General features: G+C 45.4%; 2 protein-coding genes and 1 pseudogene across 2 annotated transcripts; 1 reads left to right on the top strand and 2 right to left on the bottom strand.

The window, feature by feature from the left end:
• The first annotated feature begins 37,893 nt into the window (after window positions 1-37,893).
• Window positions 37,894-199,638, top strand: Nmnat2 (nicotinamide nucleotide adenylyltransferase 2). The gene is made up of 11 exons (XM_041662800.1): window positions 37,894-38,102; window positions 163,031-163,119; window positions 163,865-163,932; window positions 166,412-166,490; window positions 170,774-170,900; window positions 172,999-173,079; window positions 174,410-174,454; window positions 177,806-177,882; window positions 194,458-194,559; window positions 195,392-195,459; window positions 198,888-199,638. Exons 1-11 carry the CDS (start codon window positions 38,018-38,020, stop codon window positions 198,988-198,990), a joined length of 924 nt encoding a protein of 307 aa, XP_041518734.1. The 5' UTR covers window positions 37,894-38,017; the 3' UTR covers window positions 198,991-199,638.
• A 6,089-nt stretch (window positions 199,639-205,727) lies between these two features.
• Lamc2 (laminin subunit gamma 2) lies at window positions 205,728-269,821 on the bottom strand. The gene is made up of 23 exons (XM_041662872.1): window positions 269,639-269,821; window positions 249,293-249,481; window positions 240,823-240,958; window positions 237,372-237,470; window positions 234,857-234,993; window positions 233,490-233,612; window positions 231,911-232,100; window positions 229,072-229,184; window positions 227,949-228,167; window positions 227,172-227,354; window positions 225,482-225,727; window positions 223,761-223,906; window positions 221,327-221,486; window positions 220,834-221,039; window positions 218,914-218,993; window positions 217,717-217,866; window positions 215,483-215,627; window positions 214,324-214,473; window positions 213,709-213,823; window positions 212,642-212,841; window positions 210,564-210,722; window positions 210,376-210,475; window positions 205,728-207,453 (listed from the first exon to the last, which is right to left on the bottom strand). The coding sequence occupies exons 1-23, from the start codon at window positions 269,715-269,717 to the stop codon at window positions 207,200-207,202; spliced, it is 3,579 nt and encodes a 1,192-aa protein (XP_041518806.1). The 5' UTR covers window positions 269,718-269,821; the 3' UTR covers window positions 205,728-207,199.
• Window positions 215,870-217,523, bottom strand: LOC121455341 (annotated as a pseudogene).
• Window positions 269,822-281,423: the final 11,602 nt, after the last annotated feature.

Raw genomic sequence — 281,423 nt, 5'->3', positions numbered from 1 at the left:
CTCAAAAACCTTTATTACTACCAAACAGTCGAGTGCCATTTACCCACATGCACAGAGAAGTGACTTTTCCACCAAACACTAAGAACTTAAGAAGCTACCCTTAGTATTCCTGTTTCATAGGAAAAATCCAGAGCTTCCATAACCCAACAATTAATACATAGCAAGCCTCCTTCCTGTTTTTAATAATAGACATCACACACATTGCATGAGACTTTAACAAGTACTAATATATTCAAATATTTGGCCTACATATTCTGAATGCTTCCAAATCATATACACACAATTGGGCACCGATATATGCGTTTTTACTTTGATGAGTTGAGTTTACCAATTGCACATCCACCTTTACAATACACATGAAGCTGTCTGGTGTTGCTGAGAGCTGATTCGGTCAAATAAGTGACTCATGCTCTTCAAATAGTGAGTCGGAGACAAGCTGACATTTAAACTCAGGCCTGCTTAGATCAGGATCAGCAGCCTTCCTCATCATTCATTCCCTGGAGTCATTTAGCCTGAAAAAGAGTTGCAAAGCTTTATAGTCCAAAGTCCAGGTTGAAATCCTTTGGATTTGAACCCTGGGGAGATAGCTCAGTGGATAAAGCATTGCCTGGACAAGTATGAGGACCAGAGTTTGGATCCCTGGCACTAATAATAATAATAATAATAATAATAATAATAATAAATGATTTCTAGAAGCTGGGCAGACATCAAACTGTCCTCCACACATGTGCACAGACACATGCATACACAAGCACCTGCACACGTCCATTATTCTAGTGTTTGCTGAAGAAAACTTTAATCTCCAAGAATTTTTCATGAGTACCAATAAGCAAATACCTCTAAGAAATTACCATACTAGAACATCTACCACTTTAAAGTATAAAACAGAACCAGGCATGGTGACATATGACTTTAATTCCAGCTTTGGGAAGCAGTGGCCGGCAGATCTCTGTAAGTTCAAGATGCCAGCCTGGTCTACATGGTGAGTTCCAGGACAGCAGGGCTATAGAGATAGACCCTGTCTCAAAAAAAGTGTAGAGACAGCATGAAGAAGACTAAAAGGAATAGATAAATGCTCATAGAGAAGGCGGGAAAGTATTAAAGAATAGAGCAAAAACTTAGCCTCTCATACCCTATTGGCAGAGAGCCTTAGGGTTCATGAAACACTTCAGTATACAAAGTACAAGAAGGCTTCTAAAGGCATCTTCTGATACCAAGCCTGAAAAGAATTCGTTTCTAGTCAATGTCTGTGGTACTACCAAAACTTTTGCTTTCCCTTTTGTCATCTATCCAATAACCAATATTTTCTATTTTCTTAGTGTAAGGTAGCTACTATTCCCAACACAAAGACTATTATACTGGCGCTCATTGTCATACTTTTGTTCTTTAAAATCATGGGGAATCATGCATAGATGCACAGGTACAGACATGCGTCTTTCTCCTCTTCCTGTCATCAGTACTTCAGCATTTCCATTTGTGTTAAAATGTGCTAAAAATCACTTTGAAACATAACCACGGCTAAGTACCCAAGCACTCTCCTACTTGTCCTGATTCCCCAGAGTCTTGATCAGAAAACTTCCAGGTATAGAAACTTGGATAGGTTGTTCCATACTTGTGAAAGATTCTCAGTGTCGTTGGAATAAGACATGAGCTCATTCCAAAACACATTGTCTCCATATGAAGCGTTTAAAGAACATTTTTTTTTGCATGGCTTAACATCTCCATTGGCTTTCTTTTCGTTTCCCTTACAGCAAGGTTTCCAGTCTTTAGGTGACCTCTGTTCTGGCCCTTTCCTCTAACTCTCCTACCTCCTCATTCTTGAAGCAGAATTATGGGGGACATTGGCAAACAAGGAAACCCTAAGTGGGTTCTCTGAGATGGCTGCTTCTTGCCCCCAGAAGACTCTGTGGGGAGAAAGAAGAGGAAGGCATAGGAGTAGCTTTCCAGGACCAATAGTGGGAAAGGAGGGTCCCTGGGGTTCTGTAAGATACCTAAGCCAGCATCTGTTTAATTGATTTTAGCCGTAGGCTTAACCAATCCTGAATGTATAAAGTTGTTTATTTTTCTTTTCTCTATGGTGTGCTCTTCTGTCTTTCTTGGTCTCCAATTCTTTGTTAGCACCAAGGAAGGAACTCCGGTCCTCTAGACAATCCCAGTACAATCTGATCCTGACCACATTGGCTATCATGACTTTGACCTCTTAGATCCTTTGAAAAGATAAGAGATGTTTTCATTTCAGAGTCTTTGACACAAATTATATCTTCTATTTCGATACCATTTCTCTTCAGACTTCTTTTCTTATACAGAAAACCTCAAGCTGAGCTCTCCTAGAGGAGCCTTAACTGCCTCCCACCCTCCAGCATCAAGGAAGCAGCTACACTATTTATTGTAGGTCGCTGCAGAGCTCTGCCCTTCTACATGCCAGTCATGTTGGCACTCTGTGTCCAGGTAGGTCACCTTGGGCTGTAGCGCCATAGCACTAGATACTGTTCCTCTGTACTGACTGCAGTCATTCTTCTGGCACAGTGACTGGTGTACCCATGTTCAACAAGCGCTTCTTAAGTCAGTTAACTTAAAAGATGTTGTAGAAATTTGAGCCATGACTTTTAAGTACATGCTTAAATGTCTTTATCACTTTACTGGGTATGTTTCTAGAGGAAATCCCTAAATGATTAGAAAAGAACTCTACTGGGCCCTCAATCCTTGTGGGTAATCGAAACCCACTCTTACACTTAACAAAGTGAAAATTTTAATTAAATGAAATTTACTTAGGCAGCATTGAAATTTTGATTTTTAAATTTAATAACTTTATTTCTAATTTGGAATTGTCCAAACAGTTCATTAAATAGCAGGAAAAAGATGCACACTTTCTTCTAGAAAACAAGAGGAAAGGCCATCAGCTAGTGAGGAAATAGTGCAGGAAATCGAGGATTAAGATGTAAAGAACTGTAGCGGTGGGGCTCTAATATGTAATCCCAGTACTGCACTGAAGTAGGAGGGCCACCATATGTTCCAAGCCAGCCTGGGCCTTGGACTAAGACCATGTCTCAATAAAAATGAAACAAAAAACAAATAAAGAAATCAAAATAAAGGACCAACAAAATAGTTCAGTGGCTTAAAGCAGATGCTACACTAGCCTGGTGGCTTGAGTTTAATACCTGCAGCCTACGTAAAGAGAGAAAGAGAAAACCAGTTCTGCAAAGTTTTCTCTGGCCTCCTGCTCACCAACACACATTATGCATTCACATACACAGTAGTAATGTTTCAATAATATATTTAATCACAAACAAAGTTACATCAGGGCCTAGGATAAAAAGTTCAAGAATCTCTGATTTTCACCAGGAAAATGTTAATAACTTCTAGCATTGTTATTTTTCTCCTGTAACGGGATAGAATTAATAAATTGATGTAAGATTCTTGAAAAATCTCTTCAGATTTCAAAGCAAATGGGATAATTAAATTTCTGGAGGCAAACTGTCCAATCACAGTGACCGATATATGTCATATCGGAACATCACCAGAACTTGATAGAAGCTCAACAGATGCTGCTACTTTTAGTGTATACACAGATTGTAGAGGAGCTGACGTACTCTTGTTTTTACAAAGAACAAACAGGAAACGATGTAGAACTGTACTCAAGGAGGAGATCAGTTGTGTCATATCGCCAAGGATAAACTGCCAAGACAGAAACCAGCTTTCATCTACCGATGGGGGATGTCTCAGCAGTTCATTAGTTGTTTGTGTGATGAGATGAGAGGAAGAGCCGTCTGAAAGCTAAAGAGCACAAGGAAACTTGACCAGAGCTAACCCAGCTGGCCCTGGCTAGCACATGCATCCCAGCTCTCCCACCGCCTTCTTCATTCCCTCTAGTGTGCTCTCTGACTTGTGGTTGAGGTGTTTCTGTCATGATCTTCCAAGTCACCCAATTCTTTCATCAATAAGACACATGTAGCACAAATAATAAAAACCCAGACAGAAATTGGGATTCAACCCGAAAACCAGAAAATCACATCAGCCAAGCCTCTAGAAAAGTCTTACCTAAAAGTAAATTAGGTACTTTGAACTCACCAAGATAGGATAGATATGGAGTATTTTCTCTGAATTTGTCAAATGCAAACAGACTAAGCATTGTTGATGTATTTATTGCCTGTATATATTATATATAGTCATTGTACTTATTGTATATATTTTTCTTATATTATTTATAGCCTTTTTTATTTTAGACAAAATAGGAGAAATGTAGTGGTATATTGTTTGTATTTTATAAATAAATCTTGCTGGAAGACCAGAGGCAAAGCTATTTCCACTAGAGGTCAGGCAATAGTGACACCTTTAATCCCAGGATTTGGAAGACAGAGTCAGATGGATCTCTGTGAGTTCAAGCCCATCCTAGGCTACACAAGATCAATGCAGAAACAAATCCATGTAGTGGCAGCTCACACCTTTAATCCCAGCCCTAGGGAATCGCATGCCTTTAATCCCAGCAATAGAGGGAATCTAAAACGGAGGAGAGACAGGCTTAGGCTGCTTAGTTTGCCATTGCCCAGCCTTGGTAGAGGTAAGACTTCTCTCCAATGGCTTGACTATTTTGCTTTTCTGGTTTTCAGGTTGAACTCCAATTTCTGTTTCTGGGTTTTTATTATTCGTGCTGCATACACACACAGTTTTAGTTCTTTAACATGTGGCCCTGTAGTTGGACCAAATATATAGGATACAACAAGTTTTGCAATGGGATGTTTCCCCACTGTACACAGCAGTGTATATTAACTGTAGAAAAAAGGAATGCTACCACAGAGGGGGAGTAAGTGGATGTAAGAGTTTAGGATGTGAAGAGAATGTCTGATTGATCAATCCCTAGATAGGAATTCTCTGCTCTTCCAAGACAAATACCTGAGTTTAGCATGTGGTCCATGAAACCCTGTCTCCAAAACAAAACTTTAAAACATAACTCTACCTAAACCACAATTTTACTTCTGGGAACCTCAATCTGCATATCCTGCTGCTAAGGGGAAGTATGCCAAAAGAATCATCTAGTGTTTATGTATTTATTCTTACATTCAATCTTTAAATATGTTTTTAAGATACCATTGAATTGGGTCCTATGCACTTGGGAGGCAGAGGCAGGCAGATCTCTGTGAGTTCGAAGCCAGCCTGGTCTACAAGAGTTAGGTCCATGACAGGCTCCAAAGCTTCAGAGAGGTGGGGGTTCGAGACAGGGTTTCTCCGTGTATCTTTAGCTGTCCTGGAACTTGCTTTGTAGACTAGGCTGGCCTTGAACTCACAGAGATTTGCCTACTTCTACCTCTGGAGTGCTGGCATTAAAGGCATACAACACCGCACCTGGCCTCATCAGAGGTTTTAAGACCCCCCTGATCCACTATCTTCCTGAGAAGTAGAAGGGCCTCTGGCCTCTGGAGTGCATTCACAGACTTGGTGATCTCTAGCTCTCAGGGGGGCACTCCTAGTCTTTGGCTGTACTCTGTGGTGATGATGTTTCCATGTAAGACCCAATACAAGAAGCTCCACGCACCCCTTGAGGAACAGCACTGCTGAGTGCACAAGAACAAAGATGTTCAGGATGTGGGGAGGAAAAGAGCCTTCACTCTGCAATCCGGTTTAGATCTCATCAGTAGAGTCAAGAATTTTGAACAGTTTACAAAATTTGTTCTGAAGGTTGCCTACAGAGACAATATTCTCTTTATTTGGGGCTTTTTTAAAATCATGCTATCCTTTTTATTTATTTACTGATTTTTAGACAGGATCTCCTGTAGCCCAGGCTGGCCTGGAACTCACTGTGTAGTTGAAGATGATCTTGAACTTTTAAAATTTACATTCTCTCTTTGTGTGTGTGTGTGTGTGTGTGTGTGTGTGTGTGTGTGTGAAGGTCAAAGGACAACTTGCAGGAATCTGTTCTAATCTTTCACCTGCTGGGTCCCAGGGATCAAACTCAGGTTTTTAGGTTTGTTGGAAGTACCTTAACCCTCTGAGCCATCTTGGTTGCTCAGACTTGAACTCTTGAATCTCCTACCTCTGTTCCCAAATTCTGGGATTACAGGCATTCACTGGTTGCATTTAGCAATATTTTCAGTAAGGATGCTGAACTAGCAGTGAGCGATGTCTAAGAACTAAGCAAGCATGACCGTGGAGTACGCCCTTACTCCTTTCCCAGATGTGGGCCTGAAGTGTTCTGGATATTTCACAAGATTATAAATTTCATTTGCAGTAAAACTGTATCTTAACGCCCTGCTGTGATCCTTGTGACCTTGGTTTGTTCTTATCCTGTAACCTTGCCCAAGGCTCCTCAAGAACCACCCTCAGGAACCCTTAGAGGTGTGACTTCAGAAGCCACCAGAATCATAAAAATGGCTACTGTAAGGACACTTAAGTGTGATTCTCTTGAGGAGCCTACGTCCACACTTGGTGTGTACTGTCCTTTCCCTCAGTGCCTCCCTTTTTACCAATCCCCGATTAAATCTACATTCACGTTCCTCTAATAAACACCAACTCTGTTTCGTACTGACAGCCTGAGGTTCTCTTCCACCGAAAAGTCACCAGCCTGGCTGCTTCTTAGCACAGGTCTCTGCACAGAACTCATCAGGCTGCTTCTGGTGGCAGTGTGAAGCTGTGTCCCCTACCCCCCTCCCACTGCTGCTGGCACCACCATTTAAAAGAACAATATTCTCCCAACATGGTCTACAGAGCGAGTTCCAGGACAGACAGATCCATTACACAAAGAAACCCTGTCTCAAAAACCCAACAAAGACTGATAATCTCCCAAGCAAAATAGCCCAGGTTGGCCTCAAATTCATAGCAATCCTGCTTCTTCCTCAGGTGTACTGGGATTACAGATCTGGTGTGGAATGTGCAATATGTACTGTTAGAAGTTATAATGAAGTTAAAGATTTTGTTGTTGTTGTTGTTTTTTTGAGACAGGGTTTCTCCGTAGCTTTTGGTTCCTGTCCTGGAACTAGCTCTTGTAGACCAGGCTGGTCTCGAACTCACAGAGATCCGCCTGCCTCTGCCTCCCGAGTGCTGGGATTAAAGGCCACCACCGCCCGGTGAAGTTAAAGATCTTAATTGACTCTTATTCATGGTTTTAGAAACAGGCACCCTCTTATCTAGAACAGCTTTTAAGAGCTCCAGAGCTGCAATGTGATCAATTGGTATTTGTGGACTGAAAATGGAAGTGAGATACAGAGACAGGTGGATGGGTTAAAGGTCAGCCATTGCCTTATCTGAGCATGTTTTGAGCAGTGAGCCGTTGCATTTGGCCATTGTGATTGGCTAAGATTCAGCTTCTTGTTGCAAATGTATACAAAACTTAGCTAATTTCACTTATTCTTCTTATCTTAGCATAGGCTAAGGTTGAAGTTCATAAGTCAGGGCTCCTATATGGAGTCTCTCGCAGGCCAAATTTAATTTAGTGTAACGGTACTTACTAAATTTGTGATTACAAATATTTGTCAGATGAAATATAATAACTAAAAACCTGCTGGTTGTAGAGAAAGAAGGAAAGGAATTTAATAAATTAACAGGTTTCTACTTGGAAAACTGGATAAAAGTTGAGAGGCAAAAGGAAGATTTGGAGGCATTCAAGATGTAGAGATGATGAATTCACTTTGGATGCATTTAAAACTTAAAAAAAATATATTTGTGTGTGTGTGTGTGTGTGTGTGTGTGTGTGTGTGTGTGTGTGTTGTTCCGTGGGGGACTTGTGGAGGTCAGAAGATAACCCCGCTGAGCCAATTCTCTCCTTTAGCCTTTATGTCAGTCAGTTCTGGGATGAAGTGGGATGTCAGGCTTAAACAGTAAGAACCTTTACCCACTGAGCTGTCTGTCTCAATCACACTCACTGCCTTTGCCTGGATTAAGAGAGTTTATGAATCTAGAGAAATTTAAGAGGAATTGTCATCAGCATGTAAGTCTGTAACTGAGGATTATTTGAATGACTTTCCCACAGATCGCCTATATAATGAATGAAAGAGAAGAGGTACTTTGTCTTATTAAAAGACAAAGGAAACAACCCAGGACCAGGAGTTCAAGGTCATACTTGGCTGTGCAGCAGTGAGTTCCAGGCAGGTTGAGCTTATCTATGAAACTCTGCCAAAAAAACAAAACAATAATAACAACGACAACCAAAAAAACCCAATCAACATGCCTGGATTAGTGGGTTACAGTCAGGTTCTGATAGTCTCCTGTGTTTGGAATCAAGTAGAAGTGAGCTGAGAGTTTAATCCTCAGAGGTGTAAAGTTGGGACTTAGAAAAAGGTACAAAGTCTACCCTAGACTGGAGTTTACAAAATAAAATGGGCCCTGAGTTTAAGTTCCCAGAACCTACTGAAAGCTGATTGCTGCAGCCTGAGCCTGTACTACTCCAATTCCCAGCTTTCTGGGTGGAAAGACAAGCCTGCAGGCTGATCATCCCTACTTTCTCTGGAGCTTCCTGCTGTGCTCCTGACACTTTCCTTTAGCATGATCTTTTAGAACTATTCCCTTTATTTCCTTTATATTCTCTGCTTTTATAAACAGCAGATAGCTGGGATTTTGTTTCACTTAAATCCTGACACTTTCTGCTTATACCTGGAGTTCCCAGAGGTATAATCAGTTTGAGGTGGTCTCTAGTTTTCTCCATCATGTACTTAGGTTTTTTTCATTTATTCACTTTTTATTCGTTTGTTTGGTTTGAGACAGGGACTTACTATGCAGCCCTGGCTGGCCTGGAATTCTTTGTGTAGACCAGGCTGGCCACAAACTCACTGAGGTTCTCCTGCCTCTGTCTCCTAAGCGATAGAATCAAATATTTGCACCACTGTGCCTGGTTCTTTCATGTATTTTTGATTTTTTTATTTGTAATTCTGTTTATTTTGCCTGGTAACTGGAAAATTCCATTTTACTTTCCTCTGATGATTTGGACTTTGTAGATTCTATTTTTTATTGGATTTTTACTCATTATTGTGGGCAGAGAGACCACATAGGTCGGAGGACAACCTGTGGAAGCCCATTCTCTCCTTTCATTAAGGATCAAACTCAGTTAAAGGACACAGCCCTTTACTCAACAAGTCATCTGACTGGCCCTGAAGATTAAGTTTTGACTATAGTTTTAAAAGACACCCCAAATTTCTGCTAAATATACCTAATTATTATTTTTCCTCAGTTTCAAATATTAAAAAAATACAACTATCCTCCCACTTCCAAAAGGTATGTTTTAGCTGCTTGATGTACTAGATAATTATTTTTTTTATTATAAACAATAAATTTATTTTCCATTTTTTATTGAGCTATATATTTTTCTTCACTCCCCCCCTTCAACCCTCTCCCATGGTCCCATGCTCCCAATTACTCAGGAGATCTTGTCTTTTTTCTACTTCCCATGTAGTTTAGATCCATGTATGTCTCTCTTAGGGTCTTCATTATTGTCTAGGTTCTCTGGAATTGTGAATTGTAGGCTGGTTTACTTTGCTTTATGCCTAAAAGCCACTTATGAGTGAGTACATATTATATTTGTCTTTCTGGGTCTGGGTTACCTCACTCAATATGATGTTTTCTAGATCTAGATAGTTATTTTCATCTAGAAGTTAATTCCATATTTGTGGGAGCATAACCATTACACAGAGAGTTCAATTTATAAACAACATTTGTTAATTTTTATGGTTACCATTTGTCTATATAAAAATTTCATTCTAAATTTACTTTTCTTGGTGCAGTACATACTTTAGCATTTTTTTTCCAGAAAAAAATTTAGGAGCTGAGGAGATAACTTAGCAGTTAAAAGTGCTTGCTGCTCTTCCAGAGGACCGAAGTTAATTCCCTGTACCCCTCTTGGTCATATATATAATTTTAAGAACTTTAGAAGATTCTCAGTATCATCTCTGCTCATTACTTCCATTGCTGTGTTGTTTCTTTCTTGAAAGTACTGTTAGGTATGTTCTATGTATATTGCTGTGTAAGGAACTCCTTACTGCAGAACCTATTGGCAAGAAGCAGCAGCCATGTTATTAGGCTCACAGATCCCACAGGATAGAAATTCCAATAGATACATCAGGCATAGTTTGTCTCCATTTTATAATGTCACCAGAAAAGACTTTAATTTGAAATTGCTGGGGAGTTTTTAAAAGACAAGAGGGTGGAGTGACCAGGAGTGGATTGGAATAGTGCCACGTGACTTTTCCTCTTCCCCCCCCCCCCCCCCCGCCCCTCGAGACCAGGGAGGGTTTCTCTGTGTAGCTTTGGAGCCTCTCCTAGAACTCACTCTGTAGACCAGGCTGGCCTCAAACTCAGAGATCCACCTGCCTCTGTCTCCCAAATGCTGGAATTAAAGGCATGTGCCACCACCACCTTCTTCCTGGAAACTTCAAAGATTACTGCAGGAAAATCTACTGTTTATTGTTGAAAACTTAAACATTATTCATATAGACATATATTCAATGAGAGATACGGTGTAGATGAAATGGGCATGGAGAAAAGTAAAATATTTCCTTCAAATCTATCTTCTTTTTCTCCCACACCAGATGGCTCCTGATATGAGATAGAAATTCTGAATTTTTCTTTTAACAACATGCTTGGATTTAGAGAAGGATAGCCATTGTCCAACTCCAAAGTCAACTCTGATTTTTAAATAGAGATGTATACATGTCTAGATAATCAAATTTTACCATACTGATGATACAGCATCATAAGTCAGATTTCTCTTTGCTTGTTGTTTCTTTCTGGATAGCTATGTTTTCACCTTTGGGCATCTAGATGTCCAAGGTCTCTCGACTCTTTGAATATGAGTATTTTCCTGCAAAGACAAGAACAGAACACAGACCCAACCCTTATGAGTTTTTGTTGTTGTTGTTTGTTGTCACCTCTGTGGATGAGCTGTCATTTCTCTTTCTCAAGAGGTTTCTCTTTTTCAAACCGAATATTTATTAATTTTGATGGTATCCATAGTTTTTTTTTTCTCCTGTGGAAACAAGAGTGGAAACCCTTCCCCAACATAGCACATCTCCTGGTTTCCATTGTGAGGTCAACACATCCTTGAAATATAGCAGCTGATTGAATTCAGAAGTTTTTTTCTATTATCCAATGTCTCTCTGCTGCCATTGTTCCTTTCTCATTAGCATTAAGAAAATTCAAGGTTAATAAAGCATTATGTAATCTATTTCTGGGGGTATTTTCCACCCCTTTCTGTTTGGTTAGCATATTCTTTATAGTTTGATTTGCTCTTTCTATAACTGTCTGACCTGTAGAATTTTTTTGGTATACCTATAATATGCTTTATATTAACTAAACAAAAAACTGTTTCATTTTCTTAGACACATATGCTGGACCATTATTTGTCTTTATTTGTGCAGGTATGCCCATGATGGCCATAACTTCTAACAAATGTGTGATTACTGAATCAGCCTTTTCTGGGCTCAAGGCAGTTACCCATTGAAAAACTGAATAAATGTCAATGGTGTGATGCACATATTTTAATTTTCCAAATTCTGTGAAGTGGAAAACATCTATCTGCCAGATTTCATTCCTTTGAGTACCTTTTGGGTTAGTCCCTGCAGGTAGTGGTATTTGGTTATAGAAAGAGCAAGTAGGACATCTCTTTATAATCTTCTTAGGTTGTTACCAGGTAATAGAAAACTCTTTCTTTAAACATTTGCTATTGACATGATGTTTCTTATGAAATTCTGAGGCCTTCAGCACACTACTAATCAATAATCGGTCAATTTCTGCATTACCTTGAGCTAGAGGACCTGGCAGACCCATATGGGATCAGATGTGTGTTATGTATATGGGACAAAGCCCAATTATGTCTTGAACCTGAATGAATAATCAAGTCAATTCTGTATCATCCAGTATAAATTCAGTAGTTTCAATATGTAAGACAACTCCTTCTGTATATTGGGAATCAGTAACTATATTGAGAGGTTCTTTAAAATCCCTTAGTACCATGAAAATGGCATATAACTTTGCCTTTTGGACAGAATCATAAGGGGTTTGTTCCACCTTGCTTAAATCTGCTGATCTGCCTTTCTTGATTTATTTGTATCAGTATAAAATGTACGGGCTCCAGTTATTGGTAAATCAGGTCAGTTCGGGGAAGAATCTAAGTAGTTCTCTTTATAAAGTCAATTCTATCACTTTCGGGATAATTACTATTAATTTCACCCAAAAAGTTAGTACAAGCTCTTTGCCAAGGTTCATTGTCTTCTCAAAATTTTTAATTTCATCAGTAGTAAAGGACACTATAATCACTTCTGGGTCTATACCTGCTAGTTGACAAAGTTTCACTTTTCCTTTTATAATTAGTTCAGTGACTTTTCCACATAAGTTTTTAATATTTAACTTGGTTTATGTGGTAAAAAGATCCATTCTAAGATAATATCTTCCCTCTGTCTTAAGACTTTTCTAAGTGGTTTGGATCTCATCATATCAAAGTGACTTCAGGGCAATTGGACTTATTACAAGGCTGTACAGGGGTCCAACAGAGACTATTCTCTCAAACATAGCTTTGTGGCCCTTTAACATCTATCTTCAGAAGTCAGAGGGTGTTCTTTCCACTCCTAGTCACAAGCTCACTCAAACTCAGGAATGAAGAAGGGCTTGGCCCATCGATTAGTGCTGGAAAATTTGTGGACATGATTTAAAATCATGTCTTCTCTTTAAATGGGGGATTCTGTTTTTTTCTTTTTCTTAAGATAGGATCTCACAATGTAGTCCTGGCTGGCCTGCAGCTTGCTCTGTAGATGGGGCTTGCTTCTGTCTCCCAAGTACTGGGACTCAAGGTGTGCATCAGCATGACTACCCAATTATTACTCTTTTTTTGAGTCAGGTTCTCACTCTAGCCTAGGCTGCCCCAGAATTTACTGTCTAGCCTAGGCTGGCCTCAGACTTTGGTAGTTCTCCTGCCTCAGCTTCTCAAGTGTTGAGATTACAGGTATTGACCACCATATGCAAATTCAAGGCGAGCCTAGGCTCTGAGATACATGAAATCTTTTCTCAAAAAAAAAAAAAAGAGAAGACTATAAAAAGGCCTGTGAGAGGGCAACACACACACACACACACACACACACACACACACACACGCTACAATTTAAAAAATGAATCTCACTTGGATATCTTCCCCACCCCGTCGTGCCCCTCCCCTTGAGAAGTGTCTCATTATTACAGCTGAAGATGACGTTGATCCTCCTGTCCCTACCTTCTGAGTGCTAAGACCACAGGTTCACACCACAACATATTTAGTGCTAGGAATTGTACCTAGAGCTTTGGTCTTTCTTTACCAACATAAGATTACAAGTTCTAGTTTTGGTATTTAAGAAAAAAAGGCTTTCTTAAGCTCATTCCTCGACCCAACACAAAAGCCACAGAATAACTATGATACCCAGTAAAGATTATAAAATAATCTAATAAGTACAAAAAGTTTGCCACAAATGTAAAGATGGCACTACAATTCTTAAGAACTGTCTAAATAAGAGAAACCCATAGCTTCTCTCAACGGATAGAAATAAAGAATTACGGGCTGGTAGGATGGCCCAGTGGGTAAGAAACCTGCCTTTAAGCCTGATCACATGAGTTCAGTCCCTGCATGGGATCCACATGCAGAAGAGAAGAATCAGCTCCCTTGTTGTCCTATGGCTCCCACCTGTGCACTGGAGCGCACACACCTCATCCTCGTGAAATATAAACATGTAGACAAAAACTTAAAGCAGTAAAACATTAAAGACTTAAGAATTGTAATTAAACATAAAATCTCTTGACTAACTTGGTATAGCAATGTATGAAGAGTTTAAAACTAAGCTTAAATTGGTTATAGAATCATTCCTGCTAGAATCAGGAACAGGCTTGCTGTGGACTGCGTCAACATTATAACTCAAGTTCTACTCTCTGGAAGTAAGAGAAAAAACTATTGAAGGAAAAACAAAGAAACATGAAAATATATGTAGATAACATCATTCCTTACAAGAGATTCAACAAGAAGAAAAAATAAGATAACTATCTTAGTGTTATTGCTAAATGTGGAATCAATATGAAAAATCAATAGCAGTTCTTCATCCCCTAGTAACAGGAAACTCATATACCTCTGTACCAAAGATCTTTACAGACACAACAGAAACAATCTTAGATGCTTAGCAACCTAACCAAGAATGTGCAAAACCTTCATGAAGAATATTTTGAGTACCAAAAGTCAAGAAAGGGACTAGAATAAAATGTACATAATATTAATGTCAGACTAGAAAATCAATAGGGTAAGGATTATAATTCTGCATAGTTCACTGTGTTTTCAAAATTCCAACAAGGTTTTTTCTTTTTGTTTTTTTGTGGAATTTGACAAGCTGACACTAAAGACACGACCTAGAGAAATGGTCTAAGAGAATGAAGTGCAGTTTGCTTCCCTTTCCCCAAGGAAGAATGTTCATTGTAGAATCATGGTAATTAGATACCATGCATCAGTATTTAAAAAGAGCAACACAGTAGGACACAGGATAATTGATAAAGTGTATACCATAAACCTGGTGGGTCCAGGGCAAATTGACTTTCTGTCCTAAACAGAAAAGGAAAAAGAAAATTTCTGTCCTAATATCCTACTGCACGTACTGGCTTTGTGGGAGCCTAGGCAGTTTAGATGCTCACCTTACTAGACCTGGATGGAGGTGGGTGGTCCTTGGACTTCCCACAGGGCAGGGAACCCTGATTGCTCTTTGGGCTGACGAGGGAGGGGGACTTGGTTGGGGGAGGGGGAGGGAAATGGGAGGCGGTGGCGGGGAAGAGACAGAAATCTTTAATAAATAAATAAATAAATAAATAAATAAATTTTAAAAAAAGATTACAACCACAAAAAAAAAAAAAGAAAAGGAAAAAGAAAAAAACTACACTGATATCTCATAATCTTATGAGACATGGGTTTTCATATCTAGAAGTTTTCAAACTGTTTCAGGATACTTTTTTGCTAAAAATTAACTGAAATTCCCACATCTCCTTGCTTATATAAATCATATCCACTGATCTTTATTACATTAGAAATGAAAACAAATTTATAAGTCATATGATGTGATAACACACACTTCATTGGTCATCAGAATGATGGCATCGTTACATGTTGTTCAGCCTCTGAAAGATTCCACTGCTCATGAAGAAATCAGAATGGAAGGGACAGTATTTTAATAATATAAAAATGTTTGGGGACTCCAAATTTCTCCATATTACAATTTAAAAACAAACAAGTTCTACAAATTCAAAGCTAAATAAATGTCTAAACCTGAAAGAAATTCAAAGCTTTGTTAACTACTATAATAAATTGTACGAGAACACATTATGACCTTAGGAAAAGTAAGGATCCCCTAAATTGACACCAATAGCACAAACTGTAAAGGAATGGAAAAACAATGTGAACATCCTAAGTTTAGTACTTCTATTTGACCAAATACCTCAAAAATGAATCTAAGAAGAAAGCCACAATCTGAGAGGAGTTGATTCTAGCACACATGTTGTATTAGGTATTTCTCTGCTGCTGTGATCAACGCCATCATCTTAGGGAAGAAAGAGTTTACTTTGGCTTTTGGTTCCACAGGCACAGCGTGCCTGTAATAGCCAAGAAGGCATGGCACGAAGAAGCTGGCTGATTACATTTGTATACAGGAAGTCAGGCATGAGTAGGAAGCTGGCTGACTATATTACATCTGTATACAGGAAATATCCAGAAAGTTCAGGAAGTGGGGCAAAGCCATAAACACTCAAAGCTGTCCCCCAGTGACATATCTTGTCCAGCAAGGCTGCACCTCCTCAAGGTTCCATAATCTTCCCTAACTGGGAACTTAGTGTTCAAATATACACTCCCATAGTGGATAATTCTCATTCAAACCATCACATTTGCCCCCTCTAGCTTCATGGCCATCTCATGATGCAGGGTGTATTTAGTCTGACTTAAAAAGTCCTGACAATATTCAAGACTCCACATTGTTCAAAGTTCCAGAGTCTCTTCTGTGACGACTCAAGGCAATCCCTTTAACTGTGACTCTTTGTAATATATATATATATATATATATATATATATATATATATATATATAGTTAGTTAGTTAGTTAGTTTGTTAGTTAGAAATAACCATGCCACAGCCTCAGTTTCATGTTACCTTGAAACTTCTTATGCCAAAGAAATTAGTCCATTCCATTTTAATTTAGCCTCAGGTAAGTGCTTAGAATATGGACAGAAAACAGTCAACTACCACGTGAATGGCCTCTAACTCTGTTGCTGATAGAGTCTTTGTTCCTCAATGAAACATTATGAATTGAGCTCTAGTCTCTATTCTCCACACTTTTCTCAGCACTATTGTCTCCCAGAATCCTACCAGAATGGCCCATTAAGTTCTGCATATAGTATTCAATGCTTTTTCTATCCCAGACTTCCAAAAGTGTCCATATTCCTCCAAAGTATAACACAGTCAATTTCTTCCCAGCAACAACCTCATTCCTCTGATAATTCAATTTCTCTATTTACTGTGATAAAATACTATGACCAAAAGCAACTTAAAGAAAGAGTTAGCACTGTAACTGCTGAAGAAATAGAAACAGTCATCAAAAGTCTCCCAACCAAAGGAAAAAAAAACAACCTAGGACCAGATGGTTTCAGCTCAGAATTCTACAAGATCTTCAAAGAAGAACTAATATCAATACTCCTCAAATTATTCCACATAATAGAAACAGAAGGAACAAAGGAAGGGAGGGAAGGGAGGCGTAAAAGGGAGGGAAGGGGAAAGAGAGAGGAGAAAAACAAAATGAAACCTGTGTTATACAATGCTTTCAGTTCATATAAAGTCCCAAGGATGGCCCAGGGCAGGGAGGATGGAGAGAACCAGAGGAGAAGACAGCTAAACTAGATTTCACCTAGATCTTTTTCTTCTCATTTATATTTAGTAATTTTTAAATGCTTTTGTTTATTTTACAAATACTATACTCACGGGTACATTGATAATGGAAGTGTTCTGTTTGCTGAAGGTTAGAAAATCCCCATGGAGTTATGATCTCCCCCACCCCTTCCAAAGTGCCAAACTCAGAAGCGAGTGTATACAAGGGCTCTTGATGTAGAAAGTATAACTTTTCAAAGTCATCTAATTTTGATCCCTTGATAATTTTTTAAAATTCTGATTCTCTCCTCAAGTACAGGCTCTTGAGTTCGGCAAATGAGAAAGTCTGCTCCTTGATATCAATGGAAAAGATAGTTAATGGCTGGATTATAAATTCCCAAATTCTTGGCTCCTGTTAGCTTTCTTAGCCATGACCGATAGATCTGAGAGGACTTCTTAGGGGGGAAGAGTTGGCTCATGCTTTCAGAGGTTTCTGTCTGTGGTTGGCTTCCTCCACTACTTTGGGCTTGAGGTAAGACTGCACACCATGGTGTCTAGAAATGAGTGAAGAAGGAAACTTGCCTCATGGAGCACAAGAAACAGAGAGAGAGGAGGGGACTAAGGACTACATGTAACCTTTAAAAGCACACCCTTGGGGACCTATTTCCTATAGCTCGGTGGCACCTTCTAAAATTCCCACCACCTTCTAAAGTATCTTCAGTTAGGGACAAAGTGAACCTGTGGGGATAGTTAATATTCTAACCATGACAGTTCCCCCCACCGCTCTCTCTCTCTCTCTCTCTCTCTCTCTCTCTCTCTCTCTCTTTGTGTGTGCTTATTCTAATACAGTCAACTTCTTTGTAAATGCCGGTTTGATAACAGGTTTAGGGAAATGGCCATATATAGTTGATGGCTGTATAATGAACAAAGATTTGGAACTATCTTTCAAATTAAAAGTACATGTGCCAATGGACACAAATTCTACTTGTGAGAGTTTATTGGCAAACCTAGTACTAATAATATGACATCACGGCAGCAGTACCTTCCCATGGAATTGTGAACTATAACACCACAGGCATGCAGTGAGAACCAGGCGGCTGACCAAACAGCCAAGACCTCACTCTGCATTCACTCTACTAGTGCAGAGGACATCTAAGACATGACAATCAGCAACACAGTGTGTCCCTGTGTTATCTGTGAGAAGAAAAGAAGGCATGCATGTTTGTGAACACCTAGAACTCTGCTAAAGGGAAACTCAAGGAACTGGTAATAGTGGTTACAAGTGGAGAGGAAAACAGAATTGCTGAGGGACAGAATAGGGAGAAAAAACACATTTCATAACATACCTTTTCCTGCCTTTGTGTATGACTTGTACGTGTTCAAAAGCAAAATCTGCTTGAAGTCAAAGATAGCCATTTGCTTATTTATTAAATTCAAATAGATTTCCCATGCACACATGAGTGTTCTTTTTCTCTTTTATTCTTTTGATATTTTTGGGGGGGGGGCACCACCCAGATCCCAAATAAATCACACATGGAGGCTTATTCTTAGTTACGAATGCCCGACCTTAGCTTGCCTTGTTTCTTATCAGTTTTACTTAAGTTATCCTGTTTACTTTTCCCTCTGGGATTTTATCTTTCTTATTTCTGTGTATCTTACTTTCCTTCTTTCTCCATAGCTTTCTGTGTAGCTGGGTGGCTGACACTGATGTCTTCCTCACCTTGTTCTCTTTCTATTTATCCTCTCTGCCTACCAGCCCTGCCTATCCTTGTTCCTGCCTTGCTATTGGCCATTCACCTCTTTATTAGACCATCAGGTATTTTAGACAGGTAAAGAATCACAGCTTCACAGAGTTAACCAAATGCAGCATAAACAAAAGTCACACACCTTAAAATAATATTCCCCAACACATGAATACTTAAATTCATTGTGAAACAGCAATTCTTTGACAGTTGAAGAAATATACCACACAGTCAAGCATAAACTTTCAAAGAGAACATTATCCTATAGGCTAAATTTCCTTCATCTGAAGAGAAGAGGCTAGCCAGACATGCCTGTCCTGTGCACTGTACTCATAAGCAGGAGGTAGGAGGGATTAGGAATTCAAGGCCAGTCTGAGCTGCACAAGACCCTGTCTAAGAAAGCTAGAACTAATCTAACCACCAACCAACCAATTAATCAACTAAGGCTACTTTTCAGGTGGTACCATTCATGGATTACCAAGGAACCACCTAACCCAAAATATTTCCTCCTGTTTGCACCAATCCTAGAAGCTCTTGCTTCATTTTATTTTATTTCATTTCATTTCGTTATAAAGGCATCCCATTAGCCTGTGTTCTGCTCAGATATTCAACATGGCTCCTCTCATAACATCAGGGTAGGTTTGCAGGTTCTCTGAAGTATGCTGTTTCTAGAGAAACAAAATTAGAATGTTGGAAGGAAGATAAAAAACTCATATAGCCTACAAATAAGTTGATATTTAGATACCTGTCACAGGACTTCCTGGGTAGTAAGGGTCACTATGGGGGCACTAAGCATTTAGGAGAAATTAAAGAAAGGATGCAATTTAAATATGCAGATTTATCAAGTGCACCCAGACTTACAGCCAAGTGAAGCTCTACACTGAAAGGTGCTTAGAAATGTCAAAACTAACAGTGATTGAATTCTAGGTCCCTGGGTATTTCAGATGTGGCGGGGTGGGGGGCTGTCATAATAGCATGCCAATTATAAAACTTTTATATACATCATCTACTCCAAATATATGTCGATGTATGTTCTCAAAAACTGGTGTCATATTGGATGAGCAATGTTGCTGTCATGATGTATGTTCCCAGGAGCGGGTAGGTTAGTTCTAGTAGTTCAAGTAATCTTTCCTGCTCTTGGTGGCATTTCAGGAACTCCCACACAGAAGTGTGACCCTCCCCAGTAGGAAAAATATGCAGTGTATCCAAAAGTATCTTTTCACAGAACTCCTTTTCATGACAACATAGCTCAGACTGCAGTTGGGGACACTGGATTTACTGCTGTTCCTGCTCTGGCCTCACCTCCCATTTCTCCCTGGATCATCACTTTTACCTTGTTTTGCCTTACTCTCCCCCAAATGACTACATACCCTGTAGGATGGTTCAAGCCTGGAAGATACTGATGATGCAAAATGACGTGGAAACCGCTACACCAGGTCACTTTCAACACTAACAACCACACCTCAGTGCATGGGCTCAAACAGGAAGCGCTCCCTTGTGGTTTGAGGATTTAGGAAACAGTCTTATGGTATGTCCAGGCTGGCCTGGATCTGGTTAAGTCCTGTGTCTTCTGAAGCAATTACAATATATTACAAGAGTCAGAATAGTGTCAAATTAGAGCAAATTTGCATGTTGCATCTCAGGGAAGCCTATCCTTCGGGTACTATGGTGCTCTCTGGAATGATATTCTAACCTTCTTTAGTCTAAGAAATGGATTTTGGCCTTAGGGTTCCCTGAGGAAATTATATTGTTTTTTTTCTCACTCATTTTCTTTGATTCACCTAAAATTTTTTAAATTCTGGTGAGGTTAAAATTAAATTTTACTAGATTAGAGGTTCTAGAAAATCAAACACCGATTTGAGAGTCCTGACCAACATTCTCTAATGGTGAGAGATGGAAGTTGATCGTGTGTCTGTGGGGGTAGGCTGGGGGTGTGTTAGTTTGCTATCTATTGCTATGATAAAGTATGATGACCAGAAACAACTTGGGGAGGAGAAGGTTCATTTCACTTCATAGCTTTATAGTTCAACATTGACTTAGGCTTTTATCACTGTGAAGAGAACAGCAACTCTTACAAATGAAAAGATTTAATTGGGGCTGGTTTACAGTTCAGAGGCTTAGTCCATTATCATCATGGTGGGAATGGCTGTGTGCAGGTAGACATGGTGCTGGAGAAGGAGTTGAGGGTTCCACATCTTCATCCGCAAGCTGCAAAAGGAGACTGTCACATAAAAACCTCAAACCCTCTTTCACAGTGACACACTTTCTCCAACAAGGCCACACCCACTCTAATAAAGCCACACCTCATCATAGCACAATTCCCTATGGACTAAGCATTCAAACGCATGACTCTATGGGGGCCATATTTAATCAAACCACCACAATCATGAAGGGAAGTCAGGAGGAACTCAAGGCAAGAATCCAGAAACTGAAACTGACGTAGAGGCCATGGAGGAATACTGCCTACTGGTTTGCTACTCATGGTTTGCTCAGAATGCTTTCTTATACAACCTAGGACCACTTGCATACCACTCACCATGACCTGGGCCCTCCCACACCAACCATTAACCAAGACAACACTCCCACAGACTTCCTACCAGCCAGCCTGATAGAGGTATTTTCTCAATTGAAGCACCTCATTAGATAATTCTAGCTTGTATCAAACTGACAAAAAAAAAAAACTTGCACCAGAAAGAGGGTGTACACTTATATTTGTGTGTTCACATGCGTACATGCGTGCATGTGCATGCGTGTATGCATGTGTGTGTGTGTGTGTGTGTGTGTGTGTGTGTGTGTGTGTAAGGGGCAGAATATATGAATTTAGGCTCTCTCCAGCCTTAGTGTTCATCTGACTATTTTGTCCCATTTAAAAAATATTACAAAGTTGTCTTTAAAGAGTTTTTAAATAATTTGTTTTCTTCTGTCTCTGGAAAGAGTCATAAGATGCTGATCACAGTGCATAGCTAACAAACAACAGGACTTGGTTAAAGCCTTTCTTTCCCCTGAAGCCCCACAGTGCAGAGCTGCCTCCCGTCCTGGCTCTGCTTTGTAGTCATTGCGTTCATCTCACATTTCCTGACTTTTTCCATCCCTTTCTTTCTTCAGATCTTTTCCACTGCAATTTCCCCCTCTCTTTTTATTTGAGAAAGGGTTGCAGAGGATGCCCCTGAACTTCCGACCTCCCCAGTGCTGGGATAATGGGTGTGGTCACCCACCTAGCTTCCTCCTCCTCTGCTTCCTTCTCTTCTTCCTCCCCTTCCTCCTCCTCCTTTTCTTTTTTCTTCAGTAACAGGAACTACTTTCGCTTCTCTTCTGTTTTCTGCACCATCATTCTCCCTTCGTGACTGTACCTCCATGTGCTCCATTCTCAACAAAGCTGGAGAGAAATAAAAGGGCAAAGATGGCCAATTCTTATAAGGACACTTGTCTCTGATCTACACATGCTATACAATATATACATGTATGTGTCCTATACAAAACGTTACCTTCTGTACATACTACCTGTACATTATGTTGTAAGTCCAGCAGAGCACCACTATACAGTTCTTTTCACCGTTTAAAAGACTGACAAATTAGTGAAGCAATAAGACATTTTTATTGATGCTCCTGCAACCAGTTCATTTTAAAAATTCATACCATTATTTAATATCACAGCGTAGCAAATGGATTCAGAGTTTCCCCCAAAATAGTAATTAAGTCATATATGATTAAAGCAAATGAACAAAATATCCAGGTATTGGTCAATTAAGTGAACAAAGCTTCCCCTCTGTCTTCCTCTGGTTAGATAGTCTGAATTCAGATGAAAAGGCCCTTTGTGTCTTTCTTGTGCTGAGCACGATAAGAGAACCACTGAGCGGGAACTAGGTCAGCTGCCTTCCGCTGCTTATCAGTCATCAAAGCCTGCTTCTTAGCCTTAGAAGTTTCATGTCTATTAAATGGACTCTGCATTGTCTTCTCTCCAAGCCAGAAGGCTGTGAGCTAGTCATGCGCATTCAATCACGTTTTAGAGCACAGTGGGGAAGGGGTAGCTGTCTATGATCTTTCCAAATTGTGATTATTTTTGACCTGCATATCTAATTGTTTGCTGAACAAATACTTCACATTTAAATTATTCAAACATATATTCAGGCTGAGTCCAAGATTACAGAGTCAACGGTAGGAGAATTTTCAAAGAGAAAACAAAAAGGAACGAGGCTAATGGCACACACCTATAGTCCCAGTATGTGTGAAACTGACACAAGAGGATCAGGGGTTCAAGACCAACCTCAGCTACCTGAGACCCTGTCTCAAAAACAAAACACAGAACAATAGCAATAGCAAAGAAAAAACAGACTAGAGACTCTCAGAAAATAATAGTTTCAGCTGTGATCTGAGTGTGAGCTATGCCCCACTGGCTCAAGTATTTGAACACTTGGTCTTCAGCTGCTTACGCTGTTTTAGAGTTGGGGGAATTTTAGGACAATGGTTCTTGACACAGGGGTCGCCTAAGACCATCAGAAAACACAGATATTTACATTACGATTCGTAACCATAGCAAAATTACAGTTAAGAAGTATCAAGGGAAATTTTACAGTTGAGGGTCACCACAATCGAATTAAAGGGTTGCAGCATTAGGAAGGTTGAGAACCCCTGCTTTAGGAGGTGGAACTTTGATGAGGAAAGTGGGCAACTGGGGTGTACTTGGAGGTTTTACAGCTCAGTCTTATCGCATGCCCCATCTTTGCTTCCTGATTAGGGAGCCAGTGTCACTCACATCATGCTCCTGCCACCATGGAGCAACCAGTACCACACTTCTCCCAGCACAGTGAACTGTATCCCCCTCAGACTACAGGCTTACCCAGTAACTTCCCTTTAGTTGCTGCTTGACATGTGTTTGGTCACAACAATGAGAAAAGTAACTCATACTGTTGTTGCTTGGTTTTGGTCAGAGTGAAATCAGCATCCAATGGTGAGAACCATGTCCTGTTGCCATGGCAATGATTGTGCTGTCACAAATTTAGTGCTGTGGTTTCACAGCGAAGAGAAACAGATGGTCTGGAGAAGAATGAAGGGTTGGAAGAAGGTAGAAGCATAAATGATAAGCAAAGACGACATCACTGTAGCTCTACAAAAGCCACGTAGCAAGAAAGAGCTCAGCCATGTAGAACTACAAAGCATTTTCTAGGGAGAGGGCAACCTTGGCTACCTTAACTTAGAATGGCGTGCCAGTGAGAAAGCGAAGAGCTGACAGTGAGCCCATCATAACTCACGGCTGACTCTCACTCCTGTCCGGGCCATCACCACATGGACCACTACTGTGGCTAATGCTGGGACTTCTGGGAAGGTCCATGTCTGCCATATATTTCAAGCAGCCACATTTTTAGACATGTTTGTTTTCTGATGATTGATAAGCTCAAAACACCGGTTTAGACAGCTGTGTTGGAGGATTTAGAGCCTACACAGTAAAGTCAGGTGAACCATCTTGACCCTGACCCAATCCTGCATCTACTTTGGTACTATGGAAACCAGTGTCCACAGACAAGACAGTGTAATTGAGATATTCTGAGATTGACTATGCTGATGTTTTTTTTTAAAAAAACTATCTGCCCAGAATTTTTCTGTCATAATAAATAAATAAATAAATAAAGCTTATTGCTGTGGTATGAATGTGTGCCTCCAAATTTCCTGTGCTGAAATCTTTTAAAAATATCTTCATTTTCTGTGTATGTGTGCCTGAGTGTATGTGTACGTACAATGTGTGTGCAAGAGTCCATGGAGGTCAGAAAGGTGTTGGATCTCCTGGAGTTGCACTTACAGATGCTGGGAATCGAGCCCAGGTCCTCTGCAAAGCAGTAAGTGCTTTCACTGTTGAGCTACTTAATCCCCAAAGTAGCGGTCTCCTCCTGCTCTTCTTATCCTCATCCTCCTCTTTCTCCTTCTTCCCTCCCTACCCCTCCCTGCTTCCCTCTGTTCAAAGCAAGCACACATATGTGCACACCAAACCTCCTCTATTTATGTCAAAAAACTTTTGTCTTGCTCAAGCTTGCTTTTTTTTTTTATTAGGGAGCTTTCAGGTGCACACGCACACACACAGGCGCGCACACACACACACACACACTCACAGCCAAGCCCCAGTTCCTAGACAATGAATTCCAGCAGCATGAGAAAAGTGCTTCATGTCTTCCCCATGTCCTGAAGAGCCAAAGAGCAAAACGGTGAGAGCCTGAGGAGCAATGTGTTAGGGCTGCTGCTAAGGCAAGCTTCTTGCCGCAGCACTGTGAAATCACCGCCTTTTGGTGGTGTATTTAATTTGAATTCACATTCTGGCTCCTGCACTATTTCCAGAGAGACTGACAAAGCAAAAGTCCCATCATTTCTAATTATTCCAAGTTTGATTACTTCAAAGTACCCTTTCCGCGCATTCATATAGGGAAATGAATGCTCCACTATGTATTAATGATGGCTCCGTAGTGATGAATTTGCTCAGATCATTCTGGAAGCCACTTTACTGGCCTAAAGGAAGATTTAAAGCACCGTCAGAACAAATGGTCTGCCCTTCCCTCTGTTAGGAAGTCTCTCTGCTGTGTAACTTCTAGGTCCCACAGCTGAGTGGGCAACAGAGGCCTCAGCAGAGGTGAGTGAGGGGATAGGCCATGGCCGAGTGAGGCAGTGTTGACTCTCCACTCCGGTGCTGTGCCCCTTCCCCTTGTGCCACTGGAGCTCTATGGGGGGTCTCCAGCTGAAGTCATTGAGGTGTCAATTGGGCTGACACAGAAGTGGTTTTATTTGCCCCCCTTCAGACTAGTTGTCATGTCTGAGCTCTCAAAGGTAACAAACAGTTGAGGACCCCCCCCCCCCCCGCCGCCTCATTGCATTCTGAGTCCTGGGGCCCCAAGAGGAGCCTTAGACTCTGAGGCAAGTCTCCCTTCCCAACGGCAGCCTGCAGCCTCCTGGCATGAACAAGTCCTGGGTTCAGGAGGACCTAGCTAAGGCCCTGGCTCTGCCATGCAGGGTGGTTGGATCACCTTAGGCAGACTATTTGAACTCTTGATGTCTTTCCTCACTTGCAAACTGTGATGATAATCTCTGCAAAGCTCTCCCGGACACACGCAGGGAGAAAAGAGAAAAATCAAAAAGCATCTCATCTCTCAGGCTCCCCGCAGTTTCATTTTCTGCCCCTGAAAACTGGTTTCCTTGCCCTGGTCTGGAGAGTGAGATGAGCCCTGTCTAGAAAAATGTAGGGAGAAAATCGCATGGCCACCTCTCCTATGCAGGCTGCTGGGTGTTTAGGAAAACGACATTAACCCAAAGTCCCCTCCCCACCTGCTTCGCAAGAGGAAATCTTGGAACTTTTGAGTTTACAGGCCTGAAATATCTCTTTGCCTTCAGCTTAAGTAACTACAAACCATCTGTCTGTCTTAAGACTGACAATACGCATAATATTGTGGCCATCCAATATGCTGTCATGCCCTCTGTCCAGCGTACATCTGAACTTAAGTTCAGAAATTTCTGTGTATGCACACACACATGTAGCTCTTAATCTCAGACTCTCCCGGTTCACCACATCCTCTTTACACCTTCTTTTCCAAGTTGCTGGCAGAGTGAGCTTTCCCTTCCTTCTTGTATTTTCTTTTCTACCTAGCTAAGCTCCAGGCTCTATTAACCAAGAGTGACTGCCACCTGGGTTTGCTGGTAAAGAGGCTAGTACAAGTCAGATGGCAGCAGACCCGACAGAAGGGGGAGGCCTAGCTATACAATCACCTTAAGGGGGTGTTTCCATCTTCCCTTAATTCTGAGGCTGGGCCCAGATGCAAGGGTATGCCTGTTTGTCATGGATTATCTTCCTTTTCCAGACAGAGGAAATAGGAAAGAGAACCAGCTCTTTTTGGTTTTCCTAAATGGCTAATTGCTTGTTCTTCTCTCCTCCAAACTACATTTGAAAGGCTATTTGTTTCTGACGCTGAACATGAGGGGCACTTGTGTGACTTTTCCTCATGAAATGAGAACAAACATCTGCTCACCCAAGCCACTGACAACAAGTAATTTCACTGAAGTCCAATTTGGTGAACTAATGGACTCATTGGGATTACCAACAGAGTACAGGTGAAGTGTTACTTACAGGATCATGGATGACTCAGAAGCGGCTACATTACCAAAGGCCCACCTCAGCATGTGACAGCTTGAGACAGCAGAATCCCCGGAGGTCTTCCAAATGCCTCACAGGCAGTCCCACAGGTGAAGAGTCTCTCCAGCTATCCTCACTGCTTTTAACCTTGAGGAAAGGATTTGTGAATCATGTAAGTTTCAGGACTTTTCTGAGACTTGTGAGTTGTTTATTTTCAGAGCTTGGTAAATTGTTTGCTTTCTGAGTCTCAGTAAGCTTCCCTCTAATTTGTAAGTTTAAATTCAGAGGAAATTGTTATACACCATTAGCATCTTGCTCTCCCAACCCCCTCAAAAAGGTTCCTCCCTGGATCATACTTAAAGCAGGAATGACCAAGATAACACGTGTGGGAACAACAAGGAAGCCATGTAGAAGCGTACGTCCTTGGAAAGAAGGTGTCTGTTCATCATGAGTGACAACTCCAATCTGCAAAGGATGTTTGTCCTCTTTAGGTTAGTAGCAGTTGGAACCCGGCTTATTCTCACTTTTCCCTAGTTTCCTCTTTAATGAGCCAAGAAATTTTCAGTCCTATTTTCAAGCAGAAAGTTGCTAGTATGGGGCACCAAGTCACTTGCACTCCTAGATTATTTTCAAAGTGTCAATTTTTTTAGTCATCCAACACAAAAATTGTCTTCAATTTGCTTCCTAGCTCCATGACCAACCACTTAGTCCCTTCTTCTCTGGGACTTGACATAGGAAAAGAACAAAGAGAGTATCTTCTAGTCCCAAGAACAGTAAGGGTCTTTGCACTAGGGCCCAGCAGCCTTTGTACTTAGGCTGTATACCCAGCATGCCTCTTGTCCTTAACAGCCTAAATTCCTTAGTTTCCACATATTTTTAAAGTACTGTTTTGTTTTGTCTAAAACAGAGTCTCACCATGCAGTTCAGGCTGGCTCCAAACTCTCAATTCTCCTGCCTCAGCCTGAGTACTGGGATTAGAGGTGTATATTACCACACCCAACCTCACTTATTCAAAAGCCAAAAGCAAGTTCTGTTGCCAGTAGCTTGCAGTAGGGCTCTGGAACTTGGGTCTGACCCAGGTGAAACCTTAAGCAAGCCTTCCTCTGTCTTCATCTTCAGCATCTGTACAGGACCTGATGGTGCAGCTCATAGACCGAGTCACTGTAAAGTCAACTGAGTTAGCTTATGTGCTTGAGCACTGTGAGCACTATGGTATCTCTGCTCATGTCAGTACTGATGGACTCCATTCTGTTTTAATTGTGAATTATAGTATGTGTTTATACTTGGACATGATTGAACTGTGCTGCATGTGTGGAGGTCCGAGGACAACTCCGTCGAGCTCGTGCTCTTTTTCCATCTTTACATGGATTCCAGATATCGAACTCTGTCATTAGATTTGTGTGACAAGCATTTTGACCTGCTGGCCATCTCACCTGCCCCACATTGTTAATAATAGTAGCTTATTACTAATTCCAAGTCAGCTCTGCTATTCTCATGTAGAATCCTAGGGTGTTCTGTTCATCTCCTCACTCTCCTTCCAGTTGTTTCTATCATTCTGCTGGATCCATCCTTTCCAACATCCCTATCCCCTGACCCTGAAGCATATGTACAAGTGCACATATGCACAAACACTAAAACTCTTCCGCCCATTATCCAAATTACTGATTTATGGTTTTTCATTCATCACACATTTACATTTACAAAATAACTCCATTTTCATATTTATCTTCACTGCATAAAAAGTAGATATAGTAGAAGCAGCAATCAAGAGGGTGTATCAGTTCAGGAAACAGGCACAACTAGGCATTTTAATAAGAAAGGAATTAAAAACAATGAATTAAGTGCTAATAAAAGGGATAAAGAAACTGGAATTATATTAAAGGACACACCATAGCTACAGAAGTCAACTGTCAAAATTGCCTTTCAGTGCTCATTACCTGGGCAATTACTGGCACATAGATGTTGACCTCAAACACTTATCTACAACAGCAATAGAAAAACAACTTCCACCTCAGGATACCTTCTAAATCACATCAAAGGCAACTTTCTGATACAATCTAGTTAGTGTTCAGAAATCTAGCTGCAAGGGAGGCTGAAAATCAAACTTTCAAAGATTTTTAGCCATCTAACCTTCAAGAACACATAAAGGAGGCTTTAGGAACAGATGCCAACCTATGCAATAAAAATATAATCTATATTCCACAACAGAGCAGTGGCTCAACAGAGAACTTGCCAGAGGAAGAAAGAGGTTCCCAGTATTACATAATTGTGACTATTAAATTTTTCCCGCATTTTCTTAAGTTTTAATACATCTAGAGGAGGTATTTTAAAAAAATATGCCAGGAGACTGTTTCAAGTCATAATTTAAAAAATCCCTTGTTTATTAAATAAAATGTTTTGAACTGTTGTTATGTGTCAAACTGTGATAGACATTAGACATATTAGAGATATAGTAGTGGACAAAACAGAAAGTAGAACATTAAATTGCTTGGTTCAAGGACAATCTTTGCCACTTAATCACTATATTGTTTGAAAAAGTTGTTTATGGTCGTCAGACTGGATTTGAGATATACGCCGCCACACCTTACTCCTTTATGGCACACTTGAGGACTGAGAGCAGCTCCCTGTGTGGTTGGGGTGAAAGGAGTAGAGGCGAGGATGGGATGCCATGCAGAACCAGGTTGCAAAGGTGGTTTCCAAACTTTGAAAAGAGTTTGACTTTAACTCTGAGGGTATTTCTGAGCTCCTGGAAGACTGAAAGCCAGAAGAGAGTGGTATAATAATCACACTTATCCTTTTGAAGATATTTGGCTGGAGTGTGGGCAATAGCCAAGAGTAAAGATGTCTAACCAGACTTTAATAAAAAAGAACTGGGGAGTGGTAGAAAGACACAGTGGTATCATTCTGGAAGCATCCAGCAGGTAATTGGTAGAAAGCAAAGTATGCCCTTGGCTATGATCTATATATTCTTTTTTGTCTTTCTTTATTCTCTGTTACAGTTATTCATTCATCTAATCTTGTCTCATGGATTCCTTTTGTCTCACTATGTAACCCTGGCTGACCTGGAAATCATTATGTAGCCCAGGCTGGCCTCAATCTCACAGAGATTTGCCTGCCTCTGCCTCCTGAGTGCTAGGATTAAAGGCATGCACCACTGTGCCCAGATATTTTATTGACCTTTTAAAGACAGAGTTTCTGTATATACCCCAGACTTGAAATCCTCCAACCCCAGCCTCACTCCAGATGCTAAGATTACAGGTGTACACATTTTAATTAGGAAACAAAAATCTTTTAATCAGTTGTCTTCTTAGGACAACTGTGCTGTCTGGTCTGTTGGTCTTTGGAAGCACATGCCCACAGAGTTATTTAACATTATTCCAATTCCAAGCTTGGATGGGGAAAAGGATGGTGCATTTGCCTTGGTGGCTCTCTAGCTCTTCAGTGTTGCTTAGAGATACTGTACAAGGGCTGGGAGATGGCTCAGCAGTTAAGAGCACTGCTTGCACTTCCACAGGACCTGTGTTCAATTCTCAGCACACACATGTGGCTCACAACCATCTGAGACTCCAATTCGAGGAGATCTGATGCCATCTTCTGGCTTTCTAGAACACCAGGTACTACACATGCAGACAAAACAACCATATACATAAAATAAACCTAAAAATTGTAAACACTAACCCAATTATTTTTTAAAAATCTATTTTACATGTGTGTGTATGTATGTGTGCATGCATGCACACGCACTTGTGTGTACACATAAATGCAGGTGCCCGGAGATGCCGGAAGATGGTGTCAGATTCCATGAAGCTGGAGTTACAGTGAGCTGCCTGACATGAGTTGAATGTGGATTCTCTGGAAGAGCAGAACATGCTTGCAATTGCTGAGCCATCTCTCTAGCTTGATAATAGAGCTAATTGATAGCAACAAGGTGTTTTCTGGGTTTGATTATACTTTGATAGTTGTGATGTTTTTTTATTCTTGTGACAGTGGGGATGTAATTTTGCCAAGCATCTCAACTCTGCTCTTAAAGTGCTGCTCAGTCTAAACTCTTTGGATGGGGTTGGCCTTCTTGATAAGGCTGATCAATTAGAATATTTCCTCTTTATAGTTACAGCAACTGACCAGGGATGGCACATAATCAGGTCAACACTAAGCAACTTCTCTTGAGTCTCTTTAATACTTAATATTTTTTGTTTATGTGCAGGTCTTGTATCCGAGAATAAAGCAATCACAGAAGAAAGCATCGAGAGATGCTGAGAAAAGGAAATAGAGTTTTGAGATTATTTAAATCCCGGCTGGGTGTAGGAGCAGATCCCAGCACTTGGGAGGCAGAAGCAGGAGTACTGCCATGAGTTCAAGGTTAGCCTGAACTGTATAACATGAGCTTCAGGTTAATCTGGGCTACAGGGTCAGATCTTGCCTCACATAAAATCATACATACATACATCATACATACAAAAATAAACGGCTATTTGAACCCTATGCCTAAAGCTAGAAACACCCCTTAGATTGCTCAGTCTCATAGATCAAAATTCCCTCTTAGAACTAAACCTTTTCTCGAGTTTCTGTTATTTGCTTCTGCAAAGCTCTGGGTAATACAAACAGACATAAAAATCTGGAAGTGTGCAGCTGCCAAGTTTGTTCTACCTCTCCGGGGCATAGGATGAGTATAAATTCTAAAGATTGAGACCAGAAGATTGAGAAACGCAATGTCTTTCTAATATTCTGTTTCCTCTGCAGTGAGTTTTGTTACTACCAGCAAGTTACCCCTGTGGCCCAGCAGCTGCAGCTGTGTTCGAATATGCTCAGTCACGGGGTGAAGTTATAGGTTAGTTCTGACTTAACAGCACAAAGTATTGACCTAATGGAAAAATACTCTGTATTTTAAGTTCCCTGTCCTTGACTTACTACTCCCCAGAGTCTGTGTTTTCCATTTTGGTGACTGACTTCAAGGCAGGAGGCAGAGATATTCTCAGATGACATTTCAGGGAATAATTTTACTTCTTAATCAATTAAATTTCTTTCCAAGTCTCTTAGAGCTGATTTCTCTAGCTCCATTTCTGCTCTTGGGAAAAGAAATAGAAATAGAAGTCTTGGTATCTTCAGCCTCCTGGCAAAGTGATGTTTGTACTATCACAGATATCTGAAAGACGCAGGGGAAAAAGACTGGCAAATACCCGAATTTGATGGAGAAATTCATTAGCAGACAGGGCTTGTAAAGAACAGAGGACTTCCCTTCTTTTAGTATTGAACCAGCAATATTGCTGTGTTTAACCGAAAGCCAGGTTTTAAATTTAGGAACATTGTTTATTTGTGAAACGGGATTTGAACAATTAGAACTATTATAAGCCTGAGTGAGCTCTGAGGCAGAGTTTGGAACTGGAGAAAGGGGACTCTTGTTGTAGAAACTTGTGGGTTTTTTATTTGTTTGTTGTTTTTGCTTTTTTTTTTTTGAGATATGGTTTCTCTGTGTAACCTTGGTTGTCTTAGAACTTGCTCTGTAAACCGGGCGGTGGTGGCGCACTCCTTTAATCCCAGCACTCGGGAGGCAGAGACAGGTGGATCTCTGTGAGTTCGAGGCCAGCCTGGTCTACAAGAGCTAGTTCCAGGACAGGAATCAAAAGCTACGGAGAAACTCTGTCTCGAAAAAAATCAAAAAAAAAGGAACTTGCTCTGTAGACCAGGCTGGCCTTGAACTCACAGAGATCTGGCTGCCTTAGCCTCCTAAGTGCCTGGATTCAAGGTGTGCACCACCACCACCCAACAGAAACATTTTTATCACATTAATGAAGTAGTGGTGATTGCTTGTCGAGAAACAGGAGCACAATTGCAATGCTGTTAGCCTTCTTTATGCAGAGAAGTGGAGAGCACAGAGGAGAAGGTGCAGCTCCAGAACCACAAGAACTCACGGCTTCCTCAGGATCGGATTTCCTTTCTACCAGAAAAACAGAAACATTTGGTATTATGGCCTGGCCCATGAGCTGAGGGAGCCCCATTTTGGGTAGACCTTTTTATTCTCATTGCAAGAGATGATCCCTAGTATTGTTTTGGAAGTCAGCTTCATAAACATAGAGTTATTTGTTATGAGAATATGAAACAGGACTGGAGAGATGCTCTCAACAGCAGTTAAGAGCACACGCTGCTCTCACAGAGGACCAGAGTTCAGTTTCTAGCACCCATGTCACATGGCTCCTAACCACCTGTTGCTCCAGCTCTAGGAGGATGTATGACGCCGGTTGGCCTCCTTGGGCACCACTATTCATGTGCACACCAATAGGATTAACAGTAAAATAAGTCTAAAAATCTATTTCAAAAAGAAAATACACTTTAATTTTCATTAAATAAATAAGGAGATCGATGAGCGTGCCTGAGTTGACTTTACATACGCATGTTTCATATCAAGCCTAGTACACATGCCCTACCAGGATGGGATTTACATAGGAAAGTGCTGGGGGAACAGGCTTTCGTGAGCCATTTGGAAGCTCTCTGGTTGAAGCAGATTGCAAGGAGCCTGCAGTGGAGAACAACTGACTCCCTTTCAGCCTAAAGCAATGTCCAGCGACTGGAAAGTTGAAACATTAGACCAAATTATACTACTTAGGTTAAAATAAGTGCCCCTAGAAATAGAGCACCATAAACATTATATGAGAAGTGGTATCCCTAAGTCTGGAATTTCCCCCACTTCTGGATCTTATTAACCAGTGTTGAAGTCTTTATTAATACTACTGTCCCTGTCTATTTACTTTTACTAGTTGGTACACAGATTATTGGCACACCCTTGAACCCATTCTCTTCTGTGCTTGCTTCATTTAGCAACATCCTTTATAGCTACCGATAGAAGAAAAAAACACTCTAAAAACAATGGCTGCATTTTTTATATCAAGCAGTTTGGCATAGAATTGACAATATGCCTTAAGCAAAACTAAATTAACAAACAGCAAGCAAACTGCCCTCCACTCACTTTTTTTGACCCACATCGCGAAACAGTCCATGTACCACAGAATGCATCTTATGGATAATAGTTCTAAATGAATTTTAATGTGTTTATCCGGCAGGATCTAGGCAGTCTTACTGCAGGTTATAGTAGCTATCTTAACAGCCTAGAAATAGGCACCGTTCCACTTAAGAAAAGAAAGGCTTAGCAATGAAAGACTTGCCCAAAGCCATTTAACTAGCAAGTGGCTGAGCAAGTAAGCCACGTCCTGCCTTCTGTGTTTTCCTTTTCCTTCCCCCCCCAGACACAGTTTCATATATCTCAAGCTGGCCTAAAACTTGCACTTACTATGTATACCACACCCAGTCTATGTCATGCTGGGGAGCAAACCCAGAGATTCATGCATGCAGCATGAAAACCTTATCAACTGAGCTACATTCTTATCCCTGGCCACGATCTTTTCACATTCTAACTCCAGAGCCCTTTTAGGCAAATATGAATATGTTCAAGAATATGAAGAATGAAAGACAATATTACAGAGTCAGTCTGATGACTCAGTAAGCAAAGTCTTGCACTCCAGGCGTGATGATCTGAGGTCCATCCCCAGAACCCACACTGCAGAAGGACAGAACTCATTCCCACAAGTTGTCCTTTGATTTTTTTTTGCATGCATGTCTTACCCCACTCCAATAAATAAACCTAAACTACTAATTATTTTATAAAATGGACTTTTAAAAGAGACATTGTTAGGTTAATACTCTAAATTTAGAATTTAAACTGTTAGTTAAGGCGTAGCCTACAAGGCTGAGAATGTCGACTGAGCTTATAAACCTGCTTCCCTCCTGCCTCTCCTAAGCATTCTCCTTAACTGTCAGTATGCACTCAGTGTTCTACCTACATCACCAATGACCAGCACATCTTCGGGTCTTAGTAGATGCTATTATCTTTATTTTGTGGTCAAAGAGCAGTGAGATGGCTCAGTCGAAAAAGGTGTTTGCCATGCAAACTTGGGAACTTAAATTTGGTCCTTGAACGCACATAAAGGAATAAGAAAAGAACCAATTTTGATCCCCCATATGAATGGAATATGCACACACACATCACACAAATAATAATAATAGTAGTAGTAGTAGTAGTAGTAGTAGTAGTAGTAGTAGTAGTAGCTGGTAGCTGGACATAGTAGTGCATGCCTGTAATCCTAGCACGTAGGAACTGGAGGCAGAGGATTCAGGAGTCAAGGTTATCCTCAGCTCCATGACAGTTCAAGGCAAGCTTGAATAACACAAGACCCTATCCTCCCACCCCTCCCCCAGAAAATGAAAGGAAAAGATGGATAAAGGAAAAAATAAACAAAAATAAAGCTAAACTAAATAAATGTCCAAATGTGGTTGCTCTGGCATAAAAGCAAAGCAAACAGAGAGTAATGCTGGTTGCAGAGTGGAGCCTTTGGTCAAAATGACCAGTGTGTGCAACTGGCTTTGAAAAACCAGCTGTCTGAACCCAGATCACTCATTTCTCTGTGCTTCCAAATGCTCCTCCCTGAAACGGGATGCACTCAGAAACTCATAAAATGTGAAGTAAATTAAACAGTGCATAGTCCCAGGGTTTCTGAATGAGCGGTGAATGTAGCTACTGTTATTCACTTGCACTCTGGGCTGCATCTGAGGGTCTCCTGTCTTTATATCTGCCCCTCCCTAGGTGACCTCATTCAATCCCATGACTTTAAAAATACTCCAGACTAACGACTCTAAAATCTATGTTTCCTTCCAAACAGATCTCTCGGAATGCGAGCCAGCTCATGTCACTTCTCTACTAAGAATCACTGCGGAGGCTTCCCGACTCTCTCACCGAGGAAACCAGAGCCCCGCTGAAAGCCCCCCGAGGCTTTAGGCGCCCTGTCCTACTTTGCTGGTCATTCCCCACCCTTTCCACGGTTTTCCTTTCTCAGCCACACTGCTGCTGTGTGCTGAGCACCCCTAAACACTCTCACTCCCCATCCCCTTTCTACTTCCCGTTCTGCATTGTATGTGCATCCCCAAAGGCTCATGCAACATGGCCTTTTGTGTGATTGAAGTTCCTGCTCCAGTACTATCTCATCAAAGAGCCTGTCTATCCTCGGCCCCTCTGAGAGAAGACTCTTTCCTTTTCTGTTCCTTCCCCTCGCTTTACGTTCCTATATGATCTGGTTACTAATGCATCTATTCATTTTCTAATGGTCTGTTGTTTTTTTGCCAAGAGTGTGAACTGAATTAAAGCAGGAACTTCATTTTGTTCATAACCCCTAAATCAGTGCTTGGTATACGGCAGGCATTCAATAAATATTTATTGCTTAACTATATAATTATGTTAATTGCCCAGTTTATGAAATCTCTTGCTCTTTCTGCCCCACTAATTTGCATCTTATGCTAGAAAAGTTACAAATTTCTTTGTGAATTATATTAGTTCTTAAGACTCTTCTATTGAACTTGGGGCGGGTAATATGGTTTGTCAGGCACTTGTCACCAAAGCTAATGGCCTGAGTTCCAAGACCCACACTGAGGGAGGGAAGAGAGAATCTATTACTATAGGTTGTCCTCTGAGCTCTATAGTAGTGCTGTAACACATGTGTGCGTATACACATGTGCATATGTACAAAGTAATAAACTGGAAAATTTCTTCATAGCTGAGGTTGATCTACTATTCAGCAGAAATTAAGAAATCTTTATTTCTTATTTAAGGGCTAGAGAGATGGCTGAGCAGGCAGAGGTACTTATTACAGAGTCTCATGGCCTGGGTTCAACACCTGGAGCCCACACATGGAAGGAGAGAGCAGACTCTTGCAATGAATTGTTAGAAACTCGAAGCCTGGGAAAGCAACACTTTTGCTTCTGAATCACTAAGCTAATTATTGGTTCTATATTGCATCCAAACAACACATTTGACCATCCTTCAAACCTTTCCTTCCCCCCTATTTTAAGGCATATTCCCAAACTTCTCTATATCCATCTACAAAGATTAAAAACCACAAAATCTACCCTATCTTTCCCGCCACTGCCTAGCCTCATCCCTTGCCAGCCCCCTAAGTCCCAGGCCAGTACCATCTGTCTGTGGCTGCCAGCCTCCTCTCACATTCCCAGCTTCCCATTTGCTTTCCTCCCAACAGCCAGAAATCTCATAAAAATGTCAATCATCCAACACTCTTCTGCCTAAAGGTTTTCAAGGCTTCTTTCTGTTATTCCGCTACAAGTTAGTGATTCAGAAAAACTCCTGACCCATTATCCCACCCCCGTGTGATGACCGGCACCCATTTCTCTACTCGTTTCCAGCCTGCTCAGGACTTCTGGTTCCATGGGCTTCCTTTCAGGTTCATGAGCGCAGGAAGCCCTATCCTGTCCCTAAATATCCATACTAGCAACTCCTTGGGCACATGGGCCCACCTTAAATGCCATATACCCAGAGAGGCTTTCTCAGACCACCCCTGTGTCCAATCTGTTCTGTCAGAGAATGAGTTAATTCATTTATTATGTTTTGCACAATTGTACCTATTATTTTTCTTTCTGGTTATTATCAACCTCCCTCCAGTAGAACATAAACTTAACGAAGAGGTATTATTATCAGAGGGGTTCATAACAGCATCTATTAGAGGGTGAACACTCCAGGAATAAGGATGGACTCTTAACCGTCTCAGTTTGGATAAAGTGATGACCGAACATGAGTTTCCTAAGACCTAGTCTTGGTGATTTCCTCATTCATATTTGCTCAAATCCGTCATTGCTTCAATCCACACAAAGAACCAGCATGAACAGAAGGGCTCTCAACCCTCACTATTTCTTAGTAGCCACGGGTCAAGACCTGGACTCCTTTCAATAGTTTAGAATCACCGAGTAAGGGAGAAAAACGTCCGAAATGAAGACTATTGAAAAGAACAACTGCTGTGAGAAAGAAAGTTCCTAAGTTCAGACATTTTTGGAGTTAGATATGGTAGGGAATGTAGACAGGGAGAGAAAAGGAGTGAGATAGGATAACAAAATCTGAAGGAGGCAGGACATAGCCCACACACCATGCTGTGAGCATGCGAGGCTCTGGGTTTGCTACCACTTCTTGCCATGTAGATAAACTAAGATGGGGTGATGCAGTGAAGTGGGATGAGGGGGATAGAAATGATAGGGTCAGGCACTAGGACCAGTGACGCGAAAGAAGCTAGAGAGGAAGTGGGACTGAGTACTGAGAGGAGAGCAATACAAAAGCAGCTTCGGATCTCGCCGGAGTTGCAAGCGTTAAAGGGAGGCGGGGAGTGACGCGGTTTGCGTCTAGAGCGGCTCCTTGGAGTCCACAGCATCCACCGCCGGAGCCTCGCCTTCCTTTCTCCGTCTGCAGACATATCGAGACACAAAAAGAGGCAACCTCCAGACCAGTGCGAGGGACCCACTCCCATCATGACCGAGACCACAAAGACCCACGTTATCCTGCTGGCCTGCGGCAGCTTCAATCCCATCACTAAAGGGCACATTCAGATGTTCGGTGAGTCCTCCCGCCCACCCCGGAGGCTGCTTCCGCTGCTCTACTCTCGCCAATATCAGGATTTTCCAGGGCGACTGGGCAGGAAGGCTTGCGCCCCTCCGGAGGGGTGCGCCTGCTGATCTGTCTGGTGCCTGGTCAGCCCCTGCGATCACAGCTAGCGAGAGCCGACGCAGGCTGCGTTTTTCCAGGCTTCTCTAGCTTGGGGCCAGATCGCCTCGCCGAGGGCCAGGGGTGGGGGAGGTGCGGGGCTCGGGGTGGGGGGTGAATGTCCTCTGGGGTGGGGTGGGGGCTCCGAGTTATAGCCCTGGAGCGCGACGGTGCGGAGATTTGACTACTTTGCGGGCGAGGGTAGGGATGGGGGCAGTGGTTGGGGTGCGAAGGAGGAGAGGGTTGGAGATAACGTGCTGTTTGTTTAGGATAGACAGAAATCTTGAAGGAGTTAAATGTGCCTCGGAGACACAAACACTCGCACACGACACACCAGTGACAGGGACTGGGGTTTGGCCGGCGATTCCTGGAGGCACAGGGACAAATGTTTGGGGGTTGTGGTTGCGTGTGGCCCGGAGCGGTGAATCCTGACTGATGGCGAGGGGTACCCCTTGACCAGCCCAGGTTTGGCCCTGGCTGCCTAGGAAGGAGAGGGGGCGGGGCGGCTGTTGCGGGAGGTGGTCCATGAGCTGGCGAGATGGATCCGGGTCCAAGTTGGCCAACGTTCTGTCCAGGGCGGCGATGGTACTCGGCAGCCTTGTAGCTTGATTGTGAGGATGGATGTGTAGAAGTGCGCGAGAGTGGGGTAGGGACGCGTCTTCACGAGTTTGTTTTCGAGGTTTGGGGTGTACAGCGAGAGGGATGGAGCCCCAGCGTCTGGGTGCGTGTGTAACGTCCAGCAGATGATTGTCCACGCAGTATGGAGATTTCTCGCCACCGGTACGAAAGCCACGCGGCTCGGAAGCTGCTCGCAGGGTGTGTGCGCGTTTAGAGCCCTGAGAGAAGAACGCGGGGGTCACTTTAAAAGCAGGAATTGAGAAGTTAGAAGTTGGGGGTGCTTTTTCCTAGGACTCGGGGAAAGTACGCCGGAGGTGGGAGAAGGAACGGGTGAGAGGCCCTGACCCAGCCCTGCGGTGAGGCGCTCTCCACAGGCGGCGGTGCTGAAACACAGCGCACTGCCACTGGCTGCAGGCACACGTGTTTGCCCAGGGCTGGAGGACTGCCAGAGCTTTCCTAGGCTGTTTAATGAAAGCCACAACGTAACCATAAGGACGACCCCAAACGCTCAAGCTAAAAATACCCGTCTCTAAACCTAAAAGATGAATCTTCACTTGGCCCGACGATTAAAAATTAAAAATACTCATGACAAGGTTACAAAACTACCCTGCATAGGGTATATCCAGCAGCCACCTTACAGACCTGGAAGAGGGCGTCTAATTAGTAACCATCCCTTCCGCATTGTTCTGTAAGCTTTTAAAAGTGTTTATTCAGAGATGGCGCCAACTTGCTTGTTAAACTGAGGGCCACGGGGTGGGCCACCTTCTCAGTCTTCTGAAGTAGCAAAACCCAGGCATTCCCCACTTTTTACTTTCCTGTGAGTCCAGCGTCTTTTCTCTTGTATTATTCGTCCTCGTCCACTTTTCCTTTGGCAGTCTTGTGTTGATACTGTTTCCCTCTCCCTTGGCCAGGAAGGATTGCGCTTCCTTGGAAGCTCCTTAGCTCTAGGAATCTTTAGTGGGCCGGTGGGTGCTCCTCCTTTCTTTGAACCAAGGATGTGGGAAATCCCATTTGCTGTAGGATCAGAAGTGGGTCAGATGTTGATTGAGTGCAAGAACACTGTCTTGCAGCTGGAGATATTGGTAGCAGTGAGAAGGGGGAGCAGGGATGCTAACCTGCCAATTCTCCAGGAGCTTTGGGGATAGACTGTGAAAGCAGGCATGGGTTGTAGCAGAAGGTTTTACATTTAGAATAAGTGAAAGGAGACTTTTGACCATGGCCGTTATTCACTTCCCGTTGGCGTAGGGCCAATCAAGAAGATCTGTCAGCAAAGCCTCCTGAGGATCCATTTAGTGTAACCTAGAGAGCAATAGGTCTAGGGATCTTTCTACTAATGGAGGCTCTTCTAGAAGTACATAAACATGTGACAAGGAAGCAAGGAGAGGAAGATAAACTAGATGTTGTGGACTCTCTTACTGATATCTTTGATACACATTTTGATATACATTTGGTATCTTATTTTCTTCTTCTTAGGTGTGTGTGTTCATGCATGTGCCGCAACGTTCATAGGGGGTCACAGGACAATTTCTGAGAGTTACTGTTCTTCTACTGTGTGTACTGGGCATTGAACTCAGGTTGTCAGCTTTGGTGGCAAACACCTTTGCCTTCTGAGCCATCTTAACAGCCCTGTAAACCATGATTTTGTTTCTCTTCTTTAGCTATTGGAGACCCTGTCTCAACTGTATCACCCTGCATGGCCTAGCATCTACTATGTAGATCTGGTCAGTCTGGAACTCGCAGAGTCCTACCTGCCTCTGCCTTTTGAGTACCGGGATTATAAGCCTGAACTGATTTTATCTCATTTTATATTTCTTGATAGTGGGTCTCACTCTTAGCCCAAGCTGGTTTCATAGTTATAGTAATTCTCCTGCCTCAGTCTTGCAAGTGTTGGAAAGGGCATGAACCACCATGCTTGGCTTTATAAATTACTTTTGCCTGAGCAGTGGTGGCACAAGCCTTTAATCCTGGAGGCTGAGGCAGGCAGATCTCTGTAAGTTAAAAGCTAGCCTGGTCTACAAAGCAAGTTCTAGAACAATCAGCACTGTTACACAGAGAAACTCTGTCTCAATAAACAAACAAACAAATAAATAAATAAATAAATAAAAAACTTTTATGGCGGTTTCTAGTTAAAAGTGTCTCATGTATGTTTTGAACTTGTTCATATTCACAATCTTAAAAGACAAATATCACCATCTATTTTGCGGGTGGGAAACTGGTATTCAGAGACTACACAGGTGGCAAAGTGATCTGATCTTGAGACAGGGTCTCAAGTACCCCAGGCTGGCCTCAGCATAGCTGTGTTGCCAAGGATGACCTTGAACTCCTGACTCTCCTGTTTCTGCCTCCTGAATGCCAGGGCTACGAGAGTACACCACCACTCCCTTGACTGGGCTGTCTGGAGCCTCACATTTCAGATCCCTCTTACAGACACAGCTGTACTGCATGAGCCAGGAAGAAGTGCTCAGATAATCTGGCCGGGTTGTCTATTGAACACTTTTCCCTTTAGACATACACCAATTAGAATGGAGCTGGCCATCAGCTGGCTGTGCTCTGGGCCATGCATTTCCTTAAGAGCTTTTTCTCATTGCAAGAGAGACAAGTTTCCATGCACTATTTCCTTTTTAAAACGACGTTAAGATGTTCTTCCACGAACACATGAGTATTTAACATAATTAAATTATCAAACTTTCTTTAGATGTGTGATATTTGGTGGCACATGCTTAGAACCCAGAATTCTAGATGCAAAAGTAGAAGGATCAGGAATTCAAGGGCAGCCTTTCCTACATAGTTTAAGGCTAGTTACATGAGACACTGCCTCAAGAAAACCTTAAATTCCCTTAGTAGAGGGCCTGTATTTTTAAAATCCAGTTGCTTACTAGAGGGGAAAAAGAGAAAGAATATAAACAAACAAACAGACAAACAGAATCAGCTCTTAGAACGTAAGAACTCACTTTTCTTTTTTGAAATGTATGTGGGTATGTTCATGTGTGTGCAGGAACACGTATGTGTAAGGGGGCATGTGTGTGAACAGGGGTACGTAAAGGATATGGGACAACTTTGAGTGCTATCTTCAGGAACCATTCACCTTTTTAAAGACAGGGCCTCTGGCTGACCTCTCACTAACAAACCTCGGGGACCCACTTGTCTCCACCTCCTCCGTGTGGGGACCACAAGGATGCGTCACTAAGGTTTATTTAAAATGTGGGTTCTAGAGGTTGAACTCAGGTCCTTTAGAAGAAAGTACTAATTAAGTCCTCCCCCAAGCCAAATTCTTCATTTTTTTAAATAAATTACACTGAATACTAGCTTGGATATTTGTAAAATATTTTTGAATGAGCCCTTTCTTTACTCTGAAGGGAGACATGAACTTATTTATCCAATTTGTGGACTACAGAAACAGAGGAAAACATAGTGTTTGTGACTGAAAAAATTGACAATTTTGTATGTAAAATGTTCTTAGGGATAAATTAAAAGCTTTTGGCAAAGTAAACCCATGAACTAATGGTGCCACATTTCATGGGTCAACTTCATTGCATAAAAGGGCAATGTGGAGCTCGAGGAATTTTTATGTAAATTCTTAGTTTTCATAACTTTAAAGAAAATTATGCTGAAATACCATTTCTAGCATACTAATGTATAATCTCTACTTAAAAATTAATAATACTAGATATTTATATTGATACATTTATTTGTAAGTCTACCCCTGAGTGCACCAAACATAAAGTTGAAAAAGAAAAGGAAAAAAAAAACTGATTGATTAGTTTGGGCATAAATGCTAGAAAGATAAAATGATTTAATTGGAGTTGAAATATATCCTGATTTTGATGACTGTAAAATAACTAGATTTCCCAGTGTTTCTATTTCAACATGCCTTTACTTTGAACAATTAGGTCATTTGAAAAGAGACATGTTCTGACTCCTGTCCTTCTGAACAGTGGTGATACAGCTCTCTGGGCTCCATCTGGGTGCAGATGGGATGTAGTTATAGCTGGTAATGGAGGTCAATGACAGGAAGCTGCCAGGAAGTAAGAAAGCATTTAAGGCACTATTCTTGTCTACATGGAGAGTTCCAGGGCAGCCAGAGATACACACAAGACCTTATTTGTGGGCGGGGACGGGGGACAGTTTAACATGCTTGAAAGGTCAATAAGCACAACATAGTATTCCATACCATAGATTTGCTTGCTATTCTATGAGAAGAATGGATTTGGGGTAAAGCGGAGGGCAGAAGTGGGAGAGTTTGAGTCAAGTTCTCATTATAGAACATAGACCATGCTACAACTTGCTGTATCGCCCAGGGTAGCCTTGAATTTACCATCCTCCTGCCTCAGCATTCTGAGTGCTGGGACTAACAGCTGTGTGCCACCTTGTCTGGCTGAGCTATAACACAGCATTGCCTCCTTTGGCAAAGTGGAATGACAGTGTGTCATTTGAACAAGAGCATATGTGAAAATCAGGAAGGAACCACTTTTTATAAAACCAGACTCAAATGCATGAACACAGCATTGCCTCCTTTGGCAAAGTGGAATGACAGTGTGTCATTTGAACAAGAGCATATGTGAAAATCAGGAAGGAACCACTTTTTATAAAACCAGACTCAAATGCATGGTAGACTTGCATACCCATCCTTATGATTTCAAGGATGATATTTTCACTAGTGTTGCTGAAAGGGGAGCCATCGGCACTGAGTTGACAATGGAGGGCAAGGAGAACCTTGCAGCTATTCCCCTTTGATAACACAGGCCACCAACAAAGTAGATTCAACAGAGACATCTTCTGCTCATGCCAAGAAGAGGCTTTGTTTTTGTTAGTATTCACTTTTTCCGATTTGACTGTGCTCTCAAAACGTTTCTGCCACCTCCCGCAACATTCTCTTCCCTTCCCACTCTTTACTTCAGCTGACACCTTTATTTAGATTTTTCTCTTCAACAGTACTTTCTCAAGAGAACCCCGCTGACTTCCAAATAAGCCTGGCTTCCCTAACACTGGCTTCCTCACCATCTGAAAATGCGTCTGTGACGTAGCTCTCAGTTCACTTCCAACTCACATTTCATCTCAAATTCCATTTTCCACGCTACAGTTGAATTTCTATAAGGAGAGAAACAATGTGTGGCTTCATCACAATTTCCTAATACCTAGCATAGAGTAGGTGCTCTACAACAGTTGCCAAATCAATAGGAAATAAACGACAGGATAGACTCTTGGGCCAGACAGAAGAACTGAGCACAATGAAACAGAGTGAGCAGCTATCAGAACCAGGAAAAGTTCACGATGCCTCAAGGAAGAGAGTACAGAGAGGAGAGCTGCTGGGGAGGCAGGTGAGGTCTGATCAACTGTGAAGCCTTATGACTGCTGGTAAGGGGACTTTATCCCAATGGCAGTGAAGAGATATTGCGTTGTTTTTAAGTAAAGAAGTAAAATAGCCATATCTTTAAAATTAATACCTAGCTGGATTTTTAAGAGTCTATTATCTTTATTTATAGGTATGTGTGCGCCTTGGAGGCCAGAAGAAGGCACAGGTTACCCTAGCCTTGAAGTTTCAGGTGTTTGTGAGCTGCCTGAGGTGGGGACTGGGAACCAAACTTGGTTCTTCTGGATGAGCAGCAAGCACTCGGAACCACTGAGTCTTCTCTAGCCCTTGTAATTGACTGTTCAACGTAGGTGGAGGCTGGTGAAGGCGAAGAACGTGGTGATTTCTTAGGCACGCATTTCAGCAATAGAGTCAGGACAGACGATGGCCATCTGGCTGGGCTGCTGTTACTTGGGAAGGGCAATGAGTGTATCTGAAAGTCACTGGGGAAGTAAAAAGAGACCCATATTTGCTGATTTGTAAGTTCCTGACCAGGACAGATAATAGAGGACACGAGAGGAGAAGCAGGTTTTAGCTGGTGGACAAAGCGAATATGAGTGGGTTTTGCTCCAAATTTTAGGAAATACATATTCTTAGCAAGCATTGGAGCAGGAGAAGTAAATAGCTAAGGTCCACGTCTCTCTGCAGCCTGGCATATCTGAGCACTGTACAGAAAGTCTCTCTGCAGCCTGGCATACCTGACTGCTGTATGAAAGTCCCCAGGAAGCTCCAGGTATATTCTTCAAAGTTCTTCACACATGAATATTGCTGAAGTTCATCAGTATTACAGAAATTAAAAAGATAAAAAATTTACATATATTTTTATATGAAATGGGAAGATAATCAAGTTCTTAAACTGAGCATTCTTTTCTTAATGTGGAGGCTGTGGAGTCGAAGCAACTGATATTATACAGTTCATAAAACTTTCCAAAACTTGCCCATCCCCAAGATGGTGGTTGTGTCAAGCAGGGTTGGGGAATCCCACCAAACACATTGCTAAGTTGAAGGTCTCTATGAAGGTTATACTTGGGCCTCTCATGGTTGCTTCTCTGTGTGTGCTCATGACACAGAAAGACTGAGCTGGTACAAACATACTTTCTCTTGCTGAACTGGCTGGCCACCCTCACATGGACCCTCACTGTAAGAGGCAAATATCCCATCCAGAATTCATCCCAAGCCAAGGATAGTCTAGAACAGGACTTCTGAAGTTTCTTCTGTTTGCAACCATTTTTCACCTAAGACAGTTTTCACTCAACCCTGGTTACATAAACATGTAAAAATAGGTGTATAAATCATGAAAGAATTTATTCTAGAACAACTCTTTGGTATACATACACCTTTATCATTTATTAAAGATGAAAGTAAATTTGCATGCTAGTTTAGTTTTATATAAAGAATCAAGGCTTGAGGCTAGGGATATCTTTCCTTTGGTAGACATTCCTGAGATTATTTGATCTCCAAATAAACCTAGTTTGGTGGTGCACTCATCAGGAAGTAGATGGGAGAGGATCAGAAGAGGTTTAAGGTCATTCTCCGTTACAAAATAAGTCTGAAGCCAGTCTGGGCTACATGAGAAGCTGTCTGAAAAACAAAATAAAACTAAATCCCTAAGCCAAACAGAAACAAAGGGTAAAATCTTGGCTGAAGTTTGATACTGCAGGACTCAGAATACCTTCATGTCTCTGATACCGCTGTTTTAATGTTATAATCATCAGTGTTGAGAATGCTGCTTCACATAAATGCATAGGCAGATGTATGTTTAGGCCCTCGCAGAGACTGTTGGAAAGTCTGCCCTAATTTGCAATGGGCGATCTAACTTGCTAACTTGACGTGCCTGAAGAGACAGCTTCAGCTGAGAAATTGCAGCCACCAGATTGGCCTATGGGTGTGTCTAGGGAGCATTTTCTTGATTGCTGATTGGTATGGGAGCCCCCAGCCCACTGTGGAAAAAAGGCACTATCGCTGGGCAGGTGGACCTGACCGTATGAGAAAACAGGTTGAGCAGCCAGAGAAAGCAATCTTACTACCGCCTTCACTAGAATCATCCTCACTGTGGCTGCCGTATCTGAGTGTTTAAACACCCATTGCTATCCAACTGCTTTCCATTAAATCTGCTGCATAATGTCCCTTAGTCTCGGATAAGGAACTAGGCAATAAAATTCTTATACTTTGGGGGCTGGAGAGATTGCTCAGAGGTTGAGCGCTCACTTCTTTTTCAGAGGACCTGGGTTTGATTCCCAAGCACCCATGTGGCTACTAACAACCATTTGTAACTCTAGTTCCAGAGGATCAGACACCCTCTTCTTCTGGCTTCCATGGGCGCTGCATGTATGCAGTGTAAATCCATATATGAAGGCAAAACACCCATATGAATAAAATAAAAATGGATACCCCACTTCTTAGAATTAGGGGAATAGCGAAGGTAAAAGGAGGAGGTAAGCAGAGACCAGGAGAGCTGGTCCCTGAAGGGTTGGTATCTCCATGGCACCCTTGTTATCTGCATCACTATCGTTACCCATTATGTGAGTAGCCCTGCGGTGGCATGTGGAGTTTATTTAACATTGCTGAGCAGTGAGGGTGAACGTACCCTTAATTCCAACACTTAGGAGGCAGAAACAGGTGGATCTCTAAGTTCGAGACCAAGTTGGTCTACAGAGTAAGTTCCAGGACAGCCATGGCAACACAGTGAAACCTGCCTTGAAAAGCCAAAAGAAAACAACCAAAAAAACATTTACCACACCACAGAAGTGGGAACAGGGGACTGTCCCCAAGTAAAAGTAAGTGCTCATGGTGTCTCACTTGTTGCTTGCTCAGACTAAAACTCTTGGACTAGGGCTCAATTCTTCCCTTTCATACCCTAGCAAATCTTTGGGGATCTCTGTGTCTTTGTCATTTAACTAGGATCAGTAGGATTAACCACCTCACCTCACCTAAAATCCTATCCCAAGCCACTGCTGCTGCTCTTCCAAGTGAGTGCAGCAGCCTTTTTAAAAAAATGATTTTTATTTTCTGGGAGACAGAGTCTCATGTAGCCCAGACCGGCCTTGAACTCACTATGATGCTGAACTCCTGATTCTCCTGTGAGTTTCCAGGCACCGGCCCCCACGTCCAGCTCATGCTGTGAGTGTTGAACCCAGATCTACACGCATGCCAGGCAAGCCCTCTACCAACTGAACTACATCCTCAGCTTGCTGTCCTCTTAACTGGACTCCCTACTTCTGCCTTTGGCCGTCGATACTTAATTTCCCCCTCTGTCTTTTTGCATTTATTCATTTGTTTATGTTGTGGGGTTGGAGTTGGGGCTGGTTTCAACACTTACTTTTGTAGCAAAGAGTCAAAGAGAGTCTTTTTTAAAAAAATGTATGCCAGCTCTAAGTGAGGTAATGTTGTCCCCCAGGGGTTTCTTGTTTCATGCAGAGCAAAAGCTGGAAGGATCTGCCCATCCCGTTATCCCTGTGACCTACAGGCCTCCTCCAGCCACTGTACCCTCAAGTCCTATTCTGCCTCATTCTTAGCCATGCTGAGTTCTGCCTGGAAGAGCAGTGCCTAATTTGCTGCCCTCTGTATGGTAACCTCCTCCCCTCCGCTGGGCAAGTCCTCCTCCCCACACAGGGCGTCTGACCTCGCACCTCTCAGTTCCCCTAATCTCATTACTTATGTCTCCTTTCCCTAGTCTCTCATCACTTTTCACAAAGCTTTTCCTTCTTTGGCATGTTTATTTAATGCCTACCTCTCTAGAAAAAAAATTGAAGCCCCAGAGGCCTGGAATCAATATTCACTTAATGCCAGTTTCCAATGCACGGGGCTCCCAGAACAGTGCCTGGTACCGTGTGTGTTCAGCCAATGTCTACCGAATGAGTAAATGGATGAAGTACCAGTACCATCTACATTCTAGTCTGTCTTTTAAGAAAAATGAGGTGTCTGAATGCTTTGCCTGAGTACATGTCTGTGTCCATAAGTGTGCCTGGAACCCTCAGAGACCAGGAAAGGGCTTAAGAGCCCCTGGAATTAGAGTTACTGATAGTGGTGAGCCACTGTGTGGGTGCTGGGAATTGAGCCCCAGTCCTGAGCAAGAGCAACAAGTGCTCTTAACTACTGCTCCATCTCTCCACTGCATCTCAAGACTTTAGTAGATTTGTGGTGAGCAAGGGTGGGGTCCCTGGAAGGCTCTGCACTCACTGATTTGTACCGTGTATAAGTATTGAATTCTGAATGTGCCCCAGACACTGCACTAGACCTTAGAAATGTGGAAATTTGGGCTGGAGAGATGGAGTCAAGAGCACTGACTCCTCTTCCAGAGGAGTTTAATTCCCAGCAACCACATAGTGGCTCACAACCATCTATAATGAAATCCGGTGCCCTCTTCTGGCCTTCAGGCATACATGCAGATAGAACACTGTATACATAATAAATAAATAAATCTTTTTTAAAAAGCGAGATAAGGAAATTCACAACACTCTCCGTAGTGCCTCAGGAAGATCATCTTGTGAATGATCTCTAGAAATAAGCAAAGGTAAAGCTTCATCCTTGGAATATGGTTTTCCCTGCTGGTGTTGACTGCCAGAGAAGAGTCTTCTCCAGGAATGTTCGACCTCAGCCTGGGGCCCACATGTGGCTCAGAATAGCTATGAAGGTCTGAGTTTGAACGTTGGAGCTGCCCGGGGGTTAGGGTGGAGACTGGCATTTGGGGCTGAGAAAAGGCTAGGTGTGGTGAGGTATGGAGGTCTCCAACAGTGTGGCAAGCTACAAAATTTCCAAGAAGCTGGTATAAGGATGAGTATGTGTGAGCGTGCACAGGGGAGGCAGAAGATAAGAGGCAGAAAACAGGCTGCTAGGGGTGCCAAGGGCTTTAGACAAAAGTAAGTACTTTTATTCGTTTTTAAAAATTGCATTGTGTGCATATACATATGCGAGCACACACATATGTGATGGACACATGCAATGGTCAGAGGACAACTTATGGAAGTCAATTCTCTTTCCACCCTGTGGACCTCAGAGATCAAACGCAAGTGGTCAGTCTTGGTAGCAAGCACATTGACTCTCAGTCCAACAGTTAGTAAGATCTGTAGAAAAAGTGACAGCAGCTGGGGTTGCTCCACAGTCACGGGACCTGCACCCCACATGTAAGCATTTCCTCTACTAGCCTCCTATTAGATAGACGACTTCATAACAATATTGTAATGTTATTTTCTCTGTGTTGCTTTCTGAAATAGGATTTTGTTTTTCTTTTTATCATGATTTTATTTATTGATTTTTCTGAAATGAAACCACTGTGCATTGTAGAAACCATTCTGTGGAGGAACTACACTGCAATACAACCATCTAAAACATTAACAAACAAAAGTCTCACTTCCCTGTGAGAAGCCACACTCACCTAGGCCCTCAGTCTCTCTCCTCCGTCCCTTCAGGATGTGCCTGCTGTTCTGCTGTTCCCAGGGTCCTTGTCACCTTAGTTACGTCTATAATTTTGAAGAATTTGGCTATGCACCTTCTCTTGTCTCTGCTTAATTGAAAAGTAAATAGTTTGAAGACCTTTCTTTGGATGCTTGTTTTAATTTGTCCCGGAGGCCTTAAACAAATAGTACATTTCCATTCTTGATATAAGACTCATTTTCTATGGCTGAAAATTATTATTATACCCCTTTAAAGTCTCAACTAAATGACACTCCAGGGAGGGTTTGAGCTTTCCAATGCTTCATTTTCCTAACCCTTCATCTTGGTACCCACAGAGAAGCACAATATTCATCCATGGAGCACTGAGATTAAGCCACATCAATAACTATCCCCACTGGTTTTGAAGGTATTTATGTGCTGATGGATATTTAGCGGCACGTGACTGTAAACTGCAAGGTCTTTAAAATAAAGCAGTGTTTTAGGATTTAGAGAGTGGCATCCATTAGAAACTGAAACTAGGGCTATAAAATCTTGTACATACAAATTCAAGTCATAATTACTTTATTTACTATGAACCAATCTTGCTAAGCATCATTAAAAAGTTATTTACTCGTTTTGCTCCAGGGAGTCAACGATGATGTATAATATATGATTTTTTTCCCCTGCTGTGAACAGTGTTGATAAAAAGTGGGTAAATATGCCATTTTTCTCCTTAATTAAAATACTTTTTCTTTGTGTGTACGTATGTCTGTGAATGTATACACACATATAATGTATATGTATTATGCATGTGTGTTCATGTGTGTGTGCATAAGTGTAGACGTCAGAAGACGACCTTGAGTGTCTTTCTTGGGTGCCATCATAGGCCTTGTTCTTTGCAGTGTTGTCTCCTCTTGGTCTGGAGCTTGCTGAGTAGACTAGACGAACTTCCTGGCTAGTAAGTCCCAGACATGTGCTTGCCTTTCTCCCTTGCCTTACTCATTTGAGTTCTGGGGGTCGAACCCAGGACTCATGCTTGCAGGCTGAGCACTTTACTGACTGAGCTACTTCCCAGAGGCATTTTCTTCCTTCACCCGAACAGGCTGCCTAATAATGTGTTTGTAAATATACTACTTTCTCAGATCCTTATTTTCCTCATCTATAACACTGATTGATCAGTGTAACTCAGAGGCTGTCACACAGTGACCTGTGACCAAATGGGGCTTACCCCCTTCTTTTGTAAGGTATGAAAGTTAAGAATGGCTTACTTTTTCTTTTAATGGTTGAAAAAATGTAAAATAAGGATACTCTTTTGTGACGTGTGAAAATTTTTTGAAATTAAAATTTTAGTATTCACCAATGAAGTTTTCATAGCACAAAGCCAGGTTCGCTGCCATGTGCATTATTTATGGACATTTTTGCATTAAAACAGCAGAATTCTGCAGTTACAATAAACAATTTATAAAATGAAAAATACAGAAATCTAAAATGGACATTTGTTGAAATAGGTTGTCTACTTGAGGGGCTTGGAATGACAGTCAGTCTGAAGGGTCCTTAAACAGACCATGCTGCCAAGGCCCATGACCTAGAGGATCTGTCTAGTGAACAATTTTCAGTCTCACTGAATCTAAAATGACTCATTTAAGCAGCAAGTGTAGTTTTAGTGCCGATTGTAATTTTTCTGGCCAACTGGGCCAATGTTCATGTGTACAGCGGGGATAATTTTGTGACTTTTGGCTTATGCTGGACCTAGATTAGCTCTGGCCCTCGTCAGTCATCCATCTGCCTCTGAACACGGGTGTGTTTTCCCAGAACTCAGTCCCACCTTCCTCGATGCTCAGTTCCTCCTTTTTTAAGCTCAGTGCTGGCATTCCTTACGCTGGAGGCTGAAAACACAGCATCCTTTGCGTGATGAGTCTGCAGACTTCTCTGGCAGGAGTCTGCATCTCACCTCCCTCTGGACCTTGACAGCACTTGGTTTGTACCTCTCTTATAACACTTAGCACATCTTGCTGTTGGTTGCAGCTATTTATGCCTCTACTTCAATTTCCCTATCAGACTTGGGGCCTTGCCAGGGCCTTCTGACTTTTTATGTCTCCTGAGGTGCCTAACACATTACCCTAAGCACAGGGAATATATAACGAATATTTAGCAAATGAATGCATGAATCATTAAACTGTAAAAGAAATTCAGAATCTCAATACCTAGGTAAAGCAGGTGATTGGAGAGAAGATAGTTATTTGGGAACAAAGAAATACAGGAAAGCAGGGATCCAAGTAAGACCAAGTTAGAAAACAAGACAGCTAATATATACTAGGTGCCAAGGACTCAGGGACTTCAAAGATTAGATAACTCTTGGTGCAAAATAAGAATGCTCCTATTGGTTTGTTGACTCATGGCTGTAATTCCATCACTTGGGAGGCTGAAGTGGGAGGGTTGCCATGAGTTTGACACCAGATGGGCTACATAGTCAATTTGACACTAACCTAAACTACAGCGTGAAACTGTCAACAAACAAGGGCTGAGGAAGACTGCTGGTGAAGGCTCTTGCTGCCTCCTGTCAACCTGAATTCACCCCCCACCAGGACCCTCATGGTAGAAGGAGACAACAGTTATCCTCCGGCCTTCTCATGCATATGTGCCCCAAATAAATGTAATTATAGAAAGACAAAAAGGCTCCCAGGAAGAGAAACCATGCCACAGAATACAGTCTCCCCATATGTGGAGGGTGGGTGGGGCGGGAAGGTCCTGTATGTAATTGGTAGGAGTGAAAATATGGCGTTGAGAGTAGAGTCGAATGCTGATACTGTCCCCTGGATGTTTTAAGCAGATGCACTGTTCCATCTAGGCACCGGTGCACATCATGGTTAAAGAGGGTTTGAGTAGGAGAAAGGAGTGGGATTTGATTTATTCACAGTTTGAAAAAGGTTTTATGTACACGGTGTCAGGCAAAAGGAAGCTTTGTAAATTATTTACTTGACTTCAGACAAATGAACAAGACAAACAACGGTAATAACAATGCCCCATGGCTCGTCAGTTTTAAGTTTTCATCTTTAGAACTCATGGACTGTCTCTTGGAAGACTGCAAAAACCATAAGGCTATGCGTAAATGGAGTTTCTGTCCCACCCAGTTCCACAGCCATTCAGTCCCAAAGAAACACACAGTGGCTTTTATTAATTATAAACTGTTTGGCTTATTAGGTCAGGCTTATTATTAACTACCTCTTACAACTTAAATTAACCCATAATTCTTGTCTATGTTTAACTATGTGGCTTAGTACTTTTTCTCAATGAGCCATTCTCACGTTGCTTCCTTTGTGACTGCACACTGAGCCTTTCCTCTTCCCACAATTCTCCTAGTCTGGTCGCCCCACCTATACTTCTTACCTGGCTACTGGCCAATCAACATTTTATAAAACCAATACAAGTGACAAATCTTTACAGGGTACAAGAGCATTATCCCACAACATCTATGCATATAGTTCTGGAATCCTCTGGAAAACAGCTTCCCAAGTGCCTGTCCTTTCTCTACTCAAGGTTGGTTAGTTTCAGGGAAAATGCTGTTTTTCCAAGTAACCAAATATTGTGTGACAAAACTATTCCTGGGGAGATGCTACACATACATGTCTACTCACCCCAGATAAGGAACCCATGACAGACTAAAATACAGATGCCACCAAAGTCCAGCTTGGTGAACCAGTGAGTTTTATTGGGGTCACTTATAGGAATATGTGACAGAAATAACTCAATGACAGCTGCATCATCAAAGCCCACCCAGCATGGGTGACATCTCACAAAGCTGGGATCCTAGAGCACACTGCACAGTCTGCAGGCAGCTCAACAGGTTGGAGCAGGTCTTTTGAGATGCCTCAGTTGGTCTAACCTCTTCCAGTTCTCTGGTTTCTGCTTCTTCCAGGTAGAGTTGGTCTAGTCTTTTTGCAGCTTGGCTTCCTACATCTAAGAGGAACTCTCAGCTTTTACTGCTTACTCTGCCAGGGAGGGGCCTAGAGAGTCTAGTCAATTTCAGTAACTTCCTGAAGCTCTCTTGAATTGTTTATCTTTCAGCTTAAGGAGCTTCCTTGCAAGGTAGAACGTTTTGGTCTTGGAGAAAACTATTACACAACACCAAACAATGCCTGGCACAACTTTACCTCTTCAAAAATGTTCCTCTGGGCTGCTGCTGGTTAACTGGGCCTGTTAGCCATATTTCTTTTTCTTGACATCCAGGGAGCGAGTCTAGGTTGCCTTCTACTTGTGAGACATCCAGACAACCAACGCCAGCTACTCTATCTGCCTCAGCCTTCTCTTTAGGCTTCCTTCTACTGATAGCCACATGTCTAATTTTCATGGTGCCTTGGCTCATCTTTTAACTTTTCCTTATTGTCTATATCCCTTTGGAAATGGCACACCCAGTTCATGCTGCAGCATTCTGACAGGGTTTGATGTGTGCTGGGTGACCTACTACTGAGTTTGGCTTAGTAGGTGATTTCCTTTATTTGTGATGTGGTTGTCTATTTTTCATTGCATCAGGTTAGGCATTCTATGAATACCTGCAGGCTAAAGCATCATGACTGTTTGGCTAGTTTGGTAGATTAAACTGCTAACCAACTCCAATTTATTTAAACAGTCTAACTGGTATGTTTTAAAGATATGTTATCGTTTATTGTGTTTTTTAACTATATTTTTTAGCTATATATGTTTCTCCTCTCCCTTCCCTTCCTCCGCCTTCCCCTTCTATCCTCTCCCATGATTCCCACACGCTAAATTACTCCGGAGATCTTATCTTTTTCTACTTCCCATGTAGATTAGATCCATGTATGTCTTTCTTAGGGTCCTCTTTGTTGTCTAGGTTCTCTGGGATTGTAAGTTGGAGGCTGTTTTTTATTTGCTTTATGTCTAAAAGCCACTTATGAGTGAATGCATATTATATTTGACTTTCTGGGTCTGGGTTACCTCACTCAATATAATGTTTTCTAGATCCATTCATTTACCTGCAAATTTCAAAATGTCATTTTTGTTTTCCGCTGTGTAATCCTCCATTGTGTAAATGTACCACATTTTTCTTATCTGTTCTTCAATCGAGGGGCATTTAGGTTGTTTTCAGGTTCTGGCTATGACAAACAATGCTGCTATGAACATATCCTTTTGGTATAATTAAGCATTCTTTGGATATATAATTAAGAGTGGTATTGCTGGGTCTTGAAATAGGTTGTCTCCTAATTTTCTGAGAAATTGCTCTACTCATATCCAAAGGAGCCGTACCAGTTTGCATTCCCACCAGCAATGCAGGAGTGTTCCCTTTACCCCACAACTTCTCCAGCATAAGTTGTCATCAGTGGTTTTGATCTTGGCCATTCTTAGAGGTATAAGACGGAATCTCAGGGTTGTTTTGATTTGCATTTCTCAGATGGCTAAGGATGTTGAGCATTTCCATAAGTGTCTTTCAGGTTTTTTAGATTTCTCTGTTGAGGGTTCTCTGTTTAGGCCTATACCCAATTTTTTTTATTGGATTATTTGTTCTTTTGATGATCAATTTCTTGAGTTCTTTGTATATTTTGGAGATCAGCCCTCTGTCTAATATGGGGTTGGTGAAGATCTTTTCCCATTCTGTAGGCTGCCATTTTACCTCGTTGACCATGTCCTTTGCTTTACAGAAGCTTCTCAGTTTCAGGAGGCCCCATTTATTAATTATTTCTCCTAGTGTCTGTGCTACTGGGGTTATATTTAGGAAGTAGTCTCCTGTGCCAATGCATTCAAGTGTACTTCCTACTTTTCCTTCTATAAGGTTCAGTGTGACTGGCTTTATGTTGAGGTCTTTGATACATTTGGACTTGAGTTTTGTGCATAGCAATAGATATGGATCTATCTATTCAGTCTTCTACATGTTGATATCCAGTTATGCTAGCACCATTTGTTGAATATGTTTGCTTTTTTGCCAAAAATCAGATGTTCATAGGTATGTGGATTGATTGATATCCAGGTCTTCGATTTGGTTCCATTGGTCCTCCTGTCTGTTTTTATGCCAATACCAGGCTGTTTTCAGTACTGTAGCTCTGTAGTAGAGTTTGAAGTCAGGGATTGTGATGTTTTCACAAATTGCTTTATCGTACAGGATTCTTTTGGCTATCCAGGGTTTTTGTTTGTTTGTTTTGTTTTGTTTTTCCATATGAGGTTGAGCATTGTTCTTTTGAGGTCTGTGAAGAATTTTTCTGGGATTTTTATGGGCATTGCATTGAATCTGTAGATTGCTTCTTGTAAGATTGCCAGTTTTACTATGTTAATTCTACCTACCCAAGAGCATGGGAGATATTTCCATTTTCTGGTGTCTTCTTCAATTTCTTTCTTCAAAGGTTTAAAGTTCTTATCATACAGGTCTTACATCTGTTTGGTTAGAGTTACTCCAAAATGCTTTTTGTTATTTGTGGCTATTGTGAAGGGTGATGTTTCTCTGATTTCTTTCTCAGTCCATTTATCATCTGTGTAAAGAAGGGCTAATGATTTTTTTGAGTTAATCTTTTTTCCTGCTACATTACTGAAAGTGTTTATGAGTTGTAGAAGTTCCTTGGTAGATTTTTTTGGGTCACTTATGTAAACTATCATATCATCAGCAAATAGAGTTTGACTTCTTTTTTTTCTGATTTGTATCCCCTTGATCTCCTTTTGTTGTCTTATTGCTCTAGCTAGGACCTCAAGAACTATATTGAATAGATATGGAGAGAGTGGACAACCTTGACTTCTTCCTGATTTCAGTGCGATTGCTTTGAGTTTCTCTCCATTTAGTTTGATGTTAGCTATTGGCTTGCTGTATATTGCCTTTATTATGTTTAGGTGTATTCCTTGTATACTTACTCTCTCCAAGACCTTCATCATGAAGGGATGTTGTATTTTGTCTAAGGCTTTTTCATCATCTAATAAGACGATCATGTTTTTTTTTTCAGTTTGTTTATATGGTAGATTATATTGACAGATTTTTGTATGTTGAACCATCCCTGCATCTCCAGGATGAAGCCAACTTGGTCATGGTGGATGATTATTCTGATATGTTCTTGGATTCAGTTTGCCAGTATTTTATTGAATATTTTTGCATCAATGATCACGAGTGAGACTGGTCTGTAATTTAAGAGATAACATCTTTGGAACTTTGCAAGGTAGCATTTTTATGTTTTAGTACTGTGAATTTGTCAGCCATATTTCAAGAAAGATGTTCAGTAAGAAATATGTCTTACAGAGTCTTAGGGCTGAGACTAGATAGTTAGGGACCACCACAGGGACAAAGAGTTGATAAATTCTGGGAGCTTAATCTACAGCTATTATTTCCTTCCTCTCTTAGTCTTTCATTAGTGTATAGTACTTGCATTTCCCAACCTTCCTACTTCCATTGCAGGGACCAGAGAAACAAGATGTGCAATAATGACCATGGTGGCTCCAAGGACAAACTCACCCTGATCTCTGTCTCACATAAGAAACAATCTTCTTTATAAATACTAGAGTCATGACTGTTGGAAAATTACCAGACCTGCCTAACATAGCAACTCCATAAAAAGCCTGACTCCTGTCAGTATTGTGTGCCTGTGAGGCCAGAGAACAACTTTCAGAAGCCATTTCTCTCCTTCCATCATGTGTGCCCTTTGGTATCACAATCAGGCTTGTTGGCAGGCTGCTGAGCCAACTTGCTGGCCCCTCGGTTTCATTTTTATTGCTACTGAGCCAAGTCTACTAGCATCCAGAGTAGACCTTTCTGAATTCTGAAATTACCAATTTTGTTTTCTTTCTTTTTCTTTTCCTTCCTTCCTTCCTTTCTTCCTTTTTTTATTCAGATTGGCTACGTGCAGCACTGTATAGCTGAAGGTGGTCTTGAGCTCTTAATTCTCCTGCCTCCACTTCCCCACAGTGCTGAGATTATAGGTGTGCACTACCATGGCAGGCTTAGACATATCACCTTTCCTGGAATTTCACTAAAAAGGTGGTCATTTAAAAATGAGTTTTGTGAGATTCCAAGTCAACTCACTCTTGTCCATGTTGAAACATCCTGACTTACCAAGTTACAAACCTCCTAGCCCTATCTGGAACACCACCCAATTCATAAGTCTTTAATGGTAGCAGAAAAAAAAATGCCCTTGTTCTCTGCCACAGTGAGTTGGTTCCAACACAAAAGTCCTGTGTCACACTTAAGTAAAGAAGGCAGACTCTTACAAAGAGAAAAAGAATAAAAAACATACAAGATAACAAAGGAATAAAGCCAGCATTAGGGAGGCAGAGGCAGGTGGATCGCCATGAGTTTAAGACCAGCCAGGACTACATAGTGAGACCCTGTCTAGAAAACCTTTTAAAAAGCCATTGTGTAAACTTCGACACAGATGGAAAAGTGACCAGAATGCTATTGTGGCTATCAGCTTGCCTGGGGTTTGTAATGATCAATTTATCGCCTGTCCTGATTTATTAATCCCATCAGTCTTGCCTTGTGTTATTTCAAGGGGAGATCCTTCCCTCTGCAACAGAACTGCTTGTGTCTGACCTCTTCTCCCAGCCAGGCTCTCCTCTTGATGTTTTATTTGCTTGTTGGATGCTTTGGGCTGCAGATGGGGCTGGTATGGAGATAGTCTTTGCACAGACGACACAATGCCTCTTTTCCTTGGCAGGGGTGACATTTTATCACAAGCAAGGCCTTGAGAACACAGGATTTATGGCCCTTCCCTTTCTCCCACCACAGGCAGTCTCGGGAGTATCCTCCCAGTGCAACTCCCACTGGACACAGAGACTATTCTTCTCTGACACAAAACATTGAGCCCTTACCCGTTGCCTTTATGCTAGGACTAGTGAGGCGGTCCTGCACCATTGGTTCCCAGCCTGGGGCCGAAACAGCCATGCATTCTCACACACTCAGAATAAGGGTCCAGTCTAGGACCTGATTGACTCCAGTAACCCCAAAAGTACCTTTCTCTCCTTTGTTTCCCTTTAATGATACGTTACTATGACACCCAAGGCTGGCTTCAAGCTTGTTAGTGTAGCAGAGTGACCTTAAACTTTTGTTCCTCCTGCTTCTCACAACCGAGGGCCGGGATTATAGGAATGCACCACCACACAGGTTTATGTGGTGCCTAGATCCAGCTCGGGGCTTCTTGCCTGTAGGTGCCCTTGATAAATGAAGGCAACGCTTCCCCCTTCCATTTCCTCACAAGAGAAGGAAAATAATTAAACAAACCCTGTTCGGAGGCCAAATTGGCGCCTGTAGAAGCATTTCAGCTCTGGGCTTGTTTGGCTTGACTAAACTCCGTATAAAATTAAAATAAAATCCTTTTGTCTCTCCCTTAATCTTCCCTTTCCGCTGCTTTAAATGAACTTCTCAGTGTATTGTCATCTGTTTTGTTAACATTTGCATTTAAATATAGTGCATAAAGAACTTTCCCCAGAGCCCAAATGGGGGGCAGGTTAAGCCCTCTAGCCCAGTTTCCCAGTAAATCATATGGCTTTGAATATTCATTCAAACTCTTCAGACTCTTCCAGGCCTTCTTGGCTTCTTGGCTGTGCAGGTTTTGTTCAGGTTGGCTGTGATTTTCTTCTGGATCTGAGCTCGGGCAGTGGATGGAGAGGCAATGATGGTTGGTAGATAAGAACCCAGCTACTTTAACTAGGACCCTCCACTTGCCCCTGACCCCCGGTCAAGTGCATCCATGGGCTTAACACACACAAGTTCTTTTAGATGCAGATTGGCTTATTTCAGTCTGTTGTGATTTGTGAACATTTCGCTTAAAGAAATGGAAAAAACAAATAAATTTATTTCTTCCGTCAGTACAAAGCTAGAAGGTGGTAAAGGGGCTAAGAAACAAGGATGTATTTGATAAAATGTTCACCGAGCTACCATTCCCAGCCCTTTTTTTACACTGCAAGAGGCAAGAGGAGCCACAGAGAATGATTCAATAACCCGCCTTTCCACATGCCCCAGAAGCGGAGTATAACACCTACCTCACTGGCCCATGTAAGATGTTAATGAAGTAACGTGCACTTCCTCGGCTTGTCTGTCCCTGTGAATGCCTTGCAATCCCTGTGAAATCACAGAACAGGTCACAGGTCGTAAGCACTGCTTTTCCCGTGGCTTTTCCTCAAGGCACAGGTGTACAGGGCACATCACCAACACTTCCATGATGTCAGCTCCAGGGAAAGGACAATTGATCCTTCCCTTTGTGGACCGGGTTCGTCTCCCTCCCTGCATCACACTGCTTTTCCTACTCCCCCTCCATCTTCCCCAGCTCATCTCTCCTGTCACCTCTGCCAACTCTTTAAATCCCTTAGCTTGCCCGCTTCATTGCAGTAATCAGAAGCCACTGAGCATATGAAACTCTGGCTAGCTATATACTCTCCAGGCACATTCCTGCCACACATGTCAGGGTCAAAGCCCATCTTTCATATGTGGCATTCCTAAGCACACTGTGTTAGTGACTGGTCACAGTAAGTGCTTGATAAATGGAGGCAATATTAGCAGTTGTCGCCAATATCTGTGATCTGATGTCATGCCTGGGCCAGCACACTGTCACAGCGGAGGTCTAATTGCCCAGGTGAATAGACAGTTGCAGAAGAGGGACGAAAGGCAAGGAAGGATTGCTGATTACCATTCAGCGTGCTGCAAGCTGGCCCGGACCTCAGAAGGTCTGTAGACATGTCTACATTGTCACTGAGCCTCCCGAAGTCACCAAAGGAGCAGCTTTCTGCGCAGGGCAGGTGGCTCTTCCTTTTGCTGTTACTGTGGACTTAACTGTCAGAACAGAGGGATAAGAAAAGATATTGTCTGTGCCCCGTGGGCAGAGAACCTGGATTAACTTCAAGCCTTTGTTGGGTCTCGCAGGGAAGGCTGTGGCAGATCTCACAGCAGATGCAGGTCTTGCAACTTGCTGGAAGGATCTGGGGGCAGCATCACGTGCCTTCCCATCCTCTCTGAGTGCTGGCAAGAGAGCTGTGCCCTGTGCCAGATTTCTGTGCCTGTCCTCACCCCATCACCTCTCCTCACTCTTCTGGGACTTCTCACTGGAGCTGATGATAGAAGGCTGGAGAGAGGCTCTGTGGAAACAGAAACTAGGAAGACCTGCAGTTGGAAGACAGGCCAGAGGTCTTTCATTGTACTTACTGGATCCTTTACACAGCTCGAGCTCACTTCCTGTCTTCCATTGCCGGGCAGCAAAGCTCACCTGAAGTTGTGAAAACGTTTGTGCTCCTGAATACTGGTTGCCTTGCAACGTCAGTTGTATTGCCTCTGGGACTGCCAAACAGGCTGTTTAACTTAGCTTTAACGTTGCCCAATCCTGACCAGCCATACTGGGACCCATAACATAAACATTCTGAGACCCAAATGTATAAAAGTCTATGTTGTGGCTTTCCCAGCCCATTGTCTAAAGTACCATCTACGTCTTTATCAGACACAGATATGTGACTAGCGTGTTCGTAACTTATTTCAAGATATCTGACATGGCTTCTGCCCTGCTTGTCACCAGTTTCTTTTCCTCCCTTCCACAGCACTTTCCACCCCTCATGCTATTTTCTAGCTGTGGATTGTCTTTAAAAATGAAGGAATGCACTCCTTTAATCCTGGCGGTCAGGAGGCCAGCATGGTCTCCGTAATGAGTTCCAGGACAGCCAAGGCTACATAGTGAGACCTTGTTTCAGAAAATGAGTGTGTGTATGTGTGTGTGTGTGTGTGTGTGTGTGTGTGTGTGAGAGAGAGAGAGAGAGAGAGAGAGAGAGAGAGTCTGTCTAGACAGATAGACAGAGACAGAGAGAAGAGAGAGATTGCTAGAGCAGCGGGGAACAGAAACTGGTCTGGCCTGCGTATAAACTAGCGAGAGGGCCATAATTGAAGAGAGTGTATTTTATTAACACTTTATTAAGGAGTGTTAACTGGAAAGTGAGCAGAGAAGAGTGGGCTGGGCAGGGCCACAGGTTGTTTGGCTGCTGACATTGTTGTTGTTTATTTTTCAAGATGGGAGAAATAACTCATTAGCGTGATGATAGGAACCATCCAACAGATACGGAAAACCTAACAGTAGAGGACATGGAGGGGGCCCATTCCTGGAAAAATACCTTTGAGTAGGTGACAGGCGCTGCCTCTAAGCAGAGTGGTTAGTTGAGTCCGCCTTGCCTGCCAGCGCTGGCAATGAATCCGACCAGAAGAAAGGAGAGTGGTCACGTGCAACTCGGAGGACGGGTATGGTGGGGGTTTCTCTCCTGAGAGCGTCGGTTCTTTCAATGAAATAGGGAGAAGGGTCACCCTGAAGAGAGAGAATGGGTGTGTGGAGGGGGCATGGGGATTGAAAGTAAGAAGAGGAGGAAGTCGGTAAATGAGGTGGAGACAGAGTTCAAGTGCCGGCAGTACCTCCGTGAGTGCTCCAGGCTCCTCTCTGGGAAGGGACTCTTCAGATCACTTCATGACGCAAGCTTGGGGCACACGTTTTTTGTCAAATTCACCAGTACATCACACTGAAGGATTTTAGACTTTACAGCTATTAGATCTGGCATACCAGTTTTAAAATGTGACTTAGTGGCTGGGCAGTGGGCACACGCCTTTAATCCAGCACTCCGGAGGCAGATGCAAGTAGAGCTCGGTGAATTTGAGGACAGTCTGGCCTACCATAGATTGATTGGCAAGGGCTCTATAGTGAGCCCCTGCCTCAAATTAAAATAAATAAATAAATGAATGAATGAATGAATAAATAAATAAATAATGGTAGAAAGGAAGAAAGACTTCGTGAAAAAGTAAGCAGAAAAACATGTTATACACTGACCTAAATTGGCCTCCCAGATGTTCCAAATGTCTGTAGCATTATATGACTGAACTTTGCCCTCACATCACAAGAGTGTCCGTCTTCATCTAGGAGAGGAACTTTTTTCCTATTCTGTTTTGAACAAATTTGCCAGCCTTTAAAATTCTTTATGACATAATGACTTTGATTTATCTGGGTTGGGAATCCTAGCCCGAGTTATTTTATGTATTTAATATTTTTACATTACATTTACTTATTAGTGTGTGTGTGTGTTTGTACCATAAGGACAGCTGGTAGGAGTCAGTCCTCTCATTTTTCCGTGTGGGTCCCTGGGATGGGACACAGGTTATAAGGGTTAGTGGCAGGCACCATTACCCACTGAACCATCTTGCAGGCCCTGTTTTTAGTTATTCATGCTCACTGAAATCAAGGCCTTCTTCTTAGAAGCTAAGAGTCTTCAATTAGGGTTGTAAGTATAGTTTGCACAACTAGTGTTAGAATTAGTCCATCAGTTTTTTCGAGGTGATTCCACTGCAGCTGCCTGGGAAGAGGGTGCAGTGATGGGGTACATCTCCTGTCAGTCAGCCATCCAGTAGAGCCGAGTAGGACTCCTTTGAAGGCCCAGCGGCTCATAGTAAGGAACTGAGGACTGAGGGATGGTGACAAGGTGAGGGTGTGGTGAGCATCTTGGCTTGTGACTTTTCCTTATTGTGAACATCAAACCAAATTCCTTCTGGTCCTTAAGATGTGTAGAACACTGTTTCCAAGGTTGACTGACATCGTGGATATTTCTTTTCTTTTTCTCTTCCCGTCCCCTCTCCTTCCTTTCCCCCAATCCCCTACCTGTCTTCTGTGATCCAGGCTGGTGGAGAACCTCTGATATAACCCAGGATAACCTTGAATTCTTCAACCTCCTGCCTCTGCCTTTGAAGAGGTAGAATTCTAGGTATGCAGCACCATGGGTTTCTAGGTTTTTTTTTTCTTTCTGATAACTGTTTTAACAGTGAGGCAGGCAGCTCACCCTACTAACTTCTGAATCATAAACACAGAGAAAAATTAGTTGTATTCCCTACCCTCCTCGACACTGCTGTCCTTGGGAACTCCTTGAAATAACTGATATACTTCAAGCCCCAGGAACCGCGTGTGCTAAGTGATGATGGGCCTCTAGTGTGCTATTTTGTGGAACCTCAAGTTTCCTTGCTCATAGTGCTTTGCCGACTGTCAAGTGTTTACTTCGAAGACAAGCAGAAAATGCCTATCTTCGTCAATGGCTACTCCCCACTGGGTGCTCTGCCCATTGTGTTCTGTTTAATTCTCAGAGTAGCTCCATGTTATAAGACGGAGAGACCTAGGTGGTAAGGCACATGCAATTTGATCAAGATCATGAACCTACAAAGTGGTAAAAACTTGGACTCAGATTCAGGTCTTTGTATGCAACAGGAAATATAATGATGTCTGCAAGAGAGAAACTTTATTTTTAATTCCCAAGCCTCCTTCTACGAAGTCAAGGATGTATTGCAGCAAGCAGGTCCTTTGTTCTTCAAAGATGGACAGCAGGCTGGAGGAAGCATAATGACAAGACGGATGTAGAGATATGGGGGGGGGTGACAGAGGACGACTATGCCATACAGTGTCAAGGGTGGCAGGGTGAGGGGATGAAAGGACAGCCAGCTGGCAGGCAGAGCCGGCTGCTGAGGACAAGGTCCAGTGGAGGCTTGAGGAGGAATGAACAGCTGTGCTTCACGAGAGGTCTCCTCTGTTAGGTCTCAAACCCAGAATGAACAGCGAACAGGTGGAAGCTCACGCTGGTGTCCAAGTTTTCCCAGCATCCCTCAGTCCCTACATGTTACAGGGTCCTTCTGACTGACATACCCTACCCTCCACCCAAAACTTCTCTGGCCCAGGGACTAGGCCAAGCTTTCCTTTCCCCTAACTTCTCTTGCCTGGCCCTTATATAACTTAGCCATTTTGTCTATATCAGTCTCTTGGGCAACCTTTTGGCCCAGACTGGCCCTCTTGGTTGGCAGCTCCTCCGCTGCTCTCCCTCGTCCTCTCTCCTCGCACAGCCTGGCTCATTCTGGCCATGTTTATCTGGACTCTCTCAGATGCCCATGTCTCTGTATCTGGCTATACTCTCCCTCATATCTACGATAAACACCCCCTCCACCATACCTAGGAGCCGTCTTGTCCTCTTTTCATCTTCTCTGTCCTCCACCTGCCTTCTGAGAGGTCCAGCAAAGCCCTTTCCTTCCTTTGTGTTCCAGAACATGAGGGCTTCAAGCCCTGAAGGGAGCTGAACAGGGTCCATTTGCTAACTAGGGCTGGGCTGGCGAGAAGGTGAGCAACCCACAATGGTCTGGTGCTTTTTCAAATCTTCACTACATGAATATACAATCTGCTATTTTTTATGTGCTAGGTATTGTTTAAGGTCAGAAATACTATGCTAAAACAAGAATAAAGTCTCTCCCCTTAGTATTGTTTTTCTCCTAACTGAGGGGGATGGGCAACAATACATCAAAGTGTTATAAAGGAAATTATAATGGACACTTAATTCTTAAATGCTGGATAAATGTCTCCTTAAGTGTCTTTGACATGTATTGGCTTATTCGAGGACTAATGGTTTGCAGACATTTGTTTAATAGAGTTTTATTGGTCATGTGCGAAGTCCAGTCCTGACAGTACAATAAGCGAACTGGACACTCTTCAAAGTGTACCTGGTCAATAGAGAAGATGCGGCAGGCATGTTATTATTGTTTAGAAAGAGGCGAAGAACCCACAACGAATGAACGTCATACTGTATTTGGCCAAGATGCATTTCTTGAAATTGGCCCGGGGTAGGGAGAAAGCCTCAGAGCCCATCTATCTGTCCATGTTCTTGGCTCAATCTCTATCCGCTTCATGCTTCTCCATCATTACCACCCCCCACTAGACCCGCAGGCCTCCACATCTGTCTCCCTTCTCACAGCTCGTCATCTCTCTGTTAGTCTCCACTAAGGGCGGCAGGGAGCATCATGGCTATGCCCAGTTTCTCTGCTTGAGCACTTACAGCTGAGCCACTGTGGCAAACTCCTCCTTTGCTGTAGCTTCCTTATCTAGAGACCTTAATGCAAAACCTAACCCATGAGACTCTTGTGAAGACCAAATTCAATAATATTCTTAAAGTGATTAGAGGATTACTGGGCGCAGCAACTTTTTAACTAGAGCTGGTTGCTTCTGTTCTGGTGTTAGCCAGCCTCACCAAGATTCTCCTTGATGGGAACCCCCACTTCACACCAGAACTTCTAGGCCACTGTTGAGTTAGGGCGATGAAAAAGAAAGTTTTTCACTTTTTGAGACAAATGCAATTGAAATGAAATGAATTTGAGTTGGGCCTGAAGATGGGGAAGATACAGGTCCAGGCACTTGGGAAACACGGGAGGAGAAAAACACTCTAGAGACTCGAAGCTATGTAGTTTTTAAATACTTCTCTAAATTATTATTTAGCTAGTTTTATGTATCTATTAGATATTCTGCAAGATTTGGCCAAGAAAACAAATGAATTAATTATATATTCTAAATTAAGCCACTCCATAATTTTAAAAAAAGATAGAGATTTTTCATCACATATCTATAAATTTTCAGGGCATAAAAATGGCATTTAAATAAATAGAATGTATGAGTATTATTATTTGCAAAGATTTAGGGAATGGTAAATCCTATGAAATAATGCATTAGTTTTTAAATATCACCTCCCCTTTTCATAGTACTGAGGAAACGAACCAGAGCTTCACGCATGCTCGGAAAACTCTCTAACACCAAGCTACACCCCCATCCTTAAATATTGCTCTTCTTCTGGTACATTTCATCAGACAGCTTTATTCAGACTCATCAGAGACAGTCTCAAAATCAATGCCTTTGTCAACGGCAAAGTGGCTCTTTGAATCATCCGAAGATTTTGGAATAGTTCTGCAGAGCTGCGTAAGTAGTCACATTCATGTCTAAGTTGTCTAACACAAGATCCCTTTTGCAAAGCATTGTGGTACATGCCCGTAATACCAGCCTTTGGGGGTTTAAGCCAGGAGGATCACCATGAGTTAGAGACCTATGAGGGCTGCATGGTCTCAAACACAGCAACAAAAAACAAAAATTAGCTTTAGGATAAATGAAAATCCAATTGTTCTTATCTTGCATAGATGAATACTTGTAGTTGAGGGTAAAATTTTGCTACACACATGATGCCTACCATAAAACTACATGTCACGCTGCATCTTTTTAATTACTAAAGAAATTTTCATTTTGTGCGAAATATTGGCACAGTGACTTTAAGTGGAAAAGGCAGGATACCTATTTAGAGAGAGATCACATACTTCAGTTATAGAAAACCTCCCAAACAGTTACTTTTATTTTTAAAAATCTTGTATTCAATGCCCACCCTTCCTTCCATTGTGAGTTTAGGGTCCAGGAGCAATCACCACTGCTGTGATAGATTTGTCTGATTTTCCCTTTTGTTAATACTTTAGTGGTTAGAATAGGTGTTGCCTCCATAGACTCATGTGTTTGAATCCTTGAACCATAAAGAGTAGCACTTTTAGGAGGTGTGGCCTTATTGGAGGAAGTGTGTCACTGTGGAGGCAGAGTTTGAGGTCTCATACATGCTCAAGTCACGCCCAGTGAGACAGACCACTTCCTGTTGCCTGCAAGTCAAGATGTCTTAACTCCAGCGCTATGTCTGCCTGCTACCATGCTTCCAGCCATGATACTAATGACTAAACCTCTGCAACTGTAAGCCAGCCCCGAATAGGTGTTTTCCTTTATAAGAGTTGCTGTGGTCATGGTGGTCTCTTCATAGTTATAGAAACCCTAAGACAGATGCTTAAATGGAAAGAGAGGCGTCTGAAGTCAATATTATATCTGCCAAGTAGTATGTAGCTATAATCGAAGAATACTTAAAAATGTGTTTTTATAAAAGTTTAATGTTTAAATTATTTATTGTGTGTGCATGTGTGCATGTGCACCTATGCCAGTGGAAGTGAGATGACAGTTTGTGGAAGTTCCTTTTTCTCTCCTTCCACTGTGCGAGTGGGGATCAAGCTCAGGCCCTCTTGCTTGGTGCAAGCCCCTTTACCCACTGAGTCATCTCACTGGCCCCCAGTTCTACAAAGCTTTGTATGTGAGATAATTTTCCTGGGGAATATTTTGGGAAGCTGGGAATTCTATTTAGACATATATGGTCTCCTTTCTCCTATTGGCAGTGAACAATCTTGTGGCCCCTTTACATCCAGCCTTGACCATCTCAAAGTGTGTCCAGCTGTGTGTGTGATATGCTGGGGCTGAACACGCGGCTTGCTCACACTAGGCAGACCTCTCTCGCTGAAATGCCTTCCCTGCCAAAGTTGGTGTAATTTTGCTTGAATGGCAGTTCTTTGAGAAACAAGATGCTGGAGTTGAATAAGCAAACAAAAACAAACCCACAAAACTTTTCAGATCTCGGCTCTTTAATGTCTCTTCTCCATTTTTCCTGACATGCGACTTAGTTCTTTCCTGTATGTTGAGTAGCTAGGGCCTGTCCCCTGGTGGCTTTTTGTTTGTTTGTTTTGAGACAGGGTTTCTCCGTGTTGCTTTGGAACCTGTCCTGGAACTAGCTAGCTCTTGTAGACCAGGCTGACCTCGAACTCACAGAGTTCTGCCTCTGTCTCCTGAATGGTGGGATTAAAGGTGTGCGCCACCACTGCCTGGCCCCCTGGTGGTTCTTAGGAACTGACCTCTTATGCCCTGAATTCCTATGACTGTCTAAATCAGTGGTTCTCAACCTGTGGGTTATGACCCCTTTGGGAGGATCAAATGACCCTATCACAGGGGTCATATATCAGATATTTACCTTATGATTCACAACAATAACAAAATTACAGTTATGAACTAGCAACAAAAATAATTTTATGTTTGGTGGTCACCAGCACATGTGGAACTGTATTAAAGGGTCGCGGTGTTAGGAGGGTTGAGAACCACTGCACTAGAGACTGGGTATCCCGAGGGCAGGCACTGTGTCTTGATTTTTACCTCAGTCCCTGGCACGGAGCTGGAGTCAGCAATGTAAAGAATAAGAGCCACACATCATCACGTGATAAGGAATCATTCCAGCATCTTAGAGAGTGGGTACAGATTCCAAATGGGTGTCGTATGCAGACTTCAACGTTTGTTGATTCCAACTGTATACACAGATTCGGATAGACGCCATCTGTTGCCTAAATGTATGGGTGGTCAGATCCCAATCTGGAGGCGATGAAGCGGGCACAGAGAAGGCCCGCTGTGTGGCTGTGGGGGCTTTGCTGAAAAGGGTCCAGGCTCCGTCTGCTTACACGCAAGGCTTTGGTTTGTGAGAGTGCCAGGCTCTTGTCTTCAGAGGAGACATGCAAGTTCAGTATGCCTGTAGCCTGGAAATCTGCTTGGGCTGTTTCATCTTTACCCGATCTGGGCCTGCCTTCATCCGAGCCTGTCTGCTAGGGATGTATTTTTAGATAGTTAGATATTTGGTGAATATCTTCTCCAGGAATTTCTGGTGGCTGTGGATTTTAGGCCCTGATCATCCTTACTGAGCCGTTGTCAACCATTCACGTTTTCCAAGCACACACATAAGCACTGATCCCCTCCCTACCCAGTGTTTTTTTTTTTTTTTTTTTTTTTTTGCAACATGTCTATATTCTGCAATGGTCTTGGTCACAGTGAGTACATGACATCCAGCATGGCTTGCTGCTTGGTCATACTTAGTGACTGACAGGGGAGAAAATAACTAATACCGTGGGTAGCCACTTTCAGGCACTAATTTATGTTCATCTCTAAGTCAGGGAGTGGAAGGCAGCAAGAGACACTGCTTCAAGATGAGTTGAGAAATCAGCCCTTGTTTCTGGTCTTTATCATATGTATAGTCTAGAGCAGCACACTCCTTCTGTCTGCTTCCCAGTTCCTCATGTTGACTGGGTAGATAATAGCTCCCCACTCACTGGGGTTCAGTGCTTAGAGCTGTGCATCATAGAGCAGATATTTACTATTTTTTGAAGATTTATCTTTATTTTATGTATGTAAGTGTTCTGTCTCCATGTATGTGTATCACACTCACACTTGTTGCCATGGAGACCACAAGAAGATGTCAGACTCCCTCAAAACTGGAGTTACAGATGGTCGTGAGCAGCCGTGTGGATGCTAGGAACCAAACCTGGGTCCTCTGCAAGAGCAGCAATTACACTTTACTGCTGAACCGCCTATCCAGCCACACTAGTTGGCATTTTTAAGCTACCCAGTTGATTGAAGACAGGGTCATACCATGTAGCTCCACTTAGCAATGAACTCAAGATCCCCCTGTTCCAACCTCCTAAGCTGAGATCGCAAGTAACCGTGCTGTTGGCTCTGGTTTGTTAGGCAGGAGCTATCATGACCAGCCAAACTGAATTTTTCCCTCCCTGTCTAGGAAAAAGTGTGTGTGCTTGGTAACTTACGCTTTCTCTGCTTGCAGAGTGTTGGCAGACGGAAGACCCAGGTCCTATCCATCTTCCACCCGGACAGGCAATCCCGATGCTGTCCTCCTTCCCAGCTATGTATATCACCCACTGCTTCTCAGACATCCTCCCAGCCATTGACTGACCCTTGAGACTCCCTGCCGCAGTGCATTCTGCCTCAGTCCCCCTCCCCATTCTCACAATAGCCCATTGTTTCGGGTCGTTATATTACTGTCGAACCATTGAAGAAGATTCCTGACTCTCTTCTCTCTACCTCCCTGAGCCTCACCAGCATCCCATCCAGCTCTCACACTGCTTTCAAAGTAGTCTTCCTAGCCCTGCCCACATCATCCATCATCCTTCTCTGTTGAAAGTTAACACTGCCACCCTAGTGCCTTCCCAGTAATATAAGAAAAGCTCTTTTAGCTCTGAGATCCTCCTACCCTATGTCAAGAGCTTGTTTCCCCCAGACTCCAACTTGCTGCCTTTTCTTTTCCAAATTACCTCTTCAGCCACTTTAATTGAATGAATTTCTATCATCACCATTATTATTATTATTATTATTATTATTATTATTATTACTACTACTACTATTGGTTGTTGCTAGGGTTTTGAGACAAAGTCTCTTATGTCCCAGCCTGGCCTCCAACTCTCTTGTAGCTGAGGATGATCGTGAACTCCAGATTCTCCCAAGTGCTGGGATTATAGGCATGTGTATCATGCCTAGCTGAGGTGTTTTTGCTGTTGTTTGGATTTCTGAGACATGGTCTTACTACATGGCCAGGCTGGCCTTGAACTCAGGGATCACCTACTTCTGCCTCTTGAGTGCTGAGGTTAAAAGTATGCACTACCGTACATGGCTGACAATATTTTAAAGATCTATTTCTGTTTTGTTTAAGACAGGATCTCCTATATAGTTCAAGCTGGAACTGGAACTTGCTGTGTTGACCAGGCTGGCCTTGAAGTCCTGGCTCATGCATTTTTGTATTTATGTGTCTGTGTATGCCATGTGTGGAGTGGTACCTCTGGAGATCAGAAGAGAGCATTGGGTCCCTTGGAGCTGGAGTTACAGGTGTTGTGAGCTACCCAACATGGGTGCTGGGAACCAAGCACTGGTGGTTCTGAAAGAGCAAGAAGTGCCCTTAACCACTGAGGCATTTCTCCAGCCCAAGATAGTATTTTTTTAATATAAAGTTTTTGTCTCAGTATTATTTTTTCTGTGCCAGTTACCTTTTTATTCAGAATTTTTTGTCTCTCCATATGCTCCCGTGGGCATTTGTTTCTCCCCAAAAGTGCTTTGTTCAGACTGTCTTATGGCATTTATATTTACTCTTCCATCTTGCCAACTGCTTTTTAGACAGTTAGCAAATTTGATAGGGTAATATTTGCTCAAGCAAATGCTCAACAGAATGAAAATGAACAGATAGGAAAATTTGAATGAAAAGGATAGGAAAGTAAAAGGAAATGAGGACTAAGATTAGTATAGAACTTACATTGTACAATTTCTTCAGACTGAAAACTGCCCTCTGATTTTCCCATATGCCAAAGGAAACAGAGAATTATGACCAGAGAAAATGAGATGTTCCAAGGTTTTGAAACCTGAGCAAAATCTCTCTAATAGGTTCTCTTATAAAGAGAACATTGTGTGATCTATTGACTGCTTCCCAACAATAAGCCTGTGTACAACCAATAAGGAGTCGTATAGCTTTTCTTACAACATTTTTTTGCTTAAGTCATTGGCAGAATATCAAGGTGCAATTAAGAAAACAGTCCCGTGAGACCCTAAATAGTACAGTTCACATGCATGGCTTTCTAATTGCTTGACGAGATTAGGAAATACAATTTAAAATCAGTATGAAAGGGGTAGACTGTTTATCTTTAAGTAATCCTTTGTATTACTGACTAAGGTGAATATACTTGCTACTGTTTGAGAAAGCTTAAGTCTATGGTCAAGTCCTTTAGTGCAGTTACTATTGTTGTTACAAATCAAGAGCAGACATTTGGTTTTGTGGCTCTATTGTTAGGTACAATATGCTCAAAACTGTTATGACTTCTAGTTGACCCTTTTGTAGTGAGGAACAGCGGGCTACGTCCTGCCACCTGGCTGGCTTTACACCCAAAATAATTACACAGAAACTGTATTCTTTTAAACACTGCCTGGCCCATTAGTTCCAGCCTCTTATTGACTAACTCTCACATCCTGATTAACCCATTTCTAATAATCTGTATAGCACCACGAGGTGGTAGCTTACCATCAAAGATCTTAACCTGCGTCTGCTTCAGAGAAGAGAATCATGGCGACTGTCTGACTTAGCTTCTTTCTCCCAGCATTCTGTTCTGTCTACTCTGCCTACCTAATTTTCTGTCCTATTAAAGGGCCAAGGTAGTTTCTTTATTAACCAATGAAATCAACACAAAGCAGAAGACAATTCCACATCATTTCCCCTTTTTCTGTTTAAACAAAAAAGAAAGCTTTTATTTTAACATAGTAAAATTACATATAGCAAAATAATTATCAAGCAAGAATTACAGCTACAAGAGTTATATCTATTTTATCTTTTATCATAACCAAGGAAAACAATAACTATAACTAACCATTCTTCAACTCCATCAAAGACTCCAGAAGGATATAATATTACCTAAGTAAACAAGAAATAAGCAACTTCCAAAACTCTAGAAATGACAGAGACATCTCACTGCCTAGACAGCCACCCAAAGTTCCTCTGTACCATTGGGGCATCCATCTTTGACCTACACATTGGGCACCATTTGTAGTGAGGAGCAGCGGGCTATGTTCCTGCCACCTGGCTCCCAGCCGCCTGGCTAGCTTATGCCCCAAAAATAACAACACACAAACTGTATTCATTTAAACACTGCCTGGCCCATTATATCTAGCCTCTTCTTGGCTAACTCTCATATCTTGCTTAACCCATATTTAGTAATCTGTGTAGCACCACAAGGTGGTGTCTTACCAGGAAAAATTCAGCATGTCTGACCTGGTGGCTTGCTCCATCGCATCTGCCCTGGAGAGGAGAGGCATGACGTCTGCCTAACTTCCCTTCTTCCCAGCATTCTGTTCTGTCGACTCCACCTACCTAATTTTCTGACCTATCAGGCCAAGCAGTTTTCTTTATTGATTAACCAATGAAACAACAGATTGACAAATGACCTTCCCACATCACCCCTTGATCATTACATAGTATCTCTCCTTATTTGTTGTCAGAGGATGCTTGTTTGTTCCCAACTGCCCAGACTTCTGAAATAATTTCACAGAAACTATATTATTTAAAACATTGCTTGGACAATAGCTTAAGCCTCTTACTAGCTAGCTCTTATATCTTAAATTAACCCAATTCTATTATTTTATATTTTACCACAAGGCTCGTGGTTTACTGGCAAGTTTCTGGCATGATGGCTACATGGTGTCTCACTGACTCCACCTTCTTTCTCCCAGCATTCAGTTTAGTTTTTCTCTCTAGCTCTATTCTGCCCTGTCATAAGCCTAAGCAGCTTCTTTATTCATTAACCAATAAAAGCAATACATATACAAAAGGTCATTCTACATCATTTCCCCTTTTCTGTCTAAATAAAAAGAAAGATTTTAACTTTAACATAGTAAAATTGCATATAACAAAACAGATATCAAGCAAGACAGTTGCAATATTTATATCTACTTTATCTGTTATCATAACTAAGGAAAACTATAATTATAACTTTCTATTCTTCAACTCCACCAAAAACCCCAGAAGGATATAATATTACCTAAGTTAATAGGAATTGCATTGTAAGCAACTTCTGAAACTCTAGAATTGACAGAGACATCTATCTCACTGCCTGGACAGTCACCCAAAGTTCTTCTGTAACTTTGGAACATCCATCTTCAGCCTACAGGCCCATAGTATCTGGCAGAATTTTCCATGAAGCAGAAAATTTCAAAGACAATTCCACCTATATTGGCAGTTTGTCAGTCACTTTTTTTCTATGTCCTACAGAATGTCTGGCAGACTCTTTCATGAAACAGGAACCCTGAAGGACTTTCTCACCTTTAGGCAACTTTAGCAATCATTTTTCACTGAGTTCTGCATGTTCAGTTCATACAGCATACTATCAAGCAATACAGACAAAAGCAGTTTCTTGCCCAAATGGCTAACCAACGCCATAAGGAGCCTCTTTGATGCCTATCATCCTCTTGAAATAGAATGGTGCTGCCAGGAGCCAATGTGTCTCATTGTCATGAAAAGTCCCAATTTCATAAAACATTTTAAATGCTATATTCTGTAAGCCTTTGAAAGTATTGAACATTATCTAACTGAAATATAACTCTATATATCTAGAAAACCTAATTAACATGACTACAAACTTGATTATTATAGATGACCATCTATTAACCTCTATTTCTTAATTATATATTACATTTTTAAATGAGCTGCACAAACACAATACCTTAAATAAGAGCAGAAATACACATATAACAAAATTGGCCTTAAATTTTTATCAATAAACCAAGATCCATACCAATGCAAATCTCTATAGCATATCCCCCTTTAAGTGTAAACAACATTTATAAGCAATATTTGGGAAAGTGGGCGTAGTTCTCTCCAAACTGCTTCTTGCTTTTTGTTAGGTGAAGTATTTTCTTTTGGGGGATTCATGGAGATCTTTTGGGGGATTTTGGTTAATCAAACCACATTAATCTGGAATGAATCCACAGGTGCTTATTTTCTGTGAAAACAAAAGCAGAACTTTTTTTCAAAGCAACATACCCTTAGACCCAAATTTTGAAATCAAGATACCTTTAACATATACATATGTGTGTAATGTTTAGCTTAGCAGCTTATACAATGGAATGTCTCTCTGTACTTAGCTCATTCACAGTAAAAAATTCAAATAAAACACAATAATATGCATAATCCAGACTCTACGTCTTTATGTGGCTTATTTTTCTTTATTCCTTTAATCTATGATTGTCTGTACTCTGTCTCTTTGAAGACTCTATTTTTTTAACCCATTTACTTCCTTTTATAACTATTTCTTCTCTCTCCCAAGCCTACATATATTTGTCCAACATTGTGACCTCTTAAGAGGTCTTTTTTATTTGAATCTGTTATTTTATGATCAGGAGCTCTTTTTTTTTTAATGCTAAGTGGGTGTGGCTAGGACTAAAGCTGCTTTGCCTTTTGACTCTGCCCAGTCCAACATGGTGGAGGTCTGTTCACCTCTGCAAACTATGCTTACAGCCCCATTTTCAGACACACAGCAGTTTATGTTGCCATTAAGTAAGTTGTAGCACTCTGCTCACAATCCCCATTTAAATGTTCTGCAGCTTGACCTCCCAAAAGAGTCAGGGACATTTGTGCTGGTGAATCAGGAAGCCACTGTTTTTAAAGAAGCTGCAGAGTTTTTACTGCACCTTTCTCAAAGGAGCTGAAAGCCCACTGAGAAAAAAAAATTGTGACTACCAAGAAACTGCGCTAAACTCTGTTTATTTTGTGTCTAGAACTTTTACCAAGCTCTCTCAGGTTTTACGTTAAATATAGTTGGCCACGTTGGCACCAATCTGTAGGCAGAGGCTTCTTGTTTGTTCCTGGCTACTCAGACTTGAAATAACCACACAGAAATTATATTAATTAAATCACTACTTGGCTAATCACTTAAGTGTATTGCTAGCTAGCTCTTATTCTTAAATTAGCCCATTTCTATTATTTTATATTTTACCATGAGGCTCATAGTTTACCGGCAAGGTTCCAGCGCATCTCTCTTCTCTGGTGGCTACATGGCGTCTCACTGACTCCACCTTCTTTCTCCCAGCATTCAGTTTAGTCCCCCCTCCCCCACCCAGTCTAGCTCTATTCTGCCCTTTCATAAACCAAAGCAGCTTCCTTATTCATTAACCAATAAAAGCAACATAAATACAGAAAGACTTCCCACATCATTTATTTCTAATTATATCCTTTGGACTGAAGTTCATGTTCATCCAAAATTAACATAGGAGGAGGGAACTGACTCCAGAAAGTTCTCTTCTGGCTTCCTCCACATGTGCAGTGGCATGCACACACACAGAGTATATAATAATGATGATGAACAAAAATTTAAAAATAAAAAAGGTTACTGAAGATTGTAAAAATTTGGGTTATTTTCAAAATCTAACCTGGTTTTAGTGGGTCATTTACATTTAATATAATTATTGATAAGATTGCATTAAGATTTACCATTTTGTCAGTAGTTTTTATTTGCTCTGGTTCTTCTTTTTCTGTCTTTTCTAGGTTTAACTGAGAACTCTGTGTCTATGTGTGTTTGTTCATATATGTGTGTCTATATGTATGTATTTGCGTGTATATATGTATGCGTTTGTATGTGTGAATATTTGTGTGTCTATGTATATGTATATATGTGTATGTGTCTGTGTGTATATATATGCATATGCATCTTTATGTGTGTATCTGTATGTAGACATAAAATGTGTGTACCTGTATGTGTGTTTCTGTATGTATATAAATGTGTGTATACATATGTGCGTATATATGTATACCTGTGTGTATATTTTTGTGTCTATGTGTACATGTATGTGTGTGTTTATGTGTATATACCCATATGTATGTGTGTGTGTACATCTAAACATGTGTGTCTCTACATCTATATATATGTGTATATATTTGTATGTCTATGTGTGTGCATATACTTGTGTGTTCAGGTGTGTGTGGGTGTGAGTCTTGGGGACAAGAACAGGATCTCATGTTCAAACTCTCCATGTAGTTAAGGCTGACCTTGAACTCCTGACTTGATCCTCCTGCTGCAACCTCCTGAGTGCTGGGGTTATAGTCACCCACTACCATATCCAGCTTGAGAAATTTTTAGGGTTCTATTTTTATATTCTTTATCGACTTTCAATGTATACTAGAATTATTCAAGGTCCTATAATACTTATTTTACGTAATTTGAGTTTTCCTTTATACCATATCCCTTTAAGTATGTAGCACACCATGCCTTTTTGCGTTCTATGTGCTACCATATAGTTCGTGTGCCAGGCAAGGGCCTGGCGATTTAAACACACAAAGACACACAGACAGAGACCTGAGTAATCCTTGAAACAAGAATGCCCCAAGAATGCCCCCTTATTGTGTACCAGAGCCACTTACATAGTGATCCTTAACTAATAGCCATGCCCCAGCCAAACCAACCAGAAACCACTCTCCTGCCATCAGGAACTCCTGAGGGTCTCCTGCTCAGAGCAGCTGCAGGCTGTCTCAGAACAGAGGAAAACAAGTTGTTTCCAAGAAATTCAGGATCTGGGGGTTCACTAAGGATTTTATAATTTGTACTCTTATCCATCTTTCCTACCTCCTATGGGACTGTTGCATTATAGTTTACTTTTGTATATATTGTGACCATATAACACATTGTTATTATCTCTTCTTTAAACAGGTGTATTTTAGAACAATTAAAACTAAGAAAGAAGTTTATTTTTCCTTGTCCATTTTTTGTTATTTTTGTCTTATATTTCTTCTGCTTGATGAACTTCCTTTAATATTTCCTACGGGGTAGATCTGTTGGTAATGCAAGTCAGTGTTCTATTTTTGTGAAGAGACACCATGACCGTGGCAACTCTTACAAAAGAAAGGATTTAAGTGGAATTGGCTTACAGTTTTAGAGGTTTGGTCCATTATCATCATGGTGGGAAGCATAGCGGCACACAGGAAGATATGGAACTGGAGAAGTAACTGAAAGTTCTACATCCAGATCCAAAGATAGCAGGAAAAGAGAGTCACTGGGCCTGGCTTGGGCTCTTGAAACATCAAAGCCACCTCTAGTGACACACTTTCTCCAAACATGACCACACCCCCTAATCCTTCTCAAATAGTACCACTCCCTGATGACAAAGTCTTCAAATCTAGGAGGCTATAGGGACCATGTTCATTCAAACCACCACAATGAGTAACCTGGCTTTGTTGTTCAGAGGAAGTGTCTCTCTCCCTCATGTTGAGAGCTACGTCTTCTGGTTTTAGATCTCTGAATTAAGCAATATTTCCTTCCTCCTTTCTCCCTTTCTTCTTACGTCCTTCCCTTTCTCCCTCCATCTATCTACCCATTCCTCCCCAAACTCCCTCCCTCCCTTCCTTCCCTTCCTTATCTTCCTCCTTCCTTTCTTCTCTCTCTCTCTCTTAGCATGGCGCTCTTAGCATGAGCACAGTGGCACATACTTGCAGTCCTAGGTACTTGCGAGGCTGAATTAAGAGAATCACTTTAGCATACAAATAAACAAGTATGGGTAACACAGCAAGACTGTGTCTCAAAGCCCCAAGTTCAATCTCCAGAGCACCAAACCCGAAAGGAAACCAAAGCAGAACACATCACAGGAAGGCATTCCATTATTGTCTTGTTTACAAGTCTTCTATGGGAATTCTCAAGTGTTGCTCCTATGGAGTTGTGTTGCCCATCATGACGAGTGCTTCCTTCCTTAGGTGGATTCCCATCAGGGGCTGTGCTACCCAGAGCCACAAGAACCTTATCTTCTAGAAGCCACTAATTGAACCCCTAAAGGAACAGCCTATAAACACAGCCTCGGTGTCGGGTGTTGACATCCATTGAGTGGGGTTGACTCCACTCATGGAAGCTGAGGTTCCTGAACATTCCAGACTTGGAGAGACAGCCACTCTGGCTCTGCATGGAGGGGCTGCTGTAGCTCATGTGGGTTGTATTTCTTGGCCAAAGGGCTTGTTTTCACTCTCTCGATCACACAAAGAAATACACCCTCACATTCAAGTTCTACATAAAGGAATAGTGGACCCTACCTAGGTTTGGGTTTTAGGGAAAAGTAATAGAAATAAAAGGAAAGTTGGGCACACAGTGAGCGCCAGCAATCCTAGCACAGGGAAGATACCGCAGGAAGGTCAGCTTCAGCTGAAAGAGAATTCGAGACATGTTTGGGATACATGAGCCTGTTTTAACAAACTGTGTTTTAAATCAAGAGGATCCACATTATTTTCTCAACCTTTTATTAGCAGACTAGAGCTACCCACCAGCCCTCACATCATTCCCATATAAAGGGACACTGAATTCACCCACCCACACCCACCCGGGTACAGGACATACTGGCGGCACAGCCAACAGTCCTTCCCTTGGCGTATATTTAGCTATGGCTAAATTCAGCATACTTAATTTTTTTAAGTGAGCTTAATTTTCCCTTCCTCTTGTCATAGTTACGGATTGCTTCAGGTCTTGAGTCACTACCTGTAGTAGACTTTTCTTTTTCTTCCTTCCCTTTCTTTTGTTTTTTGAAGATATAACTTTGACATATATAGCCCTGGATAGCCTGGCGTTCACTATGTAGCCAGGTTGGCAAGAATGGCGTGAAACTCAGGGCAATTCTGTCACAGCCTCCCAAGTGCTGGCTTTACAGAGGGGACTATCATGCCCACCACATAGGTGACTTTTCATGTGACTTTGTCTTTAGTATCCCTGCAGTGACCCTATGGAAATCCAGATCACACTGTATTTATTTTTTCTTTCTTAACTTAACTCTCAAATGTGCTCTATTAGTGGACACTCAGCAAATAATGGGCCAATCTTCAGTTCATTCTTACCATTAATTTAGCAACGTTTAATTAATTTAATAATAAATTTTCCTAATAATGTTAGCCAGATTAAATAAATATTGACTGGCATGTCCCCACCCCCAGCTCTCTACTGATTCTCTCCCAAGAGCTGCCTGAAGAGAATTTAATTTTATTATTTCATCTTAACCGTAATTAGTGGGTACCTACTGTTTGATACTACCACAGATATTTTAAAGATTCATAAGGCAAATATAAAGACAAAATTTTTATTCTGAGTCGTTTATGCCAATTATGTTTAAAACATGAAGCAAGACATCAATTAAGAACACGGAGGGCCATGAGAACAGAAGAGAAAGGGTTCATATGCCTGCATTCCCACAAATACTCCAAAGTGGCTGTTGTTTTCTGGACGTCGGTGGAGGGTGGAGAAGATGGACTGTGAATGAATGATAATAAGATGATACCACTGAAATATAAGGAAGTAACAGGCTTGTGAGACAGTATCAGGCAGTTCAAAAAAGGGAACAGCCCCTTCCGGAGTATAGGACAGTGGCAGCTAGGCAAAGAAGTGATTAACACAGACCTGAGAAAATCTGAGGATGTTTTATAGGGAAAGAGATAGTTGAATGGTATTCCTGTGACTGGGCAGAACTCCAATACACAAATGTGCCGGAAGAGAAACAGTCACAGGGAATAGCCTAGGCAAAGGCACAGAGGAAGGAATGTGCCCAGTGTGGTGGCACTGATCTTGAATCCCAGCACCCAGGAGGTAGGGGCGAGTCATTTCTGTGAGTTCAAGACCAATGTGGTCTGCATAGCTAGTTCCAAGCTGGCTGGGGCTACACAATGAGAGGTTGTTTAAAAAAATACATGAATAAATGAAAAATGGAAATTAGTGAAATCTCAGTGGGAAGGGGGAATGTGTGTGGACAGCGCAGTTGGGGAGGATGGGAGGGTGGTCAGAACCAAAGGAGGTAGCACAGAGCGACCGAACATAGCTGACTGGATAAATAAATGAAGATCTTGGACGTAGGGTTTTGGTGTTTTGTTTTGGTAGCCTGAATAGGGAGGTTGAATAATCATATTATGGAGGAGCTTTGTGAAGGGTGAAGAAGTAAGGCTGAAGAGGTACAGGCACAGGAGGTGGGAAGCTATGAGGATCGTTCCAAATGACCTCAAGGATGATTACTCCCCATTGCAAACTTAGATTGAGAACCACCTCACTGCCTCACCTCTGAGCCTGTCTGTGGTAGTGTTTCCTGAGAGGTTTAAGGAGGGAAGCCCCACCTTCATGTGGACAGCATCAACTCAAGGGCTGAGAGCCTGGACTGAATGAAGGGAAGGGAAGGGATGGAGAAAGCCCGATGATGAGCCATGGCTCCCGTAGATGCAGCTTTAACCAGACACCTTCTGCTGCTGCTGCTAAGGCTGCCTCGTCATGGCTCTCCTAAAATTCTGAACCTGCCTCCTCCATCCCTTAAGGTTCTTTTGTCCAGTATTTGGGCACTGTGATGAGAAATCTAACGAAGACCTCTGTGGTCCAGTCTTGCAGTTCCAAATTCTCTGCCTCCATGAAAGCCAGGCTGGGATCCTTCCGAACTCTTTTGAAATGTTTGTGGGTCAGTGAATGTCAGCCCTCAAACCAAACACAGGGCAAGTTTAGACACACGCTGGGAACATCAACACATATCCTATTTTTAGGGAAGGAGCTGAGGGCTTTCGGTTGCATTTGCGCCAAGGTCGGCCTGGTTCCATGGGAATATCTTGAGAGCTGACATTTGGTGTGGCTGTTGGCCATGATGGCTGTCCCAGCCTTGGTAAGTCTTGGGCTTTGGTGAGTCTCATTTTTGCTTTCCAGAGGGAAGCATCTGATGCTTCTCTTATCTTCCCTCATCTACTTGGTATTATTGACATCGATAAACAATGAAATCACAGGACCCAGATTAAGTAAATCTATTTCCCTAGCATGTGGTACAACACAGTTTGAAAATAAAAACAAATCAAATGCTCGGGAAGCAAAATGAATGCAAATTAAGGTCTGGAGAAATCTGTTAGCACCCATACGCTTATTTTGTTTTCTCTCCCCTTTAAATTAAATGAACAAACACTGTTTTCTGAAGCTCAGATGTGAATCACAGCCCCTTCTGGAGGGGACTTGATTACAACTCTGTCTTTGCTTAGGAAAAGGTCATGCTCTATAGGCTAGGAGATACAGGGGTGAGCAGTCTCTTCGGGACACACGGACGGGTCTGGAATCACCCAGGTGATGTTACCCAGAGCCAGGGAGAAGAAAACTGATCTCTGGAGTTTCTTTCCATGTGATAAATGCTCAGCTGTGCTTATGAAGAATAATTTATGCTTCTTAAAGTTCCTTCTTTTGTTTGTTTTTTTGAGACAGGATCTCTTTATGTAGTCCTGGTGGTCCTGGAACTCTCTCTTTAGACCAGGCTGACCTGGAACTCACAGAGATCTTCCTGCCTCTGCCTTCTGAGTGCTGGGATTAAAGGCATGCACCACCACCCTGACTTCTCAAAGTTCTTAAATGGCTTGATAGTGGACTGGCTAAATGCCGGCTTGGGACTAGAACCAGTACAAGCCCTCCTCCCTAGAGCTGTGGCCTTGGGAATAGTTAGCCTAACTCCACTCTTAATTCTAGAATTTTGGGACAATAGAACCCAGCCTCCAGGTCACAATATATATAGCAATGAGACACACAGTGGGAACTCTGTATAGTATCATTCCTCTTCATCATTAGTAAAGTAAAGCTCAGCCCTCTTTACAGATGGGTTTAGACCCTTTGTTCTGAACACCGTTCCTTCCCTGACTTTGGAACTCTGTGATGTTCCTAAGATTTATGTTGTCACTGAAGGAACCGGAGGAGACTTGGTATTGCCCACGACCAGACTCTGTGTACCTGTAATTATTGCTATGACACACACACACACTGCCCTTTTGCAACCAGGCCCCACAGATCGGACATTAATTAGATACTTGAGTTTCCTGGGGAATACTGCCCCTTCTTGCGACAGAGTCTCGCTATGTAGCCTAAGCTGTTCTGGAACTTAGTATCCAGAGTTGATATTAAAAGCATGCCCATCATGCCTGACTTAAAAGTCAGTATTCTTGGCCAGGCCTGGTGGTACACGCCTATAACTCCAGTGCTCTGGAGACTGAATCAAGGGGATCCAAAGTTTGAGGCCAGCTTGAGCTACATAGCCAAGACAAAGGCTAATCTTCTAAGGAGACTCGGATATTTTGTTTGGCGATGTTGTCTCACCTTTTTCCTGTTTAAAATGACCAGGAAATGATAACTGGAAGGAAGGAGAGTCCTGACTTTGACTTCGACTTTCAGACCCAAAGCAAAGCACTGGTAGAGCACCCCCATGTGGGACATCCTTCTGTGTGTGTGCTGCCTTATTGGTTGACGAATAAAGCTGCTTCGGCCTATGGCACAATAGAGCCAGGCAGGAAAACTGAACAGAGATGCAGAGATAGAGTAGGTAGTGTCAGGGAGACGCCATATAGCTGCCAAAGGAAACAGATGCCCTGGAATCTTTACCAGTAAGCCATAGCCTCGTGGCGATACACAGATTATTAGAACTGTGTTAATTCAAGATGTAAGAGCTAGCTGAAAATATGCCTGAGTCATTAGCCAGCTTGCTCCTCATGACTTACTCAGTCTGCTTTCTTATAGAACCCAGGACCACCAGCCCAAGGATGGCTCCACCCACAATGGAGCCCTTCCTCATTGAGGACTAATTAAAAAATGCTCTACAGGTCTAATTGCACCCTGATCTTATGGAGACATTTTCTCAACTGAGCTTCCCTCCTCTCAAATGATTGTAGCTTGTGTCAAGCCAACATAAAACTAGCGAGCATACAGCTGTTAGAGTCTTCCTGTTCAGGAGTGGGACAGCCAGGCATGACTTCATGGCTCCAAGAGGGAGCTGGTCCTTCTTATGTGGAATACAGAAAATGAGAGACATCTAGACCTCTGATCCACAGAGATTCCATGAAGAGTGTCTCCCACCTGCAGGCCATAGGCATTAACTTTCAATATTCATTCCTCTACCAAGTTCAGCTTCCCGGCTGAGCTGGCCACATGACACCAGGCCCAAATTCTTTTTGCTGTGGCAGAGTGTCTTGTCCCTGTAACCGCATCTCTTTAAGCGCAGCTGCTCAGTTTGGTCACTCTCCAGGCTCACTTTGGGATTTTGATTTGCCAAAGCTCCTTGAAAATTATCTCCCATGAAATGAAAGAGAAAGAGGCATTTTGTTTGCTTGCTTGCTGAAGTAGCAGACAATAAACGAAGCCGTTTTGCAATGGGTCTGAACATTAATTTCATGCAAATGAGAATCTATTTTATGATGAGGAACTGTTAGGACCTAGGGCTCCATCTGCCACTCTGCACAGGTGGCCCTATGCAAATGACAGCTAATCATTTGTCACTAAAGCCAAGGCTAGTTCTTAGTCACCTTTACGTTCCCCTGGACAGGGCCTCTGCTGGCTCAACCATTCTCTCCTTTGTCTCCCCTCCCTCCACTGTGGTGCTGCTGCATCTTCTGAGTTCATCTTTCTGTAGCTGTGCCCCCTTGGGGTGGTATCTTCCATTCTTGATGTTATTACCATATTTTCCCACCAACCAAAGTTCAGTGGGCCAGTTTCTTGTGGGCATATCTTTCTTTCAGGAACTTCCTAATTGTTTCATGTGTACTCCTGAAGCTGCCTCTTGTTCCCCTCTTCCCCCTGAGAACCAGAAAACTTTAATGTGTTTCTTACAAAGGAGAGAAGCGGTTTGCAAAATGTAGCACTGGCCTCTCTCCTTGCCCCCCAGTTACCAGCGGAGTTCAGAACACCTTAGGTTCTGGTCCTATTCTTTTCTTATTTATTTATCTGTTTATTTATTTATTGGCAGGATTTCCTGTAGCTCAGACTGGCCTCACACCCACTGTGTAGCTGAAGGTAACCTTGAACTCCTGGTCCTCTACCCTCTACTTCTTAAATGTTGCAGTTACAGACACATGTTATCATGCTGGGTCCCATCACACTCCTTTTTTGAAAAGAAAAGAATTTTTCTTCTTTAGAGAAATTGCAGGCTCACTGTAAACTGAAGAAGGTACAGAGATCTCTTTTATATCCCCTGTTCTTCCTCCCATAACCTTCTCATAGCAACACCCTCCACCAGAACAGCACACTTGTTGCCTATATCCATACATAATCAACACCCAGAAAGACCATAGTGTATACTCAGGCTCACTCTTAGTGTGCACATTTTAGGTCCTTGGGCAATGTAGCATAGCAGTGACACTTGGCCACCATTATAGTATCACTATGCTATCCCCACTCTGTCATTCTTGCCTCCCTCCAACCCTGGAAACTAGTGATTTTCTAGTGTTGTCACTTTGGAGTCTTTTCCAGAATGTCCAAGAGTTTGACTCAACAGTAGGTAGACACACTGTGTAACTATCCCAGGTGGTTTTCTGATGTTAATAGCGCAGTACAGACTGGGGGTGTGGCTCAGTGAGAGAGCGTTTGCCTAGCGTTTGTGGCGTTTGGAGTTCCACCCCAGTGTGGTGAAAAAGTTTAGATTGGTGTATGGTTCTTGAGGTCAAAAGTCAAGGGACTGCATTTGATAGTGAACTTCTTATTGATAGAGTTTCATGGGGACACACAGCATCACCCAGAAAGACTGGGAGCATGTGGGTACATACTCGGACCCTAACCTCTTCTGATAAATCCAACCAGACACAGCTGTGGACCTGAGACTAACTAACCATATAGCTCTAATCACCATCCGAAGGCTTCACCTTGTGCATTATAGTTGGATAAAGTTTCCACCTTCCTTGTGGCTCAGTGAGGAGTGACCTTGGCCATGAGTCTCCAAAGGACAAATCATCTTCAAATCACTGGGGCAACCCATTTTCAGCTGGCTTCTTTCACTGGGATCTAAACTCCTAGGATTTGCAATGTGGAAGTTTGCCTCAAACCCTAGATGGTCAAAAGTGTTAATCATAATTGTTGTGGGATAATGCTCTTCTACCCTGTTAAGATTTGCTACTTGTATTGGTTTAGTAGAATGCTTATTGGCCAGTACCCAGGCAGGAAGTGTAGGTGGGGCAACTAGACTAGGAGAATTCTGGGAAGAGGAAAGGCTCAGTGTGCAGTCACCAGCCAGAAGCAGAGGAAGCACAATGAAAATGCTGCACTGAGAAAAAGTACCAAGCCACGTGGCTAAACATAGACAAGAACTATGGGTTAATTTGAGTTGCAAGAGCTAGTTAATAATAAGCCAGAGCTAATAGGTCAAACAGTTTATAATTAATATAAGCCTCTGTGTGTTTCTTTGGGACTGTATGGTTATGGGACTGGGTGGGACAGAAACATCCTATTACACACAATCAATCCCTCATGCTTTTTATTTTCTGTGGAGGGTGTGGGGAATCACAGATGAATACATGTCCAGGTAGTTTATTTCCTAAGTAGGAAAACCCATAGCATTGTGGTCCTATGCTCTGCATTCAAACAATCAGGACCCACTGTTTGTTTACACTGTGGTTGCAGACAGGCAGACACTGCCCTCCTGCAGAGGGTTGGCTCTTCATTACCAGGAGCCCACCAAGGTTCACTTGCAGTTCTCTTGCCAATGCGGACATGCCAAGGCTACAAGTACAGTTCCAGGGCTTTTAATCCATTCTCCACCAGTTCTCCCCAAAGCCATGCCCCTTCCTCTTCCTTACTCCTCACTTCCCAGCACACTGGCTCTTGGGAGCAGCTTGCAGGCTGCCTGGGCTCCTGTTTGTCAGGGTGGGTTTTCAGTTCTCCTCCCAGGGAAACAGACATGGAAAAGGTGGGTGGGAGTACACACTATGGGGTTTCTGCTCAGTGTGCACACTCTGCCCGTATTCTCAGCATACCTGGGAGGTAGATGATTTCATCTCATATAGAGGGGAAAAAATGAAAGGCCCAAAAGGCACAGCCAAGTTCTCCAAGGAGAGACACTTAATATATCACAGCAGCTTGGTGCGATTCTGCTCTGGTAAAGCTGCAGCCGGGTGTGGGGACTTGTGACGTCCTAAGGGAACAAGCAGCTAGTTCCTTTTGCTAACATGCATTTTCCTTCAGCATGCCCTATAGACTCCAGAGCCAGAGTTCCTGAGTTCTAATCTAAGCTTTTCTTTTGCTAGTTGTCTTCCCTTGGACAAGTTATAGACACCGCCCCAGCTTCCTTTTCTTCACTCATTTCCAGTAATCAAACCATAGAAACTAGAAGTAGAGTGGTGGTTGCCAGAGGCTAGAGGCAGCGAAAAGTAGCACTTACATTTCCTCAGTGCAGAGGTTCAGCCTGGAAAGACAAAAGTGTTCTGAAGATGGACAGTGGTGATGGCAGATCAACAATGTTCATGTCCTCAAGACCACTGAGCCACTGCTGTCCAATGTCGCCATGCTGGTACATACCTGCAAAACCAACACTTGAGAGCTAATGGCAGGAGGATCCCAAATTTAAGGCCACCTTGGGACACGAGGACAAACACACACACACACACACACACACACACACACACACACACACACATGCACATATGCATGTATACACACACTTGTGCCCCAGAAGTTGAATTTTGTGTTAAAAGCACTTTGTAATTTAAGGAACCAGAATGACTTCCTCAGGAGGTCTTGGAGAGGCCAAATTGAGCTACTGCATGTTAGGCTCTTAGAGATGGGCCTGAAAGCAGCAAAGGCTCCTTGAACTTGAGCTCCTGCAGGTCCCAGGCTTGACCCCTCCCACAGAAGGCCTGGAAGTTGGCAGGACTTGTAGCACCCTCCTGCCCCTTGGCTGAGGTTACCTTCAGAAGGGGTTTCACAGCAGCGTCTGGAGCAATTCCCTGTCCCTGGGATGAGACAGCTGTCAGTCAGGACAGGCTGGCAAGTGTGCATTTCCGTGCAGGATTGCCCACCGCCGTGGCAAACACGAAGCTCATAAACGGACCACCGCTGCCTAAATTGCCCTTTTTGGCACAGACTCACTTCATGAGCTGCCTTTTCTGAGCAGCAGCTGAACTTGGTGGCTAATGCTAGAATAACAGAGTGGTAGGCTCACTTCGGAAAGCTCAGCGAAGTGATTTCTGGACAGCGTGTCTGAGAAGAGAGGGATGTGAGTGTTTTCGGTGGCCTCGCTGACCATATTTATGGAGTATCAACAGGGATGGGATGAAGGTGGGCAGCGCCTGGAGGTCAGATCAGAAGCTACAGCTGGCTAGGTGTGGCGCTGAGGAGGGAAGGACAGCAAAACTGCCTCGAAAGGGGCTGTAGGAAATCCTTCCAAACACTGTTCACACTAGACAATTTCTGTGAGAAAGGCCCTGGGAGCTCAGGGAAAGCAGTCAGCCCCACCAGGAGCAGAGCAGGGAGGAGAGACACCTCTGTCCCTGTTGAGGTCTCTGGGCCTTCTGGTTTGGGGCAGTCTCTGCTGCTGGACCTCAAGGACGTAACCGTCTGTGTAAATTGCTCTCAGATGCCCTCCGTGTGACTCGTGGACTATTACAGGGCTGCTGGAGCCCAGGAGAGGAAAGACCTTATTTCCAGTTTGCTTTATTTCCATCTATGGTGAGATTAATACATTTATATGATAGACACAAGTTACTAAGTTCCTTCAGTAAATAATAAAAAAAAACCAAGTTAGGACAAAATGAAAGAAGAAACAGATCTAAAGTACAAGAAGGGGGAGTAGATGTGTGTGTGTGTGTGCATGTGTGTATGTATACATGTTCATGTGTTTGTGTGTGTGTATGTACACATGTTCATGTGTTTGTGGCATGCATTTCTGTGAGCTGATAAGCCAGAGGTCAAAACTCATTATTTTCCTTGATCATTCTCCACTACTTCTTGAGAAAAGTTTCCTGCTAAACCTGGAGTTCATGGATTTGGCTAAAATGCTGCCACCAAATTCCAGGGATCCTCTGGTCTCTGGATCCCTAGTATTGGCACACCTGGCTTTTACATGGGCACTGGGGCCGAACTTGGGGTCTTTATGTTTCCAGGGCAAGCATTGACCGCTGAACCAAGTCCCCAGCACCATGGTTTGCTGTTGTTTGTTTACTTGTTTGTTTTCGTTGTTTTTGAGACAAGGTTTCACTCTGCAGCCCAGGCTGACCTGGAACTTACTGTGTAGCCCAGGCTGGCCTCAGACTTGTGGTGGTCCTCCATTCTCAGGCTCCTGGGATTGCAAGTGTGAGCTCTCATGCCCAGCTCAATTACTGCATTCAGCAGACGTGCCCCCACTCAGGTGCATTGCCTGAAGTTGCTAGGTGGCTTCTTCCCTTCACTGTTGTGTTCATGTGTACAGTTCAATAGACCAGTAACAAGATGGCGTATGCCTGGTTGTGGAACCAAATTCTGAGTGGATTTATTCTAGAGCACTTTTTTGTTTCTTTGTTTGTTTGTTTTTCAAGACCGGGTTTCTTTGTAGCTTTAGAGCCTGTCTTGGAACTTGCTCTGTAGACCTGGCTGGCTTTGAACTCACAGAGATCCACCTGCCTCTGCTTCCCAAGCTCTAGGAATAAAGGCGTGAGCCACCACCACCCGACTGACCACTGTTCTTAAATTATGACAGTTTTATTTATAGTTATTGCCTTTTAAAATTTTGTGCGTGTTTTCAAGAGTAACTTAATACCTGCATTTAGTTTATAACAGGTTAATTATATATGGTGAGGTGTACTTTTTCCCAGAAGTTCTGTGATCAACAATATCTGAAGTCGGCTACCCTCAGCCACACATAGAAAAGTTATTGCTGCAATGGGGTGTTCAATTAAGCAAAGTGCAGGGGTATATATGGGTAAAAAGTCACAGTGAAATATCTATATGTTAATTGAAAAAAACACTTTAAAGATTAATTTTTTATGTGATGAGTGCTTTGCCTGCATGTGTGTATGTATACCATGTGTGTCTAGTAGCCCACTGAGGTTAGAAAAGAGGATCAGATTCCCTGGAACTGGAGTTACAGATGGCTGCGAGCTGCCATTTAGGTGCTGGAAACCGAATCCAGATATTCTACAAGAACAGCCAGTGCTCTTAACCACCACTCCGATTCTGAAAAAAACTGATTTAGGAAAAAAGTTATTGCTGGGCCTCTTTGGGACATCCTTTATGACTCTGCCTTTCAAGTGCTGGGATTAAAGGCGTGCGCCACCACCGCCCGGCCCACAACTACCATTTTATATAGCCAAACTATACTAAAATGATAAGAAAATTACCCATTATTTGAAGAACTATGCTTATTTATTGATTAAGCTGTACTAAGTGTGGCTATAACTATGGCCTGTAATTCTAGGGTGGCTAAGGCCACAAGTTTGAGCCAGTCTAGACTACATGTAAAAGAAAAGGAAAAAAAGAAGAGGCAAGGGGGGTGCGGAAAGAGAGTGAGATAATTCCAACTGAGCATGAGATGCCAAGGCAGCATCAGATTGTGAACATGCCGAGGACATGAGGAGGAATTAAACTCCGTTCCTTCCAAAGTCCAGGTCTAAGTTTGGACAAACACTTGTGAGCGCATCGCAGCTGTTAGTAATACGTCTGTACAAGAAACAATTCTGAGACTTAGAAGAGAGGTCATCTGTCCTGGGTGGGGAGTGCTCAGATAGACACCCTAGGGGAGCCACTGCCTCGAGAAGTGTTGAGGGGTGGTAAGGCTGTGTGTCGCAGGGGATAGAGGGGTTGGTTTGATACTGGCACCCAAGAAGGCAGCGAGGTCTTCATACTGGTCACCAGCTCTCATTCACTTGGAGCTGCTTAACTTTCAGTGATATCCACACTGGCATCAGTAGTCTGGATCGCCCAACTCCGTGGGTGATCTGTGCAGCTGCCAGCCTTTCAAGTCTCAATATATCAATGGCACTTCCTCTTCCTTACATCAGACTTCTCCCCTCCCTCGCCCTTCCATGCATTCTGTTACTATCTGTATGATTTTGCCTCCTTACTATGTCTTAAGTAATTTCCTTTTGATATAAGCAACAAGGCTATTTTGTTGGGGTGCTGCTTTTGACTGCCATATGCTCTCTGACGGTAGGAACAGAGACTTAGTCATTTTGGAATTCCTAGTAGCAGAGTGCTTAGCCTGTGTTACATACACTTAAATGTAGTCCATATTACAGTACATAGACAGACAGATACACACACACACACACACACACTGAATGTAGTTGATTTTTTTAAAGAAAGGGTTAAAGCATTCTTGATGGAGAAGGGAAGGAAGCTGACTGGTTCAAGGTGCTATTTTGGTTGGAGGCATGAGTCAGGATGGCTTCTCTGCAGTCTGTGCCTGCAGAGGGATGTTGGCATCTTGCCTCATCCAACCCTGATTACAAAAGCATCATGACAAGTGTCCCCAGGAAACCACATACCTGGGGTTTGTGCTGTGCTATACCACCTGTTATGTTCCTTATTTTAAAAATCTATTCTTGGGCTGGCATAGAGGTATTCACCTCTAATCTCAGCAGAGGCAGGCAGATCGGGAGTTCAAGGCCAGACTATCTCAAGAAGCAAAACAACAAAAGGGTCCATTCCTGGTACCTACATCCTTCTATCATGCTGAATGTTTTCCTAGTCTAGAGCAGTGGGGTTGTCTGAGCCTGTTTGCTGCCTTCTTGGTGCTGATGCTCACTTTGCTCCAGCTTCTTCTCCATCACTGGAGGGCTCAACACTAAGGTCCACTGGTTCTACCCCTCCCCATAGAGCGGGAAGCACAGTTGTAGGGTCTTTCCCTCTCACTGCCCTTCACAACCCAGGGTACACTAAGACAACTCAATTTTCCTTTCTCCCAGAAAGAAAGACACAAACAGTCCACCCTCATCCACAGGCTGTGAGAATCATAAGGAGTCTCCAGAACATGCTGGTTTGATATCAGACACGAGCGAAAGGAGGTCTAGAGCAGAGGAGACTGAGGAATCTGTGTGGGGTACAGAACAAATGGAGTCCCTTGTCACTTTCTAAGGAAAGGGAATCTGTGTGGGGTACAGAACAAATGGAGTCCCTTGTCACCTTCTGAGGAAAGGGACTTATTTTCCCCTGCCTACATTTCTCATGACATTTCATTTAACAAAATGGAACTGTAAACTAATTTCTTAAAAGATACATTTATTGTCAGGCAGTGGTGGTGCACGCCTTTAATCCCAGCGCTCGGGAGGCCGAGGTAGGCGGATCTCTGTGAGTTCAAGGCCAGCCTGGTCTACAAGGACCAGGACAGGCTCTAACACTATAGAGAAACTCTGTCTCAAAAAATGAACAACAAACAAAAGATACATTTATTTGTGTGTGTGTGTGTGTGTGTGTGTGTGTGTGTGTGTGTGTGTGCCTGCACAGTCAGAGGAAGCCCAGAAGAGGGTATCTGAGTCCTCTTATATTACTCTCTGCCTATTCCTTTTGATGCAGGTCTCTCCCTGAGTTCTGGGATCCAGGTTTCCTTAGCTAAGCTGGAAGCCAACAGGCTGTTTCGTGTTTGGTCTCCCTCAAAGGATGCTGCTGTGATGGGTGCTGGCATTTGAGCTCTGGTCTTTTGATTTCACAGGGTCCTGGTTCGCTTTCCATCATGATAAAGACCATGACCCAAAGCCGCATGGGTAGGAAACGGTTTCTTTCACCTCTCAATTTACAGACCATCGAAGGGAAGGCAGGACAGGAACTGAAGCAGCAGCCAAAGAAAAATGCTGCTCGGGCTTGCCCCTCATCTACCTTTCTTATACAACCCAGGGCCACCAGCACAGGGTTGGCGTCACCCACAGCGGGCCGGGCCCTCCCACATCAAACATTAATTAAGAAAATGTCCCACAGACCTGCCTGTGGGCCAATCTTATGGAGGCATTTTCTCAGTGGAGGTTTTCTCTTCCCGAATGTCCTGAACTTGTGGCAATCATCAAATACTTACCAGTAAGTACTAACCAGCAAGCACTAACCAGCTAGTGCTCTTAACCCCTGAGTCATCTCTCCAGCCATAAACTGATTTTAATGCCTGTGATGGTGCCTGTGTTTCTGTTTAGAAAGAAATAAAAATGAAAATCTGCTCTTCTCATTTCTCCTCTTAGTCCCCACCCCTTCCTCCCTCTCTTCTCCAGGGCCAGAGAGCAAACTCAGGGCCTCTGCTCCCCACTCCCCCACCCCAGCTGAATCCCTAGACTTTCCTTTTCTTTCTTCTCCCCTGGGTTCCTTCTGTGCCTCGTGCTTTAACACAGGGCGATGAAGGAGCGAGATGCCTGTCTCGTTCCTCCCCTTATTGACTGCACACACATGGAGGGCTCACCCTTCGAGGCCTGAAGAGAGCTGGGACTTCGGTGTTTGCTATTTTAGCAAGTTCTTCTCTGTGAACTCTGACAAGACCTGCTGTAGATCGATCATTGGACTATGACTTCATTTGTAAATATCTCTTTACACAGACATCTTGCCCAACATGTTATGAGCTCTTTCAAGGCACAAGACTGTATTGTATCTTTTTTTTTTTAATATTCCTGATACACAGTGCGGTGTCTTGCCCACAGGACCAGCTTAACAATCACAGGATTGAGTGCGGCTATCAGCCTCACCATTCACTTGGGGCTTACACGTGACTAATAAGGGAGACTACCCAAACCTTAGAGGGAATGTCTTCAGAGCTGAGCCGCAATGGAAAGAAAGCCGGCACACCATAACAAGAGGAAGAAAGTTGCTTTTATACACATGGAATGAGCCAGACAAAGGCTCAGAGTGGGAGACTAAAATTACTAGGTTGCCTATCAGGAAATTAAACAGCCTATCCATTCATTAGAGAAAGAACAAATGACAGGTCTGGGCACTGCGAGACTGTTAATAAGCAAGAGCCAGACTGACGGTTATGGAAAGCCAGACTGATGTCATGGTGCCCAGCCCTCCCAAGCCACCCGGCTCTTACTGTCTTGCTACACAAAGACTGCACAGGGCGCAGTGCTGGCTGAGGGTCAGGATCCCTCTCTTCTAACCATCATTTTCCTCCTCATTTTTGAGCTTCTGAGAGGTTGTGTTTGGGCAATGCCACGCTGAGGTCAGCTAGCCATATTGCCTCTTGGTTCAAAGTGGAGGCATCGTTTTGTAGAGGAGGTGCAGCAATATGCTCACAGACCTCTTCTGTTTGGGGACGCTGTCTGTTAGACTTCAATCCCCCTCCCTGCTCACACCAAAATTAGCCTGCTAAGGTCACAGATGGCTTCCTGAGGGAATACACGTGTAAAGCTTTGAGTGCCTGTTAGGTGCGCCTAAGTGTGCTTGATGTTTTTAAGTCTCATTCCTTCCTCACAACAGCCGGGGGAAAGCTATGATGCCTTTTCCACATTACCGTTAATAAATCTGAAGTCCAGAGAAACAAAGTCATCTTCGTTGAGGTTCCAAAAGCAGAAAGAATGTTTCTTATCGTTTTTCTGGAAAACTCTTCCCTCAATATGAATAATATTAAGGACTCTTTATTAAGATCAAGGTGCTGGGGAACATGCAGTGAGTAGGAGACAAAGCCAGACTTTACAGTCTGATAATGTATTTTTAGTACTAAGGTCAGCTATTGCCACTTTTACACATTTATTTACTTAAAATATTCATGGGGGCCGGGGAGATGGCTGCTCTTCCAGAGGATCCGGGTTTGATTCTCAACAAATGTAGCTCTCATCCATCTGTAACTCTAGTTCTGGGGGATCCAAATGCCCTCTTCTGGCCTCCCCGGGCACCAGGCACACACATGGTACACAGACATACATGCAAACCAAACACTTATATACGTAAAACAAAATATAATCATAATTAAAAATTATGTATGGGACTGGCAAGATGGTTCATCAGGTAAAGGCATTTGTGGTCAAGGCTGACAACCTGAGTTCCCTTCCCAGAACCCACGTGGTGGAAGAAGGCAATGACTCCCGCAAGCTGTCCTCTGACCTTCACAGGTGTGTCTTTGTACACACACACACACACACACACACACACACACACACACGAATAAATGTAAAAATGATTGGAAAGATTGTGGGACATCTGGGGGTTCTCAACAGTACTGGTTTTCATATTTATTCCCTCACAAATGCTTCACCACGTTTTAATCTCATAGGTGAAGAAGCCATGGCTCTGAGAGGCTGAAAAGTTGTTCAAAGCTAGTGAGTGAGAGAGACAGAATTTGTGCCAAGATTTGCCTCACCCCAAGGGAAGGATCAGAAGAGAGACTCAGTAGTGAGAAATGCCTGGTCAGAAGTCATAGCTAGGGGGTGAGAAAGGCCTGAGAGGGACAGGAGAGTGGTCTCCCACCCAGACTCCGAGATCACATGTCTGGGTTTGAATCTTCTGCGACCTCACCGGATGTCTTCCAGATTTAACAAGCATGTGCATGCTAGGCTTGCAATTGCATGCAGCACATGATGAATGCTCAATACAGGGAGTTTAGTATTATCTGCACATACTTCAGATTACGGCTCTAAAGATAGGGACTCTCACTAAGATGGAAAAGCCTCTCAGTTTTGCAGTTGAAGCTCTGGAGTGTAGCATTGAGAGAAGGGCAAGATAAATAAAGAAGATGAATGACTTCACCCTCACCCTTTTCTCCTTCTGATCCCGGGGAGTGGACCCAGGGCCTCATGCTTGCTGGGTAAGCAATATGCCACTGAAATACATCCCCAGCTCTCTGTCTCTCACCTTTATAAGGCATGAAGTGTTCATAATCACTCTGGACTGGCAGCTGGGGAACCTGCATAGGACCGAACAGAGCCCTCTGAATGGGGGTAACAGTTCTGTGGCTTGGGCAGTCTGTGGACCACTGGCAGTGGGATCAGGATTTATTCCTAGAGCCTGAACGACTTTTTGGAGCCCATTCCCTATGGAGGGATACCTTTCTCAACCTCGGGGTGGGGGTGGGGGCAAATCTTTGATCCTCAGCTTGGTATGCCAGACTTCAGACTTTGTTGGCTGAAGACATGAGAGGATGGGAAGCCCTACCCTTTCTGAGAAGTGGATAGGGGAGGGTTGCATAGGAGGGATGTGAGGGAGGGAGCAGGATGAGGAGAGGAAGGGGGAACCAACTGTGGTTGGTATGTAAAATGAGAAAAAAAGCTTTTAAATAAAAAATAAAATAAAAAATGAAGTGTTTATAATCATCCATTATGTCCTAAGACACAGCTGATTAAAATGCTTCCACCAATTAGAGAACATTCAGGCAAACCAACTCCGAGGTCCCCTTAGGTTTTAGGGTCATGCAGTGATGGATCCTCTCTCTGTGAGCCCCAGAGCAGCCTTTGCAGTGAGGGCATGATGCCAGCTTGGTAGACTTGCTCTCTGCTCCTTCAGCCTGTTTTCCATTATGGGCAAATCTGCTGTCATTTGATGTTGATCGATGGCCTGGCAGATGCTCTGCACAGGGTACCTCTCAGATGCCTGCCTGATGGTACTTCTCAGATATCTGGCATTTGGAGGACTCTGCCAGCAGGCTCTTTCTCTAGGAGTCTGTTGCAGGGAGGGCATGGGGGAGAACGGGACTTGGGGAGTGAAAACCTGAGAATTGCAACTAGTAATGAAAGGAGTTGCCTCAACCCAGCGCATTTTACCTGGCCCCCAAATTACAGAGGTGGCTTAGAAAGCTGTTCGCCTTTGGTTAAGACATGGCTTTCTTATTGACAGAATGGGCTTCATAATTCCTTGTTTAAAGGTTTTAGGAAAATGTAGTTAGCTTTGGCCTGAAACTTATTCTAGGTTCCCTGGGCGCAAATGTGGGGCTTTTTCATGACAGAGAAGGAAAAAAAAACAGAACCACAGTTGAGTGACTGGTTGCCAGACTCAAAGGAACTCAAAAGTGTGTGAAATCCCCAACCTTGCAGAAGGACCCAGCTGCCTCCAGAGTACACCCCCCACATACAAAAAGTTGCATATTTAATTTTATATAAGGAGTGTGTTCAAAACAGACATCAAGGACACACAGTGAATTTTCATTCTAGAATGTTGCAAACAATAAACAAACAAACCTCATGATCTTATGGGGTTCTCTACAAAAAGACCTAGAATATTCTATATCCAGTTACAGTTCCAAGAACAGTACCCGCCCCTCCTGCCGAGCCAGGCCCTTGGCAAGGCAGCAAAATGCAAGCAGCCCAGAGGGCTGTACGTTCCCCAACCTGAGCTGTCTCCATCTCATCCATCCCCTAAGATGACCAGACACCTCCTTCTTCGTGTCTTGTATCCAAGGCTGGTCAACTTCATCCAAAAGAGTAATAGATTCTCAGGTCACATGACTCAAGTTATGGAATGATCCAGAAAGTCCAGAGAGCCTGGTCCCTGCATCTCCTCCTCTGTTCTCCTTCTCAGACAGCACGGTAGGCTGCAGTAGCCCTCCTGTTGCCCAAAACACAGAGAGGAGGCTTTCCCTTTCCTGTTCTTCCAATAGCAGCACAGAAAGTGGGTTCTGAGAAGATCCTGGCTTCACTCATGTAGTCGGGTGGTAAATGCAGCCCTGGGGAAGCCTGAGGGAACTCAGGGTAAATCCTACTTGATACTTCCAGAAAGAGGTAGTATTTTGGGAAATGTGGTAGGTTCATTAAAACTCAGTAAAATCGTCTATATGATAACAAATCTTTCTGTGTGTTCTGTAATTGGTATTAAGTTTTGGATGTTTTGTTTAAAGTCTAGAAGGAAAGTTATCACCTGAACATGGAATGTCCCCCACAGGCTCTTATGCTTGGACGTTGTTCCTCAGTGGGTGGTGCTGTTTGGAGAACCTGTAGAATCTTCAGGGCTGCTGAAGGAAGTGGGTCATAGGATGGGGTAGGTACCAGGCTTGCTCTCTGCTTCCAGGTCCACTGAGGTGTAGGGAATCCCAGCCCGGTGTTCCCACTGCCACGAGCTCTGCCATGATGGACCGTGTCCTCAAACTGTGAACAAACTAAGCCTCCCTCCCTCAAACTTCTTGTCTGGATTTTGATTAAAGCAACAATAATACAGAAGAAATCTTATCAAGTTTGTTCCAACAATTCGCCAAGCAAAGCCAATCGCTTTCTTAGCTCTGAGTCATAAGGATGTTCCTGCTGCCTGGAGCACAGCAGCGCAGCCAGAGTGAATGAGAAACGGCTCTGCAGGGAGCCTTCCTGGGCAGCCATGCCAGTGTGTACCTTGGACCTCTCGGCTTGCTGCCTTCTGGTAACAAAACAAAAGCGAGAAGGCAGAAGAGAAATGCTGCATGCTCTTGGCCAGCCTGAAGATTTTAGGAACATTTAAGAATGTGTAGTATATATTCCATACTTTCTTCATCCATTCTTCCATTGAAGGGCATCTAGGTTGTTTCCAGGTTCTGGCTATTACAAATAATACTGCTATGAACATAGTTGAACAAATGCTTTTGTCATATGATAGAGCATCTCTTGGGTGTATTCCCAAGAGTGGTATTGCTGGGTCCATGGGTAAGATGATCCCGAATTTCCTGAGAAACCGAAACACTGACTTCCACAGTGGTTGCACAAGATTGCATTCCCACCAGCAATGGATGAGGGTACCCGTTCCTCCACAGCCTCTCCAGCAAAGGTTATCCTTGGTGTTTTTGACTTTAGCCATTCTGACAGGTGTAAGAAAAAGCATGGGATAAAACCGGACTCTCTGAACATGGCGAACAATGAGGGCTGATGAGACACCAAGGACAATGGCACGGGGTTTTGATCCTACTTAATGTGCTGGCTTTGTGGGAGCCTAGCCAGTTTGGATGTTCACCTTCCTAGATATGGACGGAGGGGGGAGGACCTAGGACTTACCACAGGCAGGGAACCCGGACTGCTCTGTGAACTGGAGAGGGAGGGGGAGAGGAGTGGGGGGGAGGGGGAGAGGGTGGGAGGAGGGAGAGAAGGGTGGGAGGAGGGGGAGTGAAATGGGAGGCTGGGAGGACTTGGAAACTTGTTTTTTTGTTTATGTTTTTTTTCTTCTTTTCTCAATAAAAAAAAGGAAAAAGAAGTTAGAAAAAAAAAGAATGTGTAGGCTTAGGAACCTGAATTTGTGGTTTCTAGCCATAAATAAAGGACATTGAGCCTATAATTCATGTTCCTAGAGAAGCTAAATAAGGTGAATCCAAAGACAAACACATAGGCATCCTCAGGAATATTAACCTTCATCAGGCGATGAAAGGAGACAGAGACAGAGACCCACACGGGAGCACCGGACAGAAATCTCAAGGTCCAAATCAGGAGGAGAAGGAGACGGAGCACGAGCAAGGAACTCAGGACCACGAGGGGTGCACTCACACACTAAGACAATGGGGATGTTCTATTGGGATCTCACCAAGGCCAGCTGGCCTAGGTCTGAAAAAGCCTGGGATAAATCCGGACTAGCTGAACATAGCGGACAATGAGGAATACTGAGAATTCAAGAACAATTGCAGTGGGTTTTTGATCCTACTGCACGTACTGGCTTTGTGGGAGCCTAGGCAGTTTGAATGCTCACCTTACGAGACCTGGATAGAGGTGGGCAGTCCTTGGGCTTCCCACAGGTCAGGGAACCCTGATTGCTCTTCGAGCAGATGAGGGGGGGGGACTTGATCAGGGGAGGGGGAGGGAAATGGGAAGTGGTTGTGGGGACGAGGCAGAAATCCTTAATAAATAAATAAATTTAAAAAATAAAAAAAAGAAAAAAAACAAAAAAAATAAAAATAAAAAAACAAACAAACAAAAAAAAAAAAGAAACCTGAATTTGATAGGTCAAATGATGGCTGGGTTGGGGTGGAGGCCCAGGGATAGGGAGTGATAAATCTAGCACCCCGTTTTCCCTCCCTAGCTGCTGTTTTTTGTATCTCTTCTGACTAGCTCTTCAGTTCTCTGTCGCCGTCTAAACTCGGGTCAAGGTGTTGTGGGATGTATTTGCTGGTTCACCTTTGCTTGAGCCTTCTCTTTTTCCTCACTGTCCTTCAGAGTGTTCTATTGAATTCAGTATCTCTCTTCTCCCAGCCACCTAAATTCTTTTTCTTGTGACTTATATTCCGCCTCTGCACCTCACCAACACTCTCTATACTTTTCCCTCACCTCGTGTCATAAATGTAAGCTTTTTGAGGAAAGTGCCTGTGTCTTACCTATTTTGTCTTTTTTTTGAGGGGGGGAATAGGTCTCTTCCAGTCTTGAACTTGGTATAGTGGCATGCCCAGCCCTCATTTTTATAATCTGTAGAATACAATGCAGACCCAGACCGCTGCCAGCACTAAAACCTAAATTTGGGCTATGAATACTAACGGCAGACCTGACCCTGTTGGTGAGATGTTGTTTGGGTTTTAGGAGGCTTAGTCTCAGATGTAGCTAATGTGACCCAGAAACTTCCATCCTCCACTGCTAGAAACAGTTCTTTGTCTTCCAAGGGTTAGCCTTTCACCTCCTTGCTAGTTAACTCATTTATATAAACACAAACACACTGTCAAAACCAATTGTGCGGAACCTACATTTTATTTAGCTGGTCCTGTATCTGGCATGATGTTAGTGAGTCACTGGGGATCTATGATCTACATGGGGAGGGGGAGCCTGGCCAAGCCCAAGTCGAAACAAAACACGTGTGATCCGGAACAGATGTGCATGGTGGTGACACTGTATTTTCATGCTCTGATGTTTAGCAGGTACATGCTAGACTGCCCACCTGGACTGGGAGGTACCAAGCACCCTGGATCATTCCTAGTATGCCCACTGTAAAGTCTCCAAGAACCAGCGGTCTGCTTAGATGCACCCTGACACACCAGTTGTACACCAGAGATGGCGCAAGATGCTGTGGCTCTTTCTAATAGAGGTGGAACAGTGTAGCTTTGAGGATACAATGAGTTCTATTTGGACAAAACCAGGCTAAAATTCTTGGCTTTGCCACGACTGAAAGAGTAATGTAAGACAAAATACTCTTTATGTCTCATTGAGGACAAAATCTGGGGCACACTTGTAATCCTAGCACTTGGGAATTGGAAACCAGAGGATCAGAGGTTCAACATTATCCTCAGCTAAGAAGCAACTTGATAAATATAATTTTAAAATCTGGCTGGATGTGGTGGCACATGCTTGAAATCCCAGCACTTGAGGGGTAGGGTAGGAAGATCAAGACTTTAAGCCCAATCCAGGCTACACAGTGAGAGACTGCCTCAAAACTGAAATAATATACATAAATCTATAATGTAGAGAGATAGTCTATTTATGGCATTTTTTGAGGATTTGTGAAATTGACTACTTTTCAAGTTAGACAGTCAGATGCCAGCTAATCTTCCCCAGGTGGTGGTACTGGTCCCCAAACACTTGGGGGCTCCAGATATATCCAGAGGGTCAGCTAGAGCCCAGATGATAGCCAACACTTGACTTCTGATGCCATGAATCTGACATGGGGCCTCATCATTGCATTCCTGGGTCTCCAGTGACAATGAGGTTGCTGCTCGAAGAGCCAAAGTTGAGAAACCATCAGTGTCTAGTAATAGACTGTGATCAGTCCAGGGAGTGGGGGCAGGGAATGAAGAGCTCTGGACAAGCAAGATGGGTCTTGACTCATGTGGAACAGAGTCTCAGAAGGCCGAAGGCCTCTCTGAAGAAACAGCCTCTAAAATGCTCTCTGAGGTTGTGTAAGTGGGAAAGAACTAGGGGAGGAGGAAGTGAGGAACAGAGAGTGACTGGGAGAATGGTGGCCAGTGACTGTAACAGTATGGTAAGGACGGGGCAAGCAGGACTGTGACATCAACAGGGTGTGGTTGGATGGACCATGTAGGGCCCAGAGTCCAGCAGAGGGCTGTGGTTGTGTGCCGTGCCCAGGAGGGAAGCCCTCACTAAGCAGAGAAATGTTGCTCTGATTTATCTTTTCAAATGCAGCTTGTTGCACTGTGCAGAAGATGGGTAGAGGGAGGCAGGAATGGTGGTGGGAGAGTGGATATAAAGCCTTCGCGGAAGTGCTGGCCTGGGTAGTGATTTGGCTGCTGTGGTGGTTGAGAGAAACATATAGTTTAGAGATAAAATTGATAGAATTTAGGGATGTATTGGACAGCGGGAAGAAAGGGGAAAAGAAAGTTAAAGATGGTTCTTGGGAAATATGATAGAATTACAGCTGCAGACCAGATGTGAAAACCCCCGAGAAGGTAAGTATGTCAGTACTCATCCACCCTAGATGTCAGTCAGCTGCAACCCTCACTTTCCCCTCTCTTTATCTCTGTCTGTAAGCCAGCCTATTTGCTCTGTCTCTTTTCTTTGGACTAATTATGCTGTTTGCTGGGGTAATAAGCTTCCAGAGATAAGAGCAAGGCTCTGTCTGGCAAGTCTGAGAAAGGCCTCCTGACCTGATAAACTATGGAAGCAGGGCTGTCCAGGCACTATATTTTCTATTCTCCTTAACTTTTTTTTCTTTACAACAGGACCTCATGTATCCCAAACCAATCTTAAGTTTCTGATCCTCCTGTCTCTACTTTCCACATGCTGGAATTACAGGCGTGCACAGCCAGGCCTGGCTTATGCAGTGCCAGGGAATAACCCAGGCCTCTGTGATAGGCAAGTCCTCTACCAACTGAACCTCACACCCAGTCCTCTATGTGCTAAACTCACCCTCTGCTCACCAGAAATGATCCCACATTATCATCTGGTTTAGCCGTGGCGGCACTGGATGGAGCGACATGCCTTACTCCCTCCTAGAAAGGAAAGAGACAATTCCAGGCTACGTGCACTGGACTTGGGGCGCCTCATTTCCCAGGTGTCTCACTGCAGCTCCTGCTCAAACAAGAAGTAGGTCATGAGCTGCAACCAGCCCAGGAACAGGATGTTCCCAGCTGGAGGTTTGAATGCTGGTGAATCAAAGTAGACGTTCCCATGGCAATGGAAATGCCACCTCCTTTTTGAGACCAACAACCCAGAAATATGGAGGCAAGTCAAGTGCAGTTTTGAAAACCTCTAGCATCTCCTCAGTTACTAGAAATGCAAGTGTCTGAAATGACTGAGTCCTTGGCGTTTGATGGAGCGTCCAATAGCTTTCCACGTAGTGAGTTGGGCTAGGGCGGGAAGCAAGGCAGTACCAGCTTACCCTGGTCCTCTGTGTAAGCCACAGAGAGTGGCTACCTTAAGGCCCTAATATTGTGAGATCTCCTACTGGCTTGAAACTTGCTCAGAGTCTTTAAAAAAATCTTCCAGTTTTTATATATGTGAATGGCAAGGATGAAAGGGGAAATCCCTCTGGTCCCCAAAGATCTCTGGGAGTGTTTGCACTGGTTCGTCTCTCTCCTTAGGAAGTGTCTCCCTCCCCACCCCTCTCTTCAGATCCCTCACCAGTCTTGTCATGTGCAGGGCCCAGACCACTCAGACACCCTTGTGCTCTATTTTGGAGAATTCAAAACATCTCAGAGCTAGATAGCGCTTCACCACAGGGAGAGGTAAACACGGGGATGCCTGAGGCCGACACATTCTCATCAGGTGAGATCCTCCCTGCAGGAAGAGTGTTGGGATGGTCACAGCACTCCCTGGCTCTAGTCTCATAGACTGACTCATAATCATCAGGCTTGGCATCAGCTGACACGTGAACTCAGAAGGCAAATAATTTTCCATTAAATTAGTAACAGGAAGATATAAACAACCGAGCAAAAAGAACGGCATTAAGAAAACAGGGCCCAGGTTCTGATCCTTGACCTGGAGTGTGAGAAGAAGGGAGATTCGGAACTGTGGGGGCTGGCTAGAGATTGTACTAGGACATGGTGTGGTAGTTTGAATGTAATTGGCCCCCATAAGCTCATAGGGAATGGCACTATTAGGAAGTGTGGCCTTGTTGGAGGAAGTGTGCCACTGTGGGAGTGGGCTTTCAGGTCTCATATGTGCTCAAGTCACACCCAGAGTCTCAGTTCACTTCCTGTTACCTGCATATCAAGATGTAAAAGTCTCAGTCCCTTTTCCAACACTATATCTGCCTGCATGCCACCTTGTCCAGCCATGATAATAATGGACTGAACCTCTTAACTGTAAGTCAGCCCCAATTAAATGTTTTCCTTCATAAAAGTTGCCCTGGTCATGGTGTCTCTTCACAGCAATAAAACCCTAACTAAGACACATGGCTACCAAGGATGCCCCCCAAACCCTGTTGCCAGATTCCATGGTGAGGTTCTCTTGCCATTTTACCAGCACAAACCTAGAACTGGGGAGTTCTCCCTCCCAGTAAATCTATCTCCATGAACTGATGATTCAAAGTCCAGCTCAACCCCTTAGTGGCTTTAGACGGAGTCTCTTCATTTTCTTAGCCATAGTTTTCCTAACAGTAAGGGGTGGGGGGAGAGGTCCACCTGTGCAGAGATATGCCTGCCTCAGATAATGCCTGCCTACTCAGCAGGGCTACTGTGAAGACTGACTGACTGGACCTGGAAGGTGTAGCACGTGACAGACGCAGAGTGGAAGTTGGGCGTCTGTAGCAGCGTCCCCAATCCTATCCGTAAAGAATCTCTTCCGCTCCCAAGGGGCACATCAAAATATAAAATGATTCCTGCAAGTGTTCTAGGAGTTGATTTTGCTGTCATGGAAGCGGGATCTCACTTTGTAGCCCAGGCTGGCTTCAAACTTGAGTTAAATCTCCTGTCCCCACCTCCCCTGTGCTGGGATTTCAGGCATAAGCCGCTAAGCCGTCTAAGAGCTGACTATCCACAATAATGACGCCACCAGTGTTGCCTTTATAAGTCAGACCTGTGGTATTTCCAGAGTGCCCCGCTACGGCTCATGGTTCTAGGTTCTAACTAAAAGCATATACCTTCTTTACCACTCTTTCTGTCTCCTCCGACACTGAATCCTAAGCATGCCAACACCAAGGAAATCCTCATTCCCTCTGTGAAGGATTCTCAATGCTCGCCGGCCCCTTTTGCTCTTTGGACACTAACCACAAAGGCATGATTCCCCCTACCCTCCCTCATCCACATATTCCTCTGCCGGGCAGCTGCCCTGTTGTTTGTCTTTCAAGTTCTAATAGACAAACAAAGAAGCCTAACTCCCCCATTGCTTACTAAAGATAACTCACATGGATGGTAAACACATACTGATAATACGTCTTCTTTCTGAAGAAGACCTCATTTTCTTTTTCCTTTGTCCTCTTTACTCCCGCCCCCATTTTTCCTGTATCAGCCTGTAGGATCTTTGAGTGATTCACTTGATTTTTTTTTTCTAAACCTGAGCAAGAAAGTTTCCTGATCTTGGAGGGTGAGTAGGTTCGGGGACATGCTTCTCTTCTTGGATACTCTAAATCACTCTTGTTTGATGTATGACACAAGGGGAAGGAAGAACCCTATCAGGTCCCTCAATTAATTCACTTAATAACTCTTCGCCTCCTGTTCCATTACCCGGGTGGAGAGAAGATCTACATCTTTAAATATCCCACACGTGCCTCCTCGTGCTGAGTACAGAGCTGGACTCAAAGCATCTAAGCCACAGAATGTGTGGAGAGTGCTGGGGGTATGGCTGGGTTGCTGGAGGGCTTGCCTGGCATACACAATCCAACTCTGGAGTTTCTGCTCCTCCGGTGGCAGCAAGGGACCCTCCTACTTGATCCTGACACATGCATATTATGGTAACATCAACATCAGGATGGCTCCTGGGTTCTCCCCGAAGGCTGAACCTCCTGGCTCTTTCTCCTAGACTCTCCCAGTGTATGGTCAGTGCTCATTTCTAGGAAGACATCTGTAGCTGATGTTCCCTTTCTCCTCCAGCATGGCTTTTTAGCTCTGGAGACATGGTGCCCTTTCACACACTCGAGAGGACATTGCCTCGTTGGCTTCTGCCTTCTGGACCCAGGCCACCTTGGCAGCTGCTGATTTTAGCAGTGTTGTTTCCTGCTGCTCTAAGTACCAAAAGCACACTCAGCATTCTGCACAGACATGCAAAGACTCAGCTCTCCTGATCACAGAGGTTTGTGGGGTGAGGGGCAATGTAAGTTAAACAAACAGTAACAGGCAGACTTCATATATGCCAGAGGAGGTGTTTAAAATCCTCAGGCAGGTCTGGAAGAGGCCTTTAACATCTCATTTCAGCTTCTTCCCTTGCCTTCAGGACTGAAGCTGCCTGAGAGTGGTCCAGCCTTTTCTCGGTGGGTGTGGCTGTTTAAGGGTGGCTGACTGGTCCTTTTGGGAGCAGGCACAGGCTTCCCGGGGTTGGGTGTGAATGTGGAAAGCTCCTCCCAGGCAGCCGAAAGGAGTAGAGGCTCTTAAGTTTGGCAGTGAACATTTCCAAGTCTGCTTGCCACCCTAGTACAAAGAATGCAGCTTTTAAATTGATGATTTGAGATCACAAACCAGCGCAGCTCTGTCCTCTGAGGAAACATAATCCATGTGGCGGCTTGCACCTGGGCTATGTCTGAAGCGCAGAGGCAGTCTGTTGGATAGTATAGACTGCAGACAGGCGACCAGGTCCTGCAAACCAGCCAGGTCCTGCCACCTGGGCTGGATTTCATAGATGATGCTCTGTCTTTGTGATAGCAAGAATGGGGTAGCCTGGTGTGCTGAGTGTGCCCAGGATTTGCTCTGGTGTTGCTTCTCCTGGCAATGACCTCTAGAGTTCTGTCTTCCCTAAGCGCTATGGGAAAGGGCTGCTGTGACTTGCAAGGCTTTGCTTCTGAATGGCTGGAGAAGACTTTTCCTGTGATTTCAGGGAGTCCTGCTCACTAGCTAATGGAAGGATCAGAAGCGAAGTGCTAAATTCAATAGAGTAGACATTGGGAGTTCATCCAAAGCCAAGACCTTAGCTCGTGTCTGCTGTGTGCTGGAGGATCAAGTGAAGGAGAGGGATTTAGAGCTTTATCTTGCTAAGCAAAGACCCTGCCTAAAACGCTTCTTAGCATGTATATTCATACCAGTACATCCGACTTCAAGACTGACCTGTTCCATCATAGGCAAGCATTTATCTTTTCTCAATTACTCTCTGGACCCCTTCAGACATTACCCACCCCTCATTTTGTCACCAGTGTATTGAGGTCAGTACAAAGGTCTTAGTGGAGGAGAACATAAATACCCAGGGGCGCGAAGATTCTGTGCCCTCATGGTGCAGTTCCTTGGACACAAGGCAACTGATGAACAGCCACTGATGGGGAGTGTGGTAGTTTGTGTGTAATTAGCCCCCATTATCTCATAGAGAATGGTACTATGAGGGGATTTGTTGAAGTGGGTATAACCTACTTGAAGGAAGTGTGTCACGGTGGTGCGGGCTTTAGAGGTGTCCTATGCTCAGAATAGCACCAAGGGAGTTACTTGACTTCCTGTTGCCTGCAACATGTAGAACTCTCAGGCACTTCTCCAGCACCATGTCTGCTTGCATGCCACCATGCTCCCAGTCATGACGATAATGAACTGGACCTCAGAAACTTTACGCAAAACACCCCAATTAAATGTTTTCTTTATGAGCCATGATGTCTCTTCACAGCAATAGAAACCCTAACTAAGTCAGGGAAGGAGGGATAAATAATTTAGCAGTACCTCTCCCGGCATTCCCAGAGTAAGTGATTTCCATCCTCACTAAGCTCAGCATGTCCACTTACGTACTTAGTGTTACAGGAACAATGGCACGCACACAGAAAGGCTTCTCCAAGAAGATTCCTGGCTCCTCTTTCCCCTCACACTTCCCACGTTTGTATAACACATTGTAAAATGTAATGGAAGTGCAGAGATGCGCCTGCATCTTTAGTATGGTGCGTCTTCTTCGGCCACCCAGAGAATCAAGAATAGTTTGAGGAAATTAATAAGTGATATCCACACAAGACTGCTGGCAGCAAAGGCTTCTGTAATGTTCGTTGTGTACCAAGCTCTGCCTCAAGCATTTCCTAGAGACTTTCATTTCAGCAGCCCAGGGCTGGAGGTACAATCAGCATACTCATTTAGAGATTCTAAGTAAGTGGCCCAAGTTCTACATAACAACAGGACACTCATAGGAGAATGTGAAGAAGAATCCATCCTGGAATTGCCTACAGGAAGGGTAAGTCACTCCCCAGCCAGGGTCCTCTAGGGTTTCACCAAGTGCAGCAGGTGGCATCTGAGCCTGAGTCTTGAAAGAAATAGTCCACAAAGCAGGACTGTTAGGAGTCTAAGTGAGAGGCCAGGAGAGCCAGTGGGCAGCAGATTTGAGGCCGGACATTGGCAAATGGATAGAGATGACAAGTGGATTATGCTGGAAAGAAAAAGTGGAAAGAAAGGGTTCAAAACAATGTATTAGTTAACTTTCTCATTCACTGCTGTAAGCAAATTCTTGACACACTATTCAAGGATGAAAGGCTATGCTGTCTTCCAGTTAAAAAGGGGCATAGCCCGTCATAGTGACGAAGGCAGGGCAACGGGAGCATGAGGCAGCTGATCACAGGAAGAGCTGGAAAAGCGAGAGCTGAAGGGAAGTGGAGCTGGGCTATCCACCTCAACTCCCTCCCCTAGGGACTGGCTTCCTCTTGCAAGACTCCTCCTCCCGAGCTTCTGACATCCTCACAGGAGATGCTGTCATCTACAAAGTTCACACTGGAACCACGAAATTCAGTGCAAATGATTGAAAGAATAATTGCAAATAACCCACGCGTTTTAAATAAGTTTATAATTTTGTATTGGGTCACCATTCAGAGCTTTCCTGGGACTCGTGCCACCCTTGGGCAGGGGGAGGAGAGGGTTAGACATGCTCGAAGAGATCCCCAAACCCTTGCAAACAGCATCAGCTGTTCAAGGTCAAGCATTCAAACACACCGAGCCTTGAAATGTAATGGACACAGCAGGCGGTGGCAAGGGTTAGTAACTTAAAAGAGGATGGAATGCTTTTAATAGAAGTCAGCCAGGAGCAGTGCAGGGTGGGTGAAAAGACAGGATTGTGTGTTGGCAGAGGAAATTTAGTCGACAACAAACCATGCAGAGAGATTCCCAAAAGGTAGAATGGAGATGTTTAGAATGAAAGGCTGCAATTGGGCAAGGTGCTCTGAATCAATTGACAACAGAGTAGCCAGGAGTCTTTGGGGCCATGGGGAAGGGAGGAAGCCTCCCTACAAGTGCTCAGTCCAAGTTCCAAGTTCCACTGTCTAACTCTGCCCTACAGGAAAAGACCTCCACCTTTCCCAGCTTCCACTTCCACATTTGCAAAGTAGGACTTAAGATCACATAGAATATGTCTAGCCATTGGCGGAGGCTCTACTTCTTTCAACATTATCTAGAAGTGTTTGCAGAGCTAAGACTTCCTCTCTATCCCAGAGGGAAATACAAGCAGATGCAAGGACTTCCATTTCCAGCCTTGCAGGACCCCTCCACTAACAGCACAGTCAGATGAAGTCGAGTTTAGCTTTACTAATGGTGTAGAGTACCAGGATTAAATGAGAGAATCCATCTTATTGTCATTAGTATTGGGCTTTGCGTGGAAGTAAGGAGAGAATTGTTGCCCAATTACAAGACGTCTTTTCAGATCACGGTTAGCTCACGACCATGTGAGCGTCAGACAGAAGGCACTCAGTTGAGCTCTGGGCTCTCAGTTGACTGCTTATCTTCTTTAACCAGCCCTTCTCAACTAGGGGCTCTCCCTGAGGGCCTTTGGCAATATCTGGAACAGTTTTTGTTATCACAACTAGGGTAGGAGAGTCACTGGTATATGGTGGATAGGGGTCAGGGATGTTTTAAACCATCTATGATACACACAATAGCCCCCACAACAAAGAACTATCTGATCCAAAATGTTAATAGTACAGATCTTGAGAAAACCTTTGTTAATCCACTCATTTGTCAATTTATTTATATTTAAAATTTTAGCTTTAAGTTTGTATACGGCAAGGGAGAAGAGAAACATGCCAAGGACAGAGGAAAATTCTTTCTGTCATGTGGTCCAGGGACAGAACTCAGGTGTCCAGTTTGGTGGCAGATGCCTTTACCAGCCCTCACTTGTTATAAACCACCTACTTAGTACCAGTTCAAAGTAGAGTGTTGGAAAATGTGAAGAAAGGGAAAACTGGAACTCTGGAAGTATTGTGAGGAAAAAGACATGTGTCTTAGTTAGGGTTTCTATCACTGTGAAGAGACACCATGACCATGGCAACTCTTATAAATGAAAACATTTAACTGGGACTGGCTTCAGTTCAGACATTCAGTCCTTATCATCATGGCTGGACAAGGTGGCATGCAGGCAGACATGGTGCTGGAGAAGGAGTTGAGACTTTTGCATCTTGATATACAGGCAACAGGAAGTGAACTGAGACACTGGGTGTGACTTGAGCATATATGAGACCTGAAAGCCTACTTACATAGTGACATACTTCCTCCAACAAGGCCACACCTAATAGTGCTACTCCCTTTGGGGGGGCATTTTCTTTCAAACCACCATAACATGCAATCAAACAATTACTTGGCAATAAGCTAGATGCTATCATGGAAGTACATATAAGAGAAATTGGAGTTAGGCATCCTGGCTCACACCTTTAATCCTAACACTCAAGAGACAGAATCCACTGGATCTCTATGTGTTCAAGGCCATCCTGGTCTACATAATGAGTTCCAGACCAGCCAGAGCTATGTAGTAAGACCTTGATTCCCAAACAAAAACAGAGCCAATGGGACCATGAAGAGAAGCCTGACTCAGTGGTTGGAAGCAGCTTGTTTGAGATAGGCAGCATTGGATTTGAACCCCTGGTTTGCTCCTTCTTGTATTGTCTGGGGTGGGCTACTTAACCCCTGTGAAATTCAGCATCTCATCTAGCACACATATTGTGTGTTTACTCCGCTGCGTGGTCATATGTGAGGAGTAAATAAACTTACCACAACAACACTAACACAGAAGTCATCATGACGAGGCTGTTTCTGATGTTGACAACACTGCTTGCTTGCCTAGGATTTGGGACAGCTTCAGAGCAGACAACTTCAGCTAAGGTTTATAGGACGAGTAGACTTGTGCTAGATGAGTGGCAAGGGAATGGCTATCAAACCCAAAGAATAGTTGGGGCTCGGACCCCGAGAAAGGGCTTATCATGACTTCTGTGAAGAGCTACAGCTACAGTCTGCAGCAAAACCAGAAACAAAGCCAGGCTGTTGTCTGGAGTCAGAATTAGTGATGAACAAGATAGGAGGGTTGGGAGGAAGATGAAGCCCTCTGAAGTGCCTTCAGCAGTTTTTTTTTGCAAATTGCACTTACTGTGCTTTGTGCACACATGGGCATATGTCACACTGTGTGTGTAGGTCAGAGGACAATTGGGGAGTCCATTCTCTCCTTCCACCATGGATGAGTGCATACGGAAGGCAGAGAGCACAACCTTGAAGTACCCAGATGGTGAGCTGAAGGACCAGAGTCCCTCCAAGGTAATCCTTCAGCCCCACCGCTCTTGCAGAAAGGAGGGTGTGTGCTGTGGCTTCTTCCTGGCAGGTCCAGATGTTCCCCAGACCACTTAATTCTGTGGCTCTGCTTAGGGCTTGTGAAGTGCTGGCCCGAGAGGTAGGAACCACTGCTGAGGTTTTTCCGCAGTGATGGAGTTTATCACATGGGCCTGGCCCACAACAGAAACAGCGGGCAGGGACCCCTAGGAAACAGGAGGGTGGCAATGAGGTCGGATGGTAGGACAGTCACATCATTCGTTGCATCCTTGAGACCCCTTCCACAAGAGAGCCTATAGACGAGATCTTACCCCAAAGCAAAAGCCTTTGGAAAGGAATGGAACCCAGATTTTCCCAATAATTTGGTTATCATGTGTCCAAACTGAAACACAGTAACAGAGCAGAGAGGACCTAAGTATTTTGATGTTTTCTGCCTGTTTCTGAGAGTGGGAGCATTTAATGGAATTAAAAGAGTCTTAAGCACAGAGTCTGAAATGAACCTGAACTGGAGGAAGCAGTTTTCCAGAGCTAAGCACAACCAGCATTTGGTTGTTACATAATAGGGGCACCCATTATGCATGACCCGCTGTCCAAAAGGCTTGTGATTCCATTGCTTCATAGTCTTGTGGCTGCCATTTCACAAGTACATGATAGAGACCCAGTGCTCTCCAGATCTTGAAGTGAGCCTCAGGGAAGTGCCCACCTGCAACTCACAGTGTGCTGTTCTGCCAGCCATTTGAAACCCAAGGACCAGGCATTAGCAGACACGGAGTAGTCGCGGAGCCTGTCGGACCTGGGTCTGCTTGGTAGAATGAGGACATGTCTGGCCTTAGTTCACAGCTTGTCAACAGCTCTAATTGTTTAACACCTCTGCTCACTCCAACATGCCTTTAAGTAAAGGATATTCTTGTGGGAGTCATTACCCCACCCTAGTACAAATCCGGGTTGTTAGGAGGAGCCCTGGGTCAAGAACACTCCCAACATCTAGCCACTGGATGGATGCTATAATTAAATCAGCTGGCAGCTCAGCAAGTCATCTTTGGCTTGTGCCTCTTGAGCCCAGCTTGGCGGGCATGGGACAACAGACACCTCTCATCATCCAGCCAGGTATGTTCACACTGAAGTCAAACAGGTTCCGGGTCTGGCTGCCAGTGAGAAGCAGTCAATCAGTGAAAATAGTTGTCAGCATCCAAAGGGACCATTAAGGGCTAAGGATGTAACCCAGCTGGTACGTTTGCTAGCATGCACCAAGCCTTGGGTTCATTGCCTAGCATCACATAAGCGGGTGCACACCCAGCATAAGGAAGGTAGAAGCACCAGTTGGGTTGGTGAGATTGCTCAGTAGGTAAAGTGTTTATAATACACTTATGAATTCCAGCATTGCAAATGCAGAGACAGGAGAATCCCTGGACCTTCCTGATCAGCCAACCTAGTCAAAATGATGACTCTTAGACCAATGAGATGGATTCCATTCCTGAAGACGGCACCTGGAATCGTCCTCCATGCTCCATGGTCACACACACACAGACACACAGACAGACAGACACACACACACTTGTACACACTAACACCCATGAGTACAAAATTTTATTTGAAAAAAGTTTTAGTGTGTAGTGTCTATGTATGTGTATGCACATTTGGCTGCAGTTGTCTATGGAGGCCAAAAGAGGATGTTGGATTCTCTGGAGCTGAAGTTACAGGTGGTGGTGAGCTGCTTAATGTGGGTGCTGGGAACCAAACTTGCATCCTCTGGAAGAAGGGTATACCTTCTTAACCACTGAGTCATCTCTTCTGTCCCACATAAAAATTTTTAAAAAGAAGCTCAAGGTCATCACTAGTTACATAATAATTTAAAGGACAGCCTGGCCCCGTGAGCCCTTGCCTCAACAAAACAAATAAAGCATTCCTAGAGGTCACCAACCATTTTATCCCCAGGTACCAAGTTTTGAGTTCCAGCTCTAGTGGAAGGAAGTGTGAGAATCTCAGTTGACCAGGGCAGATGTTTTCTGATGTTTGGGCCCACTTGAGAGGGGCAAGTTCTGTAGCCTGGAACCCTTGCCAGGCTGGTTGGCAGTTGACCTAAGGAATGTGATGGAACCGAGCTCTCTGCTCATGGCAATCATGGTAATTAGCCCAAAGGGCTCTGTGTTCAAGGGTCTAGAACAGCCAATCCTGCCTGCACATCCTCGCTTTCTCAAGGCTTTGGTCTTTAATAAGCACTGCCCCGACTCCAGGCCATACCTGTGTTCTTTAGGCATTAATGAATGCTTCCAGCACCCTTGCACAGACGTGCCTCTTTTAGAACCTCTTGCTAGGCCACCCTGAAGGTAGAGATAAAAGAGTTCGCTCAAAAGGAACTTAATTTTAAGATTACACATGGTCCCTCTAGGCTGCCAAGACAGTTAACAACCAAAACTGTGTTGTGTGATGATTTAAACAAGATAACAGGGGTCAAGAGCTTTGAACAGTCCGCAGCAGATAGTATTCCATTAACACCAGCCGTTGCCATCACCCCTCTCATGATATTATTATTATTATTACCATCCCAGTTTTAAATGATTTCTTTCTGTGGAGCTCAGTCAGGGACATCTCCAGCCCAAGGACCTTTAACCTGCGAATGCTCATGGCTAGACTACCTCCCACATAAGGGTCAGTCACCTGAAACCCTCTTCCAAACCTCCGAAGGGACTACAAGAGGGCTTTCCCAGCCTGCTCTGAGCAGGCTCTCATCTCAGGAACTGCAGCTGCCATGCCTAACCATGATGGGGCACTTGTCCCTGGGAGCCATTGAAGACAGCCCCCTGCAGGACACGAGAATCCAGCCAACAGTGAACAGGGGTGCTTGGCTCTGACACGTCCTTCTCCTGGTCCTTTAGTCCTGTTTTCCCTACCTTCTCCATTCCAGATCTAGTCCGAGACCAAGTGGGCACTCTCGGGCCTCCCCTTCCCTTTCCTCCTCTCCCCTCCTTCCTCTCCCTTTCCTCCTCTTCTTCCCCCTCTCTTCTCCTTCCCTTCCCTCTCCTCCCTCCCTCCCTCCCCTATCTCTTCCTTCTCCTCTTCTCCTACCACCTCTCTTCTTACTGTGTAGCTCGGACTGACCTTCAGTCTCCAGAGTGCTGGGAATGCAATCTGCATTTGCATGTCTAACTGCTGGCCAAACCTCTGAACACATCCCAGTTTCTTCTTGCTTCCAGCTGCCCCAGAAGCCAGAAAACCCTAGTTTTTAACAGTGTTGTCCTTGGTGAAAATGGACTTCTACCTGAGAGCCACTGCATTTTCCGACTGATGGAGCTGCCTCGGGAGACCTGACTACTGGTTTTAAAAGTTTTTCCATTTAACAGCTTGGACAACAGTAAAAGTCAGCATTAATAGAGAGTTAACAAAACAGCTTCCAAACCTCTATTTCATTTGAGACTTATCAGATCAGAAGTGATGGAAACTGAGTCTCTATTTCTGTTTTACAAAAGAGCTCAGATTAAGCCCATGATCAAGACTGTCCCTCTAATAAGTGAAAACCAGGTAGCACAAAGACCAAAGTTGTTAAAATAGAAATCCCAGCTCTGTGTTCACAGTGCTGACCCCTCCCCCTTCATATGTAAAGTGAAAACACTTGGAACAAGAGGTCACTGTGGTCCCTTGTAGCTCTCAGGGGAATATAATGCGGCTTTCCTCTTCCCAATAATCATATTCACCTCAAGAACGCTCACATAGGACCCCTGTACTAGGACTGTGATCTCTAGGGTCATTTCCATCTCCCATCCGCATTCTGTGGCATTTCCATCGCTATAGTCCTCTGCACACATCTCATTCGGGGGAACAGGAAACCTATTTGAAATCTGTGCTGAGAACTTCTTGTTTGGCTGGGGGCGTGGCTCAGTTAGTAGAGTGCTTGTCCAGCATGCCTGAAGCCCGGGATTCAGTCCCAGCAAACACCAGTCATGGAGACCCATGCCCACAGACCTAGCTCTAGGGAGGTGGATCCAAAGCTGCTGCCCACCTCCAGCTACGAAAGGCCAGCCTGGGCTACACAGACTGTCAGAGAGAGAGAGAGAGAGAGAGAGAGAGAGAGAGAGAGAGAGAGAGAGAGAGAGGGAGAGAGAGAGAGAGAGAGAGAGAGAGGAGATGGGAGAGACTGGTTTGTTTCTTAGTCTCCTCTAGCAAATAAAGGACCAGCTCTATGAGCCCATGTATCCCCTGCATCTCCACTGTTGGAGCATTAAATATTGAAGCACCAAACTTCTTTACATAAAAAGCCAAGCTTGTGGCATCTTCCGGCAGGCATTATCCGTGGCGTTATACTCCTGGAAAATGGAAGTAATAGCACAAATGGTTGGAGAATATTGGCGGTGCAAGGTATCAAGTGATTAAGAATTTAAATGGGAGGCAGGAAATGGCTGCTGCGGCAGAGGGAAGCTTCCCCGACTCCCCACTCCATTATCCTTGAGGTCAGAATCATAAAAGCCCCTTGACTGAGGGCGGCTCTCACCAGCGCTTCTCAAGTACACCTGTGTCTGCTCACAGAACTGCTGGTTAAGATGACTGGCAGGCTACACTCGGGATCTTAATTTTCAGTAAGTGACTTACTCTTATGGGCTTTTTATTTATAAAATCAATATTGTAATAATAATAATAATAATAAAACTGAAATGTCAAGTAATGACATAAAGACTTTAGAATTAAATTTGTGTTTTCATCCAAGTAAAACATAGTTACAATTTTAAAAGTATAATATCATTGGCAGGTAAGAAGCATTCCCTCTCCCTCAATTTTCCCCACATTATCTCATTATCTTCTCACCATGGAAAACATTTTATATTTTTAAATGATGAATAAAGTACATAAAATAGCAGACACAGGTCTTAAATATACACTTATTTGGATGAACATATTCACACATATAACCAGCTCCAGATACTAATAATGGTCTGGAGTGGTCCCATCATCTCAAAGAGGTTTTTTTTTTGCGGGGGGGGGGGGAGAAGGCTTTTCCCAGAAGTCCTTGTTCTTGACAGGCAGACATTGTTCTGGTTATTGTCACTTGGGTTCATTATGCATTCATGAACTCAAGAAGAATGAAAACACACAGTACAGACAGTTTCCTACTGAGTTCCTGTATGAGCATAATGCTTTAGAGATTCATAAGTTTTTGTAGTCATTTTGGTTTGGTTTGGTTTGAGACTTGGCCTTGAACTCACTATGTAACCAAGGATGATCTTGAACTTTTGATCCTCTGTTCCCTCATGCCCAGTGCTGGGATTTCAGGCTATAAGACTGGCTTTACATGGTGCTGTAGCTAGAACCCATGGCCTCTAATGTGCTGGGCAAGCACTCTCTCCTCTAGCTGAGCCACAGGCCCAGCCCTTCTTGGTGTTCTTGAGGCACAGCACAGTCCGTTCTTACCACTGAGCTGTGTTTCACCTTATGAGGCACTATTCTTTGTTCGTGTTTCTTTTAATGGGGACCTGGTTCTTTCTAGTTTGGGGCTAATGTGAACACACAACGTAGAAGATTTTCGCGGAAGCATTTTTATGGAGATCTTTTCATTTCTCTTTCATTTCTTTTTGTATGCATTTAGAAACAGAATCATCAAGTCACCGGCTTGGCTTCCAAAGAAGGTGCCATTTTACTATCTCATCATCAGCATGGGTGTCCTGTTCCCTCCATATTAACAACAGAACTGTCAGTGTCTTTAGTGGGATGTTGGGTGGAAATACTGGGAGATGGAACCAGATGGCCTGGGGATCTGGCTAAGTCAGCGCAGGAGAACCTGTCTCAACACAAACAACAAACAGATGCAATCGGAAGGGAAAACAGGAAGAACACTATCTGCCCTCATTGCAACTTCCAGTAAATCTGTAATTATTTACAATTTAGAACATTGTTCGGGACTGATGAGACGGCTCAGCGGGTAAGGGAATCTGCTGCCAACCCTGACGACCTGAGTTCAATCCCTGGGATCCACATGGGGAGAGAGTCCTGACTCATCAAGGTGTCCTTTGACCTCTACATGTGTGTCACATGGGCCCACCCCTAATTAAATAAAAATTAAAACTTTAAAGTTTTTCAAAGATTTTTCTCTTTTTTTGTTTTTTGGGTTTTTTTTGCTTTTGGATTTGGTTGTGGTCTCTCTATATTTCCCAAGACTGCCCTGGAACTCCCTATGTAGACCAGACTGGCCTTAAATTTCTGCCTGCTTCTGTCTCTGGAGTGCTGGATTAAAGGCATCGTGCCACAATGCCTGGATGATATTGTTTTTAGAAACTGATGCAAAATGTATTTCATTACTCTTTTATGTCACATTTCCCTGCTTTCTAATAATTTTAAGACTTTTTCATGTTATTTTGGCCTCTTGTTTATCTTCCTCTGCAGAATGTCTGCCCAGTTTTCATATATTGTCTTCCAGTTGGGCTGTTATATTTTATTGTCTAATTGTAAGAGTTACATTTTAGATAGGTATCGAATTACACACACATGTACACACAGACACACATACTATACCCCCCCAACACATATACACATACAGACACATACATACACACAGTTTGTGGCACTTTCTGTCTACTCAAGTAATATTATCTCCCTTCTCAGGCCTTTGATGGGATTAAAGATTAGATAGCCATAGTTACCTTCCTCTTATGATATAGCCAAGTCATTTCTAACACAAGACTTAGACTCCTTAGAATAGAATGATTATTAAAACATTGGGCATATGCTCCTTGCTTAATATTGTTTAAGCTGATTGTAATCCTAATTTTATACTTGATATCTGTTCTTAGTGCATATAGTTTTGTATTAGGTTTGGACCGCTCTTATTTAGACAAAAGGGGGAGGTGATAGGAAACCTCCTTCAGCCAATGGCCTTTAAGAGGCTGGACCAGGTGGGGGCATGACTTTTGGGTTCCCACAAGCTGCTGTCTCACCCAGTTCTCCTCTCTTCTTCCCCTGCTCCACATCTTGAGGTTGGACCCCTGTTCCTATTCCTTGAGTTTTCCCCCTTATTAAAGAAAGGTCTTAGAATGCACCATTTCAGAGTCAGTTTGGGATTATTTGACTTGCATTTCCCCACCTTTTATGTGTTCAGCTTCATGTGTTTCCAGATGTTCTTAGAGTATATTCAAGTTTGGCTGTAATAGATCTAATGGGCAAGTTCTTGTTCTTCTACTTGTTCCTTAGTCTCCACTGTGTCTGTGTGTGAGGGTCAAGTTGCCGGTGAGGTCTTTAATCACTGAGTTAAATTTATAAAATCTTGCCTGGTTGGGCCGTGGTGGCGCACGCCTTTAATCCCAGCACTCAGGAGGCAGAGGCAGGCAGATCTCTGTGAGTTTGAGGCTAGCCTGGTCTACAGAGCGAGTTCCAGGACAGGCTCCAAAGCAACAGAGAAACCCTGTCTCAAAAAACAAAAAATTATTAATATTAAAATTTAAAAAAATTAAAATCTTGCCTGTTAGCTCTGCCTGTCCCCATTCCTTGTTCCTCCAGATTTTTCTTAGCATTTACCATAATCTTCCGTGTTTTATCTAACTTATTTCTTTACATGTTGTCTAGTGGTGCCCGCCAGAACTGTTTTATGGATACAGGATGTGTAAGTGTTTTGTACCCTAGTTATCAACTCCTGTGTTTCTATCACCTGGAACAGTGTGAGCCTTGTACAAAGAGGCATAGTAAATGTCTAATGGATGAGTTAACAAATAATTATTTCTTCCTTATAGCAAAATGGACACAAGACCTGTATGTGCGCGAGTGCGTGCACCCTGATGTGAGTGTATGAGGAGGGTTTATTCACCTGTGTACTCTGTATTGCTGCCACTTTATCTTTCTTTATGTGAGATGGTCTCTCCCAGATCCAGGAGCTCACCAGTTGTCTAGACTGGCTGGCCAGCAAGTCCCTGAGATCTGCTTGCCTCTGCCCTCCAGTTCTGGGGCTATAGTCACCTTTGCATGGGTGTTGGAGGTCTGGGCCCAGGGCCTCGTGCACAGCCAGCCCTTTACCCACTATGCCATCTCTCTGGCTCCTCCAGAAGATCTCCCTACATCTCTAAGAATACAAGGATTTAAGGAAGAACTTCTGCTTTCTCCATTTCCTCTGCTCTCTGGGTTCCTCTTCCCATTTGCTTAGTTGGGCTTTGCCCTTTATGCTGGTGGCTTTCTTTGATTGACAGGGGTCCTAGGCTGTTGGTTCACTATGTAAGCACAGATGGACTTGGTTACTAGGGAGCATTATAAATATGGAGATGTGTTTCCATAAATATCCACCTGTATTTTCTCTTGAGCTTTTCCAATTCCTTAAAGATGTACCCTCAGCTTTCTGACTGAGGAACATAAATCAGTCTGCTTAAACCTAGGAGCCTCGTGGAGAAGGGATTGTGACTCTCATTGTTGTGTGTGTGTGGGGGGGTGTATTTCATTTAATCCCAATCATGTTGCTAAAAGTACTTTCTCTTGGCTTCTCATTCGGTTTCATTGGGTCTAGAACCTCTTGGGATTATTTGCTCCAGACAATAATATTGCCATCTTATACCAGAGTCAAGGAGGAGCAACAAGCCACTGTGGGTAAAAAGGAGTGGGGTGTGGGTCTAGGAGTCCGTTTTACCCATTGCTCTATAATCAGCTCCCCACTTCAAATCCCAAGCCTTCTGGGATTTGATGGTGCAAATTAGCATGTTTATTATCAGCTTCCCTGTCTTTAGCACTTAATATTTACTTTCTACATTCTGCCAAGTCAATTACCACTCATGTATCCATTGTCCACTTCCTAAAGCTGTGCAGGCATCTTCTGTCTAGAGTGCTCTTTTCTCATTGTGTCTTTGTCATCTTTCCTCATTTGAAATAAGCGCCTTTGCCATTTTTAGTGGCAATTCGACAGAGCGGAAATGATCAAACATGCTCAGTCTTCCATGAGTACCGGAGTCTAGAATGAGGATTATGTGAATCTGGAAGGGGCCAGTGACTGGCCGGGTTACCAGTTACCATGTTTCACTCAGTACCCTGGCTTGATTCCTAAGCCGGTCTGTTATAGAGTCTGTTGTGGGAACACTACAACAACAGCACTTAAACCCAGCCAAGGTCAGTCATGGTGCTGAATCAAGGAGGCTAACGATGTCTGTTTCAGGGGATTAAGTTGATATGGAAGAAATTACATAAATTCAGGGCACAATATTCTACTTTGCTTCAGTCCAGAAGGGAATTTCACTGAGTTCAGACTTGTCCGCTTCCCTATCATCCTATGCCTAAAGAACAGACTAGTTTGTATACATGCGTCATTTACTCAACAGAGTCTGATGAATGTCTATAATATGCAAGCCATGGTGAGGCTGGGGGTTAAAAACAATTAGTAATGGTCCTGACTTCTGAAAGACTATATTTTAATTGGCAAATCAAATATTTTAAAAATAATATAAGCGGTAGTGCTGTAGCACAGAGGGTGACCAATTACACAAGGCCCCTACTTTGACTCCCAGCAATTTAAATGATACTAAGAAGATAATAATATCAAATTAGTTACTTTTCTCAACACTGAGACAAAAATACTTGTCAGCAGCAACTCGATAGAGGACGGGTTTACTGGGACTCCCGATTTCAAGGAGTTTTAGTCCATTTCTCTGAGGGAGGCGTGATGGCAGGAACAGCTCAGTTCATATTTGCAGAACTGCACAGCAGCTTGTCCTATCTGGGCCGCTGACAGGGAAACCAAAAAAGCTAAAACAGAACCAGAGGCGGGCAGGCATAACCGTTCAGTGCCACCTCTGCCAGCTAGACCCCATATCCTAAAGGGAACCCCCAAACAGCGTCACCAGCTGGGATCAAGTTCTCAAATACATAAGCTTATGGGGAACATTTCAGGTTTGAGTCATAACAAATACAGACCCGGACAGTGGCCATGCTGGTTACTCTTCCACATCTTATACTAAGGATTAAAGGACTGTCTTTTCACCTGCGCGTGACTGGCTCTGTCAATTTTCCAGACTGGGAATGGAATAATGGAGGAATCCAATGTAAGTCAGACCACAGTTTGTCGCCTGCATTTCTCAGCAGGGTTTTTGAGTGGAGGGGCGGCCGTATCGCAGTATGAGGCCTAATGAAGACGGTGAAATCTGTCATTTGGAGAGCCATTTTGTTTTTGAGATGATCTTGCTATGTAGCCCCGGCTGGCCTGGAACTGGCTGAGGATCACAGGCAGGACGCAAGCTCTGCTGCCCTTAGCTGCTGGAACCTTTGCAGCAAGTGGTCAGCCTGACGTGGAGCTGTCGCTTCGGCTGTAGCTGTTCAGTGACTTTCCTCTGAAACCCGGGATAATCGGAGTGATGGGATAGTTGAGTGGACTAGGAAGACATCTACCTGCAAAGTGCCCGGCACATCACACTTCACAGTCATATCCACCAGCGAACGAGGAGCAGGGAGGCCTGTCTGCATCAGACTTTTGTCCAGCCCGCTCCCAAACTGTGCCCCAGTCCCATCACTGTCTCCACTAGGACAACATCCTGTGACCTCTTCCTGACCTGCTGACTCGAGTAGGCAGAATTGAGCCCAGACCTTCCTCAGGAGGACGCCCTGCAGTCTCTCAAGCATCAGTGTGCAGTTGTCCAGGGTAACAGAGTTAGGAGCTTGTAGGTGGTCTTGTAGTATTCGCCTTGGCTGGTCCATGTCAGACAAACACAGAGGGATTCGAGTCTTGAAATGAATTCAGGCGAATTTGGCTCTTCGACCTCAGTAGGCGTGTGTGTGTGTGCGTGCACATAAGTATACACGATAAGCACATACATGTGCATGTGGAGAGAAGATAACTTCAAGTGGCAGCCTTCCTCAGGCGTCTGAGATAGTCTCTCATTCACTAGGTAGGCAGGATAAGCAGCCGGCGAGCCCCAGGGTTTGCTGTGCATCTCTGCCTCCAGTGTTGGATGACAAATGCATGTCATCACAGGGGGCTTTTCCACATGGGCTCTAGGTATCAAACTCAGGCCCTCACGTTTGCAAGTACCTCATGCACTGAGCCATCTCCTCTGTTCCTAAGCATGGTGGGTTGTCTGCCGCAGGAGCAACTGCTAGTGGGGCCCTCAGGGTTGAGAGCCGTTGCCTGTGGTGGGAATATGGAAGGAGAGAGTGGCTTTCATCAGGTGAGCTCAGAAATGTTTGAACCGGGCTCCAGCCTCTGCCGAGTGGGATAGAGACTGGCCTTGTTCCCTTCAGGAGGCTCCGGAGGCTCAGAAAGGTCTCCTCTGATGCCTGTTTAACTACAAAGCTCAGCTGGCTGTGGAGATTGGGAGCCCAGAGTCACACAACCTGCCTGACATTGCAGCACCTCTATGGGGGCAGCCCCAGCCACGCCCATCTACAAGGACAATCTCCATGGCATGCTCATACACACGCTGTGTCCCTGAGGGTGGCTGGGAGGGATGGTAGAGAAGCTGTTCCTGGCTGAGGAGGTCCTTCCCAGCATCCTCCTGATCCTGTGAGGACAAGGCACTGCAGAGACTCCAGCCCCTCAGTATCTGTGCGCATCATTTCCTCCTTCCAATGTTTGTGCTTGTGGAAACCATTAAACTGAACCGGCGGCTCTCTGAGATGGCCCGGAAGGGCCAGTTCACAGTCAGAAATGACAGTGTTAATGGAGGCATTGATGTCAGGTGGGAGAAGTTTAAAAGCCACAAAGGGCGCCATGCTACAGGCTTACCCAGAAACAGCTCAAGCCACGGGGGAGATAGGTCAGGTGGGTGCTTCCTGTTGCTGCTTTAACAAATTGCCACACACCTACATCAATATAAAGTTATCACCTTGTAGTTTTGGGGGTCAGAAGTGTAGCGTGAGTTCTGTGGGCGGCTCTTCTTTTCAGAGCCTCTAGGAAGAGAGAGGTCTGTTTCCTTGCGCAGTCTGTCTCGTAGGCTACAAGGATGTCCAACCCTTTGACATTATGACACAGTGCGGGATGTGGTCATCTGTAAATGTGCTGGGCTACATTCATGACTATCCTGGGCTGGAGAGATGGCTCAGAGGGTAAGAGCACTGGCAGCTCTTCCAGAGGTCCCGAGTTCAATTCCCAGCAACCACATGGTAGCTCGCAACCATCTGTACTGAGACCTGGTGTCTTCCTTGCCAGCAGTACATTGTATGCTTAATAAATAAATAAATATTAAAAAAAACTACCCTGGGACATGTGGAGCCCATGGACTATGTGGGGGCACACCTGCTCCAGAGGCTGCTAGCCCTGCCTGACTCTCACCTCGGCTTCCCTGTCAGTTAGGTTCCGGTTAGGACCCCTGCCTCCCTCTCTTATAGCGAGGACCTGCATGTGACATTGGATACAAAGTCAGGGTAACTCCCCAAATCATATCAGTGCTTACGCACAGACTGTGGAAGTTTGGATCTTTCTGGACACCTTGTAGAGAGGGTATTATCCTATCAGTACAGTGATCCTTTCAACCCATATCTGGCTTGATTTTTTTTTTTTCAACCTACACCTCTGTCTGAAGACACCCAGTGTTAGGTCCAAAACAGGCCTCCAAAATGGGAGCGCGGCTGACATGCTGTGACCTACAGTCTGGGCTCAGCCCACGCTGGACTCTGGCTGGAAAGCAGGATTGCTGGAGGATAAACAAAAGCTTAGAAACGGCATTCCTCAGAAACAGGTTCCTGTCTGTCCAGAAAAACCACTGCTTCCCTCAGCTGCCCCTATAGCCAGCTACCATGGCAATGGGCACCTCGTTCCCCATTAAGGCAAACAAACCTGAAGCAGATCAAAGACTCCACACTAGTTCCCAGGCTGTTCTGTCCTCGCGCCCCACTCCCACTGCTCTGGCTCCCAGGCTGTGCTAGCTTACAAGCCTCCTCCCACCGCAAACCTGTCTCCTTAAAACTATCCAGGTTCTGGCTGCCATTTTGCTGTTCTCTCTGTCCCCCACCCCCTCAGATAGTCTTGACACTTTGAATTTCCCAAATCTTTCTTTCCGCCCACAGAGTGGGTTAGGTGGTTTCCCTGGGCCCTCGCTTGTACCTAGGAAACACCTCTCCATGCTCTGAGTATCCACTTGAGGGTTCTTAGGGTTCCTCCTGGGTCTTGTTCCTACCCACCCCCAAAGGATTTGTGTAGCCCACTGGGGTTTTCAAGCAGAGCCAGATGCATTCTGGCTTCATGCCAGAGTCAGTACCATTACCAGCGACACTGCAATCTGGGCTTCCCCCATTGTCTCTGAGTTCCCGGAAGATCTTATAGCACACAGAACTGCAGCAAAGTAAACCAGGAGAGGGGAGGGAACCAGCAGAGGAGATGGCAGAAGAGCCGCACAGACCTGAGTAAGGCTGGGAACTCTCTATAGTCTGTCTTAGTTTGGGTTTTTATTGCTGTGAAGAGACATTGCGACCACAACAACTCATACAAGGAAAACATTTAATTGAGGTGGTGGCCTCTAGTTTTAGAGATTTAGTCCCTTGTCATCATGGTGAGGAGCATGGTGACGGAGTATGGCAATGCTCAGGCAGACATGGTGCTGGAAACTTCTGCATCTTGATCCAAAGGCAACAGGAAGTGAACTAAGACATTGGAAGGTATCTTAAGTATACCTGAGACCTCAAAGCCTGTCTCCACAGTGACACACTTCCTCTAACAAGACCACACCTACTCCAACAAGGCCACACTTCCCAGTAGTGCCACGCTCTTTGGGGAGCACTTTCTTTCAAACTGCCACAGCCTGTATCCAAGGAAGCTATGGGATTTTCTTCTGCTCCGGCACAGTTTGAAAGCAACTCTGAGGTGATCTTCCTGGCCTTGGGTAGCACCTTGGTTATTTTCCTTGTTGTGACAGGACACCAGACAGAAATTAAGGAGGAAAGATTTCTAGTTTAAGGGGTGCTGCCCATCACAGTGGGGAAGGCGTGGCGGCAGAACTGACTCTCAGCTTGCTGGTATGGCAGGAGGGGGCCTGTCCAGAAAGCAGAACCAGGTCAAACCGGAACCAGACAGAAGCCACTCTCGCCCCCACCCACCCCCTTGCTACCCAGTTTCTCCAGCTAGACAAGACCTTGCTTCCTAGCTATTCCATGACCTCCTGCTGGGAACTAAGTGTTTGGTTAGCCTGTGGGGGACAGCTCTCATTGATGGCAAGGCAGCTAGCATCTGTCATTTAGACTGAAAGGAACCTCCATGTCTCTTTTACTTTTTAAGAACCTCTCTTCTCTTTCTAGTGCTGGGCTGGCTGGTGACAGCCTCTGATTGAATGTCACTTTGAGCCCACACGCCTTGAAGATCCCAGAGCTTGTATTATTATTGTTTCTTCCCCGTTGTATTTGCTGTTTCTCCTTCCCTTTGGTTCCACTCTGCATGACAGTGCTCCAACCTATTCAGCATTTAGTGCTTTTTAAACTTAGTGTTCTCAGTGATTCGTATAACATCCTGATTCTTTAATTTCATTTTGCCATGCATCCTGGGCTATCAATTCCCTCAAAAGACAGTTAGATAAGATAAGGCTGTCAATTAAAAAAAAAGTTTTTAAAAAGTTCCAAAGTAGTGAGGTCAGAATCTATAGAAAGAGGCAGGTGCCACTTTGAGTTTGAACCCCGCATACAAATTCTAGCAAGAGGGCTGGGGAGATAGGTTTAGTGGGCAAAGAGCTTGCTGAAGAAACCTGATGAGTTTACATCCCCAGGATTTATATAAAAACCTGGCTGCCTGTGTTAGGTCTCAAAGCCAGGGACAAATGGCCAACCAGGGTGATTACTAACACGTCAAAGCTTACACTGGCCCCCAGGTTCTCCCAGCATCCCTCAATCCTAACCTGTTACCTGATCCTCCTGGCTGGCATACCCCACCCCTAGCCTGAACTTCTCCAGCTCAGTGCTGGACTGGGCTGCCTGTCCCCAGCTGTCTTTCCTTTATAACTCAGCTATTTGACTACACCTGTCCTTTTGGTCCTTTTGTGCCTTGGCCACCGCTCCAAGTTCCCCTCTTATGGCCCGCTGGGTCATCTGCCAGCAAGGTCCACTCTGGACTCCGCAGACACAGTTCCTCCTCTTAGGCTTTCCCACATGTCTATAATAAACCTTCTCCATGCTTTAGGAGCAGTCATGGCCTCCTTTTTATTTATTTTTTTATTATTTTTTCACTCAGCATGTAGTGCACATCTATCATCCTAGTACTCCTATCGGGAGGTAGGAGGCAGAGACAGGAGATTCCCAGGGAGGTTCCCAGGCCAGCTAGCCAGGGTACATAAAGCAGAACACTGGCGGAAACAACAGAGATCCTGCTTCTAACAGGGTGGAATCCCAGAGCTTACTCCCAGAAAGGTTGTCCTATGACCTCCACACAGGTGTCATGACACATAGGTGCCACGCTCACACATCATGCACGCCACTCCCCAAAGACACATCTACACACACACTTAAATCAAACTGAACTCAAATAAATTTTAAAAAGTAGGAAAGGACCGCTGCTCTTGTGATAAAATACATAGTTCTCAAACAGAACTACAGAGAAGCACGCGCAAGGCTTCGGCCTATCTAAGGATGCAAGTTTAGTCTGTAGAGTTAGGAAGGGGGCACAGTGGGATGCACCGGGACAGAGGTCACCTGTGGGAACTGGGGGGCGCTCTGAGTTACGGGCAGGAAGGTTGATTCTCTCCGGAAGGCTCCAGCCTGAGGCCTGAAGCTGGCCTGAGGGAGCCTGTCACAGCTCACTGACAGAGACCACGGAAGGAAGGTAATTCACAAAGAAAACCTGGGAGCTTTTCACCGGGAGAAAAGGGTGTTTACTTTCCAGGCTGCCCCTAGAGGCCAAACCTGTCTCTGTTCTCTTGGCTGCCCCTAGAGGCCAAACCTGTCTCTGTCTCACTCTGCCACTCAGCAGCTCCTGGTTGCTTCTTGTCTTTCATCTTGCTTCTTCTTGGGGCACTCTGCCAGCTCCCCCTCCCCCTGCTTTCTCTCTCTTCTCGTGCCTCTCCATCAGCCCTCCTCCTCCTCAAGTCCCCAGCTGTGGGCTGAAAAATCGGCTTCAAAGTCCTCTCGGGTCCCCTGGCTCTCATGCATATTCTATGCAGGCAGTTGTGATTGATGGCTGCCCCCTCTCCAGTTTCAGGGCTCCGGTACATCTCAGCAGCTGCAGCCCACCCTCACGGGCCCCCACACTTTTGCACGCCTCTATGCTTTCCCTGCAAGGGCTGTGAGAACAAGGGGGATCCCAGCTGAGATGTAGCCTGGAAATCTAGCGTGGACCTTGAAGAAACTCAGGGGGAGTGGGAGGAGAGAAAGGAGCACAAGAGAGAGGATGTGTGAAGAGCTGGAGACACTGGGCTCCTTTAGACAGGGGTGGGGACTTCTGAGCCCCGGAGGAGGGGGAACCATTTCTGTCTGTGAGCTCCTGAAAGGGGAGGAACTGCTGATTGGAAGAGACTTCACCTTACAAACCCTATTTGAATTAACCCTTAAAGATGTACGTTGGGAAAAGAAAATGCTTGTTTTGGGGTTAACAAGAAATGCCTCGTTGCTCTAGAATTTCCCTCAGGCTGCCTTTGTAACCCAGCTCCATATCGAGCTGGTTGACTTGGACTTCCTGATGCCTCTTCCTGCAGGGGAGCCCAGGGTCTCCTACCAGGCCTTCCTTCTGTGGGATGTCAGCAGAATGTGGCCATACTACCAACTACATTTTCCCCAAAGGTCCACCAGCTGAAGCGAAGCTGAGGAGACATATGGAAGGTTCCAGGGAGGGAACACAGTGAGGAAGCATGCCAGAGAAGCCCAAGCTGCCAGCCAGCATCTGTCCCACCCTCTTTGTTCCATTGTCTGCCTTTTGTAACATGGCCGACAGAGTGGCACTGAGACTCCTTTCAGCCCGTGTTCCAGGGTGCTGCTACACCCTTTTCCAAATCAGGAGCTTCGGAGAAGGTTCACTTTTTCTTCTTCCTCCCTTATTTTTCCTCCCTTCTTTCTTTCTATTCAATTCTGGGGCTTGGATATTCAGCATCCTAGGCATATGCATGAGCACTGACCTATCTGAACTTCCCATCCTTCTGGCTCAGCCCCTGAGTTGCTGGTTTTGTTACTATGTGTCAGGCAATACTTACTTACGCATTATGAACATTCCTTGTTAAGGCAATGCTTGTGCTAACCCTGTGTGACAGACTGTGTTCTATGGCAGGCAATAGAGGCATCAAAGGGTTAAGTACCCGGCCTACATCCAGACAGCTGGAGAATGGTCGATCTGAGTTTGAACCTGGTATGGCTTCAGACCCAGGTTCTCAATCACTGTCATGCTGCATCTCACCAGGGCTCCCTTTGTCCCTTTGTTTCTTTGTCAGGCAAGTCACCCCCCTCCACACACACACATTGGTTTGGAGTTGAGGCAGAAGAGTGAGGTTCTGAAGGTCCTTGAGTAGTGGTTTCAAATTAACATAGGAAAAAACCCAGGTGGCTAGGGCACATTACAACACTAAAACCAATACCCAGGGTGTAGACTTAGTATGATAATAAGGTGTGTGATGCATGAAGTTGTATGTAGAACTAATGTAACCGATTGAGCAGACCTAAGAAAGCAAAGGGTCCCCAAAGCCTCTGCAACATGACGTAAAAGCACCCATCATTGTGCACCGTGCTGAGTTGTATCTTTGCTCTGGTCACTTGGAAGTAAGTATCCCTTAATAAACTGCTTCGACTCTGTGTCTGCTCAGTTCCTTGTTCCTGGAAGCCTTCCGGGTGCCCTCTGAACCCTGATATCTAATGGTAAAGAGGAACTCTGACAGCATCACTGGAGGCCAGTTTGGAGGTGAATAAGTATGATCCCTGTGCTCTTGTGTTTTCAGAGGCCAGCTCCACATCTTTCAGAGGAGGCGCTAGATAGATGAGCTTGCCTCTCTGCAGTAATGCATGCTCGGGACGCTCCAGAGCCTCTTAGCCAAGCTTGGGCAGAGCTGTCACTGTAGCTGCCTGAATGCCACCTTGAGGATCGCCGTGGGAGATGGAGGAGGGAGGAAGGCAGAGGCTCAGCAGAAAGGTGATGGAGAGAGAGGGCCCGTTGGAAAGGAGCATAGCGCAGTTGGCTATGGTTGTATCCTTCCATGAGGGAGACAGCAAGGCCTTGGGCAGTAATTTCAGCAGAGGAACAGACTGCTAAGGGCTGTTCCTCCCTAGCGGAAGGCTACCCAAGTGAGTCTCCTCCCATACTCATGGAAACAGACTCCAGCTCCCTCTAGATAATCTGGGGACATACATAACCCAATTAATGGGTTAAAATGGGCCATTTTACTTAAGAGTCATGAAATAGCTGGGTGTGACAAGACGCACTTGGACTCCCGGGAGGCAGAGGCCCAGGCGTCTCTTGAAACTCCTGCCAGTATGGACTATAGAGTAAAATCCCATGTCAAAACTCAAGCAAACAGGGGAGCTTATGTCTGAGCCGATTTTCTTAATGCTATGACTAAGCTTTCTGTGTTGACCGCTTCTAAAGTTGGAATAAGTCTCATTAATAGTTTCTTGTGCTTTGTTTTTGTGAAACAGGATCTCTCTACGTGGCTCTTTCTAGCCTTAAGCTTCATCAGTCCTCCTGCCTCTGCTTGCTGAGTGCTGGGATTATGAGTATATGCCACCAACGTAGCTCTCAGTGTTTAAAACCCCTCACATGCACGTGCACGCGCATGCACACACACAGTTTAAATTAGCACTGCTTGTTAGGAATAATGAACAATGAATGCATTGCTGCTGCTCTTATACCTGGGGTGTTCAAGATAAAAATCATTTTAGCAATACGTATTTTATCTAAGGAAAAAAAAAACATGAACCTTACAGGTAGAAATGGGCTTCAGGGAAACCAGAAACCCCAACCTAGAAAACAGTGGGGAGCCCCTGAAGTATTTGACCTCTCATCTTTGCCTCTCACTTTGTATCTGATTTATTGTTCTTTCTGCCGAGGTGTTTCCCTCGCACAGACAGCTCAAAAATGGTCACAGCAGCCCCAAGAGAACTCCACAGAGTTGACTGCATGTTTCCTTTGCACGCTGTCTTCTCATCCAGATATCCAAGGCAGGATTTCTATTGATGCTTCAAGTCCTCTCAGCTAAGGTGAAACTGGCTGTCAGTTTCCTGTCACTGCGGATTCCCAGGTCAACATAAAACATACAAACAACAACAAAAGCCACCGTAGATCAGGCAGACATTTTCTGGGATCTCCTGCACAGGGGGCAAAGATGTGCACATAGCACTAGTGTTACTTGGGGAGATCAGTGGATAGGGCACAGGGAAGCAAGGATCCTGGACTAGAGCCAGGAGAGTCACCAGTTCCTGACGCCATGCCTGATGAGCAGGTCAACAATGCCATTGCTGATTCAGCCTGGGGCTGGCCAGGGTTTTGCTGTGCTCTCCAGGCCCCTTCAAAGGGTCTAGAGAACAAAGGCCTATTTACTGTCCAAGGACATTGCCCAAAGAGGCAGGGATGGTGCATTCCACCAGAGGGCTCTCTGCAGAGACTTGTTAACCTTTCTGATAGCAGCCGAATGCTCTTTGCACATCCTGAGTCTGCTGATCTCAACTTCAAACTCTGTGGGAAGAAAGCAGAACCCTGTAGGACCTCTGGAGGTGAGAAGGAGTAGAGCAGGGTGATGGGGAGTGAGGTCCTGACCTGTGACTTCTGGCCCTTACCTCTAGTTGCCCTGACTACACCGTGTGCTCTCATGGCTGGAGTCCAGACACAGCTCTGTGTGGTCCGCAATTCCAACACCCGTGTTCTCCAAGAACGCCCTTCTCTCTTCCCTCTGGCTGGAGAGTTAGCTGTAGCCATCTCCCTGACTGCCTGGGAGCTACAGGGACAGCTGATGCAATGAGCTCCAACCTATAAGAGCCTTGGCAGGAAAGCTGCTTGCGAAGTTGAAGAGGCTATCAGTGAGGACGTGTGGCATTGACAGCCAGCTCCTCTAAAACAGGGAAGCCAGGGAGCAGAGGAGCAAGACAAACAAGGCTCTGTCCAGGGCACAAGAAAAAGACCGGCATCTAAAGACTATTTTTATTCCATCTCTCCAGGCACCGCTCCCCAGAGAGCTGCCTGAGCCACTCAGAAATGTCCTTGTGGCAACGAGAAGTCACCCCGCACTTGGGTGCAGAGAACTCCGTGCTGCTGAATGAACAGTTCCACTCTTCCTCAGCCTCTCACTCCTTCCACTCACCCATGGCAAATGAATGTTCTGGAAAGTACTAGTCCCTGAATGGCTCAAAGATATTTGAGGTTTGGAAGCGTTGTTGGACCACGGACAGCAAGCAGCACTGGAGTGAGGAAGCTGTGGCTGAGCTGAGAAGGGATGCATGCCAACATGGCCCATGGGCTTGTTGGCTCGGTAGTGCTCCGTCAACACATCTCCATAATGTGCTGTGTGAGCTGACAGAGAGCGCCTTCCCAGTTTCTGTCTCCACTTTTCTATTAAAAAAAGAAAGAGTTCTGTACATCTTGGGAAATGACTGGTGTTTGCCATCCCTGCTCTCACTCCTGGTTCATATGGTTAGGACTGGGCCAACTGACTTCCTCTTGGTCCTCTCTCCATCGTCCTCTTCTTGACACCTTGTTTTCTGGTTGCTCCACATCAGAACTACAGTTCTGATGACTTCTAATGCTTATCCAGAGTCCTTTCTTTCCTCTCCAGCCAACGGCTTCTGATTGTGGTCGCGATGATTTTGTTTCTCTGGCTTCTCAACCTGTTCTCCTCACAGCCCAGGTGCTTTTCCTAAGGCATAAGTAGATGGGAGGTGGTGGTGCCCACCTTTAATTCCAGCACTTGGGAGGCAGAGGAAAACAGAGCTCTGTGTTTGAGGTCAGTTTGGTCTACAGAGTGAGTTCCAGGATAAACAGAGTTACATAGTGAAACCCTGTCTTGGAAAACAAAACGAAGACACAGTAAGATTGTGCCTCTCACTTTCTCAGTTTCTCTAGCAGCTTCACACACAGACACATAAGCACGCACGTACACACACACACACACACACACACACACACACACACCCTGTCTCCTAGAGAACATCCACCATAAACAGAGCCTGAAGCCTGCTGCAATGACACTGGACTCTTCCTGTCCTGGAACTCACTGAGCTCCTGCCTTCCCGTCTTGGCTTCTTCTACCACTTGCACTTGGGAGGCATAGCCTCCAAGCCTCCATCTCCTGGAGCCTCTCATTCATTCAGGTCTCCAAGTCAAATGAATTATTCCACTACATCTTCCCTGACAGACACCGAGGTACAGCTCCCTCCTGTGTGCCCGATCACGGCATTCTGCTCACTACTTACACACCGGTCTTATTTGTGCTCATATGTGTATGTATCTATTAAAAATAAACGCCAGCACTGGGGGCGAAATGCAGCATAGTGTGGATGCCGTGGAGCAGGGACTGAGTCTGTTTGGTTCACCTGAGCTTCAGCACCCTGGCTCGGTACTCAGGAAGTAGCAGGGCCTTCTGGGTCAAAATCAGGGGTCTCAAAATGAAGTAAGAGAAACAGTATAAATGTATTTTCATATCATGAGTGTCACTTCATTGTCCACTATGCAAGCATTTAATTTCGTTTTCTCATGCTGAAATTCCACTTAGCTCACGGTTAGCTCCCCCTTGCCCCAATGCTGTTAGGGCAGTCGCTTCTGCTGCCCTCTGAGACTCCACTTAGCTCACGGTTAGCTCCCCCTAGCTCCCCCTTGCCCCAATGCTGAGCACCTTCAGAGCTCTTCCTTGCCTCCCTCACTCCCACCAAGCTCTCATAACTCCCAGGGTCTGAATGTCTTCCTGGTGTTGAAGGAGAGGCACCTGCTCCTGTCAATCTTACACAAAACCTTAGCCCCTGTTCCCCTGCGCTTCACAACAAGAACGATTTCTCTGGGGGAGTCTGTGAGCTAACGCCTTCCAGACTCTGTCTTCACCTCAGCTCTTATGCCTCCTAAGGTAGGGTCCTCACTTGGAATCATCTACTCTGACCCTGGGTCCCCTTGCTCATTTTGTGGTGATCTCATTTTGAGAAGCCCTTCAAGCTCCTCTCAGTCTTGGCTAAACCTGTCCCATGTTGTCTCCTTCTCTGGCCTTTTCCTTAAAAAAACAAAACAAAACTCTCCTACTCCAGCCTCCTCTGTGCTCTCTTGTATCCCATCCCCCAAGTCACAGTTGGGTCCCTTTAAGGACGGAAGAAATGCTTTCTTTTTGTGAGTGAAACAGGGGTTTCACATCTACAGTTTTTAGACCCACTCTCTGTGTCCTAGCAGGCGAGGACAACCAGGAGGCGGGGCTGGTGGGGGGGGTGGTACCTTTGGCCCCTTCCTCCCTCACAAGCTTGTCTGCATTAACAGAGCATCTACAGAGCTCTAGAGAGAAATAGGCCACGTTCTTCCCATTCTCAACTTCTGAAACATTTTGAATTTTGATTCTATGCCTCGGGAATGATGGGTGGGGAGGCAGAAAGCAAAACTCACATTCTAATCCATTCCTTGTCCAGGTAAGATACAGGGTCCTTGAAGTCACGTGGACCTGAGAGGTTGCGGTTGGGAGGGATGCAGCGTTAAGGGAGACAGAGGAACCAAGGATAACACCCTGGGTTCGGGCTCCAGCAGCTGAGTACAGCATAGTATAATTGTGTGGACTGAGACTGTGCGGTACAGACTTACAGACGAGTATCAAGACTTGGTATTGTCCCGAGATGCTTGTGAGAGACCTCCTAGGGAAGGATGCCAGGCAGATAATTAAATTTCTGAGCTTTGTTCTCAGAGGAAAGATCTATAAGGTGATATCAGTTTGGAAGATGTCAGCGGACAGATGGTGCTAAGTGATGGAAATGGACCTCATGTAGTCTCAAGTGTTTTGGTAGGGCGTAGGCTTTGCTGCGTGGTCCTAAAACTATCCCGCTCCATGTACTGGATGAAGAAGAGAGTTCAAACTCCACCTGGCTGCTCCGGGGGCTCTTAGGGCCCAGCAGGTAGAGTATGGATCCCCTGATAGCTGCTGTGGCTCAATCTGTAGACTCGATTGGCCTGGTGGTGTGTAGCAGTTCCCAGTTGGGCATAGCAATTAGGACGGGCTCAATCTTTGGATAAGTAGGAGGCCGATGAGTGTGCACAGCTGAATGCGGTGGGTGAAGGAGGTGTTTCCAGGTGAGAACAAGGTGTTGAGACCTGGTTGGTGCTGAGCGTCCTTCAAGCTTCAAGGCTGAGGTGTGGTACAGGAAATAGTGCCCCAAGACCACAGTTTCATGGCCCAAGGAGAGACTGGAACCATATACGTGAACATGTTCTCTTCTGGAGGATCTCAGAGCCCGGTGGTAGGATCCCACACATGTCTATTCCTTATAAATGCAGAAAGGCATAGGCATCTGTCTCAGAAGGCATCGCACGTAACAAAGTCAGTTTAGTCTTCCCTTACAATGTAAAGGAATTCATCGAGGGCATTAAAGGCATCCAAGTGTATGAAAGTAACATTAATTCAATTCTTATTCCTCTTTTGTCCACACACCTTAGGCCCTCCAGCTGCTCCGGGGTCACCATTCTCAAAGCCACCCTCTAACCAAATAACCCCATTTCTTCTTAGCCCCACCTCCCTTACCTACACAGCTGCCACCCCAGCTTCTCATCGCCGCCCTTGCTCCCTCCTCTCTCCCTCCCTGCCCCCTTTCCTCCTTTCCTCCCCCCCTTTTTCCTCTTTCTCTCTCTTTCCTCCCTCCCCATCTCCTTGCTCCCCTTATTATGGATATGCGCTTGGCCTCTACATAAAGATATTCCTTGGTTTACTTCCAGGTTATATCCTGAAAATCCATTTTAACTAGAAAACATGATAACTTTAAAATGCATTTAATACCCTAATCTACTAACACAGTAGCTTAGCAACCCAGGACAATATAGACGATCCTTTGCTGCCATTGTCATCACAGACAACCTGGAAGATGCTTATAGCCTATAGGACAAATTGCTGGTCAGAGACCAGATTGTGGTTCAGTTTGAGCTGCACTGAGTGCTTATGGCTTTTGCATCATCATGAAGCCAAGAAATGACAAGTAGAAGCATGGTAATTCAGGAACAGTCTGTATGTAATAAAGGAGGTTAGGGGGAGCGATGTCATCCTATGTGGGAGAAAGATTAACGGAAGTGAGGAGGATTTTAGCTTCAGCTCCGAGCTAAGTCAAACTGTCCTTCTGTGACTTGTTTGCACTTCTTCCGCATCTTGCAGTATGTTCTTTTTTAATCTTTGTGTGCATTTGTATGGGCATTCATGTTCACGCCTGTGAATGCAGATGCATACACAGAAGCCAGAGGACAACTGTGGGGTCGGTCCTCACCCACCTCGTGTGAGACAGCATCTCTTGTGTGCTGCTGCAGAAGCTAGGCTAACCGGACCACAAGCTTCTGAGACGTCACCTTTCTCTACCTCCCCTAGGAGGGCCGGGATTATAGATCTGTTAGCATGCATAGCTTCACATGGCTGTGGGGAACTAAACTCAAGTCCTCATGAGACGATCCCAATCCTGCAGTAAGTTCTTAGGAGTCCACTTTGAAATGGGTGTAACCTAGGGTTCAGATACGTGGTGTTAAAGTCACAGTGCTTTAAAAGAGAGAGAAGAGATCTGCTCCCCAGCATGAAAGTGGGTGAGATGTAGTATGTGTCCTCTTCTCCCCTCTCCCCTATCCTCCCTTCCCACAGGAGGACAGAGGCAGCCTCGCTCTTTGCTCAGGAAACTGGGTAACAAACAAAGGGCTGTTCTGGCTCCCAGTCTCCTACTGTAACACAGAGGCTAGAACAGATGGCATCAGATCAGATTCTGCGAGTGCTGGCATAACCCATGGAAAACACAGCTGCTTCCCGACCCGGTGCTGATGTGGTCACGTGCTCAGAGAAACACTGCCAGACACCCCCAAAGTAACTTACAGGGGGGATTCAGTCTCTGCTGAACTCTCTGAAGGAACACGTGAAAGTCATCAGCGTTGAAATGGACCCGCTTTTGTCAAGCCCTGGCTAAAATAGAAAGAGAGAAGGAAGAAAGGAAGGAAGGATGGAGAGAGAGTAGGAAAAAGGGATAATTAAAGAGGGAAAGAAGAGAGGAGAAGGGGAGAACAGGAGGATAAAAGGAAAGAAAAAGAAGCTATGCCTGGTGGCTCATGTCTAATCCCAGCTGAAGCAAGATTGCCTCACTTCGGCATAAACCAGGGCTATGGAGTAAAATGAAAGGAAGGAAGGGAGGAAGGAAGGAAGGAAGGAAGGAAGGAAGAAGAAGGAAGGAAGAAAGGAAGGGAAAGGGAGAAAGCAAAGAAAGGAAGGAGGAAAAAGAAAGGAAAGAAGGAAGGAAGAAAGGAAGGGAAAGGGAGAAAGCAAAGAAAGGAAGGAGGAAAGAAAGGGAAGAAAGAAGGAAGAGAGGAAGGGAGGTGGGGTCATAGAAAAGGGATCTTCATAAATGTATGTATTGTAACAAGAACTACAGAGGATGGCTCAACACAACCTTTCAAAAGTACACCACAAGGATATCTGTCCAAGAACCCCCTGATCAATCCCAGACTGATGGCACCCTTGTTAGTCATCCTTGCAGCAGATATTGTCTGTGAGCTTCCTCGTTTTCTCCTCTGAACACTTCCCCTGCCGGGTCCTCAAGAATCACATCTTCCCATTGCAGGGGCCTCTGCTTCCAAATCAATCTCAGAATTCTTTGGAGGACATCTCTCATTGCTATTCAGACTGCCAAACACCAAAGGAATCTATTCAAACCATGACAACATTTAATCCCGCCCCTGCCCCTTCTCCTTCTCGAATACTGTCACTTCTTTCTAGCTCCCAAAAGCCTCAGAAGGGTCTCCTCTTCTTCTCCCACTGCACTCTTGGGGTCTGTTTCTTCCCCCTCCACTAGGAACTCAGAGAGTTGCTCTCCAAGAACATAAGTCCTGCTGGCCTTGGGTTTCTCAACTCTCCTTTCTTTTAGTCATTTGGCCAGAAGACAGCTATCCCAGCATGCCTGTGGTGGACAGAAAAGACAGACGCTGTTAGTGGAGGTGGAAAATGGGGGGACCCAAAAGAGAGCAAAGGAACTTTCAAGCAGCAGATCTGGGAGTTAGAAGGTGGGGGTCACTCCCATCTCATCCTCAGTCCCAATGACTGAAGGGACAGGAAAGTTCTGTTGTTCCCCTGCTGAGGAATAGTGGGACAATCAACCAACCAACCAATCAATCAATGAAAGATAGAAAGAAAAGAGAATGGGAGGGAGTAGGGGAGAAAGAAGGAGGGAGAGAGAGGGAGGGAGGGAAGAGAGCTAGCACTGTTTTTGTGGAAGACCCAGGTTCAGTTCCCAGCACTGATATCAGAGGGCTCACAGCTGCCTTTAACTACAGTTCTAGAGGACCTGACCCTTCTTCTGGCTTTAAAGGGTGTCTTAGTGTTTCTATTGCTGTGACCAAACACCATGACCAAAAAGCTAGTTGGGAAGGAAAGGGTTTATTTGGCTTACACTTCCACATTGCTGCTCATCACTGAAGGAAGTCAGGACAGGAATTCAAACATGAAAGGAACCTAGAGGCAGGAGCTGATGATGCAGAGGTCATGGAGGTGTGCTGCTTACTGGTTTGATCACCATGGGTTGCTCTTCTCTCTCTCTCTCTCTCTCTCTCTCTCTCTCTCTCTTTTCTTATTAAAAAAAACCTTTTATGTACTAATCCCAGTTCCCACTCCCTCCATCTTCCCCCCCATCCACTCCCATGGAAAGTCAACAAAGCCTAGCACATTGCTTTGAGGGGAGATCAAGGCCCTCCCCACTATATCTATCAGCCTGCTTTCTTATAGCGCTCAGGACCACCACACAAGGATAGCATCATCCACAATGGGCTGGGCCCTCCCCCATCAATCACTAATTAAGAAAATGCCATACAGTTGGATCTTATGGAGACATTTTCTCAATTGATGTTTTCTCCTTTCAGATAACTGTAGCTTCTGTCAAGTTGACATAAAACTAACCGGCACAATGGGTACCTGAACTTACATGCATGACATTCACCCACCCACACGCATAGAGTTTTTTTGTTTGTTTGTTTGTTTGCTGTTTGAGACACCACATAACTCTGACTGGCCTATGACTCACAGAGATCCACCTGCCTCTGCTCTGAGTGCTGGGACTAAAGGCGTGTGCCACCATGCCTGGCTAGACATAATTTTTAAAAGAATAAGAATAGGAGGAAGATGGAAGAGAGGAGGAAGAAGGGGAGAAAGGAGAGCAAAGGGAAAGAGCAAGCCTGTCCTGGGAGCTGCACTTAGTGCCACCAACCTCATGCTGTTGATGTGACGATGGTGATGACAGTTGGGGTAACAGTGACAGGAATGAGTGAAAATCCCTCTGCTCTTTTGTACTCTTTCCCTTCTACCCTCCCAGCCTCAGCCTCCTTAGCCACGCTCTCCCGGTGTGTGTGTGTGTGTGTGTGTGTGTGTGTGTGTGTGTGTGTTTGTGTATCTGGGTCTCAGGCACCCTCTGCTGGGCATCCAACAAAAGACAGAATAGATAAAGATCAGTAGTCTGGGCTTCCTTGGTGTGTGTCTCATCAAGCCACAGCAGATGGAGCCTGTGACCTCTGGCTCATTCCAGGCAGGAAGGACTTTTGGACTTTTCCCAGGGAGAGGGGGTTGTGTAATGATTCCACTGCCTTGGCCTCCCTGACCCTCCCTTTGGCTTCTAGAGACTCTATGCCCTCAGAAATTCCTCCCACCGCCCTCTTTAGGGGATTTCCTTTCTCAGGGAGAACAAAATGACCTCTCTTTGGTTTTTCAAAGCTGCCTGGGAACAAGTCCTCCCGGAGCTGACCTGACTCTCAGTACAGAAGTCCAATGGATCCTTCTTCCCTGCTGGGCTTGCCTCTGCAGCTCCTTCTCCACCCCCAGCCGCAGAGGCCAGGGCTACCTTCCCACCTGGACGCTTTCCCTCAGACGTGTGGGGGCTGCAAACAAGAAGAAACATCAGGGTGGAGCCTCAGACTGACCCAGGGAGCCCAGAGCGGGGCAGGCTCAGATCTGTCAGAGTCCCTGACCTGATAGGGAAGGGAGACAAAGGTGGTCTCCAGCTAGCAACTAAAATAGGGAACTCAGTTTCCCACTCTGCCAGCTAAACTCAGAGTTTCCAGAACACAGGAACATAGCTAGGCTAGCACTTACCTTAAGGCCTGGGGAACAATGACTGGCACATTAAAGGACTCGGGAATTCCTGTTGATATTATGTCATTTCTAATTAATTCTGATACACACACACACACACACATGCACGCACACACACGTATGTGTACAGGTACATGTATATGCAAGTGTCTGAGGAAGTCAGAGGGTGAACTCTGGTGTTTTTCTCAGTTAATCTCCAATATATATACATATATAATATATATAAGGAACCTGGAACAAGCTCCAGGGATCCTCTTGTTTCTTCCTCTAGCTTAGATTTTCTTAGTTTCTCGGCCTTCACTTCTCTTCTAATGAAGTGAGAGGAAAATGGAGTCAACTTTCCCTGTTTTCTTCACTTCCTGCAACTTGCCCAAAGCTGGGTAAGATGGTGAATGTCTACAATCCACACGTGGGAGGGAAAGGCAAGAAGACCAGGAGTTAAGTGACAGAGCAAGTTTGAGGCCAGCCCGAGCTACATGAGACTCTTTTTAAAAACAAACAAACAAACAAACAAACAAAAAATAAGTATGTTTGTCAGGTGAGACTTACCATATACACACATGTCTGCTTGTGGTTAGTGTAGCAACAGTTAAGCACCGATCTCCAGAGCTCAGAAATGGACGCTGCCTAGATGCCAAATTTGAGCTCCAGAGTGAAGGCCAGAGACCAGCTGCAGGATTCTACACTGCTGGAGAAAGACCCCTGGCTCTAAATGTGGAGAGAATTAGCTAACTGTGACTTCCGTGGGATCTTGCCTGATACACATGGCCTGTGAGAACTGCTCGGACTCAGTCAGCTAATCAGCATTTTCTGGGGTGTCAACAATATCTGCAGTGCTCTGCTAACTGCAGGGGTGGGGGAGCGTCAGTAAAGCAATCAACTGGAGGAGGTACAGTCCCTGTCCCCCAGGAAACTAGCAGTACCCCGCACCCCTGAACAGTCCTTTGCACACCCACGCCTGGCCAGCTCCGAGGCCCAGGTGCTACAGTGGCCTTTGGAGGTAACCTGGGGTTGTTGTTCCGCTGAGTCTATGATCTCCATAGACAAGAAGGGGACAGAGTGTGGGGGGAGGTGTGAGCAAGCACACTCACGCATGCACACATGCACACCATGTGGTATGTGGGATGAATCTACTCCCTTTTCGAGATGGAGGGCCTGGAGGGGAAGAAGGGGCCAGCCCTGTCCTGCTCACATCACACAGAGTAAGCAGCCAGTGATCTCAGGAAAGGAGTCACAGCCGCAGACCCCCAGTGACACAGACCCTTCACTTGCCACCCACTCCCTCTTCATTGTACACATGACTCCTGTGACCTGTGCCAAAATGAATACCAGATTCCAGGAAAGAATGTTCCTGGGAACCAGAACCTGTGGGGTTGGAGGGGACTTCTGTGATGTCACCACCTCTTCTGAGAAATAATCCAACGTGCACATGCTGTGTGTAGATCAGAAACAGCCCAAGGAGAGGAAGCCAAGCTAACCCATCCCCTAGGGGGGCAAACTTTTTCAGCAGTGGTTAGGAAGATACACTCCAAAGCCTCTGAGTCTGGGGGTTTGCTCAGTCCCTGGGCTACTGTGATATTTTAAAACTGTTTTGGCTGTGATGCTTTAACTGGGTGGAATTACACGCTGGGGTGTTCTCTGCGGATGGCACCCTGTAAAGGATCTAGAACTAATTGCCGAATATCTCCCTCAAAGCTCGGGAAGCCTGTCTGAGTGTTCAGAAATGTGGGGACACTTGGCGGCGGGTGATTCTGTGCTTAGTTTTCATCCTGTTAAGACAACTGGAAGCTGTTCAAAAGCTCTGCATTCTGCCTGCCGCGCTTGACTTCGGAGCGTGGGGCCACTACAGCATACTGGACAGCCAGCTGATGATGTTCCTATTTTTCTTTCCCTAATTGTCAAGCAGTACAGTTTTGGAGAGGTAAACCACAAGAGAAAAAAAAATATATTTGGTTGAAATACTCAGATAGGATGTCAATTTAAGGTTTTCATTTTTCTTTGATTATCTGTATAGCCCAGGTTGGCCTTGAACTCACAGCAATCTTTTTTGCCTCAGCTTCCTAAGTATTAGGAGTATTAGGATCACAGGAGCACACCCTGCACCCGTTTTTCTAAACTTGTGTTTTGTTTTGTTTTGTTTGTTTGTTTTTGAAATTCTTGTCTGAACTCAAAGATCCCCATGTGCTAGGGAAGTATCAGTCTGCATTGCCAGCCTTAAAAGAGAAGAAAGTGTGGGGTGGCAGCAGGCCTACTGAGATGGCCTAGTGGGCAAAGGGGCTGCCACCAGGCTTGGTGACCTGAGTTCAATGCCCAGGACCCACATGCTGGAAGGAATGACCCAAGTCTACAAAGCTGTCCTCTGACAGTCACAGGTGTGGTGCCCCAGTGCACCCCACTCCCCCACATACCCAAGGTAAGTAAGATGCAAGTTAAATATTTAAAAATAAACACACACACACAACAAAAACCTGTTTTGAGAGAGAGGCCTTACTCTGTTGACTCGGCTGGACTTGAACTTGCTATTCTGCTGCCTCAGTCTCCCGAGTGGTTGAAATGTCAGGTATGCACCACCACACTCTGCCGAACTTATTGTTGCTTGTTTATTATTTATTTGTTAGTTGATTTTGAGACAGGGTCTCACTGTATAGCTCTGGCTGGCCCGGAACTCAGAGAGATTGTCTGCCTCTGCCTCTGCCTCCCCAGTGTTGAGATTAAAGGGGTGTGCCACCATGCCAAATTCTTTTTTTTTCCCATTATTTTATTCTTTTCTTAAAGTCTGCATGAGGTGGTATTAGGAATTTTATTTATTTATTTATTTATTTATTTATTTATTGAAACAGGGTTTCTCTGTCCTGGAACTTGGTCTGTAGAACAGGCTGACCTCAAACTCAGAGATCTGCCTGCCTCTGCCCCCTAAGTGCTAAGATGGAAGACATTCACCACCACAACCTGGCAAGAATTTAAATTCTTAAAAGCAGCACACACACCACGCCCTACCCTTCCCTCCCCCAGGAGAGACTGCAGCTGTAAGAGCAAAATTCACCTTTATCCTGGGAATCCAGGTTTTAAGAGGCCCATCCTTTTGCACAAGTGCTCAGCTCAGGGATACACAAGTCGTGACTACTAACAAATGCCTCATTATGAAGGAAGGCTTGACACAGCTCCACCCCTTGCCCTTCAGTTTAACCCTTTCAAGCCTAGTTGAGCACTGGGTAGGTCCAGACCCTGGTCAAGGACTTGAAGTGACAAAGGAAAGTTAACCACGCTGCTTCCCTCGTGGGAGCGCGTGGTCAGCCTGATCCTGGTGGTACATGCAGAGATGGGGAAGGATAGCATCCCGCCCTTGAAGAAGACATGGCAGGTGTATTCTGAAGGGCTGGTGGGTGTTACCAAGGAGGGAAAGTACAGCTGAAGCAGAAGAAATTAGCTGATAAAGGCGCGTGTCCCTGGGAGATAGGGTCAGAGGTGAGGGGAGACAGCTGAGGGGCTCCGATGAGACAAATAACCCCCCACACACACACACACTCATGGTATACTCAGAGCTTGGCCTTTGCCTACAGGCAAGGGATTGTGGAAGGTTTGCAAGCCCCCAAGAAAGGGCTGTGGAGCTGTGCAGAAGGTTCCATGTGGGAGATTGCCTGGTATGTCCAGCTTGACGAAAGTTAACCATGCTGCTTCCATCGTATGTGTGGCGTGAAGCTGTCACTCATCAAAAGCCCTCTGTTCCTACAGTTGCACACCTAGCCGGTGCCTGGAGAAGAAGAACCAGCGGGAGCTGGGGCTTTTGACGCCAGAGCTCCCGCTTCGGGTCCTTTGTGCCAGCCCTTTGGGGCCCCCATCGTAATAATTAGGGATTAATTATTACATGCCATTGATGTCAGATTTGAAGAGGCCTATCTGTCAAAAAAGAAATGCTTAAAATAGAAAATCTCTAAACATCTGGGCAGACTGCCAGGAATATTGACAAGTTGCTATTAAACTTATGTTTTCTTGTTCCTTACTAACCAAACACCCACTTATCCATGCCTGGGAAGAGAGTTTAGCTGGTTGGCCCAAATACTGGAAGCCAAGGTCTCCCTTCTCTTCAGGGTTGGGGAAAATACTCTGTTTATAGTTCCTTCACTGTTATGACGTGTGTGATGTCAGGCACACCGGGCTCTCTGTGGCCTCGTCTGTAAAGCATGGCTACTTCACTGTCACTCCATCCTTCTGTATTCCGTATGCTTCTCAACATCCCAGAGTACCACGATGTCTGTGTGTTAGGGACGGGAGGCAGCAGAGGCTGGCAGTGGGAACGAGAAGTTAGGGGCCTTGTATTTCCTGATGAATCTAACATTGAAAACTGACCCGGCCTTACTGGAGAGAACCCTGGCTGGAGAAATGCCGAAAACTAACAGGCCTGTATGGTAACAATAAAATGAACAGGAGGCCAGGTGTGGTTGCACACACCTGTAATCCCAGCATCCAGGGAGTGGACGACAGAGAATCAGGAGTTCAAGACCATCCTCAGGTGTGAGGCTAGTATGTGGGACAGGAGACTCTGCCTAAAAATAAAATAAAATAAAATGAAACAGGTTAGATGGAATCTTAGTGGTGAAGCTGTGTTGATATCAGCCTCAGTCACACGTGACTTAGCTAATTTTGTCCTCACAGTGACCCTGGAGAAAAGCAGTATCATCATCATCTCCCTGAGGTGCTAGAAGGCAATGGAGTCAAGATTTGATCCCATTTTACTGGGAGAATGTTGGCAGGATTTCACTCTGTTAGCCCAAATTTTAAGCCATATGCCAAATGTTGGCCCTTTCCTTAGTGAGAGACATAAAAGTTTGATAAACTGGCATGTGTCTTTTCCCTCAGGGAATACATACTGCAGCCTTTAAAAAAAAAAAAAAGCACATCTCACTACCAAGTAGTTTAATATGAAGATACGATACCGGAAATGATAAAGTAAATGTGGTAACATATCAACAAGCGGTCAACGCTGAGCCGGCTACATGGCTCAAGGGAGTGACGGTCCCTATGGCCAAGTCTGCTGACCCGAATTCCATCCCAAGACACGGAAGGTGGAAGAAGAGAACCAATCCCCACAAGGCAGGCTGTCCTCTGGGCTCTACTCCAGTGATGTGCCTGAGTGTCCCCATCCCACATGCAATCAAAATAAATAAATAAGGGATGGTATGGGGGGGGGTCGGAAAGAATGGACTCGGAAAACTATAATTTCTGTAATTTGTTTGTAAGTGAAATTTTTTTAAATTTTATATTTGTATTACATATGTTGTATGTGTTTTGTGTACAGGCTACATACGTGTAGGAAGGCAGTTTGGAGGAGTCAGTTCTCTCCTCCCGCTGTGTGGCTCCCAGGGATCCAGCTCAGGCTGCTGGCTTATAGCAAACATTTTCATCTGTAGAGCCACCTCAGAGGCCTTTTTGTTATTGTTGTTGTTTGTTTTTCAAGACAGGTTTTTCTCTGTAGCTTTGGAACCCCTCCTGGCGCTTGTAGCTCTTGTAGATCAGGCTGGCCTCGAACTCACAGAGATCCCCCTGCCTCTGCCTCCTGAGTACTAGGATTAAAGAAAGGCATGTGCCACCACTGTCTGGCCCGAGTCTAAATTTTTTTTTAAAGATTTGTTTATTTACTATGTATACAGTACTCTGCCTGCATATATCCCTGTAGGCCAGAAGAGGGCACTATATCTCATTACAGATGGTTGTGAGCCACCATGTGGTTGCTGGGAATTGAACTTAGGACCACTAGAAGAGCAGCCAGTGAGTGCTTTTAACCTCTGAGCCATCTCTCCAGCCCCCCTGAGTCTGAAATTTTAAAACCATAAGTTACTGACTTCTCTGCCTTTGAGCCCCTTCCAAGCACAGGACTTCATTCTCATTTTGCCTTAACAAATCTATATCCGTTCTAACAACAAACAAAAACCCGCCCAAGCCTGTGATTAATATGTCTAGAAAAAAAAAAGAGTCTGCTTTTCTATCTTGTTGTGTTTATAAATTTCTAAATTTATCCTGGCTAAATTTGACAGAACATGGGGAGAGAAGCGTGCATGCGTGGGGTGGGTCCTTAGAAGAGCCCATTTCTCAGGCACTGGGAACTAAACTAGATTTCACGGCTGTCAGTCACCTGGGCTGTACAGCGGATCCCTCTGAGAAGCAAGAGGAAGGAGGTCCTGTCTAGAGTGTGCCTTGGGACAAGTCTCTTTGTCCACCCCCTGCGGAGAAGTACAAAGAGCTCCTTGCTGTTTGAACTTCCAGGGGGGGAGAAAAACCCTTGCCAGTTGAGTGGCAAGGGGCCAGAGCCGTAAGTTCCGCCTGGTTATTGTGTGACATTATTCTGGATTTGAAAATACAAGACTGCTTAAAAACCCTTTCCCGGCTGGTGGTAGTAATCATTTCCTTACAGCTCTTCATAAAGAACCAATTAATTAATTAGGACTGGTAGGAGAAAGGGTCTCTCTTGATCCCCAGCCAGGAATTCCCCCGCAAGGGCCTGGGCTGCTCATTCCAAAAGCCTGAACTCTGACAGCTGGCCACAGAAACCATTCTTCTGTGGGAGCAGGAGGAGTTTTTGAAGCATTAGAGGCCCGATGGGAGACTGACCTTTGTAAAACAGGGAAGGAAGCAGACTGAGCTGGAAGGCTAAGTGGGGACCTTAGCCCTGAGCTCATGCAGCCTCCCTGTAAAGGAACCGCCTTTACCAGGCCAGCATCTGTCACGCTGGTTCTTGGCTTGGTTGTTTCTCCCATTAATGTTGTCTTGTGCTAGAAACAGGGCAGTATGAAATACTGGTCCCTTGATTCCCTTCCTCGGGGGCCATAATTCTTCCGCGTGAAGTAACATTATTTACAGCTGAATCTTTCAGATGGGGGCTTTACTTCCTGGGTCTAGAACAGGTTTCATCAACCTTGGATCTGTCAAAGGACAGATTTAAAACAATTTAAGAACCTTTCTTGTGACATTTTATCACTATGTTTTATTTATTTTTACTGTGTGTGTGGGGGTGAAGGATGCATGCGTACTACAGCAGCTCACGGAAGTCAGAGGACAATATGCCTTGTGGGAGGAGTTTTCTCCTTCTACCACGTGAGTCCTGGAGGTAGAACCTGGGTCCTCTACCAACTGAGCCATCTTACTAGCCCCGATTCATAGATCTTGGCCTTGTTTTCAGTTCCTGAACTCAGTGACACTTTGTTCCACAAAATAGAAGAAATATTCTGATGAGCTGTTGGGGATCAGCCTCGACAAAAATACCATTTACCAGGGTAGAAGCGTGGGGATTAGAAGAAGAGTACAGAGGACGAAGATGTGAGTGGAAATAGTAAAACAGAAACATAGGGTAGTACCAGGAGGAGGTTCCAGTGAGTACTGAAATTGCCCATGCTTACTTCCCATTTGCTTAAAATACCCCTGACCCCAAAAGATAGGAGTAAGATAAATGCCTTAACATGATACAAGGGAATGAACATACCAGTTGAAGGTTGCAGGCTACATTCTTAGTTAAAAAAATTTGTTGCTAGAACGATATAAGTAATGCTCACACATTCTGTAGCCAAACCACTCCCTAGGTGGAATCCATTGTTATCACCATAAGGGGGTAGGAACTTAGTAGGAACTTTAGACTTTTGTTTGAGGTAGAAAAACATCTACTTCTCTATTCCTGAAATACAATGTCTGGATATTAGCCGCAGCTGTGGACAATACCCTTGAGAGAGCAGAACTCTCTGTTCTGAATCTAGGTGGGACCTTTGTTTGAGGAAGAAACAGATAATAACCTTGAAGGAATAGAAGTTCCAACTCTCTGACTTTGGTCAGGGTGGACTGGTAATAACTTTGAGCAAGCTGAAACTCTGACCCTAAGACAGGTAGAAATAGGCACACATTTTTGGGCCTCCACAATGAGCCAAGTAGACGAGGTTGGATTACAGACAGAAAAAAAGCTGGAAGAAGGTAGAAACCATTACTAAAAGAAAGAAAGAAAAGCTGATAGGTGGGTCATTTCAATGTAGCACAGATGCAGGTGGACAGAGAAATAGAATCAAGACAGATGGGTATCAGTTCCTTCCTTTTTTGTGAGGGGATTGGGACAAAAGGACATCACTGTGCCTGCAAACCCACTGTTTGAGAATGTAGCTGTTCTGTCAGTTCCTGCCTTCTCAGGCCAAATAAACAACCTCGTTTCAACACGGAGGATATGGAACTTGGAACTTGGCTGTGCATGACTGGACTTAAAGTCTAGTCGGTGGGGCCCAGCACAGGATCCTGTCCAAAGCAACTACACTATCAACATACTAGAACTCTTGGGGAGTGGGAGGTACTCAGGACTGAACCCAGAGCCTCATGCATGGTGTTCCCAGGCCCTCCTTTACTTACAAAAGATGATATTTGAGAAGAGTTGCTGTAAATGGTTCAGCCTGGCCTTGAACTTCAGATCTTCCTAGCTTGGCTTCCAGAAGAGCTAGGATTACAGGTCTCTGACACCAGGCCCACTTGGGAACACGGGTGCTAGCCAGTGTATTATTATGGGTATTTAATAGCATCTCTGACCATGACCTTTTCGGTTGTCACAACCCAAAACAACTGCAGATGTCACCAGTCGAGCCTGGCTAAGGATGCTGGGTCTGAAATCTCTTACGACAGTCTTTCCTATCTTAGGAAAAATACGGGAGGTTGGAGGGGACCAGACTGAAGACACTTGGTTCAGCCCGGCCTAATGCAGGGAGAAGCGGTTAAGATTCCGTGGCTAAGGCATTCTGACGATACAGTTTGCTAGATGATAGCTAGATGACAAATTAGCGGAGTGTTGGGACCAGAGGGTCTACACACTGGCTCTTCCGGAGCTTCCAACATTCTATTGCTGTCCCATTTGTTACCTTTTATTTTGTTGTTGTTGTTATTGTTGTTGTTGAGACAGGATTTCTCTGTGTAGCCCTAGCTGTCCTGGAACTCACTCTGTAGATCAGGTTGGCCTCGAACTCACAGAGCTGCACTGGTCTTCGCCTCCAGAGTTCTGGGATTAAAGGCATGTACCATATGCCTGGTTTGTTTGTTAACTTTTGAGTCAGGGTCCAGATGTGTGGCTCAGGCTGGTCTCAAACTCACAATATAGTCAGTCCAGTTAGGTCTCAAACCCACAGCCCTCTCCTGAGTGCTGGAACCCCTGGCCCAGCTTTGCATAAGGAGTATTTGAGAGCAGAGCTAGGATCCTGAAGAATAGAAAACTAAAGAGATGAAGATCTGACTTGCCAGGCTGTCTTTAATCAATGAGAAGGAAGAATTTGGCATCCTAAGAATGTTTTTGGAGCAACCTCTGAGCCCCACCTGGGCTGAGTCTCCAGATTTACCTAGTCCCTTCATCTTCCTCTCCTAATTAGAACCCCTGTTAGGCAAAAGGTCATAGTTCTCACATTTACATTTGAAGAATGGAACATGGGTTACGTGGGGAGAATGTCCAAGGTTACCAGGTCAAAGGTACCCACCTTTAAGAAAACGCTGAGAGGGTTCACTTGATTGATGAGCTCTGCAATACTTTAAATTAGACTGAAAACGGCCTGACCTGCTCTAACTTTAACTTCTGGGACCACGCTGCTTCCCGATGAATTTTGTGCAGAAGGCTGTACCTCCTGGGGTCTCCTCTTGCCTTTTGAGGTTGGTGAGATACTGTTGCCTCTTATTTCACACACTCCCACTGTCACGCCAGGCTGTGGAATAAACTACCTTGTTTTGCAAACACAGTGTACCCAGATCACTTGCAATCACACAAAGCAAGTCTGCATAAGTAATGAGCTATTGAAAAATTGGATTCTATCGTAATGTAGTCTTATGTCATTTAATGGGGTCACAGCCTTGGCCACACCTCGTTAAGTGACTCTGTGCTGTGCAAACGTCATAGAGTATGCTAGTATAAACTAAAACAGCTAAGCCAGCACTGTGCTATGCAATTTCCTTGACTAGTTTTTTGTTTGTTTGGGTTTTTTGAAACAGGTTATTACTATGTAGCCCTAGCTGGACTGGAACGCACTGTGTAGACTAAGCTGGCAATGACTCTAGGTTGATCCTCCTGCCTCTGTCTCCGGAGTGTTGGGATGGTAGGTGTGTCCCAAAGCTAGTGGTTCTGCACTAATACAATTTTACCGTTTAGTGCAGGGCTGTAGGCTTTCTTACTTTAAGAAGAAAACATCTTATTATCCACTCCTTTCCATATTAGCATATCTAACTTAAGGGTAAGAGCCATGAGGCATAGAGATTAGCGAGGTTCGCCTCTGTCATTTCTGTGTTGATTCCTGGAATCCTCTCTTAATTAACTGTGCTCACTGTCTTCGCCCTTATTCCCTACAATTCATTTTCGGAAGCAAAACTCAGAGCACTCTCCTTCAAACACTTGCTCGAAGTGCACTAAAGGCTTAACCCGCAGTCCCAAGCTTCTTCCTTCCTGTCCTTTCATGGAGCCGTCCTGACACCACCACTGGCTGTCCTCGCTGTGCATCAGCCACCTGGCCTGGCTCTCCCCCGGGACTCTGTCAGCCGCCCCTAAGCTGTGCACATTTTCCCTGCTGTTCAAGTGTGAGTCATTGGAGTTGACCCGTGCCACCCGTCTGTCCCCTCGCTCTGATTTTCTCCTCTGTTTATATTATCACCATCTGAAGCTACTCCATACTCAGACAGTTGTATCTAAATGGCCCAGTCTGCATTTTTTGTGACTTAGTTTTTTTCCTCCCACCTAACAATGTGTCTCGGAGACCTTCTCACACCATACCAGATAGTTTTACCTTCTTCTTTTTAATAGATACATAATATTCCTTTGAATGTATGTAGTATGATTTTCTAAGTGCTTTCTTTTCTTACTTTTGAGTTTCGTTTAATTGGTTTAGACTTTTAATTATCACAAATCACACTTGAAGTAAAATATTCTCTTGAACACATCTCTGCCCATGTGCCAGTTTTTCCCGTAGTATAGATTCCTGGAAATGGAATTGCCAGGTCAAAGGTTATACCCATCTGTCATTTTGATAGATGCCGGGTGCCCTATTGCTTTCCTAAAAGGCTTCATCAATTTATCCTCCCACCAGCTCTGGGGTAATGTGCACTCCACCCTCCTCCTCAGTGATACTCAGTAGCATCGTTTTAAAGACTTGCCTTAAGTAATACTGCCGAGGGACACCTAGTTCCATGTCACGGTCCTAACAGGCCAGGCTGTTCGAAAGCTTTTCTCATAGTGTCTTCTGGATCTGCCTCAGGTGGGCTGGGAGAGGAGCAGTGAAGCCTCTGGGAGACTTTCAGAAGACAAATCAAACCTTCCAAAGTCACCTAATCCATCGAAGCAGAAACTTCTTATGCTCTGCACCCACAGAACGCCACCAACAGCCTGGCTAGTGTGGTCCAGGCTGACTTGGCCTGCCTGCTGTTCCCTCATTTATCCGTCATCCGAACACACTTGGTAGCTCATCTGCCGGCTGAGGCTCACAGGCACAACAGGCTACCCAAGCACAACCTGCTACCACCTCCGAGGGTGTCTGTTCTGGACTTACTCAGAACCCTTCATTTCCTTTCAGTGACAGAACAGTCAAGACCGGGTCTGGTGAGACTGCATGTGGCTTCTCAGTTCCATCCGGGAATAACTCCTTCATTGGTAGGTGGGTAGGCTGACAAAAGAGGCAAGGGACATAGGACAAGCATCTCTTCAGGGCAAACCGTAAACTCTGTTGGCCCAAAAGGGGACTGCCTGGACTCGATCCCCTCTCTTACACACAGGCTGCATACGGTGTGTCTGCCGCTGCTGGTGACTTGTCTGTTTATTTACTGAGAGAGCATCTTACTTCATAGGCCAGGCTCTCACAGCTCCACCTGCCACTGCCTCTCGGGTTCAGAGATTAAAACTGTGCACCACCATGCACTGATAAACTATATAAAGGAGTTTTTTAGTTTTCCTTGTTCCCTTTCTGCCTTCCTCCCGAGAGACATTACTGGACCTGCCCTAGAAACTAAAGATAAGGCCTATGCTCCCTGAGTGCTGGCAAGCTGTTCAGGGGGTTTGGTTTGGTTTTGACATGTAGCGCTGGGACCACACTCAGGCAGAGCCTTGTGATGTCAGGTAAGTGCTAAATCACTGCGCTATGCCACCCCAGCACCTTGCTGAGCTCTTTTTATTAATATCACAACCCTCAAGCCATTGGGTGGTGATGCATACCTTTAATCCCAGCACTCGGGAGCTCTGTGAGTTCAAGGCTCACCTGGTCTACAGAGTGAGTTCTAGGACAGCCAGGGCTACACAGAGAAACCCTGTCTCAAACAAAACAAAACAACAGAAATCACAACTCTCTAAGTCCAATATATGGTCTCCAACTTGAGAGGTGTGACGGTCCGCAGCTGTACAACTGGTAGGTAACCCACGGTTACTGTTGTAATTTTAAAAAATGCCACAAAGAGAAGTCACACCATGCAACAGGGCTCATATAGGAGGTTTATTGGAAGAGGAGAGAAAAGGGGACAGAGAGGTGGGCAGAGACCAGTCCCCAGGACAAGAGTGGTGGAAAAGAGAGAGGGAAAGAGACCGGAGGTGGGCAAGGCCCACCTTTTAAAAGGGGATGTAGAAAATGTGCACGAGAGATGTTCTTAGTGGCTACAGCTGAGGACGGATCCTGTCAGGACCCTAAGGGCAGGTCAGAACAGATGCCTGAATACTAACAGTTATCTGACCAACGCCAGAGGCAGGATTTGAACCTCGGTCGATTAGATAAAGTTCGGCTGCTAAAGAAGGGAGCTGGGCTGAAAGAATTGCGAAGGTTTTATTTGGGGCTGAGAAGTTACTGTGAAGCTTTAGTTTTAGTTGTTTTGTTTTTCCCAGTGGAACATAAAAATAACAGTGGAATGATCCTAAAATTGTGTTCTTTGTGTCCTTGTAAGATCCACCCCCCCCCCCCCACGGCACACTTCCTGTGAGGCGACTTCCTCTCGCCACATCTGCTGTGGTTAGTTCTTGTTCTTCCACGCTGTGCTGAGCACAGAAAACTCTGGTTCTGGGCATGAATAGCTCCCCGGTCACAGGACACCCTGATCTGGGGACAGACGGGGTGACAACTAGATGTGCTGGTGTTGCCAGAAGTGTGCTTGCTTACGGCACAGATTTCTCAGCTCGCAACTTGCTAAATTCTTCCGCTGTCCTTGCCACCGGCCCAGCATTTCTGTGGTGTTGCACTGCAGAAAGTCTTAAAGTCAAGGTGTGTTCTTTCTGGGAAGCCCTGGGCAAGATTCTGTTTCTTCCAAAATCCAGAGCCCGTCTGTGTTCCTCATCTCCTGGCCCCTTCCTCTGTCTTCCCTGTCATCCATATTCTCATGGTACCCTTCAGTCTCATCATCTCTGCTTCTGCGGTCACTCTCCTCAGAGCCTGGCCCTCCCTAGAGACCTTCAGAATTACATGGGATCCTCCCAGATTAAAAACGGGATCATTTCCTCATCTCAAGATCTTCACGTGACATCAGCAATGTTCCTTTTTCCATGTCATAGGTTGCTGGTGGGTGTTCTTAGAGGGCCATTGTTCAGCCTACCATATAACCCTTCCGTTTGTTGGAAACAAAACTTTCCTGAAACATGGGAATATTAGTGTGAGAACCAAAAAGATTGCCCAGCCAGCCTGGTCAGGTCCTTCTTAGTCCCTGTAGAAGGAAGCTCTGGACAAGGAAGACAGCTCCACTTGGGTACGTAGAGAGGGAAGACTCCTATCAGTAATAAAGCAATGAAGGAAATTATGCTTGCCAGTTTGTAATTATTGTTGTCTGTGTGGGCAGGTGTCAATGCCACAGCACTGTGTAGAGGTCAGAGGGCAACTTTGTGGAGTACATTCCCATTCCACCTTTATGCAGGGATTGCGTGTGAGTTGCCAGGCTTATGTAGCAAGCTCCTCTAACTGCTGGGCATCTCCCCAGCCCTCCTACAGTATTCTTTAGGACAAAAAGAACATTTAGGCCCCATCACCACGTCAGCATGACCACACCCCCACTAAAAGGGGTTAAGTAGAGTCTACCTGTAGCACCTGGCAGAAACAAAGCTATTCCCCAGGTAAACCCAATCAGAGCCTACACTGGCCTGAGTCAGAAGCCTGCAGGGTGGGCTGTACTCAGAGGTCAGTAAGGCGTTGACTGACTAGTAGTTTAAAGTAGAACCTCAGTCCATGAAAATGACACGGACTGGATCCCTAACATGGAACCCTGGAGGCTTCCTGTCTTGGTCTCTCTCCTCATCTGTTTTCAGTCCCGCTCCAGCCCACGCACCCACTATGTTTTAGTCTGTGAGATTCTAAAATAACTCTCCCAGGTGTTTTAGGGTTTCACTAAAGAGAGAGCTTTTTAATTTTTGTCACATTTTTACATTTATATTTAGTTTGTGTCATATATATGATACAAACTATATATATATTTAGCTTTAGAGTTATGTAAAGACACACACATTTAGCTTTCTACCTCTGAAGAAAAAGACATTTCTAAATCTTTTTTGAAATGGATGAATTTTGAGGCTGGGCATGGTGATACTTAGCCATGATCCCAACACTCTGGAGGCTGAGGCAGAGGGGTCATGAGTCTGAGACTAATCTGGGCTACAGAGACCCTGTACTGCTTCACCTTACCCCATCCACTGGGATGACTCCCCTGTGAAATCCTTCGTCACCTAAGTGACTTGTTTCTTTTGCTGTTATCAGTGCTGTTCTGCTCCGCAAATCCTCCAGATTCCTTGGTGGTGGTGACTGTGTCGTTTCTCTAGCTTCCCCCCAGCAGCTGGCACAGAGCCTTGGGCAAAGTAAGATCTCATCACATTTTGCTAGGAATGCTCAACGTTCAGTCTGGAAGGCCACAGGGATGGCTCCTTTAAGAATTGTTTTTCATAATCCCTAAGCAGAAATAACTCTGCCTAAAGGGACTCATAGCTCTAGTCCTTCCTTGATTACCCAATTTTTTATCTTTCTGCAATTTAGAATGTTTAAAAATCCAAACAACCTCTATGCAATTTACAAACAAGGAAAATGCAGGCAGCGCCGGTAGTGAACACAAGCTGGGGTCATTTCTAATTGCAACCCAAAAAGGAAAATTTGAGTTAGTATTGACACCCTGAATGCAATGTTCCCCTCCGTAAACCCCTGCCTGGAAGAACAGAGCAGACCACAATGTCAGCCAGGCTCACTGAAGAGCCAGCGGGTTTGTTTGTCTTTTGAATTTTTAATAATAGGAAGATCACCTGTGCTGTGATTGTGCTCAGGTCAGTCTGGCAGTAGCGAGCCTATCAGGACAGAGATTTAGCCAGGTCAGTCTCAGTGACCTGGAATAAGCCAGGGGCCATGGTGGGTCTTCAGGGTCCTGAGGACAGAAAGGACAATGGAGCCGTTGACTCTGGTCCTCCTTCTCCATGAGAGCAGAAGATCCATCAGCCCAGAGCGTAAACTTTGGAGCAATTTGGTTCCTTCCCTGGGGTATATGGATGAAAATAGAATGCATTTTGGGAGGCCTGGCATGAAATTAAATCCCAGAGCCCTAGCTACATCTTTGCCAATGGGCTGGCTTCCTACCAAGACCCAGAAAGGCCCTGGTTATGCAAGGTAGTGGGGGAGTGGAAGAAAGTAGACAGTTTTATGTGTATGAGTTGGGGTATGCCTTAACCTTACAGTGGCTTGCCCCACCACCACACACACCCAAGTGTGTAGTCTGTAGGCCAGTGGTGTTGTCTGCTTGGGAGCTTGTCAGACATGCTAAAGCTAGGTGGGAACAGTGCAGCCTTTAAGGGCACCAGTATACTCGACAGTTAAAGAGAAATAATAGTTTTTGCATTTATTTATTGTGTGTTTATGTATAAATATAACACGTGTGTATGTGTGTGTATTCAGATAGGAGGATAGCTTTATTTTTATTTGTTTATTTTTTAAATCAAGACAGGGTCTCATTAAGTAGCTCCAGCTGTCCTGGAACTTACTCTATAGACCAGGCTGACCTCAAACTCACAGAGATCCGCCTGCCTCTGTCTCTCAAGTGCTGGGGTTAAAGGCGTGCACCACTATGCCCATGTCAGAGGACAACTTTAGCGAGCTGGTTCTCTGGTTCTCTTCCTCCACGGTGTGGGTCTTGGGCTCACAGTCAGTTCACCAGGCTTGCAGTAAGCACCTCCACCTGCTGAGCCATCTCACCAGCAGATAAACAGTACTTTTAAACATCAAAATTAATTCACAAAAAAATTCAAATTCAGATGAATAAAATAGCAACACTTTACATAAAGGCAGGACCTGATCCTGGACCTGGAGAAGCCCTTGTCACCTTATTCTTGCTCCACTATGATCCCAGGTCCCACCCGACCCACAGAATCAGAATCTAGATTTGAACAAGCCCCGCCAAGGGGTACTGTACTATAGTCCCACAAAATGGGTCTGCTATGAGCTGAATGTGATCTTCCTGAAATCCACACATTGACTCCTGATCTCTGCTGTCCTGGGGTTGGGAGATGAGACTCGGGGAACTGGTTAGTTGTGAGAGCCCAGCTCAGATTGCTGATGCTCAAGGGAGACCGTTCGCTCCTCTGTCGCCCTCCCACAGCGCGAGACAGGAGCAGCCTCACCAGACATCGGCTCCACAGGTACCCTCAATGCGCACATGGGCATTTGAGAGGCACCGTGCTGCCCTGTCATAGCTCCAAATGCTGGAATCCAAACTGCAGCAAAATGGAACCTTCCAGAAGGAACCAGCTTGCTGGCCATTTGCCTGGGTTTGCTCAGGACTATCCTAAAAGGGTAAGATCTGGTGGTTTCCTATGAACTTTAAAATAATGGTTTGTTTTGAAATAATTATTAATCTGTAGGAAGTTACAAGGATAAGGCAGAGGCATCCCATTCATGTGGCCTTCATCTGCTTTCTGCCAGTGGTTACTGTCTTAGTCTGTTTGAGCCTCTGTAACAAAACACTTTAAACTGGGCAACTTGCAAAAGACATAATACTTTGTTCACAGTGCTGGAGGGTGGGAAGACCCAAGTCAAGGAACCAGCAGAGTCAATGTCTGGTGAAAATCCCTTCTTCCTAGGTGGCGCCTCCTTTACAGGCTTACAAGGTGGGAGGGCAGCAGAGGAGTAAATGGTTCCCCCTTGGGCACAGGCATTCAAGAGCTCCGTTCTTACAATTAAGACCTCTCCTCCCAAGACTAACACCTTGGAGTTTAGGATTCAACAAATGAATCTGGAAAGGTAACAATCACTCAGTGCCTAGTGGTTACATTTTGTGTACCTATAGTACAGTGTCAGCATGAGGACCTCGACACTGACATAATGTATATGTGTATATTCGCATCCAGTATGTGCCATTTTACTACATGTATAGATTTAGATACAACACAAGAACTGGTTCATGAGGTTGGAGAGATGGCTCAGTGGTTTAGGGTGTGCACTGTTCTTAGAGAAGACCCCAGTTTGATTTTTAGTGCCATGTCAAGTGACTCACAAAGACCTTGATCTCCAGCTCCGGGGATCTGATGTCTCTGCCCTCTGTGGACACCCACTCACACGCACATACCCACAATCACATACACATATATAGTTTAAAATAAAACAAAACAAACAAAACCTGGTCCATTATACAAAGATCTCACTGGAGCTCTAAGTCACACCCACCATCCCTCCCTGCCCTACTCCCTGGCAAATACTATTTTTTTTTTTTGACAATGTAATACCCATTGAATCGTGCATCTCCAGTCTTTGGAGAGTCCCTTTTCTTCACTAACCTTAAGATTGTTCCTCTGAGCACCTCTTCTGGTTTAGATATGAAGTGTGGTTGACTTTGACTCAAGCACACCCAAACTGTTGAGTGTATTGCTATCATCTCCTGTTATGGATGGCTAGTACTCGGTGGTGTGTAGAGATTGCTGTTTGAAATGATGTGTTAGCCACTTTCAGACTGTAGTACATTTTGGCTTTTTCTTCTACTTGGTTCTTAAAAATAAAACATCTATGAATTATCCTAGTTCCTCGCCTTTCCAAGTAGATTTTATATTTTCACTTTTAAAAGTCTTGCAGGGATTTTTGATAGGATTTGCATTACATTTACATATCATTTTAGAAAAAAACTTTATTGTGTTGAGACTTGTACAAATTCCCTTGTATTTATATTTTGATTGCTATTGTATAGAAATAACTTAGCTTTCTGCCGGGTGGTCCTGCCTCTGCCTCTTGAGTGCTGGGATCAAAGGTGTCCACCACTACTGCCCGGCAAATTTTCTTCTTCAGCATATGGCTGTGCTTTGTCAACTTGACACAAGCTAGAGTCACTTCAGAAGAGTGAACCTCGACTGAGGAATCGCCTCCCCTATACTGGCTTGTGCGCATGTCTGCGGACCATTTTCTTGATTACTGATTGATGAGGGAGAGCCCAACCCACTGTGGGCAATGCCACGCATGGCAGGCGGTCTTGAGTTGTATAAGAAAGCAGGCTGAGAGAGAAAGCAGTAAGCAGTACTCCTCCATAGTCTGTGCTTCAGTTCCTGCCTCTAGGTTCTTGCCTTGGCTTCCCTCAGTGGTGGCCTGTGGTCAGGGCATGTAAGTCAAACAACCCTTTCTTCCCTGTGAACATAACCAGTAAAGAGAACAGATGAAGTCAGCTTTAGCCTCACGTCCCTCTAGCACCCACTGTGGGGTTTATGTTCCATCAGCATTTCCTAAATTGAACTGAGCTGCAAGATCACAGTAACTCTTCAGGTTGAAGCGCTTTGACTCAGTTAGAGTTAGGAAATGCTCTCTGAAACTGCCTTTCCACTAGACAGTGAACTCTGAAGCATGGCAAGCGGTGGAGTCATTTATCCTGGCTGGAGGAAAGAGTGACAACTAATACGACAATTTACTGTGCAAGTAGTTCCCCGGATATTATGAGTGTGGTCTATGGAATGGAGTGGACAGTTCAAGGTCACTTAGAGAAGGACACCCTACAGGAGCAAGAGTAGCAATGACAGCTTCATGAGCTTTCCACGTGAGAACATTTGCTGAGTACCCATTACTCAACAGACAACTCACTCTCCTGGTGTTTGCAAACCAACTAAGTCTTTGGCATGGGAGTCAGATTAGAGCACAATGGGACCTACACAGTGGTCCAAAGGCAATGGCAACATTGTTTGGCCTACATGTATCTTAGTGTGAATCTTCTTTGGCCCAGTTTGTTTCTCATATGATATGTTAACCTCACGCCCGCTCTGGCTGTGCCCGTAGGACTCTAGAGTAATGTGTCCGTCTTTGAGGAATCCATAAAGCAGGAGAGAATGCCAGGTCCCTTGAGCTGGATACACAGAACAGTGTTAGGAAAGTAAGTCCAGGAGTGGAGCATGCTGGGCAGACCAGACATGTTGGACTAGAGAGAGAGCTGGGCTTTTAATGAAATACATGGATAAGGAAAGAGTAAACAAACACTTGTTGGAAAAATGATGAGAGTAAGGAAGAGTTGGCTCATTGCAGCTGCAGGTCTGTGTCTGGGACAGCCAAGGGCCAGAGGGCCAGATGGACCTGATTCCGAGAAAGACAGGAGCAAAGGGCCAAGAGACGGGGCGGGGCGGGGGGGGGGGGACACAGGCCATGAAATTCATTCAAATATCAAAATAAGACTTAGCAGGTGAATTAATAGTACTTCTTTCAAAATCAAAGTTAGGGGCTGGAGGGAAGGCACAATACTTAAGAGTGTGTATTGCAGCTGGGCAGTGGTGGTGCACACCTTTAATCCCAGCACTCAGGAGGCAGAGGCAGGTGGATCTCCAAGTCTGAGGCCAGCCTGGTCTATAGAACCTTGATGGAGAAAGTATGTCACGGGAGGAGGAAACTTTGAGAGTGTATAGTCTTGTCCCACTTCCAGTTCATTCTGATTCCTGTGTGGGGATGAGATGTGAGCTCTAACTTCCTGTCCTTGACGATGACTACCTGTTACCATGACATTCCCACTATCATCAACTGCTGCCTTCTATAATTATAAGCCAAAATAAAACCTTTATTTTAAATGTTGGGTTTTCTCATTTTTTTTTATCATAGTGATAAGAAAGCAAACAAATGCAGATATATATATACATATATATATACATATATATATATATATACACACATACATATACATAAATCAGGACTAGAGGGATGGCTCAGAGCACTGGCTGCTCTTTCAAAGGACCTGGGTTCATTTCCTGAACCCACATGGAAGCTTACAACCATCTGTAACTCCAGTTCCAGGGGATCCAGCACCCTCACACAGACACACATGCAGGTAAAACCCAATGCATATGAAAAGAAATAAACCTTGAAAAATTCAAAAGTAAAATAAGTCTTAAATAAACAGATAACAAAGTAACACTGCTATTGGATGACTAAATGCACAAACTCAACAGTAACAAGTGTTGGCAAGGATACAGTGCAATAGTCTTTCTCATTTCCTGCTGCTGGTGGGAATGCACAATGGTGCAGCCATTTTAGAAGACAATGGCAGTTTATTATAGCACTAAACACATTCTTACCATATGATCTAGTGATCTCACGTCTACATATTGACCTAAATGAGTGAAAACATAATTATACAAACACCTACATGAAGGGCTGGGGATATGACTGCTCAGTAGTCCTGAGTTCAATTCCCAGCACCGACATGGCAGCTCACAACCATCTGTAATGAGATCTGGTGCCTTTTTATGTCAGCTTTGTTTATAATCACCAGAAACCTGGGAGCAATGACAATGTGTTTCATCAGGCAGACAGAACAGCAAACTGAGAACCAGCTAGATTATGGAATGTTCTTCACTGATGAAGATAAATCAGCTGTTTAGCCATGGTAAACATCTTCATCTAGGTTACTATGGCTATGAAGAAACACCATGACTAAAACAACTTGGGAGGAAAGGGTTTATTTGGCTTACACCTCCTTATTGCTGTTCAGGGCAATTGAAGCAGGACAGGATCCTGGAGACAGGAGCTGATGCAGAAGCCAGGAGGGGTGCTGCTTACTGGCTGGCTTCTCATGGCTTACTCAGCCTGCTTTCATAGAGAACTCAGGACCACAGCTCAGGGATGGCACCACACACAATGGATTGGGCCCTCCCCCATCAATCAATAATTAAGAAAATGCCTTATAGCCTTGCCTACAGCCTTATCTTATGGAGGCATTTCTTAGTGGAGTTTCCCTCCTCTCAGAAGACTATAGCTTGTGTCAGGTTGACATAAAACTAGCCAGTACAGAGAGCCATGAAGAACTTAAATGGAAGGACCCAGTCTAAAGAGACTGTGTGCTACATCCTTCTGACCACTACCCCGGCAAATCTCAATCAATAGTTTAAAAAAAGCCATAGCTGACAGAGACCAAGGTGAGAAGGGGAAGCAAACAGGTAGAGCACTCTAGACTTCGGGCAGTGAAGTCCTCCGTGTGGTACTTCTTAATGAGCCTGTGTCCCAGACTCATTAAAACCTAGAGAACCCTACAGCACAGAATGAATCGTAATGTGGACCATGCACAACAGTTAGTCAAGTGGAGCAAGTCAAGTGCAAGGCTGTGCACGGACCAGGGAAGCTGTGTGGGAGAGAGGTCAGAGCAAAAACCATGCTGCTTACTGAGTTATAGGCACCATCTTCCTATTACTCTGAAAATTAAATCTAAAATGTTAAAAAAAATGTCAATTTTTAAAAAGAAGATTTTACAGGGAAGGGATAAAAGAAAGCTGTGGTGAGCATTATTTTTAAATGCAGAGAGAGTCATGAGGTCATGCAAGCTTGACTGAGAACCTATACCCAGGCTTGCTGTTCCCTCCCCCTTCCACTCACAGATTTCCCCCATCCCAAAATTCATACCTCAGGGCTTCAGGGCTGGCTCAATCGTGAAGGGTTTTCCTCAAGATGGAGGGGCCTGACTTTGATCCACAGCATCTACTTAGATGGCATGGAGAGGTGGCTCAGTACTTCAGAGTACTTGCTTCTCTCACAAAGGACACAGGTTCAGTTCCCCAGACCCGCATGGCAGCTAACAACCATCTGTAACTCCAGGTCCAGGGGATATGAAGCCCTCTTCTGGCCTCTAAGGGCATCAGGCATATACATGATGTGCATACATACATGTAGGCAAAACACTCATATATAAAAAAAGCATGGCAAAAAGTCAGGCATGGTGGAACGCCTTTAATCTCAGCACTGAGGTAGGGACAGGTGGATTTCTGTGAGTTTGAGGCCGGCCTGGTCTACAAAGCAAGTTCCAGAACAGACAGAGCTGTTGTGCAGAGAAATCCTGTTTCCAAAAACCAAATAAATGAATATTAAAATAAAAAAAAGGTTCACTGGCCAGAAAGTTTGGACAGTCAATAAACTCCAGGTTCAGAGAGAGATCTTGTCTCAAAAAAAAAAAAAAAAATAGAGGGGGCTTGAGAGCTGGCTCAGAGACTAAGAATGATCGCTGTTTTTCCAGAAGACCTAAGTTCACTTCCCAGCATCTGCATGGGGCTCATAAGCTCCTATAACTGTAGCTCCAAGGGATCTGACACCCTTTTCTGGACTTCTCTGGCACGTGCATGAGGGTGCATGTGTGAGTACACACACATACACACACTCATAATTATAAAGTATATCTTTTGTAAAAGTAAGGTAAAAAGTAAATGAGGAAATCAATTCCTGCCTCTGCAAGAGTATGTACACACACACACAAATATAAAAACTTAAAAATAATGCAACCGGATAGAATTTGCTCGATGGGCTCCCTAGAAAATAAAACAGGGTTAGTGAAAGGATTTTTAAAAAGTGAAGTTGTTATGGTTTAATGCCGCTGTTCCCCGAGGGGTGCAGCAGCAGACATGCTGTAGGTCCCTGAGTGGCGGCAGTGGGAGCAGGCCATGAGACCATGCCACAGGTCACTGAGTGGTGGCAGGTGGCAGGCAGAGGGCAGCTGGTCCCGCGACCATGGTGGGCCAGTGGATCCAAGGCAGGGAGCCACGTGGTGGGTGAGAAACCTGGCATAGGGGCAGCCACAGTGGGTGAGAAACAGACAGATGGGCACGCCATGCAGAGTGACGTTGGATATTTATTTAATGGATTATGGAAGGGAAGGGGAAAGGGAGTAAGATGAGAAGGGAGAAGAGCAGAGAGAGGCAGAGGGTGGTGGAGGAGCCATGCAGCAGTTACCTCATTGGGAGAGTAACAGAAAGAAAGAGCACTCAGGCTGGAAGCAGAAGGAAGATCTGCCTGCCTCAGTGTGTGTGTGTGTGTGTGTGTGTGTGTGTGTGTGTGTGGCGGGGCGTGGGGGCAGCGCTTGTCTCTTTAAGGGACAGGACAGACCATTACAGAAATGGATATCTTTCGGTGGGCCCTGCTGAGGTTCACCACTAAGTGCAAACTCCATTCACAACAGAGTTGGTGCATGAGGTTCCGGGCGGGGTGTGAGGAAGGTCTTCTGGGAGTGGGGACATGAGAGAGGCAGAAGGACAAACAGCGGATGGACAGACAGAACAGGGAAGAGATAAGTGGAAAAAGCAGCAAGAAGAGAAGGAGGGGACTGTGACTTAAAGGGCACAGCTGACGGCAGAAAGGCTCCTGGCAGCAGATGGTGACTTCACTGCCTCGGCAGCTGAGGCAGGCTGCTGCGGTGGTGGAAATAAACTACTAGACTTTAAAGCTTTTCTGGTTCACTAGTTTTCTTACGAACGTGAGCCTGGGCTTGCGTGATCAATTTGGGTAAGGAACGGGACTCTCGGAAGGAGGCTTTTGTTTGGTTTGGCTTTTTATCTCAAGCAACTGTAACTCGCTAGGCTGGCGGTTAACTCTCTATGGTTATGTACAGGTTAATTCTCTATGGTTATGTACAGGTTAACTCTATGGTTATGTACAGGTTAACTCTCTATGGTTATGCACAAGGCCCTTTACGTTTGTTTTCCTATTTCTTCCTTCTGGGTAATTGGGTGAGGCAATCGGCCCATCTTTCATATTCTAAGGAGGCTTCCTTTTTCTGTTCATTGGAATTTCTGCAAGAGACAATAGGAGTAAATTCCAATCAGCATCTCTTAGTGCTCCTTAACGAGGTTCTTGTTTAAACCCCCCAGACTCCCATGACTCCTCCAGCTCAGACTCCTTACCACTGAATTAAGCCTTGAATTATGATTAAATTCTAACTCCTTTCATTTCTGGGGCTAAGGTCTGCCTCCTGGACCTTTGAGTCACCACCATTTGCTTTGAAAGTTGACACCTTCTATTTAAATAGCAAGCACCAAACCTTAGTGGGTTCAGGGCCAAACAGATTGATTTCAATTATCACCTTTAATCCACCTCTCCTTTCTTGTAATATCTTGTAATTTCTTCTCTTAATTAGAAAGAGCCAGGGATTATCTGCACAAGACTGGAAGATTCATTGTGATTGGTGGAATTGTCTCTCCTGTCCACGACTCCTATGGAAAACAGGTGGATTTTCCCTTCTCCCTTCACCTTCCCTCCTCATGACTGCTCCCCTGGATGAAATTGACCCAGCGTGGTCTCTGGGATTCCTGGAAATGCAGAATGCCTAACAATAAGCATCTGGCTTTCATCCCTGGACCACAGTCAGACCTGGGTGTCTGGCCACAGCTGAAGGGCCAGGTGCCCATGACAGCCAGATGCTCACAGAGAGGAGTGAGTGTGTCTGCTCCCTGTGACTGTGCTGGGCTCCAGACAGGCAGAGGGTTAAGTACGCCTGCTCCATGGAACTGTGCTGGGCTCCAGATTGGCAGCGGGTTATGGGTTGAGCTACACTGGACAAACAGTTCCTGCGATTTTTATTTTGGAGAAAGCATCCCAGTGCCTCTTATAATTTGCCACAGGTCCCCCAAAATGTGGGAACTTGCCCAGTCATTTCTGTCTGTCCCACAGATACTCTAATCACCAAACCAGGCTAACCGAGCTTAAACCAGGTCAAACCTTAGTAGACTGGGCATTGCTGGTTTGGATTCTGATGCAGTGGGTTACACCGCGCATCCTTCATTCCTTTCGTTTTCCCACTGTCACTCAAAGTCTGTGTGTGTGGCAAAGGGACAAGTCTAGGGGTCCCAACTCTCGTTTCCTCTTACCATCAAACATGGCTATACTTTGTAATGGGGTGGCTTATGCTGGTGTCTCTGGGCGCTGTGGGAGACTGGGGCCACCTCCTACTCATGGTGTGGTTGCTTCCCAGGGCCTTGTGTCGAGCCGGCATCGTCTCGTCATGTGTCAACTGGCTGTCCAGAATTCCGACTGGATCAGGTAGGGCTGCGAGTGATGCCAGAGGCAGATGGTCCTGGGGCTTCCTGGGATGAAATGGGAAAGAGGAAGAGTCAGTAATTTGGAACCCACAAGGGTGAGGAAGTCGGAGAGAGATTAGCCCCGTACCGGTCATAATTAGGTAGCTCTCCAGTGGTGGCCCAATTGATAACTTTGTTTATTTTTGAACCAAACAATCAAAATTAAAGAGCGATCTTACAGAGTTTTGTACCTGTGCGTCCTGGTGTGATTCTTAGAGTTTCTAAAAACATCACGGCCGGGAGGAGCCTGGTCCCAAATCCCAGATGCCTCTCATTCACATTCCCACCGACTTCCATGAACTAACTCTCAGTCACAACTCCCTTTCTTTCAGAGAAAGTCTGTGGCCCTTGATTACTGCCCACTTCTGACCTCAGGGTCCCTCAGGGGTCCACACTGACTCCCAGACGAAGGTATGGGGCCGCTGAGCAGTGCTCTCTAGTGCAACTCAGACCCTGATCACTGCCGTCCTACCACCCCACGCACAGCACTAGACTAGCTGAGCCGCTAAGACGCTAAGATGGCAGCGCTTCCCATGCTCTGAGCCAGCAGTGTAATTAAAGCAAGCTTCCACTAATTATGCTAATTATGTCCCCCACGTCCCTACCGTTATAATTTGCATGAGAAGATGGTGTTTAAAAAAAATAATGGCACATCATTTGTGCTTTAATTTCCGACAGTGGAAAAATAAGCAGCACCTAAAAGTTTCCATGAAGGGAGGGGCCTCGACCTCAGAGTGAGGGGTGCAGTTAACCCAGGAGGGATGGGCCAGCAGAACTGAGGGCAGTCAAGGACAGCACGGTCATAATTAAGCAGCCGGTCCATGTGGCCCTGCTGGGTGTTTGTATGAGAAGCCTCGCCCTCAAGGGACTTCCTTTTGGCTTGAGGACTGGAAAGATGGCTCAGCAGTTAAGATCTCTGGTTGTTCTTCCAGAGGACAGGAGTTCAGTTCTCATACCTACCTCGGGCAGCTTACTACTGCCTGTAACACTGGCTCCAGGGGAGCTGACACCCTCTCTGGCAGGCATCTCATGCATAAATAAAAATAACTCTTTAAAAAAAAATAAAATACAGGAGCTGGAGAGATGGCTCAAATGTTTAAGGGCACTGACTGCTCTTCCAGAGGTCCTGAGTTCAATTCCCAGCAACCACATGGTGGCTCACAATCACCTATAATGAGATCTGGTGCCCTCTTCTGACCTACAGGCAGGATATTGTATAAATAAATAAATAAATAAATGTTTTAAAAAAATTAAAAAATAAAATACACAGTTGGGTAGAGAGTGGCTGCTCTCTCAGATGAGAAACAGGCCTGGAGAAGTCAAAGTGCTGGAAGACAGTCCATCTATGATCAGGTCAGTGTCTGAAACCACATCTCTTGCTGCTTAGACGGCTTTCTAATTGCCTGTGGGAAATGAATCCAGAGAACATACTGGGCAGAAGCTGTTCCTGCTGCAATAGTTTTTTGTTTTTTTGTTTTAAAAAAAAAAAACAACATTCTGGAATAATCCCTTCATTGATCTGATGGATAGTTACTGAGTGACTACCACCTACCCCACGTGGAAGGTCAGAACTGAGGCATCTGAGGAGCCTGAGGATAAGCTCTGGGGAGGGAAGCTGGGTAGCTAGCCTTGACTCTGGGTACCCATTTGGTGAGTCCACGGGTTTGCTCACCTCCCACACTCGTGTGCACAGGGGCAGGACAGGAGGAACCAGGCGAGGGCAGACAGACCCCTTGATTTTCACTTAGTAAGACCTCGACTCAGGAAACCCAGGGCGCCTGGCAGGCAATGGGCAGGGATGCTCAACCACGAAGAGAACATTTCAGAAATAGCTCAATTTAGCAGCTCATTAAGTTGGCAATTGAGGCCAAGTGAGGCATCAGTCTGGGGCAGGATCCCTGCTCACTTCCTAGCCTCCTGTGCAGGAGGAGTCAGCTGGCCTGTGGGTTTGTCCCCTCTAGTCTAGCTGTCAAGCCTTACTTCCAGCCTCCGGGCACTGCTCCTCCCAGCTGAGGCCCATGGGGCTGCTTTTCCAGGGCTTGCTCCATCCCTGCTTGCTGAGCCCCTGGTTCATTTAATCCTATCACAGTCCCGCAAGAGCCTGAAGATTTCCCCTTTCCGTGTGAAAATAAGCAGGAGCCATCCTGATAGGCACTTTGTGTATAAAATCTCCCAAGTCCTCACACTAGAAAGAGTGCTGAGCTGCGGTTAAACTTGGAGATTCACGCCAGCATCTTCCTCACCTGCCTGTGCTAGATACTTCTCATTTTACAGAGAGGGAAACTGAGGCTCAGGAGCCTATGTCACAGCTGGTTTAACCTAACTTGAGGTCTAAGCACACAACATGGCCAGGTCTGCTAAGCTCCCTGAGCCGTGGGAGGAAGCAGTGGGGAGACAGGGCGTCCAATGGAGACTAAGGACAGCCTCTCTTGTGACGGCAGAGTGGACCCATGGGAGTGCTACCAAGACACCTGGCAGACGACCTGCAGTGTATTGGAACACCATCGAGACCTCATGAAGGTGAGCCAGGCCGTGGCCAAGGGTGGGTGGATGAGCCGGGTGCAGGAGAGGGGTGGGAGAAAGAGGCTGCTGGCCTGGTGCCCTGCTGCCCTGGCATCTGCTTCCTGTTTCCATGCCAGTTGTTAGGTGGACCAGTCTGTGTATGGCTCCGGGGAAGATAGTGGATTAGGCCCCTGGAGCAGCACCGGCCTTGCTCCCTTACCTTCCACTCTCTGACTTGCCCTCCCATTGGGGGTTGATGGGATGTTGTTGGGGCTGGACTTGGCATGGGCGGCCGTCATCAGCTGGAGAATCAAGTTCAAAGAGGGACCAAGAAGAGACTAGAGCTGTAAGGCTTCAGTGGGGAAGGGGGCCGGCTAGGCAAGGGACAGAGATGCCCTTCGGGCTGAGGATGTAGCTCAGTTACTAGGGTGTTTGCTTAGTATGTGTGACCACTTGGAGTTTGATCCCCAGTACCACATAAAAACGGGGATGTGCACCCCTCTATTGGGAGGTAGGGGTAGGAGGATCAGAAATTCAATGTTGTTGGTTGGGGCTAAAAAATGATGTTCTCACCATGAGAACCCACAGCATCAGCTAAGTGGGGTTCACAGGGGCTCACAGAGACAGACGCAACAAACACAAACTCCACATGGGTCTAGGCTAGGTCCTCTGTGTATATGTTATTATATGGTATGGTTGTATAGTTTCCTGTGGGACTCCTATCATTCGGAGTGGGAAGTGTCTCTGATGCTTTTCCCTGAACTTGGGGCCCTCTTCCTCCTGCTGGGTCGCCTCATTCAGCCTTGATAAAGTTTGTGCCTTGCCTTATTGTAATTTGTTATGCCGTGTTCAGCTGATATTCCTGAGAGGCCTGCTCTTTTCTTTTTTCTTTATTTTTGTTTTTCTATTTTTGAGGGGAAATGGAGAAGGAGTGGATCTGAAATGGGGGAAGATGGGGGGTTGGGAGGCGGAGGTAGGCAGACTACAGTTGGTATGTAATGTATATAAAGAGAATAATTCAAACAAAACTAAGCAATGTCCTCTTAGAGTTGGTACAAGTTGCCAAGTTCCCTCCCCATCTATTAGGGACCCAAAAGTTCCCACTCCAGGACAGGATATCACACCCAAGGATCAAAGCTCCCTCATTCCCACACATCCTTCCACACAAGAACCTTTTGAGTGATGGTGGCTGATCCCCGCTTTGCAGCGAGGAACCTGTGAACCTGAGGACACACAGTGACATTTATTGATCCAGGATGAAGGAGAGCCCCTATGTTCCCCACTGCAATCTAAAACCTGCAGTGACCTAGGGCCGGCTGCTTACCCAGCAGCACCAGCCACAGTGTGAGCAGAGCGCCCTCCGCAGATCCATACCAGCTCACGGAGTAGGCGGTGGCAGGATGAGAAACAGCAAGATCTGTGGCCAAACCCCTGACTGACAGGCTGGCAGATACAGCAAGCTGTCCTGGGTGGACATTACCCTACACTCTGTGTGGAGAGTCCCCAGCCCTAAGTAAACTAATCAGCATTGTTCTGATCCCAGGAGACCTGCATCCCGCCTGTCTCCGTGACTGACTGTCGTCATCCTCTCTTAATGACACAGTCCCTGACCAAGCGGTACACATTGTACCAACCACACAGCTGGGCTTCATTTTACCACATGGGATTTAGATTCCAAAGGAAACCAGGAGCAAGAGGAGCATGGAGGGCCACCAGACTGCTGCTGTCCAATCTATTAAGTTCCTCGGTAGAATTAAACATGACCAGTCTTTCAAAACCCTTCAGAGCTATCCTGATTCCTTTGTGGTCCTCTTGAAGGGACAGTGAGACTGGGTTCCTCTCACTCTTCCGTAGCAGTCGCTACAGCAGAGTGACAGAAGATGTCTTGGAGCCGACTAGATGGCTCAGCAGTTAAAAGCGCTAACTGCTCTTGCAGAGGACCGGAGGTCATGGGATCCGATGCCTCTTGCCCCTGCGCTCCTATGTACCTACCCCACACACAGACACACATGCATGCATAGAATGAGTGACACAACCTTTTACGAAGAGACACCTCGTTTCCTGTGTAAGGATGGGTCAGTCAGGATAGGTGAAGAAGTGGTGAGACAACAAGCAAAATTATCAGTGGCTCACATCGGTTTATCTCCCACACTTGCCAGGTGAGCTGGGGAGGGGACTGTCACCTGCCACCTGTGTTCGGTTTAGTCTCACAGAGGCCTTCAGCTCTCTGCTAAGGGGAGAGTCGAAAACGCTTGAAGCATCTCTGAATGCTGTCCTGGTTATAATGACCATAGAACATAGAATTGTTTTGTTGTCCAAATGCCCAGTCTTCCTGGGCACTTCCTCTTATACTCATGCCCAGAGCTTGAGCCTGAAGTCCGAGAAGTGCACCCCCAAGCTCCAACTGTAATAGTGCCTGACAGTGGCTGGCTGATGGTAGAGGTTACAGATGGTCCCCAGCCTCACAGCCAGAGCGGAGCTGCTTCCTCATAACCCCTCCTTGCCCCGTCCTGGCATGAGACTGGTGTGCCCGGCTTGGAGGATAAACTTGCCAGGGGGCTGGCCATTCAAAGTTGGGTTTGTAAAAATTGCTGAGGACAGGAGAGTTATGGGAGACTGAGCAGGACGCAGGCACGGGTAGAGTATGTGAGCAATCATTTTCTCCCCAGTCAGAGCAAGTCAAATGGAGCTAAGGGTGCAGTAAGAGAATCCCTCAGCCACAGAGCAGCCATTAAGAGACAATGTGGCACTGTCTTTTTTGGTGATAAAATAATAAAAGGGCAGATCACCCTTCTATTCTGTCAGCCAAGCGGGTCAGAGGAGCCCACAGAGCAGGCTGGGACGCTGCCTCGTGGAGAAAACTGGATGTTGCTGCGACCTTCTTATGATAGGAGCAGATGGAAGGGATGGATTAAGCCACAAAACAAATGCCTGCTCTTCTAGAGCTCAGATGGACTCCAGGCATTCCGCCTGCCACATGGCTTATAGAAACTGTACCCAGAGGGGCTTCCTAGCCATCCCTGGGGCTTGAAGGTCCTCTCACTGCAGGACTTCAATCCTGGAAATGCAATGGGCACTATCACCCCAGAGATGCAGGCTTTTGGGAAGGAACCTTGAATATGCGCTTAGTCCCATGGTTCTCTACCATTCTCTGACCCTGGGTAAAGAGTTGCTTATGGCTCCCCTGAGGCTACATTTTATTTTCCACATCACTGGAGGGAGCAGTGGGTCCTGATAACACATGTTAATGAATAATGTATCTCAAGACACCAGGTGGCTCTGAAGTGTGATGAGCAGGCCCCAGGGGACTTGGAACTCACCTCACACTTGCTGTGACACAGATACATCCTGCCCTGCCTGGCACTGGTCTCTGGCTGGTTGTGGTATTGAATGTCTGGCCTGTAGAGGCTGAGGCGGCCGGCCGATGATGCCTATGGTTGGGCTGACCTTTCCCACGCCTGCTGGGCTCCCTCATGAGATGATCTCTTTTGAGCCCCAAGAAGTAGGCAGGGCTCACAGATAGTCATGGCATGCAGAAGGTTACACAAAGCCCTGCCAGCATCAGGCACTTCAGAGGCACTTTGCATGGACTTGCTCAGATAATTCTGCCACAGTCAAAATGGTTTAAGGTGGGCCTGTATTCCTGAGGGACAGTCCCTTGGCCAGGAGACCGATCTGCCCATCTGGGCTAACTCCTAAGAGAGGAGACTGGCTGATTTCCACCTAGATATAGATACACACACACACACACACACACACACACACACACACGTGTGTGTGTGTGTGTGTGTGTGTTTACTATAAAGGATGGCTAAAGCCTGTAATCTCAGTACTCATGAAGTAGAGACAGGTGGATAGAAAATTTAAGGTCATGGGTGGTAGTGCCCTTTAATCCCAGCACTCAGGAGGAGAGGCAGCTAGATCTCTGAATTTGAGGCCAGTCTTGCTACAGAGCATATTCCAGGACAGCAAGAACTACACAGAGAAACTCATCTCAAAAAAAAAAAAAAAAAAAAAAGCAAATTGTATTGTATTATCATAAGGTTCAGGGACTACTCAGGACTACTCAAGGTCACATGACTAGAAAGTGGAGAGCCTGAACTGGGGTCCAGGGCTGTTGGATGTCACTTCCCAAGTTTTCTTGCTGAGTTACCTTGTTTCCTGCCACTGTAGACCATCCCTAGGCTTGAGACTGCCTTACTCTGCTTGGCAGACAGATGTCCATGGCGACAACTGGGCCATGATTCTCAGCACCGTCACTTGCTTAAGGACACTGACTCAGTGCTTCTCCCTTTTCCCAGAGGGTGACTGGCTGCATCCTCTCCAACGTCAACACACCTTCCATGACACCTGTGATTGGACAGCCACAACATGAGAACACCCAGCCTATTTACCAGAACAGCAATGTGTCCAGCAAGCCCACTGCAGGTAAGAGACACTGGGCAAAGATCTCCTTTACCCAGAGTCACCTAGAGGGCCCACCCAGCATTTGAGTTAGTCAATCTAGAAAGAGGAAGAGCAGGAGGAGGGTGAAGCATAGGAAAGAGAAGGGAGGAGGGAGGAGGTGGGGAGCAGAAGAGAGGGAGGAGGGAGGAGAGGAAAGGACAGTATGCCTTCTTATGTATTTAAATATAAATATAATTGCCTTAATAGGGATTTAATATATGAAAGGGAGCATTTTTCTTTGCCTCCTCCAGAGAGGTTGAGGGTCTCACGCGGGGTCACAGTGAGGAAGTAGCAGGGCCATGAGTCATATTGCATACATAATGCCCATACTCTTAGCCACCTCCTCAACAACAAAGAGCAAAGCCGCCAACACTTTCTCCTCCGTGCTAGTACTGTGCGCCTTAGGGTGCTTTGTGCTCAGTCTTTACTTCAGTTCTCATTAAACGCAGCGATTCGGTGATGTAGATGATGTCTTTCCTTTGACAAATTAAACAACGAAGACCTAGAAACGGTTTGTGATTAGTCTAAGTTGAACAGCTCAAAGGTTGAAGAGCTGTCAGGTCCAAGGGACATGCTAAGAGATTCTCCCAGGTCAGTTCCAACAGATAACACTGGGTGTGCTGACGGATGCCTGTACCCCAGAACTTGGGAGGAAAAAACAGAAGGATCAGGAGTTTAAGGGCAGTTTGGTCTACATGAAATGTTGTTTCAAACAAAACATGACGGCTGGATACAAATTCTAAGAGAAACCACATACTATGATATTACTGGCTTTTTATAAATATAGTAATTTACACAGAAAATCTAGGATTCCATAGTTTGCATAGAGTTATGCTAAGCAAGTTTTGGGACTAGGGCCTGGAGAGATAGAACACGTAAGAGCCACAGAAGCCACCTCTCAGCCAGCTAGGGTGCCCGATTACTGTGAAGACCACCTGCATGGACAGGCATGCTCTCCTTAGCCTAGCAGAGGTGACTCCGATGTGGAGTCTGCCACAGGCTGAGGTCCCTTGGATTTGGGTGCTACTGTCTAGTGGGACGAGTGGCTAATGACAGGCTTGGGACAAACCCACCGAGAAGCTCATGAGAAGTGTGTTGGTGACAGCGGCTTCCCATTGTTGTGACAAATGCCTAAGAAAATCAACCTTAAAGGAACAAAGATGTATTTGGCTCAAGTTCCAGAAGTTTTGTCCAGGGGCACTTGACCATGTTGCTTTGATGCTATGGAAGCATAGAGCATCATGGGAGTGAGTGGCAGGGGCGGTGGCTCACTTTGTAGTGGTCAGAAGCAAAAGGGGAGGAAGGGAGAAACCAGGACCCACACCGAGTGGCCTAATCTCTTTCGTTAGACTTCTCCTTCTAAGACTTCTACTGCTTCCCACAGTATCACCTGCTGGGGACCAAACTTCAACACATGCCTTTGGGGGACATTTAAGATTCGAACCAGAACATTAAGAATTGGAAGAGGTGATGCATGCCTTTAAGCCCAGCACTTGGGAGACAGAGGCAGGAAGACCTCTGTGAGTTTAAGACCAACCTGGTCTACAGAGCAAGTTCCAGGACAGCCAGGGCTGCACAGAGAAACCCTGTCTTGGGGAGAAATAAATAGATAAATAAATAAAAGAATTGGGAGAGCAGCAGTATAAATACACAAATATAAATTTGCGGTCTGACCCAACATACGTGCATTTATACTCATTAAAATGGAAGAAACTAAATAACACACCAAGATGCTAAGGTGTGGATCTAGCTAGATGTAGGATCATGAGTGCTGTTTCCTCTTCTCTTTATGTATCTCCCTTCTCTCTGCCTCTGTTTTCCACTTTTCAACAATAACCATGACAAGAAAGTAGCCTGTGGCTCACAGTGCTTGTGCCTTGAACTCTGGAGGAGAAGAAAGAACTTGTGACTGTCATTGTTCTGACCTTTCTCTCTACCCTCCTGCCTGCCTTCCACTTTCCAGTACACCCCTCCCCGTATACCCCTGTGGTTTAAAGTGGCCCCGGTGCTGTGCTGACCTTAGTGTCAGCTGTGAGTGGTCCTTTCCCTCTGTCTCCGTCTGTCTTCTTCTCTCCCATAGCCAAGATCTTGGGAAAGGTGGGAGAGAGCCTCACCCGGATCTGCTGCGTCCGCCCTCCCGTGGAGCGCTTCACCTTTGTAGGTAAGGGCCCATCTGTCATCTTCCTCCTCACCTCTCTTAATTCATCAGCAAAGAACCCCACCTCCTTAAATTCATAGACTGAATTGTTAATCCCCCAGGGGATAGTATTAGGAGCCATGGGATCCCCCAGGGGATGGTATTAGGAGCCACGGTCTTTGAGAGATAATTAAATCATGAAGGTGAATTGCACACAAACAAAATAAATGAAATGTAATTTTAAAATGTCTTATAAAGAAAAGACCTTGCAGAACTAGCCCACCCCGTCTACCATCTGAAGATACATGGAGATGATGCTACCCACGTTGGCTCCTTCACCTTAGGCTTCCAACTTCCAGAACATTCAGGAATAAATTCCTGTTGTTTGAAAGTCACCCCGCCCATGGTATTGGTTGTAAAGCTTGAATGGACTAGGACACCCTAGTGGGGTGATCATTTGTAGAGCAGCAGTTGAAGAGACCAGAGACAAGCAGGGATGTCCAAGCCAACAGTGTCAAGAGGCGATGGGAGCGAGAGGATGCCGTGGTCCTGGAAGGCCTTTCGTGGTCCTCTCCCTCCTCCAGTCTGTGTTCATTCCTCACCTTGCACTCCATAAGATATGTCTACACACCGGATGTTTGCCATGGGGCCTGGCTCCTGGCTCAGTCAGTGGCTGTCCTCCGGTGGGCACAGCCTCTGTCCCTAGGCCCCTCTGTCCTTTGGGTGTTCCTCCCCTGCTCACCTCTAATTTACTCTAAAAAAGAGCCCCCAAAAGAGCCAAAAGAACTTTTTTCTTTTTTCCTTTGGCGCTTCCTTTTGCCCTAATGGAGGTTTCCAGTTTGGGGCTTATTGATAGGGAACTAAGAGACAGTTGAGGAGGCAGAGGCAGGGATGAGGCAGCTGGGCTGTAGATTTGTGTGCACTTACGTGTACCTTGTACGCCTCCGTGCAGACAGTGCACACTAGGAACTCGTGCCGGAGGCTCTGTCCTTTCGTTCTTCCTGCCAGCTTCTGCTACATCTCACCGAGGATATGGCTCAACATCCCAATCTTTAAACCAGGAAGCAATGGAAGGAGAGGAGGCCATCTCCTGTGACCCCCAAATCCCGTGTCCCAGGTTCTAAGGGCACGGTTCTGGTGGACACACGAATAGAAGGCCCTCAGCATGAGTGTCTGTCATTGGGTTCCCCGGTGAGATGATCTAACTATGAAAATCCCAGAAATATGAAGCTCTGCCCTGGGAAGGGAGGGGATGCTCCCTGCCATCTGATCTTTCCCCATCCACCCGCAGCCCCCCAGCATTCTCACTGAGGTTCTCAGCTCCCTAATGCCTCGCCTCACTCTCTCTCCCCAGATGAGAATGCCAACCTGGGCACAGTGATGCGGTATGAAGAGATTGGTGAGTAGAGCTATGGAAGGGGAACATTTGGAACCTCTGGCCTCCAATCACATGGAAGCTGCAATGCCAGGGAGGGTGGAGCTTTGAAACCTCTGGAGTCTCTTTGCAACTGGGTCTACTATCAGAATCGTCCTTCTACAGATAATCTTAGATGCCATTTAACATCCCCTAACTAGACTCACTTCCAGTCGGAGTGGATCAACTGGCAATCTTCCCCTCACAGCTTCCCCTCCCTCATCTAAAAGAAGGAAAGCTGAGCATCAGTGCTAATGAGAGAGACCATTGTGTTTACCCACCGATACTGCACACAAACAAGATAGTGTCCAGTTTCCAGGGCTTTAAAGTAGAGAAAGAGGCAAGGGCTGACTGGGCTAAGGTCTGGGTGAGACCCCGTGCTCAATCCAGAGTAGGCAGAAGCTGGTACAAACAGCTGTCTGCTGGGAAGGCCTGACAGCTGTGTAAATAATTGAAGACTTTGCAAGGTTCCAAAGATGGAGGGGGACCCCCAAATGCTGCAGCTGGAAAAAGATGACAGAGGCAGCCCAGAACAGAGCTGGCACAGGTGGCGAGGAGGGTCAGCGGCTCTCTAGAAGGAGAGGCAACTTGGTCTCGAACCCACACAGATTTAACTTCTAGCTGCCTAGATGCCTTCCTCAGGCTCCTCTGAGTGTGCCCTGGGGGGCTGGGCTTCTGCTGTGGTTCTGCTGTGAGCAGTATGGAAGTGATGACTTATCCACTATTTGACAACTATGCTAAGCAGAGCCATTAGTGAAAACGAAATACTGGGAGCACACAGTTAAACCAATTGCATTAAACCGAATCAATGAAAAGGAGTATTTAGGTGCTTCTCTTCCTAGTTACCGTTGTAGACTTTAACAGCCTTCATCCGTCAGCTTATTCGCGCTGAAGTCTGCAGGAAAGAGGACACCTGGCTTTCTGGACAAAGAAAGCAGGTTCTATAAGCCCAAAGCATCCACAGGCAGAGATGGGGCAAAGCTGCCAGGATGGGGCTCAAAGCCCTGCACCACCTCCTGCAGTCCTTCCTCTCAGGGACTGTCACCCCACTGGCAGTCTCTGCCCAACAGAGCTCAGAACACTCCTAGGATTTTCTATTGTGTTCCAGTGTGTGTTTGACTTTTTCATGTTTCACAGACTTTGTATGGGACTTCTGGGAACCTGTTTGCCTCCCCGGCACCCGGAGCACATTTTAGGCTATGCTGTCCCTACTGGGGGATATCCCCTCTGGCTCTAAATCTGCCTAGCCACCTCTTACCCCCTTTGCTCTCCAGAAGGGAAAAGGATTCCCAGCATCTGACAGGAAGGGATAATGGGCCAGGGAATGAAGAATTCTTGGCTTCTGAAAGGGAGAGCGGTGCGGGCCCCTGCTGACAGATAGACTCCGGGTTTGCAGCAATACAGGTGGCAGCTGCCGTGGTGGACCGTGGGAGCTGGGGTGGGCCACTGGGCTACACATAGCTGGAATTCCTGAACGGGGAGAGTTAGAGGGAGAGGACTGATTCTGGCTGCTGGCCCTGGGTCAAGATGACCAGGGAGGGAGGCGGAGCCCAGTGGAGGCAGAGGAACTAACCTGCATCCTGACCCATATGCTCTGTGAGGTTCTGGTATTTACAAGGCTCCCTTAACGAAACCCCCTGCATACTCCATAAGAAAAAGGCACCTTCTCCTAACTTGCTTGGCGTCAGTTTTCCACAGTTGGTTGCTTCCCCTGGGGCTACCCCTGTTGAAGTAGACCAGAGATGTGGAAATTACTGCTGCCCTCCAGTGGCTTCATGTGGGACCACAGATTCCGCCAAGGTCACCTGTCTGTTACCAATAACAGGTCTGCTCTGGTCCTGGGGGAAAAAGTCAGAAGTTACACCACCTTTCTGTGCTTTGGCTCGTTTGAAAAGTCTGGGCAAGAGAGTGAGTCCTAGCACGAGAATGGGAGCCCCCGTTCAAGGTTTTCAGCCTTGGTACTGCCAGTTTCTAGGGGCAGATAATTCTGTGTGGGTGGCTGCCCCGTGCACTGTGGGATGCTGGCTTAGCAGCATCCCATCCTCCAGATGCCAGTGACACCTGTCTCTGCTCCCCAGGCATGAAAACCAGACCCTGTAAAAAAATGCCCCTAAACTGCCCAGGGGCTCTCAGGCAGCCTGTGAGACTCTAACCATATCATCTGCTGGCTTAACTACTCACAATGTCTTGAGTTCCCTCTGTGCCAGACACTGCCAGGCCCTGGGACAGAAAGACAAATTAAGGTTCTGTACCTGAAAAGATCATTGGTTCATATAAGCTCTCAACACTCAATGGGCTTCCCCCGCTGGAGGCTGGCGTGCAGACCCCGGTCCAGTGCAGACATTGTCCAGACATCTGGACAGTGAGATGTTGGCTATTTTCTCTGCCTGTTTCGTTCCCATCTGGAGACTCTCAGTTGAACAGGGGCAAGCTCAGCCTCTGAAAGTCCTTGCCTGGTCCTCGGAGGTAAGTTAGGCTCAGGGGCCATGGTAGCGGCTGTGTCTGGAGGACTGCTGGCCAGCTCTGCACAGATGCTTTGTGGTCTCAGACACATTGGGTGACGCTGAAACCTGGGCAGCCTGGGATGCACGTGCAACCCTGTCGTGGAACATCAGAAATCTCTAGGACCCCCCCACCTCTTTGTAATAAGCAACTGTTTCATGGTGGTTTTAAATGACAATGGGCCTCGCTGGGAAAATTCAAATTAGGCTTAACGAGGGAAGAAAAACAACTGTCAGGCAGGAAGCACCACGGGTAAAGGGGAGGTGGTTCCAGCCTTGCTTCTCAAGCCCTTTGAGGAGGGTTATGGCCTCAAAAGAGAGGGCACAGTTGATCAACTCAGATACTTCACTGGCAGTCAGTGGTCTCTGTCCATCCTATCCCTACTATGTTGGCACTTGTCAGGGGAGACACACTCGAAAGGGAGAGGAGACAGAACTAAGTTCCTATTATCCAGCGCTAGGAGAGCAGGTTCCAGTGTTCAAGCGTCAGCTACAGACCAGCCTAGGCTACAGAGTCGGGGATGGGGGCGCTGAGCCCTTAAGGAAAGCCTGCTAGAAAGCCCAGCCATCCTGTTTTGGCCCTCAAGGGCTGTGTCTATGTCTTGTGCAGGCAGGACAGTTGGCCACCCTCCGTGCACCACTCCCTTCATGTGGAAATCCCACTGGAGATGGAGGAGGGGATGGGAGTGTTGAACTACAGGCCCCCTGGTGTGGGATGGTCTGGGGGACCTGGGCCACACAGTTCCCATGGTGCAGAGGGTTGTGCTCTAGAGGGAAGAAAGCTGAGAGCCGTCTCCTTGGCCCCCTCTGATGCAAACTCTGCTCTTCTCCTCAGAGCTGCGCATCTTGCTGCTGTGCGGTAGTGACCTGCTGGAGTCCTTCTGCATCCCAGGACTCTGGAATGAGGCAGATGTGAGTAGCTTGTTGGGGGAAAGGGAGGATGGGAGAGGGGAGAGGCATCCTTGTCTTGAGCTTAGGTCTTTCCCCCCACCCCTGCACAGACTGGAATCTCTTGCCTCCCCAAAGTTCCCTAGAGGGCAATTCATTCCCATGACTATGGAGGAAAAATCTCACCTACCCCAGGCTTTATCTCCTACTGTGTGTTTACTCATACCTCCTCCTCCTCCTCCTCCTCCTCCTCCTCCTCCTCCTCCTCCTCACCCCTGGGAAGCCCTGGGAAAAAAAGCACTCTGAGTTATAGAATGTCTTGTTCCAAGCGCTGCCTGGGGTGTGCATGCTGGGGGTGTGGAGACCTGCAGAGAGGAGAAAAACCTTTGCCCTTTGGCAATTATAGACACGATTTGCTTTCCTTTGAGGTCTTTGTAGATGTAGTAAAGCCACTACCCTAGGCTCCCTTAGTCAGAGGGGGAATGCAAATAGCTGAGGGCAAACGCTGTGTAGGATCCTTTAGGTGACTGCTGTGGCACAGGGGGAAGAACCAGTCAAACTCCACCACTTAGAAGTTCCCGTCTGTGGTCCTCAGCTCTGACTCCAGTCAGCCTGCTGCTTCCCACACATGCTATTCTCTCTAGCTCTTTTATTAATTCACTCGCTGGGCAACCTGAGTGAAAACCACCTCCGACACCAGGGTCCTATGGTCCCCTACGCAAGTTACTTTTCTGACATTTTTGAGATAGGGTCTTGCTATATAGCTCCGGCAGTCCCGCCTCAGTGCGCTGCTGGCAGCAATGCCAGGCTTCATGCTTTTTTTTTTTTTATGAGTTTGCTGGGCAACCATGTCAATCATCCACCTCCTCTGGTTACCAAATGAGGTTTGTTTTGCCCACTGCTTGGCATGCCAATCTGCCAGACGCTGAAATGATTGCAAACATTCTACGAAAAGGAGTTCATTGATGAGGTGACTTCAAGACGTTAAGAGGCGAGTGCCCTGGGCCTCAGACAAGTGAGGAGCATTTATGAGATAAGCAGGGCTGGAGCCATGGAGACAAGTAATTGAGGAGGAAAGTGAAGTAGTCTGTAGGTGGGCCTTCAAAGCTTTACTTGGGCTATGTTCAGGAAATATGTTCAAAGGGTGGAGCTTTAGCTGGCTGATGTCCGAAGGTCACCCACTGGATGCTTGTATAGGTTAGTAGTTTCAGCTAGCTTCTGCTGCCTCCAGCTCCTGCCAAACACCTTGGGCACTTGCTGTCCTGGTGATCCCTTAGTTGGTTTTGAAATCTGTGGTATGTTATTGACAGTGGCCTGAGATGTTGAAGAAATGTATGCCCCACCCCTGCTGATAAGCGTTAGGAGACATGACATACATAGGAAAAGTCTTTTGTTGTCTGTTTTTTAGATCTCTAGAAGAGGAATAAAGAGAAAGGACACATTCAGAATCAGAGTTTAGACTCTACTTTATCACATCTAGTGACAAAATATAGTCCGAGTTTCAGTTTCTCCCGTCTTTAAAAAAGGCGTAAATAGTGTTTACCTCACGTGGTCTTTTGCAGACTCAGATGACACTATTTAAGAGCGTGGAACAGTGCTCGTCACAAGTTAATATGAAACACCGTGTTGTTTTTGTAATGGATTAAGTAAAAATGCTGCAGGTTCTCCCCCCAGGGGTGCAGCAGGCCATGAGACCACGCCTTAGGTCCCCGAGTAGGGGGGTGGGGGGGCGAGGGAGGCAGGCCTGGGCAGGGAGACACAGGTGAGAGACAGAGACATGAATAGGCATGCCATGCAGAGTGAGGTTGGATATTTATTTAGTGGGTTATGGAAGGGAAGATGAGAGGGAGCAAGGAGAGAAGGGGGAAGAGCAGAGAAAAACACAGAGAGAGAGAGACTGGGGGGGGTAAGGGGAGAAGTAGGAAGAATGGTGCAAGGCAGGAGCTGCCTCTTCGGGGGGAGAGTCGGATAAGGACTCAGGCTGGAAGTGGGTGTGGCTTGTCTCTTAAAGAAAAAGAACAGATCATTACAGTTTTTGTTTGTTTTATGTTTGGAGAGGGGGTTTTACGTAGCCCAGGCTGGCTTCAGACTTGCCCTGTAGCTGAGGATGACCTTGATCTCCTGATCCGGGGACTAGTCTCCAGTGCTGGACTAGGCTTGCTCCACCATGCCATGCTTGTAAAAAAATCCTATTGAGAAAATCCAACTAATATGGACCAAGCACCCTGGTGCACCCAGCGGCTCTTCCCGCTAAAGCGTGTATATACTCGTCTGTTTTGAGTGTTTTAAGTGGCTTAGTCAGCCTTTGCCTTCCACCATTTACTGAGTGCCGAGAAAGTGAAAAGTCACTGGCAGAGATCTCAGCTGAGCGGTTGCCTGGGTCCCTCCAGGGAGGCCCCTGCAGTCAGTCGGGGAATTTAGAGAGATGGGTTGGCAGCTGGCTCAGTAGTCTGAAGAGTCACTTGTGTGAGCAGGAAATCCCTGGGGCTATTTACTAAATGGGACCTGCGGGGCCTCCTTTCAGGGCCTGAAGTAGGCTACTTGGAGTCTGAAACACACACCTCTTGCCCCTGATGCCTGGCCAGTCCCTCTACTGGCTCCTGGTTAAATCTCTATAGACACTCATTTCCTACCTGCTGTTCTGGGTGTTGTCAGATGCCAGCATTTGAAGACCTGGGAGCCCAGCTCCCCATCCATCTTGGGTCTTTCCGTGCTTCCCCTAGTCACTGGTATTGAGATCAGCATTGGCTGATTAAGAAACAGAATTGAATGGGCTGGAGAAATGGCTCAGCAGTTCTCACAAAGAACCTCAGTTTAGTCCCCAACGCCCTTGTATGGCAGCTCACAACCACCTGTAACCCCAGGGGGAGAGAGAAGAGAGGGAGAGAGAGAGAGCGCCATGATGGCTCAGACTTTATGGGGGCTTATGAAGCATGTGCACACTCAAAAATGCTCAAAAATGGTGACAGTAGGAATGTGTCACACTGGCCTTTAGTAATGACGTCGTGTTGGTGGTCACTGGAGGTGGGAGGAACCTTGTTCTGGAATGTGGGTGGATCTGATGGCCTTTTCCGGCCTCTTAGTGTTCCTGTGCTCATATGAAACACACCCACATACAGATTTCAAAAAAATTGCAAAGCCAGTAGCTGAGGAATGTTACAGTGAAGGCTTCGTCCATTTAAATGTATTCCCCCTGATCACATGTGGGGCTCACCAGTGTGGGGATCCCCCACAGTCCTGACCAGTTTGACTTTCTGGATTCCTGAGAGTAGTCAGAGAATTCCAGTCTCCCGATGGTGCTCGCATGGAAAACTAAGGGATGTCCCTATCTTACTTCTGGTCCCTAGGGACAGGGTGACTCTGGAACATCCTGTGGGAGCCAGAGATGGATAAACCAGCACCAGGGAGAGCGGTTGGCAAGCTCCTTTGTCCTGGGATTCCGATGAACTTAATGCAGAATCCCAAGGCTAAGGAGACTGTAGTGACTGAGAGCTTCCCTCAAGGGGATCCCCTGGAAGGAGTCTCCAGCCCTGGAAAGCAAACAAAACCTAACAAAAATCCAAACCTGGGGCTAGGGCTATGGTCAGTTGGTAGAGGGCTACCTCACATGCACAAAACCATGGGTTCAATCCCCAGCACCATATAGTGGACACATAAGCCCAGAGTTGGAAGATGGAGGTAAGGGGACAGAAGTTCAATGTCATTCTCAATGAGTGAGTTCAGGGCCAGCCTTGCCGTGCAGGAGATGGTGTCTCAAAACAAAAACCTCCATAGTCTTAGAACTCCTCAAGGCTCAGGCTGACAACTTGTGTGGCTGGTCACCCCAGAGATCTAAAACCTCATCCTGGTTACTCTCAGAGGACACAGTAGTCCCTGCACCTATCCTGTCCAGGACAGTGATAAAAATTCAGTTCCTTAGCCAGATGGTGGTGGGGCACACCTTTAATCCCAGCACTTGGGAGGCAGAGACCACCCAATCTCTGTGAGTTCAAAGCCAGCCTGGTCTGCAGAGTGAGTTCTAGGACAGCCAGGGCCACACAAAGAAACCCTGTCTCTAAAAAACAAAAAACAAAGAAAAACAAAAGAACAACAATAAAAAAATTTCAGTTCCTTTCAGGTAAGCCCAGAGCAGCCCTGCATCCGGACACCACCCCGCCAATTGCCCCTTTCCAACTCTTGCCCATTTGTGAGGTTCTTAGAAATGTTGTTCAGATGTGTGAGGTTCTTAGAAACGTTGTTCAGATGTAAAGGGGAAATAATATCTAAGGATGCAGGGCTCCTCAGATATGTAAAAACAGTTCAGACAGATCTGGGAAAGCACAGGAATCCGTTCCTACTTCTGTTCAAAGGGGCAGGGGAGCAGCCCTACTGTGTAAACTGAAACTGTTGATGCCCTCGAGAAACTGGCTGAGTGGGACCATCCCTCTGCAGGATTGCCAGAGCCTCCCCCAGTCATTCCCAGGCTGCTACAAAGTCTAGGTCACAAGTCCTGTTCAAGGTCACAAGTCCTGAACCAAAACTCCAGCAAGCTCAGCTGCACACCCAGCCACCCAGTTCCCCAGTGGCTGTGTCCGCCAGGCACAAAGATTTACCAGTCCACAGTGAATTCTGACCTTCTGTGACCAATGACACACCCGTCCCCTTACATTCCTTGGAGAGAAAATTCCGTACATATTCATCAAGTTTCTCTCAAGTGGCACACAAAAGAGCTGCTGTGTAGCCTCCTGGTTGGCATTTTCATTCTTGGTTTCCGGGGGAAATCTAGATCCCAGGATGCTGGACTAGCCTCAGAGGGCAGGAGCCAGCCCAGTGTCTGCCCCGCATCTTTAGCAGGCTGGTTTCCTCTGTTTGCCTGTATTCTCACCGCTCTGACAAAAGCTACTTGAAGAAGGGTTCTTGTGGCTCGGTTTGAAAGTGGAGTTCATCATTGTGCAGAGGGCGTGGCAACAGGGGCGTGAGTCCACATCGGGAAGCCGCTGGAGATGAACACGGGCGTTACAATCGTTTTCTCTTCTCTTTTCAGTCTGTGTCCCCAGTCCATGGGGTGGTGCCACCAACACGCAGGGCCAGTCTCTTCTCCCAGTTAGATGTCTCTCTAAACACCCTCACAGGCATGGCCAGAGCCGAGTCTCCATGACGAGTCTAAGTCCCATCAAGTTGATAGTTAATACCAACCATCACATCTCCGTCAAGTGCCCTAGTCCTTTGTTTTTCTGCATCCTGACGGAAACACCTGTGCAGGTCTCCAGACATGGATCAGAAACTACTCTAAATTAAGGCTGAAGGCTCCAGGGTCAGCCAGAGCTGTGCCTTTTCTCTTCATTCTCTGCTTAAACAAAACCCAACCTGTTGTGGAGGGCTCTGTCCACACCGGGTTCTTTGTCCATCGTATATAGGCAGATTACTCTTGATTTAGGAATTCCTTTCTTCAATCAATCTTTCAACAGTGCCCTTGTGAACATAAGCGTGTATTTTCCCACAAGGTTCTTGCAGGCTAAAAATACTCTCGTTATTAATACTTACTTCATTATCCAGCATGAAATTAAGCATATAGGAAGTGTAGAAGTTTTTGAACCCAGCCGGTAGGTTCTCTGTAACTGTTGACTGTTATTTCATTATTCTTTTTGTTTCTGCTAAGTCCTGGGAACTTAAGCTCAGGCTTTATCACATACTAGCCACTAAGCTATAGCCCTGTCTCTCTTTTTTTAAATTTTTCTTTTTAAAAATGATTTTGTCTTATTGATTATTACATGGCATGCTAGTGCCAGAGCATGCAAGCGGAAGCCAGAGGGACACCTTTGTGGAGCTGGTTTTCTCTCCACCTTTTTATGGGTGCCAGGGATCGAACTCAGGTCATCAGACTTGTGTGACACGCACTTTTGCCTGTTGAGCCGTCTTGCTTGCCTGTGTTACTCATTTTAAAGACAGTTTTCCTAATTTTCCCTAACTGCTGATCCTCCTGCCTCAGCCATGTGAGCAGCTAAGATTAAAGGATGCACCGCCAGTCTGGGCTCTTTCTTTCATTGTGAAATATTTATTGAGCACCCACTAGGTGACTACAATCACTAGACTACAGCTAGGAGAACAGATAAAAACAAAATATCTGGTGATTCACTGTGCTTTCTAGTGGGAAAGACCCACAATAAATGAATTGTATTTGGCTGTATCTTATCGATTATCCAATTTAAACCCTGTGAGATGGAGCCTCTATTCCCGTCTTAAAAATACGGAAAGGGAAACAGCACGATGGCTCAGTGGATAAAGGCACTTGCTGAGTTCAATCCCAACACATGTGGGAAGGAAAGAACCAATTCAATCAAGTTGTTCTCTGGCTTCCACATACATGGCATGGCGTGTGCACGCACACACACACGACACTCACACACACGTTGAGTGAATAAATAAATGTAACAGTTTTAAAAATATACATAGAAAGGGAGGCCTGAGCAGACTGGGACTTATTCCTGATAATACAGCTGTTGAATGGCAGAACAGGGTCCGTGTCTGTCTTCAGAGCCCTTTTCCAGGTAAAAACAAACAAGGGGAATAATGGCCGCCATTCCTCAAAGCGGGCCTAGGTGAGGACAAAGCCGGGTGTTAAACCATGGCCTGGCCCAGGTTGAGTAGGTAAGATTGAGAGAGAAGAGATTCTCACGTAGGGAGGAGGATATGAGAGATTCAGTGGTGAGGACAGGACTGTGCAGAAATGGCAGGTAAATAAGTTGGTTTCATTCGGAAAGGTGCTGACCTTTGATGACGTGTGCAGAGATCATGAAGTGTAATGATCGCCCCTATGGGCCTTTATCAGACGCTGGCCTTTTAAACAAACAAGAGTCAATGTCTAACCCAAAGGGTTAAATATATAAAGGTCTAGTGCCAGACACCAGAAACTGACCAATGAGGAGACTGTTTTCTTTTCTTCCTAGGCTTCCCAAAGCCCCACATTCTGCAGCCACTTGTCATTGGTTGTGCCCTACATGCCTCCAACCAACCAATCCTGGGCTGACTGCTTTGTACAGCCATCAGCTGTGGGAAAATAACCAAAGAAAATAAACAGCGGAAGAGCCGGGGGCATCAGCCCCTCCAAAGAAATCCCAGGGCCCCAGGATAAGTGGAGCAAAGACAAACATGCAGTTATTCAGGCTCAGATGGCTTTTTATCAGACTGCCCAACTCCAGCCAGGAAGCAGGAAGCCTGTGGGACTCTTCTGTCCCCGGGGGGTTAGGTCCTCACACTGTAAGACCTAGGCTGAATCCACCAGAGAAGGACCTCCAGTCCAGTTGGTGCAAGTCTCAGGGCTGTTTCCTGCTCACGGCTCCCGTGTAAAAGGTGCTGTTGATTTGGTTTTTAGGCTTTTGACATGAGTCCGGAACTCTGGGCCTTCCCACACTTGCTGTTGGCAATGCAGTGGGGTTGCTTTCCTCTGGGAAGCCCCACTGGAAGGGCCTCTGTTTATTTGCATTAGGGGCATCCTGGAAGTGTCCTCCTGGCTGCCCGACTCTGATCTCACTAGCTCTGGCCCAGCTTTCCCTCCAGATGGGCAGAAGCCTGAGCCCTACCGAGGATGCTGGGGAGTGGTTTAGCAGCTGTCACAGACAGGGGTCTATGCTAATGAGAAGAAAGCAGGTCTCCCCCCCCCCCTTTGATCTCTTCACCCATCTAGAAGTGCCTACAACTGTACACTATAGGGGACAGTAGAGAGCAAGGAACTGAGGATTTAGGCTGTGGGAAGAAAGGGCTGAAATATTTTTTCTTTTTTGAAGAGCGGGTGGTGGGTGGATGTTTTCCACCCTTTCTTTATAGCTTTCTTTTCATTTTGTTTTAAAGACAGGATCTTGCTATGTAGCCCAAATTGGTTTCAAACCCATGATTCTCCTGCCTCAGCCCCTGAGCTCTGGGATCACAGGTATGCACCATCACACATCACAAAGTATGTTTTCAAGTTGTGGTATTTTTAAACTGGAGAAATGGCAAGTCACTAAAATGAGTCTTATTCACCGGTCTAGAAGTCTAGACCCACCTACAACCTACTAGCTGTGTAGATTGGACAGGTGCCCAGAGTTTATCAAGTTGGCTTCTCCACCTAAGAGCTGAGAGTGGAGACTCACATCTCGGAAGACAGCCGTAAGGAGGAAATGTGATTGACAACAAAGCTCTGAGAATCGTCCCTGGCACTTGGCAGTGCCAGCGTTGTTGGTAGATGCTTCTTGCCCCAGTTGGTAGATACTGACAGCCTCCATGCATCCCTGACTACCGTCTAGAAAAGACCAGAAGGAAGCCGGAACCACTGATGTACTACACCTTGAGAGGAAAGGGGGCCGGGTTCTGATCCCTGATTCAAAGTGACCATGTTGGATCTTACCAGCGAGGCCTTCCAGGGTAGTCACTACATCTTGGGTCCTATTGCTAATGAAGTTGAGCCCTCTGATTAGAACACTCAAGTGGCCTCTCTCTGTATTAAGATGAAACCCACCATCATTATAATCTGAGTTTGTTTGTTTTATTTGGCTATTTTTACCAGTTGCTTATGATGTGCTAGTCACAAGATGATTACCAAACTTTGACTTGCCCATAATCTTTGGTTTAATGGCTTGATTTGTAGTTTTAAATTATTTAAATGTCTTATTCTCTTTTCTTTCATTTTTGTCACATATATACACACACATATAAAACAGCCTGTTGCGTGCATTTGGTGTTATCTATCCATCTATCTATCTATCTATCTATCTATCTACCTATCAATCAATCTATCTATGTGCGTGTGTTTAGGGCTGACCACTTGATATTGGATAACCAATTAGGAGATTCATCCCAGGGGAAGATTGTGTCTCCTCTCAGCAGTTATTACAGTTATTAATTGCCTACAGCTCCTCATCCAGGGATGGGACCCTCAAGATTTCCCCATCCATGTTGCCATGTTAACTGGTATTGTCATTGTTCAAGTCTTATTCAGGCAGCCATATTGTTGAGATGTCATGGGCGCAGCTTTCCTGTCAGATATAGAGGACACAATGTCTTGCAGATGTCCTGGTCATCTGATTCTTACAATCTTCCCCCTCCTCTTCTCAGATGTCCCCTGAGCCTTAGGTGCTGGGGCTATATTGTAGATGTATGTGTTGGGGCTGGACACTCCATAGTAAGTTGACTGTATTCCTACTAGCTGTGAATTTCTGTGATGGTCTCTTTCTGCTGTGTCTGCAACCCATATGGTGGCTACTAATATTTTTTTTAATGTCGCTCATTAGCCAGAGGATGAAGCAATTTCTGCTTTCTCAACTGTATGTCATTAGCATCTAGGAAGGTGTCTGGTTAAGACCACAGGGTATCTACTCAAGCAATCCCTGAAAGCCAGCAGGGCAGGTCTTAGAATTTAGCCTCATGTAAGGATGGTGAAGACTCCACGTTCCTTCCAAGAGCTTTGCCTCTTAGGTCAGAAGTACTCTCTCCCCCGAGGCCAAGTTGCTTTCTGCTTCGACGTGTCTCATATCCTTCTCTCAGATTCCCTACATATGGGGAAGCAGAATGTACCTCCACCTACTTCCTCCCTTCCTCCCGACTCCATCTCCACTGGAAAACTTTAACCAGAAGAAGAAAGATAGGATCAAAGCTGGGCTGGGCAGGATGTTGAAACAGGATGAATGTTATGGACTTGACTTCTGAGGCCTGACACACAGGCCTGGGATCAATGAGAGGACCATTGTGTGATTCTGTCTTCTAGGGCCTGGCAATGTGAGGCTACACAGGCCACATCAGGGGGCAGATTTAACAATCAGGTCTACTGCATTCACCTCCTCCTTCACTCTACCTCCATACTCCAGTGGGCAAGACACACAGGAAGAGCTGGAGCAGATGCTCAGCCCCGAGCTCAGTGTCCTCAGGGTCCGGGAACCAGATGTACTAGATGTGTGTCCTAACCACATTCCTTACCACACAGAGGAATGTCCTACTGTCCCTGGAATCTCCCTGGTGCTAAGGAGCCTGTCCCCATCCCATCCCACCCAAAGGTTCAGTATAGTGCCCTGTAATTTAAAGCAACAACTCCTAAAGGCAACTACATAAGAAAGCTTAGGATTGGTTTATCATCATCGTGTGTGTGTGTGTGTGTGTGTGTGTGTGTGTGTGTGTGTGATCGTGTGTGTGTGTGTGTGTGTGTGTGTGTGTGTGTGAGAGAGAGAGAGAGAGAGAGAGAGAGAGAGAGAGAGAGAGAGAGATGTGGTCGGGGGGGGGGGGGCAGAAGTGTGACAGGTGAAAGTCTTTTGGGAGTCACTTCTCTCCTTCCACTGCGGGGTCCAGAGGCGACACTCCAGGCACCAGGTTTGTAGGGCAGTGCTTTCACGCACTGAGCCAGCCATCTTGTCGACCCTAGGATTGGTTTCTATGCATGCTTTATCAATACCCGAATGGCCAGGGCTGGGCAATCTGCTTTGTTGCTGTTCATTTATTTGTTTATTTATTTTTCACAAATAAATAAAGACTTTTTGTCAGGATATAAAGTTTAAATTTTAAATAGACTCTTGAGCACCTGGCTCAGGTGGCCCAGCTTTGACACCCTTCTTGTCCCCAGTGCCTCTCCATGAGTTTTCCAAGTCGAACATGGCTTCTCTGGCATTTTTTTTTCCCAAAAAGGGATCATAAAGGCTTCAATAGATCTGAAGGATCTGAAGGCTTTAATAGACTGGCAAACCTTTCCTTGGTCCTTTCCTGTGATATGTGGGGTCAGGTTTTGACCCCCTTCTCCATGTGTGTCCCCCTTACATTTGGCTGTGTCCCTCTGGTCTCCGTTCTCAAATCTTTTGGATAAGGCAAACTCATTGGTGGCTTTCTGCATTTGCAATTGTAAAATTGCCTGCTCTATTGTAAATCATAGTTAGAATTGTAAATTACAATTCTGTCAATACAGAATCTGGTCAGTTTTACAATGGCCAAATAGTCACTGTAATAGCCAGTCTTGTAAAACTGACACCAATAGGAACTGCAGCTACAGTTCCCCTACCCGCAGTCACGTGGTACATTCTGTCAGAAAGATCCAGGCTGTGGAAGTTAACTAAGCGGTTTTTGCTATAGCCACCACCAATAATTAGCTGTAATTTTCTAAGTACAACTTCATCTTTCTGCATATCAGCAAAGCTCGCTTCCCACACTCAACCCCTGGGGCCGGGAAATGCATCTGTGGCCACCGAGCCCTTGTGACTAGAACTTTCCCAGTATTCCCTCTACTGAGTGTTATTGCTGCTGCCACATTGCACAGTGGTTCCAGGGAGTAAGAGTCCACGACTGAAAAGTAGAGGCAGCAGGCATAGCAGGTGGAACAGCAAGCTGAGGGCTCACATCTTGAACAGGAAGCAGGAAGCAGGAAGCCGAGAAAGTGTATTGGCAATGGCAGGAGACTTTTAAAACTCAAAGCCTGCCCCTCCAGTGGCATACTTTCTCCAGTAAGGCCACACCTCCTAAAACTATCCAAACAGCTCCACCAACTGGGGACCATGTAGCCAAACATCTGAGCCTATGAGGGACAGTCTCATTCAAACTCCCAGAGGACCTGTTTAGCATAGCAGGCCCAGAGGCTCAGAAAATGTTAAGCTAGAAGTGCACCAGAGGCTGGAAATACTGACTCAAGAGCCTTTAGTATGTCCTGATAGTAGTTTCGAAATGGGATGAAATGATTGAGGGGATGAGCGTAAGGTCCAAGGACAGAGAAGCCTGGGGGAGTCGAGCGTGCCAAGGTCAGAGAGGAGTGAGAATAAGCACGGAGGCCAACAAGGAACATCTACAGAGGAAGGAGAACCAGGAGAGACAGGAGTCTAGCTGGAAGCCTGCACCAGAGAGGTGGGGGTAAGATGCACAGCTAAACTCTCGTGGGGCAGACAATTGGCTACCTGCCACCTCTGTTCACCCATACACTCTCCAGCATGAAAACAAAGCCCACCACCCCAAAGAACAGAGTTCACCTCTAGTGTCTGACCTGATGGAGAAACACTGCTGATCTGCAGGTCTCCCCATCTCCCTCACCCCATCTGTGGTTCCCAGGGGCAGGTCTGTCACCCACTAATAGGAAGGAGAGATATCTCCAGCAGCAAGGGCCCCGTGTGCCTGCCACCCACCTTGGCACAGTTGCTGTTTGAGCGTCAGGTCATTAGGTCCTGAGCGGAAAGCAGCAGCTGGACTGATGTCACCTGAAGAGCAAGTCCCCTCATGAGCACCAACTGCCACGCAGAGCCGCTCTGTTCATCCTTCAAGCTAGAACGTTCAGTCACATTCCCTCGTTATCACACACTCCATACAGAGAGCACCCAGACTCATAGAGTCGAACCGTGGGGGGCAGGCTGCCATTGCTCACTCACACTAGACCATCCTAAGACATCTCCAGGGGCAGGCAGTTCAGGGATCTCTGTGTGCCCACTTCAGGGAATTCTCTCTCTCTCTTGCCTTCTCTGCTCCCTCATCTTCCCTGGCATGCCAGCTTTTCCAGTTTGAACTCTATGTATAACTGCCTCATGAACTCCGTTGCACATGGGAATTACCTGGAGAATTTTTTTCTTCTTTCTTTCTTTCTTTCTTTCTTTTTTTCTTTCTTTCTTTCTCCTCCTCCTCCTCCTCCTCCTCCTCCTCCTCCTCCTCCTCCTCCTATTCTCCTCCTCCTCCCCCTCCTCCTTCTTCTTTAGACAGGGTTTCTCTGTGTTGCTTTAATGCCTGCCCTGGAACTAGCTCTTGTAGACAAGGCTGGCCTCGAACTCACAGAGATCCTTCTGTCTCTGCCTCCTGAGTGTTAGAATTAAAGGCATGCGCCACCACCACCTGGCTGAGAATATTTTTTCTAAAAGTACTGATGTCTGGGTCCTGTTCTGAGAGATTCTATTTTAATTGTTCCTGGATATGAGGTACATGTTTGGAATTTTCTTTTCTTTTTTTTTTTCCTCTTGGTTTTTCAAGACAGGGTTTCTCTGTAGCTTTGGAGCCTGTCCTGGAATTAGCTCTTGTAGACCAGGCTGGCCTCGAACTTACAGAGATCCGCCTGCCTCTTCTTCCCGAGTGCTGGGGTTAAAGGCATGTACCACCACCATTCGGCCATGTTTAGGATTTTCAAAGTTCCTTGAGTAATTCTTTTTTATATTTTAAAATTGCATTTATTTATTTAGATTTGTTTATTTTGTGTATGCATGTGTGGACATGCATGCATGTACCACAGGTCATCTATGAAGCTCAGAGAACAACTTGCAGGAGTTGGTTCTCTCCTACCATATGGGCCTAAGGAATTGAACTCAGATTATTGGGCTTGGTGGCAAGTGCCTCTGCCCACTGAGCCATCTTGCTGTCTCTCCTCAGCAGTTCTAATTCATAGATGAGTTTAAAGTCTGTCACTGAATAGTAAACCTGGTGCATGTTTCTACAAGCTGACAACATGAGCCGGGTCTCCCTCCAGCGTCCTGTCTTGCTTCTCCTGAGCATTGCCAGGTCTGTAGGACAAAAGCCTTGAAGCACACTTGCTCAGTTTGGACCCCACCTAGATAAAATACATTGCTCTGTATCTCAATGGCAGACCCAGTGGAGGCTGATACTGTCTATATCTAGCTTGTAGTCTCTCTCCACCTAGAGTGTTCAAGGCTGACCTTTTATTTTAATATCAAAGTTCTAGCTTCAATCCTACGTTAAGCAATAGGGAAAACAGAGTAAAGGTGGGTAGAAACACCCAAGGGTGTACACTACACACACATACACAGACGCGCATGCATGCACAAACACCATACCACACTGTGCACCACACTACACACACTATACACTGTGCCACACCAAACACACATACCACACCACATACACCCTACACACCCCACCACACACTCAATACCCACCACACCACATATACCCTACACGCCCCACCTCACACACATACACACACATGCTTGCACACACACCATACCACACTCAGCATACACCACATTACATAGACACCATATACTATGCCACACCAAACACACATACCACACCACACACACATATACACACACACCACACACATACACACCGAATCAGACTTACAGTGGCATTTTGACAGTGTGGAATTTTCTGGTAAAGAAGAATGGACCACTGACTGACTGTACCAGTTCTTTTTGGCCACCAACCAGCTCCCAAATCATGACACAAAGACTTCTTATTAGTCTTGCATGCTCGACCTAGTTTAGGCACGTTTCTGGCTCGTCCTTTTAACTTAAATGAACCTGTTTCTCTTCATTCGCCTTTTGACTCGGGGCTGTTTTCTTTCTTTCTGTGTATCCTTCTTCCACTGCTTCTCAAGTCTGGTCGGCTGGCAGGGGTGGCTACCTGGTTTCTTGCCCCTGAAATGTCTCTCATTTTCTCTTCCTTTTTCTTTCATTTCTCCTCTCTTTGAGCCTAGATTTCTCCCATTTATTCTTTCTGCCTGGCGGCGCTGCCTGTCCTTGCTCCGCCTAGCTACTGGCCATTCAGCCTTCGCTGGGCATGATGAAACCAACGCAACACATCTTTACATAGTTAATCACACATCCTTCCTCTGTTAACCAACTGCAGCACAAACAAACGGAACACACCTTTACACGGCTAAAGTAGCATTTCACAGCATAAATAAATGTAACACCTCTTTGCCTAGTTAAAATGATATTTCACAACAGACCCCAGTTCTTCATCATCTCTGTTTTTGTGACACTGGTTTGAAGAATTATGGGGGTTGGGGGAAATTCTGAGTCCTTTACCTCCAAGGCAGATCTTGCTCAGTGAGCTGACCTGCTCACAAGCAGCATCCTCCTCCTCCTCTGGGATCCCTAACTGGCAGGATCCAAACCTGCTCCAAACTTATCAAATGCTGTAAATGCCAAGCTCCTTGGAAATGAATATCAGCACATTTCTAGAAGGCGATTTGGTAATATGTCATAAGAGCATGAAATACTTCCGGTTCACACCTTTTTATCCAATTATGTCATTTCTTATCCTGAGGAGAAAATTAGAGCTGCGGTAAAACATTTCTGTATAAAGATGGTCATCAAAGTGTTCGCACCAAAATTATGTCGCAGTAACTGTGGAGTTACTATAATAAACCTTCCATACTGTATGACTATGATGAAATATAGAAAATGTTAAAACCCACGCTTCCGCATAATTTTTATTTATCTGGTCAAGTGCTCACCCATGTGGCTGGCCCTCAATAACCTTAATTATGTCCCAGAATCCTCTCTTACAATATAATGCTATATGAACACAAATTGGGGCTGGAGAGATGACTCTGTAGACTGCATTTACAGAGGGTCCGAGTTGGATTCCTAGCACTTGGATTAGGCAGCTCACAACTGTCCGTAACACCAGCGTCAGACAGATCGCTTCTGACCTCTATGGGCACTGCACCCAAGTGTGCATGTGATCATGTGCACACGCAAACACACACACACACACACACACACACACACACATAGAGTTAAAACACATTAACTTTTAATTTTTTCCATGCCTGGGATGAGGATGCAGGGCCTTAGGTATGCTGGGGAAGCACCCTACCGTTGAGCTAAAGCCTCATGCCTTACATTGCAGTTTAATGCTAATGTGGTTCTAACACAGCTATTCACAGGAAAGCCAGGAAAGCCAGGAAAGCCGTGGGATACGCTGAGGGCTTAACTATGGGTACCCGAATTGTATGGTTGAGATTGATTTCAATTTTTTCCATATATCCTAAGCTTGTATTAGATATATAATTAGAAAAAAAGAAAATAAAGAGCTGGTGTGGTGTCTCTTACCTGTAATCTCAGCATTTAGAAGGCTAAGACAAGTCAATAGCGAGTTTGAGGCTAGCCTAGGCTATTTGTCATTTCAGCATTTGAAAGGCTAAGATAAGTAGAAGATGAGTTTGAGGCTAGCCTAGGCTATATGTTATTTCAGCATTTGGAAGGCTAAGACAAGTTGATGGAGAGTTTGAGGCTAGCCCAGGCTATCTATATATCAAGATTCTTTCTCAACAACACTTCCAAAAAAGTTTTTTTTATTGAAAGGATTTTATTTCTTATAAGAAATCAAGCTTCCACCAGAGGCTGAAATGACTTCCACCTCAGAAGTGACCCCCATGACTACCTGTGCATATGGGATTCCTTCTGAGTGTGTCTCTGCTTGTGGTTGCAGAGTCTCGCAGCTTATGACTGAAGCATGTGACGTAAGGGAGGAAAACAATATATTTCATGCTGTCCCACTCAGGGCTGAGGTAAACATACTGGCCAACAGAATCCGTTTCACCCAGGAGGGTGTTCACTGGATCCTCGTGCTGTCCTGCAACACTGTGAACTCAAACAAAAGCTTTGAGGATTAGCAAGATCTTGTTCAGACATGCAAACGGGGGTTCATTCATCCTAGAAGTATCTTCTGAGCGTCTTCTGTGCCAGACAAAGTTCCCACTTCTAGAGACTATTGTCAGCAGTTCAGGTTGCTGACTGATAGGGCTAAGGAGGTAAATTGGAAACTAATGTTTGAAGTTCCAGGTAAAACAACAGAATGTCACTGTTGCGGTCACTTGGTAGGAGGTTGGGTGACAGATTTCACCAAAGTTCTTTTGCTCTCTTCCTCCTTCCCTCTCCCTCTCTGTATCTCCAGATGGAGGTGATTGTTGGGGACTTTGGGATCGTGGTGGTGCCCCGGGATGCAGCTGACACAGACCGAATCATGAATCACTCCTCAATACTCCGCAAATACAAAGTGAGTCTTTCATCCCCTGCTGGTATATCCCTGAGATACAGCCCTTCTCTGAAACTTCTGGGGGCCTGGAAGAGTGGGGGAGCAAAAATAGCTGCTTAGTTAGGATTTCCATTGCTGTAAAGAGACACCATGACCATGGCAACTCTTTTTGTTTTTTCAAAACAGGGCTTCTCTGTGTAGCCTTAGCTGTCCTGAAACTCATTCTGTAGACTAGGCTGGCCTTGAAGTCATAGAGATCTGCCTGCCTCTGCCTCCTGAGTGCTTCAGTTAAAGACCAGTGCCACTACCACCCAACTTACATCAACGTTTTTTTTTTTCAAGACAGGGTTTCTCTGTAGCTTTGGAAACTGTCCTGAAACTATCTCTTGTAGACAGGCTGGCCTCGAATTCACAGAGATCCACCTGCTTCTGTCTCCTGAGTTACTGGGATTAAAGGCGTGCACCACCACTGCCCAACTTATGTCAACTTTTATAAAGGAAAACATTTAATTGGGATGCATTACATACAGTTCAGAGGTTTAGTCCATTATTGTCTTTGTAGGAAGCATGGCAGCATGCAGGCAGATATGGTGCTGGGGAAGGAGCTGAGAGTTCTACATCTTGATCTGCAGGCGACAGAAGGCGACTCCATGTCACACTGGGCATAGCTTGAGCATATGAGATCTCAAAGTTCACCCCCACAGTGGCACAGTTCCTCCAACAAGGCCACACCTCTATAGTTTTACTCCCTATAGGCCCAACATCCAAACACATGAGCCTGTGGGGGCCATACCTCTTCAGACCACCATAGTAGTCCACAAGAATGACTGGTTGTTTTCTGCTTTCTTTCCAGAACAACATCATGGTGGTGAAGGACGACATCAACCATCCCATGTCTGTAGTCAGCTCCACCAAGAGCAGGTATGGTTGGCAATGATTGGGGATACCAGTAAAACTGCTTTAAAATTTTTTCATAGCTTTCCTCAGTCAAAGGCAACCTGTCTTGGTTAATTTTTCCATTTCTCTGATGAGACACCATGACCAAGGCAACTAGCAGAAGAAAATGTTTTCTTGGGTCTTAAGAGTAATGGCCATGGTGGGAGCAGAGCAGCAAGCAGGCAGGTGTGGTGCTAGAGCAGTCGCTGAGAGCTCACATCTTAATCCACAACCATGAGGTAGAGAGACCTCAAAGCCCACCCCAGTGACTCATCTCCTCCAACAGGTCACACCTCCTAATCCTTTCCAAACAGTTCCACCAACTAGGCACCAAGTATCCAAATATATCAGCCCATGGGAGCAATTTCCATTCAAGCCATTACACAACACTTAGATTCAAGTGGACACCTGCTGTCCCAGCACTCGGCCTCCTCTTTGGACTTCAGGAGTTTATCCCTGTTTACTTTTAAATGAGGAAACAGCGCATTAACTGATCTTAACTGGTTTGAGGGAAGAAGAGGATATATATATATATATATATATATATATATGATTTTTTTTAGTTTCAGACTCTTAGTTTCGGGTGCTAATAAAGTCATGCATTACTAGTAAAAGTATAAGCCAGGCTGCCGTTAAAAGGGTCTCAAAATTCAGAGTTTCAAACAAGGTAGCTGTATAGTTCTCACTTACAGAAGTCCAGAGGAACTGAATCTGGTCTCTTCAGTCTGAAGCTTCCTTGTTGGGAACATACCTACTGCCAAGATTGTTCTCAGCCAGTAGGAAAGAACAAGACGAAGACCAAGGCAGGACGTTTGCCTTTAAGGTGAATCACCCAGGCACCACGGTTCATACACTGAGGAGGTGGAGGCAGGAGGAAGACAACTCAGTGCTAGCCTGGGGTGAATAGCAAGAGCCTATCTCAAAAAAATCAGTGAATAGGGACTGGAGAGATGTCTCAGTGGTTAAGGGCACTGGCTGCTCTTCCAAGAGGACCCAGATTGGATTCCTAGCACCCATGTCAACTCATGACCACCCATAACTACAATTCCAGGGGCTCCAAGGCCCTCTTCTGGTCTCCACAGGTACCATACACATATGATACATAGATATTTATGCAAGCGAAACACCTATACACATAAAATAAGACTAAGTAAATCTTTTAAAAAAGGTAAATAATGAAGTGACCCAGAGTTGTAAGTTTACCACTGGCTCGTGGACGAAGGGCCTGGGAAAGGGTTTATTGTTCAGCAGCTGTATATCGAGATGGAACTAAAGGGGGAGGAATTAACATTAGGGACTGTTAGCAGTCTCCGCCATGAACTCCAAGTGGAACTGGCCTGTGAAATGGTGAGCTATATAGAACCTAGGAGTTTGGAAGTGTAAGCTGAGTGCCATGAGCATGTGCGGCAGGTAAAATGAGCGGGCTCAGCAGGTAAAAAGGCACCTGCTGGCCGGCCTAACCGCCTAAGTTTAGTCCCTGGAACACACGTGGTGGAAGGAGAGAACCAGCTCCTAAAAGTGGCCCTCTAAGTCCCATGCTTGCACTGTGGAACACACACACACGCTCATACACATTTGCTAGTTAATTAATTGAAAAAAATTCCAGATCCAGATGAGCTCACAAAGTCAAGCAGTGAAGAGAAAGCTGCTCCCAGGAACATGGCAAGGTTTCTAGCATTTCCGTGAAGGCTGAGCTGAGGAGCAGTGAAAAGCCCCCAACAGGGATGCTGGGTAACCAAGGAAGAGTCCAAAGATGGAGCACTGTCATCTGGTCATGGAGCACTGTCACCTGGTCATGGAGCACTATCACCTGGTCATGGAGCACTGTCACCTGGTCATGGAGCACTGTCACCTGGTCATGGAGCACTGTCACCTGGTCATGGAGCACTGTCACCTGGTCATGGAGCACTGTCACCTGGTCATGGAGCACTGTTACCTGGTCATGGAGCACTGTCATCTGCTCATGGAGCACTGTCACCTGGTCATGGAGCACTGTCACCTGGTCATGGAGTACTGTCACCTGCTCATGGAGCACTGTCACCTGCTCATGGAGCACTGTCACCTGGTCATGGAGCACTGTCATCTGGTCATGGAGCACTGTCACCTGCTCATGGAGCACTGTCATCTGGTCATGGAGCACTGTCACCTGGTCACGTGTTTCAGAGAAGTCAAATAGACCCAGAACTCAAATAGTCTCCTGGACTTCTTCCCTTGGGAGGCAAAGATGGAGACAATCACAGGAGCAGTGGCCACTGGGAGGCTAGGGCAGAAACCAAGGATAGTGGGCAATGAAGAGGGCAGGGCTTTGATTCCAGCATGGCTGATCCTTAGACACAGAGACATTACTCTGGGGCATACAAACTCCTGTATTCCATTTGGTTCAACCAGACCAGGATTTTCTGGACTTGGACTCAAACTTAGCTTCTCCACAGAGTCTGATAAAGTTGAAACCATCATTTGGAGACCACTTTTCACCACGTTTCAATGTGCAGGGAGACACTTTAAGATGTGCTTTGTAAGGTAAAGGCAGGGCTTGCCTTGGAGCCGGGCACCACGCCAGGCTCAGTGACATCCTGAGACTGTTGTGTCAGGAATGAGCAGAGAGCTGAAGGCCAGAGGAAAAGTGTGCAGGGATCAGTTTGTCCCTGGAATCTTTCACCTGTTGCCATGCCTGGGCTCATGGCTAAGGGTTCCTGGAGGAGGGAAAGGTGAGCTCACGCTGAAGAATCCTCTAGGAGACCAGTTTTCAAGAGACCAGCAAGCAGAGAAACCCAAAGGGATAAACTAAGAGTTCTTAAAAATGCATGCAAAAAGTCTATTAAAAGAAAAAATAACAAGAAAGCTAAAATATTGACCCTGGGCTTGGCACAATGACTCCTTTAAATGATTGGCTGTAACTCACTTACATGTTACCTTAATTGTACCGAAGGAAAAACTAAAGAAAAGGGCTTAACTATCTTGCCTAACGGACCAGTGAGATGGCTCTGTGGGGAAAGGCACTTGTCCCCAAGGTTGACAACCTGAGTTCAGTCCCTGGGAGCCACCTGGTAAAGGACAGAACTGAGTACCACATATTGATTGCCCCCTGGTCTCCACACATATGCTGTGGTACATGTATGCACACACAGAGACACACACGTGTATCCATACATCAAGTAGGTAAATGTAAAAGAAAATAACTTTCCCAAGGTCTCTGAGCTACTCAGTGGCAGGACAGAATGAAGGTGTCCCTGGGGGTGGAGGGACAGTCTGTGTGGGGATGGGGATCTTGCCGGTACTGTTTGCTCAGCAAAGGCTGCTGTCACGGTGCTTAGGGCACCTTTAGATCTTTTCCTGAGAGGCAGAGGGCCGACCAGGGCTATGTGCTTTCTCAGGCACGGCTGTCTATGTGACTGCTGTTTCTTCTCACGCAGGCTGGCCCTGCAGCATGGGGACGGCCACGTCGTGGACTACCTGTCCCAGCCAGTCATCGACTACATCCTCAAGAGTCAGCTCTACATCAACGCCTCGGGCTAGCAACACCCAGCTCTCCACTCTACTCTCCCCGTGTCCTCTGCCAACACACTGGCCCCTCCAGCCACTATCAGACCCCATTTTCTCTCTGCCTCTCTGTTTCTCTGTCTTCATCTTGACTGTTCTCCCCACTGACTGACAGAACCCCCACAGTGTGGGGGCCTGCGAAGAACCGTGGCATTTCCCATTCCACAGTCATTTTTGGATAAACTTTCCTCTAGTCTCCGGGTTGGGGGGTGGGTAAAGGGAACAGGGTGGGAGTTGGGGGAAGTGCAGCCCTTGGAGATGTACTGGTGTCCGTCTCCCAGCATGCTCTAGAGAGGCGACTCTGGTGCCCATCCTCCCAGCATGCTCTGGGGACGTGGCTCAGGCTCTCGCCTTCCCAGCATGCCCTTTACCACAAAGGGCTACTTTTCTTTGTTTCTTTCCCTTTGTCTACTTCTTGTAGAACTTGGATGGAATCAGTGTGTGTGGTTTTTATGCTTGTAGTCTTGATGCTCTCCTGTGGTTTACTTACCTTCTGACAGGACACTATAGCCAGTCTCAGCACTCCAAGTGCATGAGGGCCACACCCAGGAAAGAAAGCAGAGCCGCTTCTGCTTCAACACACATGCACACACACACACGCACGCAGATGTACACACACACGCACACAGATGTACACACACACGCACACAGATGTACACACACACGCACACACACACACACCAGCAGCAACCCCAGACTCCTTTGGTCAGAAATAAGATGCTCAGGCCCTGAAACCTGGCACACAAGTCTGGGAAGAGTAGAATTTCTCAGAACTTGAGTCCCTGGTTTCATATGACCATGGTCCTGAAGTTGTGTCTGACTGGTAGCATTGTGTGGGTTCCCTGCCAACCAGGCTTTTCCAGAGAGAAGAACCCCTTAGAGGCTATGGTAAGATGCATTCCTGCTAGTGAAAGGAATCACAGGTGAGACCAATGGCTGATAGCCCATTCATTTCTTCTGGAAACACGCTCAGAATCCACTTGACCGTAGAATTTCTTTGCTAATTGGGATTATTTATTGCCCCTTTGGCTAGGAAATGCAAGCTCAGTCTGATCTGGGAGAATGTAGTTTGTTACCCTGAGGAGAATTCATGATCCCACACCCTCCACCTGAGGCTGCCCAGCTGAACCTAAAGCCCTTTCTTCCTTGGGAAGCGATCACCCTTGTTCCTGAATTGGCCCCATCGGTGTGCTGCAGAACCCAGCAGCGGCAACCAAGGCCCTGAAGGTTTGCCTGTCAGGAATGGGTTCACAACAGAGCTGTCACCCCAATTTCTTCCCCACTGTCCTCCCCTTCTTCTACCTCTGAAGACAGTTTGGACCCTCACGTCCTGCCCGGAGAGCTAGTAAAAAATGACTTTTATGTTTTGTGTTTCCCATCGGGCCTCTGGCTCTTGTGTTCCTGGTTGTTCACGAGGAATGGCTCCTGAGTACGAGGCTACTTTTAACTTCTAACATGAACATGGCCCAGGTGGGACTGAACAGGGGTAAAGCTCTCCACCTCGGGTTTCACTCCAGCCTCCTTGGCTGACTCCAGGAGGAAGAAGTGGAGTCAACAGAGGCGCGTAGAGCATTCCCGATCCGTGGTTCCGTAGACTGTAGGAACGATCTCCAGAGGGAAGAGATTATTTCTATAATCTAGAGGTCCAATGTCTGGCTAAAAGTCATGGGGGAAGAAAAAAAAAAAAAACAGAGAAAACCTGCAGAATCCGTTTGCTCCCAGGCTCTTTGACATCGCGGGAGCAGAAACCCCTGGGAGTCAGTGTCTGGTGCAGGACCGTGCAGTGCACCCTGGGAAGCATGAGGAGAGATGCTGTTTCTGCAGTAAAAAGAAAACCGGGAGCTGGATTGCATGGCGTTTGGAAGGCTCTGGAGCTGCCGAGGGCCCACATAAACAGACCCGACAAAGACTACTTTTCTTTCGTTCCTTTGGTTCGCTGTGTTCCTCCTCTGGACTCTGAGTCTCTTTTGCTCCACAGCCCGAGATAAGGTCCCAGGCTAGCCCAGCCCCCGCAGCGCAACAGGCAGGTAGGAGCAGGGAAGGAAAGGAAGGTGAGAAGGTGAGCTGGGAGAACAGGTACAGAAGTGGGTTTCTGGGAAGCAGGCAGGCAGATTGTATCCTGGTGAGGTGTGTGGAAATGGTTTCCTTTAACAAACAGAAATGAGTCCCTTTTTGGTGAAATTGTCCATCCACTTCCCTGTCTCTTTGTCCCTTGGTTGGAGCAAAGGTAGAACTTCTCCACTCCACCCTCACCCCATGAAGAACAGCACAGTGTGACTGTGACCTGCCCCAGTCAAGACAGTTTTAAGCAGTACCTCACATGTCCTCAGGATAGCCTCTGGGCTCTGACTTGTCTTCGGGACCGCTGCTTCCTGGGAAGGCTGGCCCATCACTAGAATGGTCCAGAGATATCGATGAAGGCACAGACGGGAATGATCTGATCATTTCCTGTTGCCAGTAAACAACTTCCCTGCCACTTTTAAAGAAGAGACTGATAGACAGACAGGAGGGAAACTTTAATAGCACTCTCCTCCAGGAACAGGACTGCAGCGACCCTGGGTTGCCAGTCTGCCACACTCTCCCAGTCCCGGTTAAGCCTCAAGGCCCCTGGCTTTCATTTTCTTCGAATGTACATTGACCAGCAAAGGAAGTCTCTTACTGAAGTGCCTGAAATCACAGCTGGTTTCCAGAGACACTGCTCTTCCCATTTTGGCTTGGCCACATGTTCTAGTCTCAAGTTTCAGAATCTCTGAGAGAACCCATGAACTTGCTAGTCAAATAAGTAGGAAGTAAAACTTGATAATCAAATGACATCAAAAGCCAGAAGATTACAGAGAGCCCAAATTCACTCCCTCGCTCCGATATTCTCACACACACTTGTAGGGGTCTAAGAGAAGCATGCCTTCTATTTTCTGTTTTTATTAGAAAAGAAACGCCATGCCAGGTGTGGTGGCCCATACCTGCGATCCCAGCACGGAGAGCTGGAGACGGGAGGATCAGGAGTTCAAGCCCAGCCTCCAGACACATAAGACCTTGTCTCAAAACGAAAACAGCAGTGCAAAGAAAGCATAGGAAAAGCTCAGGCTCTCTCCCCAGGCTTCAGCAGGGGACGGAGCAGGAGAGCTAGAAGGATGGAGCCAGGCTGATGGAATTAAGACACCTTAGAGATAGTCCGTGGTAAGAAGGAGGGTGTGATCTGCCCGGCTGACCAGACCCACATCTTCCTGTGGGCTGACTGGTAAATTCAACTCCTTGTGTGGTTTCTGTGTAGTATGCGTTTGGATGTGTCCTAGGAGTCTGTTCCGGTTAGTTAGAAACGAGTTGTAGCACTTTCTCACCACCCTCAGTGGGGTCCCAGGGCCCTCAGCTTGATCCTCATGGGGTTGGAATGGGGAGAAGGAAGCTTTTTTTTTTTTTTTGTAATCATATCATCTGCTGATTTAAGAGTGAGATTTACTTTATGAAAATCAACTCATTAATAAAAACTCCAAGTTACAATACCATTTCACAGTGAAATATTTTTTAGTAGAGTTTTGTTGCTAGACTAGTCATGGGCAAGAGTTTTATCAGCAAAATGTTTCAATTATGTTAATAAACCAGACAATGCTACTAGTGTCTTGTGTCTTTGTCCAGAACCTTCCCTATGAGTTGCTCTGAGAAGTAATCACTTTTTCTCCCTCCTGTTACATGGTGGGAGATAACAGTTGTGAAAATATGCTTAGAGCAAGTGTCGTTCCGCCTAGTCTAGATGATGTAACCATGTGATATAGACGGGGGGGGGGGGATGGTGGCAGTGGGTAAGGATGCTTGCTGTCACCCCTGACAACCTGAGTTCAGGTTGTCATGTTCCTCATGACTGAAGGAGGGAGCCAACTCCAGGAAGTTCTCTGAGCTCCACAGGTCCACTGTGGCACACACAAGCCTCCCCCCAACAAATCAAGTCAGCCTAGGCTACACAGTGGGACATTTTCTCTCTCTCTCTCTCTCTCTCTCTCTCTCTCTCTCTCTCTCTCACACACACACACACACACACTGCCACCATCACCATCATCTCCACACTCAAGGATATATTAAGAGGCTAACTGGCCAATTTGTAAATTGTGCCTAAGTTTTCTCAGTTTAAGAAAAGTAATCCTTAAAGAGCAGAGAGCTGGACAGTCCATCAGGACAGAGTGCTACTGCTCTTAAAGTAGACCGGGGTTCAGTTCCCCACGCCTACATGGTGGTTCCCAACCATTCCAGTTCCTGGTACCCAAGGCCTTATTCTTGCCCCCATGGGCACTGTATTCACACGGCACAGAAACTCATCTCCACACACACACAAACAATTTAAAATTAAACCTAAGATCCAGACCAGCCCACAGGGTCCACTCTTGGTTAGTTTCGGTTGCTTGTTTAAAAATTTTCAAGACAAAGTCTTACGTGGTCCTCACTAGCCCCCAACTTGCTTTGTTGCTGAGGATAATCTTGGGTTCCTGACTGATACCCTGACTCCCTCTCCCAAGAGCTAGGATTCTTCTAGCGGTGTGCTAACATGACTGGCAATTTTGTCTCTTTAATAAAATCATGAAGAAAACATATGTGTGTGAAAATTAAAAAACTTGCTTAGATTTTGGGCATGAACGATCTCCCCTAAGAAATGGTCGAGCTCATGATTTCCTTTGGTAGCATAAATAAGCAAAACGGAATGATTTGCTAATTGCCGGCTCCTGCTGTGATCTTCAGCCCTCTCGTTTCCCTTTTTAATTAGGCCATGTCTAGCTTGGCCAGTCTGAGCGGTGGCCATCAGGTTATTGTTGCCCAACCATCAGCTGTGACGCACAGGCCGCAGCAACACTTCCCTGTCCCAAGCCAAGGGCTAGATACAAGCCAGACTCATTCCGTTCTCTTCTGTGAACATTTTGATTTTAGGATTCATAGATCTCCTCCTCCATTTTCTCCTCCTCACCCTCTTTCTCCTTGCCTCCTTCTCCTCTTCCCCCTCCTTCTTTAAACTGAGAATCATACCTACTTTGTGTGTATCCACGTGGGGTTTCATGATATATCTTACGGAAGCTTGATATATTTTGTAAATTGGTTACTTGTGTTTGTATTTGCTCTTTGGTTCAGAAAGTTAACCACAGCACCTCTCCCACCTTGGGAGTATAACGATGAGTGTGTTTAAAATTAAATATAAACACTGACTTAATTTGCTAACTTTTACACACACACACACACACACACACACACACATATAATGAAATACAAGGTAACAATCATAAACATTTCTTTCCTTATGTCCCACCATGAAGCTGTATATTTCAGAATTTCCCAAGAAGTTCTATGTGGCCAATAGTATAAAGAAATAAAAGAGAAATTCTACAATTTTCCAAGTGGGAAACTTAAAACACAGTACAAACCCATAACATTCCCATGACCGTACAAAACATTAAAGAAGACACGATAAACACAGTCATGGTCCTTGAGATTTGTTCCAAACAGTGGACAGGGCTGAGTATCCTTTTACCCTTCTATCTGGCCCCCCTAGAGTCCTAGAAAGAAACCACATCCTGGGAGAACATCAGGTCTCCATCTGTGGTCAGCTTTGTCTCTATGAGCCACAGTAGATCAGGGTATGTGGAGTAGTCTACCAAGAGCAGTGACCAGGACACCCCAGAGGAGACTGTAGGAAGGTCTTCATGAAGAGAGAGACAAGAAATCAAAAAAAGTCTTTCCCATGGGCAGGGTCAGACCAAGACTAGCCCTAGGCTTAGGGAAGGCTACTTCTCAGTCAGAGCCTTGCTTCTTCGTAGGGCCAGTATTCCAGGTCCTCGAGAATGAGAGTGTCATTTCTACTTCAGCAGTCCCAACAGTCACTTCACACTCCCCATCTCTACTGAGATCTGTGCCATTTGCCAAGAAAGACATCCTGATCACTTTTTGCTGTTGTTTGAGGCATGGTCTCATGTCCCCAGACTAACCTGAAACTCACTACATAACCAAGGATGGTAATTACTGCTCCTCTGCCTCCGCCTTCAGAGGCCTGGGATTTCCGCTGTGTGGCTGCAGCCTGTTTGCTGGGATCCCGAGCATTTTGCATGTGAGGCAGGAACTCCATCAATCGCACTACATCCCCACCCTAATTCTCATAACTTTCTTAACCATCCACCCGGTGGGGATTTATGATTGCAGAGGCATAGCTACCCAGAAGTGGGTACTTCCCTTTCATAGTGTACAATTGTCCCTGAAAAATGCTTCCTTTCAAGGAACCCCTGCAAATTATAATAATAAGGGCTTGGAACAATAGAGCGAAAGACATCCTCATCCTGGCTTACAAAGACTTCCTGGGTGTACCATTTCTGCTCTTTTGCTTCCTCCTCCTGCCCCAAGGCAGCCTTAGAAGCCACATATTATACGTGTCAGGGCTTAAATGACTGCAAAAAGTTTATAGGCCGTGGGACCGAACATGATGAGATAGAATTGTCAGACTGTTTCCACAGAAGACCAAGTTGTCTGACCTCTTTGTGAGAGTCACCGTGGACGAAACCAGAATCCTTCTGTCAGTCCCTGGGGTAAAAGTCAATTCAGACCTTAACTTACTGAATTGTAATTTACTGAAAGGTGTTACATATACACCACAAACTACAGATTTTAACTTTATTTTATAGTAGATGAAAAGGACAAGAATATTAATTATAGCCTCCACCCAAGTTTTGGGTTTTTCTAGAAATGCTTCGTGCTTGGGATACAGCATCATCGAAATCTTACGACATGCTCTCATAGCTGGAAGGGGCAAAGCAGGGCCCTGAGGAATTGAAAACGCTAACTCCAGGGCCATCAGTATCAGGATGGCGTGTTCACCCCATTGCTCTGGTGCTTCCATGCCAGACAAAGAGTTTAATAAAATCAGAAACTCAGTCCAGCATCTAACGTTCCTTTATTTGACACACATCCACAAAAAGACCAGGAACCGCAGATGGGAAACAGTCCCGAAGTCTTCCAAGCTGAGTGTGAGTGCCTCTGGCTCCTTCAGCAATTCCCACTGGGATTGCCCTGAGGCAACCCATCTGTTGCAACAGTCTGTTGTGGGAAGGGGTGGAGGGATGGTTGGAACACAGAAAACTGTATACAACTCAAAACCATGTCAGCTTTGCCCTAACTCAAGAACCCCCGTGGGGCTGTCTTGGAACACATGTTCTACCGAGCAAGGCTCCAACCCGAGGGGTGACGGCAATAAATATCACTTGAGATGAACAAGGCTTAGGAGTTTCCATTTATTATTTTTAATGTTTATCCTTCTCGCTAGACAGTCAACTTCACGAGGGTAGATAATGTCAGGACTGTTCCACTTACCCCTGGCACATCCTAGGGACTCAATAAATATATGTTAGATGGATGGATTATCCCTGATTTAGGGAAAGAGAAAGGAAACAAGATACACATACAGATGGAGATGAGTCTTCGAGTTTGCAATGGAGAATTGGATGGAGATTAATATGTCTTCTGGACAACACTTCCTTTAATGCCCAAGACACATTTTCTTATATCGCTTTGAAACCCAAATGAAATACTTTCCCAATGATTGCTTGGCTGGTAGGAAATGCTTTCGTTAGAAAGCAGTCTCTAAGCTATCCTGGCAGCATTAGGAGAAAGGATGTCAACTCAGGCAGAGAGCATGAGGGTGAGAGGGTGGCAGTTGGCACCATGGCTCCAAATGAGCCAGATTTCCAGTCCTATGCCCATCACTGCTCGCTGTGCTCAGCCTGAAAGCCGAGGGCGTAACCTACTGGGCGGGCAGTGGAGAAACTCTGGCCAACAAAAGCTTGCAGTGGGTGAAGCAAGGGTACTTTTCTGGCCACAGTGGAATTAGAGTTCCTGCCCTGACTTACGCAGCAGCACTTTGTATATTCCAGGTCTCAGGTTATGGCAGCTCTGAGGTCAACATTTGTTAGTGTGGTTGGTCCTTGATCGGTCTCATACCCAGGGCCATCTGCCTCATTGCCAGCACCAGCAAGCAAACAGTACCACATTGGGACAGGAAGACATCCATCTACCCATTGTCTCAGGGATGGAATCGGGTCCAACAGACCTGAACAAACCCATGAAACATGTTCAAATATCCTCAGCCCGCCCCATCCATGATATGGCTCCTGATCCTTGAGGTCTATGTCCCAAGAACCTCAGCGGGGAAATCTCTATGGCAGCATCACTGTTGCTCAAGAGCCTGAGTGTTGTAGCATCCTGGAGGCAGGTTGTCTCGGATGTTCTCCAGGTTCTTCACATCAGCCAGAATCCCATCTATGCTCGTCTCCAGGAGATGCAGGTGGTTCCTTTGTTGCCGGGCCCTCTCCTCCAGCTCAGACATCAAGGGCCGCAGTCGACTGTTGACCTGGGTCTTGGCTTGGAAAAGCTCTTGTTCTAATAGCATCAGTCCCTCCTCATCCACACTGCCAGGCTGGTCTATTTTAGGGAACAAGAAAGGTGTTAATAGAGAAAGGCTGTGGCGAGATCTTAAGGAACACTTGATTTCACCTGCCCAGAGAAAACACCATGTCAGACATTGAAATGGCTTTAAATTACGAAGAATGGAGAAATCTGAGAACACTGAGCATGCATTTGTGCTATGAATAACCTAGTTCAAGACTAAGCTCCAAAAAAGAAAAAAAAAGAAAAAGACTAAGCTCCATCAGGCAGCCAGGGAAGTCTTGAGTTCTATCTGGTTGAAATAACAGAAAGCTAAAGGTTATAAGGGGTCTGAGAACTGTCCAAGGTAACTGCCTAACACAGTTCACCCCTGAGACCCGAACTAATGCCAAACATGCTGTCTATCGCCCCGAGGAAATAGCTGGCTGTTTTCTGCTAAGAGACCTTTAGAAACTGGCTGAGCTTCAGGGTTTACAGAGGCCAAGGTATGCTGAGGTATTTGGGGGATGGATTCCAGCTGTTAGAGAATGAGGTAAGACTTCATTCTGGCTCGAAACAGTGGGGACCTGGCTAGGTATCTATTTATTTCCAATGGCAAATGCACTGCATTTGGGGGGGGGGGTTTGAGACAGGGTTTCTCTGTGGCTTTGGAGCCTGTCCTGGAACTAGCTCTGTAGACCAGGCTGGTCTCGAACTCACAGAGATCCGCCTGCCTCTGCCTCCCGAGTGCTGGGATTAAAGACGTGTGCCACCATCGCCCGGGTGTCACTGCATTTTTTCCAGTATGTTTTCCCCATACACTTTGTAAAGCCTATGTCAACATGAGGGCACTCGCCATATACATTTAGTTCAAGTAGATTCGAGTGAATCCACACTCAAGGCCAGGCTGCATCACAGAGCTGAGCTGTAGAAACAGGATTTGTTTCTTTATTTTTTGTTTTCTCATAACTTTTTAAGTTAAATTTATTTATTTGTATGTGGGTCTATCTGTCTGTCTGTCTGTCTGCCTGTGCCACAGCACGTGTGGAAAGGTCAGAGGAAAGCCTGTAAGAGTCAATTTCCTCAAGCCCATTGCTAGTATTTGGAGGCATGATTTTATTAGACATTATAGTTAGAACACTGAATGAGTTATTATCCCAAGACTCAAGAGAGTGCCTAGAGTGGAAATTATACCATAACGAAAATATTGACCCAACGGACCCTTCCGGGCAAAACTCAAGAATTAGGGGTTCCATGACAAGCACAGAATGTTAGTAAGCTTGGGAACAAAATAACCTGTTTATGGGAAGCCGAATCTAAGAAAGGAACTGAAACACGGGAGACACAGATCACAGTGTAAACCCTGCCCCGCAGTTGGCTGTGTGCTGTGTGGCCTCAGTTCATTCCCGTGAGGCAAAAATAATAAAATCCATCTCCCAGAGGCTTACGAGACTTAAATGGTTATGCCACGAGAGCGCCTGGCACAGAACCCGACGCAGTAAATGCCAACAGTTCCCACTGCCCCCTCCCACTCATTTCCCTTTTAAAGGCTCCACTAATTTCATTACCCTTTTTAGAATGCTAAGCAATGCAGCTAAAATCTCAACTGGGGAGACTGTGTTTTTTTGTTTATTGATTTTATTTTGTTTTCTGAGACAGGGTTTCCTCTGTGTAGCCCAGGCTGTTCTGAAACTAGCCTTGTAGACCAGGCTGACCTCAAACTCACAGAGATCCACCTGCCTCTGCCTCCCAAGAGCTGGATGAAAGGCGTGCTCCATCGCCGCCTGGCTGAGATTGCATTTATAATCTGTAGAGGACATTCTACTGTCCGGGGCTCGCTGGATCACAAACAGACCCGTTAGTGTAGTAACACAGACAGCAGTGGTCTCTCAGTGTGATGATAATCCCACAGAGCCCCCGGTGCTGGAGCTGTTCTACAGAACTGCTGGGGCAGAGCTAAGGCTAAGATGTCATGGGCTAGTGTGACCCAGTTCCTACCCCCTATCCACTGCAATCTCTATTGGTGAGGGCTCCCTATTAACTACTTAAATGTAGACTTTAAATTTAAAAAAAAGTGTGTGTGTGTGTGTGTGTGTGTGTGTGCGCGCGCACGTGTGTGTGTAAGCCAGAGAGCATATCAGCCACCCCTGGAGTGGGGCTACAGATGGTTGTGTGCTGCCCAACATGGGTACCAGGAACCAAAACAGGATCCTCTGGAAGAATGAACAGCAATTCTTAGACAACAAGCCGTCTCTCCAGCCTCCAGAGTCAGACTTTTAATTAACATCGGTGTCTTTGGGGGAATGGCTATGAGAAAGCCTGATTCCCTGTCACACTGCACTAGTGAATCTATTCTAGCCTGAAATTCACAGTATCTCCTAGGCCTGCTCTTTCCACATTTCCTCTGGGTGTTTCCCCTGTTGGTCATAGCAGGGATAGGTTTGGTCTGGGGAGGAAGAGACCGCAGAATCATCAGATGGTCCTTCAGACTAGGGGAACCCTTTCCCCCACACCTTCCCCTCCCCCACTTCTACTGTCTCAGAGCTGGCTCCTGCCACCTTGTCCTGCTTCAACTGTTCCCCAGGTGGCCTTCCCAGGTTCTGTCTAAGCCACCACATTCTCCTCCCTAGAGCAGCGATGATGTTACTCTCCTGCTCAAAACTGCCCAGGCAAACCCCCAGAACCAAGACCAGATTCCTTAGCGGGACCCCCAGGCCGGCCAGTCTTCTGGGAAGTTCCTGGAGCACCCCCAGTTCTCTGACTCACACATTTCCTCTTCCAGCTACAAGTGCTCAGTGACTCATCTTAGAGATGGTAAAACAGAAAATGTAAAGCAACCCGGCCCAAGCGTCTGAGCCCTGAAACAAAGCAGACACCCAGATGTTCCCGGGAAAAACTGAGGTCCATCTAACAGGACTGAGAATATTGAGTCTTCTGGGGACAGTCCCTGGGCTGGAAGGCCGTGGATGCTGCACAGACCTATCAGGTGTAGGATGCTGTCCAATGTGTTGAGCGTGTCTTGGATTGTAACCCCGGCACTCTTGGCTCTGGCATCAGCTTGCTGGACTTCGGTAACCACCTGCAAGGGATTACAAAGATGTCTTGAGAACTTATTTTTTGTCTCGGCCACTTTCAAGAGAGCTCTCTGGGAAGGAGCAGCCACTCACCAGCTGCACGGTGTCCTTGTCCACGTCAAACTCCAGCTCCTTCCTGGCCAGTTCCTCTTCCACCTCTCTCATCTCTCTCTTCAGAGTGGCCAGTCCCTTCTCCATGGCCAAGGCCCCATCTGCTGTCACATTGGCTTCCAAGTTCAGACTCCCTATCTCCTGGGAGAAGAAAAGGAGCCAGGGACGGAAGGAGAGAGAGGGTGAGGCTCAAAACATCCCAAGGACAGTTGTAGAAAAACTACAGCTGCAGCCTGGCTCTGATAGAGTAATTCAGATGAACAACGAGCAAGGCAGGCCTGGGAACACACCCTTCCCCAGGCAGGCCTCAAGCAAGTTAGTTCTAGGCTAGCTCTCTGGAGACTGGGAGGGTCTGTGCAGAGACATAGCTTCCCTTTCAGTCCAATGCCTAGGAGATGCTGAAAAACAATCAAGAAGCATTTGAGAAAATCCAGAGGACAAGAAACATGGTCCTTCGTCATTGTCCTTTATTGCCCTCGTCTCTGAGACAGCTTTACTAGGATTCCCCCAAGACAGTTGTGCTTGGAAGGCAAGCAATGAATTAGTTAGAGTGGTGGATTTTTGTCTTTGCAAGAAAAAGAGCTCATCAATGCCTTTCATCAATAAGCTATAATTAAATAATTGCAGGCATTTTTATGCTAGATGCTAGGTAAGGTGTAGCTGGGCAGTGGTGGTAATGCACAAATCAGCATTTGGGAAGCTGAGACAGGTGGACCTCAGAATTCAAGGCCAGCCTGGTCTACAGAGCAAGTTCCAGGTCAGCCAGGACTACACAAAGAAACACTGTCTTGAAAAAAACATTTTTAAAAAATGAGAGAAAAGAAAGGTACATGAAACAAGCCTCAAGGGAAATTATTAGAAATTATTTTTGTAGGTTACCAAGTGCTCTAAAAGTGAGGTCAAATAGTCTAGATACCAGGCGCTCCCTCTGGGCTTTCTGGAGTGGCACGAGCTCTCTAGAAACTGTGCTTAAGGAAGGAGCTCTCTTTCAGCCAAGAAGCATTCCTTCCGCTGTAGTTTACAACATGGGCTGTAAGCAGAGCGCAGCTGGCTACACTGGTTACCCAGTTACAAGTGCTCCTCAAGCAGGGGACTAGACAGTTCTTATCTTCGTCCCAATCATGCACAGAGGAGGATAAAGTAAAATAAGAAGGCCGAGCTCAGACACGCGTTATAGAAGGGTCTAGAGCTCCAGGATTTTATAGAGAGAATCAAAGTACTGGTGGCAATTGTTACCAGTTAAATTTAGCACCCTAAAACAGACTTTGAAGTCCTAAGGGCCAGGGACATTGTTCATCAGTAGAGAGCTTACCCAGTGAGAACAAAGATCTGGTGGAGACTTTCTTCCCTTCCTCACCCCTCTCAACCCAGAAGATGACCTCACGTGAAAACTGATTGTTCCAGATGTAACTAGCTACAGTGAAGTTATCCTGGAGTGCGGTGGGCCCTAATTCAACAGGATCGATGTCTTTTTATAGGAAGAGACTGAGAGATGAATTCAGTGGCCAGCCTGGGCTACATAGTGAGACCATTTCTTGAAGAAGAAGATAAAGAGGGAGAGAGGGATGGAAAGGAAGGAGGGGGAAGAGAGGGAAGGGAGGGAGGGAGGGAGGGAGGGAGGGAGGGAGGGAAGAAGGGAAGAGTTGACAGAGGACTCTCGGGAGCACGCAAGCAGGGAGTAGACTGATGAAGCTGTGATTCAAGAAGACCAAGGACTGACTGCCATCCCCAGAAGCTGGGAAGAGGAAAGGAACACTTCTCCCTGGAGCTGTTGGAGGAGTGTCACACTCCTGACTCTCTAATTGTGTTGTTTCCTAGCCTCTGGAATGGTGAGAAAGTCATTTCCGTTTTCCAAAGTATATTCAGCTGAATACAATGTATCCACTGGTAGCCAGTGACCACATCCATCCCGCTGAAGGGGGTGGGCGTGCAGAGTGGGGCTGCTGTGGACTGTCCAGGACTCTGAGCCACAGAAACTGTCCTGAGCTAAAGTCTTCTCTCTCTGAAGCATCCTGTGTCAGGCACTGCCTGTGGCAACCTGCACATCCATCTTTCTTTACCTGTTCTATCTCGCTGCTGATCTCCAGGGCCTCCCTAGCTGCGCTCTTTGCCCTCTGGGTGTCGGCAGCGGCACTCCCCAGGGCCGTTTCTGCTTGCTGGGTCTTGTCAGTGGCTTCTGCAACCTTCTGGCTAATATGGGAGAGTCTCTTCATGGCCTCTTCAGCCTCGGCTTTTTTGTCTTCCACCTGCAGATCAAACTCTGAAACAAAGGAAAGAAAAAACCTATTTTCACAGACACAAGGATTATAAGTAAAAGCTGAATGAGATAGCCTGATGTTTTGAGAAAAAAAAAATCCTGAAAGATGAGAGATGGGGCTGGGTTATTCTTTCTTTCCCAAGAGAAAGAATCTTAAAAGATCTATTGGGGGAGCCACTGACAGTCACCCTGTCCGGGACTCCACCGCTGCAAGGATGCCAGCACCCAAAGTGAACCACACACAGCAGGTGAATCCTAGAAGCCCAAAGCTCTAAGGCCAAGCCTGAGGTCAATGACCAGAGCTGGGGTGGTCACAGAGCTGGGGTGTGGTCATCGAATTGGGTGTGGTCACAGAGTCGGGATGGTCACAGTGGGTACGGGAGAGAATCCAAGCCATGTTAGTGAATGATGCTACAATTTTAACCAAGTGTCTTCAAGGCACACCTCAAATTCCTTGACAACCACATGTCATTACCTCAGAACAGCCATATTGGTGACCAGGCCCCCCAAGGAAAGGAAAGTATCAATTCATTAGTGACATATTGGATGTGGAGGACCTTAGAGATCTCCTGTTACCCTTAAGGAGAACACAGAGATCTAGAAAGGCTGGCTGAGTTCTATGGCCACACAGAGAGTTTGACCTCATCACAGGGCCCAGTAAGGACCGGAACTCAGGACTTCTGATACTTTGGTGAATTACTTCCACTGCCTTCCTCAAGCATTAGTAAGATCATCATTACCTTAGAAAAACAGTGACTCAGCATCTATTAATAACCAGTACACCCACCACCACTTAAGGAGAGAAATGGGGACTTAAATGAATCATAAATGTACCTTTAAAAGTGCCAACCTGGATCACATAGCACTCACCTCTGAGGTTCTTCAGGATATTCTCAACTTCATAAAAAGTGGCATTGCCTGTGCTTAGCGCTTCTTGGGCTCTGTTTTTAGCAAGGTTGGCACGGGAAAGCAGCTGATCTGATGTCTGTAAATAGAACAAGATTAGAATAAGTGCATTCCTGCTGGCACAATCACCCTGACACAGTTTCTCCGTGACAACAGAGCGCTGTGACTCACCACAGGCTGAGGGTGCTGGAGCAAAGCCCTCTACAATCTAATCAGGGACAGACTTTGTAAGTCAACAAGATACGCCTTTTACAGGAGAGTCTTCAACTCTTGTCCGCCATCAGGGGTGGGAAGAGTTTTGCAAATTATCGTTTTAAACACTAGATACTTGTTGAAACCAAGATAATAGACAGAGTTGGACCAGAATGAGACATAGAAGGCCTGGGTCCTCTTCCAGGGTTCAGATGCTGACTCAGTTTTGATGCTAATGCCATCAAAACTCCAATCTTGGCTACTCTCTCTGCAGCCAGTGGCACCGTGACCTGCGGAGGCTTACTAGTAGAGGCCCTGACCTTTTCACTCACATAGTAGGCATCTAGTACATGCTTGTTGACGGAGTGATTGGAACAGAGAGAGTACCTGTCTCCTGTCCTTCCCAGTCTGTAAAAGCTGTTGTGTTTCCTTTTCCCAGTTCCCCAGATTGTTTTGCACACGTGTGAAGGCATCCATCTGTCTGGTCACCAGGTTGGAGAGAGAATCAGCTTTTTGTCTGATCCTCTTCGCCTCCACCTGTGGGCACAAAGATAAGAATGAGTCGGGTTGTCTGCACACAAGCACACACTAACTTCAGGACCCCGTGTCACCATCTGAATTAGTGCCAGCCTTAAGAAGTCAAGAAAACAGACATTGGCCCTAAAGCACAAAGCTTACCAGAAAAGAAGCAGTGTGCCAAAGAAAGACAGGCAATAGGTCTCCCAAGAATACAGTAAGTTTTGTTCAATTAAAGAGCAGACTTTTTAATTTTTTTTTAAAACAATAGCTTTATCTATTCATATAACATATCTCTATGGGGATCGTTGTGAGTGATGTCAGCTATAGGTATGCAGATGAACTTAATCCAACTAGGTTGCAATAGCTAAGAATGATGCAGGAAAAAAAAGCAAACCTTCTGATGACAAAACTCTTCTTGTTAGCAGAACAGAGAAATGTATCAAACTCCATAATAATTCCCCATTGGTTACAATTTGAGGGTCCCCAGAAGTAAGGAGGAAATATAAAACGTTTCTCTACTAACAGGCTCAAGAACAAGGACTGGGGTCAAGAACAGAAAGACAACAGAAAGCACCTATACCCTTCCCAGCACAAAGCAAAAAGTTGATGCTATGGTTTCAATACGGGTCACCACCCACACAGTAAGCATCTGGTTGACAAGGGGTGCTAACGGGGGTATGAAAAGCCTTTGTGGGGATGGTGGGAGGCCCTTAGGCCCTGTTATCTCAAAAGGGACTGTGCACACTTGCCTATCTTTTCCTCTGTCTTTTGGAGATGGCCTTCTGCTACCCTTAGCAGAACACAGCTAATGCAGGCACCGTGCCTTTAAATGTCTGAACTACTCAGCTGAAGGAACCCTTTCCCTAAGAAATCTGTTGCCTTGGCTGTGCACCATGCTGACGTGATGCTAACACAGTCAACACGGAGAACAGTCTTCTGGCCGAACAACCTTATGAAATCCCTCGAGAAGAAAGGGGCTTCCTGGCCGTTTGTCTGTGGGTGAGGAGCATAGGAATAGTGGCCTCACCTGAAAGGACAGATCATGGGTTCCCTGGAGCTGAGATGCTGAATCCAGGAGGCGGAGACTGTGTTGATAAGACCTATCAGCTTCAATGTCAGCTTGGGTACTGTCCCTTGACAACTGCTGGGCCAGGGACTTGGTGTTTTCTAATCTGTAGGCAGAAAAAGCAGATAGTCAATAATAATGATAGTAATAATAGTAATAATGGAGGGAGGAACCTTGTGAACATACTCTTTCTTTCCTTTTCATTTTGGAGATAGAATCTTGCATAGCCTTGGCTGGCCTGAAACTTACTGCATTCCTCCTGCCTCTGCCTCTAAGAACTAGGATTGCAGGTATGCACAACCACAACCACATGGAGCAGAGAATACTCTTTGTAAAAAAATCAAAAATTTATCCTGCGGTTTTAAAAATGTGGGCTAGGCATGGGACTCAAAGCGTTTAGGAGACAGAGACAAGTAGATCTCTGTGAGTTCAAGGCTAGCCTGATCTACATAGGAAGTTACAAGCCAGTTAAGGCTGCTCACACTCACTCTTTCTCCTCCCCCTTTGTGTGTGTGTGTGTGTGTGTGTGTGTGTGTGTGTGTATGTAGTTAGAATAAGGAAAAACAAGCTAGGCTATATGTTAGCTACATGATGCTACAGTCTAAATTTAACCCTTATGGCTTATGTAGGTTTGGTCAGAAAAACTCAAGCTTTTCAACTGCTGATGATATAATATGACTTTTCTGTCGTCAGTCCTATCAGCTGGGTCGATATTTACCTTCACAGACCAGAGGGTAACCATCTCTCCGTGCACCGTCATGTCTCAGTTAGAACTTAAGTTTTTCTTAGCTATCACAACCTTTCTTTTCCCAGTCCTAAAAATAGCCCCCAAAGTACTACTCATTGTTATACCCTTATTATTATTTTTTTGGCTTGATCTATATGTTTATTGTCTTTATGAAAAAACCTTCACAGAAAATTGCTGTAGCTCTCAGCAGCTATTCCTGAGCTCCGAGGAAGCTTGCCTTCTTTTGAGCAATCCGATCTTTCTACCAGTCTTCTTCCAGGTAAGGGAAAATCTGGTACGGCTCCTCCTCCACCACCACTACCACCACCACCTTCTCCTTCTCTTCTTATTTGTTTTGTCTTTCGAGACAGGGTTTCTCTGTCTTGACTGTCCCTGGCTGTCCTGGAACTCACTTTGTAGACCAGATTGGCCTGTAACTCAATCTGCCTGCCTCTGCCTCTGAGTGCTGTGGTGTGTGTGCACCTCCACTACCCAGCCTCCTCTTCTTCTTAACCCCTCTCTTGGGCTTCTTCTCATATAATGGATCCTCTTGGGGAGCAGCATGAGCTTTCTTATGCATTTCCTCCATGTCTGGAGTTACGTTGTCCTTTATGTACTGAGAGAACTGTTTCTTAAAAGCATCTCCGTCTTCCTCTATTAGGTAATGCATGTAAACTGAAATACTCTGACTCATGCTGTGCTCCTGATGGCCTTCTGTGCTGACGTCCCCACTTTCAGAATCACAACCAGGGAGTTATTTGGTACTATAAGGGGTTGATTATCCTCCATTCACAGTTCCTTCAGGACCCCAAAAAACTTTATTGCCAGTTGTAGTTTGGGCAAGACCTGCATTCAAAAAGCAAGTGAAGGCACCAGGCTGACCACCAATGCTTTCCACGCTGTATTCCTCTCCAGTCACCTCCACTTGGCCTTCATAGGTCTTGCCTATTCCAAACCTACCGGGAAGCCTGCGGGCCAGCAGCACGCCAGCACAATAGACTGTGGTATAATTTGTCAGGCCAACTTTCACACTGTATTTTGGTAGTTCCCGATCATATGCTGTGCAGACTATTGCATCCCCTCGGTTGTGGGGGGATGTAGTCTGACAGATAAGATCTCCGTCAGTCACTATCATCATGTGCTGGAGCGTGATGTCCTCATTTTTGCTCTGGATCACCGATCATTTCCCAGCATAGTTGTCAGTTTTACCCTCTTTCTCCCCTCTAAAGCTCAAAGGCCTCTCTCAGAGTAGGCCTTCCTCCTAACAGCCTTCATACACCCCTCCTGCAGAGCGGAAAGCCACAACTGCAGCTCCACACAGATCTCATTATTATTAATTATCATTATTAATGTATAATTTCAAATTATTATTTTTGTTATTAATGTATAATTTCAAAGAGACGAGATGCTCCTCAAGAGGGAGGATTCAGCTTTTACGGCCCACCCAGAAGGAGTCAGTCGAACGTACTTTCCCATAAGACCTTGTACCATGGAGCTGTCCAGGATGCCACTTCCACCTCCTCCACTCTGAGCCTTGCGGGCCAAGGACAAAGCTTGCTGGGAATAGTCCTCAGTTTCCCTTGCTAGTTGCTTCATCGTGTTAGCTGACTCAATGTGGCTGAAGACAGTAAAGATCAAGAATTAGAGTTGTCATAGAAAAATCAGCATAGGTTGGTAACATAACTCGTTCCTACAGACACAGAAAAAGAATAAAGGTTTGCTTGTAGAAGCCAATCGGAACTGACGTGAAGGCATGGAGTCAGAGGAAGCATGAGAAGCAGGTGTTCTGGAGAACAGTCTCAGGTCACCGCCCTTTTCCATTTCTGCCATACTCAGAGAAGGTATGGAGAGGGAAGATGGGAGTGGCTCAGGGCGATAGACCAGCGTGTCTATAAGCTGTTTTCCCACAAGCAGAACCCCCAAGGCTTCCCACCCAGAGTCCACATCCCTACTCATTGTGTTGGAACTTTAGAGTGGGCTTCAACTAAGGGGCAATACTTGTCAATAAAATCTCCTATCAATATCCGATCTCCTGGTGTTAGGAAGTAGCATTAAAACAGCAAAAACAGGGGCTCAGGAGGCAGCGCATGCTACAAAATCAGAAGCCAGCCCCTGTGGACTGAATTCCTCTTGAGATTAGCAGAGCCTTCCACCCTGCCTCGCAAAGCTTTTGAACACGATAGGATTTATAGTGAGAAGAAGTCAGGACCAGGAAGCTGCCTGTCGTCTCTGGGGTCCTGCAGCACCAGTTTCCGGGGGGGGGGGGTCCCTTTGTACCCCCCACAAGTGAGTAAACAACTCATTGCTGCTTGTTCTCAGGCTTGGTGTGGGAGTTGAGGAGTCCCTGAAAGCTGCACACACCCGTTTCCAGTGGCTGATTCATTTCACACGGTCAGAGGACTCACGTCGAACATGCACTAAAGCCATCTGTGAGTCATGGAGAAAGCTGGGAAACAAATACTTTTGCCGGCTCCTGCCAAGACAGTTCTGTGGACTGTCTGTCCCCTGCAATACTCTGGAAGCTAAGAGGCTCAGAACTGGCTTCCAGGCTGGGGAGGAGGGCTCGGGAGCCTGGAGGAGGCAATCTATGTTTGAGTCTCGAATGTTCCACAGTCTTAAATCACAGAGGCAGTCTGGAGGAGGGGTGCCAAATATCGCTACTTACCTATCTGCCAATCTTGTGGCTTCCTGAGCCAGACTTTTAAAGCCATTTGGTCCTGCATAGTGCTCTGAGGAATGGATGTTCTATGGGAAGAAAAGAGAATCGGTTAAGGTTTTACATTTGACTCTGGAGCCTCAACAGAAGAGCCAGCAGGACTTCTCATAGCCACACAAGAGCCCCTGCCCTGACACACCAAAGGGCCCTGGTCACCATGGTAACTCATAAAAAGGTGTGCGTTGGTAAGAACAAAGTAGCTATTCAATTTCAGAAGAAGGCTATGCAAAATATAGATGCATCTAAAAGTATATCTGTTTCTCTGACGTGGTGGTGCACACTCGTAACACTTTGGGGGGAGAAACAGGAAGATCATGATATTGAGGCTAGCCTGGGCTCCATAGTGAGACCCCGTCTCAAAAAATATACATTCTACACATATATATCATGGTGTGTGTGTGTGTGTGTGTGTGCATCTGCCTGCACATACATATGTAAAGACCAGAAATTGATCTTGGATGTCTTTCTTTTTTACTCTCAACCTTATTTTTTGAGACACTTACAATTTACCAGGTTGGACTGACTGGCCAGTGAGTCTCTGGAATTCTCCTGTCCCTGTCCCCTTCCTAGCACTGGGGTTATAAAGGCATTTACCACCACAACTGGCTCTTCTTGGGCTCTGGGGATCTGAACTCAGGTCTCCACACTGCCACCACAAACACTTACTGAGCCTTCTTCCCTGACCAGTATACTAAGTTTTGACAATACTTATTTAGTGGTAATTGGATCATAGGGGTTTTTTTTTATTGATTTTCTACAATAAATACTTTTCAAACGGGGGAGTCAAAACAATATCAATGAGATTTTTTTTAAATTATACTATCTGATTATCTTTCAATTTCCTTTCTTATTTAGCTCATGGCTTTGGTTTTGAATCCAGTTTTTGTATACCCCAGGCTGGCCTTAATCTAGCAAAGGCTGACCTTGATCCTGGTCCTCCTGCCTCCGCCAAACTCACTCCCATTTCCTTTATTCATCTCTGCTGTTATTGCTTCTGTCACCCTTGTTGTTTGCTTGGGTTGGCTTTGAGCCAGGATCTCACTGTATAGTGAAGTCTGACCTTGAACTTGCTGCTCTTCTGCCTGGACCTCCTGAGTGCTGAGATCACAGCCATTCTCGACAGTAAGCACAGTTACACCACAGCCTCCAAACTCATATCTCCCTCTGCTACTGCACCTTAGACTACCAAGGAGCGTGTGCTGATGGCACAGGCACCAGCTCACTCTTTCGCTTTCAGCCCCATGTTCCCATCAGAGTCTCCTTCCACCTCCCTGCTTCCTTCCTTCTTTCTGTTTTCACTCACTCATTAATTCATTTCTTTATCTTTTTTTACACTTACGCAGCAAATAACTACAACAGCTACATACTGCATTAGGGGCAGAGAATACAGATATGAAATAAACTAAATTCCACATAAAGGAAATAGAAAAGGCAGGATTTTGTCTATTATGAAAATGTGTCTAGAAAGAAATCAACTACAGAGGGGTGTATAATACAGTTCTGTGGGAAATTGCAGGAGCAAAGGACACAGAGATAGATAGATAGATAGATAGATAGATAGATAGATAGATGATAGATAGAGGATAGATAGATAATAGATAGATAGATAGATAGATAGATGATAGACAGAGGATGATGATGGATGGATGGATAGATGATAGATAGATAGATAGATAGATAGATAGATAGATAGATAGATAGATGCATCTGTTACAAAGAAGAAAAGCCCAGCTACCTGCCAGGTAGATCAAGACATCCAGGGACAGAGAATGAGCCAGTGAGACCTGTGGAACAGCCCCCAACATGGCCACAATGAATACCCTAACCAATTAAATACAGAGAGTAAATGCCCTAGCCAGCCAAACATACAGCGTTTTGCAGGGAAGCTTCATTTTCTGCCAGGCTCAGGCGCATCTGAGAGATGAGCCTGCTTGTATCCTGAACTCGGTTCTGATTCTGACTGCCCAGGGCCTGAATCCTGTCCACAGTCATCTTGAGGTCGTCCAGGCGGTTCCGGTAGCTGTTCTCTTGGCTCCTTGCCTTGGCCAGCTGGAGACTGAGAGTTCTCTTGGCACCTGCGCACAAAGAGAAAAAGCAAGACTGATGTAGAATAATGGAGTTAACCCCCAAGGCCGACTAACTTAGAGCTGAATGAGAAAACGCGGGTGATGGACGTTTGTGTCGGTCTTCACCCTGTCACTTAGGCGCCAGGAGACCGTTATATTCAGTACTTTCACCCAGGCAAAGGCTGGCTGCAGATACTGCAGAGCTGACAGCCACAGAAGACTTTGCTTATGACCTAGTGTCACACTTCTTTCTAGGGCATGAATCTCCTAGCTATTAGGGAGTTGGCCTTCCTCACCTTCCGAAATCTCAGCTTCTCTCAGAATGTCCCGAAGGGCCTGCTCAGCCTGCTGCAGTCGGCCTTCCAGCTCTGAGCTGGAGACTGCACCACCGTGACCACTCCCAGCCTGTGAGACCAGGGCTTCCAGGCTCTGAAGCTGCTGGCTAAACTGGCCCATCTGGAAACACACAGGAAAGGTATCAGAGCACAGGATGAGGACCAGAGTTCATCCCCATAACTGCAGCGGGTATCCAGGGGGCAACAGCTAGACAAGCTTGATGTGTCATGGTGGTTGAGATTTAGACTCTTGAGCTAGACCTACTGAGTGTGGATCCTGGCTCACTACTCTAGGCAGTGACCTTGGCAAGTCATTTTCTTCTCTATAAAATTGGGGTGATAAAAAGATATAGTTATTTCTTGTGTTCAGTGAGTTAATATTTACACATGCCCACCAGAACCTGACATCAGGAAATTTCTAGAAAAGGCTATTGAGGGCTAGAGATACAGCTCAGTGTTAGAGTACTTGCCTAGGAGATACAAAGTTCAGTTCTTACTACTACACAAAATGAAAATAAAATGTATAGTTTTTAGCAACCTGTGGTGGAACACACCTGTAATCCCGGCACTTGGGAGACAGAGACAAGAGGATCATGGGCTCAAAGTGACAGCCTCAGAATCCATAGTGAGTCTAAGGCCAGCCTAGGCTACATGAGACCCTCAAACTAGCTTTCTACAGGCTATTAAATAGGAGAATGTAGCTGGGGAGTAGTGACACATTCCTTTAATTCCAGCTCTCGGAAGGCAGAGACAGGTGGATCTCTGTGAGTTTGAGGCCAGCCTAGTCTACAGAGCGAGTTCCAGGACAGGCTCCAAAGCTACAGAGAAACTCTGTCTCGAAAAAACCAAAACAAAATCCAAAAAGCAACAACAAAAAAACCCAACCAATCAAACAAGCAAAAACCCCAAAACCAGATTAAGGAACTGTAGAGATGACTCAGTGGTTAAGACCATGTGTTGACCTGGGTTTAGTTCCCAATCCCACATGGTAGTAACTCCAGTTCTAAAGGATCTATGCTTTCTTTGGTTCTCTGTGAGCACCAGGCACACCTGAGATGCACAGACATGCACACACGCAGGCAAAACACCCATATACATTTTAAAACAATAATTAAAAAAAAAACAATCTTTAAAAAAAAAAACCCCAGATTGTTTACATATGAAGTTCAATTTGTCCCTTAATCATTAATAATTATTAGTAATTATCAATATCAAGTTCATTCATCTTTGAAGTTTAAGTTTTTATTAAATTTTATCATTTTATTTTTTGATACAGGGTGTCATCTGTAGACCAGGCTGGTCTGAAACTTAACTAGTTAGCTCAGGATTGCCTGAAACTCTGGGCAATGGTCTCAGCCTCCTGCAGGCTGGGAAAGCAAACCTGAGTCGCCGTGATCTGCTCTGGAACTTGTTTTATAAGGTCATGTCTTGGAGTCGGACGGAACCTTGCTAGAAGTGGCACATTACAGTGGGGTCTTCCTTTGCCTTCTGTTGCTGTGGTAAATACCGTGACCAAAAGCAACTTGGAGAGGAAAGGGTTTATTGCATCTTGCTGCTTATAGTCCACAATAAAGGGAAGTCAGAGCAGGAATCCCAGGCAGGAACAGGAGCAGAAGCTATCGGGGAACGCTGCTTACTGGCTTGCTCTCCACGCCTTACTCGGCCCTCCTGCTCAGGGCTGACACCAGCCAGAGTGGTTGGCTTCTCCCACAGCCATCACTAATTGAGAAACTGTCCCACAGATTGCCTCCAGGTAATCTCATGGGGGCATTTTCTCAATTGAGGCTCCTCATTCCAGGTGATTCTAGTCTGTGTCAAGTTGACAAAAAAACTAACCAGGACAAATGGAAAGACTCTGGGGGACATGAGCGTCACTCCCGATCCCATGTGGTGTGCCACTTTGAAAAACATCACAAGTATTTTCAGACAGTAACCCTTGAGAACTGAATTCAGAATACTTTCCTCCCCAGGTTCACTAAGTTGTCCTGAGTACCAAGTGAGACAGGATCTGCCAGACGGTGTTGAAAATGGTATAGATGAGAGTGGAAAGCTACTGTAAAATTATTATGTGCAATGTTTCTAGTATAATTTAACTTTTTTTAATTGTATTTATTGTATGTGTGTTTGAGTGCATTAGTGTGTGTGCGCATGCCAGGGAGGACAACACCTGGGAGGGAGGCGGCTTACTCCTTTACATGGCTCTAGGGATTGGACTCAGGGTTGTCAGACTTGCCTGTGTCCACAGAGCCATTTTGCACCCATATTTTTTTAAAGTAACACAAATACCAATGCCCAGGAAATTTGGGGTTTGTACACCTGTGATAGAACCAGGGTACAGAGTCATTTAGAATCTGTCTGCCTGGGGCTGGGGGCTGGGAAGGAGAAGCAGGCTTACCTGAATCTTCACTTGATCATAACAAGCGGGACAACTGGTCAGTGCTGCGTGCTCACAGTTGAGGCCTCCGAAGCCTGCCTTGCAAACACAGCTGCCGTCACTCCGACACTCTCCAGGCTCTGAGCCCACGGGGTTGCAGTTGCAGGCTAAGAGATAAGAGGCAGATAAATGGTGCCCTTCCACCCCACTCATCCCAGAAAAGGAGGTGTGGCAAGGGAAAAGGACCTTGTCCTGCCCCTGTCACTCACACCATGTCAGGTCTCTTCATGGCTGTGGCCTCAAGCACATTCCTATACAAGTAAGTCGTGAATGAAGAGGCACCAGGATGGCTCTCATCTTCCTCCTACTGGGCACTTTGCTGGCACCCTGATTTTGCTTATAAAGTACATTTCTTTAGGGCCTATTTTGAGCCTGATGTAAACACTGCCCTCTGTTTTACCGATGAGGAATGTGAGCTCAGAGAGGCTGAATAATTCGCTCAGGTCCTAGAACAAACAAATGGCAAGGGACGGTGAGGGCTCAGAAAAGCCAATGTTCCTTTCCTGGCACTGCAGGAAAGGCCAGGGGAGGCAGGAGCCCTACTGTGCGCCAGCTTCTGTTTAGGAGGCAAGGATGTCCCAGTGGTGAGGGGCTGCTCTCTCTTAGAGCTGAGTGTCCTGTATAACACACACATCTTTCCCATGCCTCTTCCTTTTTTAGCAGTGAACTCCCAGGAGCTAGGATGTTCTCGTCAGTGCCACTTTAGTTCTGGGGTGCGAACTGCAGCAACTGGCCGGGCCTAGACAGCTAAGTGAAGAAGTATATGGTCTAATTTTAATGAAATGTAAAATGAGGAAAGGGTTAATTTATGCACCTTTGTGTCTATTTACTTTTAAAACAAAAGCAAAACAAGGGCTTCCTCAGTCGCTCAGACTACTCTCTAACTCAGGATTGTCTTGCCTTAGCCTCATGAGTGCTGGGATTATAGGCATGAACACCTAGTCACAGGGGTCCTCAGGCACCTTCAGGTAGACACGCTGGTGTCCAGATCTGATAACAGGGACACTTCTAAGTGCCCGACTCCAGAGTCACCATCAGCATCCGTGGGCCTGGACTCTAACGCTGAGCTGAGAAATGTACCTGCTCACTCAGGCTTTGATCTCAAGCAGCCCTGTCCCCCTCCTCCCAGCCCCCCAGCCCCTGCAACAGCTGCTTTGAAGCCGGGCTTCCCCAGGAGCACTTCCAAGGGTTACCTTCTGTACATACTCGCACTGACTTCCCGAGAGGGTCTCTCAAACTGCTTAACGACCCACCCCCTCCCCATTTCCGTTTGTTCAGCTCAATTGTGAGTCCTTTATTGCTCTCCGGTGACAGGTCTGGCTGCTTCTTTTCTGCCTACCTGCCTTGGGGTTGGGCAGAGGATGTGGCCCCACTTTATCTGCTCTTCCCCTCAGGAATGTAAACCTGACCTTTTTAACTTCCCCCACCCATGTTTAACCATTTGAGAGCCTTGAGCACCAGTTCCAGAGTCTGGTGCAGGGGCCACTGCTCTAAGGCTTCTGGCAGTGAATGGTGCAGATTGGTCAGGAGCCAGTCTGGTCACGGAACCTGCTGCCTCACGATATTAGTCTCCTTGTCTGTCATTTGCATCCGTTTATAGACTCTAGCAAGTTCATATGTGTTTACATATGTGCACGCATACACATGGGGGGGGGCTTAATTTGTCTGGGATATAGTCCTACCTCGACACTTGTCTGCTGGGTTGGGAGCCAACGGGTCCCCGAAGTAACCTGCCTTGCACTGGTCACAGTAGACACCCGCTGTGTTGTAGATGCACTTCAAGCACCTGCCTGTCAGCCGGTCACAGTTCCCAGAGGCATTGGGGTCCACATTATTGTTGCATTGGCAGCGCTGACAAGGTCTGACTGGACCACGTTCTCCAAAGGGATCCCCGAAATAGCCATCGGCACAGAGCTCACAACGGGCACCTGGGAAGGAACCAAGGAAGATGTGATCACCCCAGATGCTTACATTATGGTAGTGGAACCAGAGAAAGAGGTCTAAGGCTCCAGGCAGAAGAATCTGGCAGATGCATTGTGGTAGTTTGAATGAAAATAGCCCCATAGGCTCATAAGGATTGGCACCATTAGGAGGTGTAGCATTGGAGCAGATGTGGTTTTGTTAAAGGAAGTGTGCCACTGGGAGTGGGCTTTGAGGTTTCAGATGCTCAAGCCAGGCCCAGTGTGTCACTGTCTCTTCCTGCTGCCTTCGGATCCAAACGTAGAACTCTCATCTCCTCCAGCACCATGTCCGCCTGTGTGTACCATGCTTCCCACCATGATAGTAATGGACTAAACCTCTGAACTGTAAGCCAGCCCCAGTTAAAATTTTTCCTGTATGATAGTTGCCATGGTCATGGTTTCTTCACAACAGCACCCTAGCTAAGATAGGCATTAAACCCAGGCCCCCAGGACAGTACCCTCAGGAACAGGTGCGTGCGGCAGGGGTCGGGCCTGCCACTTGATGGCCTTGGTCACCATGGGTTAGAACATTGCAGCACCACAAAGAGGCTTAGTTAGCTAGTTGGGTCAAAGCCAACAGAGAGGGGCAAAGGCAGTGAAATTTCAATGATATCAAGGCTGCTGCTGAGCACTTAGTTCTTCAGATTGAGAGGCATGTGACACTCAGGGGCACTGAGTCCTCCTCATCAGGAAATAACATAATCCGGGACTATGGACATAGCTCAGAGAGTAGATTACTGGCCTCGCATGCACAAACCCTGGGTTTGATCCCTCAGGATTGGTAGCACACACCTCTACTCCCAGCATGTGGGAGGTGGAGGCAAGAGACCAAGAATCCAAGGTCAGGGTTGGAGAGATGGCAACGGTGGTTAGCAGCACATGCTGCTCCTGCGGGGGAACCCAGTTCAGTTCTCAGCGTCCACGTCAGATGGCTCGCAACGACCTGACTAGCTTCAGGGGATCCGATGGCCTCTGCTGACCTCAGTGGGTACCCGCACTCATGTGCACATACTCCCCTTACACAGATAATTAAAAATGATTTTTTCGAAAGGAGGTCAAGGTCATCCTCAAAAACTAAGTTCAAGGCCAGCTCAGGCTACAGGAGACCCTGGAGGAGCAGAGGGCTTTAGACCTCCCGTTTACTTGGTCTGAACCTTTCATTCCCTAAACAAACGCACGGGACTGTTAACAAACCAGCACTGTGCTTCCCCCCCTCCCCCATAACCACACCAGCCCCTGCTCAATTGGCAACGACGCTCAGGTAACACATATCCTTAGCTTTAGAGTGTGCACATTTTGACTAACCTGAAGCAATATTCACTTCCCAGAAAGTCTCCGGGATGGAAGCTATTCACAGTCCACGGCATCAGTCCAGGAAGAAGCTGACTGAAGGCCACTTTGCTGGCCTTACCTGTGACCCCAGGGGGACAGTTGTTGCACACCACCTCCTCCGTCTCAGGCATCACTGAACAGCTGAAGCCATTGTGACAGGGGCATGGCTTGCAGCTCCGGGGGTCGTGTGGGTCATTGTAGAAACCAATGGGACAGTCAGCACACTCAATGTCCGGGTTCTCATCCCCTGCATAGCAATCTCCTGGAAGGTCGGAGAGAGAAATGGCAGAGTCAGACAAAATATCTCCTTCGATGTGGATGAATGTGGGGATCAGACTACAGAGCCCCAAGTCTTCCCAAAGCTTCCCCCAGCATCCGAACCCTGGCATTCATCTCCACCCATAAACCAAATATAAACGTGGCCACCACCTTGGGTCTCACCCTCACCCCTCACATTCTATAGACACACACTTCCTCACGATCCATAGCACAACACTGTTCCCCTGTCCTTCATGGCCATACCATTTGCTGGCACCCCCAGTTAGACCCTGACTGGCCTTTGATCTCCCCACATAATACCTGCAACTCAACACCAATTCCCCCGCCTTGCCCTGTACATGACAGTCATTTCCTGTAACCTGGCACCTTTCTCTCACAATCCTGTGGCACTTCCATAACAAAAGGGGTCAAGTGTACTATCGCCATGTCCATCTCCCTTGACCTCAGTCCCTTGCGCCCCATTCTTTTCCCATCTCCTGAGTGAATTCGGGTGTGGTATTTCTTCCCCAGCTCTCGCCTCCAAGGGAGAGCCACTCAGCTGGCTCTCCCCCAGACACCTGGTCCAGGTTTCACTCACCTGTGTCTGGATCGCAGGCCCCGCCCCCTTGGCAGTTACAGGGAATACAGGAGCCAAAAGGCCCCAGTCTCGCTGAATCTCTCTTGTAGCCAGAGGCACAATCCTGGCAGAATTGTCCCTTGTACCCCACAGGGCATACACAATGTTCAACCCAGGGTGCCGGGGCTCCAGAGACAGGGCGGGCTGAAATCAGGGTCACGTTGTCAATGTAGCCCGTACCTGCAAGAGAAAGCAGAAATTAGAAGTAGCAAGGTCTAAAGCCATGACAGAGAATAGTGGTTGGTCCAGGCCTATAGTCCCAGCACACTGTGGGGCAGAGGCAGGAGAATCTCTGCAAACTCAAGGCCAGCCTTGTTCAAGACCAGCCAGGGTTTCGTTTTCTCTACCCAGGTGGTGTTCACACATGGTACGTGGGCAGCTATAGCAGTTGCTGTCTGGACTCTGGAGTCAGGAAAATGAGGGTCTAAATTGTGGCTGGATCCACATTAACTGTGTGAATTTGGCAAATTCCTTGACTTCTCCAGACTTCATGTCCTCAGTCTAGTAGAGACGTGGTAGCATTATCTGGCCCCTTGGTTCATTGTGAGAATTTAATGGAACACTACGTGACCATGATGTACCTGGCAAACAGTAACAACCCAACTCCTACTCCCCACTGTCTCCATGGCATTAGGGACATGGACATGGCAGAGCAGCCACACTTCCTTGGACACAGTGTTTAGCAGTGTGAGGAACGGACCTCCCCTTTAAGTAATTGCATGTGGGATTAGAAGGCCCAGCATAGGAAGTTCACAGCAGCGAATCAGCAGAAGACATGTTCAAACACAGTAGCACTGAGCCTAACAACGCGAGGAATAAACGGGGCTGTAGCGAAACACGGTCATCATAACTGAACTGAAGGGACTCTTAGCAAAGAAGTTACTTGCTATTCATTTATTTCTATTCATGAGAGCCGACCTCGAGCTAGAGAAATGCTCCTTTTAGGAAAAAAAAATATATAAAACCCAGACTCAACATCAAGGGGCCTGTCTCCTTACTTGGAGCCTGCCCCCATGGGATGTGGAAGCAGATGACACTCAAACCAGGGAGGAATGGGATCATTTGCCTTCTCTCCGTCACTTACTGTACTCTCCGTAGGTAGCTCGGATCATCAGGGTGGTGAGGTTCCGCAGCAATCTTCGGTACTCAAAATAACTCAGCTGGGGGCTCCAGTGACTGCTTGGATGCTCATTTAACCTGCAGAATTGAACATTTTTCAGTGCTCACAAATCAAGTCATGCCACCTTGCTACCTGATACAAATGGCACCCGAGAAGGTGGGAACCGTTAGGTTCTGGAGCTCTGCCTGGAGGAAGGCTTCTGGTAGAGAGCATCTTGGGGTTTTCTCTGTTTACTAGAAGAGCAAATCCCACAGGGAGCACTGGAAGGGGTGCCAGTGTATATATTTTCAAGAGTCACCGCAACCTGGTCCCAAACCCTTCGACACACTGTATTCTTAACCATTGCATAGCCCAGTACTAAACACACTTGACTTCCCCAAGCGCTGGCCCTCGAAAGTTGTTCTCCGTTCTTAGTTCTGTTCTTGAATGGTTCACTTGTCAGCTAAGCACATCTCACTGGTTCTTTCCAAATGTCCAAATCTATACCTTCCCTGAATCGTCCTGTAAGTGAGTGCTGGGGATCAAACCCAGCTCCCACACACACACACATGCACGTGCGCGCGCGCACACACACATGTGCGTGCACGTGCACATGGCAAGTGCTCTACCACTGAGCTGCATCTGCCGTAGGAATGCCTTCGTGCATTTACCAGTAGCCTCTGTGCTCACGTTCAGATTTCTTTTACTAGACTATTGATTGCAAAAAAAACCCTTTCATTTCATTCACTGACTGGTTGGTTAAATAAGATTTGGTTGTGGGGCTGGGAATGCAGCTCAGTGGTAGAGTATTTGCCTAACATGTGGGAAGCCCTGCATTCAACCCAGCATTACAGTGAAAGAATATATTCATGAAAACAACAACAACAACAAAGTTGACTGTTACCTTGGCTTGGACGGGAAGTTAAGGGCCTGGAGGAAAAGCAAACTAGGTAGGGGTGCTCGCCATTGAGTCAGGGAGCCTGAGTGAGCAATAACAATACCGTGCAGAAAGTGTTGTTAGCAGCTCACACACAGAACACCAGAGAAACACATGATGTCTGTAACTTTGCCTGGGTTTAGAGAAAGCTCATACAAAGAAAGCATGTAAGTTGAACCCTGAGAACCTCACTAGGTTGAGGATGTGAGAATCCAGCCAGGAAGGGTGTGTATATATCATAAGAGTAGGAAACACTCAGTTAAGACCTTTACCCAGGGCTGGGGAAATGGCTCTGAAGGTATAGTGCCTGCCGTGCAAGCACAAAGACTTGCTTTTAAATCCCCGGGACTCATGTAAAGTGTGTGCAGTGGTACATGCCTGTAATCACAGAGCTTTGACAGCCAGGTGGGAGGTGGAAACAGGAGAATCCCAGGGAGCTTGAGGGCAGGCTAAGTGCTTGTAACTACAAACAGCAAAGGGGGGGAGGGGTTCAGAGATCAAACTCCGGTTTCCAAATCTGAGCAGCAAGCGCTTCTATCTGACAAATCTCACTATGTAGCCCAGGCTGTCCTGGAACTCACTCTGACCAGGCTGGCCTTGAACTCACAGAGATCAGAGATCTGCCCGCCTCTAACTTCTAAGTACTGCCACCACTCCCAAGGACACATCTTGACATATAGCTTCTTGGTGGCTTTCCATCATCTTGCCAGCATAGACAAGATCTAAGCGCTCTGAAATGATACCTAAGATACAGCCTGATAAGTACTCTCCAGACTTTTCAAGCTTATTTATCTATCTCCCTTTTACATGCTATCTTCAGACCACGAAAATACCCTCTATGGGCTCAGTGGTGAAGAGCACCAGCTGCTCTTCCAGAGGAACTGGGTTTGGTTCCCAGCACCCACACAACAGTTCACAACCATATACTTCTAGTTGCAGGATCCAACAGCGTCTCTAGGCTCCGAGGACGCCAGACGCGCACACGTGTGTGTGTGTGTGTGTGTGTGTGTGTGTGTGTGTAATTTGCCCTATATAATGACTCTGCACATCCTCAGAAGTTCACACTTGGATGGAGGTTATCCTTCTCTAATTTTTCTTCCTGGAAAAGCCTTGTGTATCCTTCCATTCTCAGCTGACACACCTGAAGCCTTGTGAAACTCTCCTTGGTGACTCCAGGCATACCCAAGCTCATTCCAAAATGAACGCACACCACCATGAGAACAGCTACTGGATTGTATTGCTCTTGTTTTTAGGTGTGTTATATATCTCACCAGACCCCAAGCTCTGGGAGGACCAAGGTCCTATTCCATCTTTCCTTCCTATCCTCTAACACAGTCCGGAGCACTGAGTGGACACAGCTTCCTGCCCCTGCCTCTCTGGACACACCACTCCAAAGACACTTCTATAGGATGATGCAGCCTCTACGATGTCCCCTATGCCAGTTTCTCTGACCTCAGTCCTCCCCATCCCCTTCACTTCACTTCTCGCTCCACTCATGTTCAACTGCTGGGAGTGTCACGGGCACGTCCTCTGACTGTTAGCCTACCCCTCTTCCCTTCCTTCGAGATGGCTCTCCACGCTTGCCTCATCTTCTTGAGACACCTCTATCATTCCAGTACAGCTGTACCTCCTGTGTTTGCTCAGAATACCTGTGTCCACCCTGTCATCTCAGTCACCAACAGGTGGTACTGCCATCATTTCCTCCCCATGACTGTGAACCTGTCAGTTCCAGAGGGAAGGAACAGTGTCCTGTTTCTGCATGTATCAACCGTGTCTGGTAACTCCTGGGGCTCAGAAGAGCTTACCGGATGAAAGTACGCCTGTGTGAGCACAGGAACAAGGGACTCACGCCTTCCACTATTTGGTGTGCCTGGAGCCTCTTTTTACCTGAATGTGTAAGTCTTCGTGATCCCGCAGGGAAGTGTCTTGCCAAGAGGCATCAGGGGAGCTCTGATCTGTAGCCCAGCACCTTCCAGGATCACATCGTAAGCCGATGGGTGTCTACCTCCTCTGTCCACGCGGTAGTCAAAAGACAGGCTCTGCCCATAACTCACTTGCTGATTACCAAGAAACTTGGCTGTGAAGTAGATTTTTGAAAGATCAGTGGTACTTCTGGGAAGGCAAATACATGCACAAACTGGATTAATGTTGTCAGTTTCTGTGAAAGTCCTGTGTGACCTACCCGCCCCTCTTCTATCTCAAACCTCCCTGACAAAAGGTCAGTAAATGTCATGGCTGTGACATCTACATGATATGTTGGCTGCGGAAGCGGTGCTGAAAGACCCTCGTCATAAGACAATTCTACCTATTAGATGGCTCACGGCGTGACCATCGCAGACAGGCTGATGTACAAAGATCCAGGAAGTGTTTTATATTTTAGGGAATGCTTCTGCAGACACCACATTTGTGTGTATGTGTTGGTGTGCATGTTCTTCTGTGTGTACAGGTGAGCATGAATATGTGTGTGTACACATTTGTGAACAGGCATGTGGAGGCTGGATATTGATGTTGGGTGTCTTCCTCAATTACTTTGCACACTAGTTTTGGAAACATGGTCTCTCATGGAGCCTGGAACTCATCAACTAGGCAAGCCTCTCTGGTTAGCAAACCCCAGAGATTCTTATGTCTCTACTGTTCTAGGGTTGGGGTTACAGGCACATACCACGGTGACCAGCTTCCGTGTGAGTGCTTAGCATTCAAACCCACGTCCTTATGCTCAAACACCTTAGAGACCAAGCCGTCTCCCCACCTCTACACGTATTTGATGGCAATAATTCCCAACTATTGGCATGCCCATTCTCATTGAATAGTTGAGAGGACTGAAGTTCAGAGACACTAAAAGAACAGCTTACTCGGGAAGTGCTCATTAGCTCAGGCTATATTAACCATGATTCAGATTCCAGCCAGACCTTTGCCACGCAGACACTAACACTGTTTTTAAAGCTTTACCGCATGCTCTGGGGCTGAAGAGATGGCTCAGCAGTTAAGAGTGCTTTCTGCTCTTCCAGCGGATCTGGGTTCAGTTTCCAGGACACACAGTGTGTGGCTCACAACCCACCTATAACTACCGCTCCGGGAGACCCACACTCTCTTCTGGACTCTGAGAGAGCTTGCACGCGTGTGCATCCCCACACTCAGACAAAACTCATAAATTAAAATTTTTCACCTTTTAAGAAGACATGCTTTGTTTTTGTTTTCCCATAGCCCTGTTAAGTTTGATTTCACACTCTGATGGGAAATCTGGAAACGTCCCATTTGGCTAACATGGGCCTCTCGGTAGGGGCTGACCTCCAGGATGCCTGGATTGTTGGAGAGTGTCAGGACATGGTGACTTATCAAAGTGGGCCTGCGTTCCAACTGGTCCCAGGAGCAGGACGGATCCCACATCACACTTCCCAAGTCAGTTTGTCTGTTCTGGCTCTGTAGTCCTATACACCGGCATCTTCAGAAGCCGTCCCTCACGTACCAGGTGCCACAAAGTACACTGGGTCCGATCTTCGGGCAGAACTAAACACATCCCCATGGCGCTGTGACCAGTGGAGCTTTGCCGGAGCCCCGTTCCTCTGAACTGCTTTCCAGCCATCAACATCTGCAAGACAACACCAGCACTCTGAGACAACTCCCATCATCCCTTGAGTTAAACAAGGCAAAGGCTTGCTTGCCAAAAAGTCTTCGAAGAAGTAGACAGGTTTTTTTTTTCCTATTCTTTTACAGTTTTCCAAATACCCCAATCATTACTACCCACCAACTCCTGTCCATGGCTGTTTTCACATTTAAAAAAGTTTGGTTTTTTACATTTTTATTTATTTCGTGTTTGTGTGCATGTGTGTGTGTGTGTGTGTGTGTGTGTGTGCATGTGTGTGTGTGTATGTGTGTGTGTGTGTGCACATGCCACAGTGTCTGTCACAGTCAGTTCTCTTCTCCACCATGAGGGTCCCAGGAATCGAACTCAAGTCCTCAGGCTTGGCAGCAAGTGCCTTTACCCCTGAGCTCGCTCACTGGCCCTTTGCCTTATCTTTGGCTGGCTCCTATCTCTGGGCTCCTGTGATTCAGGCTTGTTTTCACCTACCTGTAATTTGTACTTTTCTCATACTTACAAAAACAAGATTTGGCCTTAATGAGGTCAGACAGACACTAAACCAACTGAAATAATATCGATTTCCAACATGTTCACGCTGTTTTGAAGCATGCTAACAAAGGAGATCCATCGACTCAACGTATGCGGATGCCACGCTATTAGTGAGTGTGGACTCTGGGATGTCCTCATAAATCCCTCTCCTATTAGTTAGTGTGGACTCTGGGATGTCCTCATAAATCCCTCTCCCACATGAATAATTCGTTGTGGTTTTGAAATAGACATGGGTGGGAAGCAGAGGGATATAAATAGTTGGTCTCTTTTAGCTGTTTTTATGTTATTCATATGCTGTTTGGCTGTAATTTTTCAAGATACATGCTTTGTCTTCTCCCAGAATAATGTGCACAATACACGAGGGCTAGAGATGGAGCTCCAGGGCAAATGCCTGCATCGCACGCGTGAGGTCCTGGGCTCCATCCCAGGCACAGAATTTAACTGGGTGTGATGGCACAATTTTGTAATTCCAGGACCGGGGAGGGATCAGGAAGATCGGAAGTTCAAGGTTCTCCTCTGCTGCCTGTGGAGTTCAAGGCCAGTCTGAACAATCTCTGTCTTAACAAACACTAACTAGAGAATTCCTAATGATGACTAGGAAATGAATATGGAAGCCACTGTTGTAAGCACAAATCATAGATCCTTGTACAGTGTTAAATTTTTCATTTGTTTTAAATGTTTATATATGTTTTGAGATACTTTACCCTGATAGAATGTTGAGGTGATCTTGTGGACACTGAAGTCTGCAGAGCTGTGGCAGTTGGCTGAATGCCCATAGCAGAAACACTGGGTACAGCCCTCCGGGTTTGCCCTGTCCAGATGATAGTAACCTGGTCGGCACCTGCAGCAGGATTGTAGATGTCAGGACATTACAATTATTTCTTATTTCACAGAGACGACCATGCTGAACCACGCTGGTTCAGCCTCTGCCTACTTTTTCTTCCACTTGGCACTTCCCAGAGGGGGAAGACCTCGAGGTTTACATACCGCCTCCACTCCAGATCACCAGAGGCGATCACAGCCCCCCCCCACACACACACACAAATGAGTGTGTTCACTTTTCTGCCTTCAACAGAGCCTTAGTAGTCTGAAAACTTGATAAGTGACCCATCCTCGGTGATGGATGAGGGTGGTGTGTGATGCGGGGAGGGAGGTCACAGGAGTACACGGAGCAGATCTGCCATAAAGGCAAAGTGAGGACCAGAAAGGCAAGTCTCTTACCTCAGTGCCTACTCAGCTGCCCCAGTCCCCAAGACCTTTGAGTGTTTATTAGCACCCTGTTCATCACAACCTAGCCCTGGCCCACCGAGGAAAGAGCCACTAAGGACATAACCAAGATAAAAGTCTAGAAACACCCTGAAGCAGCCAACCACAGGCTGGCATTCCACCCCTGCTTCCAGTCCAAGCCTTTGGGCAGCTTTTCTTTGGACAGCTGCCAGGCCAAGTTGAGTTCTCTACATGAAACAAGAACTGCCCTGTTTGCTTAGCGTTGCCGTGGTCCAGGTCTACTGCTCCACTTAGTGGCCCTGAAGCCGAGGAGATTGGGATCATTTCTGATGTGCTTAGGGGAAGAGGACAGAGGGATGAGGCAAGATTCAAACTTATAGAGAGAGGAGGATGAAGGAGGGAAAGGGATCATGCGGATCCTAAAGACTTTAGGATGCTGTCAGATGGCAAAGGATGAAGAATCAAGGACAATCCGCATGCATGACAGCCGTGGTCACTCAAATGGACCACTTGTGTCATTTGGGACACTAATTGTGGTGATGGCAACTGTTGCTTTAGGTAGCTTGCTATTTTGTTTCATATTCTAGAATTAAAAAGGCTTTCAAAGACAGGTTTAGTGGCATGTCTCTAATTCCAGTACTTGGGAAATAGAGGCAGAAGGATACCTTCTGCTATTGTAGCTAGTTCGAAACTCTGTCTCAAAACAGTAAAATGATGATGATAATGATAATAATAATAATAATAATAATACTTTCAAGCAGGAAGTGGTATAATCCTAGCATTGGGAGGATGGGGCAGGATGATTGCCAGGACTTCAAGGCCAGCCTAGTTACACAATGAGTTCTAAGCCTATGTCACAGAGGAAAACTCGGTCTCAACTTGCCTCTGTCTCCCCTCCGCCGCTACAAATGTTTTCTTTTAAAAAATAAATTGTGTGTGTGTGTGTGTCTGTGTGTGTGTCCGTGTAGGGGTATGACGCATGTATGTAGGCAGGACCAAAAGAGGGCACTAGACCTAATGGGCTAGAGTTCCAGGCAGTTGTGAGCCACTGGACAGGGATGCTGGGATTCCAACTGTGACCCTCTGGAAGAGCAGCAAGGACTCTTAACTGATGAGCCGTGTTTCCAGAGGGCCTCCCCCGACCACATACATGAAGGCTTTCACAAAGAGACTGTTTTCTTAACACTCAAGCTATTTATTCCTAACTCTCTCTTCAGCAGCAAAGAAGCCCCTGCAAACACAAGTTAGGAATGCATTTGGCACTTCTTCCGCCCAGGTAGAAGCGTTTGGCAGGGTGCCAGGAAAACACTTGCTTTCTTTTAAGGAATTGTGAAGGAGGCTTTCAGCTGTGAGGCCACCCTCACAGTCCCTCTGCGCACCGCCATCTCAAGGGAGAGCCGAGTACAGTCTGAACACAGTTTGTACTTAAGGGATATCCTGAGGCAGCAACTGAGAGTGAACGGCTCCTCACTGCTCCACCTGCCCCAACATGGCTCGGGCCCAAAGGGCTCTAACGTGGTGCCTCAGTTCATGTGCGTGCATGTCAGCACCATCCCCTCCCTGGGGCGGGTCCTTTTCAGTACGAGATGGTTATATATGGCCGTATGCTGTCATGGTTCCCTTACAAGGGTTTTCCTCAACTTGCTTAATTAGGCCCGGCATTTCCCAAGACCCCCTTCAGTCACATGATCTCATTACTGCACACCATCTCACACCCAAGCCCCTGGGAATCCCAGCCACCCAGGAGGGGACTCTGGGGTCCTCTGCCTCCGTCAAGTAAAAGCAAAGGGACCCAAAGCAGAAAATGGACTGCAGTGAACCACAGGCCTTGGTTTTTTTGTTTTGGAAGCTCAGTTTTGGAAGAGAGGTTGTAAGAAGTTCTCAACATTTGGTCAGAATCTGCTTTCCGCAACGGTACGTGAGGGATTAATTCTTATGCCAGGTGCCAGGGAGGTCTCCGCAAAGCTTTCAGTGGACATGGTTCACACAGACCTATCACAGCGGCCTCCGGTGACAGCTGGTTTGCAGACACAGCGGCCAGAATCACAGGGTCCAGAGATGCCAGCTGGGTCACAGTCACACTTGGGATCTCTGGGAAAAGAGAGAAAGAAAGTCAGGAGCCAGTTTCTAATGCGTCACAGTCAACTAAAGTCAGCTGTCTCTAGCGAGCAGCATCTACTGGCCACGCCTTTCTTCAGGGTGGCTTCCCTTAGCAATCAAGCTCTTCGTGCCTTTAATGACTCATGTACTAACTAAGCCAGTGGGGCAGCAACCAGTGCTGAACCCTTTACTAGCTACCCAGAGTGAGACCAGTGTGCCAGAATGCAAGCCAAGTTCTTACTAAACTGTTTAGTTTGGTTGACCAAAGAGTGTAGTCTTAAATTTGTAATTTATTTCTATATCATTTAATTTAATAATTTAATACATGAAATAACTTAATTCAATAATGTCTTTTAGGACGGTGGAACCCATCTACTTGCTATTGCAATATGTTCAGGCTCTTCCTTTACTAAGACTAAGTCACAAACATTTCCGGTGCTCCTCAAAGAACTGGACCAGTCCCTCCTTTTAGTCCCACTCCCAACTGGATGTGGCCACTAGTGGTCTTTCTATCCCTTCAGATTTGCCTGTTCTGGATGCTTCCTATTGTCAAAGTCACACCACATGTGGCCACCTGTGACGACTTCTTCCACGTCATACCATGGAGTACATATTCTCTGATGGCTATATGGATTTGCCATAACTCGCTTATCTCTTCACTAGTTGATATTTGGCTTGCTCCCAATTCTTAGCTATAATGAATGATGTTTCCATGAACTTCTGCATACAAGGTTCTGTGTATTTTACACATTTTCACTTATCACGCATGTGTATCTAGGAATGGAATTGTGGATTTTGCTGGCTTTTGCGTTCCTTAGTGGTGAGACTCTCACTGGCGGCATCAGGGCTGTCATTCAGTCCTGGCACTGACTCCTTGGCCCATGGAGCATACTGGTTTCTGTCACTCACTCTGGCACTGTCTCCTTGGCCCATGGAGCACACTGGTTTCTGTCACTCACTCTGGCACTGTCTCCCTGGCCCATGGCGCATACTGGTTTCCATTGCTCACTGTGGCACACGCTCACATATCTACCTCATCAGTCTAGAAGTTTCTAGCTCTTCCCTGCTGTCCAAACCCTGCTCAACCACCCCAGAGACGTTAGGATGGAGAGTGAGCAATGCTCGCCTCTGGCTGTCCTGTGACCCCATCAAATCTTACCCAAATCTGAAGCCTGCTTGACTCCTTCACCTTCACACCCCCATTCAATCAATGCTAGGTCTAATCAGGCTCAAATCCAGAATCCCTCCCCAGACTTTGTCTTTCGGTTCCCCTGGTGTCCTTTGTGTCTGTGCTTCCTTTGTGTACTTATCCAGATCAACTGACAAACACATTCTCTGCATCTACTGCGCTAAGAACGTGGGCGTGGATGAGACACAGGAACCAGCCATGATTCTTAAGGTTTCAAGGTGGAGCAGAAACAGAAGCAGCAAGGGCCAGTGGTGTATAATGGCAACTGCAGCCATGCTGAAACACCCCCAGTGCCTCTTCCTCCTCCCCAATTCCAGGCACGGGACCCAGCAGAGAACAGAACAAAGCAGGGCTCTCACTCTGGTTGAGAGGAACAAATATTGACAGCAAATGACTGAGCCAAAATAAAAGTAGTGTGTAGGGTAAGGAAACTAAGGGGGTCCTGGAGGAGAGGATGCATGCCCTGGGGGAGAGGATGCATGCCCTGGGGGAGAGGATGCAAGCCCTGGAGGAGAGGATGCATGCCCTGGAGGAGAGGATGCATGCCCTGGAGGAGAGGATGCATGCCCTGGAGGAGAGGATGCATGCCCTAGGGGAGAGGCTGCATGCCCTGGGGGAGAGGCTGCATGCCCTGGAGGAGAGGATGCATGCCCTGGAGGAGAGGATGCATGACCTGGGGGAGAGGATGCATGCCCTGGGGGAGAGGATGCATGCCCTGGAGGAGAGGATGCTGTGTCCTGGAGGAGAGGATGCATGCCCTGGAGGAGAGGATGCTGTGCCCTGGAGGAAAGGATGCTGTGCCCTGGGGGAGAGGATGCATGCCCTGGAGGGGAGGATGCATGCCCTGGAGGAGAGGATGCTGTGCCCTGGAGGAGAGGATGCGGTGCCCTGGAGGAGAGAATGCATGCCCTGGGGGAGAGGATGCATGCCCTGGAGGAGGGGATGCTGTGCCCTGGAGGAGAGGATGCATGCCCTGGAGGAGAGGATGCGGTGCCCTGGAGGAGAGGATGCGGTGCCCTGGGGGAGAGGATGCATGCCCTGGAGGAGAGGATGCATGCCCTGGAGAAGAGGATGCAGTGCCCTGGAGGGAGGAGAGGATGCAGTGCCCTGGAGGAGAGGATGCATGCCCTGGAGGAGAGGATGTGTGCCCTGGAGGCCCTTGAAGAGCTCCATGGCTTTGCAGGAAAAGGGATGGAGGCCACACACTGATGCCTTTGGAGCAGGGACTGTGGCTGGAGTGCGAGGTCCAGGAGAGCCATGAGAAACAGATCTAAAAGGGTCAGGGAGGGTGAGAAGAGAGTGATCTATGCAAAGGCCCAGAGGAAAGAAAATTGGATGGTAGCTAGGATACTGTCAGTAAGGCTGGGAGGATGTGTCTGTCTGGGCACGGACTGTAAACAGGTGTGACAGGGAAGTGATGCTATCAAGCCTGGCCTATTTTCATATGATTTTTCTCCAGAGTCTAAAGAATTTTGTAGTTACATGGTATTATAGAAAGTTAGCATTTTTCCCTCTCCACAGCTTGACCTCACCAGGTTTGAAGGCTGCAATCTGATGGCCTGAATATGGAGATGGAATAAACATTTCCAACTGCTGGAAACAGCTGGCCAAGAGCATGCGCTTCTTGTTATTCATGCTGAATCCAAAATCAGACTTTCAGGAACCAAACAGATCCAAAAGTTGGAGATGTCCTAACTTTTTCATAATATCCATGTCCCCCAGACCCTGGCCCTCACAGTGAAGGCCACACCAAAGGGACAAGAAGAAATAGGAATGTTCTAAACTGAGTGCTGTGACTCTCAGCTACAGCCTCAACTGTGGGGGGTGAGGCAGGGGGATCATCTGAGGCCAGCCTGAGCTACAGATCAAGCTTGGGTTGTGAGCCTATGGGCATTTTCTTGATATCTAATTGATGGAGGAAAGCCTGCCCACTGTGGGCTAGACCATTCCCAGGCAGGGGGGTCTGAGCTGTGTAAGGAAGGGAGCTGGGCATGACTTGGAAAGCAAACCAGGAAGCAGCATCCCTCCATGGTCTCCGTTCCTTGAGTTCCTGCCCTGACTTCATCAACAGTGGTCTGTCACTTGGAAGTGAAAAATAAAGTAAACCCTTTCCTCCCTGAGTTGTTAAAAAAAATTTTTAGGGCAGATGCTTACAGTTGTCTGTGGTCTGGAGCACACCCAGCATCAGTGAGCATATGGAAGCCAGGCTGACAGCGGTCACACCTGGATCCTGTCACACCTGGCTTACACCTGCACTGTCCAGAGCTGTCACATCCAGCACTGAGAGAACCTGTAACCCACAAGGTGGGGAGAAAGAGAAAAGAAAAAATATACTTGTTAGGCTTTTAAAAAAATGACGGTCTCCCCATGTGAGCTCTGTACCCACCAAACTGTTCAGCGCCTTTAACAAGGAGTCCGCGTCATTGGATGCTCTACTCAGGAGGGGACGTTTTGACAGCTGAGCATGGCTGCGTCACAGGAAGAAGGGACTGACTCACAAAAACAGTTTTGTTTACATATTCCCTCTGGCTGAACATTAAGGAACACATGGTGCCTATCTTCCTCTTTCTTCTTCTTTTTTAAATCCCCATCTATGTGTGCAGTAATGCATGCCTATAATCCCTGCACGCTGGAGGCTGCAATAGAATGACCGCAATTCCGTCAGTCTGGTCTACATGGTGAGTTCAAAACTCAAGGAGAAAAATCAACAAATGAGCATGTTAGCACACTAGAAGGAATAGCTTTCTCCCTTGTATCCAGCAACCAGAGACCGTCTTTTAGGGGTCAATACTCGACTCGTGTGTGCTTACGTGGATGTGAGCAGGCAGATGGAGGCCAGAGGACAACCTGCAATAGTGTTTCTTCAAGAACTCTCCACCCATACTCACACCCTCGCCTCCCCCCCCTCCCCCCCACCATCCCCACCACCCAAGGCAGGCTCTTTAGCTGGCCTGGAACTCACCAAGTAGACCAGGCAGTTCAGGATCTGCAGCGTCTGCCTCCCCGGCACCATGATTACAAGTGTCTGCCACCTTTCCCAGTGTTTGTTTCTAGCATGGGTTCTAAGGATCAAACTGCGGTTCCACCAGCAGTTTATCGACTGAGCTATTTCGCCAACCCTGGGGCTGTGTCAACCACACACAAAAAAGTCCCTTAGCCAAGAATGCGCCCACCTACCAGGAGAAGCAGAAAACTTCACTTATGGGACATCGCCTGGTGGCCCAGTCACCGTCTTAGAGCAGTGGTCTTGTTCATTTTGTTCAACAGCGTTTATTCATTATATACACTGATGGGCTTAACAAGGGCATTTTTGAGACAGGCCCTCATGTATGTAAGGCTTGCTTACAATTATGGTCTTGGACACATGATCCTCCTGCACCCCCCAAGTGCTAGGATTGCAGGTGTGTGCTGCCACACGAATTATGCAGTGCTGGGGATTGAACCAAAGACTTCAGGCATGCTAGGCAATCCCTCTACCAACCGAGCTACATCCCCAGCACAAAATGACAACTTTGTTCAGGGGTATCATGCCTTTGACCAAATTAATTCCCCCATTCCACTTACCCACCTGCCCTCACTCTTCCCTTCTGCTCTGCTTTCTCCTTCTATTTTCATGTCATACACATACATACATGTGCATATAGCCTAGGTTCTACACATGAGAGAAAACATAATATTTGTCTTTCTGTGTCTTTCTTATTATGGCTAATATGAGCTCCAGTTCCACCTATTTTCCTGTAAATAACTCAGGTTCATTCTTCTCTGTCCTGAATGAAACTCCACTGTGTGTATATACCACATTTTCTTTCTGTTGGTCGACACCCAGGCTGATCTTAAAGATTACTTCTGTGCATTCTATCATAATAACTCAGTTTCCCATGGATGTGTTCAGTAAATGGGTCCTCCAGGTGCACGTTGAGGGCAAGAGAGAAAGACTCGGGATGAGGGTAGCAAGCACAATGGATTTTCATCACCTCCAGCGCATGCCCTTATAGCACCCCAGCCTAAGCCTCCATCTTCCCTCATTTCATCTAAACCATGTCTGCACCTCCCCTCGACACACTTCAGCCTCAATCCAGAGAAAGATGGAGAACATTTGCTGAAGGCTATTCAGTTTTGTTTAAGTACCCCACACAAGTGATCAGATTTCAATTCCATGATCCTGGCCTGTGGGCCTACATTGCTCATCTACTCTCCTCCTCTCAGGCCCAGCAGAGACTCTGCCCTTTACTCCACTTGGGGCATGTATGTGCTGTTCCCCAGAGACATTCGCCCTGACTGTCTTCAGTCTGGAAAGCTCTTTTGCAGCCATCAGGACACCGAGACAGGAGTCCAACCTCAACTACATATGTAGTCTGAAGCCAGCCCGAGATGGAGACACTATTTAGAGAACACAAATAAAATAATCAGACCACAGAGCTAAAAAAGAAAATTCCTGTTGAGATTCTGATGTATTACACAGACGTCCCTCTGTATTGAATTTTTCTTAAACATAAATGGACGATTTGATAATCCCCAAACATATTTTCCTGTTCAAATTAATGTTAGTTATACTTTCAACTTCAGGAAACTCTGCAATCATTTCTCAGAAATGATTGTTCTCGTGCTGGTAAGATGGTTCTGTGGATAAAAGTGTTCACCACCAAATTTGATGACCTGAGTTCAATCCTTGCAACCTACATAGTAAAAGAAGAGAACAGACTCTTCCAGGCTATCCTCTGACAGCCACATGCCCACTGTGGCATGGACATCCCCTCACCCATAAATGAATAAAGGCAAAATAATTAAGAGCTCTTCCTTCCCCTTGAAGGAAATTATTATTATCAGGAGGTGGCAAAGAGAACTCTGTTTTGGGTTGGCCCAAATAGTCCAAATTTTATTCTTTAGAATATTCTTCTCAGAGGCATTAACTGTTAGCCTATGAAAATAAATACTCTGTGTTCAAAATGGGGATTATGACGTCATATATACGATAGGCCCAAAGCTTGCTTAATAATGATAGTAATTGTTAGATTACTTGTAGTACTGGGGATGGAATCCAGGTCTTTTGCATATGCTAAGTCAGTGTTCTACAACTGAGTTACACCTCCCGCCCTGTCGTTTAAATTTTCAATGCCAATGTTTCCAAACATATTTGGAACTCTCGTGGAATTACCTGCTACTACTTGAAAGACCCTATCTTTATATACCCGACCTGCAGAATATCGCTGTAGAGCAGAGGTTCTCAACCTGTGGGTTGCGACCCACATATTGTATTTCAGATATTCATGTTATGACTCTTGAGAGTAGCAAAATCACAGTTACAAGGAATCAACAAAAATACTGTTATGGTTGGGGGGGCACCACAACATGAGGAGCTGTGTTCAAGGGTCCCAGCATCAGGAAGGTTGAGAACCACTGCTCTAGAGGAAGCTGGAGGACCAGAAAACAGCCCCAGCTTTGAGTCCAGTGGATCTCAGGTCACACAGCAGGCGCTTCTAGCTGCACGTCTCTCGGCAAACTGCTCCCCTGCGAGGCCCTTCAACTGCGAATGAAAACATATAAACACACACCTCGCAGGGATGTCGTAAGACTAAGAGCTAATATGTAAGAGGTGCCTGGTCCAATGTCTCACATATAGTGCTTAAAAATGTAGTCAACAGCACACTAATAGACCATTATAGTGTTAACACCATACTAGCAGTTTACCCCTGAGGCGTCATCCTTCAGGCCTTCAAAGCTGGCATGGGACTGTTTGATGTCTCCCAATGCAAACATGACTAATTTAACTCACGTTCTGAAACAGCTAAAATAACAGCCCTGGGTTTTAAAAGCACCTTGCTAGAATGAAAACACCTGCCCTGAATCTACATTATGAGCTGGGCTCAGGGACTGTGAACAACTGACTTTGAAGAGCAGCCTTCCGGTTTGTGTCTCAGGGAGTGTTCTCAGGGCTCAGATCTCTATGTGCATCTGAGGGGGCAGGGGGTGTCAAAAGTCATCAATAATTAAAATAAAGCCAAGATAGCTTTAATATGAGTCTTCCTCTCTCTCTCACTTCCCCCTGTCGCATGCACACGAGTGTGTGTGTGTGTGTGTGTGTGTGTGTGTGTCCTTGTCCACACACTAGGGATATAGCTCAGCATGTACAAGGCTCAGGGTTCAAGCATCAACACTGTGAACACACACACACAGACACATACGCACATGCACATAAACTTATTTTAAAGATGTTTTAAATAACTGGAATATGCTAATCAGAGTAATACAGTGTCATTGTTCAGGGAGAGACCCTCCACCTCAGTGAAGAAAATGGAGAACAATCAAGGAAGACATCCAGCATTGAGTTCTACTCTCCACACCATGCACACCAACCCACACACACCTGTGCCCATGTGCATGCAGACATACATACTCCCCCATAAACACACCACATCTGCACAGACACGTATGTGACATAAGCTCACTTTTCAATTTATGAGAAATTGGTATGAAGGCCAAACTACATTGAGCACCATTCAACTGTTGGCTTCATTTTCTGTCATGAGCTAATATTTTTGTACACTGCAAAGATGTGTTTCTGCCTAAGGTGCCTTCTGATTGGTTTAATAGAGAGCTGAATGCCCAATAACTAGGCAAAAGAGAATAGGAGGGACTTCCTGGGAGTGAGAGGAACTCGGAGATTAGAACACCATAGAGAACACCAGCGAGACCTTGAGGAAGTCAGATGGACAGAATGGAGGAGGGATAAAGAGACACATGGCTAAACATATATTAACAGAAACAGATTAATTTAAGTTAAAAGACCTAGTTGGGAACAAGTCTAAGCTAAAGGCCAAGATTTTATTGTTAATAATAAGTCTCTGGGTCATTATTTGGGGGCTGGCGGTCCAAAAAAAGTCCCACAAGAAAGACTGACTACAATTAACCACACGTGAAGTGATGGGAATTATTTTCTCTTTTTAAAGACTTTTTTTCCATTTAAATAGCAATTCCACTACTGTTACAATTTCTTTCAAGTAATTACTTGAAAATAGAAATGGCCTTGCAGTTAATTGGAGACTAGGAAATTAACTTGAAAGTAGACCTGCAATTCTACCTTCTTGGGAGGCTGAAGTAGGAGGATTGCAATCCCAAGGTCTGCTGGTTACAGAGCAAGTTTAAGGACAGTCTGGGCAGCTTAACCTTTAAGACTCTGTTTCGAAGCAAAAGAATCTGAACAGCTAATTGGGATAGGGTTCAGAGAGAGGGCACTTGCCCAGTGCGCTCCAGGCTCTAGGTTCTTCCTCAAATCAGGCTACTGGTTCAGTGATGCACAAAGCCCAGGCATAGCTACAAGAGGTGGAAACAGTCTCTCCCACCCATGTGTTCCTCAGCCCGCCTTTAGTTTCTTCATCTCTCCACCAGGAATGTGGGTGTGTGAGCTGCTCAGCCTGCCAGGCTATGGAAATGTTTTGGAAAGGATAAAGCATTAGTCAGCCCTTAGGAGATCTAGATTTTCTGGGGATCTGACTGCCTTGGATATAAACTCAGTATTCTGATTTCTCTTTTTCATTCATAGGGAAGGTACAGGAAGGACCTGTTCTGGGGACAGAAGACCTGAATCACATTTCTACCTTCTCATAGTACCTCACCAGGAGATTTCAGGCTACTTACTAACTTTCTAGGTCAACTTTTCCACTGTTAAAAGATACTTTCAGGCAGGGCAATAGTGGTGCTTGTCTTTAATACCAGTACTTAGGAGGAAGAGGCAGGCAGTTCTCTGTAAATTCAAAGTCAACCTGGTCCACAAAGTGAGTTACAGGACAGCCATAGCCAGGGCTACACAGAAAAAAACCTAACTAAAAAAAAAAAAAATACTCTCAGATATTCAATGCTAAAGTGAGGTTGGTAATAATACATAAAATATTAACAAAATCATTTTAGGTCCATATATAGTCTTACAAGGCTTCTGTTGTACCAGGATTTTATTTGTTTAGTTTTTCAAGCCCTGGCTGTTCTGGAACTCACTCTGTAGCCCAGACTGGCTTTGGACTAACAGAGATCTGCCTGCCTCTGCCTCCTAAGTACTGGCATTAAAGGTGTAAACCACCACCTGACCACCAGGATATTATTTTATTATTTATATTATCTTTTTTCCTTTTCTTTTCTTTCTTTCTTTCTTTTTTTTTTTTTGAGACATAGCTTGAAACAATCACTGTTCCAGGTGATTGGAACCTCCATCTTCATAAGAAAATCTATTATTGACTAGGCTTTGCTCACCTGTCTATCAACGTACTCAATTATTCCTGGACTTTAATGTGTTGCAAATACTGAGATCACCTTTTCTCTAATGGGAACACTAGAGCACGGAGCGGTGACACCATATGTCCTGAGTGACTCAGAGGTAGCCTCACAGGCAAGACCTGAACCCGGGCTGTCTGGCTCCCAAACCCACCACTATCCGCTGTGGTGTAAGCAAACCTAGGCTAAAATCCTTGCTCTGCCCCTCAGCTCTGCAGACTTGCACAGTAATTACTGCATTTTAAAAAAAAAACACCGTGGGGGGCTGAGATGGCTCAGTGGTTAAGAGCATTGCCTGCTCTTCCAAAGGTCCTGAGTTCAATTCCCAGCAACTACATGGTGGCTCACAACCATCTGTAATGAGGTCTGGTGCCCTCTTATGGCCTGCAGGCATACATGTAGACAGAATATTGGAATATTGTGTACAGAATAAATAAATAAATATTTAAAACAAACAAACAAGCAAAACACCGTGCCAGAAATTAATCACCGTGTGTCTCTGCCACCTCCCACTAGGCTCCACCCCTGCCAGGCTCCACTTCCACAAGGCTCCACCTCCCACCAGGCCCCATCTCCCACCAGGTTTCACCACCATCAGGCTCCACCTCCACTAGGCTCCACCTCCACCAGGCTCCACCTCCACCAGGCTCCACCCCCACCAGGCTCCCATAAAGTCCCAGATGCCTCTAGAGAGAGACTTGCTTCCTGAAACCGAGCTGAGGACTGATGAGAAAACCTTCCTTATCCTCTCTGTCCAGCAGCTCATTCCTCGTCTCCCCTGGAATTAGGACCTTGCATTCTGCCCAGGTTTTGCAGGGGAGCCCGCTGAGCCTCTGATTACATCCTCTCTGACCACTTTGTGAGGCCCGTTCAGCTCCTGTGACGTGCAGTGAAGCTGCATGTTTTCTGGGGATCTTGACTCCCCAAGAATCTCCAACACCCATTAAAATAGAATAATTTTTCTCTTGCTTTTGCTTCATGAAGTCCTTCAGTTCGTAGTGAGAACTGAGAAAACTAAAGGCTCTGGGTGCTGGATTAACTAAACACCGAACAGATCGGTTTCGGACTATACCATAACAGCCAACCCAGGCGAACCTGGGACTGACCCCAGAGCTACATCATTCCAGGTCATTCCAGTTTTCTCGATAGTTCCCGACACACTCCTGCTCGATTTCAGACTCCCCCAAAACCTGCTCGATTTCAGACTCCTCCAGCTGTGGCTGTCGAGACACGCCGCAGCTCGACACTTTAAGTGCACATCATGTTATGCCCTTAAACACTTCCCAACAAGGAGAAACATCAAATGCCAGGAAAGGTAAGAGACAAGTGAGGAGCCAATAAAAACCTCAGCTGTTGACAGACCCCTTCTTCCCTTGATGCATTTCCTAATCTGTGTGTACTGTTTACCTGTGATGAACACAGTCCAATGTAGGCATCTCTGTGCATAACAGCCACCTACAGTTTGGGACAGTGGCATTGGAGGAGATACCAAGAATCAATAATATAAATAAATAATAAATAAATAAATAAATCAAAACCAATAATACCTAGCTCCTCTGTGAACCCGCCCTCCAGTTAGGATCTTCCTATCTGGTGGTTGCTCTTGCAAACAACACCTTCCTTGGCTCTAGTCCTTCCCTGTAGTTTTCTGTTATTTCTAGCATGGCCACAGAAACAGGTCCTCACCACCCGTCTTTTTCCTCCTTTTTGGGTTTTGACACAAAATCTCATGTAGCCTAGACAACTCCCTGTGTGTGTGAGGATGACCATGAACCCCTGACCCTCCTGCTTCTACCTCCCAAGGCCTAGGATTACAGGCTGATGCCACCACACCCAGCGAATCACTCTTCTCAACAGCCTGGTCAAAGCAATGGTGGATGTGCAGAACTGTCACTGAAAGAAACCAAGCTTCCTTTGTCCCCAGGTCACGGAAAAGTTAGCAACCTGACTCTCAGGTGTGGTAGCCTTCATCTGTAATTCCAGCTACTCCTTGAGCAGGAAGATCAAGCGTGAGAGGCCAGCCTAGGTAACTTAGGGCTAATCTCAAAATTGCAAACATTGAAAGGGCATATAGCTCAGCAGTAGAACACTGCCCAGCACGTACAAGGTTCTGTGTGAAATTCTCAGTACTGAAAACAAAGTATGTGACTCTTAGCAGTAGAATTCAAACTAGCTGGCACTGAGGACCTTGCTCCTCCCATTACCCCCAACGTTAGAGAACTGTTTTTCCCTTGCAGGCAGAAGTTGCTAAACGACCAATGTCTGTTGGGGACCCAGTGGTGCTGCAGCTCCATCTTGGCTTGCTTGTTCTCCACTCTGTCCTCTCTCTTCCCTCCCTCTCCTCTGCCCTCTCCCCACCTACCTTTTGAGTGGCAGTTGCAAGGCAGGCAGCGGTCTCGCTCTCGCTGCCGGTAAAAGCCTTCCCTGCACCTCTCACAGTGAGCTCCGGCTGTGTTGTCGTTGCAGTTGAGGCAGCGGAACCCATTGCCTGTCTGTCTGTGGAGCTCCTGATCAAAGACGCACTGTCTAGATTTCCCATTGCAATCACACACTAAGGAAGAGGGAAGAGAGAGTGTCAGAAACGAACAAACAAAAAAATCAGAATATTCTCCCAGGTGTTTAAATCGGTTATACAGGGACCACTACATGTTGGCTTACATTACTCAGTGGAAAGAGAGTGACATGGCCATTGGGGGATAATGAGGATTCTTGTTCCACCTAAAGAAAGCAGCAATTACAGGGTGCTGGGGTGACCATTGTCTGGGAAGCACGAATTCAGGGTCACCAAATTGTCCACTTACATAAGAGAAACCAAAAAGCTTAGGTAATGCTTTTATATGACAAATCATGCTTTGAATATCTGCAGAGAATTCAGTTTGGTCACTGTGTAAACCAAAAGAGCAAGTCAACAAGCTAAGAGAACTGCCAGCCATGAACTCGTCCACTACTGAAGATATACACCATTTGTCCCTCAACAGCAGCAAGGGTGAGTGGCTGATTTGACCATCTGGACTGTTGGGATATTATTTCTGTACCTCCTCATTTGTCTAAGGCAAATTATTCTGATTGGTTTAATAAAGATCCGAATGGCCAATAGCTAGGTAGGAAAGAATAGGTGGGACTTCCGGGCAGAGATGGGAATTCTGGGAAAGAATCTGAAGCCAAGGATTCACCAGTCAGACATGGAGGAAGTTGGACGTATGGTACTGAGGAGAGATAACGAGCCCCAGGGCAGAATATAGATTAATATAAATAGATTAATTTAAGGATTTTTTTTTTCGAGACAAGGTTCTCTGTAGCTTTTGGAGCCTGTCCTGGAACTAGCTCTTGTAGACCAGGCTGGCCTCAAACTCACAGAGATCTGCCTGCCTCTGCCTCCCAAGTGCTGGGATCAAAGGCGTGCACCACTGCTGGGCTCTAATTTAAGTTTTAAGAGCTAGTTGGGAACAAGCCTAAGCTAAGCCCTAGCTTTCACAATTAATAAAAAGCCTCTGTGCCATTATTTGGGAGCTGGTGGCCCAAAGAAAGTCTGACTATACTGGACTAGTTCCTTCTCATCCTCACTAGCATATCCCTCTGAAAGTCAGTTGTCAGAGAAAAGCACCATATAATGTCAGCCAACCCTGTGTGGGGGTCTAAATAGCCAAGACAGTGGGAATAACTGGCACAGTATTTGACATATTTTAGACACTCAAAGCATTTTGATCACAGTTTACAAGAAAAAGTGATGGGCCTTAAAATCAAAAGAACTGAAACATTTCTTTGAACAAATTTCCTTTCCTTCCTGGGGATGTGGCTGTAACTCAGTCCCAAGGCTCTATGTATACTAGGCCAGCACTCTACCAGTGAGCTATATCCATTGGGCAGATCGCTTTCACTTTTGCGTCTTGCTTCCTCCTCTACAAATGTCCCTGACACCTGTTAGAGGGTCTGTCTGAATAAGGACCAGTCAATGCCCTTGCATGAGTTCCTTTTCTTCCCTCAGAAGAAACAGATGAAAACCAACACTTGAAGGTGAAGAAGCTTGAACCATAGGGTCTGAGGCAAATCTTTCCACGCTGTCTTCATTGGTCGTGTAGCCTTGGTGTGTGAGGAAACGCCTTGGTGCATGCGAAGCTGTTTCTAGAGTGTCCAGAATGTAGATTTTACCAGAGAAATAACCATAAAGCCAGAGAATGTGCTGAGCGGTGGTCCTGCATAGGCCCCTTGTCTATTCCTGAAGCCACGATCTACTGCCACCAATCTCATTGGCTCCCTGAATATGTAACATCATCCCAGAGCCACCCTGGTTCATTTCTTTTAAATGTTATTATATTTATTGTATGTGTGTTTGTGATTTTATGTGTGCATGGTACTGCACGCATGTAGAGGGCAGAGAACAACTTTGGGGAATCAGTTCCATCTCCATATGGGACGCAGGAATCGAACTCAGATCCTCAGGCCTGGCAGCAGGTGCCTTTATCTACAGAGATTCCTTCCCAACAAGCTGCTCTCTTTCTGGGACTTTACATCCATTAGCCAGTTAACCATCACGATATTGTTTAACCTCTCTGTTTAGGGGATGGGGAGATGAATGCTTAGAGGGCTATGAATCTTGCCTTATGTTACACAACTAAGTAGCAAAGACAGAATTTGCTCCCTGGTCTTCGAGATTCCAAAGCCTCTGTCTTCGTTGCTTCCCCTTCTCAAGAATCTAATCTGGTACAGAGGTCCTATGGCCTCTTCTGGAACAGCTCATAATCTTGTAAACACACACACACACATGCCAACTATGTGCATTGGTTATACAAATCATTTTATATATTTTTGCATGGGGGGAGTGTCACACACCATAACACACATGTGGACGCCAGAGGTAAGCTTAGAGTAGTCAGACATTGTCTTTCACCAGACAGGCGCTGGGGATCAAATTCAGGTTGTCTGGTTCTGTGGCGGGAGCCTTTATCCACTGAGTTTTCTCACTGGCCCACAGGTCATTTCTGAGTAGAGTCTTAAGTCTACCTCTCTGGAGTTCTCACCATGTTCCTACTTCTTCCCTGGAAAACAACACACCCACACACAAACACACACATACACTCTTCTCATTTTCATTCATTTATTTATTTAATTGATCAATTTTTAGATCTAGGCACATCAACCATTTCTGTCACGGTTTCCAGATTCTTCCTGACTATTCCTTTAGCAACAAACCCCACTTTTCTTCCTTCTTCTTTCTTTTTCTTTTCTGTCTTTCTTTTTTTTTGTTGTTGTTGTTGTTGTTTTGTTTTGTTTTTGTTTGAGACAGGGTTTCTCTATTTAGCCCTGACTGCCCTGGACCTTGTTCGTTTGGTAGACCAGGTTGGCCTTGATCCTCCTGCCTTTACCTCCCTAGTGCTGGGGTTAACGGCCTGTGCTGCCCACTCCTTACTTAAAAGACAAAAACTGACTATGGTCCTTCAAGGCCTGAACAGCTCAGCTCATAACAGAATCCCATCTGGCCTGAGACTAGACACCTTCATTACGGGACAAAACCCAACATTTCACTAAGTTTACAGCGTACTGAATTTGTTACCAATTAAAGTCTTCTGGAGGTGTTTGTTTTCCGTTTCTCCCATAGAACCATTGACAAGCCGAGTCTTTCCCAACTATTGCTGGTGAAGCTGATTGTTAAAATCTCCAGCAGAAGTGCCACACAGCTGTCAAGTGCTGTGAAATTTCTACCGGGGAAGGGTACACCCATCACATGTGTTAGGTCCCTGTGAGGCTCTTCCACTGTGCCAGCCAAGGAACCAGTGCCCTCCCTGCCCGTGCCTCCTAGGCACAGTCTCCAAGCAACCACATTAGCCCTTCTAACTCAGAGCAGACTGTTGTTTTGTTTTATTGAGACAGGGTCTCATGTAGCACCGGCTGGCCTGGAACTCAGCCTGAGCTGAAAATGACCTTGCAACCCTGACCCTTCTGCTCCCATCTCCCAACACTGATAATGGGTTTGTCAGCACATCCCACAGACAGACTGCACCTGAGGAGTGTGTTGGCCTTGAGTGGTCTGCACTGCTTGAGAATTTGGAGAAGATTCTCCTAGTAGCCTGGCATGCAGGACTCTGAAGTTACCAGGCAGGGGTAGGGTTCCACGGAACTGTACTGATGCAACATTGAGGCTTCAAGTGCGCACACACAGACAATGAGGGAAAATTCACCCTGTTTCTTTAGCATAGAACTGTTCTTTCTGCTATTGGTCTATTCTTGAACCATGACTTCCTCCAAATTTTCTCCTTAGGCTGATGTCCCTATAACCAATGACAACTCGCTCTCCTAACTGGGGGAGAAGAAAATAAAACAAAACAAAACAAAACAAAAAAAACAAAACCCCTCATATTTTAAATTCCAGAATATTCTTGCAATCAGACTTAATAAAATAAACATAATAAGTCTATATGAGTCTCTTTCATTTGGGGTCATTTTTTATCAGCTAGTACCATGAGTTTACTGGTGACGGGGCTAGATGTAGACTAACCAGTAGAGAGACTGTGTCAGCAAACCTAAGGGAAAATGGCTCTCCCCTTCAGGGGACGGCAGGCAGCCAGGTGAAGGGCTGCTCTAGTCAGGGTTTCCATTTATACTTTTCGAAGGAAATCTGGGTTTGTGTAGGAAATCTATTGAATTTTAAACATTTGTTTAAAAAAAAATTAAAATGTTCTTTAGAAAACAAAGCTCTGTTAAGGATAAAGTACTATTCTTTGCTTCTTACTTCCAACAGACAGGAAATGGGAAAATTAAATCCCTGGGTACCACACAGCGCTCGGAGCTGCTCCATAGCAGCTGTTCAGTACTCGCGAATGAACCAATAAATGGATGCTCTTTTGAATTTTAGGAAACCTCTTGCTGAATGTGGTGGTTCACACCTGTAATTGCTACCCTTGGGAAGCTGAAGAAGGATCAATGGGAGTTCTTGGCCAACCTGGATTGCAGAGTTCCAGGCCAGCCTGGGCTACAGAATGAGATTCTGTGAGAGAGAGAGAGAGAGAGAGAGAGAGAGAGAGAGAGAGAGAGAGAGAGAGCGCTAACCAGCTTTTGGGGTATGCACACCCCTTTCTACCAATGATGCATATGGCAGCCTGGCTCCTTTACCTGCACACACTATGTGAACACGCCACTCTTCTTCAAACAATGCACCCAGACACCCTGGTTGCCCTCCGCACCTGCATCAGCCTACATGCACACCCCTCTCTGGATAATAAGATGCTTGTCTTCTTCTAATAGCCATCAAACGAAGACAGCATCTATCCAAGTATAGTCTCTACTCTCAAGGCATCTAGGTATGAGAACTAGAAAGACTGGACCAGCCTGAGCTGGTTTTTGATGCATACACAATAAGGCAAACTGTGTCCTCAAGTGAATGTTTAGGCAAAAGCCTGTGTGTATCATCCTATGCATACTGGCCATACATGCGATTAAAATCAGATGCACTGAGGGAAAGGACATGCACAAAGAAAACGATTATATGACCTAATCAATAGAGAACTGCATAATACACCCTTAGTAACCGAATTCCTCCATCTCTTGAATTCCAGAAGAAAATACAAACAATAATCAGGGCATCAGTGTCTTCACTCATGTGGCCCAATGCTCCTTGCTGTATCTTCTGACGTTTTCTATTGCTTTGCTCTAAATAGAGGTTCTTTTGCAGAACTGTTTGAGCTTTGATTTCACCCTACCCCAGCACCACCCCCTAGACAAATCTGTGCTTCCACCAGTTAAAGAGCTCCATCTACCCCCATGTGTCTGCACATGGATTAAAAATACAAATTAAGCAGTCACTCTTTCTTATTGTCCTCCACGGGAGTTCAACTTAGCTCACTCTACCTAGATGAACAGACCGAAATGCAAGCCCACAATAGATTCTGAAATAAGAGGAAATTCTAAAAACATCCTTATTTTCATACTTTTCCTTCCCTTATGTTTAGATGCGTTTGATTTTATGCCTGGAATTTTTTTTCCACTTTCATTTTTCAGATTTGCTGCTGTTCTTCCAAACTCTGACCCTGTGTCAAACATTATAAATAAACCATCCAGCTTTCGTTGGGAGGCCTTGACACACATGCAAGTGAGGACCGTGCAAGTCAAGACAAGCGTCTTGGGCATCCCCTGAGTCAGCAGCAGGCCTTTCAATCATCCACTCTGAACAAATACACACTGAGCGTCTAATATGCGCCAGGCCACTCCAAGCTCCAGGACCCAGCAGCAAACAAAGCCAGCATCTGTCCCAGCCCTGGCAGAGTTTGCATGAGAATCTGGGTGTCAGATAACCAAGAGAAATGAGTGGCACAGAGAGCTCCTCAGGATAGTGATGTTTGTTAAGGAGCAATATATAAACCAGGAGACAGGACTAAGTGTAAAAATGGGGTGGAGAACAGGGCATGGGGGGGGGGTTGAAAAGTGCTCTCTGCTAGTTAAGGCTTCATTTTGCTTGTCTCTGCCCATTTATTACTGGACACAGTGACTTTCTAGTAAGTTACCACAAACATAAAAGCATAAAAAATTATTCCTTATTATTTTATTCCAGGCTATAGATTTTCTTTTACCCCTTCTAATAAATCTTTTTTTTTTTCCAAAACACCTCTTTGGTAGATGTTATTGTTTTTGTTTTGAAATGGAGCTCACTGTAGCCAGGCTTGCTTCCAGGTTGAGATCTTCCTGCCTCAGCTCCTGAATGCATGGGACTTTAGGTGTGGGCCGCCATGCCCCATCACGTTGGCAGATTGTTGCTTACTGAGTTCCCTCTTGTGCTCTTAGCCCAGGGAATGCACACCTACTCCATTTGCCTTCTCTCTCTCTCTCTCTCTCTCTCTCTCTCTCTCTCTCTCTCTCTCTGTGTGTGTGTGTGTGTGTGTGTGTGTGTACCAGGTTGGCCTTGAATCCATACAGCCTAGGTTATAGCAACTCTTCCATCTCATCTTCCCCCCAGCGCTGTGAGCCACCGTACCTGACTTTATCTTGTTGAACTAATAGATACCACTTAGCAACAGGGAGACTACACTGGGTGCTTGGACACTAATACTTCATGAGCCAGCAAGATTTCATAAGAGAGCTACCAACGTATTTTTCCAAAGATGATGTTGGATCCATATATAATTTGTATATATTCATTAAACACCATATTACCCATGTTTTCCAGCTTCCCTATGCGCAGGCCTGGGTCTAGAGTTGGCATTAAGATGTCATTACAGGGGCTGGAGAGATAGCTCAGTCAGTGCTTGTTAGGCAAACATGAAGACCTGGGTTTGATCCCCAGAACCCACATTAAAATTATGGGCACGCTGGCACATGCTTATAACTGGGGAGGCAGGGCTGGGTTCCTGGGGCTTGCTGACCAGCTGGCCTAGCCTAACTAGTGAGCATTGAGCTAATGAGAGATTGTCTCAAAAAACTGCTCCTGAGGAAAAAATATTGTCCTCTGATCTCTTTACACGCATGTTAGTACACACATACATGTGCATACAAACACATACACACAATTTAAATATATATACATGCATATATACAGATAGATAAAAATATGAAATATTGCATCAGAAAACACAAAATCAGAGTTGGCAAAATGGCTCGGCAGATAAAGAAAGACACTTTGCCACCAAGCCTGACAACCCAACTTCAATCCTTGGAACCCATATTGTGGAAGGAGAGAAATGACTCCCATAAATTGTCCTCTAACTTGCACACATGGGCTGTGGCATGTGCTGGCACACACACACACACACACACACACACACAGAGAGAGAGAGAGAGAGAGAGAGAGAGAGAGAGAGAGAGAGAGAGAGAAACAAAAACTAATAAGAAAAAAAACAAACAGAAAATAAAAAGCACACATGAACCCTGGACATAGGACTCAAAACGACACTGTCGCTCTTGCTACCCCCAGTCATTATTTCTGTGCACAGCCAGTCACACGCCCTCTTTTCAAGTCAGAAACACCTCTTCAAATCTCGTCTGCTTCTCTGTCCCCTCACTCCAGCTCCTGACAGCCAGCCAGGTTCTCCCCACAGATAAAGGAATGCAATTCATCAAGTTCACCTCCAGCCCTAAATAAACACTTCGGAACCGGAATCATCTTACAAAGATTTTCACATATTTCTGTAAGTCTAGTAAAGCGTGGGTGGCACTTGTGTCTGACGGTGCTGTGCACTGCTGCAGTACGTGTGTGATAATCTGCAGCATGTGTGATAATGATAACTCCGATAGCTTGGTCGCTGACCCTCCAGGTGCTTCTTAGGAGACCGCCAAGCAGCCAGACGTGGGCTGGTCCACCCACTACCACCCACGCTCCTCAGGAGAACAGATCAAAGGAACAATGGAGCCCGGGAGCCTGGAATCCCTCTGGGGTGTTCCCAGCACTCCCACCCCTCACTTGGCCTCCGACAAGTTAGGACAGGAAGCCAAGGGGCAAAGGCTGTTTCCAAGCCGTAGACTCCGGAGAATGAGAGGAAACTGAAGATGTTTCCTAGGCTGTGCTTGGGGCCAGGCCGTGGGATAGCACCAGGAGCCGCACAGGTTCATCCAGGCAATACGCTTTTTAAACTTCCCGTAAGAAAATAGCATCTTTTGGAACAAGCAGCTGCCAGAGATTGTAAAAACCTGGCAGGCCTAGGATCGCCGGTGTTACAGAGAACACGTCTATTGTGTGAAACTTAAAAGCAAGCTGTGTGCCAGCTGTGAGGCACATGCCTGTAATTCTGAAAATCAAGAGGCTGAAGCAGGACTGCCGTGAGTGAGAGGTGAGCCTAGCCTAAATCTGTCCCAGACAGACAAACAACAGCAAACCCCACAAAAACAAATAATATATGCACCCAACTTTTCACCAGAGCAATCTGATTTCCACCTCGGAGCAGTGTGTGGACACTGGGCTTGCTGGTGCCTTAAAGGCAATAACAAAATGAAAAGACACAAACTCCTTTGAAAACCCTGTATACGCGGCCCATGTCCTTAACTCTCTTTCCCTTGTCCCCTGGGCCTCAACACCTAGACCCCTGCACGAATTTCAGAACCCTAAGCTCTTTGCTACCTCTGATCTTCGGGTTTGCATTTCCGCAGAACTGACTGGATGCTCTAAGAAACATGTATTAGATTATGCTCTTCCCTGCTCACAACCTGCAGACTTCTTTCTGAATACTGGAAGTAATCCTCCTCACGTGACCACAGAGCTCACCGCTCCCGTCTACAACACCCTATCTGTGGGCATTACTCAGTTCATCTCTAGAATTTCTCTCTCCTCTATTCCAATGGTACCTGGTCCAGTGCTCGGCACCACTGTTGCTGAGATAAATGAGATGGAAGGGAGCAGAAAAAGAAGGAGGAGGGAGAGTAAGGAGAGACATACTATAGGCAATCTGACCTTAAGAAAAGTCATTCAGGGAGGGGGAGGCTCAGTGGGTAAGGGAGCTTGCTGCCAAGTCTGAAGACCTGAGTTCAAGACACAGAGTCTCCATGGTGGAAAGAGGAAAACCCTCCTGCAAGTTGTCCTCTGACCTCTCTTCATGTTCTCCGTGGCACGCGCACAACCGCACACACACAAATAAATAAATAAATTAGCAAATAGTGTCAAAACAGAAAAGTCAAATAAAAACCAGAGCCTCCGAATTCCCCAGAAGTCCAGGAATACACTTTGACATTTCACAAAATGTAGGACTGAGAATGTAGCTCAGGGGTTCAGTGTCTACTACATGACTACCTCTAGGTTGCACCCCAGGAACTGCGCAGAAATCTCCCAATACAATACACATTTGTTATTGCTTCTGTATGGCATTCATTGTATTAAAAACAAAAACAACAACAAAAGGACTGTTTCAACACAAAACTCTCCACAGTGAGATAAGCAAAGACTCCAGAGAGGAAGGTGTTTTCAAGGAAGGTCGGGAACTTTCTGGCAGGTTGCCTCTAACCCCAGAGGAACTATCTCTGTCCTGGTCTTACCATCTCTCCCTGGCCTGTGAGACAGGAGCCACTGGTGGGCAGCAAGCTGAGGGCTACACGGAGGAGGGGCAGGGGTGTAGCAAGCTGGGGGCATGAGCTCAGCAGGTCCGGATGGGGCAGCGTGCTTGCCACGTAAGCAGTACTACCTCAGGAGCCAGGCATCTCAGCGGCAAGTTTGAACCTGACCGGCTGTGCTGGCCAAAGCGAGCCTCACTGCTTCTGCTGCCATTTCAGCTTCTGGGTACAGCTCTGCATGCGTTACAGTCATCTCTTGTGACTGCATCCAAGTAGGAACGTTTAAGGTTGACACAGAGCTGTTTTCCTTATTTAGGGAAAGCTGCCTGCCTCCTGACTCCTCTTCTGCCTTCTGGGTTCCCTTTCCGAGACATCAGATCCTGCTTTTCTCAAGCCCTCTTAGGCAGTGTGGCATCAGTGAGGCAGGGTTTCCTCCTGGCGCTTGATCTCCACCACCAAGCCCTGTTGAATCCTACCTTTCCCCAACTCCAAATGCTGTTTTCTCAAGACTCAGTCCTGTGCCCTGTGACCCTCTCTCCGGAACTCTCCTGATGTTCCCATTGAAGACAAGGGTTTTCATAACCACTGTAAGTAGGTGTCACCTTCCAACATAGTTCCCTAACCAAATCTCATTCCCAGCTTCAACCGTCCACTCCACTTCTCCAGCTGGCTATATCTTTGGACAAAAACTATTTAACAATAAACTCATAGATCAAGCATGGTGGCAGAAACCTATAATGACCATACTTGACTGACTGATGGAGGTGGAACTAGAGTTTAAGAAGCCAAACGGGCTGCACAGTGATACCCTGTCCCAAAATGACAAATAATCAAACAGATTACAACAAAACCTCACTGCTTCCAGTCAGATGGCTGTAAGTCAGCCTCACCACTCAGAGACAACTACCTCAGTTGCCACTAGCCTATCCCACACTGGAGTTTAACCAAACAGCTCAAGTCCACCCAAGTCTGTCTCCACTATGGACATTCTGGATCCAACCCTGAGCAAATCAAAACTGACACAGCTTTCTAACCAGACTCTATGAGGCTTCTCTCGCTTCCTTCCACCCACTCAGCAGCCAGAATATCTTCTCAAAATATAAATTTTCTTAGCTCCTCTCTGTTTAAAGCTTTCTAGTGCTATTATTTTCTTCTAAGAGTAAACACTGGGATTCCTTCATGCTGCCTATAAGGATGAACATGCTCTGATCCTATTTATTTTTTAATGATTTATTTTTATTTTATGTGCATTGGTGTTTTGCCTGCATGTATGTCTGTGTAAGGGTGTCAGATTCCCTGGAACTGGAGTTCTGAGCAGCAGTTCTGAGCTGCCATGTGGATGCTGGGAATTAAACCCAGGTCTTCTGGAAGAGCAGCCAGTGCTCTCAACTGCTGAGCCATCTCTCCAGCCCCCTGATTCTATTTCTTTTCAGCCTAGTTTCACATAATGCCTCCATATGACTATATATATATATATATATATCGTAGTAAGCACTGATCCTAGACAGCCAGGTGACTTGTCTACCACAGAGCTAACCTTGGTCCTCTCATTCATTCTTTTACTTTAACAGGATCACACACATTAACCAGAGTAGTCTTGAATTTGCTCTATGATCCAAACAGGCCTTGAAATTGAGGTCCTTCTGCCTCACCCTCCTGCGGAGCTGGATTTGCAGGACTTCCAGCAGCCTGGCTTACACTATTTAGTTGATCTCTTCCTTTCCTCTGCTTCTTATAATTCTTCCTTGTAAAAGGAAACCATCATGGGGAATAGTGAGTAGTGAGTTAAGGCAAAAAAAAATCTCAAATAGTTCTTCCCTTTGTTCGAAGAAGTTACACTAAACATTAGATGTCAATTTATCCTCTTGGACACCATGCCCTACTTCTGGGTCAAATGACTGGTCTCCCATAAATTCTCAACCCTAGTATTTCAGCAGAAGCAACTGTCACCCCCCATCTCTGATAACTTACCTATCATGAGGTCCCGCAATAAGAAGTCCACCTGTGCTGAACTCCGAGAATAAGGCTTAAGGAGAGAACATTTATTCCCCTTTAAAACACCTGCCACAGGCAGCTTGAAGTACAAAAACAGTGATCAAAGGTGACAGGAATCTATTCAAATGTGTTCCTAAATTTATTTTACAAATATTCGAATCATACAATCCTTACAAAATCCAAAGCAAAATACACCCTGCAGCTGTCACTTGGTCCCAGCCTCATTAGAATCTTTGATCCTGTCTGAAAAAAAAAGCAGTCTTCAAATCTGAGCTACATAAGATGAAAATGCTACTTCCTACCATGCTTATGTGTGACATGAGAAAGTCATAAGGATTTCCTAGGTTTTTTAATTTATATGTTATGTATGAGTGTTCTGCATGTATACCTGCAGGCCAGAAGAGGGCATCAGATCCTGTTACAGACGGTTGTGAGCCACCATGTAGTTGCTGGGAATTGAACTCAGGACCTCTGGAAGAGCAGCCAGTGCTCTTAACCTCTGAACCACCTCTCCAGCTCCAAGATTTATGAGTTTTAAAATCTCCTCCATGAAATGTCTCTTTCTGACATCTTAAAATGATCCTCCATTTAAGTAAATAAAACAAAGTATGAATATTTCATCATTCAAACTTATCTTGAACTTTAAGGCTTAGTATGTGAATGTCTGTCCCAGTTTTAATTCTTTTTTTTCTTTCTTTTTTTTTTTTTTTTTTTTTTTGGTTTTTCGAGACAGGGTTTCTCTGTGGCTTTGGAGCCTGTCCTGGAACTAGCTCTGTAGACCAGGCTGGTCTCGAACTCACAGAGATCCGCCTGCCTCTGCCTCCCGAGTGCTGGGATTAAAGGCGTAATTCTTAAATGACACAATTAGAATAAGGGTATTTCCCTCACTAAGAGGCCTTTAATTGAATTCCATCCTCTCTTTGGCAGTTGCATTTTAAGGCAGCATAGGCAGAACTACTGAGACTTCCCTCGACCCACATGCTGCCCATGCAGCGGGGGTGCAGAGGCCCCAGCGAGGCACACGACGACAGAGCCAAAAGACGGTACTCACTTTCACCACTAGCCCATTATACACACTGTTAACTTTTCATGCCATCACAACCTAGGCTAGCATTCGCGTGTGTGGCTGGCAGGTGACTCAACCTGACGACCCAGCGGTATCTCCCACAACACCCTGTAAGGACACCAGAGCCCAGGCAGACAAATATTTCTCCCAAATCCCTTACTGTTTTTATGAGCAACAAGTTTTCAAACATAAATGTCAGCTACAGTTCATGGCTGTCACCACAACCCTTTCCATACACACTTAAATAAGTACCTGTCTACTAGGCACTGCTATTCTTCCGCGTTTTAGCAAAAGGATGGCTGTTATTATTGTGCATTTACAAGGTTTGGAAAATGTGCGTGGGGTATATTTGTAAGATGATTTTCTGTAAAAAATCCTCCTTGAAATGATTGTATTGCTTGAAGTCAGAAGAATGAATTAACGGGCTTTTAGAGGCCCAACTACAGCTATACACCCCCCAAGGGAAGTAACAAGTACCCCAAGAAAACGGACCATAAGAACTCCCACCAGCTGTTAGAAACAACATGGCTTGTTGTGGACTATTACTTTAAGTGTGTAGGGGGCTGGAGAGATGGCTCAGAGGTTAAGGGCATTGCCTGCTCTTCCAAAGGTCCTGAGTTCAATTCCCAGCAACCACATGGTGGCTCACAACCATCTGTAATGGGGTCTGGTGCCCTCTTCTGGCCTGCAGGCATATAGACAGAATATTGTATACAAAATAAATAAATAAATATTTTTTTTTAAAGTGTGTAAAAGTGTGTTACATTTGTTTATGTTGTGAACTATTACTTTAAGTGTGTAAAGGTGTGTTACATTTGTTTATGTTGTGGACTATTATTTAGGTGTGTAAAGGTGTGTTACATTTGTTTATGTTGTGGACTATTATTTAAGTGTGTAAAGGTGTGTTACATTTGTTTGTGCTGCATTTGGTTGACTATGTAAAGATGTGCTGCTGTTTACCTCGCCTGCCTAAGGCACCTGTGTAGTCTTATAGAAAGCTGAAAGGCTACTAGCTAGGCACAGGAAGGATAGACAGGGCTGGCAGGCAGAGAGAACAAGAGGAGGAATCTAGGTTCAAGGAGAAAAGAGAGAGAGAAAGAGAGGAAGATTCCCAGGGCCAGCCAGCCGCCAGTGAGCCACCAGCCAGCCACCAGCCAGCCAAACTTGGAGGAAGCAGTGCAGTTCGGACAGACAGAAGGAAAGAAAGGTAAAATACCCTGGGGCAAAACGCAGAGGAAGAGAAACAAGTTATAGGAGCTGGTGGGACAAACGTAAGATAAGGCTGAGCATTCATAATTAATAATATGTCTTCATGTCTTTATTTGGGAGCTGGTTGGCGGCCAAAAGAAAGTCTGCTACAATGTCCTATACCTCAGTGGGGTGAACATTCTGCTCCTCCACTACTGAGTCTTAGTCACATGAGCTGTGACTTTGCTTAGGTCTCCACACAGCTCAGCGGACAAAAATTCCTACCACGGTACTTCTTCCTGGATGAGGCAAGAGCACAGGTTGGGATTGCCACTGGATCCATTGTTACGGGAGAGAAGATTGAGCTGAAATGCAAAAGGATATTTAAACATTGGGAATCCCCTTTTACCAAAACCAAAGTGGGTAGCAACAGGAAACAGCCATCTGTGTAACACTTCCGAGGTCAATGTTCTGGCCATGTAACTGGCCCATCCATGAAAGCCTTCAATAGCCCGTAGCAGCCAGAGGGAAAAACACCTCTAGACACAATTATACACATACAGATTCAAACTGTCAACGAAAAGAATGAGGGAAGAGGGGGGGGGGGAGGCTTGTTAACTTTCCTTGACTGTCTTCTAGATATCTGATCTCAAGCCTTGCGTGTGAAAACCAGGGCTATACCAACCGAACTACACTGCCAGTCTTTTATTTTTTTTTAACAAAACCACTTGGTCAACATCAAGCCGCTTTAAGACTCTGACAACAGAGCTGAACAAAGGTTAACAGGTACTCACGTGGTACAGACATACACGCAGACAAAAACATTTATACACATGCAGTAAAATGTAAGTCTGTTGTGTGTGTGCAGGTGTCCTCAAAGGTCAGAAGAGGGTATCAGATCCCTTGGCGCGAGAGTCACAGGCAAATGTAAGCAACTTGACATGGGGGCTGGGAACTGAACTCAGATCCTCTGGAAGGACAACTTATGCTCTTAACCCCTGCTCCATCTCTCCAGCCACGGAAGTTAATTTAAATGAATATATATAACAAGATTGAGAAATAAGAGGCTGGAGAAATGGCTCAGTGGTTAAAAGCACTTGCTGCTCTTCCAGAGGACCTGGGTTCCAACACTCCCATCAGGTGGATCACAAATACCTGTTAACTCCAGCTCCAGGAGATCAGGTATCCTCTAGAGTCCACACAAACATGTGACTCTCTCTCTCTCTCTCTCTCTCTCTCTCTCTCTCTCTCTCTCTCTCTCACACACACACACACACACACACACACACACAAATAAAAATAAGATATTTTTAAGAGCTTCCATAATCTACTTTTACTACTAAAAAGGAATATGTATAGTTTTTGTTTCATTTTGTTTGGGGGGTGTTTTTTACAACGAGATAAGTCAAGGATCTATCTTGTGAACTGAACCTTCATGTACAAGTGAATCCTGGCCCTTAGGGCCCACTTACTAATGTAGAATCCTAGCTAGTGCAATCTTTGGTGCCCTGGCTTTCCTGTCATACATGCGTTCTACTTGATGAACCCAGCTTGGGAATCCAAGCAATGATTTTACCTCCCTGATCATCACCCTCTCTTGTAAAACAAGAGGTTATGTAGAGACCCCTTAGACCTATTGTCCATCAGTGTCTGATACATTCTCATTCGGGCTTGTGGGACGAAGCAAGGTTGCTCCAGAATGGATGGAGCTTCTACTTCTGCCCTGCCCAGAAGCATTTGGCTCTAGGAAACAACAGAGATATGCAAACTTTTGTTATAAGAAGTCTTCCACTTAAAGTACAACTCAAAGTTTAGATAATTTGTCTAATTTTGAGTTAGCCATGGGAAGTGATTTGGCTGCAAATTGATTTTTTCCCCAACATGGAAGTTCATATTCCCATAATAAATAAAAATACAATCCAGAAGAGATCCAGTCGAAGTTCTGTAACTGGACTGTCTGAGGAAGACCGGGATACAGACCCTTGGCTCAGGGGTCTCCACGTCTCCTTTTACACCACAGAAGGGGAAGACTCAGCCACGTGCTGGCCACTTTGAGAGGAACAGCCCTGACACGCTTCTGCTTTCACAGCTGCCATGCAAAGAGACAAGGGTTTGTGCAGCAGGGAGGGGCGTCTGCCGACACGCAGTCACCCACAGACACCAAAAAAGACAGCTTTTGGCTTTGGAGATGATCCAAACATTACATCACCTTTCTGAGGCTTATGTTACAACACAGCCCCAGGAATGCTTCAGTAATCTGCTAAGTCTCATTTGGGACTAAATTAGAGAATTCTAGAATCACAGGGCTCCTAGTTCTGCACTGGTCTGAGATTGATGATTCAGGTCTTGTCCCTTGCCTTGCAAAGTTCCCCAAGGGGGAAAAAAAAAACAATGTCAGTTTGGTTGGCCTACTGAGGACTTAAACAGGAAGCACACTCCCAGGATTGCCTCAACACGGTAATTGCATAGCTTGACTTTCGAATAAACACAATCACAAATCAACAGTCTCAGGGACCACTAGAGCTAAATCAGCTGCCCCAGTTCAGGACACTGAAATGTATTTCCCCCAAGGACTTCCCAGCTCACACTGAGTCCCAATTCTCTACTCCTATTTACTGTGTGTATAGACTTTTTATTTTTTTACCAAAAATGATTCCTGGGGGGAGCAAAGGTGCATTTAAGTCCTTTGCAAATATTACATACTTCAGAGAACTTTCTTAATGACTTACGTGTTATTTGGAGAAGACATTAAGCTAAAAATGACCTCACTCAATATACTGGAAACTTAGCAATAAGAAAAATACCAAATGCTCTAACATAACACTCCGTCTCTTATCTCACATCATGAGTGTTGGAAGCTGTCACAAATAGTTCAAAGTGACTATGCTGTGAAGATCACAACGTGCTCCTGAAATATCTAAACCTTCCTACTGTTTGGAAAACTCAGTACCTTCAATTGACAATAGAGAGAGATTCAAAGCCAGGCATGGGAGCTCATACCTAGATTCCCAGCACTCAGAAGATGGAGACAACAGGGTCATGAGTTTGAGGCCAACCTGGACAACACAGGGAAACTCTATCTCAAAAAGACAAAAAAAAAAAAAAATTCTGGAGAAAGAACTTGTATGAAAGCAGCTTTGGGAAGAAAAGCATCTAAATTCTGAAGATGAATGGGAATACTTCATGGATGCAATTATTTCATGAAAGGCAAACTAATCAGAACTAAGTGTACGTTACATGACTTTAAATACATTGTGTGACTCGTTTACTGAGTTAAACATAAAGAGACAGGTAACTACTACAAATATACCACGAAGTGTTTTCAGAATCAAGCTGGCCAATTTTCATCAGAAAGTGCAAGGCCAGCTTACATGCTTCGGGCATGTTCTACAGAGTGTGGGGTGGGGTTGATAAATCAGAGTGTGATGTGTTCTGGGCCACAACCAAAAAGCAAGAAGGACTGACAGAAGAGCCAGGGCTGAGAGTCTCATCTGCTTTGGGTTTTTGTCTAATGTTTTACCTACGAGGCTGGGTAAATATACCCTGGAGCAGTGTCAGCCTGAACAGCAGGGATGCTCAGCACCTTCTTTGGGCTGTTGAAAAGAGAGCAAAGCCAAGCCCTGGAAGTCCCCAGAGATCCAGTACATTTAGTGGGTCACCAAGTTCTTTAGATTAGCATTCCTGCGGTCTCTCTCTTTGCTGTCTCACTCCCACCACCTCCCACTTGGGTTATTGCAATGTCTTTGATTTGGTTCCCCTCATTTCTCTCCACCAGCTTAGACCTCCAGAGCCCTTCCTAATACATGGATGTGAGCACGCCATTCCTGCTCCCCAACTCTCTGCGACTCTTCTTTGCTCACAAGGCACCATCCTAGATATACAGCCCAGAGCGTGAGGCTCTCCATGGCCAGATGCACTGCTTCTATCCTCCTCCTCTCCGCCTTGCTCATCTCCAGACATACCTCCCCCAGAGCTATGATCCAGACCCTCGGGGACACAAGTCGTAGTCTCTCACCCAGCTATGAGAGACCAAATGGGAACCTGTGTGTTTCTTACTGACCTCTGGGCATCTGAATTCACTGTGCCTGTACTCCTGGCTCCAGACTCTCAAAGAAATGTGGACCTCAGCTGTGCAAGGCAATTTACCTTTCACCAAGGCTAAAAGCTTGCATAGTTCTAATGCTTTTATTCAGCAGATGAAGCGGACTCCAAGCAGCTGAGGAGCCTGAACAGGTACTAAGAGAGCACTGTGACGGTTTTGAGTGAGGATGAGCCCCATAGGCTCATATATTTGAATGTTTGGTTCCCAATTGGTGGGCTGTTTTGGAAGGATTAGGAGGTGTAGCCTTGTTGGAGGAGGATGGGGGATGGGGGAGCTTTGAGTTTTCAGAAAAAAACCCTGGTCAGGTCCTCTCTCTCTCTCTCTCTCTCTCTCTCTCTCTCTCTCTCTCTCTCTCTCTGCCTGCTGCCTACCAACCAGGATATAAGTTCTCAGGGACTGCACCCTGCTATGATGCTAATGGACTTGCCCTCTGAAACTGTAAGCAAGCCCCAATTAAATGCTTTCTTTTATAAGCTGCCTTGGTCATGGTGATTCCTACACAGCAACAGAACAGTAACCAAGACAGGCATTAACAAGTGAATAAACCAAAAAAAATCTGCCAGGTCAGGCTGACTCTAAAGCTGATGTTTTAGCTGAGGCCAACCCTGGAAGTCTTGGTAATTATATCTTTACCATAATTTCACCTGCACGAAAAAACCCAGGAAGCAACATTACTGCTTCAGACTTTCAGAGGCCGCAGGAGCTTCAGGCACAGGTCACTCTGGATTCGAACAGGTACCGTACTCTTAGCCCAACTCCTAGCACATCCCAGTGTGCCCTGAATGGAAAACTATGATCAACCTACCATCATGACAAGTTTTTCACGGTCTCAGTTGGCCCCCAAATGCAGCCCTTTGAGGAGGGAGCATAACATCTCAATCTGTCTCTAAAGGAGGGGAAAGTGTGACCATGACTCAATGCAGCACTTTTGAATTTCTGTCTGGATGAGACGCTCAGCTACAAAGTCCACTGTGAGAACACAGCGTCTCAGATGTTGATTCTACTATTAAACAATTGGTGGCAGCCTACATATTTGTTTTTGTTATCTAACGTGAACACACACACACATATACATTTAATTTTTGCCAAGAGGAAAGTTGCTGTAATGGTTAACTACCCTGTAAAAGAAAAAGCATACATACAAAACATAATATAGTGTAATAATATAGATTTCTCTTTGTTATTTTTATTATGTGATCAAAAAGGCTCCAGTTTAAGAACCCCTGGATGAAAGGCTCTGCCACTGCCAACAGCTGCTTGGGTGGCCTTGTGCAAACACACTGCCAACCGCTCACCTTTTCAATCAAAGGATTCTTAGTGCTTGATCCATTTCCAGCGCCTTTTAATTCTAATATTCTGGGACCATTTTCGTCCTTAGGATGTTTTCTACTAGGTTTCAACTAATTTATCCTAACTCAAAGGGAGCCTACTCTAGATGACCACTGTCATAAGTACTTTTTAAAGTTCATTTTGCAAACCTAAGGCACACAGCATGTTTTGATACAAGGAGCATAATGGTTACTACCGAAAACGAGCATTATTTCACAGTTACCCCCTTTTGGTGACAATTATACACCATCAATGCACTGTGGCCTGGGATCTGCGAGGGCTGGAATGCCACCGAGTCCAGAAAGCAACAATAGCACAAACGGAAAACGCTGGGGTAATCAGAAGAAAGCACCTCGGCTAAGTATCAGGGACACCCCGCCTTGTGTGTCATCTTAGTTGACAGGACATATGCCTATGAAAAGCAGTTGCTAGGTTCTCACGAAGTTTTGTTTACATGAACTTAACTCCTCAAGACATGACAGCCACCTGGTGCCCTATGTAAGAAAAAAAATGATATTCCACGTTTGAGTCCAACCAATAGCTGGGAGGTGAAGCTGTCCTAAGAAGTAGCATTTTTTGCAGAAGCTTTGAGTATTACTGAAAAGCTTAAATTCACGCTCCATCTCAAAAATGCAACACGGATAACAGCGGGATCGCAGGAGTTCTTTTTTTAGTCTGTGTGGTGCTGGCAGGCATGACAAACTGCCACCCAACTCCCGCTGGTAAATACACAGAGAGTGGCCGGTTTCAAGAGCCTCACGTCGCTAATTGAATGGGGCGCTGCGGGGAGGGGGGGGGTCCTTGGTACAAAAGAAAAGAAGGGAGGAATGTGAAAGAGGAATGGCTTTAAGATGAGGAAACTCTTGTTTGGCACAACCCACCGGCTTCGTGTTTTTTTAGCTCCGGGTTTTATCACTTTAAAGCCCACCTGGGAAGGAGCCCCACGTAGGGAAAAGGCTTTCTGCAGAGACCCTTGACCTGACCGAGTGAGAATCCTCGAGGTGAGTTCAGACAGCCACCGCCGTCAATAGGGAAGAGCAGGTCGTCCACGCAGTGGGAGCACTCACCTTCCCTCCTGGAGGTGGCCTGGGCGGCGGGCAGCAGGAGCGCGACGCCGAGGCAGCAGCTGAGCCAGAGCGTAGGCATGGCCAGGCCGCGCTCCGCCGCTGCGGGTGGATGCCGGGCGCCGAGTCCTCGCCCCGCTGTGCCTTCCTTTGCCCTCGATCAGGTGGTTTTATCGACTCTTCTACCTGACTCAGTCCTGACAGGAAGAGAGCCGTGTTTCGGGGCGTGACTCACCTGTGAACAAGGAGGACCCAGCCCTCCGAGGCAGACAAACACTCAGCGCACGCCGAGCAGTAAACCCGCTCGCTGCGGGCCCCCGGCTCCCCCCTCTGCAACCGGGGCGCACACCTGGCCCCGCCGAGGGCGTGGTGCAGAGGCTGCAGCCCGGAGATCCTTCTGGAATGCGCCACAACACCCACAGCCCTTCTCCCGGGGTGGTCCCGGGCAGAACTCACCAGAACTCACTGCGGTGGATAGTGGCTGTCCCGTCTTCAAATTGGGGGTGGTGGGACACTCTCAAGGGCACAGTCGTTGACCCATCCCTCGGAGTCAGAAATCCCCCCTACCCTGGTCTAAAAGACAGAGAAGCAAATTAACCAGACCGAGGGTCTCAACAGAATCCTCTCCACTCTCCATCAAGGGGCGACTTTTTTTTCCCTGAAATACTGCAGGTATACACACCACCTATTTCTACTCACATCTAATCCCCCCTCCACGCACACACACACACACACACACACACACACACACACACACACACACACACTACCATCAGGTGGAACCAAAGATTCCTCTCTCTTAGATCTACCTACCTTAACCTTGAGCTAGCAACTCCTTAAGTCACTTGTCGGCAGTCCAGCCTCCGGCGAAGACTGGGTACCCCTCCTACTGATGCAGTGTCTAACTCACAACTGATGCTCATAAAACTCTCTATTCATAAGAAAAAGGACCGCAATTTCCTATGCTTTTAACATCTTAGAGCGTATCTTTCATGCCATCCTCTCTAGTTCCACTAGAAAACGTTAGGAGCGATTCTATGGAGCGATTCTATCAGCCACATCCAAGCTGGCTAGTTGAAGTGAGTAACAGCAGGTGGGGGAGGGGATGCAAATCTTGGCACGTCCAACACTGTCCTGGGGAACTTCTAAGGAGAATGATTTAGAGATGACTGTCAGAGAAAGCTTTTGGTTCCTGCTAGAGATTTAAGAATGACCAGTATTTATATAGCCACGTTGTAACCATCACAACCAATAGCCCATCCCTTTTCCCATGGTAAGGACGGCAGAGGCCCTCCACAAATGCCTAGTCACTGACTAAAGGAATGACTCTACTGCAGATAATTCTGCAGCTAACACTCTATGATAACAGACAATGTAGCCCACTCATTATTGCCAAAGGTGTGAGAATTCCCGTTTCTATCTGTGATAGTGGCCAGTGGGAACGGACTGGGAGAACTGTGGATGGCTTTATATAGAACACAGAACTTGAACTAGACACCTAGTTATAACCAGGAACTGGATGAAGCATCGAAGAACAGCAGGGGCAAGATGGGGTTCTGCCTGACATCGCCTCTAAAGTCTAGCACAAAAAGGAGTAACAGAGCCAGACGGTGGTGGCGCACACCTTTAATCCCAGCACTTGGGAGGCAGAGGCAGGCAGAGCTCTTGTGAGTTCGAGGCCAGCCTGTTCTACAGAGCAAGTTCCAAGACTGTCAGGACTGTAATACAGGGAAACCCTATCTTGATAAACGAAACAAAAGCAAACAAAAAATGAGCAACAGAAAGGAAATTCTTATTTTCTCACCTAGGACTTGATTCTCTTCTACTCTGCCCAAATAATACAAAGCTTCCTCTCACTCAAAATCAGTGTCAAGTTACTGCTGTTAACACTTCAGCTCCTAGAGAGCAGGTATCTAGAATCCTTCCTCCCAATAGCTGCTACACGGTGAAGAGAGAGACCCTGTTTCTGGGTGCCATGATCCTTAGGTGTCTACCCACCCACTGGAAAACACTGAGATTAATTGTGCCAGCCAAGTCCAAGTCCATGATGCAGGAGGAGGAAGGCATGGGGCCCTGCAAAATGAAATCTTAATGACAAAATGTGTTTTAGCACAGATTTCCACTGCTTATCACATCTCGAACATTGGAACAAATGTTTTCATCTGCTACCGTTTTATAGTGATAATAACAATAGCATAGAGACCTGTCTGCTGTAAGTCTTGGATACATGTTAGCCCTTTAACATCCAACATAACCCCATGGATGAGATACACTGCCGATATCCCCATGCCTCCGCCCTGGCCAGGTTAGGTAACGTGCTAAGAATGGCAAAGCCAGGCAATCTAGCTCCACCACTCATATACTCTTTGATAGTCAGATTTAAAAGTGCCATAAAGAAAGATAAGTTCATAATACCGAATGGACTGTATGCAGTCAAAGGTTAGTTAGCAGCAGCCATCACAACACGGCCAGATTGACAACTTGTTGGCACGCGTCCAGAAAGCCGAGTCTCACAGGAATCTCCAAGACATCAGCTCTGAAAGGACCCACTGGTCACTTGGCCAGGCATCTGGAGTCCAGATGAGCCAGCACCTCATTGATTCTATGCCCTCGGGCAGGCGCTCTCCAGTTTGACTCAGTTTCTCCTTCTTCACAGCCCCTTTCCTCGGGCTTGTGTCCTCTGCTCTGGTCTCACGCCCTTTATTCAGGAACAGTACCCACCCCTGTATGAGCTTCAGAGTTCTTCTCAGTACCTCCCTGGAGCTAAGGACTCCAGCAGACAAAGTTAAGACTTGGATCCCGAATCCAGATCCTACCTTCACTAATACCAAGGCAAGTTTCTGGGTTTTCTCTGAGCTTCGGTTTCTTCTTCTATAAAACGGGGATAACGATAGAGCATTTATCTAGCAGGGCTGCTGAGAAATGCCAGAGCGAGGGCTCAGAACAACACCAGGCCCACCCTATAGTCTATGCTCGAAAATGACATTTTCACCACTGTGGCTGTTTGTGGTGGCTGGGGCAGCACTGCTATCTCTAGAGAACGCCAGCCAGTCTTTCCTTGTACACTAGCAAGTGCTGCTTTTGCTAACCGATTTTAATTTTAGCTTTTGAACCTCAGGGACCCTCCTATCCCAGTTCATGTCTAGATCACTCAAATTTACTCAGTTGTTAACTAACTTGCATTTTTACTCCATCTGCAGCTGTCTGCTCCACTCCCCTTCCCCAGCTGACCTTGAACTCACTGTGTAAGGAAGGACACCCCTCACCTCCTGTGCTCCTGCCCCCACCTCCTCCTAGGATGACAGGACAAGCCCAGTCCGCTATGCTTCCCTAAAGCTGGAAATTTCATGCGTAGATTCGCTTGCCTGAGGTTCAATGTTTCCATTTAGAACTTCATTTACAGTGGACTGAGTGCCTACATTTTAAGCAAAATATAAATAGATAATAGATTCCACTGTATTTTTTTTATTGATTTTTGTTGATCTCTACATTTTTCACTGCTCCCTCCATGCCTCTCCCCTCCACTTCGACGCTCTCCCAAGGTCCCCATGCTCCTAATTTACTCAGGATATCTTGTCTTTTTCTACTACCCATGTAGATTTGATCTATGTATGTCTGTCTCTCTTAGGGACCTCATTGTTGTCTAAGTTCTCTGGGATTGTGATTTGTGGGTTGGTTTTCTTTGTTTATGTTTTAAAGCCACTTATGAGTGAGTACATATGATAATTGTCTTTCTGGGTCTGGGTTACCTCACACAAAATGATGTTTTCTAGCTCCATCCATTTGACTGCAAAATTCAAGATGTCATTATTTGATTCCACTGTATTTTTATGATTAAGCTTAGTATGTGATTCTCAAAATGGCAGCAAAACTTATTTGATTTTCTGTCGACATAAATAGATCTTTTTTTCCAAATCCAGATAAAAGTCAAACTGATACTCCCCTGCAGTAGAAAAGAATGAACCGTCAACCCACAGGAGAGCATAGAAGACTCTCGAAGCACTGTGCCAGGTGAAAGAAAGCAGACAGAAGAATCTATGTGACTCCATTTGTAGGAAATTGTAGAAATGCAAAATTCACAATGCAAGAAAGCAGAGTATAGCTGCCGCAGACAGGGAATGCCTGTAATGGCATATGACGATACTGTTTGGGGATGAAAGACAGAATCTGAAATACACGTACAGTCAAAAGTCATGTAGGTCTTTCAGAGATAGCTCAGTTAGTAAAGTGCTTGTAATCCCAGGGTTGGTACAGAAAGGCAGGCAGATTCCTGGGACTCCATGGCCAGGAAATAAAGAGGCAAGATCCAGGTGAGAGACCCTATCTCAAAAACACAGACTACCTGGCATCTGAAGTATGATACCCAAGGTTATCCTCTGGTCTCCACATTTGAATACACTCACACACATCTTACATATATCTGAACAGGTGAACACACACGCTCATGTAGTTTAAATGTATACATAATGTCAGCAAGTTTGGCTTGTTTGTTTAATTAATTAATGAATAATTTTGCTGTACTGAGGATAGAACATGTTAGGCAAATGTTTTACCTATTAGCTATATATCCTGTGCTTCAAAAATTGCTAAACTTATTGTATGTAAATTGGGTCAGTAAAGCAATACTAAAGGGAGGGGTGGAGCCATTTGTAAGAAAGTGCTCGTTTTGCAGAGAACCCAAGTTTGATTCCCAGCATCATGTCAGGCAATTTACAACCTACGTGACACCTCTGGCCTCCATGGGCACTGTCACTTACTCACACAAATACATACATAGACACAGACACTGGATTAAAAGTAAAAATGAGGCTATTTTAAAAGGAGGGAGAGAGCCCAGTGGCGGTGGTGGCGCACACCTTTAATCCCAGCACTGGGGAGGCAGAGGCAGGTGGATCTCTGTGAGTTCAAGGCCAGCCTGGTCTACAAGAGCTAGTTCCAGGAGAGGCTCCAAAGTTACAGCGAAGGCCTGTCTCAAATACCAAAAACTAAACCAAACAAAAACAAAAGAGGGGGGAATCTCAAAAAAACTGTATTTGAACATTGGGATGAGATTGCCTTCAAATGTGCAAGGGCAAAGCCATTGCTAGAAACACGAGCGTCTTTGTAAGAGAGACGAAGCTAGCTGTACTGGTCTGAGGCACTCTAAGCAGCCAGCTCAGTCCTTATGTCACCAGGGAATTACAGGAGAATACACACACACACACACACACACACACACACACACACACACACATTCTTTTGGAAACTTGTCTATTTTGGCGACCTCTAAAGGTAGCCACGCCTCTCTGGAATATTTCCTTAGGGATACAAATTTCAAACCCGTCTTGGACTTCCCTTTTCCGGAAGTTGCATCTTGGACTCTCCTTTCCCCGGAAGTTGCCTCTTGGATTTTTTGCCTCATGTTCCCAAAGCTGCCACAGTACTGGAAGGTTCTGGGGCATTCCCACTGGGCGTGGCCTGCACAGCTGAGTCCTGGAAGTCCCCTTTGTCTGTTATTGTTGCACTTTCAATTCGGTCATTACCCAAGGGAATTTTCTTTTTATAATGCCGTGTAAATCATTTTACAGAACTGTCACCTCTCCAGGCCTCAGAGCCCCAAAGAGAATCACAGGTGACATGCTGGGTTTTGCCTCCGGTTCCATCATTACCTCAGTTAACTTTCCGATGGAATGCCAGGCACGTCACTTGCTTTCAGACTCACTTATGATAAAAACTGAAGCACTGGCCATTAGCATGCCAGCAATAGAGTCAGACTTGTGGGCCCCAATTCCCTGCCCTCCAGAAAGTCGCCCCGGGGAAAGTTCTAATTATATTGCCATTTGTATTAAAGTTTTAAATGTAAAAATACAGTGGTTAGGAAAAAAAAGAAGAAAAAGAAAAAAAAAACTAATTCTGGCTTTGTTTTTAATGGGTAAAGGAAAATGCCCTTAAAAGGAAATGGTTCAGTGTTTCCTGGATCAGCTGCATAAATTCCCTGAGGTTGGCCGGGCGCCAGGAAACCATGTTCCCTCAAGCAGAACCCTAACTGAAGTGGCACAATTCCACTTTGGTGCAGCGGCACACACAGAGTGCCCTCAGCAGGTTCAGAGCTCCGGAAGCCAGAGCAGAGCCCAGGGGGAGCGTCTCTTTGTCGGAGGTTGGCTGGTTGGTACATTTGGCCAGGGAAATACACATACACACACACACACACACGAACACACACACACCTTATTTGCATCTCTTTTGATGTATTCCATACAGGGATATTCATTTTCCATACCGCTAATGAGGAGACACAGGAAGACTTGCCTAGGAAGAGACAAAACCAATCCAGAGGACAAGCAGAGTCTTGGAGAGGAGCTGAGTAGCCATCTGGGGTGTTAACTAGCCAACTGCAAGTTGTTCACCCACCAAGAGTTGATGATTCCTCTACTATCTTCCTCTTGGCCCCCAGCTACAGATCTGAAAGAGAGCCAAAGCCCCACTTGGGTGATGTTCTCCCCTGCGCTGCCATGGGGTACGTGTGGGGTCAGAACTGACAGCTGCAGGCTTGGCAAGGAGAGCTGGAAGTGGGGCCACCCTTTCATCAGAGTCCCGCCCCTGCCCACGGAAGGTGAAAAGGATATTTTCTAAGCATGGTTCTAAATTTCAATGAAAAGCATTTCCACAATTCCTAGTTTGAATGATTAAATCTAAAACTCTCTGTCATAGTTAGAGTCCAATCCTCTGCTTAAATAGGAAACACTGGACACATTTTAAATTCATAGCAATAATGTTGACAGTTGATAAAGCCAGGCAGACTGTACCAGATACTGATGTGCCCACAGCCTGCACAGGCATGAAAGGGTGTGCTCCTTGCCACCGTCCCCACAAAGCACATGCCATTAATATTCTTATTTTGGGGTTGTCAGGCTCCTTCACAAATCCATACCAATAGCTCAGTCTGGAGCAGTGGTTCTCAACCTGTGGGTTTTTGCCCTTTTGAGGTTGACCAAATCCTTTCACATGGGTCGTCTGAGACCATCGGAAAACATAGATATTTACATTACAATTCATAACAGTAGGAAAATTACATTTATGAAGTAGCAACAAAAATAATTTTATGGGGGGTCACCACTACATGAAGAGCTGTATAAAAGGGTCACAGCATTAAGAAGGTTGAGAACCATTGCTTTAGAGTCATTATTAAAATATAATATCAACAATTCAGCTTTTCACTGGATAAATATATCTTTCTCCAACAACAACAAAAAATTTGAATTACATATCAAGTAAAAGAAGAAATGCCTAATCTCCATTACATACATGATGTTCTACAGGACTGTCCTCCCCAAAATCAACAATAAACAAGATCCATCTACAGAGGATACATTTTGCCTTCCCACATTACCTCTGGTCACTCCTTGATGCATAACGATGTCAGATCTTATGCAACATCCTTTATCTTATCCAGTCGGCTCTTGAGTGGTTTTCTCTGAGTCTGATACCTTAATCCAGATGTTAGAGCACTGTATTTAAACAACTTCACTTAAGTCCTTAAAATAACTGGAAGGTATTTTTAGCATTTGGAAGGAGCCTGAGCAGTCTGTAAGAACGCAAGGATTTAGTAGCTATATCATGGAGTGCAACTTTTCCAGGACTGGGTCGCACAGAAATCCCCAAACATTCCCAGATGGTGCTTTTTGCAGGAAGCCTAGTGGAAGACTGAACCTGATTTGGGTTCAAAGGTGAAGCTGTCCCTCTGCACCGCAATTACAGAGAGAGCTACAATCAGAGGAGAATCTAGAGACACATTTTTACTTTAAAATTTTCACCCAGACTCAAATTTTCTATTTGGATGAATTCTTAAGAGAATTAATTCAGTGATTCCAATGACTTAAACCAAAGTGATACATTTGCCTGGAGGATTTAGTTATTTTAGGTAAATTTATTATAGATTTGAATGATTTGAACAATTGTTTTAATGGTCTGATTTTTGTTGTATGAAGACAACAAATGAAATTTGCCATTGTTTTATCAAAGCTATAAATATCTTTGCTCATTAACATAACCTCTATTAACTTTAATTATTAATAATCCTCTATTAACATATAACCCTTAGAAGTTACTTAATTTTTTTTAGTTTTATTTTATTGTTTTATGTGTGTGATTATTTTGCTTACATGGATGTAAGTGTACCATGTGCATGCCTGTTACCTACAGAGGTCAGAAGAGGGTGTCAGATCCCTAGGACTGGAGTAACAGACTGTTGTGAGCTGCCACGTGGGTCCTAGGAATCAACCTGGGTCCTCCAGAAGAGCAGCATGTGCCTTATAAGACTGAGACAACTCTCCATCCTTTGGAAGTTACATAGACGCTCTGAGAAAGTCAACAGAAATTAGCTACTTTGTTCTGTAACCCTTAGCTCAGAATTGATTACATCTTATATGCCTAAGGTCAATTTAGAATGGATTTTATTTATGCTAAAATTTGTACATGTGTATATATATATGTGTGTGTGTGTATATATAAAATTTGAGTTCTATATAGAAAAATCTCTTCACAAGTAAGTGTTTATGACTTAGATGTGAGATGTCCCCTCATTTTATCCCAGCTGGCAATAACGTTTCTGAGAAGCTGTGGGACCTCTAAGAGGTAGGGCCTTGCAGGGGTAGGTCACTGGAGGAGCAGGCCTTGTGGGTTGTAGCAGAGCCCTATTTCAGGTGCTGCGTCTTGTCTCTGCTCCCTGGTTCATTGGTTAAGATGTGAGCATGCAGCCCCAAGCTCCGTCCTCAAAGCCTCTCTCTAAGCAAACCTTCAGGACCATCTGTTGGAATGAATGGACTATATCGTGGAATATGCCTTTTCACTGTGTGAATATATGTCGTTGTGACTGATTTAATAAAGAAGTTAACGGACCAATAGCTGGACAGGACAAGGTTTAGGCAGAAGGGCCAAACTGAGCATGCTGGGAAGAAGGAGCGTGGAATCAGAGGGAAGTCAAGAGAGCCACAGAAAGAAGCAAGATGAACGTCCAGTGTTGAAAGAAGGTACCTCCACGTGGCAGAGGATACATAAGAATTATGGATTAATTTAAAATAGCATTAGATAGTAACAACCCTGAGCTATTGGTTGAGCATTTATAAGTAATATTAAGTCTCTTTTTTGGTTGTTTGGGAACCGATGGGTGGGAAAAAATGTCCACCTACACTACGGACGTTTGCTGTTTACTTTATGAACTGAAATCACTCACTGTTCTTCAGAGCATGTTAAACATTAATGTGATGAGGGAAATTATATTTTATCTAAATTACCCCTGAAGAATGTTAACAAGATTACTAAGTTAATACTATACAGATTTGACCTTATTAGAGGAAAAACTATTTCTAAAGCCTGAGTTTTCTTATTTTAAGTAAAGTGAACTCATTCATTTTTACAATGAAGGGAGATTAAAATAAATATAAAATAATGGTGTGCAACTGAAATAAGTATGGAGTGAGAAAAATTATATTTCAAAATGAGGTGATGCTTAAGAAAAATATGGCCTATGTTTAGAAGTTAAAGATTGCAAAAGGAAGCCAGGTGTGGTCGTGGATGGTTGCTAGCCCAGCACTCAGGAGGGGAAGCAGACCAATCCTTACTCTGTAGTGAGCTCAAGGACAGCCTATGCCACAAAGAGACAGACAGACAGACAGATAAATGATAGATTATAGAGGATAGATAGATAGACACATAAATGATAGATTATAGATGGTAGATAGATAGAAGATAGATAGATAGATAGATAGATAGATAGATAGATAGATAGATAGATAGATAGACAGATAGAAAGAAAATATTGCAAGGGATGAGACCTATGAGATCTGCACTGAAGACTCAGAGAGAGGGGACATGGGAGGGACAGAGAAAGAAGTCCTAGTGCCCAGTGTTTCTGTTTCATGAAGGTCATTTCATGAAAACTTAACATCCTTAAATGGGCCTCATTAAAAAGAGTTATACCAGTATAGTTAGTGAATTAATTGGTGTATTGATTGTCTCCACTAAAGGAACAGAGCTGATAGAATGTGTGTGTGTGTGTGTGTGTGTGTATGTTTGTGTGTGTGTCTGTGTCTGTGTTATTACACTGGATAACAAGATGTATCGAGGTAGTCCAACAATGGTTGTCTCATATTGGAGCGGCCTAAAATCTGGCAGGGCTGAATACAGCCCACAAGGCTGGGTGTCATGGTAGTCCATTTTGCACAGAAGGCCTGGAGGAGTTCTGGAGATCTCCTGGTCTTTGGTCTATGCCGAATTCCAAAGAAGTTGATTTTAATATTGGTGAGAGAATGCTGCAACAGCGGGATAGGTGAGCTTGCCATTCAAGTGAGGAGGTTGCCCGGCAATGGTGGCGCATGCCTTTAGTACTAACACTCAGAAGGCAGAGGCGGGTGGATCTCTGTGAGTTTGAGGCCAGTCTGGTCTACAAGCAAGTTCCAGGACAGGCTCCAAAGCTACATAGAGAAACCCTGTCTAAAATTTAAAAAAAAAAAAAGTGAGTCCCTTTCTCTGGCCTGCCACAGAAAGTGCCACCCACACGTGTGGTGGGTCTTCCTGCTTCAGATAGTCTGATCAAGAATGGCTCCCACAGAAGTGACCAGCAGCTTGCACTTTAGATGACTCCAGGTGCAGTCAATCTGACCACCAAGATCAACCACCAGCAGGTTGGTTATCTTAGAGCTTGTTAGTTAGGTTGTGTTTATTTTTAAGACAAAGGCTCACTGTGTAGCTCAGGCTGACCTTGAACTTGTGACCTTCCTGCCTCCTCCTGCTCGGATTACAGTCCGCACCACCGTACCCTGCTGACTCATATTGATTTTTCTTTACTGCTTTTCAGGACAATACGAAAATTTAATGGCAGTATTTTCTAACTCATTTCAGTTCTTTCAAACTTTGAGAATCATAAACTTATTTTAAAGTCTCATGTCAGCTGGGGTATGTGTATTTAACTAACAGAAATCCTAAAGGCAGGCTACCTCCACTCTTGACCGTGGACTGCTTGCTCGTAGCCCTCAGGATTCCACACTTCCTTGTTCACTTAGGTGAGAAACATCAAACATTGTCTACAAACATCAAACAAAAGCCTTTCCCCTTCCTCCATGGGCCATCCATCCTATGTACAGTTCAGGACCAGTGATCCCATCAGAGGATGCTCTGTGCTGACTGGCATAAGCCTGGGTCTCCAGACCCCTGGGATAGAGAGATAGAATGGTTCTGATCAGCTGTGGCCAGAGACCCGCATCCTGCCTGACAGACGCTCTGGGAAACCTTTATTAAAACATGACCATCCTCTTCCACTCCTTGTGGCTACATTTGCTCTGTATTCAAAAGAATTCAGTACTTGCAGCAGAGACCATAAGGCCGCATACATGGTGCAGCTGAAAATTGTCTAATCCCTGCCATAGGCTAACCTGGACCACTCTGAACTGCCGTAAATCCCTAGATGTTACAGGCACTATGCAACAAGAGAAGGATGTAGTGTAGGGATTAACACAGGTCTCGAAGGTGGTTCGTTTTCTTGTTCTTTTCAAGGAAGAGTTTAAAAAGAAGCGGTAGACAAACCAGCTTTGGAATAAAGGCTCTTGATTTTGAAGTTCATTTCTCTACCCCCAGCCCCCGACTGGAGTCAGGACCTGCACTGCGCCTCTGCTTCAGCCTCGGCTCTGTGTTTTCTCTAGAATAATCTTCAGTTGTTGTTGGTTTGGTTTAGTTGGGGTTTTGTTCTTGTACCCTGGAACCAAATTACTAAAACTGATTGTGGGATTGTCAACGTACCAGGTGTTAGGTGGCG

The sequence above is a fragment of the Microtus oregoni genome, unplaced genomic scaffold, assembly GCF_018167655.1.
Source record: "Microtus oregoni isolate MIOR12 unplaced genomic scaffold, Mior012 000013F_ref0000133, whole genome shotgun sequence".
NCBI lineage: Eukaryota > Metazoa > Chordata > Mammalia > Rodentia > Cricetidae > Microtus > Microtus oregoni.
This window is presented reverse-complemented; position numbering and strand designations above follow the sequence as displayed.

Excerpts from the sequence above, each read along its gene's own strand:
- Nmnat2 (XM_041662800.1), top strand. The coding sequence starts at position 38,018 with ATGACCGAGACCACAAAGACCCACGTTATCCTGCTGGCCTGCGGCAGC. Across the intron at positions 173,080-174,409 it reads GGAGCGCTTCACCTTTGTAG|ATGAGAATGCCAACCTGGGC; the intron begins GTAAGGGCCCAT and ends CTCTCTCCCCAG. Across the intron at positions 177,883-194,457 it reads GACTCTGGAATGAGGCAGAT|ATGGAGGTGATTGTTGGGGA; the intron begins GTGAGTAGCTTG and ends CTGTATCTCCAG.
- Lamc2 (XM_041662872.1), bottom strand. The coding sequence starts at position 269,717 with ATGCCTACGCTCTGGCTCAGCTGCTGCCTCGGCGTCGCGCTCCTGCTG. Across the intron at positions 221,487-223,760 it reads ATGATCAAGTGAAGATTCAG|ATGGGCCAGTTTAGCCAGCA; the intron begins GTAAGCCTGCTT and ends GTGTGTTTCCAG. Across the intron at positions 217,867-218,913 it reads GCCACAAGATTGGCAGATAG|CCACATTGAGTCAGCTAACA; the intron begins GTAAGTAGCGAT and ends TACTGTCTTCAG.